The following is a 288,358-nucleotide window of genomic DNA, read 5'->3' as shown; positions in this document are numbered from 1 at the left end:
TTCCATTTATATGAAGCTGCTTATATAATTGTTTACGTATTCATATATATGGATGCATATGAAATTACAGTAATTACTGTAATTTAATAAGCGTGTATGTCATTAATGCATGCAGAACATAAAATGATGCTTTTAACATAATAGCAACGTTGTAATTTTTAAAGGAAAAGTCTGATAAAACAGCATGTGTCTGATTAGACAAAAATGATGATACCCAGATGATCATCAGTTGAAAGATAATAATAAAAGCACATATTTGGTTAAGACGAATAGATCAACGGTGAAACCTGTCTACACTGGGCCTGAATAATTAAGTAGCACTCCAGCTAAGAATCATTCAAAATGTGATTCATGGTTGAAAAGCCTACATATTTTTATTTTTCATATTTTGTTGAAAATTTACATGTGGCTTTTCATATACCCCGTGCTCTTAGGAGATAAAAGTTACATAGAGTGCACTATAGAATTCAAAAATTAAGGAGATAACTCTGTAATATACACTAAAATATAATAGAAACTGTTGGCATTTTCAATGTGGATTAAATTTCAAGAGCAGACAGATTTGATTGAATAATTATACATTTCATCATATATGTCTATAAAGTCACTTAATAATAAAAACATGAATGTGAGCCATTTATGAGATTATCACTTATCACATATCCCAGAATTTGCATGATTCTTACAAAGACTGCTTCTTGAAATAATTGACTAAACCAGACACTTTTAAAGTTCCTTAATAGCCATTTAAATGAAATTTCATTTTGGCAGCATTTGTTGTATCGATTTTGACGTCACAGAGAAGCTGGAACGTCAGAGCACCCGTAGTAAATAAATAAGATGTCATGTTTGCATTTACAGAGACTTTACACTTCAACAATCATCGACGAATTCTGAAGTCATACATGTAACCAGTACAACAATTCTCTAAGTTTGAGTAAGTTGTATCTTAAAATCTCTTTGTTTGAGTATACGACGGTTGTAACTATGTGCGGGGTCGCCTGGCCGGGGTTCATTCATCACCGACCTACTAACATATATCGAGCAACTGTCATCAGAGTTTCAAACACGAAAAATCTTGATCTGCCGAAATGTGATTTGAAATGATAAATATATTAACCCGATCGCAAATTTGTAAATTTATACTAGTAACTGTCTGTTTATATTATCTTCTTTTAATAGTTTTAATCAAATTGTAAAGTAATTCTTTTAAACAAACACTATCTAAACAGGAATGCAAATTATTGTTTTCCTCTCAATAACATATTCAATGACATGTCAAATTGTTGTATAATGTGTGAAGAATTATTTAATTCATTTCTACCCAGGTGGCCGTATGCGTGGCTTTTGAAATGACTGACCAGTAATTTAATTGCATGAAAGAAATGCTTATTTGAATTTTACTGTCTTTGTAAACAGAGATATTTACCAACTCCAAGCTGTTTCAAAATATGGACAGAAGGTTTAACCGTACTTATGGTTGATAGTTCTATAACTTTGGAATATCAAGTATAGAATGTTACCGAACTTCAACAGTTTTCAACTGTCACTGACAAGAAACTTGACTTATTAATTATGAATAAATATTCCCTGGAACTTGTTGATATACAACCTTGTTCAATATGCCCATCATCTTACTTTTAAATCTTGTGTATCATCAGTAAAATATTACATTACAATTTGTTACAACTTCTATGTCGGTCTGAGTTTTTGCTATGTAAAACATTTACTCGTATCCATAATTTGAGGTGTACCAAGCCTAAATATTTAACCTCTATGGATTCGGCCTTAGCGGTCTTATTATGTTGTGCCTTGTGAAGGATTTTTTAACAAATGTGTTAGGTAAAGTATCAGTTTTGGTAAAACAGCAGTGTTAATAATTGGGTGCATTTGTTCCTGTGTAAAACCGCCTTTGTGACAAAAGCGCCTTGGTAATATATTTTATACCATACCCTAAGAAACGAATCCAGAAATTTGTAAAAGAGGGTCCTATATAACCAGACAACAACATGTGAACAGTTGAAACTTTATGGAAACATGTGAATTAATGTAACTATAGGCTTTCAACAAATTTTAGGGATGAATTAATAATTCTGCCCCTCTCAAAGCACACTCAATTCTGTTGTTCTGATATTAGCACACAAGATTATAAAACATGTCCCCTAATAAATGGTACAAAGGGTATATAATACATAACAGATGACAATACCAAGGCAAACTCCTGACCGTTTCTCCTTTTGTAAAAATACTTTCTCGATTTGTTTTCTAAGATAGGTGATGTTGTAATATATTATGTTTCCAAATGGAATCATTGGACATTTTTGTTAATGGAGCTACATTATTATAGTACAGTAAAATTGATCTCTATTAATGTGCCTTATGTACCTATGGATACCTATTGTTGCATAGTTCGCATACCTGAGCCATTCCCTTTTTTCCGAGTGGAATATTTTTCTTGCTTAAAATGAATACTTGTCACGGATAACGTCTCAAGTTTTAACTACATTTGCACTAGTGCAATATGGAAATGTATTGCAAGCTGACGTTGTATTGCTTCTATAGGGGAATTTTATTGCTATAGAATAACCTTATTTATCTACATTATATACATAGATATGTTCTTATATTATAGTTTTATCTTTAAGGTCAAATATATCATTAGAGATGCTGTGCTAACATTATCGTTGCGGCTGTAAGGTTTTTCTAAAAGATTATATCAACCAAAGACAAGTATGGAAATTATATGATATTTTCTGTATGTTAATTGTTTAAAACTTTAATATTTAAGTGAATTAGCATCAGTGTTGATAAATTATGTTCAGGCTTTCGTATTATAGGTTAAATGTGTAATCTTCGTATCCGAGAAACCTGCTTAATTCAAAACCATATCCAATGTAATTATTCAAACTAATAAAAGTGTAGTATCTATACCCATTGTTGTAATTTCTTTTAAAATGTTTAGCGACCGTAAAAAGACAACCGCTTTTGTTATCTTTTAATAGATTCAAAAAAATTTCTTTTAATGTTTTCTGAACATATTTTTAGCCTAAAATTCCTGAATAAATCTATATTTGGTGCGGAGATTGTAAATGTTCATCAATAATAGTATTAAAAACACAATCTGAATACTCTACGATTTTATTAAGGAATTTGAAGATATACCTTGCACTTAATGTTGATGACATCACTGATACTATGATTGGTAAAGCGATATTAACAATACTTTCAAACTTTGAGGCGAGCAAGTAAGTCTTAATTTTCGTCATTATACATGACCTCACAGATTGATCCCGCAAGTCATTATAGAGCTCAAAAAGTGTCAACTTTTCCAAATGGTGTTCCTTAACTTATTCAAGTTTGTCCCTTTCTAACCCAAATGTTGTAACGTAGTGCTTAATTTCATTGACCAATATTTTCATTTGGATATCGTCGACGATTCCTGGAAAAGAAAGCGCAGCTATGGCGCCAGTAGCTAGAGAGACTCTATAAGTTCTGGTTTTTTAGTGCTATATATTTGTTTTAAATCTCGCGTGCTGAATAACTGCACAAGGAAAAAAGTAACGTTTCGGTTCTTAATGAATCTAAATATTGTTCAATAAAGTCAACCAAGTCATACCAATCCCCTATGCATTTATTTCTACTAGAAATGATGGAAAGGCGTCTACAACTTTCAGATGTACAGTAATCGTTGAGTGCTGCCTTGATTTTTTTACGTATGAAAGGCAATACATCCTCTCGTTTCTTGTTGTTATAGTACGCATTGTCGATGTCCATGTCAATCTTTGATCTTACGAAGCAGTATGGAATTTTATTTCTGTCCAACCCTAATGCAAGGTATACATTATGCTCACTTCGTACTTTGTCAAAAAATATCAAAACAAAGTCGCAAATGATATTTCTCAACATGTCCTTTGCGCTTTATGTTTGTCGTTCAAATTCCAGAAAGGTAAAAAAACTGATTTTTTTTAGTTATTTGGCTGGTTATAACAGGTACTTGTCATTGTTGTGTCTCCGCCACCACTTTGTGCGTATCCCTTTTCGCCAGGTTTCACTCCACGAAATACCTGGACAAAAGACGACTTTCCAGTTGCTGTCTCTCCCGTCACAGCAAAAACCACTGTTTGCTCCTTCCAACGATTAACATAATTCATGATGTACTCTGATGTGGCAGCTGGTCCTTCTAATTTTGACCAACATCTAAGACAATAAGAATAAACAGGATTTTAAATATTTAGCCAATTCGCAAGAACAAAATCAGTGATTCAATAGTATTAAATCCGCGAAATATAATAAAATCGATGACAGCAACGGCAATGTGCTAATTGTTGATAAAAACAATAACATAACAGGAACAAATACATGCAATGTTCTTTTTTATACATGTATCATAATTTCCCCTGAGAATTTCAGTATTATGTATATGCATACGATATTTATTTTTTTTTTAGAAATTTGTACTGATTTTGACATATTGGCCTATAGACCAAGATCATTTTCACTACGGACGTTGTGGTATCGTTTCGGGGAAGCGACGTTCGTTCGGACTCCGCAATGAATTCCTTCTTCTGTCATTTTTTGTTGAACAAAACAAAACAAAACAAAATTATCAAGATAGGTTTATTTAGGATCTTCCTATTTGCTAACATAATACGTTCCTTCTTTATGAAACAGCGTGATCTACAATCACAAAAGGGGTCATGAAACATGAATACTTCTAAATGCATCTTGCCCTGGTGGTGATAGTTTATCATGTTTGGCTGATGTACCAACGATAATTTAATTATTCTCTTAAGATTTGACGGAGTTCTTAGTGTCCCTAGAGCTGTGCACAGTGTAGTGCCACTTCTCACGGTTCCAACATTGCACGAGTAGATAGGATCCATGTTAAGAATTTGATGAAAGGTGATGCAGTTGTTTTGCGTCGACAATCAAATCAGAACAAGCCAATCTTACCTACTCACCCTTTTAGTGATGGCAAGTCTGAAAGGCCTGATTTATGGCACTGAGAAGATTGATCATCACCCGTCATCATTTAACAATTTGTCTCCGTTTTGACCAAATTTTGAAAGTAACCTAATTTTTTGTCCGGGGCGGTTGTTGATGTAATTGCTCAAGAAATACGTTGCGAAATTGTGTTTTTGTGTTTAAAATCGTTCACCCGGAGTCGGATTAAAATTCAAAATACCTACATTTTGCATTTTAATATTGTTTGTTAGAGTGATTAAATGTAAAGCCCTGTAAAAATAAGTTTTGGTATCAGACCACGTAATTAATCCTTTCCTTTTTAGAGCTTGACTTGCCATTCCAAACACAGTCCAGCTGGATTTGTACTTAATTCTTGTATTTTTTGTAGGCTTCATCACCTTTTAATGTTATGAGCTAGCTTTCACATACTACGCGCATTCTTTAATTGGAATTCTTACTGTTTGCATGTTGTATATTAAAGTACTTCATGGTGGAAAATTGAATGTGGATTTGTTTGTCGTTTAAGAGTGTTTTGACCTTACATTAAAAGGTCTCATAATATAGAAAATAAAATGCCTTTGTAAGAATCTTTCAAAACGATAGTTAATATAGAATAAGATCTTTTAAACATATTCATGTCGTAAACACAAACAAACTCTCTAATTCATATCAATAAAAAATTATCATAACTTTAAAACTGGTATATCTGTATATATGTCTTTAAATAGCATTGAGACCTTAAGTCCTAGTAGAGATTTCCACTAAATTGACGAACGAACGGACGTACCGTCTGTTTTGTTATGTGAAATGACTACAATTACAGTAGAAAGAGTAACCAAGAAAACCGAGGTTATAGCGGTAATCAAAAGAATGTAATCTAGGGACAAAGACCAGACACGGAAAACAGACACAGACAACAAAGAACATGAAGTAACTAAAATCATACATACAAAGTAACAAAAGCAAATGAGCAACTCGGACTCCGCTAAATACTGGGATCATGGACCAGGTGCACCGGTAGGGTAAGCGTCCCCTGTTTTTTCTAGAAACAGAGTTGCTCATAAAAAGTCAAGTCCGGGGTAGACAAACGAGGAAAGGAAAACTATGACCCGTAGAATAAATCAGTTTTCATGGTGCAGATGGATAATAATAATGCCCAAACTAAGATTCAACTCATTTCCATTTCATTGAAATTATAATCAGAATTATTGTAATGACTTTTTACAAACTGGGCCTTATATTTATTACACTGAAAATCGAGTTATAATTTCATACGTACCTTTCGTTCGGTTACGAAGAAATAGGGAAGAAAACTTTCAAATGTTAATTATCGCTCTTTATGTCTTAAGTTTTATTTTATTTTCTTATAGTTTTTTTCTAACATTTCTTATATTTCATTATAATCAGAACAAGAAAAATAAACTTAATGTATTTTGAATTTTTTAAATGTGCATTGTTATTTCTTTGCAAGATTTTTGCAAAAGCTACATATCATTTAAACATTATAAAAGCAACCAAAAAGTACTGATTAATACTTGCTATACTACAAGTTAGTGTTTCGCAGACGACGACCATCATGAATATACATTTTGATAATGATATATTGTTCATATCTTGTTGCCGAGAATTTATAGATTAAAAAATGTTAAGTCATTCCCGCTCAAGATGTATTGCACCATTTAAAACGTTTAAAACATGTGCTTTTGACAGGGTAATTTCGTGAGGTTTTGAAATTATGCAATTAATTTGGCTAACATCATCCATCACAAAAAAGTTACGAACAAAATTCCCCAATACTCCAAAGAAAAATCCATACCAATTATTTCATATTCATATACTTCACCCAATGCATCCAAAAATTTCAATTATAAAAGGCTATTGCAGAACCTCGAGTTTGAGGACTTCAAGCCTAAACCACCTGACTGCACCTGCGATCACTCTCCATTCAAATATGGTCCTTCCGGTCACGTCGTTACGGGAGATTTGTCCATCATCGAAAACGAATCTCTGCGTAATATCCTTTCTAATGGTCCGAAGTACCGTGAGAAAATAATGTAACAAAAAGCGCTTGCTTTTGAAAACGTCATTGAACATTCATTTGGTTTGAGGAAGATATAGTCAGTTGTGCGTTTTGTGTTGTTTGTACATGTAGGAAAAATATCAATACCATAATTCAATTCCTATCCTATATAAGACACAGATTTATTTTTAATACATCTCAAGTCTCATCTGATGTAGAACGATTGCCTTTGAACGTTTAAAAAGTGACGCATAGTTAATTGACTTTTAGTGGCATTGTATTAGGGTCATTGAAAGGGACAAAGTATCCTGTGCTTCATAAAAATGTGGTTTATTTCATACTTTTACATAACCTATTAATACATGGGCTGAGATTTCCCCACCGTGCACCCCAATCATCAACCAAAATATGATTTTCAGATAACCTTATACCTCCTATTTACGAATCTTTTTGTACCCAAAAATAAACTGAAGCATTTTTGTATTTTTGGCTACTTTTATACCTCGTTGAGGCAAAAATCAGTTTTTAATGTTGTTTGATTCTATGAACTTCTTCTTTCTGCAGAATAGAGTAAACTGACAGATGTATGTATCAAGATGTAGCCCAATGTCTCAGCTTTACAATGGTGCCAAGATAGCTGCAGTAACACTTGGGGTTTTGCGGTAAAATGAAAAAAATGTACCCCTACCCCGCCGAAAATCGCTTAATTGACATGCAAAAAAATGGATAAAACGAGAACAATAAGACATTGATTCACTGTCAGAGTGGTTTAAGGCCGTGAGGTCTTTCATTTTGAAACGAATGAAAGTTTTAAGTAGGTCAATGGGTGCTAATGCTACATCAGTTTTCAAAGACCCCGATGTAGCAAAAACATTGTCTACTATACATGGCAAATATGTTGTCGTACCAGCAGAAAAAAGCAAAAACAACATTGTTTTTGTCTGCAAAACGTTTTACATCCCATGTTTATTATCAGAGGTAGATGTAGAAAATAATAGCAGTGATAAGACCTATACTGATCCTATTCCCTCCAAAGAAGAAATTGTGGAAAACCATAAATCTGTGCTATCCTCTTTTGGTCGCTCCATCAACGACGATGACTGTGATTTACCGTCTATGTACTGGATTCCTAAACTCCACAAGAATCATAGCTGGATCTGCAAAATGCACTATCAAACCTGTTTCAAAACTTTTAACTTCTATACTCACAACTGTCAAAGAGGTCTATAGTCCTACCACAACAATTATTACTCCCGTTGTGGTATTAATTCAATGTGGATCCTGAAAAATTCAAAAGATCGTTTGGAGATTATCAATTCAAGGCTATTATCTGAATATAATAGCATTAAAACCTTTGATTTTTCAACACTGTATGGTCTCACTAACCACTTCTAACGTTTCCATTACTTTACATGTTAAAAAAGTAATTTTCAAAGTCTCACTGTGAATTCCCAGGACAAATGACATCTTAAAGTTGCATACCGTTGCGAAGCTTGGAAAATAAGGCTTCCAAAATCATTATGCTAATGGTACGATGATAGTAGAAATTCTTCACAAAATTTACTTGAATAAATAATACTGAAAATTCACATTTTTACCTGTTCTGCTGACAGCATGGAGGCAAATTACTCACACATGTAAACAATATTCATACACTTTTGTAGTTAATTACATATATGATTTTAAAGTACACATTCTCAGCTTCATTTTGACTACTTTTAATCATAATACACACAAATAATGCACTTACAATGCATATGTCTAGGTTCAGTGTGTTTTTGGTACTACATAGTGGGGTGGCCATTTGACCCGGAAGTGGTTAGTGAGACCTATACATCTATTCCACATACTCACTTAAAATCCCGACTTAAAAACATTATACATCGTTGTTTTTCCAAATAATGATGGTACACTTAGATACAAATATATAGTTCTTGGTAGAGATTCCTCATACTTTGTGAGAAATAATTCAAAATCAACTTCCAAATATACAGAGGAAGATGTTTACAAAATGCTGGAATTTTTAATCGACAACATATTTGTCCAGTGTGGTGGGCGTGTTTTTCAACAAACAGTCGGCATTCCAATGGGAACAAATTGTGCTCCTTTACTTGCTGACCTCCACTCTTATGAGGCTGACTTTATAGCTGATCTGATCCAAAAGAAGGAATATCGTTTGGCTAGATCCTTTGATCTCAGTTTCCTCTATATAGATGACGTATTATCTTTAAACAATCCTAATTTCGTGGATTTGATACATCGCATCTACCCCCAAGATTGAGATAAAGGATACTACAGACACTGTGAAGTCAGTCTCAATATCTTGACCTACACTTAGAAATCGATGCTGAAGGAAAACTATTGACCAAACTTTACGACAAACGTGATGACTTTTCATTCAGAATTGTCAACTTTCCTGTCATTTGTGGCAAGATCTCTTCAGCACCTGCGTATGGAGTGTTCATATCACACCTCATACGTTATGCCAGAGCTTGCCGAAACTACGCAGACTTTTTGTATCGCTCTAGAATTCTAACAAATAGACTTCTGGAACAGGCTTATGTTGCTACAAGATTGAAGTCATCACTACAGAAGTTTTATGGTCGTCATCATGAACTCGTGGATCGTTATGATGTATCCATCTGCACAATGAAAACTGATTCATTCAACGGGTCATAGTTTTCCTTTCCCCGTTTGTTTACCCCGGACTTGACTTTTTATGAGCAACTCTGTTTCCAGAAAAACAGAGGACGCTTACCCTACCGGTGCACCTGGTCCATGCTTCCAGTTTTTAGTTTAGTCGGAGTTGCTCACTTGCTTTTGTTACTTTGTATGTATGATTGTAGTTACTTTATGTTCTTTGTTGGGTATGTCTGTCTGCCATTGTCTGGTCTTTGTCCCTGGATTAGATTATTTTGATTTCCGCTAGAACTTTTGTTCCCTTGATTACTCTCTCTTATACGTAATAACGCTATACAAAAGCAAAACATTTGGCGCGGGACTCGAACTCGAACGGCTGTGACATCTATGGCAACACCGCCTGCGCCAAGTACAGCGCCCTAGAGCACTCGGCCAGCTAGGCTATATAAAAAATATTTATTTGTTGTGACATGCATCATTAATTTGATCTTCTATCCTACATAATAACACCTAGATTAACTGTCCCGTACTACCATACATCGTGTACTAACTTACAGCCCTAGATTAATCATACGAGGAGGAATGACCCGGCCGGGGAAAGCTATATTTTTATATAGCCCAGCTCGCCGAGTGGTCTAGGGCGCTGGACTTAGTGCAGGCGGTGTTGCCATATATGTAACAGCGGTACGAGTTCGAGTACCGCGGAGGGAATGACAAAAATTTGATTAGCAAAATTGACAGTTCTAACATCGTTGGGAATTTTTCAGACCCTTCTACAAGTTTACGTTATTTTCCATGTATCAATTTGATCCGATGGAGCAGTGTAGCGAATAGAGTCGTCACATTCTGAGACGTTATATATATATATATATATATATATATATATACATATTTTTGTAAATTGAACATTGATAAACCGAACACTGTTTAAACCACACCACATGTTATAGTCCAAAAATGTTTGGTTTAGGTTGCAGTTTTTAGGTAAGTTAAAGGTCGATTAAAATAAGGTCAATTCAACTTCTGGAATGACTTTAAACAATTTCAAAATTTCGAGTGATTGATAGAATTTTACAAAATAATGGACTACTTTCAAAAGCACTTTATTTTATATACTTCGAAAAGGATGATCTTGGTATAATTCTCACGCGTAACAATTATACAATCAATGAATAGTTGTGACAGACTTAGTTTTTCAAATGTATGAGTGTCAATTGAATCAACAGAACGGAGTTTCACATTAAAACTGCATTTACAAATCAAGACTGCTTTTCGACAAAATCTTATTTTTTTCGCCCGCATTCAGCGGTTTCTCATTTTTTTCTCATTGACTTATGATAACGAGACCATTTGCAAACAAATGTGAGAAAAGAAATTATACTACTTAATTTTATAGATAGCAATGTAGTTCCCAATGGAAAAAAAAATCCGATATTTCACACTGTGAAATAAAATCGGCACTCTCGGACTTTCTCCAGCGAAAACGCCACCAAAAAAAAAGGCACAGCATGAATATCAATCCGCCGTTAACAAAATTTAACATTTATGTTGACAATAGCAACAATTAATGAAGGAAATTTATCTAATAAATTGGATCACTCGTGCCAAGAACGCCTAAAGATTTAACGCGTGCGTCAAAGAATCTGTTTGTTTTTTCAAAGCCACCTATGGTTGTAGTATTTCTTTACTAATGTGTTTTCTAAAGTTCAAAACAATACAAAATAATAAAATAAGTAATAAATACAAAAATTGTATCACCAGATGCCTGTTGTCCTGCTGATACCTTGTTGTCGAAACATTCTTTAAATTTCTCATAATCGACATGTAGAAAGCTACAGTAAAACCTTGAATGACATGCATCGTCGCAGTTTTCCCGTAAATTTTCGTTGACACTTACGGCCCAGTATTTATGGAATAATTGAAATTCAGAACTCTCTCGGTTTTCCATTCGAGTGATTAGTTCCTTTACTGATTTTGGCGACATGTCGAATATTCCATAATCTTTAATATAATCATATTCCGTATTCCATATTGTAAACTCATTTTTGTTGACATTCGGTAGGTCTATATAGTACTGGAAAATATCTATTACATCTCCGGATTTTCTGTCGTAAGCGATTAGTCGTATCCCTGGATTATGTGCTGGTCCAAGAGGGGTATGTGGTGGATAAAAGTGCCTCCATGGAGTGACGGAAGGAGCACAGAACTGTATTACTGATCCTGTAAAAAAGTAAAAATAGTTATGAAAAAAATTAAAGAAATATCTTGAATGGTAAAACTCCAATTTTAATTACCCTTTTGGTTATTCTTATTCAATTAGTAACAACTTTGTTAGAGATTAACCCTCAGTTTTTGTCCAACTGGAAATCATGAATCAATCTGAGCATCAAATTATCTTAGAAATAAATACTAAAACAAAAATTATAATCATAACAATAACTAATTATTATAATGAAATATCAACTAATAATTAATTAACTAACTACCACAATTGATATGAGAACATGCGACAATGGATAGTTGTCATTACATTCTTTTATTTTTATTTTTTTATTTTTTTCTATCAATATTGTATTTGTTCATCTTTTACTCAAGTTTTGATGTTTTTCTTTTTCTTTTTTTTTTTTTTTTTTTTTTGTTTTGTTTTGTTTTATTCCACCTCTCTCTATCTATATCTCTCTCCTTTATTATGTAGAAACGTTCTTTACTACAAAGTATATTAATATTACCTTTGTCACTTTCATGCAATCTAAAAGTATCAGAATGTCCATGGGCAAAAAACATCCCTACAATAACATCAGCATGTTGTTCGATCAATCGATTTAATCTTTCGTTGTATTCTTCATACATCCATGTTTTCCCGTTATCAGGGCGTACACCAGGGGGAACGTGGCCATTTATTATTACCTAAAAACATCGTGTTTCCGATTCATATTAGTAATACCTTAATATTTTTTAAGACTTTTTGTCCTGTGTCTTTCCGTCATAATTATATATTTTGTACTTCCACCACACAAAATCCCGGTTAATACATATAATGCTTATTTCTAAATGGCCTTGTTTTTGCTTTCTTTGTTTCGATTTTGATTTCGTTTTGTTTTGTTGTGTTCCGTTTTGTTTTGTTTTTAATTTGTAATTAATTTCATTAAAATCGCTTAAACGGATTTTGTTGTTATTTTACACAAAACGCTATTACAACATTATTTTATTGGTAGCCGAAGATTTAAGTTTAACCAACATCAAATTCGGCTAAATATTTCATGATTTACATTGACAGTAATTTATTAATCATACCGGTGAATTGGTATTTTGGGCAACTTTTAACACCTGTTCAAGCCACTTGAACTGTTCACAGGGATCTGGTGGAACTGGATTACCCATTTGTTTGTTAACTTTGTAGTACAAGTTAGTGTTTAAACTCACAATGGTAATCCCGGAATCTAAATGCTTCTTGTAGAAACCTCCTAGCATACAAAAAAGACCATATCAGCAATGGAAAACTATAAAGCATGTTTTGTAATAAAAGTAATGTTCAAATTGTCGGTTAAATTGGTTTTGCAGTAACAGAGCAAACATAGACGTAAAATGCAAATGTTCCACCTTTAGTTACAAAATTAACTTATGTTCCAATTATTGTATGTATGTTACCAATATTTAAGACTAACAATTGCAGTCCAAAACACCACACAACCTGAAAATTACTTTTTAAAAAATCTTAACTGTTTATGACGTCATCAATATCAAAGACTTTGATTGGAGTTGCCATTGGAGTTGAGAATATTCTTATACTTAAGTAGGGTGTAACTTTTGTGGTGCCGGGATCTGGTATGTCTAGATAACAATAGCCACCATACCTATTTAGCAAAGATACTAAATATATACACTGAATCGTTTCTTTTTCAATCTTTTCCATACCCTTGTTGTTTGTCAAGTTGCCTTTACATTTTGTAAATTAATTTCTTTTTTTTCTTATTGCAACATTAGCAACTACGCGTTTTCTAGGGATGCTTTGCATTATGCGGTCTACTGGTTCGTGTTCCGTTATTGATTCGTTTCAAGTGGTTCATATCGGACGACATATCAGACTAATCGTTAGTGGAATTAGTTAAAGTTGATTTCTACTGGTTAATGAAGAACAAACTAAGTTGAAGCCGTACCTTGAAGAAACTGGTTCTTGGCCTCCTCTCCAATCCAATAGCTCCATTGCTCATATGTAGAATTGTAGATACGGATACCATTTGGTGGGTATTGGCTATAAGGAATATTATCATAGTTTCCAAGGGAAGGAAATGTAGGAACGTCCGGGAAAGTTTCATTGAGTAAATTTGTAATGTTTACAACTACTTCGTCATTGTATTCAAAGCTTAGGTTATCCTCTGTGGTGTGTAGAATGCTATCTCTAAGGAATAAGAAGAATATTTTTTCCAAATCATCATGAACGAAATTTTTGGTAGATCATAGAATTAACTAATAAACGTTTTAAAACATCATAAATTTCAGTAACCACCATTTATCTTTTGGTGCAATTTTTTGGCAATGCCAGAGCTTGCCGAAGCTACGCAGACTTTTTGCATCGCGCTAGAACTCTAACAAATAGGCTTCTGGAACAGGGTTATGTTGCTACAAGATTGAAGTCATCACTACAGAAGTTTTATGGTCGTCATCATGAACTCGTGAATCGTTATGATGTATCCATCAGCATCATGAAAACTGATTTATTCAACGGGTCATAGTTTACCTTTCCTCGTTTGTCTACCCCGGACTTGACCTTTTATGAGCAACTCGGCGGGTGTTTCTAGAAAAGCAGAGGACGCTTACCCTACCGGTGCACCTGGTCCATGCTCCCAGTTTTTAGTGGAGTCCGAGTTTCTCATTTACTTTTGTTACTTTGTATGTATGATTTTAGTTACTTTATGTTCTTTGTTGTGTGTGTCTGTTTTCCATGTCTGGTCTTTGTCCCTGGATTATATTCTCTTGATTACTCTTTTAATTTTGTTTGCTTTTTCTTCGTCTGTATTTTTTCTCCGACATAATTGTATTTAAATAGGCCACTTATAACAAGGATATATAATTATTGTATGGTACTATGTTTGAGATTTTTGTGAATTAAATACCGGAAATAAAACGACGCATAATTTGTTGTTGCAACGAGCCATGAATTTAAGTATACAAAAGATATATTCATTTTTTACTTAAATCACGACAATGGTATACAAACCAAAATAATGGAATCACAATAAAACGATGACAAAACCTAGATTCAGACGATATTGTATTTAAAACTTACCCTGTCCATAGTATGAAGTCGACATCCTTTCTCAAACGTCTCATATTGTGTATACTATCTTTAACCAAATCCCAAGGAGAATCACATGCGTAGTCACCATATTTTCCATGGTTAGTGACAGCCTCGTTACATGAAAGGTCTTCATCCTTATAAGTGTGGTCGTAATGAATATCTGTAATTTGCCAAAAGAAACCTGAAAAAATAAAATATATTATCAAAATTTATGACAAACCTTCTGTATATTGAAACAATTACATCAATGGAAGAATGTAGCAAATACATACACGGCATCATAGGCGACTGTAAACGTTTACTGAGTAACTACAAATTACATCACAATTTTTTAATACATTTAAGAGACACAAATGATGTTGGCCTTTTAAATAAAATTTAAACAAAGGCTCCATTAACGTTTGAGAAAATACCATCATAGTTTACTAAGATATACAATCTTTTCCAACTAAAAATACAAACCAAAGGTTATGTCAAAAAACCAATGCCTCATAATAAACAAAAAAAAAATGTTAAAATTAACATCTAAAACAAAAGCTTCAGTACCATTTGTACAAGGACTATCATAAATTAAAAATTACAATCGATAAAAATACTTTCCACTTATAACAAAACATAAAGAAACAAAGTCAAATATAAATCACTTGCCTATATCACTTCCAAGTGCCACTTTCAGAACTAACAGCAATATCAAGGAGACCATCATGACAATTGAGTGCGTGGTTATACAAACTCGACATTTTAACTATCTTTTGTCACAGTGCAATGCACAGTAAATATATTTGCATTTTCAAACATGTTGGTGAAATAGACCAGAAGGATCTAACACAGAAAATAAATGTTTTCATATGCACAATTTTATGTATTGCCAGGTAATGCATTCAAATCAGCAAAGAAACTTAAAAGCCATATAAAGTATCGAACCCAAGTTGTATAGGGTTTGTAGTACATGTATATCATTTTTATACCTAGATAAGTATATGATTAAAATGATGTAATGCTATTTTCAGTTTAAAGCTCTACATTTCTTAACCCCTTTGATGTAATAAAAAAAAGATCTGAACACATTTATTAATCTATAATAATAAATAAACAAGTTGTGCTAAAGCATGTGGTAAGCATGGTAAGCCTTTCTTGACATAGCTTATTTTTAAGTCAAGGAATACCAACATGAAAAGTTCAAGACAAAAAAGAAGATAATGCATTCAAGCATTGTATCCAAAATAAGATGAAATTCCAAAAAGCTCTTTATGAATCTACGGACGGACGGACATATCAAGATGAAATGGTTACAATGTATTGATAAAATATAAGTTCAAAAAAGTACGTTTGACTCTAAGACATGTTAAAGGCGTTAACGATTTTGAGCATTCTGAAGATAACAATTACTGGTTACTTTTTGTATAAACTGTAAAAGAAACAGTGTTTCAAAAATTAGTTTTCAAATATCAAAATACATGGGAAATCTCTTATAATTTACAAAACTAAACTGGGGAATTGATGGCGTCTGTTGAGTAGCGCGGCGATTTCGCGAAATTAAATGCTGATTTTTAGATGCTAGACTTCTTTATCTTTAGCAATAGAAGTGATTATGTGCGACACATATTGACAATTATATTTAACCTTAAAAACGTTGAAACAGAGAAACTTGTTTAACCTGAACTACTTATGATGATCTTTATTTTTTTCGGTTTAGACAGCGTTTTTGGTTCACCAAGTTCAAAATACATTTAACTGACATAAATGGGTTTTAGAAAGTCTTCAGATATGCTTTCAGATTATTCAAGGTTTGTTTTGGACAGATTTTAGTGTATTTTTCTTACTTGTATTTATTTTGTCGATTTTACGGGAATATTAGCGAACACAATTGTCTTGTTTTTAAAACGTTTCTGTCGTTTAGATATCTTTCACCCATTTATTTGTAGAATTGAACACATATGAGGAACAAGGAAAACCAGTGATGATTCTGCTTGAAATTGAAAAAAAGGGGTACCGATCCAAACATTGTTGAAGGAGGTTAGGCTATCATTTGCTCATTTGTGTCACAATTTGTCAAAATATCATTAAAGAATTTCAAAAACTAGGTCAAAATCCCTTAACCTTTACCTCTTCCCCCCAATCCGCCAATGTCTGGTTCATACGTAGCCTTACTGGTAATAAAGTTAATTGCTGTGGAAAAAGGAACGAGATTTGTCACGAAGACATGCTTCCTTAATCTGAATAAGAAAAATGCTCATTTTAATAGTCCCTTTGGTCTTATGAATGCTATTTTATAACAAACTCATAAAAAGAGTTTGAAGTTGGTATTAGACATGACAAAGTATGTGACTTATTTGTTTAAAACTAGGATGAATGTCTAAAAATGCAAACAAGTTACACAAGCGTTTCATTGAATAAATCTTTTAAAGAAAACGATTTAAATAAAAAGTTTAATATTAAGAAATTTTAAATCACTCCTTTTGGTTGACATTGCACTTAAGATTCGTTTGCTTTTTAATCGAAAGACAAAGTAAGGCTATTTGCTGAAAAAAAGATATATTCCATTTTTCGTTTCTAACATCTAGCTCCCAATTGCTCATTTCCGATTAACGATCACTAAATGTCAATATTAATTCCGATTATGAATTATAATTTCGATACGATTTCGATAAGTCTATTTTGTCCATATTAACCACGCTCTGCTACCAGAATATGGAGCAGAGTGGTTGCGCAGTGGAAGCGATTTTACGATTGTTTGTTTATTTATGTAATTGGGAAGCTAGACGACGAGCACTTTATTTGAAATGGTAGGTAAGCTTTGTAATTTAGATCAATTTGGCACATATATCAAACTGAAGTATCAATGCCGTGTCGGTAAAACAATACCAAAACATAAAAACGAAAGCTTTTCCCACAATTTCAAAGTTATTTACTGTTTACATCATGGTACTTAGAAATGCATGATTAACTGTGAATAGTGTTTGACGCGTCTCGCGGAGCTACATTATTGTTACTAGAATATTACTGTACTATACTCACTTGCAATTTGACAGGTGCCGCTGGCGGAGCAGAACATAATTACCCTTACGAAGCACCTGGTGTCGGGATTCTGTGAGGATTCGTATTGCTGGTACTTTAGTTGTCTTGTGTGACGTTTTGTTCCCCATTTCTTCAGGTTTTTATGTGTAATCTAGTTTAAATGGTTCGCGGCAATGTAAATGTATTTTTTATTTCATGTATTTACGTGTATGCCATGTTTTGGATTTTGACGTATTTGAATCATCCCCCTGCCGGGTATTGTTTTGCCGATATTTGGAGACATTGGACTCAGAGACATGGTCAAAATTTGAAATGGGAAACAGACACAACCAACGTACACATTGTAAACAACAGAATAAAACACAATTACAAAAGCTCGAGATAAAAAGCGAAATACGAAAACTTATGTACTTGCAATATGAACTGCAACGAAATACCAGGAGTGACATCAAGTGCATGAGAAGGGTAAGCTTGTCCTGTTCCGCTAGAGACATCCGTCATGTAACAAGTGAGTAAAATTCGGTAAGACTTGAGAATAGGAATAATATCTTGTCTGTGATACAGGAGCTTCATATCGGTCAATCGAGTTGTGATGACGGACACTGTGATTGGACCAGTAAACCATCAGTGACAGAATCGGAATATTGCAAATATCTGGAAAAAATAAAGGTGGAAACATTATTGACATGCCATTGAATGGAAATACCGTCGTGAGATGATATCTTCTGTAACGGCGAGACTGGCAAAACATAGATTAAGTTGTAGAAAAATGCTCCTTCATTGTATATGCCCGTAGCCTGCATTTATAGTTAACGTCGTGTTGCTCTTTCTTTATGTCCTATCTGTTCCATAATTTGTATTCTTCTGTGGACATTTATGTCTTCACGGCTTTATTCTGTTGTACTGTCAATCGTCTGACACTTGATATGAGACTTAGTTCTTATTTCCTTTAAAAATTACTTTAAATTGAAGATTTTCTAAAACGTGGTCAGTCCCAACATTCGCATTTTCAGTGTATATGAAACTGTAAATAACTAGGTACATTAATCGGTTTGCGCGACAAATAGGTATTGACCGACAATTTTAATTTGATTATATTAATGTGGATATATTCGGTAGTTGGAGCAAAGAATCTAATAAGCGAGTGACCCAATTTAAGAAACTAAGAATAGTTTCAACGCCCTCATATGATGGTATGATGGATGTGTGTCAAAAGACATAACTCTTAATGCTATTTGAGAATACTCTCTTGTACCTGAAAAAAAAAAAGAATAACATTCCTTTTTTACGCCTTTATTTTGAGGGAAAATATTGGGACCCCGTTTGTAAATTTCTGGATCCGCAACTGCTTACAACCAGATTATTTTATGACTTGAACTAGTACTAAGACAAATGATCTTTCCAATTTTGTGCGAATAATTAAGCCGGGTAGATCTAATTACGTTCTTACAATAGAAAAATATAGTTCTTGTGGCTACGTACTGGATCAAAGTTTATTATTTTATATGTATCACGTACAGAAACTTAAAAATTATAAGAATACTGATTTAAAAAGAAATATATAGTTTTAAGAACGCAAAAATATCTTAATGCAGGTTAATTGCGAACCGCTTAGGTTTGAAAAATCAGTATATGGATATAATTATAAAATAACATGTTATGGTCGTTTACCTTTTGATTCGAGTTGTCAACGTACATAAGTTCCGATAGAGGGGTCAAGGCTATGATTTGCTTACATGTGCCTACTTTTTCACAAAATTAAAAATTTTTCCAACAAATGAATTTTGAATTTAAAAGCAAGTTTAATCGATTAAAATAAAATTCAGGAAGCCTAGAACAGTGAATACACATGGTTCAACTTCCATAAGCTTTTTGGCGGGTTTAAGAATTGGCCAAAAACTCGGTTGAAGCACACATTAATACTGACTATTACTGACTATTTCAATTGAAATAATGCTTAATAGTTATTTGCCGGCTTTGACCGATGGCTTTTTCATATTCCTCGTTTGTGTTGATTGTTGAGACATACCGAAGATAATTATCCGAAATAAAAGCGGGAGTTTATGGTAAATAACGTATCGTTCCTTGTAGAAATTGTAATTATTTATTCCTTTATTAAATGCATTGACGTTGCGTACGTTGTTGGCGTCACATTCGATTGAACCGGGGCTGGTTACGAAAACCGAAAAATTACTATTAGAATGTGGAGTTATCAAAGGCAATATAGATATTAAAATTTTCATATGTGGACGGGTAACATGAAGAAATGCTTGCTTCCCATTTCACCAATATATCTTTGTTTCTTGGCGCATTTTGATAAAACCAACTTTTTTGGAAAGAGCAGTCTGTGCTGCAGACGATGCCATATTTTTTCGTTCAAAGCGTATTACAATATCACAAATATCTCCCCTTTGTTGTGGACATTGTAAAAATGGAAAGAAACCGATTTAAAGACAAAATTTTAGACATTTTTTTAAAGTTATGCGGACAGCTTTTTTCTAATCGGGACTTTTATTACCTATATTGACAATGTATTGCATAACCCCAATGAAAATATATATAAAATGTTTAATCAGTCTTTTTGTTAAAAGCCTTTTGGTCCGTATTTCAATTATGTCACAAATCTAAATTTTTTCGACGTTGGCCATTGACTACTTTCTTGCTTACCGTTGTAAAATATAACAACAAATAGTATTATTACTAAAGTTTATTCGCGCTTAAAGGATTGTATAAATATTCAGAATATCATGTTTATTCTAAAAAATAATGAGTTTTATTGTCTAATGGTTGATAAATACGCACGTATATTGTGATGTCACGTTGTCTTTTTTCCGACGTTTTCTTCACGTTGCGTTCTACCCAGTCTTTATCGAAAGCTTTTTTGTTAGCTTTGTGTGCACTAATAACTATGAAATTTTGAATGTTACATGTATATATACTGCATATAGTATATTCTAAAAATAATGGTACTGGTTGAACAAGTATCTAAGCGCAACATTTTGTATGTGTCTAACCAAAATGTCACAACATCATTTTTGACGTTTCCAAAGTAACGTTCTGTTTTGCGACGTAAACTCTTTAATGACAATTTTAAAAACAATAAAAAGTATTGAAAAGTTACGATACTACATTAAATTATTACGACTGAGAACGTAATGATTAAAAAAAATACGACTTTGATAATATCTGATAATATAATAAAAGAAATGTTGAAAAGAAAACAGGAAAAAGAATTCCCAGACACGCGCTTTCACATTCGCTAGTGAAATATTGTAAAATCAATGTATTCATGAACGTCTAATTACCTCCTGATAATTATTTCAGCTATAAGACATAATAAGCTGTACAAATATTGCAAAAATATTTTTTTTAAATTTTTTTTCAAATCGGACGAAAAAACAAAACAAAAAATGATTTATTCTGGTGTGGCCTTTTTGACCCCTTATAACCCGAAAACCATAAGAGATATCCGAAATCTGATTGAAAAATGCAGGCAGGATTATTAATGAGGAATCCAATGAAGAATCCAGTGAAATAAAAAAAATCAAAATCGGACCAAAAAAAAGTTATGAAAATGTTTTTAGGCGTTCGTCCAACTTTGACCCCCTATAACTTGAAAGGGTCCAAAACACATAAGATCTGCTGTGCATTTGTTTGGCCGAATTAAATAAATAACACATTAAAAATAGAATATTTAAAATCGAAAAAAAAAACAATCTAGATGGGTTTTAATAAAAAAAAACGTATTTTTACCCTTTTTGGCCCTTTTTTTCTAAAGCGGCAGGGGCAGCAAAGTCCAAATTAAATAGGAATCTTCTTAGTTGTTGGTAAAATCGTATCAACATTTCAGAACAATTCGTCAACCACTACGACGCGGACGACTACTGCGCCATAACAATATACGACCTCACGTTTTTTTCCTCGTATAATAAAACGGGAGATTTTGCACTCAAATTTTCTATAAGAGGGAGATTTGTAATGGTTTTTGTTTTCTCGAAATGTTTAGCAACAGACACTATAAAATTACGAAACGATTACATGTATTCGGAAATATCAATGTACATCCACATTAGAGATATAAAACCAAATAGGAAAGATTCACTTTATACGCTTTCACAATATGATTTCAAGGGGGGTTGCTACTGACTTTTGTGTTTGTAGGTTTGTAAGCTTTCTGTTTTAGTGAAAGTTCTCTTTTTCTGTTCTAACATTTTTCTCATGAGATCAAATTTCCTTCAAATCATTTTTAAATGGTTGATGCCGAACTATTTACCATATCAAGAAGTAATCTGATCATTTCAATTGATCAAAACGTACGAAAAATCAATATCGAATCGGATAATGAATTAATAAAACACGTCGTGTGTGTTTTTTTTATGTAAAAAAATAAATAAGCACACTTCTTTTTACATGTAGCAATTACAGAACGATGTACGTCGCAATACAAAAAAGACGTCAAATTTTGCCGCTTTCGACGTTACCAAAAATGACACCAATATCGTACGCTACGTCATTATATTATTGCGATGTTTCATATTCCAAAAGGTATACCATAAACCACAGAACTGTATGAATGCCGCCGATAAACTCAATATGTTACGGTGTCCGTGTGTCAGCCAACATTTCTATGTCATTTCTATTAACCAACTGTACCAAAGTCTCTTTCAGATATCAGTCTTCGATTGAAAAATACTCAGTTTCTCCTAAAATAATGAGTAATGGTTGTTTTGTGTAATTGTTCTTTGTGCTGTTGTGACCGCGATAGCATGCAAATGCTATTTATAATCGCCAATGGCATATTCACACCACAATAGATAAGGAAAGTTTAGCACGCTGTAAAACCTAGTAGATTTAACCCACCATTTCGTTTGAAGTGCCTGTACCAAGTCAGGACCATTGCGGTAGCAGCTGCTCCGGTGGTGTAATATCTATTTTGCCAGATTTATTTTTGACTTGATTTTATTATTAATTGGATTAGAGTTCGGTAACTTCGCTGTTACCCCTTATTTAAAAGTTGGAAACACTTTTGAAATTTGTTTAAAGAAAGAACGTGCATTGGAACATGCGCTTCATATTCTGTCATAAACGATTTATTTGTAACATAAGAGCCCAAATGCGATCAGAAATCTGATTTACTTCTTACGAAAATTTGCGGTTAGATCGATTTACCACCAATGACACAATCGGAATATTTCAAATGTCTGAAAAAATATCAACATGCCAAACTAAAAGAACCTGTAAATATCGATATAGGCGATTGGCAAATGGTTTTGATTAAATTTATCTTGGTTCAAGGTTTATAATGGGCGAGTAGTACGGATCTCATTGAATAACAATAAGACTTTTAAACTGTAAAATTTTGTATGTTAAAAAAAAAGATTTTAAAAAAGTGGACATAAGTTACTAAGTAAAGTATCATTAAATCAACTGAAAATAATTCCTATTTATTGCACATTTTTCTAGAGAAAAAATAGAGGACCCTGAAACTCTGGATATGCCACTGTTTACATTCAATATTATCCAGGTTGTATAACAACTTGTACAGGTAATTGAACCCATCAACTTTGAAACTCGGTACAAACAAACAAGTACAAACAACCTACTCATGCTTACAATAAAAAATATAATTCTGGAAACTGCAAAAGAGTAATCAAGAGAACCAAGATTCTAGCGGAATTATACATATTTTAAAGCTTAATCTCATGATACGTCACATGTATCGCGTACAGAAAATATTATAAATAGTAATATTAATTTAAAAAGAAAGTAATACTAAGGACGTAAAAAAATATCCCAATACAGCTTAAGCGCATAGGTTTGAAAACCTGATAAATGAATTCGTAAATTGGCCATTGACCTTAGGATTCCTTAAATGAGTTATCGAGGAACTGGAATGGGAAAAGACTTGACCCAGAAACCAGACATATCACCATAAGAATTAACAAAGAAACTAAGCATATCTAATGACAAAAAAACTTGTAGTACAGAAGAGGTGCACTTGTTTGGTATGATCCCAGTTTTTCTTGAAACATCCCAGCTAATATAGTGTCAGCATTAATTTTCAATATGGTTCATTACTTCAGAAGTTTTATGGTCGATGGTCATCTTGGACCTGTGGGTTGTTATTGTGTTTTCATCTGCACAATGAAAACTGATTTGTTCAAGGTGTCATAGTTTTCCTTTTCTCATTCAGGCACCCTGTGACATTTTATGAGCAACTCGACGGGTGTTTCTAGAAAAGTAGAGGATGCTTACCCTACCAGTGCACCTGGTCCATGCTCCTAGTTTTTAGTGGAGTCTGAGTCGCCCATTTACTTCGTTACTTTGAATGAATTATTTTAGTTATTTCATAATTTTTTTTGTTATGTGTGTTTATTTTTCCCTGTCTAGTCTTTATCCTTGGATTATATTCTTCTGATGTTTGCTCGAACCTTGGTTCCCTTGATTACTCGAAAATAAATGTATAAAAATCAATCAGGAACTGAGAAATACAATGATTCAATGATATCATGAATTATCTGAACAGTGACCACACAGGAATAAGAATTGACTGAAAACTTGGTTGATGTACACAATGCTGTCCTTTAGATATAACAAAAGTTAAAATGATATATGGAAATAAAAATGGCCCAGTGGGTGCAACCTTACTGGTCCTTTAATTATGGCAAAGAATTGAAGTGCACATGTTGTGTATATCTAGTGAAATACTACTTGCAGTTTTTGTGTCTAAAACATGTCATAGTGCACATGCAACATGTCAATTGTTTGTACACATCATATGCAAAATGGATCGAATGCTGTCGAATTTCTACAACTTTGCGGAAATTTTTCAAACGATTTTTTTAAGGAGGTGACCTAGGGTAAGGGACATAACTTGAAATCAGTGATATGTTTGTAATATATTCAATTTCACCAAAGTCTATCAAGCTCTCATTTGAAACAGAATGTAATCAGTCCAAGTTACTTTGATGCTTACACTGTTACACAAGATTGATGTAAAATGCTGAATACAAACGTTCCAATGATTTGTAAGAGATGTGTCCCTTTCCCTAGGTCTATCTCCTTAAACCATTCCTCATTTCAGTTTTGTAGCAAAGAACATACACTTAAGGAATCAATGATTAAAATTTCCACATGACACAAACACCATTTCCCCTTAATACAGAGAAACAAAACACTCAACCCTCAATTTTTAGTTTTGAGTTTTGTTCTGCCTTTTGATTTTACCCTTTCCCTTCTCCTAGTAATAAATACCACAGTTTTTCCCTTCAGCAATGATAGAAAAAGTCCAAACATGAAAAACCACACTGTAATCAAATAACAAGCAATTTATTTTGTTCTATAATGAAACAATGTACAAATATGAAGATTAACAACAAAATAAAAACTCAGCACTCTCATAGTAAAAAAAAGTTCAATAAGTTATAGGATGATATATTTATAACAGGGTAAATGCACAAATCAATGAGATTTTACAATGGCACCAACTTTATCCAACATTACAAACTGAAAAAAAAGCTTAATACCAAAATTTGAAATGATCTCCACCTTTAGGCCTTTAGAATTGAAACAAAGTAGAACAGTCAAATTGGATAATGCTGTTTCTTATTACTTACAGTTTAAGTTTTAAAACTGCATTTAACTTTAGCGATATAATGGAACAGAAGAAGGGACTGTATAACAGAAATTTGATGTTGTACGGCTATGAAGAAATTTATGTGAAAACCTGTCTGTCTTTCAAAACAAGATTTTTAATATTTGGTCAACAAAATATTGAGCTTTAACATTCTTCACAGAAGAATTCATCCTTGTTTCTGAAATTTATTATGCAAGCCTAGACTAGAATATTCATGTTAACCTAAATAGTCATTCAAGTATCAAATAATATCATTTCACTACTGACGGATAAGGGTTATATATTATATAGAAATAAACTGGTGTGCACCTTTATTCATACTCATTTTTTGTAGCATGAGTTCTCTATAATATTTGAATAGATTCATACCCACTCAATTCCAAGTTTCATAGTATTGGTTTAAACTCTATCAGGAACAACTTTATAATGGCCTAATATTTGAAGCAAAAGCATACTTGTAACACAGGTGAGAATTAAAAATACCCTAAACAAATTTACTATATTGAAATGAGGAATTGTTCCAACAGATCTATTTGGCTTTTCCTTGGTTAGCTACTTTCTCCATGGCAGCCTTTACTTGAGCTTCATCAGCAAGGTAGTAATGTTTTACTGGCTTCATGTCAGCATCCAGCTCATATACTAATGGTATACCTGAAATCAAAAGAAATATATATACATAGAACTGTCCAATATTCAAAACAATGATTCAAATACAATAATAGAAATATGTCAACAAATAACACAAATTTCTTGAACATCATCACTTAGTTTGTTCTTTATAATAACTTCATCCCAAAAGAGATTGAAGGAAAGTAACTACAAGACAATGCCCAAAATGGAGGGATCACTTTAATATCAAAGAGAAAAAAATTAACTTTTCAGGCTGAAAGATAATCTAGCAATTTCATCGATCTGTTCATGCATATGGTCATGCTTTATGAAAATGATAAAAAAAAAACCCTGAATTTAGTGATTTCTAACATAGGTTCTATGGAGAGGTTTACTACTACAAGGCAGAGAGTATAATGATGGTACTTGGCAGTCAAAGTTCGTAGAAACTACTAAGAATCCATGCAGGTAAACAATGACCTGGTTTTATGGAGCTGACCATAGAAGTGGAATTTGCAGAAATTAGAAGCAAACATAAAATGAAAAAACCATAAGAGTTGATTCCGGATTTGAAAAAGTGGAAATCAGAATCACTTCTGAATAAAATACAGTCAACTTTATCTCAATTAAGTATTATCAATGGGTAAAAAATACTTTCATATTCATCATACCCGTTGGGATGTTGAGTTCAGAAATATCTACGTCTGGAATATTGTCTAAATATTTAACAATGGCTCTAAGACTGTTGCCATGTGCTGATACAATTACTCTTTTACCAGCCTAGGGATAAAACAATATTTCAATCACAAGTTTTTCTTGTAGAATAATACAATAAGGAAAATGTTAATGATGCACAAATCTTTTTATAATAACAAACTGCATGAAGGAAATATATTTTGATAACAGCAGCTGACACTGTACTGGAGCTTAATTGGTGAAAGAATCATAACTCTTGTTACAATATACATGTAGCACTGTGTTAAGAAAAAATGTATCAGTCCAGAAAAAGCTGCTTCGGTCCAGCATTTCTTCAATATTTGCCCACCATTTTCTGAAAAAACTTAGTGAAGACTGAAATCAGTAAAACCAGTATGATTTTAGCAGTATGAAACCCTGTGCTACAATATCAAAGAGATCCATATCTACAGATGTAGTCGTTAACTTGTGGACATCAAAAAATGTTTTGCCCTTTTAATCCTCTGAACAGTACAGGTCATATCCCCTAAGTTTAATCTCAGTCTTCCAAGATATGGAACCTTGTGGTAAAACTTTATTGACATCCCTAAACTTATACATATTTTATTGTGTACCCATTTAAAAATGTTCACAAATAATTACAACAGCACCATAACATTTTTTGCAGTCAGATAAATACTCACTGAAACAATAAGACCAAAATAGTTGTGAAAAGAGGCATTTCACTTTAAGGTGGAAATCATATCTGCCTATCTTAACAATACCTTCATAGCAGGAATAATGGCATCATGCCAGAAGGGGAGAGCTCTAGCAACAGTATCCTTCAAACATTCACATGGTGGAACTATACTCTCATCAATGTTCTGGTAAGTAAAACAAACAAATCATATTAACAAAAATTTCAAAACAGGAGATTTATGCTTAATACAAATAAACAAGATCCCTTGTCTGGCATATTTTTTAATTTTATCCTGAAATGCTTCTAAAATAAAACAATTGCTTTCCCATATAATTATAAGTCATTTATCATATATTATTAGTAAATACAGCAGTTTTGATTTAAATTGAGTGACCTCTATCAAACATTGACATATCAAATCCTTTATCCCACCCCTATATCAAAATTCTCAATCACTTTCATAGTGGGGTATATTATATAATTTGTGTACTTTAATATTCACATGTACAATAAAATGTAAATCACATGACAATATCTGTTCCACATGCCATATCACCCTAACTCAACACCAAAGGCCCTTGCATTGATATAGATTTCTCCGAATGTGATACAGATTTCTCCAGATTCGATATAGATTTCTCCGGATGTGATACAGATTTCTCCAGATTCGATATAGATTTCTCCGAATGTGATACAGATTTCTCCAGATTCGATATAGATTTCTCCGGATGTGATACAGATTTCTCCAGATTCGATATAGATTTCTCCGGATGTGATACAGATTTTGCCATGTATTAAATACAATGACAATTCTGTATGACATTATTATTGTGCTAAATTTTACTACATACTCCATATTTTGCTTCTTTTGCTGACCATCTTTCATCAGATTTTTCTAAAGCAGGAGGGGGAGTATCATATGATCTTCTCCAAATCTAAAAACAAAAATGTAATAAAAATAAGTGAATCCCCATTTTATTCTTTTGATCTAATATAATATAATATTTTAAGTGATGGTTGGATACCTGTTGACACTCCCTCTTTTTGGGTTTATCTCCCTCTTTGAGAAAGTCTCCCATGTGGGAAACATAAACCACCCTCTTTCACAAATTTCTCTCCTTAAAATCTCGCTCTTAGCAGAAATATTGCAAAAATTATCTCTAAATGGTTTATTAAATTGATATAAATACAAGGTTAATGTAACATAATAATTACTGAGAAACAATCAACAAATATTTAATCCTTCTGTAGTACTAATTACTCCAATTTTGATTAGAAACCCTTAGTAGATTAACAAGATTATCATAGATTTTATATCTTTGTCTTATCTTTGTACTTGAATTTCTAGCAAAATTATCTTTTCTGTAAAAAACGGGCAGCATGCTAAATCTTCCTCTTAGAAAAGCTAAAAAGAGGCAGATCCTCCTCTTTGAGTATTCAAACTTTAAGTTAACAGGTATGTGATTGAAACTATTTCATTTTGTGAAACTAGATTAGTCTATCACTTATCTAATTCAGTTTTCCTAATAGTATAAACTAACAAAAAATAGTAATACAATTGTCTTATTGGCAATTTGCTGCATGAAAGTAAAGACAAAAATAACATCAAATTCTATTCTGTCTTTTTTTAACAGTTACAATAATGTGGTAAAAAAGTGTGCACTTACAGTCATAATTTATATGGTATTCAAGTAATAACCAGCAAGTAAAGATTTCTAATTCAGTTGTTTTTTTAAAAACTTTCACACTTTCCAACAGAATTAAGTACCTTAACTTGAGCCTCTCCATACTTAGCAGCTGTTTCTGACTTATTAAGACCTTGAAGAGCACCATAATGTCTTTCGTTAAGTCTCCAATGTCTCACTACTGGGATCCAATGAAGGTCTAATTCATCTTGGACAAAGAAAAGTGTCTTGATAGCTCTTTTCAACAAACTAGTGAATGCTATGTCAAATGTATAGCCTTTCTCTTTTAACATCTATATATATAAAGAAATTTGTGCTTGTACTGTTTAAGGTAATGCAAATAAAATATACACTGGTGCATGGACATACATGTATATATACCTATAGACATATTCTGTACCAATATTTGAGGTGTAACAATTCCACCCTGCCACAATCTGATAGATGTATATCATGATCCTTAGCTGACAATCCAATTTGTATTGCGATTTTTACAGACATAGTCTTGTTTGTGTTATTTCACCGACATGATATCCAACAAATTACGAAAAAATTACACTGTCACCTCTGTAAATAATGACTAGCTTTTATCCCTTATGCTTTAAGCAAATCTGAAGAGCTCAAAACAGCTGATAAATCAGTTAATGATTGAGAATCACCTTGGCTGTCATCACTCCATTTTTAACTTTTGGTTAAGCTACATGTAAATGAGGAATCAGCTCAGAATCGTAAAACCGGTTCCAGTATTACAGGGCTCAAGCTACTTGAGAAAAACAGGGAGAAGTGAATGTGTAAACCCATCATTCACATATTTCACTAATGCTGTTTTTTAATCATCATATACATTTTGTACATGTGTTTTATTATGATGTTAAATACATTTTTATATATTTAATTTCTTTAATGGAAATAAATGTTACTTCTTCTTTAAGCTACATATGTAAGTATCTAAATTTTTTGGATAAAATGAAATCAGCCTACTGACTGAATGATTGACTATTATATTTATACAAAATATAGCATACATGTTTACATAAAATTGAATTTCTATACCCCTACTCCTTTCCAAGTTTATTACAGCAAAGTTAATATATGTATATGAATGAGCAAAGCAAAATTTCTTACAAACATTGTGTATGACCTATTGATTTTGTATTTTTAGCAGTACTGTGCTAGAATTTTCTGGCAGAGACAAATTTATCCTGTTGGAATTTTCATTTTGTTCTGTTTTTTTAACTTAACATTTTTATTAGCAAGCACCGCAAAGTGGTGTGAGCTCTATGGTTATTACATGTACTTTCTAAATTTCCCTTAAGGTTCCCCAACATACTAACGAAAAAAAAGTAATGTTTCGGAAGTAACAAAAGTGACTGTCCTTAGGAAGAAAATTCGTTTCCTACAATCAAACAAATAAAAAAATATAGGTTAAGATTATGTTTCAGTAAAAATAAATTAATCTTTTCTGATAATTTTTAAGTCTTTTTCTAATTTGTTTTACTTATTTAAAAAAGTGAATATTATGTTTATAAAAACTTCGGGAAACACATGGATGTCTATACATGTATCTCCACTGTTCCACTGTTAATGCTGTCAAGAACCTACATGTAACCTGCCTCAGAAAAAAATATAACTCTGATTATATTGTCGAAGCATACCTTTTCTAAGGTAGGAAAGGCAATCATTTTCTTGTTTGGAATTTGCAACTGTCGTCTGAATTTTGTTTACGTCACATGACGTGTAAAATATTCCCACCATCTGCGGAGAACTGTAATATTGCCAGTATCTGTACAGATTGATCTGACAGGCCAAAACTTAAGTGCTATACAGTTATTGACCATTTTGAGAGCAAGGGAAAAGGGGGTATGCTCACAGGTTGGTACTGTGGGTGGAAAAAATGTTTAAGTTATTCATTTATAGAAAAAAAACTCCCCCATTAATTAACAAGACAGATTTTCAAATAGAAATATTGATTTTGCTTGCTGCTATAATATAAAAAAAATTCATCCAGGTCGCCCCCCCCCCTCCCCCCCACCCTCTTTGTAATGTTCTTTATTATTTTTACGAGTCTCGCACAGACGGTACATGTATGGTAAAGCTCACGGTGCTTGCTGATTTAGGCAATAACTACCCCATATTACTCTCACACCCTCATCTCACCCCTTTACAATGGAGTGCAGTACAAGTATTTAATTTACCTGTGGGAGGACATGATTTTGTAATTTTTTCTGCAAAGTTTTTTTTTCAGGAAATTACTCCAAAAAATCTATTTGTAGGAATTCTTAACAAGCTAGACCTACTCTAGATAACTTTAGGTGCTTCTGACAGTGGACCTGTATATAAGAGCTTCATACAGTATTTATTGGGAAAAAATTAAAATTTCAAGCTCCTGTGGCTGATCGTGTGTGTGTTGAACTGTACCTTTCCAGCATTTTTAGCCTCAGCCAATCCAGTATCTGATAAATCTGCATCGTGCCACCCACAAAACAGGTTCTTTTGGTTCCATTCGCTTTCCCCGTGTCTGACGAAAACAATCGTGTACTTGGCCATGGTTTGACAGATCTGTTATCCAGAAAACTTGACTGAGAAGTGACCTTCTGCCGGTGTCCTGGCCTTCACCTTTCAAGGAAATAAATGGGAGGTAACTCCGATTGCATGTCCGTAACGACAGCTACTTTCACTTTGCTTTGTAAGTATATCCTGTCCCACGAACCATCAGGTTTTAATCTAGTGTTGAAAATTTTTATATTTTTTTTTCTGAAGATTCATCTTAAAATACGGTTTTTGACACTATATACGTTTCTCAATATGCAGTTGAAAATACGTTCTTAATTTTATTGATTTCTGTAATACTGTACTGATCCTGTAAAAGGTGGTGATCACCCAGATTGGCCAGTATTAATTTTTTTAACTAAATGTCTATATAAAGTGGGATGGTTGTATTTTCAAGATGATCCATATCTGTCATTTGATACCCATGGTGCCCAAAACCGAAATTTCTGTAGAAATAAATATATCTAAAATATGACCAAAATATCCCCTGTCATCCTGCCCCATTTTCTCCTCCTCACAAGTCCTCATTGCATGAACAACAAATCCTACCTCAATAGTTATCAAAACCCTGTCACTTTTTCAGCTTGATCCCCAAATGTACTGGGGTAGTGTCAATTAGTGTGCCTCACAGAAAAACGCCTTGTAGCAACATTGTGGATTGAACTCTATGTACTCTTCAATGACAACCAAGTGACTAATTGAATCAGCTGAAGAATGAATCATTTAGTAGCAGAAAATATCAAAACATTTCTTATTTCAAGCACAATAACACATTAAATCGAATAAAAAAAGCAGTTGAGAATAAGAGATAGCTTCAACTCAATAGAAATTTCAGTTCATTCAGCTGATGAATGGAAGTTACATTTACATTGTTTATAACTCTGGTAGTGTCTTGATTGGTAACTTTACCACTTAAGTAATCTTTGCTATTTAGTCTAGTCAAAATAGATGCAAAATGTGACCAACCTAAAAAAAAATTGTAACAGAATTATTTTTGGTATTTTTAAATTCTAACAGGCTTCCTTTGTCCTTTTGTGCTAAAAGTCTACCAAGATATCTGAGTTGGAACATGAATTTTTGGGTGAAAAGTATCAACATTTGTCAAAAATAGTGAAAAGCTGGGAAAAGCTTGTAAAACAAGATAATCATTTCAAACCAAAAGTTTTACAACAGTTTATATGAAATGAAATAATATTTTTTTTTTCATAAACATGAAATTTTAGGTGAAAACATCAGATTTTTGTTGGATTTGAGATTTACAAAGTGTGAATTGATTACCAAAACAGACAGGAAAAATATAAAAAATGGTAATAGAAGTTCATTCGATATTTCAAAAAAAGACAAAAACCGTTATTATAATCATTTCAAATCTTTACAATACAGCAATTCTTAATTGGGTAAATGGTGATTTTAGCTAAAATATAGGAAAATCAGCAATTGGAACAGAATTAAAACAGTTCAAACCATGACATTCACCACATCCCACCGAACACTGAAGACCATTTTTTCTACAGACACATCATTTGGTGTCACAGCTTTGCTTACAGTTTCATCTAATAATGTTAAAAAGTTTATCAGATGCAGGAGGAAGTTCCATCAAAATTGGACAAAGTTTTCCATGTTTGATTTCCCAACCATAGTCTGAAGGATCCATGTCCACTTCTTCTGATATCCATTTTTGGCACTGATAATACACTTAAAGACTATGAAATTGCCCTGATTCGGATGTTGGTGGTAAACTTTTTACCTGAACCGATGTGATTCTAGTAATTACTCTGGATGTGAATTTTCTCCAGAGAAGAATGTTAAGTCCTTCAAGAGGAAGTCCTCCATATAATCAAGTGAGTGCTTCTTCTCCTGCTTTAATGATATCTGCTTCAATTGAATCTTTAGTCATGAAAACTTGACCTTGCATTTTTAGATATTCTTGATTAAGTTTGTTTAATGCATGTCCTTTGCCTATTCAAAAAAGCCTAGATGTTGAGTCACAACCTGTTATAGAATGCAAAAAAGGACAAGAAGTTACAAATATTCTCCCTAAGAAATTCTTTAGTCTGTTGTATGTTCCATATTTCATTTTTTTGTCGATGGCCATATTATCAGATCTAAAAATAACCCTTTTGCATTGCTGATTAACATGGTGAATAAGTAACACCAATATATCTGTATCTTCACCAATTACTATGACTTCTGAAGACAAATAAGAAGATCTGCATCATCAGTTGCATTCTTATATCTAATGTCATTATCCTTAAGCTTGTCACAAAGCATGTTAATAAGAGCTTGTTTGTTATGACTGTTTGACATGAAAAGTTCCTTTTTAGTTATGCAAGGCACAGAAGAGGAGAAATTGATGTTTGGTGAAATAATGCCTTTTGTCTACACAAATGTGTTATATCTTTAATTGAAGGAAGTTCTGGATAACTGTCCAAAACAACAACAGGGTCTTTGTAATTTCTGATTACATGATCAACATACTGTTTTGTTGTGTCTGCAAATGAATCACCATGTGTTCAGGGAAGTCGTTGCAATAGTGATTCACCATCAAGGACATACTGAAAACCTTCACCAACTATTTCATGTATGCAATCACTTCCAAATACCGCGTCAGCTAAGTTTGACTTGCATGCCTCTCGAGGTAGTCGGTTGCAATCAAACATAGACGAAGGAACGCTGGACAATTCATACTGGAATACCTGTGTTTTCAGATAGACCATTTGCTGCTGTGGTCAAGCATTTGAAAATCAATTGAGGATCTATATCAGTATTTAGAAAGTCTGAATCTGACTTGGACTTAGGTTTTGCTGCCAGTGTTATTGATTGGTTTTATTTCTTGAAGCTATAACTTAAAACTTTTTCTCCTTTCATCAATTCTTAAGTTTTATTACCAATAGTTTCTGCTTTATCAATGTTAACATCAGGCTCTGCCTCAACACCTGTTTCAATATTTCTAAGTGACACATCATTAGAAAAAAGATTTCTTTCACTAAGGTACTCAAGAATCGCAGGAGTGTCTACCCTTTCTCATTCTTTCCTTGCATGGGTAGCTTCTTTTTGCTGATCACTAGTACAGTATCCAGCACCAGTAAGATCTTGCATGACACTGTTGTAGTCTGCTTGTACAAGCTGGCATAGATAGTATCCATTGTGCACATTGGGATTCACCCATTCCTCTGCCCCTGGTTAGACCTCCTGAAGATTTGACACTTCTCATCAATATCTTTTCTATAGTCAGATCTGTAGAAAGAACTGACCCCAAAAATGGTCTGTCCTAATAAGTACATGGTGACCTGCTTTAAAATGTCTATAGATATCTGGGTGATCAATTTCAAGTCTTTGCATCATTGACAAATAAATGTAGGCCAATTTGGCATGTAGATTGTCACCAGTTCCTGCAAAGAACAGTAACATTTCTTGTATGCTATTTAAGTGAACATCCCAGTTTTCTGTTCATTCAGCTATAAGAAATTTGCTAAGGATGTATGTCATGCGGCATGGGTTCAACCACAAAGACGATGTTCTTGATTTACTCAATTTTTCTTTTGTTGCTGCAAGTTTGGTATTTATCTCGGAAAGAATTGAACTTTGTTTGACAGTTTTAGTAGTTTCTTCACCAGCAACATATCGGCCGTATAGCTCGCATGCTTTTTCAACAACTTCATTGCACTCACTGGAATTGGCTTCCGTTATATCAGATTCATGTGTACAAGGCAGACTGACCCCAGATGATTCCTTTAATGAGAAGTATACAAAGTGCATTTTCCACCATCATAAACCCACGAACAGCTCTAGATACTGCTATGCCACTTATCATATGATTTACCGCATTTGATGCACATACAGTTTCTAATACTTCATGAAGACCAGAACCAGCCATAAGACTACCAATACTTCCAAGGAAGCTCATTTCAGTGTGAAATCCACCTTGACGAAGGACAATCTGTTTAAGGTCACTCTCGGTTTTTTCATTTGTGACTAAACACAAAGCTTTTCAGTACAGAGACTGATCAAACGTGACAACTGGTGGTTTTTGGTATCTGTGAGCCTCGTTGCAAATGAATTTCAAAGTGGAATAAATGCATGATAAATCAGTAGGATTAAAGTCGATCATAGGCAGAAATACAAATGATGATTTACCAGGATATGTTCCTTCCTGAACCATTTACATATATCCTGACCAGCACAGCATAGGAGAATGCAAAGGACATGACACCTTCCACAATAAATTGATCATAAATGAACAGTCCACATCTTTATAATTCTTTCTTCTCAGAGTGCTATACACACATGATGCCATTTGATTTGAGTCTGATGGTTTGTAGTAAGAAATGTTGATTTTGGCCATCAGTGCTATTTGTCCTGACATCATGTCTATTTTCGGAATAGGTTTTATACTGAAAGACCCTTGAGTAACTGCTGCCATTATTCCCTTTCCATGAAAAGTATTATTTCCATCTAGAGTTCCTGAGTAGTGGTCAACAGTGTCCACTACATACTGCAAATAGCTCCCAGCAACGAAATTAGGAAGGTCATTTCCTTTTTCTGCAGCTACACAACATTCAAACTTTTGAACTTCAGTATATGAAGAACAGAATCCTAGGCTAGTCAAAGTATCAATCAGAAATCTGGACAAAAAATTGTTATGTAACTGAACTTATAGTGGTAGTAGTAGAGGTAATAAAAATATTCTTGGTGCAGCAGCTTGGACTATGGGTTGACCTATTGACATGATATTTAAATGTTTATCCTTTACACTGAATATAGTTTGAAGAAGAATCTGTAAGGATTCGGGCACTGACTTCATGTTACTTTGTGCAGATAGTGAAGGATATAGTGCCTTGATGGATGTTTCTGAAGAAAGGATTTTAGATTTAAGTATCTTAGCATCTGTATGGATAATAGATTTTTTTTTCCTTCGTCAATACTAAGATTCGTTTTTGTTTGTTCATAGAACTCATGTAAAATTGACCAAACTTGTGCACCATACGCATTATCAACTCCACAGTGTTCTGACATTTTTTTACAAGATATGTAACAGTTATCTTCATTTTGCTGTAGATAATTTGCAGCAAACAAAAAACTCTCTGATAATGTAGATTTTCTTCCTGCTTGCATTTTTTGCTGGTGGAGAAAATACTAGTAGAGTCTACTTTAACGTCCAGAAATTTACATTGTATGTCTGGTGGTACACAGCATCTGCAGCATGGAGATCCTGAACACATTCCAATCTTCCCCGAACCTCAAGTGCTCATTCATCTTCACTTGGTTAACAAATATCGACAATCTTGGATTGAAACTCTGATGTGTGTACAGGATACACATTACTTTTTCTCTTCCTTCCTTTGATTGCATCTGCAAGCTGTCCACAGAACAAACAATGTTTCTTAAAGTCAAATTCAACTTTCGACCGCAGTTATGGCACATTAGTGGTTTCATGTTTAATTTCTCTATTGGCTGAAGCAATGTATTTTGGATTTGTATATGATTTTCTACAATTTTGATGTAACTTTTGTCCAACACTGTTAGCTACGTTGTCTTGACAGCTTTACTGACACTCTGGCTGCCCTTTTCACCTAGTTCTACTGCAATGTCTTCCTGTGAAATGGAGTTTTGACAAATCACACATATTTCCTCTTTCAAGCAAGTTTCCTGAAATGAAAATAAATTTGTAATTAATACAGGAAAATTAACATATTATTTTCATTTATTGCATGTAAATTTCAGGGTAGTTATGTTTGATTGCTAGTAATGACTATTTTTAAATATTTAACTGTAAGATATCTGTAATATTGCATTAACATATGTATTCTGGTTTTCATAGGATTGAAACTGCATGTATTTTAAATTAAATAAAAAATGCACCAAGTGTGGTAAAAACAGTGTTCCATAGACACAAGGCCTCTTTTATTTGTTGAAAGGTTTCTTTCCATATAATTTTTCTTATGTAATATAGTGTACCACTTGTCATATTGAAATTAAAAACACTCAGTGTTGATATTTCTTTTGTTAAACCGGCATTCCATAGAAAAAAATCTGATGTAGTTTTCCCTTATTTTTATAAATAGTTTTTGTAATTTTTAGTGGTTTGTAACAGTCTGAAAATGTTTCCTTTTCTTCAACTGTAATGGGAACTGAAAGTATCTAAGATTATGGAACAATGAAATAAGAATCTATGCTCATATTCTCCAGCCATAGCAGACGACAAAGTAAAACTTTTTAAGAAACATTTAACAGAGATCATTTTGTTCATAGATACTCACCAAATTCATAATGATTACATCTATTTATTTTTATATTTGAATGCCTTTAATAATTCGTCTTGTCACACACTACAGCAACCCATCTGTAACATAAAAATCTGTGAAAAATGCACGATCTTATATCCTAAAAATGACAGCTTTCCCTTGGGTTGATTTTGGTAGACTTTTGGTATGTTCTATTTATGGCATTTCCCTAATGGATTGCAAAAAAAAACAATTCTGTTGCAATTTTTTAGGTCAAATGCTAGTTTGACTAGACCAATTTCCAATATGAGAAGAGTTGCATCTTATATATACCAATTAGTCATTTTTATTAGTAAAGTTCATGTTTTTTTTTAGATGCATCATGAATGTAAGGTTTGGTGTGCTTGTATTTGTTTTAGTCCCATTTATTACTGATGTTAATGCTAGTCTATCACCAAAGGACAAGAAAAAGGAGAAGAAAACTGACAAGGTAAACTTTTTTGGATTTTGACCTTACTGGGTGGGAACTAATGAATTTAAATAAAAACACTATATTTTTATTTTCTATTGCAGTCTTTTGATGGCTAGAAACTTGCTAATTTATACCTAAAAATAATTTCCTGACTTTCACTTGCTTGTTTATTGATTATGTAGCTATCCACCTTTAGAAGACTCATTCAAATTTCATATCAAAGGTTCACTTTAAATAGAAAGGTTGACAATAAAGAGTCATATAAGAGATTGAAGGTCAGGGACTTAAAGGTTAAATTGAATTTAAATTAATGGCCCTGGACCTTGGACTACTGCTGATTTGAAACCCTGATATTTTTTTTACTTATTTGTTAAGTTAAAGCATTCAATTGATGGCAAGGATTTTGATATTTCATATGAAGCTTCCTTAAGTAAAGGAGATCTGTGATGATTTACTTGCAAAATAAGAGTTATCTCCCCTTAATAGAGATTTTTTACAAATTTTAGTTATATTCTGTTGATTTACAAAACACCAGAAGAAAGATGATATGCAATCTTTGGAGCCTTTAGTGAATTTCAATTTTTTTTTTAAACAATATAGTCAGTATAATAGCCTGTGCTCTTTTGATCCATAAATCATTTTCTGTTTAATTCATGAAGAGCTAGTCAATTTCATGAAATCTTGGATAACTTCTCATGTATCAGAAAGAAGAAAATAGTACTACCAGTTATATTAATATAAACTTTCGCAGTTGCTAATTTTTGCAGACTCTATCAAGTGAACACATTCACGGGTATCAATTTTCATAGTTTCAAATATGGTTAGATTTAAATAGTATTAAATATATTTTTAATAGGTACATATTTCACATTTATTTATCCATAACGAAAATAGGGAAAATTAGTACACTGCAAAAATTAATTTATTTACAAGATTTGAGAAACAACCACAAAAGATTTACTAGTCAACTGGTTTGAGACATTACAGTAAATCTGGTTATTTATGCATTAGGTTTTGGATCTTTAAGTTAGATCATATCTAATACTTTTAGGAGGTAGATTTGCTTAATTTTTCATAAGGATAACCTTGAACAAACATACTGCAAAATTTCAAGATAAAAAATATAGGTCACTAAACTTAATTTCAAGATAATTGAGCCCAAATATAGGCAATTCTTTACAGCATTAGATACAGAGTCTATAGAGAATTTCTCAGTTTCGCCTACATGTAAAAAAACTAGTTGATAAAATTTCTTATAAATTTGTATAATGAACACTTATCTGACATAAATTCATATTTCAAAAATCAGGGGTCACCAAACTTTTTACCTGTAATATTAAAAAAACTAAAATTCCCAATACATTTTATAGGACTATCTCATCCTTGAAAAGGGATTCTTATAACAAATTCTTATAATTTTACCATATATATTTGTAAATCCCAAATTTTTTTTTTTAATAATGTGGAGACATTTTTTTTGCATCTTTTCAAACACTGTTTGCTTGTTTAATCAGGTAGACCTAGGGTAATGGACACAACTCTTAAAAATCATTGGAAGTTTGTATTCAGCAACTTACATCAATCTCATGTAAGCATCAAAGAAACATGGCTTGATTTCATTCTGATTCAAATAAAAGCTTGATAGGCTTTGGTGAATTGAATATGATACAAACATGTCACTGATTTCAAAAGTTTTGTCCCTTACCCTAAGTCTACCTCCTTAAAGTACATACTTCTTTATGATTTTGAAAGATCACTAAAAAAATGCTCCATGTAATAGGTTCCATTTATCTTAAGTCATTCTGATGTTCGCTGCTTTTAGAATGAAATTGATCAAACAATGAAATGATTTTGTTTTAAATACAAAAAATACCAGTTTTGTATATTGTAAATTTCAATATTTTGTTTCTCAACAGAATATGCCTTTATGTTTTCAGTTTAAACCTGCGACTAACACAGTTATGGACAGAGGACTTGTAAAGGAAGAAATTAGGATCAAAGATATATTGAAAGAGTATGGTGCCTTTAGTGAATCCAAAACAAGACATTTTCCTGGAAATGTTCTAGCTTATGTTACTCCTGTAAGTACTATATCGGTTTTTTAGCTCACCTGGAGCAAGATCCATTTAGACTTTGTCGGGGATCCAGAGCAGGATGCAGGGGGTTGGCAGTCTCCCCTTTTTATTGGAAACTGTCATTTTTAAGTGTAAAATGACAAAAAATGGCAAATAGTGTCCTAGCATCCCCTTTTTTCTGAGGTACTCCTCCTTTTCAAAGTGTCTGGATCTGCTCGTGCTATTGTCTAAACTTGGTGTCTATTGTGGTCTGGTGTTCATTGTTCTAAAATTGTTTCCTCTAAAACTTAGGGATTTTTTTTATAGCTATTAGTTTGTATCTTGAAACCAGTAACACATAGAAAAAAAGAATAATCAAGGGATCAAAGACTGTAGCAGAAATCTAAAGAATGTAATCCAGGGACAAAGACCAGAAAGGGAAAACAGACACACAATAAAGAATGTGAAATAAACAAAATAATACATGTACTTACAAAGCAACAAAAGTAAATGAGCAGCTCAAACTCCACTAAAAACTGGGAGCATGGAGTAGGTGCACTGGTAGGGTTAGCATCCTCTTCTTTTCTAGAAACACACGTCCAGCTGCTCATAAAAAGTCAAGTCCGAGGTAGACAAAAGAGAAACTTTCATTTGATTAAATGGTTCTCATGATACATGTAGCTAAAGACCTTCATGACAATAATCTCAAATGATGTTTGGTTTGACCTTTCTAAATGAAAATTGATGTATACTTTGTTTGGTAGATCGAACAGTTTTGATTTTCCAGGTGAGAAATTCAGTCTTTTGAGAGCCTCTAGCTTAACATTTTTTACTATTACTATCAGAAATAAATGGACAGCCAAATGTTTGTGGGCATTATGGTTTAGTATATATATCAATACAATTACAGTATTTGTTATATAGATAATTAGAAATTAAAAATTAGTAGTATTGTTATGAATAATTGACAATAATCAAAATTTTGTATCTTTTTGTAACTTTTGTAATAGTGTGAAGACTTGAGTGTTTTGTGAATTTATATATAATCAGAATTGAAAAAACTATGAATTGTGTTTTCTTACACAATAAAATAATTTTATATTTTAGTGAACTTTACTTTCTTGCCATTTGATTGGTTAAAATTGGTACAATCATAAGCGGTTAAATCGTGAAGATATTCGTTGTGTTTAACATTAAATTTGCGAAATGAAATGAAAGTTTTGAATTTTTTCTTTCTTTGCTATAGTGGAATGGTCATGGATATGATGTGGCAAAAACATTTAACAGCAAGTTTACAATGGTGTCTCCAGTGTGGCTACAGATAAAGAGAAGGCCAGGAGGATCATATTTCATTCAGGGTGGACATGATATTGATTCAGGTAAGTCATACTTCATACATGGTGGACATGACATTGGTTCAGCTTAGTCATACTTCGTAAGGAGTGGACATAACATTGATTCAGGTAAGTCATACTTCATACTATACACATGGTGAACATGACATTGGTTGAGATAAGTCATACTTTGTAGGGAGTGGACATGACATCGATTCAGGTAAGTCAGTGGATATGACATCAATGCAGGTTTATATCGATTCAGTTAAGTCAGTGGATATGGCATGAATTCAGGTTTATACATATAGTCATATATAGTCATACTTTATACTGTGGGGAAATGACATTGATTCAGATAAGTCATACTTTATACAGTGGGGACTTGACATTAATTCACATTGGTCATGTTTGAAATATGATCTTATGATGTGAAGGATGTACAGTTCATGTGTCCAATGCTTCTTGGTGGTAACTTATTTAGACGATTTTTTTCCAAATACAATGATTTGGTTAAATGATTGAAACTTTGACTAAAAATATGAATAATGAAGAACAAAATATTTGTTTTAGAGGTTCATATAAAAAAGTTGTTGATAAATGTTTGAGTCATTATAAGTTTCACAGTCAATGAAATGTGATGTGCAAACACACACACACGCACACACATTAACACAATAGTATGATGCACATAAAAATGCATACTATTTGCTTCATCAGATATTTTCAATAATGTTTCAGGATTGTAAACATTCTTTGTTATATTAATTATTTCAGGGTGGATTGATGAAGTTAAAGATGGGAAGAACACCAAAATGGGTTAGTTAATATACTATGATTTAAAAAAAAAAATCAAATAAAAATTGACATTTTGAAAGTTTCTTGATAGGAAAACAAAAGTTTAGGGGAACTAATTATGCATCACAGTCGAGATTCTTGAATATTTGTCAACATAATGCAAGGGTCATTTGTTATTTTATCAATTAGGTTAACGAAAGTTGGATAAAATAATGATATGACTGTTCAATCGTCCACACGCTTCAGTACAGTTTTCTCAGCATCTACAGCCACTTTCTATTTTGACAAAACATTTATAGGTATGGTTACTGGGGTGGGGATGTAGTGGAAAGTTTGTTCACAGTTTTTCTAATGTTAAAAAATTTTAAGATTTTCTGCTTCTTGTTATTTTGAAATGGGCTGTGTTGACTCTGAACAACTTAGGCCAACATGAAATATTTTCTTGATTCTAAGGCATTCTCATCTCTTTTTAGGCTTCCATATTTAGAAATTAGATTTTGATTGCCATATTAATAGAATTAGAATAGCAGCAGTCTGAATAATGAAATATCAGGCTGTACAAACAACTAATATGGTACAAAAGTATTAAATTTCCTGATAAGCTTTGCTTTTAAATAGTTTTAGATTACAGTATACAATGTTCTTGGTAATCTGGAAGCATACCTGTTAACCTTTGGAATACTTCATGTGGGAGGTTCTCCCCATTGTCACTGTCTCAAGTTGGAGATTTTTATATAAAAGCAATTTTTGTATGAAAAAATTCAATTATTTAGTATCTTCACAGAAAGTATAGTAATATTAATTATAACCCAAAACCTCCCATAAATATTTCATTTTTATGTGGGAGATTCTAACTTTTCCTTGATTTCATTGGAGTCTCCCCCTCTAATGGAGGAGGGTTAACAGATATGATGGATTCATAGTTTCATCATTCAAGAACAAACTCTTTTGTTTATTGGTAATTGTAGTACCAAGAATATTATTTGATGGATGGTCTTTGAAAGATTTTGATGTCACGTTTTCCAGTGAAGATTATATTGAAGATTGTATTGAAACTATGTTAAAGTTTACAAAGGTTTGTGGCTTTAATTCAGATTGGTACCAGGTTAATGCATTAGATGAAAGGTCCTTTGTGTGTTGTTTGTTAGCATTTTGTAGTTTATTGAGGGTTAAATACTGTAAACTGGGAAAACCCTATACCCATATTTTTTTGATTTTGTATTCAATCATCTTTTGCACAGTCATGAAGGAAATGACTTTGCGACAGCTTTGTTTTGTGTTACCGTTCTTACTAATAAGATAGAGAAAATACATGTAAATTGATACAAAAATTTCTGTTTACAATATGAGGAATTTTCCAGTCATATTAAAAATGTATATTACATTGGGTTTTGTTTAAATTTACTACAAAATGATGTAAATTGATGCCCCACTTTTAATCTTTTAATTTTACTCACTGTCTTCAGTTCCCCTTTAATATTACTCACTCTGTCTTCAGTTACCCTTTAATATTACTGACTGTCTTCAGTTACCCTTTAATATTACTCACTGTCTTCAGTTACCCTTTATTGTTACTCACTGTCTTTAGTTCCCCTTTAATATTACTCACTGTCTTCAGTTACCCTTTATTTTTTTAAGTGTTCAGTAATGATTTGAAAAATTGTATGACATAACTTTAAACTGAAAAGAAGGGTATCCATGCTTAAAGTGACATTTAGGGCTTATTCTTCATTGGACAAAACGTAGTGAAGAAAACCAATACAGAAAGAACAAACAACATACCCAAACCAAATGAAAACTTGCATAAAACTAAAGTTAAGTAAGTAGGACATGCCATCAGCATTCTAATTCTGAGGCTGATCCAACAATTTAGAATCACCAAAACAAATGGTAGCATGGCTCATTTTCATTGGTAGGCTAAGTGTCTACTGCTATTATAGAAACACCTGCCAAGCTGATATGACAGTATCATCAGCATTCTAAATCTAAGGCCAATTTATATAGCTATGACTTCTGTGTGAGTGCATAATTAAAAAATCTCAGAAATACTGGGTACATATTAACATTTTTTTTTACTAATAAGGCTCCATTTTTTTTTTAAGTATCTCCAGATCATGGATTTATTTATCTGTTTTGAGAGACTTCACTTAAGTTTGTAGTTTTGCAACAACTTCTAATACATGTACATGTTGTATTAGAAATTATTTGGAAAATATTTCACTTTACAATTAGTTCAATGAAAATTGTGAACTTGTTGTCCATAAGCAACTTGAAAATAATTTTCTTCTCAAGTTAAGACTTATGAATGATTTGTTTTTCTTACAGAAATATCAGTTTGATGGATTGACAGTAGAAATTTGGTCACAACTTGGTGGTCAGAAAAGAAAGTAAGTTTACTTTAGTACTAGGATTCAAAGCTGAACCAAATGTTAATTTTATGATACTTTCATTAAAGCAGGAAATGATTTATAATGTGGTGTTCAACTTTTCAGCACTCCAAAAATTACAGCAATGTCAAAATTACTACATTGTATATCAAAAATAGGACATTGTAAGACATACTATAACAATATCATAATTTGAACATAGTCATAATATTAACATAGGGTATTGTAATTACAACATCATATTTTGTATCAAGTGGCCCTAACTGGCTTCTGTACATCACAGAATGATAAGACCTAGTGTGATTCAAATTGGCAATTGGTCTGTTATGTTATTAGTCCATTTGTATATTTTTTCTCTTGTTATTTCTGAAATTTTTATTTGTTTTATTAATTTTTCTCATAATTTAATCAGAACAATTGCTTTTGTAGAGAATTGGTTCATTTTCTGACACATTTGGGAGAGACATTCAAAGCTGCTAAGAAGACCATAATATTAGTTATTCCTCCACCAGTTTATGCCAGGTAACTATTGCTACATCATGAGCAGTTTTGATATTAAAACAAATATCTTACATAATGCAGGATTTGATTGAAAAACAGAAGACTTATTCCTTTCTCGGATATTGCTGACATTTATTAGTTTCATGGCAGTAGCCAAAGATAGGTATTTCAGGTAGTAAAAACAATGGAAAATAATAAAGGTGCAAAGGAACCTCTGTAAACTGAACACTTACTGTAAATGCATTTATTTTTTGCTGTGTACTAATTGTTTGCTATGTTGGCACAGAACAAAAATGCGCAAAAATAGTACAATGTAAATGGGAAATTTTTTTAAAATAGTTATAAAACAACTTGTTGAAACTACAAAAATTGATTCCCAGGAATATGTTCACTTGATAGAATACACAGAAATTAGCAACCACAAAAATTAATATACTGTGAACTGAAAACTGAACCTATTGTTACCTGAAAACTGGACCTATTGTGACCTGAAAACTGGACCTATTGTGACTTGAAAACTGGACCTATAGTGACCTGAAAACTGAACCTATAGTAACCTGAAAACTGGATCTATTGTTACCTGAAAACTGAACCCAGTGTGACCTGAAAACTGGACCTATTGTGTCCTGAAGACTGAACCTATAGTGACCTGAAAACTGGATCTATTGTGACCTGAAAACTGAACCCATTGTGACCTGACAACTGAACCTTTTTTGACCTGAAAACTGAACCTATAGTGACCTGAAAACTGGATCTATTGTGACCTGAAAACTGAACCTCTTTTGACCTGAAAACTGAACCTATAGTGACCTGAAAACTGGAGCTATTGTGCCCTGAAAACTGGACCTGAAATATTTGTTTATTTTAAGTACTGTATCTTATTTTTCAGTGACCATGCAGGAATGTTTGGACAAAAGGAATTCGAACAACTGGCACCTAAAATTGATGGTTTTAGTTTGATGACATATGACTTTTCTAATCCTCAGAGGTAATTGATTTATTATAGCGTGCGCCAAGAAGCAGTGTGAACTTTATGGTTATTACATGTATTGTCTAAATTTTTTTTAAGGTTCCCCAATGTACTAACGGAAAAAAAAGTCTTGTCCCGGAAGTAACAAAAAGTAACTGTCCTTACGGAATAAATTCATCTCTTCCTTATACAAAACAAATAAAAGTACAGAGGTTAAGATTAGGATTCAGTAAAAATAAATTCATCTTTTTCTGATAGTTTTCAAGTCATTCTCTATTTTTTTTTTACTAATTAAAAGAAGTGAATATGATGTTTTTGAAGAGTTTGGGAAACACGTGGATGTACATACGTGTATCTTTGCTGTTCAAGTGTCACTGTTGTCAAGAATCTAACCCACCTTGGAAAAAAATATAACTTCGATTATGTTATCCAAATCAAAGCATAGCTTTTCTAAGATAGGAAAGGCAATCATTTTCTTGTTTGGAATTTGCAGCTATCGTCTGAATTTTGTTTATGTCACATGATATGTGTAAAATATTCCCACCATCCGTGGAGAACTGTAATTTTCCGTTATCTGTAGATTGATCAGACAGGTCAAAACTGGAAAGGATGTTGCTAGAGATGCCCTTAAGGGATAAAATATGTTAAGTATTACGAAGTGCTATAAAGTTATCGACCATTTTGAGAGTGAGGTAAAAGGGGGTATGGGGTTGGAGTTTTGGGCAAAAAAAAATTTCAAGTTATTCATTTAACGAAAGAAAAAACTTCCCCATTAATTAACTAGGCAGATTTTCAAACAAAATGGTTGAATTCACTTGCTGCTTAGATATAAACAAAAATATTGCATTTGCAAAGCAAACATTTTCTTCTGGGTAGACCCCCCTTTTTTGTACTGTCCATTTTTTATTTTTCCGAGTCTCACACTGATGGTACATGTATGGTAAAGCTCTTGATGCTTGCTGATTTAGGCAATGCCTACCCCATATTATATTTAAGACATAGAATAGCACTTGTTCATTGACAGACAATAGGCAACATTTATTTGTGCAAGCAGTACAGTAAATGGTTATTGCATCAATAAAAACAATACAATACATGCTAAGGTAGTACATGTATATGTAACATGTACATACTACATTTATAACCATGATATGACAGTTAGGTATGTATGTATGATAGAACTAGAGAATAAAAAAGGTTTGTGTATGTTTAATTTCAAATAGATCTTAGATTCAAGCATTCATTAATGAATTTAAGTTTTAATTATAGCATATCTGTAGAATGCTGCTATTTGTATGTACTGTAAATGTACTAATTATCACAGTGTACTTATTTTCACTATTTTCACGGTGGATATAAAACGAAAAACATAGTAACCGTTTAATTGATTTTTAACCCCATATAACACTAATCATTTTTTATACTGCAAAAATTGATACCCACTTACATGTTCTTTTGAAAGAATCCATGAAAATTAAAACTTTTACACTATGTAGAATACAGCATAGCATACAATGAACAAAATATTCTTTCTAGATGGACTCTGCCTTATCATATTATTTTATATCATACATTCCAGGCCAGGACCAAACAGTCCAATTTTATGGATGAAACAGTGTGTGGAATCTATAGATCCAAAATCTACTGATAGACAGAAAATTTTCCTTGGATTGAATTTTTATGGAAATGAATATCATATGGGTGGAGGTGGCCCAATTCTAGGATCTCAGTTAGTATATTAACATAATGCCAACAGTGAGCAAAAAAAAATTGACTGGTAATGGTTTTCAGTCTTTGTTTCATCATTTTTATGATATGCCTCCTACCCATATCAATAAAATATAAAAGGTTCCTCCTTGAGGTCATTATCCTACTAGCTGTTGTTATGCCCCTTTGAAAAACTTTCTAAAATGGCTAGCATTCCATGGATATAGAAAAGGACTGTATTGTTGTTATGGTTTTGCATTGGTTTACTTGTGACTTAATTGCATAACAGAACCAGTAGATGGTTATTTGTGATAGTTAGTTTTAGATTAATGGTGACAAATCTTGAAATACAACTCAGTTATCTCCCTTATAATGTAACCTGGCTTATACATCTGTGAAAGTGACAATCAAAAATCCTTTTTTTTAAATGTTTGCACATGCAAAAATCATTTAAGGAAGTCAATAGTGGAATTGATACCCAGAAACATGATTATCAATGGAAATTTGACTTAACAATAAATGATGTTTTGTTTAAACACAAAATAAATAATCATTTGTACTTATACCATTTCAAACAAATCACTTGTTTTTATGCAGATTTTTTTCGTAATAAATTTAAACCTAAATAATCTTTTTTTTCAGATTTATAGAAATTTTAAAGAAAAATAAACCCAAATTTAATTGGGATGCCAATACAGCAGAGCATGTAGGTGAATATAAGTAAGTATATTTTAGAATTAGTTTTTTGTATGCATTCAGGTCACTTTTGGTTTAGTTTTATGTCTGTTTGTCTGTGTGTCAGAATATTAGTTTCATACATTACAAGTTATTACCTACATAAAGGTTAGACATTAGTTTGTAGATACTTACAAAGGGAGATAATCTAATTTAAAGGTCATACTTAACCAAACTTACTTGTCCTTATAAAAACTGAACCTTAACAAAAAATCAGAGATGTTTGTTTCATCTAGTAATTTTGATACTGTTTGAATCTATTGTATATCATTTGAAATTTGTTTATACCATTTCAGGCAAAATCAGCAAGCCAGAGTGATATTTTATCCAACTTTAAAATCTATACAGATGAGATTAGAATTAGCCAGAGAATTAGGAACTGGAATATCAATTTGGGAAATAGGACAAGGACTCGATTATTTTTATGATTTATTGTAGTATTAAATTTATTTAACAACATGTTGTACTATTTCTATTCCCACACATTTTGTACACCATCTCTTCCATAGAGAAAAATGGATATGGTGAAAAGTAACAAATGCACCAGCATATAACCGAAATACAAAATAGTGAATACTTTGAGAGATAATCACATGGTCTTCAAGAAGTGTAAACACTCCTTTAAGTAAGCTTCGAAAGGCCTGATAACAAAAGAAATCAAATCCTCGGTAACAGAACAATGACACTTTTCTATCTAAAAAGTCATCAATGGGTACACTATTTTATTTTTTTTTTATTTAAATGTTTTTGGAGAGTTGCTAGAATCAGATAAAAACTTGGTTATGTTAAAAATTTGTCAAAATATGTAAAAAATAATAACCAGAAAGAAATATTTTTATTGTACCTCACTTATCAAAACATCCACACACTATTCCAACATTTTAACGTGACATTGAATTTGAATGGATAATGTCACATTTATTTTACATTGTCAATTACACTAGTGTTAACATTATATTTTTATGCAATATGCAGGCAATGTTTCAAGGAATATTTATTGTCATGATCACAGATTCATTCAACAATTGCATTTAAAGGGAGATAACCAGGAAGTATTTAAGCTTTAACAGCCATCTCTAAACACTGGCTTTACCAACATGTTTTCATTGCAACTGTCAAATTCATGATTGATACCATGAAGTCTTCAAATGGTCATCATGATTAAACCAGCATTATTATACAGTTTCTGGTAAAGTTTTAAGTTCGGACATCTGAATATGGGCCCAAAAAAAACAGAAGAATTTTGCCAAATGTTTTCAAAGACATTTTTTGCACTAAGGCACATATCATTTTCTTCTCGAGGGGTAGGGGACTGAGATTTTAAGTTGAGTTAAAATTTTTATATTACGCAGGCATTAAAATAATTAACTTTTTCAGCAACCAGACTAAAAAAAAATTGTTTACAAATATACATTAAGTTTTTGACCGAGTAAAATATTTTTTGCTCAAATTTGGAATAATTTTATTTTTTTTTTTTTTCAAAATAATGGTAGAAGCCTCCCAGTGGTATGTGTGCAGTTAGTATGTAATTGTTCGTACTTTTCATGCAGACCCACATCATATGGAGTTTTATAAGGAGTCTTACATATTCCTGTTGGTCAAAAGCTGTATAACAACATATCAGTGCATTTTCAATAAAATCAAAGTACTTTGAGTACAAATAGCTGAGTCCCTCATAGACAAGGCCTAAAATCATATTAGTTGAAGTTTTAAGTAGAATTATAAGTGGGTTTCACAATCTTTAAATATAAGATGTTAATAATACCAGTATACAGACACCTTCACATGTATGAGTAAATAATAAAGTAAATAACAAAACTCTCAATTATACAGTTCATTTATTAGCACAATGTACATTTATGATTTATCTGATAAGTACATTAAATAAATAAGCAAGGTTCTTAAGTGTCAGTCTCTGTAAGAATCAAGCAGTGTGTGAAACATGGTATGAAAAAAAAAACATTTTTATGGTGTAACTTGATGATTTGCACCATCAGAATCAAGGAAAAATACAATATTTTCCATATTATGTTGGTGCATTGAATTATAATTTTACTGAAATGCACTGAAAATGAACATTTCAAGGGCAGATAACTCTGTCAAAAAACCTTAATATTATTGAAAAATTTCAGAGCAAAGCCAGTGATGCAGAAATTAAATAATGGTCTTTTCAAATAGAGAAAATATCCTTGAGTGATATTACTTTGTCAGATAGATGGGGTTTAGACTTGTTTCTGATTTTTCCCATTTTGCCTGATTCTTACAAATATTGACACTTAATTATTCCCTGAAATACATGCGTACAGAGCAATCATTTTCAATATCTCATGCTGAATTCAAAAACATTTTTTTTTATAATTACACATTTCCTACTTAACATGGTTGAAATGTATCGATTTCCTATTATGAAATGATTGTATTTTTCTAAATCACATATCAATATACGTCCTTTCTGGTTCTGTCCCCGAAAAGAAATTTGTTGGTATTAGCCTGTAACAAACAATTTATTACCTCCCCTTGAGTACTGGAAAAATGATATCAACACGGAAGAAATGACAAGTATTCTTGGTAAATATGTTTATTGTAATATTTTCTTCTCTCTCCTCTCGGCATTTTGTAATTTACGGATTTGATATGATGTAAGTATTATTTATCACCACGTTGATAAGAATTTCCTTGGTAAAGGATTGCCACCTGTGGATTGCGGTCACCTGTCAGAAGATACTGTTGCTGTGACTGACTGGGATGAGTCATCTTAACCATGACATGATTTAAAATAATATTTGCCATGTTAAAGTTGGGATAAAGCTGATAAACTATGTAAATAGTAAATCATAAGTTGATTAACACATCAAATAGTTGTGGATGGATTCTTTTTTTATATTCAATTTATTAAATATTTACAGTAGCAATGTAGTGATCTGTAAAAGTGACTGTCTGTTCCCTTTCTGGGTGTTCTTCAGCTTTATGTATCAAGTCATTACCTGCTATAGGCTACATCATTAATCTGGTTGTAAATTTTATGTACAATTTATGATTTAGGAAAACTATTGACCAAACTTTACAGCAAACGTAATGACTTTTCATTCAGAATTGTCAACTTCCCTTTCATCTGTGGCAACATCCCTTCGGCTCCTGCTTATGCAGTGTTCATATCACAACTCATACGTTATGCTTGAGCTTGCCGAAACTATGCAGACTTTTTGTATCGCGCAATAACTCTAACAAATAGGCTTCTGGAACAGGGTTATGTTGCTACAAGATTGAAGTCATCACTACAGAAGTTTTATGGTCGTCATCATGAACTCGTGGATCGTTATGGTGTATCCATCAGCACCATGAAAACTGATTTATTCAATGGGTCATAGTTTTCCTTTCCTCGTTTGTCTACCCTGGACTTGACTTTTTATGAGCAACTCAGCGGGTGATTCTAGAAAAGCAGAGAATGCTTACCCTACCGGTGCACCTAGTCCATGCTCCCAGTTTTTAGTGTAGTCTGAGTTGCTCATTTGCTTTTGTTACTTTGTATGTATGATTTTAGTTACTTTATGTTCTTTGTTGTGTATATCTGTTTTCTATGTCTGGTCTTTGTCCCTGGATTACATTCTTTGATTACCGCTATAACCTTGGTTCCCTTGATTACTCTTAGTACATATGTGCTTGGAACATGAATTACTTGTGTTATGAATCATTATAGGTACATTTGTATATGTACTCGTGTAGTACATTTTTATGTACATGTACATTGTAGATTAAACAGCAGTAAATTACCTTGGCTTATTAAAGGATTACCTTTCAGATGAACAGGTTTGTCAGTTGACTGTTGCTGAGAGGTTTTAGATTTCAAACCCATGCTTGCCATGGCAGTTGAAATTAAAAAATTGTGTCAGATGTGGATCAAAACCTCCTGTTGCAAAACTTCATTTAGAATTTTTATCATTTATCAAGAAATTAAAAACAATACTTATTTCAGGTATGATTTTTTTCCCGCTTTTTAGTGGAATTCCACTGTTTCAAATATGGATTTTACTGATACAGTTCTTTTTTTACTGTATATTTACTTTCGATTTTGCCAATTTCCAGGTTGATTGTAGACCTCGTAAAATAATTCCTGTTATTTAATTTCTTATCGATTCCAACAATTCCAGTTAAAATTTGACCACAAATTAAAATATTATTTGGCTTGGTATTACATGTACGTGTACATTTGTACACTGTATCTGTAGTATCCATGTTTTCTGGGAAATTCCGTCACATACTTTTGTACATTCATTGTTACGTTACGTTGTCGCGGCGTTATCTTTGTATTGTTTTGAGTCAGCCATTATCAGTAAACTGTTCTGCGAGCTGTCTGTTTTTTCCATGATTTCCAAGATGTTTCATTGGCAACAAAAGTATGTGACGGAATTTCCGGAAAACGTGGATACTACAGTATCTAAATCACATACTGCAGACTAATCAACATTAGTGATGTCACAATAGCAAGTCAGTAAATACTATATACAATGTAATACTAAACCTTTGTTGCCCAATGATACCTTGAAAAATAAGTAGGCTTATTACAAATTAAAATAAATATATACATGTATTTTAAAATTTTAAAAAGAAATGTACATGTAATGATGTCATGTGACATCACCTTGCACATGCTATGATTCCAATTACAATGTACATTTACAAATGTATTTGATATACCTGGATGCTAAAAACAATGATACTCAATATATTGGCTTAATTCTCTTGAATCCATGTCTTATTCTATTTAAAATGTATATTAAAAATGTACATGTACAGATGTAAATAACTTTACATTGTAGGTTTCAAGTGAGCAGTGTTGAATATGGCAAAATATCAAATCAAGTCGCATGTTTTGTAATTGAATTCAACATCATATCAAATAAGCCTCAGGAAAGTTGAATATTACAAAATATCAACTCATATTATTTAATTTCAACATCATAACACACTCATGCACAATGTATATGTATATTTTTTAGTACCACAGATTCTACAAGTCATACATGTACAATGTACATACAAATAGTTGGTTTCTTTAAATAAAATTTATGTACATAAAAAAGGAAAGGGTTATGTAACATCCTGGAGATCAGGGAAGTTTGGAGGGCAGGATGGTACTTTCACTTTCTTAAAATTTAGATTACAGCTGTATGAAATATTTACATACATCGTCATCCTAAATATTTTGCATACACCTACATTTTTTTTGTAGTTGTAGGACAACTGAAAAGTACTTATCTCTACGGAGTTTTATGATTTATTAATACATACTTTCAAAGTTATGCGGTTAAACCTGGGCTATCAAGCTTTCACGAGAGGCAGATGTGTGAAATTTTGCAAGATCAAATAGAAAATAAAAAATGAAAGGAAAATGCTGCATGATCAGCTTCAAAATGAGTCACACACCAATTGTGTGAGACTTGACAGGCTTGTTAAACAATTGTTCATTATCAGTCATTGGTGACAGAATGAGAGACTACCCAAAAAGAACATACAGGAATAGTTGTATTGTCCAATGCAAAGAAAATAATTTACCCCACCCCCTTTTGTGAGAGGTACAGTCATGGTATTTTGATGATTTTGTTATAGTTTACTCGGCAACTACTCATGACAACCATTTGATACTTATGACAGAAGCTTTATATAAGTATGCCTTATTGTTAGGTTCTATTTCTGACTGAATTAACATCAACTTCCTGCTTAACAAATCTGTTTATAATTTGACCATATGTTTACTTTTTGTGGAGTGGTTTGTGTAGTTTATATTTTAACCATATGTTTACCTTGGTGTGGATAGGTGGGTATAATTTAGTGACCTTATGTGTAACTTTATTTATTCAATTTGTTACAGTGTGTATGTAGACTGTTTAATGTATACACGTTTAGGTGATGTTTTTTGACATATTTGAACCATCCCACTGCTGAGGCTTCAGTACTTTCTTGCTGATATTGTCTAAGAAAATAATCTGTACCCATTGGATCTCATGATGGTTATAAAACACTACATGTATTTAACTTGTAATGATGACTGAAGTTGTTTAGTTACATAACCATTTCTAATTCATGTAATTTATTTGTTATAAGTTTATCTTAGTACATGTAGTAAATATATAAACTATAAATGTTATAGTTAAGTGCTACAATAGTAATCGTAATCCATAACAAATTATGGAAAATATAAAAGGTCAATTAATGTGGACACTTATCCATAAAATACTTTTTTTTACATTGTACAACAATATTTTTTTCAATGTTTTCCCTGATGCTTACCTTTTACCAAGAGAAATCCATGTAGTACATTTGTACATTTACATGTTGATGTGGTACATGTATATGTACAATGTACAAATGTCATCTATACAATTTTTTATATGTATTTATTTTTTTCCTGATTGGAAAGCTGTATATGATATGCTGATCAGCTCTGATACAAATGTAAGGCAAATCAAATTTAATTTCTTCATACTCTAAACTTTATTACCCCAAAAAAATGATGAGGGTACATTGTACATAGCCAGAAAAAATGAGGGGTAAAAAATGGGTACCCAGGCACATCGGAAAGAGACCAGGAGGTCTGGGAACTAAGAAATTAAATTTGAATGGCTTAAGAAGGTAGACCTAGGGTAAGAAACATAACTCTTGAAATCAGTGATATGTTTGTATCCTATTCAATGAAATCAGTTCAAGTTACTTTGATGCTTTCGTAAGATTGATGTAAAATGTTGAATACAAACATTCCAATGATTTGTAAGAGTCGTGTTCCTTACACTAGGTCTACCTCATGAATTGTCTTCTGCATTTCATAAAAAGGGTGCTATAGAAGTCATTTAACTGTAGAAAACTGTTTTCTCTTTTACAGATAATGTAGGGCTAAAAAAAATAATGTTATGGACAACGTGATAAAGCAAGGGTACTTGAAAAAATCTCGTCCAACAGCTCCAGGTAGTAACCCAGCAAACAGCTTCTTACAGGTAAGGATTTCTATTAGCTTATCATAACTGCATTTGAAATAAAAGTCAGTGTGGGACTGTGACCCTTTACTAACTTATAAAAGAGGGGCACAGCATCCCTCTGTATTTTGTCATTTAGAAGATCATTAGAATCATTGTTTCAGTAGTAACTATGTTTTTCTTATTTCATTTATTTTATTTTATTTTATTTTGGAAAAAAAACTCCTTTAAGTGTCTCCAGTTGCCATGGATTCCCTATGGTATAACTTTGGAAGGGATGGATGCTTGAAGTGACCTTTTTTTATCATTTCTTTTATAACCGCTGGAAAGCAGGTGTAGTGATCATGTTGTCTGTCCCCAGTTCTAATCTGCAATTCCTCTGAAACTAAACAATAGAGTTAGATGAATGGATGGGGGTTTCCTTTTCCTGTTTCTTGGATAGATGCAAATTATAAAAAAGTTTTCTAGTTCAACTAAATTTTTGCTGAGGTTTATGATTTATATGCTATAACTTTTTTCTTTGGTTTAGTTGTTTGAACCTACAAGATGGTTTGTGTTTGGTCTCCGTAACAGACGACCATACTTAGACTACTACGAGAAGGAACAACATGTCTTCACAACTCAACCAATCAACCACTTTGACCTCTACACATGTACCAAGGTCACTTATACCCTTGGTCGTAACAACAGGAACTGGACTTTCTGTTTATTTCTTCAGGACAGGGTGCTTGAACTCACTGCTGATTCTAGGTAAAATAATGCATATAGTGGTTTGGTATTGAAGTTAAAGGAGGTAGAGCTATGGTAAGGTACATAACTCTTAAAAATCATTGGAACATTTTTATTCAACATTTTACATTAATCTTATGTAAGCATCTAATTAACTTGGATTCATTTTAATCTGCTTCAAATGAGAGCTTGAGAGGCTTTGGTGAAATTGAATATGATACAAACATATCGCTGATTTCAAGAGTTACGTCCCTTACCCTAAGTCTACCTCCTTAATAGGATCACCATGTCCATCTGGCTGTCTGTCAGTCAATGTTCTTTGCAAAAGTGACTTCTCCTAAACTTTTCAATGGATTTTGATGAATCTTTGTATATACATTGTATTTTATACATGTGCATTGTCCTAGATGCTTTCAAAACAAGATAAGTATTATCAGATTCTTTATAAAGGAGTTAATACTTTAAGGAAAAATTGATATATTAAAAAACATCAAACTACTGTGTGAACTAAGTTTTTAATTTATTTACAACAGTAGGATATAAAAAAAATAATTCAAGCTTCATGAAAAAAATTATTTAAATTACAGATGTACCAGAAAATGTACTGGTATATGATTTAGTTGGTTGAACAGTTTGGTGAAGTATTTTTGTGCTGATTATCTCCCTTTTTAGAAGACACACTAAAAGTACCTGAAATAGAAATATAGATTTAACAGTTTTAATATTATTTTTTTTAAAGCGTGGAGAGGGTTTGCCCTTTCTTTTGAAAAGGAAACTTTGAAAAAGTCCTGAATATTATTTACTTAAAAGTGCTAAAATGCTTTAATATTTGCACATTTATAATTTCTTGTTACCTATTATCATTAATGGTAGAGTACTGGGGTGGTAGTTGGTAAAGTTAGGGGACTTCAGACCATGGACTGTGTAAACAAATTTTTCTCATTTTAAGTTGGTGATAAATGCACATAACATAGACTGGCTTTGGTTCAATTTCTGCAAGATTTTTCCCACCATTTGACTTTTTTTGAATTATGTAAAGATTTCATGGAAAAACTTATTCTTCTTCAGCCTATTCTTGATTTTATGTAAAGATTTCATGGAAAAACTAATTCTTCTTTAGCCTATTCTTGATTTTAATTATTTCTCCACTTAAGATTTCAACAAGTTTGCATGTTGGATATCTTTATTTTACCATTTCGATTGGAGAATCTATATTTTTTTCTTGGTACATTCACATAATACATGTTTTTTCTTTACAGAGAGGTTATGTTAAGTTGGTGTAGAACTTTGGAACATACTCTGCAGACTTATGGTGCTCTTGTAAGTTGCTTCCCGTTAGTTTTGCACCCTATTCAGATGAATAACAACATGGGATTTTTTTGTCTTTAGATTTTATGTGATGGCTTATACAAACGCTAAAATTTTAGATGTGTTTTTTATGTATTCCCTATAGTTTTTGCAAATTACTCTCTGAAAATGGTGTATCTCTCCATATTACCTATGTAAAAAATCACAAGGTTCAGGATTTTATGTATTATTTTCATAAAATGTACCCAAAAGTACAGATTCTTATAAAGTATTTTGTAGCAAAAACAGGACTGTCAGTTATGTGTATTTTTTCTGCACCAATACAAATTTTCTTTTAAAAAAGAAAAGCAATACCAAGAACCAAATTATCTGTTGTATGCATCAATAATAAATTCACACTGAATTAGTTGAAAGCGAATTAAGTTGTAGTTGATAAAGAGAAACTATGATGAAAAAAAAACCTCCATTTAATTCAATGAAATGAAAGTTAAAACATTTTTTTTTTATTTTTTTGTGTGGTTTACTTTTTTTTGCAAATTTGGTCATGAACATATTTTGGACATTAAGGTATCATTTGATCTGGCTATAATAAATGTGAAAAGCATTATTATCATTGTTTTGGGCAGTGATATCTGTAATCTGTCATTAGCTGAAAAGTTGGCTTGTCTTGAAAACCAATGAATTATCTTTATATGGCCTTATTTGTCAAAAAAAAGAAAGAAAAGTGTGTATTGCGATATTAGACTTAAATAATATGCATATGAACAAATATGGGGGTATGAAGGTAATATTTTTCTGCTTTCAATAATTCAGTATATTTTAGGGGCAATTAAAAAGTAAAAAGGATAATGCCTCCCTTCATTGGTTTTCATGAAAAATGGCCTGAGATTCAAGAAATTTACTTTAAATGGCCTTAATAGTTCTATGACAAAGAAAATATATATATATAGCTATAGCAATTAACATACAGTACAGCTCGCATAAATACTGACACACGTCATACCTGGCATCCAATGATCCCCATCCCCCAGCATCACCTGTATCCAATATACAGTACAACTCACAGTCTGATAAATACCTGGCACACCTCATACCTGGCATCCAATGATCCCCATCCCCCAGCATCACCTGTATCCAATATACAGTACAACTCACAGTCTGATAAATACCTGGCATACCTCATACCTGGCATCCAATGATCCCCATCCCCCAGCATCACCTGTATCCAATATACAGTACAGCTCACAGTCTGATAAATACCTGGCACACCTCATACCTGGCATCCAATGATCCCCATCCCCCAGCATCACCTGTATCCAATATACAGTACAACTCACAGTCTGATAAATACCTGGCACACCTCATACCTGGCATCCAATGATCCCCATCCCCCAGCATCACCTGTATCCAATATACAGTACAACTCAGTCTGATAAATACCTGGCATACCTCATACCTGGCATCCAATGATCCCCATCCCCCAGCATCACCTGTATCCAATATACAGTACAACTCACAGTCTGATAAATACCTGGCATACCTCATACCTGGCATCCAATGATCCCCATCCCCCAGCATCACCTGTATCCAATATACAGTACAACTCACAGTCTGATAAATACCTGGCACACCTCATACCTGGCATCCAATGATCCCCATCCCCCAGCATCACCTGTATCCAATATACAGTACAACTCACAGTCTGATAAATACCTGGCACACCTCATACCTGGCATCCAATGATCCCCATCCCCCAGCATCACCTGTATCCAATATACACCAGGAAATGACCAATTAACTGAACAGGTACCTGGACCATTTGGTTTTACCTGTACTGTACACACAGATGGCTCACCCCAGTATTTTAAAATAAATATAAAAAATAGAAAAGTTAAGCAAAAATTGTGTTAGAAGTAAGTTTTTTTTTTTTTTTTTTTTTTGGGGGGGGAGGGTATTTTTATATTTACCAAATTTTAAATAAAAAAATTGTGACATTTTTCCATGTTGTTCTTGATTTAATTTCAAATTTTGCATTTAAGTAAATATAGATTTTCAGATTTAAAAAAACAAAAATTGAATATAAAATCACAGTGCGAATTGGGCTCCATAACATCTTACTGACTACTTTCCTGGATATTTTTGTAACATTTCAAGGTCATTAGGTTTATAAATAAAAGATTGAATCTCTAGTTAAAATTAGTTTTTCACTTTTTTCATTTAATTAACTGTTAAATATTTACATGTATTACTGTGAAACTAATTAACTGTGTGTTCAAACTTCTGACTTGAAAACCTTACATTTTTCATTAAACCTTGGGACCTAAATAATATACACCATACCTATTCTCATTATATTGTTATATTAGGAAGCTAAAATTTAACAAATATAAAGATAGGAAATCTTAAGCACAGTTTTCATTTTTATATAATAATTTAAGGTTTTTCTCACCAGTTTTATTGCAATAATCAAAAACTGTGTAGATTTTTAAATATATTGTTAAATTAACTAGCTGAAATTGTATGAAAAATTCAGATTCTGTCCTTAAATTGTAAGACACACAAACAGTTTTCTTGTAATAATATTTACGACCAGGAAGACAGGATGTGGAAAAGGTCATAAAACACAAAGCCTGGCACTGATTACTCAGAATGAACCTAAGGGCAAATTAAAAACTTTGAACAACAGGTGCTACTACTTTATAAATCTATCAGTTTATCTTACTTTATTGTGTACCTACTAGTAAATTATCTTTTAATATTGCATTTTTATAAGAAAAAAATTTACACTGCTTTTAAAAAAATCTAAATCTTAACTCTTGAGAAAAGAAAAAGATTTGCTGTACTTCAAGTGTTAAAAATTATCATGTACTTATGGTCAATTTTCAGATATACACTTATGTAAGTGTAGTCAACCACTTTTCAAGTTTTGTGAAAAAATTCTTTAAAATCTTTAGCCAATCCTTCAATCAGTTCACCAATTGCCCTTTAAAAAGGCAAAAAATAATATCAGTCAAAACTCTCTTAATTTGAAAACCTAACACTGATGCATTTGCCTTCATTGACATGTACTTGTATTTTTATTTTTGTTTTGTGTTCATAATTTTTTATAAAGTTTATTCTAGTCTACTTTTTCAATTTCATTTTGAGTACAAATTTGAAAACCCAAACTGTGAAATTTATAACTTTTTAATTCACTTTACACTTTTCCCCTTTGAAACTGAATAAATAAAAGCATTTTTCTGCATTGGAAGGAAAAGAAAATATGAATTTTGCGTTTTAATCACTATTTTATTAAAGGAATAATCAGTCTGCTGAATGAATATATATAGATTTAAGACTAAAAATTTCAATATTGTTGTTGTTCGTATTATGATTAACCATCTAAATTAATTACCTCAGGTCAGAAAATACTAATCATAACTCAATAATTCACTAAATACCTATTTAACTTAGCTACTTGTACCTGCCCTGGTGAACAGGTAAAATTTACCTGAGATACAAGAACTTACTTTCAATTAATTAATAAGTTGTATATTAGAAATAACAGAGATAAACTTCTAAGAGTTGTGCCAGGTATACCAGGTATTGGAGGTTTACATGGCTTTTGTCAGACTATGCTGCGAGCTGTACTGTAGGTGTCTCATTACAGAAACATGTGCCATCAGAACACATATACAGTGACTATCCAGTGAAGTATAAACCAAGAAAATCAACCGATGTTTCTCAGGTAGATAGACAGATTGACAACCAAACTCCGCCCCCTTCTGAACCAGCTCCTCCCATTCCTGAGGAAAATAGACCAACTGCATCAGGAGGGGCTGCCCCATTAAGCACAGGTATGTACTTGTATCAAAATATGCAAATTTCTGATTGGTGTGAAATATGAGGAATGTCATTCTTTAATTTTAATATTTTTGAGTTTTTGATCCTTCAGGATCAAAATACTTTATGTCGCCGGTCCTTCAATGGAACTTCCCTACTTTTTCTGAACACTATACAAAAATATAGTCCAAATGTAATTCCTTTTATATTATTCAATATCTGTTTTATAACCTGTAATATGTTTCTTGCAATTAATTAGCTTAGTAATATTCTATTATTTCTGCAAATAAAATTGAGATCGAAGTCTTCATATCTTCTCAAGATTTGAGGGACTCCATTTTGGCCTTGAAAGATATTTAGTGATAAATTTGCATTTGGGGAATTTATTCCTTGCAGTAATGTGTCTGGAAGCATAATATATGTTAGGTATTTTCATTTTAACACACTTATAAGTCAAATTCTCAATCCTATCATTAAAATTTTACTTTTTATTAACAGGAAGTGAAGAGCATTGATTTTAATCAAGTAAAATTGGCGGCAAAATTCAAATTACATAAGTGTCTAGATTTTGAAAATCTTGTGTTATGGAAATTATTTTCTTAAGCAGATATTGCTTTTATTTAAGTAATATTATAATCTAGGATAAATACTCCGTTAATTAATATAGCTTTTGAATGTAAATGCACCTTAACTTTTTGATAGATTAAAAAAATTGGGAAAAAGGTGAAATGGAATAAAATTTATAAATGTGTGTGAAGTTGGTTCAGTAGTATCGTTTGACATTCAGTTCATTTTAAAAGACAGTTCTTAATGGTATTTAAAATGCAATGTATGATCACAGTTTTATTTAACATCATATAATCTTGGAAATTTTGTTCATGCTACAATTTTCACAAGAATCAAAAACCACCAGTGATATTAGCACTTTGATTAATGTCATTTCATAGAGAGAATGGGCTATCATAGAGAAAAATGGGCTATCATAGAGAAAAATGACATTTTCTTATTTGTTACAACTTGGCCATGTGGTTTTCATTGTTGTTGGTAAAAATGTCAAGAGGGCATTACTAAACAGATTCTCTGTCCCATAGGCAGTCAAATTAATGTGTTCTGTATAAAAAGTAAACATTTTGTCCTTTTTGTATAAATTTCAGGTATCACAAATTAAACATTTAATTGTTGTATGATGCCACATATGTTTATAAATGCAATATGCAAATAAATAAATGAGTTAATTGTATATTTTAACTATGAGCAAACTAATTTGTCATTGGGTTGTGTCTTACAGGTAAATCAGAGACATTTGAACAGAGTGAACCAGATACATCTGAAGATGATTTTGTTAGTGAGGAATTCTTTAAACAGAAAAGATTAGAAGCTGTTCAACTTAGCAGTACTTTAAAATTTACATCTGATAGCTCTCTGGCATTGCCGCCTCGTACTCTCAGTTCCACATTGCCATCACGATCAATTAGTTTACCAACAGACAATGCATTGCTTGACCTTCCTCCTCTACCAATCAGATTGCACAAAAACAAACTAGAATCAACTGGTTTAAGCCTGTACCGTCATGTTAATAAAAACAAACTGGAAGCAGAGTCTGAGGATTCAGATGAAGAAAAAGATGATTTATATGAAACAGCGTTTGATATTCCTGATGAAACAGATGATGCATATGAGGCTGCATTTGATTTACGTGATAAGACTTCAGTGGCTGCAAGATCTGTTGATAGAAACACTTTAGTAGCTCAACAAGATACTGAAGAAGACAGTGTCTATGAAGCAGCATTTGATTTGCATGAAAGTGTTAAAAATGATTTGGAAAAAAAAGAAAAAAACTCTGTTCAACTGCCAGAAATAAACTCCGAATTTAGTGGTCTAGAAAAAATGTGTTCAGATAAACAGAACACTTCATCAGATACAGAAGGAAATCTTTATTCTGAATTTAATGGTGGTGTCTCAAGTTCAGATTCCATAAAACCTAATGAAGATCAGAAAAATAGAGAAATGTCTACAGTTGAAGTGACTGATGTTGTCAATAATAATGTAAATGTTCAGAACATTTATGGCAATGTTGCATCTGAACTTAAACCAAAATCTTCAAGAGATCATGTGAGTGACGGTATAAATCAGACACTGAAACCAAAAAACATTGAACCTATCTATGGCAATACTGAAATTATGTCAAAGGCCACAGATTCCATATCATACATTCCTATTACTGTGGAATCATCAAAGGGAGGCCCTGTCAAGCCTCCAAGACGAAATTCAAAACATGCTTCCAAAAGTGTTAACACTGAATATGCAAACGTCTCTGCTTTAGGATTGGAAAATCCAAAGAAATCTACGCAGGTTGTAGACTCTGAAAATTTACCAATGAAATCAGTTTCACAGGGCTCCGCTTCTGTAGCTCTTCCAAATAGAGTTTCAGTAGACAATTTGATAAAATCAAAACAGGAAGTGGACCCTTTTCAATTACCCTCTAGACCTCGGCCTGTACAAGAAAATATTTATGACTTTGGAAGGTGTACAGAGCCTGTTAAATTAAAAAGTGACAATGTTCCTTTAGTTAATGGTGATTCAAAATTAAGCAATTTGCAAGGAGAGTTCAGTCGAAAAGACAGTTCAAAGAAATCTAAACATGGACTGCCTCCTCCTTTAGAGTTAAGAGGTAATCAAGAAAGATCTTCTTCTTCCTCTCCTGATACACCTAGAAGGTTAATACAAGCTCAAAATACAAAAACAAACATTGAAACAACAAATGGAAAACTTGATTTCCCCCCTTCTCCGCCAACAACACCTGTCAGCACAACTGATTTCGATTTTTCTCCGATTTATAAATCTGTGATAAAAGTTGACAGAAAGAGACAACAAACGCCATCACCACAAGGTCGTTGTACACGACGTAGCTCTCATTCACCCAAGACCAAAATGGTCAATGGGGTAAGTGATGCTACCGATATCCAAGATTATTCAAATCAGCCAATTGTTAAACCTCGAACAAAGACAAATATGAAAAATGGACGACCACATTCTTTGATTGTTATGCAAACTAATTCTAATGATGACTTAACGCCTAAACCTGCAGTAAGAAAAGAGTCATTATATTCCCCTGTTTTAACCAAGAAATGGTTTGACAAGCAACCAATGGCTGAAATAAATGCACAATCTGCAAAAGAATCTGAAAAAACCAAAGATAGTGGCATAAAAGAAGCTTCAAGTTCAAAACTACAATCAAAGGAAGATCCTATACCAGCCCCATTTCAGCCTGCTGGGTATCTATCAATGGCTACATTGACTGCTGACACAACTTATCAAGTACCTAAAAGGGTCAGATCTGTTCAACATCATGAACCTCAACCATCATTCATAAATCATGACATTCCAAACAAAAACTTGGACAATCGTTGTAGCAGTTCGTCACCAAGTCATGATGGATTTCAATTCAATGTACCTTCAAGACAGTTATCTGCCACTGACAATGATGATGGTCCACATCATTATGAGGATGCTACAGGGCGACATGGGGAGCCACCTTTGCCTCCTCGTAGGAAGAAGGATCAGTCATCAAGTAGAAGTCAGAGTGTATATGTTCCTTGTAATATAAACCAGGACCCAAACAGAGGTAAAGTTTTATCTATTTAGTTAACTGAGACTGAATTTGTTTTCCTGTGATACACGTCAATTACAAACTACCTGACCTATTTTTTTCATATGATATATTTATATTGTTGTTTTTATTCAATTCATGGATGTATACATGTACATGCAAAAGTTAGGGAAGATACAAACAGGTACTATTAGTAAAAATGAAACTACAAGTTTAGAAATCATTGTTTTCAAATACATGTGCTGTAGTTTATTAACTAGCTAGGTGTTTTTTTCTATATACATGTACACACTTATGTACTGAAAAATATATGACAATGACACAGGTCCAGACATGCATTTGTCTTGGACTTTTTTTTGTGAATTTTGTAAGAGATGTAAGATAGGACTGCTGACAGGATTTCTTGAAGGGCCACCTACAATGTAAGAAATTCAATTAGCATTTTCAAAATGTTTACCCCTGTCAGTGTCCATAAGGAAATAGAATAAGTTGTTATGATATTATTTTTGTTTGTTACAAGTACATATGCAATGTACATGTAACCATAATGTAGTATTTGAAATAATGTACTTTTGTGAAATGATTTACATTTAATGAGTGTTTAGAATTGAACAATTGATTCTTTTTTACTAGTGTAACAGAGGGATTTTTATTTGCTACATTTCTGAAAACAAGATATCCTGTTCTACAAGTATTTTCCTCTTACACTTCATTTTAAGTGCTCCTACTTATCCATAGTCATGACGGTAGAAATCTATGGAAAAACAATTAATCCTTAAATTGAGTGATTGTCTTGTCCTTGATATAGGAACTATTGGATTTTTTCTTTTGGAGAGGCTTCAATACTTTTTTAAATTGTGACATTAATAATATTCATATCACCAAAACATTATGCAATACAGTAAAATAAACATGACTTTTCATCTTCAACTTGGTAAAGCTCTGCAAAAGTCTTGGGCTAAAGTTGCTTGACAACTTCTTACAGGAGTTATTGTTCTTATGTACGAGTCTGAATAAAATTCAGACAGTGCCAGTGATAGAGGGGATTCATGATGCAGAAAAACCTCCAAACAAATAATTTTCTGTTGGCTTGGTTTGCGTAATGACCGTTACAGTCCTCTGTAGTTTTTTTAGTATCTTTTGGACCAAACAAAGGTCCTTGTTAGTTTTTAGTATCTTTTGGACCAAACAAAGGTCCTTGTTAGTTTTAACATATTTAATATGCCATCACTTTACATCATATATATAAAGTGGCTGCCATAACTGTAAATACATGTAGATAAAGGAGGTGAATCACTTAATTATGCCTTTATCTTGAAGATCTGAAGAGATACATGTACATGTAGAGTGAATTTGAAAGCATAATCCAGATACAGAATCAAAAGATCTACAATTTTGAATCAATTTTTATTAACAACTCCTTGTTAGAAGTATTGCCCTTGAAAAGTTTTTAGGCAATATCTTGAAAACCCATAATAGAAAGTGAAAAACATAATTGATAAAATGATCCTTATGATCAAGCTTGCAAAATTTTATATTAGGTCAAAGTTGTAGGAAAGCCAATATTTTGAAAACTATAATACTTGTTCATGTAGAATGAAAAAAAAAATTAATTAAATGATTCTCATGGTTAGGGCTCCAAAACTTTTATGGGGTCGAAGGACTACCCCCTGTTAAAGTTATTGCCCTTGAAAGGCAAGAAATGAATTTTTTTTTAAGTTTTAGCCAATATTTTGAAAACTATAACATGTAGAAAAAACTTTCAATAAATAAAATGATTCTGATTGTAAGGGCTCCAAAAATTTTATTGGGTCAATGTTGTAAGATGACTCTTTGTTTGAGTTACACATATTGCTTTTGAAAGACAAAAAAATGACGTTTTTAACCAATATTTTGAAAACTAAAATAGATAGCAAAAAAACTTTCATTTGTTGAAATTAGCCTCATGATTAGGCCTCCAAAGTTTTTTTAGGGTCATAATTCTAGGATGACCCTTTCTTAGAGTTATTGCCCTTGAAAGGCAAGGCATGGAGTTGTTAGCAAACACATGTATCTTGAGAACGATTGATTGAAAATAAATTTAATTTAATAATCCTCAATTAATTCAAGGCCTACAAAATTTGTATGGGTTAAAGTTGTAGGACAGTTCCTTGTTCGAGTTATTGCCCTTGAAAAGCGAAACATGGAGTATATATCTCAATATCATGAGAACTAATTGATTGAAAATTGAAAAAAAAAATCAACCAGATGAGGGATTAGGGCTCCTAAATTCCTTATTTAGAAAATCTCACATTCCTCTTCACCATAAGTCAACCAAATCAAGAAGGATAACCCTTGCAATAACTTTATGTACAATTTATATGTACATGTACATGTATATCAAAAAATTGAAATAACATAATGAGAAGCTAAGACTAGTTTTGGGGTCTGTAACTGACTCTGAATTAGAAACAAAGGTGCATTCTGCAGCTTTGCATGCATCATCTCCTGTCTAATTCTTTATAAATACTGCTAAAATTGACAACTTTGCTTTTTTGAGCTTTTGTTTGTGTAATAAAGAAAAAATAAAATGATCCATATGACAAGGCCTACAAAATAAGTTCCTGTGTGACTCACATGTAGGATTACTCTTTAAAAGAACTATTTCCCTTTAAATACCAGAATTGAGGATTTTTGCATGTAGATACTATATTACAAGGAACTATCAATTGATAAAATGTTTCATGACATGGTGTACAAAAGTCATTTTTGGGTTGAAGTTGACTGTGGAAAATCATGCCTTATAACCTTAGAGAATGTGTATATTTGGAAATCTCCAACAACTTCTTGTAGGGGATTTTGTGTAACAATTTTTTTTTAGCTTGAACTGTAAGATACAAAAAAATGTATTTTAAAAAAAAAAACCTAAAACCAATACATGGAAATTAAAACTATAATGTTATTCAAAGGATATTTCATGAAAAGATGCACATTATAGGGAAGATATGTGCACTTGTTCATCTGTCTTTTGGTGGGGGATTTTTTTTTTAAAGACTTTGACATAATACATGAGAAGTCTTTCAATGTGAGATTTTTTTAGCCTCCCACACAGGAAAAACACTGTTTGTTGGAGACAGAGCTTAAATATGGGAGGGTAAGCAGGTATGGTGAAAATACCTTGTAAGGTTAATGAACTATTGAAAGCCAAATAGATGATTTTTGTTGTTTTATGGCAACGATAGAAAAGAAGGACCTTTACTTGGTGAAGTACATTGTACATTACAGTCCTGATGATGCAGCTGCCAATCATATTATATCAGATTGTATAATTACTATTATGTAGGTTATCATTACCAGAAAAGACAGATATTGACTTTTATTCCTGTTTTTTTTTCCATAAGAATGTCAAACCTGCCTTCTCTTGATATAAAGATACTGATATAAAAGCCTAGCCTGATCTAGTATATCTATAAAGTAATATGTACGCAAAGTTATAAATTCTGAAGATTGCATTTCTACATCTACATGTACATGTAAGTACATGTCAAGTATGTTATTTATGTACATGAAAAAGTTTTATAATGAGTTTAATTAAAGAATCGTCTTTTATTTTAAGTATCTGAGAGAAGCCTTTTACTCTCAAGTATTAACCCTTCAAAAAATCGTGCAGAAGATACCCTTGAATAAAAAAAAATTGAAGCTGTGATAATGCTTCTCTGATGCTGCTGCTGGTGGCAATATCACATTTTATTGTAACTTTATTGTTTTCGGCTATATGGGGCTCATCTTTCATTTTTTTGTGCCCCGCCGTTTCATTGAAGGGGACATAGAAATATATGTACCAGTGTCAGTTGTTTGTTTGGTCACTTGTGGACCAACTCCTCAGAAATTGCTGGACGGATTTTGTTAAAATTTTGTAGGATTGTTAGTCACCATTTGTAGTTGATTATATTGTGGTGCCGTTTTGATACAACAAATTTTACAGGAGTTATTGGACTTTTGCACTTCAACATTTCTTGAAGCAGCAGGGGACATATGGCCAAGAGTTGCTTCTTCTTTTTCAACTTCAAAACTGATGTTATTCTGTATTTGTTGCCAGGTACAGTAAAATGTCTGTAATGAAGAAAGTTAATATCATTATAATTTGTATACCAAGTTTGATGAGGATGTGTAGTAATGACACAATCTTTGAAGAAAAGTACATGTATCTTAATGCAAGCTACAAAAATAGTTTTGTCATTCAGTCTGTGCCTTTCCATTGTCAACTGAATAATTCGATTCATGTAAATAAGTACATTTAGTAACTTAATTCTATTTCCTGACTGCAGGTCATAATCAGAGGTTTCATCTTAGTCATTTGATTCAGGATTTAAAAAATGCTTGTTTTCATTTTTGGGAAAATTGTGATTTAACTCTACCTTTGTTATATTGTTTAGTGTCATATACCCAGTAACACATGGTAGCAGGATGTAAGTCTCTATCAATGTTGTTTTTTTTTTTATTTTTATACACCTCTCTCTACTCAGGTACATGTACTTTAAAAGTGTCTATAATTTCTCCAGTTTTGTTCTTTTTGTTCCTCCATTTTTCTAATTATGGACAGTATTATTTGGCTTTGTAAACTTTGGAGAGGGGCAGATAAAGATTTGATATTTAGTGTGAGCCCAACTTCTAATAGAAGGCTTCTTGTTCATGTTGTTTTATATGAATAAGACTGCTCGAGTGGTTGTGGAATAAACATTTCCCACACGGTTAATTTGTACAGAATGTGTCCTAAACCAACTGGTTTTGTGCATAATTTATTTTTCACTTTTTCAATAGGATGCAAGAATTGTTTAAAAACATGTGGATGTATAATCTTCTCTTCTCAGAAAAAACTGATCTTGTTTATTATTAAATGAAGATAATATTGATACTATTTATATTTCCTTATTTCAGTCATTGTAAGGCAGACGTCTTTACGAGAGCGGCAGCATATCACATCAGCTCATGGAGCAGTTACAGTGCAGCCACTGAAACAGAGTGAAATAGAAATTTTACAAGAAGAGCAGCGGTCTCATGGAATCATTGTCAAGATATCTCCATCGGCGTGCCAGAAAGTGGCATTAGTTGATGCCTTTAATGGAGTCTGGTAAGAGTTCCAATCAAAGACCATTATTTTTAACAAATTGCTAATTGTAAATGGCTGCGCTTCACTTCATATATGCAAGTCATGAGTTAATATGACCATGAGAATTCTTAATGCTTCTGTTAGTACATGGGCACCGACCATTTTTATACTGAAGGGGGCATTTTGAAAAAAAAATAATTTTCAAAATTTGAGCAGGAAATTATAATTCAATATTTCCCCATTACTTAACAATGTAGATTCACAGATAAAATTTTTTAACTCCTTTTGCTGATGAACAAGATATATTTTTGCACTTGGGTGAAAAAAAATTAGGATTCTACATAAAATTCCAGAACCCCAATCGAGAATGGTCTGTGCCTTACCTGGTGTATGTTTTTACAACATCTATACAAAATAAACAGCCTATAATACTCAATACTTAATGTTCATCTGGATTTTATATACACATACAATTGTGTGGTATATAGGAAACACTTTGTCCATCCTCTTACCATCAAGTCTTTGGTTGCTATTATCTGGACTCCCAATGGATGGATTACTTTGGATATGTGGTTTCGTATAGATAGGATATACATTGTGAGCAATAATGGTTATTAACTTCCTGTTATCTCAGACTTTGCCATACAATTTCATGGAAGGTATTCGGCAAGAGTGGGGATATACCTAGCACAATGCACAACTTCACTTTGTATTTTCTCTTATTAGTAGAAAAAAAATTTTGATCTTCAAGTTTTTAAGGTGGTAAAAAATTGTTAATTAGTGAATGTGAAACTTGTATTCAGTTAGGTTGATTGTTGTTTACACAGGATTGTTGGTTGGGACTTCAAACACTATCCACGGTTGTCTGAGAGTGTACACATCGGTGATGAAGTTACAAAAATAAACGATATAAGAGTAACCAATGCTCAGATGGCTAAAAAGACACTGAAGTCATGTATCACTGAACAAGTGGATCTGGTGATTAAACGACTGCCTTATGCTCATGTGATGGCTATAAGGAGACGTCAGAGTGGGGAGAATTTAGGTATACAGAGGCTTGGAGGAACTGCTGAGGTAAGCTTTTATCGACTTCAGAATAAAGAGAATTTGATGTGGAACAAATCAAGTACAATGTAAGATGTTGGTACATCAGAATAGGGAAAATTTGGTTTTACAAAGATTTGATGGCACTGCCAATGTAAGATATTTGTACAGAAGTACATCAAAGCTGTGAGATAACAGGGCATTGATGGTACAGCTGAGCAGTGGTTTTTAACAGGATTTTCTAGAGCAAAAACCTGGGTTATTAATTTGGCAGACAGGACAGCCTGGCTACAAAAACTTATCTGTGCTGTTACTTAAACAGTTTTAATGGAATCTTCTCTAATGAAGATTTATTGTTTCCTGACACATTAGAAGGCCTCAGTAGATTCTCATAACTGTATTGTTTCCTGACACATTAGAAGGCCTCAATAGATTTCCATAAATTTATTGTTTCCTGACACGTTAGAAGGCCTCAGTAGATCTCATAACTTTATTGTTTCCTGACACATTAGAAGGCCGCAATAGATTTCCATAACTTTATTGTTTCCTGACACATTAGAAGGCCTCAATAGATTTTGTTAACTTTTGCTATTATTGTTTAATTGCAAGATTCTTGCATTTTCTGAGAGGGTTGGCTGCAAGTGTCTACAGTTAATTTCAGACATCAAGAAACTATAATTTTTTAGCAATATAACTGGCATTTATACTTAGTAAGGGAGATAATTCAAGCAGAGCAGATATCTTGTTTATACTTTAAGTAAAATTGAATACATAATTTCATCATAAAGCTTTCTTTCTACAACATTGTATCATTTTCTGATCTCTTATGTGGTATTTTAAAAGTTTTCTCTGTTTTCTAGATTACCTACGTTGACGCAATGGGTTTATCTGCCGAATATGGATTAACCAAACAAGCCAAGTGTATTAATGGTGAAGGTACCTGTAATTGGTGGATAACTGAGATAAACAACCGACCACTCAACCTATCATTTAAAGGCAACGAGGTAGGCTTTATTTTAGGTCACGGAACCCCATCATCTCACAACTGGAATAATAACTAAATTCTATGAGTAATTTGTGGAAAAATTTATGGATCTTTATGAAAAATTGTATTCAAAGGTTCTATTGTTTGGAATTAGAATTATGAACTTCAGGGATTTGAAATTATTATGAATGGTGGACAGTTTGATTATGTATGTTTGGAAACTTTGAAATAGATTAAAAAAGTAATTATAAAAAAAGACAAAAAAAGTCAAATAGTGCTTATACCGTACACAGACAGATGAATTGACAAGGTAATTTCTATTGAAGATTTTAACCAATAAAATAGTGGTGCATTGTGTATTCAAGTTTAAGATACTGTTAATGTACTGATATTAGCAATTTTTGCAGTGGACAGAAATGTGCAAAAAATAATGTCTGTGATTTTCAACACTGTATCATGCAAATATAATTTTTCACAGGCAACTAAATAGTGCTCAGAACCCTGGTTGGGGGCTAGGGTGCTCTACCCAGCAAGCAATTGGGTTAAGTGCCCCAGGTGGTGGAATGTGGTACCCTTGGCATGCTACATGCTGGGGTCCTCGGACCATAATTTGGAAAACCTGACCGCAAACCATAATGGTGCAATGTGTTGGGAAAGATGCCACATTCCTCGCATATCAAAGAACTCTGCTGTGGTACTCTGTCAGAGTAAGACCCTTTGGCAATCAAAATTCATCAGCCCTATAATCTTTGTGTCCTACCCCATTTTTCATTTCATCATCATTGTATGTTCATTTTATTATTGCTGCTTGAGCTATAAACAAAAACATGCAACCATTTATGATACTATAACTTATCTGCAATTCTAATGACAACACTATATTAAATCGACTGTTATGTCATCAATAAACAGAATTAAGTCAGTTTTGAACATCTAAACAGATTACATCTCACCCTATCTGGCTCAATGTGAAATACTCTGTCTCAACTTCCAAACTGCTGTTATTCTGTATTAGGTAAATGTCAAATTGTATTTTTTAAAGTTCTTTGACTACTTTCGTACTTGTCATAATTTTATGTTTTGACAAACATTAGTACCATTCTGTGTAAGAATCAGGCAATGGGTGGCACATAGTTCTCAATTTGGTCTTTTTTTGCCTCTAATATATTCAATGCAAGCTAACTGTAAAGCCGTTTAAATTTATCCTGAAACATCTGTGATGTAAATGGTTTTTTTTGTAAGGAAAAATTGCTGGAAAAATTTTTCTACAGTTGCATTTCAGCTAAATTTGACAATATTTTGACTTAAAAGGGTCAAATTTTCAAACAATTTGATGGTTATTTCTAGAGGCTATTAGGTATAGATACTTGAATAATGCAATAAAATCTCCGCATTCTTGTTTTATTCATGTGCCACACTTTATTTTGCCTGTTCCTTAGACAGAGAAGTTCTTAAATTAAGAGCTGTATCAAACTTGAATATTGTGTCATTACTTGCAAAAAATGATTAGTGTTCAACTTAGCAGTTGTTTCCTGTTGCAATCTGAAAAGTATTTTATAGTAAAATATTATAGTATACAGAGTCTTACTATGAAAGTACTATTGGTTGTGGGGTACTAATTTTCTTGGTATTCATGGGTAGACCAAACCACGAAATTAAGTTACCAACAAAAAGGAGATTAACACTGATTTGTATACTGAAAACCTCAAAATCATGAATTCAAGAATCCACAAAATTGTGTTTCTTCCCAAATTCACAAAAATTGGTATCCACGAATAAAAGTACTTCCACAATACTTGACTTTAAATGAATGTTCCTTATGTATGTTATTTGTGTTTTTAGATTGAAGCAAGGTTAAATGCTGTTGGTAGAGACATTTCTATAGTGGTTCAACCGTCTGATTTCATACGAGAGCTTAAGAAACAGTTGAAAAAAAACAGAAGTTTTAAAGACTACATGGCAATGTAGCATTGTCATGGAGATATTACATTGTCATGGTAACATGTGTTGAAAGGTGTAGTATAAGATGCCATCACATCACATTTTGATGAAAAAACTATAGTACATGTTTTTGTTCAAAATTTTCCTACAGATGGTTAGAAATTGTCATGGAAACTAGAAGTTGCTTTGTTTAGTTAGAAATTGTCATGGAAACTAGAAGTTGCTGAGTATACTAAGAAATTGTCATGGAAACAAGAAGTTGCTGAGTATAGTAAGATATTCTCATGATAACTAGACCTTGCTGAGTATAGTAAGATATTCTCATGGTACATGTAACTAGATGTTGCTAAGTATGGATAGAAGTAGTCATGGCAACATGATGATGTTTAGGACGGTTGATAAGATTATACAGGCAACATGACATTGCTTTGGATGTAGGGTCAAATTCTATCACCAGTACCTGTACCAACTCTACCTGAATGACATTATAGCTGAGTTATTGGTTATTATTTGAACCCATTACTTATACACAGCAAGCTGTTATCACCATAGCAACATAGGCTGGATACTATTTATAGATAAAAGAGCATTTCCGTAGTTGGAGCTTATTCTAGAATAAAATCATCCTTAATTGGTATTTAGAAATTATAATGTGGTTTTAATGAAAAAAATATGAAGGAAAAGGTATTGGATTCATTTTGATTCAGGGAATATTCGGATCCACACTTTCTGTTCTTTTGCATACCTGTTTACCATTCCATGTTAGGGGAGACTATCACAAAATCAATGAAAATTTTAGAATCTCTTGCATAAAAATGAAGAATTTGTTGGAGGTTTTTGGTTAAAATTACTATATTTTCTATGAAAAGTACTTAATAATTGAATTTTTACATGAAAAATTAGCATTTACATAAAAATCTCAAACATAAGACAATTTTATAGGATAAATTCTCTGGAACTGTTCCGATTGTTAACAGGTATGTTTTAGATAATCTGCTGAATCAGAAAGGTTTGGGAAACATCAAAGAATATTTTAACCACAAATTAACAAAAATCTTAACCAAGTTTTGGCTTTAAGTTCCAAGTTATTAGCAAATATTTCAATGAAAATGTGATTGTGGTATGGGTAAAATCTATTTGGTCATAGTTATGGGTGGCACATTTTGACCCATACTTGTATTGGAGGAAGTTAAGTGCTACAGTGATTCAAAAATTATCCATTTCAACACATTGTCATTTTTTAACTTGCCAATAATTACAAAATCTTTATGATAAAATGTTAATACATCATAGTATCATCTATGGATATATTCACAGAGTATTTATCATTGAGTGGATAGACTGCTTTGTAGTCTTTTTTTTTGTTTAAACAATTTATATTTAAGTGAAAGAAAAATTCAATGAATTTAATGTAAACTAAAGTTTTGGTTGCAATTTAACATTAATTCCAAGCAATGGCATTAATTAATATTTAAAAAAGATTTTTTCATACTTGATGCAGAAATGGCAATAGACTTGTATTTTTACTTGTGTTTGCAATTTCAGAAAATAATGCACTTTCTTGATGTCTTGTTCATCTAAAAAAAATAATAAGGTCACTATGTAAAATTACATTGTTCCATTCCATGTCTAAAGTTAAGTGAGAGACATTATTTTCATGGACTGATAATTGATATTTTTTTTTTTTTACATTCATGTACTTAAATGCAGGTACATTATAGTCTTTGTATAAATGGCCCAATATTTGGGACCAAGTCTCTTTAATAATGTAAGTGATCTGTGATTTAGAGAAAGTATTTAGTCCCAACCATAGTTGTTGCTTTAATATTGTATCATTCCATTAAAAAGGCAGTTATATATAATATTGCCATTACAATTGAGGGTTTCAATAGAGTTGTCTTTCTTTGCTTGGCCATGACATATAACTGTTAGTACTTAGTTCTGCTATATTCCTTATTGTTTATGATATAATCATTGAAACAAATGGAGCATTATAAATGATGTCGAGCTTTAGCTCTCTAGAGAGACGCTGACCTGTTCATAATTGTATACAGGGAAAAACTGCAACATGTTAATGTTTTTATGCATTATAAAATGTAAAAATTGGTTGAATATTTCAGGGTTTTTTTTCTCTGTTTTTTTTTTAGATAAAAATCTTGTCAGTTTGAGTTATGTCACTTTCAATTATCTTCAACAACTTGCATCTTACATATACATACAATACATCAGAGATATTGTTTGCTATAAATTACCTCCAAACTAAGGCTGTTTCTCCTGATGAAAGTTTCCCAATTTGTCAAAAAAATGACTTAAAAATAATCTTAAATAAGATAAACTATTTCCAAATTGGTAGTCAAAAGGTAGGATATGGTGTTTCTTTTCAAAATTAAACTGATTTAAATCTTTTTTTCTTGACAGCCTCTATAAAATTAATCATTTCAAGGTTTAGTACATTTTTTTCCAAATTTCCAAATTAAAAACAAATGATGAATATTTTACCTAATAAAAAATGGACAGGTTATTTTCAAGCAGACCAACAATGTTATAGTTTATGTACACAACATTTATTATTTATTATTTTTAACATATGTCTAAAGTCAATCCATGACTAAACAAACACTTAACAAAAATTACATTTGGATAGAGTTAGATACATAAGCTACAAGCAGATCATGACAGTTTTATTATTTCTTTTGACTGTGCCATAATATAGTGTTACCATGGAGTTTTGCAATATTTTTATCATCATATATAATTTATATTTTCTTGTTTTTAAAATAATTTAAATTGCAATTAGGTTTATCATTTATTATAAATTTTTTGTTTAAATGTTTGTGTATGTCAGAAATTTCAAAAATGTTTAAGTAAATAGGTTGATTTTACTTCTTTTAAATATTTTATCTGCTTACAGAAGATCTTACAGATTTAGAAATTGTTATACCTTAATGAAGAACTGCATTTTCTTAACCATTAGGCATTGGCCATTTGTTTTACTGAGGGAGGTCTGGGGTTATTTAAAAAAAAAAAATTCCAAATTTGATGAGAAGAAAATTTTTACTCCGCCCACCCAAGGAAATTTCCTGTGCCTTAGGACTTTTTGAATGAATATAACTGATTTTCATTTTCTTTCCTTAATTACAAGTGCTTGTTTCTATCTTGCTATTCCATGGACTTGTCAGTGATGTAAAAAGAAGTAAATTATAAATTTACTAAGCAGATGCCTTTTTCCATATTTTGATAAGTAGGTACTTCAATTTTATAAAGAGGGTCTAGAGAATTGAAATGATTATATGTTGACCCTTGACCTGAAGTGACAACCAATCAGGTATCATAAAATCTGTTAAAACTGACAAAATAAAAGAAGAAGCAGTTTATATAGAGTGTTACAAATCTTAGCCATTGTCATGGTTTAGGTACAAAAACAGCTCTTTGAATATATAAAATGGGGGTTTTGATTCAGAATGTATAAAGAGGGGATCCAGATATCATTTTCCCATATTTGCCCAAATTTTGCACACTTTCCCTACAAAAGGGAGATTAAACCCTGAAAACTCCCCCTTTGATCCCTCACTACAGAAATATATTTTGAAAATGTCAAACACCATGTCTGAATTTTCATTAGTGCTTTGAAGTACATTTACATTTTAAATGTTATCATTTTGAAATGTACTTTTCTTTAATTATATTTTAATTTATTCTTTGTGGCTTTAGGCAGTACCTACCTACTTGTACTAATTACACTTTTGAGTGAGTGACAATAAATTTTTATAGTGAATGATGTAACATCTTTTTTTCTTTTTTAAGAATAAGTTATGGACCATAAATTTCATGTACAGACACTTGTTTTCTTAGAAAAAACTTTATCAGAAAGAATCAAATTAGTTTATAAAGTAGTTTAAGTAGCTGTCTTTGTAAGAATCATGCAAATCTGAAAAATGTGCTACATCCCCAAAAAGGCTACATATTTTTTTTTTTCTGTAATTAAGTTGTTTTATGGGTCTATATTATGAAATGTGTAATTATTCATTCAAATCTGCCTGCTCTTAGGAGATAATCAACAATGAAAATGCAATAGATTCTATTGTATTTGAGTGTCATTTACAGAGTTATCTCCTGTTATTTTGAAATCCACAGTGCTTTCTGAATAATTTTTTTCTCCTAAGAACACAGGTTATATGAAAAATTGAATGTTGATTTCTGTTTGGGTTGCCAATTCAAACAAAATATTAAAAATAAAAATATGTAGGCTTTGTATCCATAAATCCCATTTTGAATTATTCTTAGGTAGAGTGCTACTTAAGAATAAGGCATTCTATGTATTGTAAAGAAGTTATCATTTTACAATGTAAAGTGAATTGTAAATTCAGATATTTTGAATGCTTATATATTTATATTGGGGATTTTTGTCACTTTTGTTGTGCTAATACTTCAATAATGGGATTATGAATATAAACATTACAATGACAACAAAATTTACAATATATACAAATGAAATTAAATAGATTCTCCCACAGTATTGAATGGTGTAAATCATTTCTCCACTCAAGATGATAAAATTTACAATGTCTGTATTGGATCTCAAGTAGGTATGTTGAAATCTAAATTTTACCATAGAGAGTTGAGAAATGGCTAAAGAGGGGTCATTTCCTTTTAATCTGAAGCTAACTTGAAAGCATATTTTAGGAACAAGGAACTTCTCATAGAAATTTCAATCTCCCCACTGGCTTAGAATTGAAGAAATATAAGTACAACTCACAAGGACTAGTTTCTTAGTGTTAAATATAGAATGTTTTACAGTTTAATGACAGTTTTGTTGTTTTAATACATCTTTGTATATACAGAACTGTTAGTATACATATATGTTTTTGTGCTAAGTTGGACTTGTTCTTTTTTATAATTATTTTGATATAAATTGGCTTTTGTATCAGGACAAATTCAAATGACAAGTTATGATTTTGTGATTTGTTACATCTCGTCTTCATGTTTCTTGTGATTTATAAATGTTGTTAAATCTTTATGCCATGACCCCAACATTTTCGATATTTTAGGCAAAAGGACCATGTAAGCCATTAGAATCACTTTGTGTCTATTGTTTTCTTTAGCATTTTTAAGAATTCTCTTCTGGTGGATGGTAAGAATATTTATAACAATTAGACAAAGGATATCTACTGTAATAATGCTGATTAAATATAAACATTACTGTTTAGATATTTTTAGAATACAGGGTTTATATTCCATTCTAAACCTCCATCTCCAAAATTACAAAACATTTAGAAAAAAATTTATTGAGTCTATCATTATTGTAATTCCATGTAAGATGGTAAGAGACAGAATTTACAGGTAGACATTTTTTTCCTTATGCTGATCAATCATATATGTTGATGTCATAGATATTTTAGTCGTTTCCACTTGAAGGACTCATTTGAAAAATGAATTGCATTGAACTACAACTCATTATTTCTGGTGTTTCCAGCTTATAATAGGCCCTCTATGGTGTCTAGTATTTTGTTAATTTTGTTATTTTTTTTTTAGATATTACATTGTTGCTGTTAAGCCATTTTGAAAGATATAGTTCTACTTGTAAGGTAGTGAAGGTTTACAATATTTTGTAATTTAATGCTATGTACCAGTCTCTCTAAAAATCTGGCATTACACCTCAATTAATAGCAATTGAAGGAAAGAAAGGATATACATGTAGTGCAATAAATACACCTGTACATAACAAAAATCCAAAACATTAATTATGTAAAATGGCAGACCCAGATTTACAAAAGATGGTCCCAAACCAAGAGCACATATATTTTCCTAAATTATTTTTGGAGTAAAGCAGATTTCTTAATTTATGGTATAAGAAATAATTAACTCATTCTAATAATGATTCAAAAATATATATATTAAGATTTTTTTTTGTTTTGTATGATATTCTTTGGAACACGAAATGTTGCAACAGGCCTCCAGTTCATTTTAGGTTCAGATTTGACTGGTTGCACTGTTTGTCTGGTTCCTTATCTGGTTTTATATTTGGAAAGGAAGTTTTTTTTCTGAAACTGTGCAGGTTACTTAAAGTGTATTCTAGTTAATTCAATCCCATACGGAAAAATTCTGACTGAGAAAAAATAATATGACATCTCCCATTTTTGCATGATTTTTAGATAGACTGGTATACCATTTGATTATTATGATGGGCTAAGATCCATCAGCATTTGTTTTAAAGTATGCAGGGTTAGCAGTAGATCAATAACAATAGCTTCAATATAGATTCTAGCTCCTCTTAGATATCAATGGGTTGCCCAACCCCTAAGAATATCCATGCAGGCATGGATTTCATAGAAATATATGTATATTAGCATTTGTAATCACTAATTCATGCATGTAGATATACAGGAAAAGGTATACTGTCAATTACCAAATGACTTGTACCTTTATTTTTATCAATTGTTTCATTAGAAATGTGCTTTTCAGTTAAGGGAGCAATCATCTTAGTGCTAAAACCAGGGGTTTGAACCAACTCTATTAATGGGAAATTTTTGTATTTTTTTATGTACAATGTGGGCAAAAATGAGTGAATCATGGCTTCAACCCCCTTATTTTTTTCTACATAAAAACCCTTCCCCTTTTTTTAATAATGGGATCCACCCCCTTTTTAAAGGCTAAGGCTACAAACAACTAATGTCACTTCCCATAGGCTTCATTCTAATTTCACCAAGTTCAATGAGTTATGGAGCTTCTACCTTAAGTTTAACCTGAAGAAGACTATACATCACCGAAAAGCTGCATGTGTGTACTAATAGCCCTGAAAACATCATTTGGGGTTAACTACCTTGCAGTGTAGCACCAACTCCTTGAAGACAATATGCTAAAAATTGAATGTGAATTTTCCTTCATTTCACATAATGGGGTCTCCATGCAGAACTCATAAAAATATTTAATTCAGTAAGTTACAGTGACCATTTTATGTAGAAATAAAGAAAGTATAATTCCCTGCAAACACAAACTCACTTGTGCAGTTTTGGTGTCGTATGATTCACATTGTATTGATTTTCCTTGTTAGTTTTTTCTTTATTATTTTTCTATTACCAAATGCTCTTTTGACCATCAATTCTAGTCCTGCCTTTTTTATTTCATACATGTAAGTGATCCTAGCCCCACCTCCTTTCCCCACCCTTAAAAAAAGAAGAGAAATGGTTTCCCCTTAACATGTACAGTAGATCTGTTAGAACTGCACATAAACTTCATACATATAAATGTTTGTACAGAGTTTTTTTCATGATAACTAAACTTGACCAATCAACATCAAGTTGTTTGTAAATAAAGGGCCATACATGGATCTTATCCTACTGCTTCTTTGTGATTTTGTTTAACATTTGAAGCTACTAGTTTTGATTACATTATACTTAGTGCTATAGGTAACCATTAATTGTTATAGAAAATAACTGTATGTTAAATTCTATGTGACATTAATGTGTTGTTTTATAATTAATTTCTATTACAGAGCTTTATTTAGCCATGTTAATTTGTTATTATTTTAAGATATATATTTTGTATTGTGTATTTTTAAAAGTTTATGTACCATTCTGTTGAGTTTTGGGAACACTAGCATATAATGCTTGTCTAGATTGTTTGCTATTAAAGAGAATAAACAGATAGCACTATGTTTACTTACTTACCTAGTCCTCTACATCTCAGGATGTCAGTTTGTGTGTACTATCCTACTTACCTAGTCCTCTACATCTCAGGGTGTCAGTTTGTGTGTACTATCCTACTTACTTTGTCCTCTACGTCTCAGGGTGTCAGTTTGTGTGTACTATCCTACTTACCTAGTCCTCTACGTCTCAGGGTGTCAGTTTGTGTGTACTATCCTACTTACCTAGTCCTCTACGTCTCAGGGTGTCAGTTTGTGTGTACTATCCTACTTACTTTGTCCTCTACGTCTCAGGGTGTCAGTTTGTGTGTACTATCCTACTTACCTAGTCCTCTACGTCTCAGGGTGTCAGTTTGTGTGTACTATCCTACTTACCTAGTCCTCTACGTCTCAGGGTGTCAGTTTGTGTGTACTATCCTACTTACTTTGTCCTCTACGTCTCAGGGTGTCAGTTTGTGTGTACTATCCTACTTACCTAGTCCTCTACGTCTCAGGGTGTCAGTTTGTGTGTACTATCCTACTTACCTAGTCCTCTACATCTCAGGGTGTCAGTTTGTGTGTACTATCCTACTTACCTAGTCCTCTACATCTCAGGGTGTCAGTTTGTGTGTACTATCCTACTTACCTAGTCCTCTACATCTCAGGGTGTCAGTTTGTGTGTACTATCCTACTTACCTAGTCCTCTACATCTCAGGGTGTCAGTTTGTGTGTACTATCCTACTTACCTAGTCCTCTACATCTCAGGGTGTCAGTTTGTGTGTACTATCCTACTTACCTAGTCCTCTACATCTCAGGGTGTCAGTTTGTGTGTACTATCCTACTTACCTAGTCCTCTACATCTCAGGGTGTCAGTTTGTGTGTACTATCCTACTTACCTAGTCCTCTACATCTCAGGGTGTCAGTTTGTGTGTACTATCCTACTTACTTTGTCCTCTACATCTCAGGGTGTCAGTTTGTGTGTACTATCCTACTTACCTAGTCCTCTACATCTCAGGGTGTCAGTTTGTGTGTACTATCCTACTTACCTAGTCCTCTACATCTCAGGGTGTCAGTTTGTGTGTACTATCCTACTTACTTTGTCCTCTACATCTCAGGGTGTCAGTTTGTGTGTACTATCCTACTTACCTAGTCCTCTACATCTCAGGGTGTCAGTTTGTGTGTACTATCCTACTTACCTAGTCCTCTACATCTCAGGGTGTCAGTTTGTGTGTACTATCCTACTTACTTTGTCCTCTACATCTCAGGGTGTCAGTTTGTGTGTACTATCCTACTTACCTAGTCCTCTACATCTCAGGGTGTCAGTTTGTGTGTACTATCCTACTTACTTTGTCCTCTACATCTCAGGGTGTCAGTTTGTGTGTACTATCCTACTTACCTAGTCCTCTACATCTCAGGGTGTCAGTTTGTGTGTACTATCCTACTTACCTAGTCCTCTACATCTCAGGGTGTCAGTTTGTGTGTACTATCCTACTTACTTTGTCCTCTACATCTCAGGGTGTCAGTTTGTGTGTACTATCCTACTTACCTAGTCCTCTACATCTCAGGGTGTCAGTTTGTGTGTACTATCCTACTTACCTAGTCCTCTACATCTCAGGGTGTCAGTTTGTGTGTACTATCCTACTTACCTAGTCCTCTACATCTCAGGGTGTCAGTTTGTGTGTACTATCCTACTTACCTAGTCCTCTACATCTCAGGGTGTCAGTTTGTGTGTACTATCCTACTTACCTAGTCCTCTACATCTCAGGGTGTCAGTTTGTGTGTACTATCCTACTTACTTTGTCCTCTACATCTCAGGGTGTCAGTTTGTGTGTACTATCCTACTTACCTAGTCCTCTACATCTCAGGGTGTCAGTTTGTGTGTACTATCCTACTTACCTAGTCCTCTACATCTCAGGGTGTCAGTTTGTGTGTACTATCCTACTTACCTAGTCCTATACATCTCAGGGTGTCAATTTGTGTGTACTAACATACTTAGTCAGGGGCGGATGAAGGTGGGGGTGTGGCGGGCGTGCGCTCCCACTAAAATTTGCAAAGCAAGGATTGTGAGGGATAGATTAGGGCGGTGTTAGCTTGAAACTTTAATTTTTCGCTAATTTAACCACAAAAGATATGTACATTGCACCACTCTAGAAGAATATTTCAAAAATTAACCTAAAAAAAATTTAACTGTTTTTAAAAAAAAAAACTCAATTTGATACTTTTATGAAATCCAAGCAGAGTGCTAACTTCCGTACACGTCGGCCTTAATTTATTCCATGAACGAAAACTACATACAACAAGCTATTGAAAGACCTCTAAATATGACGTCTTCATATCGTCAGACAGTATATGTCGGTACCACTCCACCCGTTTAACACCTGCGCACTGTCTCTTTTCTTTCGCTGTCGCTTCGAGAAAAAAAAACACTCATTTAAAAACGTTTACGCGATGATTTAACTGCTGAGAGGTTAATTAATTGAAATCAATTATATATATACACACATTTAACACATACGATGACGTAAATATACAAATTTAATCCAACTTCCATACGGGGGAGGTAAACGGAACAGTCGTTATTTTTGCTACACCTTGGGAAATTTGTGTCACAAAAATTACCGTATTTGTCATATCAGAGAAGAAATAATACCTTCCGGAGGTAGATTTGTACTCATTTTAACATGGGTTTGGAATTTATATTCTGATGTAAAAAAAAATCGAATATCAATGCCGTACCCATGATGAAATGAGTACAAATCTACCCCCTTCTCGAATTATTTCTTAAATATAAAGTATATATACGTCTCCTGCAGCCGTGTATCAACGCAAAGGAGTGTCGGGCGTACGCCCACACCCCCTTTAAATATTCTCGTTAACAAATTCATAGTATATGTTATTTTGGTCATTCCATGTTCTTTGTTGTGTGTGTCTATTTTCCTTGTCATGTTGTTATCCTTTCGTGATATTCTTTTGATTGCCATGCGAATACCGGTTCCGCTGATTTTTCTTTCGTATGACTAGTTTCGTCCAGCCTTTAACTTCATCTTTCCCCTGCCCCTATTGTGAAATCTATTGTTTTTGAATAGGTAGGAAGATAATGAATCATAAGGATTTAAACGATTCAGAACACAAAATTGGGTACACATGTTTAAAAGCTACTTCAATAAGCTTTACTCCGTTCGTACATATACAATGTAGGTAGCTGTATGAATATATATGAAAAATAATCGGCGGCTTAATTCGTACTGTAAGTACGAACAATGCATTCGCCAACTGCATAACACCAACGCAATAGTTTGTCATCAATATGCAAGGTTAAACATTATATGAACTTTAAATCTGCTTAACATTTTTCTAAATATCATTTATTCGTTCTTATTACGCAAAGAAATATAATTTTCTTATTCTCCTTTTTAAACAATATGTTTCCTCTATTCGAAGTCCCATTAAAAGGTAGTTATAATATTTTTATGGTGTTTTTAAAGATCAACGGCTAGTGTAGGTTTGACAAATTGTGTTCAAGCAAATGAAATTCTCTCAAGAAACTGTATATGCATACGAAATTATGCTGTCGATATTATTTGAATACAGTCAAACTAAATAAAGCGTCCAAATTTCATTTTTAAAATGTACCATGAACATCGGTGTGTTTCCATCTTTGCCAGTCAACGGTTCATCCCTCTCTTCGGAGAATGAACCATGCGCATCAGTGAATTCCATCGTTCACCCCTGTGTTTGGAAAATGTACTATTCGCGCCGGTGTGTTTCCATCTTCGCTTGTCAAGAGTACCCCTCTCTTCGGAGAATGTACAATGCGGATCGGTATGCTTCCATATTTGATAATAAAAGGTTCGTCCCTCACTACGGCTAATGTACCATGCGCATCGATGTGTTTCCATCTGCGTTAGTCAAGGGTTTCCCATCTCTTCAAAGAAATAGAACCGTAACCATTGTTTTGAGTACCATTGAATTCACACTGCAACATATGTTTAAATTTAAAAAAAAAACAAACGTGTGATTAAGACATGTGTTTAGAGCCAACATGGTAAAGATATATAAGCTGTATAAGAAATATAGCCATAGATGTCACGGCCGTACGAGTTCGAGTCCCGCGGAGGTAACGACCAAAACTTTGCATCACAAATTTGACAGTTCTAACATCGTTGGGAATTTTCAAACCCTTTTATAAGTTTACGTTGTTTTTCATGGTGGTCCTATACAGATGAAAAACATGAAAACATATATATTATGTATTTTCGAATCATAAGAAAGACATATGTCTCATTGTTTTCTTTTTTATGTATTTTTAAAACATGTAAAAAAGATGTCTCCATTGTTACTGTCGGTAAGCAATACTTGTACAAAGAAATGTCGAGTCGTTGTTAGTGGTTGAAACTCTCGCTATTAGCACATTATTATTTCATAAAACCAATAGATTCAATATCTGTCACCCTACAAGTTGCGTTCACCCATAATCTGATGGAACCACGTAAGAAAAAAGCTTTCCAGACCAACTCTAGCTTTAGTGAAAGTTGAAATTTGATTCGGAGTTCAATTCAATTAGAACTCAAATCCAATCTGAACTCAATATGATATATAGTCGAACACTACATGAATCTGATTAAAATACGCGATTTATTGAGAGTAGCGTATTAAATAAGATCGAACTATCCACACTCGTTTACATAACTATAATATATCGTACGGATTTTCACTTTTTTACCTGTCTGTTATACATTAGGAATTTTACTGGCATTTTAAAACACGACTTGGGTATTTTTTTAGTTCTGAGTCTTAAAAAATCCTCTGCTTTTATACAAACAGTTTTATATGAAATTGATTGCATGTTGCTTTTTATAAATATATATCACAAATTTCGCAAAACGGGAAAACACACGAGCGCGCACACACATTCGCTGTTCTTAATGAACTATTTACCTAAAGAGTATCAGAAGAACCACTGTTTTATATGTAAATGATTGGCAAGTCATTTTTTCCCACGAATTTACGATCAGCCAGCCATTTTTGCACGGTTTATGTACACTGCGAGTAAATCATATCCGAGACGAAAGGTCAGGAGTGTACATCTTACCTCGTTCTTTCACGAATTAATGGAGATCATTTTTTTGTCATGTCATTCACTTTGACAAATGTGTTGTTCATAATATCACTATAGGTCTTTCCATTTATTATTCTTTAACAGGGAGACAAACGGAAAAATGAAGACTCTGGTAAAGTTACATTTAACTGTCTGTTTTTATTTTATTTTCATTCTTGATTAATATTTAAACATTTCGATCAGCGCAGATCTAGGATTTTAGGTTATGATGGCGTAAATAGAATGACGAGCAAAGAGAAGGTAGAATATGTAAAAATCAAGATTTCATGCAAAAAAGAAATAATTTCTCAAGTTTAGGGCGGTGTACGCCAGGTATGTCTTTCCTCGGATCCGCGCCTGCATTTTTATTAGATTTCTTGCTTAACTTTAAGACTTCATAAGGAGTTTACATATTAATGCAACGTTTACACGTATAGTCCTTTTCGTGTTTTAACTGAGGGTAGTTGATGAGCATGCTTGACACACACTTCCATGCTTAGGGTAGAACTAAGAATACTCATCGACTGCCCCGCAGTTTAAATAAATACTATTATAGTTACCCACAATTTACTCCAAAAAATTCCGAAAGAGTTTAATCCGAGATTAGTATCTACTTGACTATTTAATCCAAGATGAGTATCTACTTGATTATTTAATCCGAGATGAGTATCTACTTGACTATTTAATCCGAGTGAGTATCTACTTGACTATTTTATCCGGGATGAGTATCTACTTGATTATTTAATCCGAGATGAGTATCTACTTAAATATTTAATCCGAGATGAGTATCTACTTGATTATTTAATCCGAGATGAGTATCTACTTGATTATTTAATCCGAGATGAGTATCTACTTAACTATGTTGAAATCTGAAACGTGCACATAATATGACATACGATCAAACATAAAGTTAAAAAAAAAGAATCATGAACAAAACCTGAGAATTTTGACTATAATCGTCACTAATATTTAATAATAAATAAAAGTCAATGGAGGAGAGGGCTCAGGAGAATTTAAAATGCTTCTGTTGATTTTTTTTGTATTTGTTTGTTTTTTTAATGAACATCTTCATGCGTTTTGAATTTAGATGACATGGAAGATTTCCCGTTAGACGTAATATATCGATGACCTGGGGATAATTATAAGACAATGTATACCATGTAAAATGCTAAGGGTTTTTTAATACCAATATTCACCCGTCGATTTCATATCAAGCTCTTAAAATGTGGAACCTTTTAAAACCTTTTAGCAACTTAAGTCTTCAATGGATGAATGTCGCGGATATTGTTGGCTGAAGATTTGGTACGTTATGTTTTTGTCGGGCTGCTGATGTTTAAGGGCACTTATGTGGGGCTGCTAATGTCGTTAATCCACTTTTATAAGGATGTTAATGTCGTTAGATCACTTTTGAGGGGCTACTGGTGTGGTTAGACCACTTTTGATGGGCTGCTGGTGTGGTTAGACAACTTTTTTCCGGGCTGGTGATGTGGTAAGACCACTTCTACCGTGCACTGAAGTGGTAAGACCACTCCTGATAGGCAGCTTATATCGCTTGACCACTTCTGTCAGGCTACCGATGTGGTCAGACCACCTTTGCCAAGTTACTACGGGGAAAACGATTCAATTCATGAGTTAATGTCTTAAGCATTAAACTTGTTTATATAAAAGAAGAATTTTGGAAGTTGAACCGGCTTAACACCACGGTGGATTTCATAATCAGGAGATATTGGTCATTAGTGTGTTTTGATTTGTGTCGTTATATTGCTTTTTAAGTTGAAGAATTGTCTTCGTTCTGTAACCGCTGTTGTTATTATTTTGGCCGGAGCCCTTTAGAGTACATAAAAGTGTGTTTACACTTGGTGACCTCTGAAGGTTTTTACTCTATTGGATTTATATTATACGCTTGTGCATTTGCTGCGTTTCAATATATCCGTTCTTAAGAATCTCGTGATTTAGTCACAAGACTTGATACTGATACACCGCGAGACAGTAAAATTAAAATCAAAGTACTCATGCACTGAATCAATTTATATCGATCTTTTGAATTTTTACGCTCAAATAGTGGTCAAATTGCAAAATATGGTATAAAAGGAAAGTTCGGGGATCGAATTCAAATGTATGCTAAGACAAGCTTATTGTTGTAAGTGGTTAATATCATGTTGAATTCTTTGATTTATTTTTAAATTAATCACTCTGATTACGAAGGACATTTAAAAAAAAAACCCGCACACACCAAAATTTACGATGCAGTGCACAAGTTTGCGTAATATTCAGGTTTGATGTCGGTTTACATGGAACACATTGATGAGTGAACACAAAATTCTCCGACATACTGCATATTTGAACTACAAGGTGTAATGCCACCATTTCATGCCCTCATTACTTTCCATGTTAAATTCAGCTATTTATAAGGCTCATAGCAAATTCACATGAGTACAGACGATACTGTAGGGGTTTCATTGTGATGGACACCCTTTATCTTAACTCTCATAAAAATTTCAACATACAGTCCTTGAGACGTTTAGGTTTCTCGCACGCACGATACCCAAACGCACGCTAAACGCTCACCAAACGCACGATAAACGAAAGCTCCTAGCCTGCGTTTACATGAACCTTCTATCATGCGTTTATCGTGCGTTTAAATGAAAGCAAAACGATGTGTAAACGCATGATAAACGATGCACGAACGCTAAAATGGGAAACGTGAACGTTTCATGGGATGTACCTTATGAGCTTTTAAGATAGAACTGTTAAGTGAAAGTAGCCAGATGCAGAAATCACTACTGTCGTTTTGAAATTCAGCCATATCAAGGGCATAGAATTTTTTTTCAGAATTATTTTACCCTACACTTAGAAAAGAAACTGAAGTGTTTAGACTACTGCTGATTAATTTAGCTTTTCAGATGACACTTAGTTTTTATACCTCTACTTAACTATAATTATAAGATGCAATATTAGGACTACTTCATGTCATTCCGAACTACTTTTTTATATGTGCAGGCGACTGGTTACCGGAACAGTGGTATTACACCACTAACTGCCAGTTGGCCTTCCCCAGTTTGTAAATTTTCAAGTCGAAATTCAATTTATCGACCGTCAGGTCGAAACCGTCTGTCAAAGAGTAATCAAGGGAACCAAGTTTCTAGCAGAAATTAAGAGCATGTTATACCACCCTTTTGTTTAAAGGTTGGCAAACCTGGCCCGCAAACTATAGCCTAGACAGGACATATAAGTCCCTGCCTGGAACCTCTTTGAGTATATAAGTTTCTTGATCGGAACCACTGCCCCATTTTTGTAAATACTTAGTCGATGGATCCGCCGGGCCTGAAATATCTGAAGACAGCTTTTCCATTTGGTACTTAGTATTCCTCTTTATATTTCATTTCTATGATCGATGACTAATAATAATCTCGTAGCGTTTTCATTTCTAGCGTCGATTATGCGTCCATAGGGATTTATATATTTAACTCCTTGGCGTCTATAACTAAAAATAATGCATTTGTAAGCAACTTAGTTTAATATATCGACAGTGAACGATTGGTTTATTCGGGCAGAATAGGTACTGATAAGAGGTTAGTTGTCAACTACTTTTAATAATCGTTTTCAATACAAACCAAATTAATCAGCATATTTAGTTCACAGTAAAAGTCGTTTATTGGGTTTGTTTATTGGCGTAAATAACATTTAATTAAATATGATGTATTAGAAATACCTAAAAAGTGGACCAAACTATCTGCATTTAAACCTTAATGAGGTATGCCAATGGGACTATTGCCCTGTGGTAGTGCAATATAATTGCAGATGCTAACAGGTTTTACAAATCTAAAGGCTCTAGCAACTGCTATATCAATTCTGAATTTAATCTAAATTGATCAAAAGAACTGATTAACGGTACGTTTCTGATTTTTTCTATGGACCCAAGTTCCCATACACTTGGGTGTCAATAGACAATAATGTTTAACAGTACATGATACGTCATCATGCCAACAGCTCTGGAGAGGACAACATTGTTACAACTGCTGCTTGAGTTAATAAATGAGGCAATAATTTATGTCAAATAAAATGTTCATGTTGCAGAACAGGCAGACTTTTGCATAAAATACTGGTTATTATGGGGGCTCCCAATCTCATTTGGTATCATAGATTGTGTTTACCCCTATTTCAGATTTGTTAAAGGGAACCAAGGTTATAGCGGTAATCAAAATAATGTTATCCAGGGACAAAGACCAGACATGGAAAACAGACACATACAACAAAGAACATAAAGCAACTGAAATTATACATACAAAGTAACAAAAGCAAATGAGCAACTCGAACTCCACTAAAAACTGGGAGCATGGACCAGGTACACCGGTAGGGTAAGCGTCATCTGCTTTTAAAGTAAGTCCACTGCTTTCTAACATTAAACTACGAATGTTAGAAATTAATATTCTACATCATTTACATGTATTACACTTTCATTTTCAGTGGACTTTGGCGGTTTGTTTGTTTTTTAGCTTTATATCCGTTGCATTGTGTTACCCCGGTTTCGCATCGAAAATTCCGAATGGATACATCGTCCCTTGTCCGCAAGGATGTCAATGTAATACACCATATTGGACAGCAGTTGGCCACTACCACAACAGTAGACACACACTTGCTAAAAATCCATTTGGAAAGGTAAGTAAAGTTACACATGATTTATACATGATATGCAATATTATTTAGGCTTCTGGAACAGGGTTATGTCGCTACAAGATCATCACTACAGAGGTTTTATGATATTCATAAAGAACCCGTGAATTGTTACGGTGTACCCATCTGCACCATGAGAACCGCTTTGTTCAGCGTGTCATAGTTTTCATTACCTCTACACCTGGTCCATGTTCCCCGTTGTTAGTTGAGTCGGAGTTTCTCGTTTACTTTTGCAGCTTTTTGTATGTTATTTTGGTTATTTTATGTTCTTTGTTTTCTATATCTTGTCTTTGTCTCTGGATTACATTCTTTTGATTTCCGCTAGAATATTGTTTCCCTTGATTACTCTCTCAAATTGACTTGAAATAATTTCAATATAACGCCTCCGCACTTGCGCAATCGTCGACTACCGTGTCAAAAAATTCGTCACATCCGTCAGAATATTTTTTTGGCAATTCGTAGCTCTGGTCTTACATTCTACATATATAGGACGTTGCATTGTATATAAAGAATACTCCATTGGTGTTCCAACCAAAAAGCTGTTCCTTCTTCTCCAGGCACCTGCATATAAAAATGTGATCATTGAAGCCCTTAAAAAAGGCGCACCTTTAAAGTAGCAATGAATGTCGAATTGGGTTATTTTAATAACTGAATATATGTATAGCTGTGGTTGGAACCTTAGTTTTTTTCCAGCGATCTCTGTTGTTCCTGGCAACTCAAAATTTCATACTATATTGTACTGTGCGGTAAATCAATCGTGATTGTAGATCTTTGTTTTGTGTTTAAAATGTAAGTTCAGTGTGATATGATGTATCTACCCTCACGGACCCATTCACAAAAAACGTTCTTCTATGTTCTTCTATAGACGTAGACCAGACTCCTTTTCGTCAACTTTCCTTTCATCAGTGGCAATATCCCTTCATCACCTATAGAATTTTCATATCATGCCAGAGCTTGACGTAACTACGCAAAATTTTTGTATCGCGCCAGACTTCTTACAATTAGGCTTCTGGAACAGGGTTATGTCGCTACTAGATTGAAGTCGTTACTGCAGAAGTTTCATGGTCGTCATCAAGAACTCGTAGATCGTTACAGTGTACGCATCTGCACCATGAAAACCGATTTGTCCAACGTGTTATAGCTTCCCTTTCTGCTTTCGTCTACCCTGGGGGCTTGACTTATTTATGAGCAAGTCGGCGATTGTTTCTAGAGAAGCAGAGGACGTTTATACTATTGGTGCACCTGGTCCATGCTCCCAGTTATTGGTGGAGTCCGAGTTGCTCATTTACTTTTCTTACTTTGTATCTGTTGTTTCGATCAGTTTGTGTTCTTTGTTGTGTCTGTCTGTTGGTTCCCTTGATTACTCTTTCAGCATCTGAGTGCTAGCAAATTTCCATGAACGAAAAACCTTTTTTTCAAAAGATTTTGCTATATATACTCGAAATCGTGGATAATATGTGGATTCTACGAACTCGAATGTGTCACCAAATATCGAGTACATAAACAAAATTCTTTACCCTTCTATTCCAAGAAACTGTCAAACTTGGGTCCCTTTAAACGTTAACCCTGCGTTACAAAATAGATGAGTTATTTAGCTACTCGTTTTTATCTATATTCACTAAAATTTAAAAGAAAAATCTCCGCAAAAAGAACACATCAATAACATAGTCTACTTCAATGCAATATTGAAATATCATTATTCTTAAAATAATATTACAAAACACATTAACACAAACACATAGAGTTGTAAATAATCAGTTCTTTCCAATGTCCAGAGTGGCATTCCCAGAATGACTGGGCTCCTGTGTCAAATTGTGTCCCACAGACACAAACAAACATATGAGCCATGATATCTTGAGGAAGGGCTTTTAAGATTTTTTACGCGCACGACTTTTTTCCATGGACCAGACGGACAAAAGTTAATGCAGTATTAAATTTTAATTTGATTTTTATTACATGTATTAGACATGTAGGTGAATTGGAGTCAAAAACAAGGACAACATATATTTATATATGTTACATGTATGAACAAGGGATTTCGAGGTTTTTAATGTACCTACCTAAACACACGGCTATATTATATATCTTTGGAAAGGTCTTTAACCGTACTTTCAGAATTGCTTGGTCGTAAAAATGGGAAGTGGTCACAATTTTTTTAAACTGCAAAAACAGCAAAAAATGAGTATTTCGAAAATCATATAACATTTAAATAAAAATGTTGTTAAAAAAACATATTTTAAAATTATATCAAAATTGTTTTTTTAATCAATTTTAATCTTAGCTTTATTCATTTTTAAATTTATGTGCAAAGAAAAATTGCGAATATTTGATGTTTTGGTCCATTCAAGTATCTATCCGTAGATCCGTACTGTGTCCTTGCGTCCGTCCGTCTGTCCATGCGTCAGTCATAACGTCTTGTGGCCTAGGTAACGCCTCCGTTACAGATTTACTTCAAACTTAAGTGAATGGTTTGTATCAAAAATATCTCCGACGTTTTTCACGTACATCGGTCAATGGGCAATATTTTATTTGGTTACATACATGTAAAGGATTGAATATACTAAAGTGTGTAAATGTTTGCCTGTTGGGTATTGTGAGCGTGCTCGCTAAATTTCTTTAAACTGTTCCCCTTTTAGTTAGACAAACATACAACTATGAATATCTTAATCGGAAGCTATACCAACGCAAGAAAAAAAAGTCGAGGGCCACTGGCAACTTCAGTATGCAGAATAAAGCATGTCGTGTAAGACGACAGGGGTCCATTAGGGGCCTGAGGGGCGTATTTTATTAGAGACAGAAAAGTAAGGCACAATGAGGATAATGAATGAAAATGAAAGTCATATATCTTTTTCACTCTTAATTAATTAGCAAAACTAATAATGCTTTAAGAAGTTAGAGGCTAATTATAAATGCCTATTCCTAAAATGTCTTCATTTTTTACCCGAGGTTGCTTTTATTGCTTTTTGATTATTTTAATTTTGATGATTGTCCAATGTAAGAGAACAGCTCATAAAAATGTTGTAGGCGGCATGCCAAAACACTTGAGGTATTTCGAGACATTCTTTTTACCTAATACAACCTCAAAAAGAGCAGCTCCAGTCTGCTATATGTCTTACACAGAAGTATGAAACTTCGTACGGCACAGTTGAGTTGTTTTCCTGAATATATTTGGTAAATAGGAGTGACTGCATATAAATCTGCATCTACCAACAGATATCAAAGACTCCCATTTCCCATTTTTTCCCTAATGATGAATCAAAACACGGCAGAGTATAAAAGCCACCAAACCGCAGAATGTGTAACTGAAAACAGACGCTCAAGTATGCACAGAAAATGGTCGACAAGCCTACTCACGTATACCAGCACGCCACTGATATTGTATTTCTTCTAGTTGAGCACATTACACAAAAGAATTTGCTGTCTGTCAATTGTAGGTAATTTACATGGTAGCTCAACAATAGTACGTGGTAAATTTCAAAAGAAGTACCAAGTAATGAGAGGTTTCGGCATGGAAAGGAAACATTCCAATAGCTCAGAAAAAGCCTAGTTGTTCTGAACAGTATCAGCTCTATGCTTTAGTTGCACCAGTATTAAGCGATGAAACTTCCTCGCCTACTGGCTGGGCTTTTATTCGACAACTGGTGATTTGATTGCGTTGCCAAGTATTTGATTTTTATAGCGGCTTACTTCCTCACAAACATGAAATGCGGCACTAACTATTGAGTAAAAAGAACCCTTTCCATCTACTGTTTCAGCATTCATGTCAAGTTTGACATCGTAGTAGCAGAAAACAGTGGGTATATAACAAGTACAAACATGCAAAGATTGTCAGCTACAATGTACAATCAAACCTCGTGATATGACGCAAGGAATCTGTAAAAGTAAAATTGCTCAATTACAAATTATGACCTTCGATATAGTGCAAATGCAAAGAGATGTCAATACAAAGTGTGACTAGAGCCTTTGTAAGCAATGACACAATGCATTCGGACAAACCTTCACTTTTTCCTACATATACAAAAGGAATTCAAATAAATGTTTCCTTTTCTACACTGACTGACGATTTATCATAAAAAAGTCGTGTAATAAACCCTGTGTATAAAGAAGGCAAAGTCTCTAAAGATTTCATCAGTGTCATTTTGTTCACAGTAGGATATTTATTGAAGAACAGTAATCCTAATTTTGCGTCTTAGAACTGAAGCTTCCAAATATTTTGGTTCCTTTTTCTGAAGTTTACGCAGACAATCGTAGTTTTACACATTCTTCTTTTTTAATTTTTGAACTAATAACTCTGATTGCCTAAGACAGTTGTGAAAATACTGCTTGATACAAAGTTTGACTTCCCCTGACCATGATTCACATCAACAACTATGTTGTCTCCGAAATATTTATAAAGAAATGAGTCGAAGTCTAAATGACGCGTATTTGAAAGAGTAATCAAGGGAACCAAGGTTATAGCGGTAATCAAAAGAATGCAATCCCGATGACAAAGACCAGACATGGAAAACAGACATACACAACAAAGAACATAAAGTAACCAAAACCATACATACAAAGTAACAAAAGCAAATGAGCAACTCGGACTCCACTTAAAACTGGGAGCATGGACCAGGTGCACCGGTAGAGTAAGCATTCTCTGCTTTTCTAGAATCACCCGCCGAATTGCTCATAAAAAGCCAAGCCCGGGGTACACGAAAGAGGAAAGGAAAACCATGAAACGTTGAACAAATCAGTTTTTATGGCGCAGATGGATACACCGTAACGATCCAAGAGTTCATGATGACGGCCATAAAATTTTTGTAGTGATTACTTCAATCTTGTAGCTCATAACCCTGCTCCAGAAGCCTATTTGTTAGAATTCTAGCGCGATACAAAAGTTTGCGTAGTCTCGTCAAGCTCTGGCATAACGTATGAGTTGTGATATGAATACTCCATACGCAGGTGCTGAAGGGATATTGCCACAGATGAAAGGAAAGTTGATAATTCTGAATGAAAAGTCATCACGTTTGTCGTAAAGTTTGGTCAATAGTTTTCCTTTACCATTGATTTCTAAGTGTAGGTCAAGATACGAGGCTGACTTTACAGTATCTGTAGTATCCTTTATCTCAAGTTTTTTGGGGTAGATGCGATGAATTAGGATTGTTTAAAGATAATACGTCATCTTTATAGCGGGAACTGAGATTGAAGGGTCTAGCTAAACGATATTCTCTCTTTCGGATCAGATCAGCTATAAAGTTAGCCTCATAAGAGTGAAGGAATAGGTCAGCAAGTAGAGGAGCACAATTTGTTCTCAATGGAATGCCGACCGTTTGATGAAAAAACGCGTCCACCACACTGGACAAATACGTTGTCGATTAAAAATTCCAGCATTTTGTAAACATCTTCTGTATATTTGGAAGATGATATGGAATTATTTCTTACAAAATATGATGAAACTCTACCAAGAACTATATATTTGTATCTAGGTGTACCATCTTTTTTGGAAAAACAACGATGTATAATGTTTTTAAGTCGGGATTTTAACTGAGTATGTGGAATAGAAGTATACAGTTTTGAAAAATCATCGGTTTTAATGCTATTATATTCTGAATAGCTTGTCTGTATGTAGAAAGCGATATTTGTATTTTTTCAGCAAAAGACCTTTTTTCCAGAACGAACAATTCAACACTTAAAAATTTGATAAGTCACGTGAATGGTACACGAACATGTAATCATTTGATTTTTTTGTCGATTCTGTATCACTCCAAACTTATGCTGTATTTTGAAATACAAAGGAATACGGTGGAGTTTCCGATCTTTTTGCATAAAATGCAAGACGACCAATTATTCAAGGTATCAGATATAATCAATTGGTTTGCACATGTACCAAAAGAAGTAGTTTTTCTTCGAGTAAGTTTTTTCACACTTTAAATGATAATGAAAAACTCGATTGAGATTGAATAGTAATCAAGGGAACCAAAATTCTAGCGGAAATCAAAAGAATGTAATCCAGGAACAAAGACCAGAATGAAAAACACACAATCACAACAAAGAATGTAATGTGCCGTTTACTTGTGTGAGTCTTGTTAAAACTTTTGTGATGCCTAATTTTGTTTGAAGGAATGTCATCGAATGGATCAAATTTAATAATCAACATTATATATACATCACCTTTCCTGCCTTAAAGCATCTATAAAAGTTGGGAATATTTTATCAGTTGATAAGCGGTTAGTTTCTGTTGTGTGACAGTTTGGCACATAATACAACGATGCCAATTTATTGGCTTTGTATACGTTTCATAGCAGGGTATGCATTCAACGGGACTGAAGCTCGCTCATGATACGCAAATATGTCTTTTTAAGGAATATTTCAATTTACACAATGAATAAAACGAGGTCGGGATAAACTCGAAAAACAATCCGGAAGACAGCTCCGCTGCTATTTGCATCACCAGAAGATGGTAAAATTTAAATTGAGTATTTCGGATAACTGATATCCTTCTTCAGCATAAAACTCATAAAACTACATCAGATATAGTTTGATGAGTTGTATGCTGAAGAAGGCTATCGGTTATCCAAAATATTCAATTTATATATATACTGCATTTTTTTATTTAGGATTTCCGGTTACACAGATTTCAATGGACTGCAGAGTTATGCCAAGCTGATTCCGATGGAGACGGCTATACAAACGGACAAGAATTAGGAGACCCACAATGCCAGTGGACTCCTGGTAATAGAATGGTACTGTCTACTCCAACTGGTCACCCAGGTAATCCTGCATGTCTGATGTGACACTTTTGTCTCAGTAATCTCATACATGAGTCACTAAATTTTGGTCAATCATATTAATAATTGCTGTGTGATCATAAATTGGTATAAAGATTTAAGCGAGTTATAGAAAATCAGAAGAGTTGAGCATGGATGGTCATTACATGAATATAATATTCAAATTTTAATTTGAAATGCGGGAGGATAAAAAAACAAGTAATTTATTTGTTATCTCTATGGCATAAACCTTAACTATTGTAAGATGAAAGGCACAACTGCATGACCCTTTCTAGGCTGCCTCGTTTTTTTTACCTACTTGTAGAATTTGACGAAAGAAGAAATTTCCGTGTACATAACTCGTTTCGGCCTTAACAACAAACACGGTGACTTCATTCGTTTACAATTTGCCTTTTACATGTAGTAGTGCTATGCTACTTCAGGATGTCTGCCACGATTCTAAATCTGGAACTTTATTTGCAGGTATCTGTGAACCAGTGGGTGATATTAGGTGTCAACATTCTCAGTTTACATGTGGATGTTTAATAAACCAAAGATGCAATATACAATTAAATTTTAAAAACTAATTTGTTGTTAATAGCACCCAAACCAGTGGTGTTTGTCTTTAATGCTGTCCCATCTGGACAATGTACATGTAGCTATACAAAATCGCATTGATGTTTTGTGTACGAACTCTATATTTTGTCTGCAGGTTGAGGCAGATGTCATGGCCGTAGCCAGAGGGGTGTCATGGGTTCAATTGCACGTTCTTTTTGCTTAAAATTTTTAAATTCCTAGAGAAAATCAGCTAAAATTGGATGTACATCCCTTTGAAAGATTGAACTGTATACAAGTGCACACCCTTTCAAAATTTCTGGCTACGGCCGTGGATACATCACTAAATACATGGAAAGAATACATGTAGATATTGTCGATACTGGTTGATGCCATTTGGTTCCAAATGCCCATAGATATATAAAGCACTAAAAATGTTTGGAAAAATATAAATAGTTTTGACAAGAAATTGAGAAAATATGGTTAATTTGCAACAAATATTGAGTTTCAGTCCATTTTAATTACATAGCAGGACCTAACTGATTATCTCTGCAAAAAGCGGCAGAGGTGGCTATAGAAAAAGAACGGACATGGTGTGCTAATTTTAAGCTGAAAATGCGCTTTTGCATCTGGTCTATACTCCTAGTTTATAGTTTAGTCCGAGTTGCTCATTTACATTTGCTACTTTGTATTTTTTTTTGGTTACTTTAATATGTTCTTTGTTGTGTATGTCAGTTTTCTATATCTGGTTTTTGTCCCTGGATTACATTCTTTTGATTTCCGCTAGAATCTTGGTTCCCTTGTCACTCTTTTGGAAAAGATTACATAACAAAACAAGACCAAAAAAATGAAACTGACCAGAAGGGGTATACCATAATGCATAATGCATAATGTATATACATGTATATACATGTAATTCCTACAGCTCATAGATACAGAAACTTCAGATAACAAAATATTTTAAAAACAAAAGGAAATGCCGAATCCATTGAGATAAAAAAGGTAGGACATTAATGGAACATCAAGTGATACATGTACCCAGCCATGTTATATTGACAAAAATGTTCAAAGTAGCCTAATTCGAAAACTACAACTTGGAGAAAAACTGAAAAATAAATTTAACTTGTGTTTGGTAGTATTTAACAACTGTGCAAAGTTTGAAAATAAATCATAGATCCATTATCAAGTTATCATCTAGAAACCGCCGGCGGACTACAGACGGACAGGCAACTTTTCGGAGGACATCACATATAACCTCATGTGGCAGGGTATAAAAATCAAAATCACAGATGCACAATGGCGTCATCTTATTATCATTGATAGAAAATATCATAAAAGGATTTAAAGAAAGGGAAGGTGCGCTGACTGACCAAAGAGGGGCTCACAATGTCACATTTCAGTCTTTTTCTTTCATTTAAACCATTTTTTTCCCAAAAAGGGAGGATGTGTGCTGAACAAGCTCACATGAAGAAGACCTATGCTTCAAACGGAGTTAAATATTAAATGTGGAAAGGTCTCACTAACCACTTTTATTGTTTCCATTACTTTACGGTCGTCCCAGATACCATGAACCACGCTTTATTAATTGGAATTATGAAGTTTCACTGTGAATTCCCAGGACAAATGACATATTAAAGTTGCATACAATTGCAGAGTTTGGAAAATAAGGCTTTCAAAATCATTACGCTAATGGTATGATGATTGTAGAAATTCTTCACAAAATTAATAAGAAATAATACAGAAAATCCACATTTTTACCTTTTCTGCTGACTTGGAAGCAAATTACTCACATATGTAAACAATATTTATACACTTTTGTAGTAAATTATAAATATGATTTTAAAGTTCACATTCTCAGCTTTGTTTGACTACTTTTGATCAGAATACACACAACTAGTGCAATTACAATGCACGAGTCAAGTTCAATGTGTTTTTGATACTACATAGGTGGCCATTTGACCTGTAAGTGGTTAATGAGACCAAGGTGGTCCTCCCTTAGGAGTCCACTGACACTACTAATATGCTTTCATGCACATATACATCATATACCCATTTTTATAAAATATCATAAAAAATCGCTTGAATAGTTTAGGAGAAAATGCCTTTAGGGGGTTTCAACATACAAAACTCTTAGGATAGATGATCTCCACTTGGAATCCTTTGACAACAACTATCATGAATTATATTACTTCATGCCCAACCCATCTACAAAATTTCATAAAAGTCACTTGAGTGTTTTCAGAGAAAATGGGCTACTACTTTAATTTACAGAACTTGAGAAGGTACTATTTGATATGTTGGGGTGGGAGAAAGAAGCATTTTGTCCTGCAGTTTATTTTACTGGTAGAAGTCAACTCTGACCCATTTTTTAATCATTGCTCATATCTGGTCCTGGATTTAAAAAAAGTATTCTTGACTTGGTGTTTTTTGTTGCAAATATATTCAATATTCAATGCTTCTAGAAAACAATTGAAACGCTTTTTAAATTTATCCTGTTAGGAAGATATTTTTTACAGGAAATTTTCTTTGCATCTAAACTAAATTTGACTTAACAATATCTTAAAAAGACAAAACTTTACAAACACTTTGAAGGCTATTTCTGGATGTAATGAGGTATAAATACTTGCAATAAAATCTCTGAATTGTTTTCTTTATATGAAACACCTGCTGCATCTTATATACATTTTGCCTAATTCTTCGACAGAGAAGTACTTAAGCATTAACAGATAAATGACATTCACAGAAATGTCTATCAAATAAAATTTATTGTTTATAATTGAGCAAAAACAACAGCAAGACATCAAATTCAATACTCATCAGTAACAAATACAAAAAAAAAACATTTCCATTGCATTTATAAAACATAGTATACAAATTTATATATCACTGAAAAAATTGGAACTTATGTTTTACATATGTTTCACATGTTTTACATATGATTCACATGTTTTACATATTTTATGACAACTATGAAAATCATGTGAAAAACTCGCAAATTATTTCATAAAAATCAATTAAATAAAAATCATATGGTATTCATTAATTTCCAAAAAAGGATTTCATATTTGAAAAAAAAGTTTGACTTTCATATGATTTTCAAAATCTTATGATTTCATTTATTTTTAAAAGCACAAAAACGTTTTTAACATACTGTTCCTTACAATATGCTTCCATATGTTTTAAAACATGAAAACATATATGACAATTTTTCCTGTGATATGTTTGTTGTAACTGTATCTACTTAAATGGAGGTTGGAAAAAGGCACATAATAAGCTAATCATTCCTAAATAGTCACTGTGTTAAAATAACAATAAATATGTGAGCCAATATCCAATTGAACTTCCAAGTGACAATTAGAGACCTTCTAAATATCATGCAGCATTAGAAAACTTCAGTTGTTTTTAATTTTTAAAATTGATTCATATGTCATAAAGTGGTGAGAAATAGACTCCTACTAATAAAACACTGAAAACTGAAAATATAATACTGTGTTCAACCAGAATAAAAGAAATAAGATTCAGACATGTGTCACAATCATATATTTGTCAGCACTTAAATATCTACAATATGTATATAAACACTAAGCAAGATTACTTAAAGTATAAGCTTATAATTGCAAATAGTCAAAATTAATACTACATGTAAGAGACTGTAAATGTAGAAATCAGGCAGATCCTGTAACATCGGTGGCACAGAGTCAATTTTATTCCACTTTTATTTTTCTTTATCTAAAGTATGTGATTCAGAATATATGTTCCCTAACAAATCAACTAAATTATGAACAGATCAAAGAGTTATTTCCCTTCATTTTAAATTGTGTTGTGCTTTCTACGTAATTTATTTCCTTCTTATTATTTAAGTGTCTCAGTAAGAATCAGGCAGTGGGTGAAACATGGTATGAAAAAACAACAAAACATTGAAAGTGTAATTTGTCCATTTGCAACATAAAAGATAAAATTTCCATATCACTTTGGTAAAAATTGAGTTATAATTTCATTGAAACGCACTGAAAATGAACATTTCAAGGTCAGATAACTCTTTCAAAAATCTCATTTTCTAAGATTTTATTGAAGAATTCTGAGCAAATCCAGTGATGCTAAGATCAAATAAGTTTGAACAGTATTAATTAAACCCTTTTCTGAGTTACAGATAACACAATGTATGTACTGTCCATGACATAAAGTGACTAACAGATGGAGTCGTGCAGCTACTAGACCAGATTTCACCATTTATGATGGAAGTACATACCAATTATGAAAAATTCTAAATTTTATATATCAGTAGAATTGGAATTGAAAATTGTATACATGTAACAGCTTATTTTGTGACCTAGTGAAAGTTATGAAATAAATAGCTAAAAAAATTAGTTCACTCAATTATGAAATTTATGATAGAGTATAACCACAGATTACCCTCTTTAAATAACGAGTTTACTTATTTACTTTCTTACTAAGTCACAAAAATTAAGAAGCAGCAAAATTGAACTGATGTCCTGAAATGCCAAGATAAGTGTCTGTGAAAATTATTTGGATTGCAGTAAACTTTAAATACAATTTAAAATGATTTATTATTCTCAGGGGTACCATTTTTTTTGTTTTTTGTTATTTCCTATTAAACTAAAAAGCATATTGCTAATACTGCATAATTTTTTACCCTACTGTTGCGTCTGGTCAACGTCCCATTTTTTAGCGGAGTCCGAGTTGCTCATTTACTTTTGTTACTTTGTATGTATGATTTTAGTTATTTTATGTTCTTTGTTGTGTTTGTCTGATTTCTATGTCTGGTATTTGTCCCTGGATTACATTCTTTTGATTTCCGTTAGAATCTTGATTCCCGTGATTACTCTTTTATGTAAATAGGAACTTACATTCAAATGTATAATGAAAATAAACATCTAAGTACTTCTCTGTCTAAGAAACAGGCAAAAAGTGTATAAGGTGTGGCACTTAAAAAAAAACAATGAAGATATTTTATTGCATTATCCAAGTATTTATACCTCATAATGTCCAGAAATAACCATCAAAGTGTTTTAAATGAAGTTTGCCTTTTTAAGATATTGATAGGTCAAATTTAGTTGAAATGCACTATGAAATATAAAGCTTCGCTGAGCACATGATACGATCAAAAATTTAAAAAGTATATTTTTTTGGGGTGTGGCTCTTTTGACCCCTTATAACTTGAAAATCATAAGAGATATCTAAAATCTGTATGCAAAATGCATTTTTATTTTTTTTAAGTTGATTTTTTTCCCAATAGTTGCCCTACTTTGACCCCCTATAACTTGAAATCGGTCAAGAACACATAAAAGCTACCGATATATTTGTTTACCATAATTTTTTGCAGTCATATAAATATGGCAGGAAATTTTTCATGCACGATTTCCCTATATATACAGTAGAAAATATCTACTTCGCAGATGCTTCTGGAAAAATCTAAATTGCTTTTCAGGAGTTCTCTAGATGTACTGAATTGATTTCAGGCATAGACTAAATTAAGAAAAATGCACCCATTGTCTGATTTTTACACAGAGTGGTATTTTTATAATAATGAAAAAACTAGTTTACAAGATTATACATCACAATCTAAAACCTTATTAAATATGACTTTTTTTCAAAAAAGTCTTAATCAATATTTTGATTGTCACTTCAAACATTATTGCACAATACTGCCTGGAACAAAAGGCAAACAAATAAAAATGCATGAGGATTAGTTATTATAATCGTGAAATATAAATACTGTGTTTATACCAGTATATTGAGATTGACAATACAAGGCAGTGCAGGAGAAATCTCCCCTGTCTCTTAATAATTTGAACATCTTAACAAAAGCAATATAAAACAAGCATTTTTATCAAATTCTGATTAAAGCCTAGTGTTTACATGAAAAATACTGAAAAGATATGTGTAAAAAGGCACTTACCGGTATAGAGGTATTAATTATTGTCTTATAATCTTGAAAGGATCAGCTCCAGGGGCAGATCCAGAAATTTATAAATGGTTGGGAGTGGGGTGGGGGGGAGGGTAAATCTAGAAAATATAAAGGGGAGTTTCAGTTAATTATTTGCTAATTTTTGCATTAACAAATTTTCCCACAAAATTCATCCCCTGAATCTGCCATTGTCTCCCCTGAATCTGCCGTTGTCTCCCCTGATACTAAATGTATTCAACATTAATAATAATGAAAATTACTTCAGAAGTTTTTTGGTAAAATATTGATAAAAATATCAAATTTATATATTACCAATATTGAGCCTCAATTTGAAGACAAAAACATACAAACTTAAGGGCAATCCTTAGAATTGTAAGGCACAAAATATTTTACAATATGGTATATGGCAGTAAATTACTGCTTTTTCACTCCAAAGAAACATGGACATTAAGTTTTGCTTTATTTTGGTCTCAGAGTTACTTCTATATGTTTATCTTAAATGAAATATAAAAAATATTCAAGTTATAAATTTTAGAAAGAAAAAAAAAATCAGTTTTTGCAAATGTTACCCGCTATACAGAAAAACATATATAACAATAAACTGGCAAGTTTTATCTATAAAAAATATTGATTTGTAGACCAACAATGAGACTAGAAATATACAGCAATAGTTTATATATATAAAATCCTCCTATAAAAATACATATGTGAAGTATAAATACCTGTTAAAGATCTATATGTAATCGCAAACTCATTGTCATCCACACAAATGTGGTATGTATGTTAAGGCTGTTTATAACATATATAGATAAAAAAACCAAACATTTCATGAATTATTTGTGCTACCTATATATATAGGCTTAAGGGCTGCCAAGGGCCTGAATCACTCATTTTCGATTAATTGGAAAAGCTAAATATCAGATTTTTAAGATAATATTTTCTTTGGATTTTCATATGCACTTTCTGAGTGGCTAACTCCAGGAAGCATCTGAGTGGCAACATTAAATTAAAGCCTTTGAAAAAGTCATTGCTGTTAACAATGTTCTGAAGTCTAAAACATTAGCTTCTGTAGTTTCAGAAGAGTTGAACTATAACAACTAATGCCACTGATGACTATCAACCAAGAAAAACAATAAGATTTTATTACAAGTATCATTTTTGCTAATTTTGGTTGATAAAGCAGTTGACAAATAGTTTGACAAAATATTAAAGGACAGAGAGAAAGCTGTTGCAGCCTTATATCCCAGCCTTATATCCTTATATCCCACTCAGGAAGAAGACAGAGACATAGTGATGGAATGAGCATACCAAAACCTTTGTTCTAAAAGAGTTTGTACAAGCACTGAGACAAGTACATTACCAATTATATGATTTTGATATTACAACATTTAATAACTCACATATAAATTTAAAGCTTATGTCATAATGGAAAAAAAAAACAACAACAAAACAAATGACTAACAAAATGTTTCATTACAATCTTCACAAAAAAAGAGTAATCACATATTTAGTTACAACCACAAAAATCATTAAAGCTTATACCATAATGAATGATCATCACAAACACAAAGATCAAATACATCACAACCACATGTATGAGGAAGGCACAAGCCTTAAATATGAGCCAAACAATTGGTAGAAATTGTCATAATGAAATTATTCCATTTAATGCTTTCAGACACAAATTGTACATCATGAATTTAGTTATACCTTATCAAAGTCTCATGAACTCTTAATGCATTGGTATGTTCATATACTTCATTAAGCCTCATTAATATATCTACTGGATTTTGATAAAACCTGACAGATTTTTTCCTTTGGTTCATTAAAAAAAATTTTGAATAATTTTTTTTCTTCAAAATTTCAACTATTTTCTATACAAAAAGAGCTCACTTTGCACACAAATAACTGAACTTGGACAATACTGAAAAAAACATGAAAACAACAAAAAACAATTTAAGGCACTTTAAGCCACATAAAAATACCTTTTAACAAACTATCTTCCATCATGTGCTAAGGTTGCACTGTCATTAGAATATAAAAGTAATCTATTAAATTTTCTGGTAAAATAAGTGTCATGCATACCTCATCAGTTAAACGAAAAAAGTAACCTGAGATTTAAGAATTAATAAATTAAATGACCTTAATTAAATCAATATCACGCACAATAAAAAAAAATACAATAGCAATAAATACTCTTTGGAATGCTAACTTAACAATCCTGCTTTGCAGACAAAGCAACTTTCATACAACTGATGCATTGTGGGAAAATCCACTGTAATTTAGTGAAACCTGTCTAAAACAACCACTGAACTAACAAAAACCCTGTCTAAACCATGTCATAACTAATCAAAAACCTGTCTAATCCAGGCCACAACTACTCAAATATCTGTCTAAACCAGGTCATCACTAATCAAAAACATGTATAAACCAGGCCACAATTAATAAAAAATCTGCCTAAACAAGGCCATAACTAATCAAAAATCTGTCTCTACTAGGTCACAACTCACCAAAAATCTGTCTAAACCAGGTCATAACTAACCAAAAATCTGTCTCTACTAGGTCACAACTCACCAAAAATCTGTCTAAACCAGGTCATAACTAACCAAAAAATCTGTCTAAACTAATCATAAATCTGTCCACAAACATATCTAAACCAACTGTAATTTATTCAGAAACCTTTCAACACCAATCACCGATTTAATCAGAACCTGTCCAAACAAATTAGTAGAAAGTCCTGTCTAAACTAAACTTTGACTGAACCATAAACCTATCTAAACCAGACATATTATAAAGTCTGTGAATTTCAAATTCAATCTATTCTGAATTTGTGTCAATAACACACAGAATTTGTCTGCAAGGGGTTTGGTTAAGACAATTTCCAGGTAATTTTAAGGTAATTCCATGGAACTGTACCATTGTGTGCCTGCAGTTACTACCCTGTTACCTTTAACTAGAATACAACTAGGTTTTAACACACCTTATGAAATATAAGTTAACCATATTTATATTTAGTGCAAGTTGTCACTCATTACAATATATATTTGAAAATTGTCCAAAAAAAAGTTGAACTAGTAAGAAAATAACAGATATATAAAAAGTACCCGGACTGAACAAAATAAAAAAAAAAAAACATGAAAACTTGACAGTCTTTAACCTGACTTGATTGCCTTCAACCTGTTGCTGCAAAAAATAGTTAAATTTAGAGGAATGAGTTGGTTTTTTTTCTTTCATTCCTAAAATGGTCACCTAAACCAACTTCAAATCAGTCTAGATAGAGTTAGAAAATTCCACAGCAAAACCTTGCAAGCAGAAAATAATGAAACAATGCAAGGATTTTTTAAACTTAACTACCGGTAGACAAATCTGTATGTTGTACTAATAATTTAACTCTGTCAAAGTTTCTGTAACCTCCCAGATCTTTTTACACAACCCCTCGTCATATGCCTGTTTGCTAATGTACATGGAGTGTTCGTAAGACTGGCAGTCCATGTAATAATTCCCTGATTCATCTTTGACCTCCTCACTCACGGCACAGTAGACTGTGGTCTGGGCACCTTCCTTACATGTCTAGTGAAACAGAAAATGAATTGTAGAATATGACATGACTATTAAAAAATTGAACTGGCTAGGGTCACTCAGTAAATCTTTCAAACAGTATGCAGGCAAAGTGCAAAATATGAGAACCATATGGATTGCATATGTAATGTGTGAGATATGATAATCAGTTTTTTCACAAACATGCACATGTTTCCAAGCCAAAATTTACATATGATTATCATATAAACTGAGCACCATATGATTATCATATGTGGTACATTTGGCTGTGATATGGTATAAATAGAAGCTCAAAACAGCCAGTATCACTCATCTGGTAAGATGGAAATCCCACTCAATAATTACTGTTAACTGCTTAGCTAACACAACAAAAACAAAAACTATTTTTTTTACCCTAGTAACAATGGTGGTCTAATTTTTATGATTTAATTAGTAGACTTTGTAAGAATCATGCAAAATCTGAAAAATGTGACACACCCCAAAAAAGGCTACATATTTTTATTTTTGAAATTAAGTTCTTTTATGGGTCTATATTATGAAATGTGTAATTATTCATTTCAATCTTAGAAGATAATCAACAATGAAAATCCAAAAGATTCTATTCTATTTGAGAGTCATTTACAGAGTTATCTCCCTTAATTTTGAAAATCTACAGTGCATTCTATATAATTTTGTCTCCTTAGAACACAGGTTATATGAAAAACCAAATGTCAATTTTAGTTTACTATGACAATTCAAACAAAAATATCAAAAATGTATAGGCTTTTCACCCATGAATCACATTTTGCATGAATCTTTAAAGTTAACAATAGAAAGTTTCTCTATATCTTTTACAGTTTTCAAGGCAGGGACCAGAAAAACAGCTACGATCAGTACAAAACTTGTAGCAAGGTTTCAATTGAGATTTCCTTACAAATGACCTTACATTCATGTACATCCACATACAAAACCTACCTGCACTACAAATTTTCATGAAACTCTGTTGAATGATTGGGCGGAGTTAGGATCAGTCAGTTTTAGCATTTAAATTCCTTATTCTGGATAATTACACTTTGCAGTCTTCAGAAAATAATCATAAAATACAATCATTAAAAGATTGGTAGATTAATATAAGTCAAATTAAGTACATTTACCTTAAAGAATATAAGTCCCATTAGCTGGAAAGCTATCCTGATAACTGCAGGTACATGTCTCATTAGTTCTGTTCTAACAGATCCTGGATGTAAACAGTAAGTTGTTACACCTAAAATATACAGTCAAACCTGATCATCAATTAAATAAAGTCAAACCTGTTACAAAGGTCTAAACAGAAGTTTGTAACACCTGTAATCCAGGTCTAAACAGAAGGTTGTGACACCTGTAATCCAGGTTTAAACAGTGGGTTGCAACATTTTCTTAATACAGTCAAACCTGAAACCAGTGTGAAAACTTTTGGTTCTAACATCTGAAATGCACAGTCAAACCTGTATTTAGGGTGTAAACAGTGGGTTGTAACACCTGAAATATACAGTAAAACCTGTAATTAGGGTGTAAACAGTGGGTTGTAACACCTGAAATGTACAGTCAAACCTGAAACCAGGGTGCAAAAAGTGGGTTGTAACACCTGAAATACACAGTCAAACCAGGGTGAGAAAAAAATAAAATGCTTTACAAAACACAGCTAGATATTCCCACAGGGGTTAAATCATGAACAGATGGGGCAATTGTGGACGCAAAATTTAAGTTTGATACATCTCTCAATTTTTATTTTGATTAAATGTTTAACATAAGACAATATTTTGACAAGAATGGAATTGGTCAAATAACATAAGTACTTGCAATAAGACTCTTAAAAGAAAACATGAACAGACAAAGTGCTTTCTATAAATTTCAGATTTTGTTTCTGTAGGTTATGATACATTGTAAATAAAATTAAAACCCTAGATCAAAAGGAATAAACAATTCACAATGTCATGGCATTTGGTGAAAGATTTTTTTTAGTAAAAGTCCAAAAATGAGAAATTGTCCCATCTTTGTATGAATGAAGTCCAATTACTCAAAAATGTAAACTCCAAAATATGTAAAAATCAAAAGGGAGCTTACACTATCAAAATTGAACTATTCAACAAAGTTTCATGAAATTTGCTTAAAGCATTTTCAGGTTATTGCACAAATATTGCCAACGCTCCCCTTTTATGTAAATCTGTTGAACTCAAAAACGAAAAATCAGAAATTAAAAAACAATAAAAAGGTAGTTCAAAAACTGAAAGACATCTTTCATAATATAAATAAACAATTCATCAAAATTTCATTAAAATTGCTGCATGAGATTTTGAGTTATGTTCTGAAAACAGAAAATCACCACATTTTTTTCATAAATAAAGCCCTGTAACTAAAAAATGAAAAATCTGAAACCAATAAAAAACAGAACAGCCCCCACTTAATCAAAATTAACAATTCAACTAAGTGTTACTAAAATTAGTTGCTGCATTTTTGATTTATGGGGCAAAGTATGAACAACTGACAGACAGACACCAGTATACCATAATATGGCTTGTCTTACTGGAGTGATATAGTTTGTTTGTCCCTTTTTGGTCCATATTTTCAAAATAGTACAGCCACAACCCCCAAAATCAATGCCAATCTTCCTTTTGTAATTTAGAATTTTGCAGTAAAATTTATAAATATCAATCAACAAATATTCAAATTATTGCACAAAAACCAAGTGTCGGTAAACAGAAAACAAAATGGAGGATTACAAAGCCATTATACATGTCGTTGGTCGTATAATAATTAAATTAACAGTATTTCTACTTACTGGTTCCATCTAATCTTCTTGCTAGCTCCTTTGTAAATAAAATATTCAATAGCTTTGTGTCATAGTAAACTCTGGCAATCTGAAAGTTTTCTCCGTTAAGGGTAGTGAAACTAGCATTTCCAAATATGTTAACTATTGATGAAACATTCACTATCCTGCTATTTGGTGTTCTTTTCATAATGTCTGAAAATATGATTAACAACAATTAAACCAAACTAAACCAAAGCACTCTTCATCTGGTCTGCAGCAAGTAAATTTCATGACAAGAAAGTCAAAGCCAACCAGAACTGGCCAGCTAGGCAATCTAGTTTTGGTTGTTTTTTTCTCTGTATAATAGTTTACATCACTCTGGACCATTTAAGTTTGTCTACTTGACATATTTTCTTATTTCTACCTCCACTTTGAGACTAATTAATTTGATCAGATTATACAGATTGATAATAATATGATAACACTTCAGGTCTTATTTGCTTAAGACAGGCATTATGTTTCTGAAAATGTCAGGATGTTGACTGCTCTGTTGAAGAATCACTAGGGTTTCATAGGGTTGTAAAACTTCTAGAATCTTTCATGCTAGAACAATATAAGTAGAAACAATTGATGGGTCTGTGAACACATTTATGATAAATAAGCATTTAAATCTTTGGTGGGAAATGGATTTCTCTTGATTTTCCATAAATTTTGCCTTAAAAGGTTTTATTTATTAAAAAACCCAGAAAAAATAACAAGGATTTCATAAAACTTCTCAAATGACATTTTAAGGAGTGTTTAATGAAATTATGAAAAGATGGGAGTCACAAAACATATGAAAATCATGAATGCTTTACAGAGAAATTCTTCCTCTATATTTTTCAATTTGATTCTACACAACTACGGTCTGTAAATATAAACATTTGGTGATTGATTCATGTGGTAATCATATGATACTATCATATTATTATTTACATATGATTATGATTCTCATGTGTTGGCTTGAAAACATATGATAATCATATGTTTGTGAAAACTTAAAACATATGATTATCATATCATGCACGATTCATAAGATTATCAAATGATTCTCATGTGCGGCACTTATTGTTGTGTATACATATAGCCCTAACCAATTAAAATCAAGTGATTGATTCCTGACTTAGTGTGAACACAGCTTCTTAATGAATGCAAGGACTGCCCTCTTGTGGTTTGTTTTATAGAACTGTTTGTATGATTCCAAATATCCTGACCATCCACTCTCTACTTTGCAAAACAGGAAATAAAAAATCTTTCAAAGAAGCTGAAAGCAGAAAGAATGGAAGTAGTGTAAATATAATTGTCTAGAAGTTGTACTCACTTACCTAATAACAAATTTGTCAGTAGAAATGGACCATGATAATTTGTAGCATAGGTGTACTCTAATCCTTCTTCAGTTAAGGTTCTTGGCAGACCTAAAAAAAGTCAGTAATTACACTGTTTTTTTTCCCCATAAAAGGTTTTGAGTTAAAACTACCAATGTAATATGAGGTAACACTCTCTGCATACTAGTAATCCAATCAAGGGTATTGGTGATTTCATGGGTCATTTGTAATTTTGTTTATTTAATGTCGAAATGAAAAATGATGCTGACAACTGTCCACTTTAAGTTTACTTATCGATGATTCTTTTTTTCTATTTTATTTTTCTTTGGTTAAGGATTGGGCAACTAGCTCATTTTCCATATATATGACAGGGTTGGTATCCTTGCACAAATCCCTTCTCTGGTTTTATGAAAGTATAACCTGTACAATCTGCACTATTCAATGAAGGGCATGCAGGTTAACGCCCACTACCAACACACATGAACCCATCCCCACCTACCTGACACGGCAGCGTTGTTCACTAAAACATCAAGTCTGTCTTCATCTTGTAAAAATTCTTCGACAAATTTCCTGACAGATGCCATTGAACTAAGATCTAAAATTCTAACGTAGACATTTTCACTTCCAGATTCTGCAATAATTTTCTTCCTTGCTGAATCTCCCCTTTCCTTAGACCGACATGCTAAAATGAGGTGACTTTTCCTTCTGGCAAAATCTAAAGCAGTCTCATATCCTATGCCTTTGTAAATAAAACAAGCAAAATGTTTGGTTTTTTTAGTCATAAAAAGTAACAAATTTATTTCCACATTTGACAAGCCTTAAAAGGGGTATACATATGTTCTTCCACATACTTTGTAATACTCTACATAATACACAATAATAATATAAAATTCAGTTCGTTAATGTATGTGGCAAGTTCTAATCTAAATTAAATATATATTCATTTATAGTTTTCATGCAAGGTTTTCTGGGTTCTTTTTCATAAGTACATGTTCCTGATAATTGATGTAGGAGAAGTTCTGTATCTGTACAGCCTTTAATGACTGTTAATAATTTTAAGTATCCATGAAGGTTGAAGGTCAAGGACTTTGGTAAATGAAATTTTAAGGGTTCTAGGTCAGAAATCAAGGGTTGCATTTATCAGACTACAACTAATTTTAACCTCTGCCCATGAACGATTAAGTATGGTACCTGTATTGGCTCCTGTAACAATGACAGTCTTTCCTTCTAATGTAACAGTACTGTGACATTTTCCTTTGAGAAGTTGTACCACAATGTATGTTACAATCAATGTTGCAGCGATGACAGTCACAACAACCAACAAATCCATAACCTTTTCAAGAAAGCAAATAGATACTTTATAGCCTTGTCAAAATTTGTAATGGATGCCATTTGGAGCACACAATATTTAATTTGTTTGTAGATAACTGATATGTTTATGGTTGGTACTGAGACAGGACTGAACTAAAAATACAGGCAGCACATAAATTTAAACATTCCTAAAATAGTCAAGGAAACATTTTCAGTTCTAAAGTGAAATCTACAGTCATATACTTCAATGTTTTATAAATACATGTATCGTGATAATAGAGTTGCTTACAAATTTACTCTCTTAATCATCATGTCAATTTTAACCGCACTTTGAATAAATAAGTGTTGTATGCTGAAAAATCAGAAATTATTGTCATGTTTTTATTGTTGAAAAAAATGTAACAGCTGATTGGGGCTATCACACTTTGAAAAAAAAACATTGATCAACAAATAGGAGTACAAATTGGGAGCAAATCAACAATACTGGTGTCAGTTAGGCAACACACATTTTTTTTACTTGAATTTATTCTGCATAGAACTTGTAGTCTATCATATATATTGTTAGCTGCGAAATCGTAGCTCTTGATCTTTTTTTTTATATTTTGTGATCTAGACGTTCAAAAATACAAAAAAAAATAGAGCTATGTTTCGCAGCTAATAAATTGCTGTTTACCCAAGATAATAATATTCCTTCCACATATTCCAATATTTGTTTTGTTTTTTATACCTGTGTGCTAGTGCAAATAATCATGACCTACATTGTTTGCTGAGGATTTTTTTGGCATGCAAGTAAACCTACAACTGAGAGGGTCAAACTTCCCATTTTTAGAAGTTGTTTCCAATGTCTTTTGTCCTCCGACACATAACATCAAAAACCCATGGCCATTCAAAAAAATATTACAGCTAGGTAAATGTCAAACATTTAATTTCGCTGTCCAGATCTGATGTATTACATTAAACAATTACAGTAAATTAAGATTACAGTATGGCTAATTAACAAGTTCACTGCTTCAATTATAGGACCTTTTGACAAGAGTTTGGTTCACACCATACCATAATAAGTAAATTTTATTTAACATAGTGAATACACTTGCCTGTACAAGTAAACAAACATTTAAGATCCACAGTTTTAAACAACAGCCAGATTTACAACTTATAAAATGAAATATACTCCTGAAGGAAGCCATTTTGTGGACAAGTGCAAAATTTAAGGATCTGATTATTATTAGTCCAAAAAATTTCTGGAAACGAATCAGGAGTATGAAGTATAAAGCAATGATAAGGTTGATAAAACTAGAAGCTCTAGAGAGCCTGAATTGCTCACCTGCTCAATAATTGTCTTTTTAGCTTTCTAAACCAGGACTTTTGACCCTACTGTACATTAATATTGTCACAAGAATAACTTAATAAATAGAAAGCATCTTAGCTATCTACCTGGTTTTCATATTATAAAATAAATAATAATTTTTTTTACACTTCAAGGGCAATAACTCTAACATTGATCGACAGATCTTTATGAAAATTTTGGCATAGGTCTGTCTCAATGTGCTTATCAACTTTACCCTGTGAAAATTTGGCTTAACCCACTGGTTTTTGAGATATTTCTACAAATCCTAAATTTTTAGTAATGGTGACCATGTTTTTCGACAGATCAATATCTCCACATAAAGATTGTTAAGAATATTCAGAGAGGAAGATATTTGAAAAAGTTTACAGATGTTGAAGGATGACAACAACAGACACACAGCGATGGCAATAGCTCACATGGCCAACAGGGGCTTGCTTTCACTATCAAAATATGCAGCCCCACTAGTATATAACCACAAAAAGGGTGGTCTCAGATTTGGGGGGAGGGGCCTGGCTTCAATTCATTTTTTTTCAAATAAAATTGAATATATATATCACCAATTACTGCTCAGCAATCACTTGACAAATGATGACTATACCATGTATAATGAACAAACTTAGGTATCACCATCAAATACTTCTAATTAAATTAACACAATGATTTGAACATTCAAACTCCATCTTTCTACAATGAACATTCAACCTCCATATTTCTACAATTGCTGCAAAGTACCATTCTGTGTAAGAATCAGGGAATGGGTGGAAAATTTTTTCCTTCATATGCCACAACTTATTCACATTTTGCCTGATTCTTAGACTGAGAAGTACTTTAAAACTGCGATATCACCAGAAACATGAATTTTTCATGCTTTTTATTGTCTGTCTAGTGATGTCAAGGTAGCAATAGTTTCACTTTCAGTCCAAGCGATTGTAGAAATATGGAGTTTGAATGTTCAAATCCTTAGAAGTACTTGATGGTGATATCTGTGTTTATTCATTAGATTTATCATTTGTCAAGTGATTGATGAGCAGTAAATAGCGATATATTTGATCTTATGTGAAGCCAGGCATTCCCAAATCTGGGATCACCCAGTCCCTTTCCATGGTTATATACTAGAAGGGCTGTATATTTGATAGTGGAGGAAGCTCCCTGTGCATGACCCTTTTGCCCAGCTGAGTTAAGAACTAGATAATAAAGAAAGTTGAATATTGTTATTGAAACACTAGTCATGACCTTTTAATGAAAAAATTATGATGATTTAAAAATTAACCTCCCACTTTGAGTTCTAAAATTAATATTGACTGAAACTTCAAAATCCACCCAGGTTTAATCTTCTATATGTTCAACAAAATTTTACCCAAATGTTTGGTAGTGCAGCTCAAAATCTAGCAGCCATGGGTTACATGTACTGCTAATTTTTATCCCTGCCACTGTTTCCTCAGTATGATATATATTTATGTTTTTGTCCAAATGACAATTTATATCCAAGCAACCAATATTTTTGCAATACAACATAAATACTTTGGCTACTAAATATTAATGCCACATCTTCACAGGTTCAGTTCAATACTAAATGCAAATTCCGATCATCACAGAAATGTTATAAGTTATCACCAGATTCACAGAGTAATAGAGGCAATCTTTTAGATCAATTGCGCACTTAGAATGATGTGCTGAAATAATTCAGAATTTAACACATTTCTTACTAGGTAGTGACTATCTGAAAGATAAATAAGTCAGTCCTCAAAATTATTTTGTAGTCCTGTCCTTCAGACTAATAAAATTTTAAGAATTAATTTAGTTTGCCCATGCAAAGACTATCTATCAATTATAAAAAAAGGTAGGTATAGGACAATAGGACTTCTATAAGTGTCGAACCATGCAATTCTTCTATACAGTCACCAGACAGTGGTACATTGTGGCAATACAACAACAGTCAACACCCCATTCAACAATAACTTGGCTTGACCAAATTTGGGCATTATAGAGCTATTTTCGTTCAGTGTCATCACCATAGGAAAGAGACTTACCGACAAAAAAGTAGCAACTAAAAGTTACACATGCCAATTTTAGACCAAAGTATTTCTTTCATATGCACACAGGACTACAGTTGAGATGGGAGTCACAGATCCAATATTTAAATTTTTTGGTCCTTGGGTAGATCTACAACTCTTACAACATCGAAAATATAAAGTATCTGTCGTAAATAAGTTAATTAAACAGTTTTTCTTATTCAATATCGTAACAATATGATACTAAGAACATTTTTAAATGGAAATTATTGTAACATATTCAATTTTTCAAATTATAACGGCCATCCGCCAATTTTTTTACAAAGTCGTAAGCGACATTTCTTTGAAGTAGACTTCCTGCAATCTGTCACCACTGTGCCAAGTATTTTCATGTGCTTTCTTGTGGCTGACAGTGCTTACTTCATGCTGCAACAGGTGTCATAATGGGAAACCACGGCTCCAATCATTCTGGGAAAGGTAGAAACATTTCTTTATTGACTATTTCAATTTTGAGCAGCTGAAAAAGAGTGTAAAAATAAAGGGTGTTCACTACGACACTAGAACTGCATGTTCATATATACATTTTTAAACCAGAGCATCGCCCCTTTCCTGTCACCTTTCACTCCCGTTGTCTGTGAGGTATGGTACCTTTGACAAAATGTTTCAAAATATTTCAGACATTGCACAAAAACATCAAAGGTTTGTTGTAATATGATACTCCCCCAGGCCTTCTCACTTATTATACCTATATTGCTAAAAGTTCATTTTATATAAGACAGACATACCTATTAACCTCACAGAATGGGTATGTTGGATATCTTCAATGTTTCACCTCTTTTATATGGGAAATTTTGCATGACAAACTTTTTCACACTAAAAATGATTTGTACATGTATAAAAAATCCTGAATAACGTTTATTGTTCTTGCAATGCAACATTTACATTAAACAACTTTGACCAGTTGATTGTGGTTTCATTTTAAAACACTCTAACTTGTTTCATTATCAAAACATGTCAAGTCTTGTGTCACATAAAAAAGCACATTGTATACATGTAATCATTGTTCAAGTCCAACCTAGGATGTTTCGGTTTCATGTGAAAGATGGAAGTGTCCTATACTTGACATTCCAAATGTTCCTATTGAAAGAGTTTCTGTTTTTGTTTTTACAGGAGTGTTTATCTGTCTTTGGGTCCTTGGTAATTAATTAGTAAGATAATAAAAGACCAATTACAAAGATGTATACAATTTAATAACCCTTTAATCTGTTTGATGAACTGTGTCTAGATGTTAAATATTAATAAATGAGCTTAGCAGATTAAAATATTTTTGGATAAATGTAGAAGTTGAAGCATTTGTTTTAGCTCAATCCCCAATTTTCATGTAAATGGGAAATGTAAGTACTTTAATCAACAAATGAATTACAAACATGTGGAAACTACAACAGTTTTTTAACTTTTTACAAGGATTTTAATGAAAGAATGTGCAAATGCTCGCATTATTTTATCTGCAGATGGTCTTTTGCTAGAATGTTTTTTGATTTTGTATTGTACTTTCAGTGATTGGAATAGTGCATTGAGTGACTAATGTGTTGCGTCATGTGCACGCATTAAGTTTCCATCATTGAATGAGGAGTGTTGTCTGCTACCTGTGACGGTTAAAAAGTCATGAACATGTCCTTTAACAATATTTTTTTCGCTGCAGGCGGATGTTTAGATCGCCACATTTTCATGGGGATTTTAGGACTAGTGAATGAAACTATTATTTGTTGATTTTTGAGATTACATATTCTTGATCGTTTAGCGTTTGAAAGAACGATAAACATTGTTTTAAAGAATTTAAATAATTTGATAATATCAGAAAAGTGTTTACTGGCCACAGTTTCATTTGAAATTGAAAATGCCGGCAGAGACATTTTCAAGCTAGACCCAAAACAGAAGAAGTTATCTTTTTCAAAGCCTAAAGAAAATATTAGAGATGGTAACCAGGATCAAACTGAGTTACAAACTGTTATAGAAACTAACTAATCGATGGTAAAGGAAAACTATTGACCAAACTTTACGACAAACGTGATGACTTTTCATTCAGAATTGTCAAATTTCCTTTCATCTGTGGCAACATCCCTTCGGCTCCTGCGTATGGAATGTTCATATCACAACTCATACATTATGCCAGAGCTTGCCGAAACTACACAGACTTTTTGTATCGCGCTAGAACTCTAACAAATAGGCTTCTAGAACAGGGTTATGTTACTGCAAGATTGAAGTTATCACTACAGAAGTTTTATGGTCGTCATCATGAACTCGTGGATCGTTATGGTGTATCCATCAGCACCATGAAAACTGATTTATTCAACAGGTCAGTTTTCCTTTCCTCGTTTGTCTACCCTGGACTTGACTTTTTATGAGCAACTCGGTGGGTGTTTCTAGAAAAGCAGAGGATGCTTACCCTACCGGTGCACCTGGTCCATGCTCCCAGTTTTTAGTGGAGGCCGAGTTGCTCATTTATTTTAGTTACTTTGTATGTATGATTTTAGTTACTTTATGTTCTTTGTTGTGTATGTCTGTTTTCCATGTCTAGTCTTTGTCCCTGGATTACATTCTTTTAATTACCACTATAACCTTGGTTCCTTTGATTACTCCTTGGCAGCTGGACATGATTATGAACCCCCTATTGAAAATATTGATGGTGCAGTCATATTACCTGGTCCTAAAGCACACCAACAAAATTCCAAATTTGATTGCAGCCAAATAAAAAATAGACTCTTACCTATCATTTGTGATAAACTACTTAGCCAAGTTAGTGTCAGACTAATGCGGGGATTGGGGGGTTCTGTAGGCTTAAAGCACTAGGCAATACATTAGTATAAAAACTCAAACAACAGAAAAGAAAAGTGATCTGATGTCACAATTTATTGACATGTTAACACTTAATAAACATTTGATCTGCAGTGTAAATTAAAGTTTGTTTATGCTACATGTGGTCTTCAATATCTATGTCTAGCTGGCCATTTTTGCTATTCCAAATTTTGTCCTATGTTTTTTTTTTAAATGGCCCATTGAAATTTAAAATGTCCCATTGAAGTGAAGGATCCCATTCATCATCCCATTGGCTAAATTTTAATCCCAGTCACTGTAATTTATGTGGGAGAAGTTTTTGAATGCTGGAGTTTCTGGCCTAATGTGCTGGAGGGTTAACAGGTATGGACAGGTGAAACTTGAAACACTTCTGAAGAAACATAAATTCATATCATCTGTCTTTTTGTCAGCTCTGTTTATGTTCACATTGTTCAGACATACATGTACGTTTTGAAATGTCCATATATACTCTCGGAATTGTCATGGTCTGAAGTGTCTATGGACCATATTGTTCAAAATTTGTGAGGAATCATGGGTAAAACTGATTACTTCATTTGTCAGTGTATGTTTTTGGAGAATGGTTTACATTTCAGTAATACTTTCGATAATCAGTAACAGTATATGAAAACAAAGTTGACATGGTACTAATTTCATGCCCTGGAATGAAGCTTCTAATAGGTTATTCAAACTTTGTTTGGACATAAGTATAGTCCAGTTTTTAAAACAAATAAGATATTTGACTTTCCTCATGCTAGTACTTTGATATTCTTCATAATGTGGTCAGAGACCATCAATTTCTGTCTTCAGAAATTTTTATTCGAGTCCAGGATCTTTAACCAATTTCCTTATCACTTTACTGTGGATGTTGGGTACTCTTCAAGTGGACCAGTTATTTGAAACTTGAACATCAGGACCTTCCACTTTGAAATTCAATTTGAATCCCAAGAATTATCCAAGATAAAGATAAAGATAAAATTAATTCTGTAATGTACAGTCTATGTTTCTCTGTAATGTACAGTCTGTGTTTCAAGTCCTTAGTTCAGGAGAAAGTTTAAGACAGTGGCAAGGGTGTATTTTTTCAGCCCTAGCTATTCTTACTACATTGTGACCCGGAAAGACAGGTGTGAAAATTTTGACAGCAAAAGAAAATCAAAGACTGAAGTCTTCAAGGTCGCTAATCATAAAATATTCTATGCTACTGATTTTGGCTTGCTTTCAACATCTGAAATAACAAGAATGCAATATGCTCTAAAATTGGGTGACTTCTGCTAGAATCTTGGTTCCTTTGATCACTCTTTCATAACCGTGATGATCGGAATGTTTCTCCATCAAAACAACTGGTTACCGGGAAGTGTGGTTATTGTTTTCATTCCACAGCATAATGTGGTGTAGTTATATTTTATTATGCAAATCATATGTGAATGTAAAGTACTGAAATTACGAGTGCAAGAAGGCACTATCATTATTAGCAACTTAAAAATATCTTTGGATATTTATTTTTGAAAACTTTAACCTGAACATTGCAAGATTTGATTGCTAATGAATATCAAGTGCAATATCACCATTAAACATTTCAATATATATATATAAGCAAAGAAAGTAAGTGGGTTTAAAAACTGGACCTTCAAGCAGTCCAGTTGAAAAAAAAAATTGCCGCTAAATTGTAAGAAAAAAAATCAGGACATTCTTCCACCATTTTGTATGTGAAATCTAAAGGCTGAGTAGTTATACTCAATCCCCACTGGTTGTAGAGAAGAATATTAAAAAAATTCTGTAGCTGAAGACTGAAGTTATTTGGCTTAGATATATTTTACATTTGTATATGATGAAGGATGTTTGAATTAGAAGTAAATAAAAAATTCAATCAAGTTTTGCTATACTGGTGCATGACAGTTGAAGGTTTTGTTTATTTAGATCCCACCAGGACTCTCATGAGTGATTTTCCATATTACTCTAAATGTGTTGTATACTGCCAGCTTTGAATAGATAGTCTAAGCCTGTGTTGTTACTATAAAACGATATTGTGAAATATTTAAAAGCAATTTCCTTATAGTGATTATAAGCCCTATTGTAAAATGTTGATTTTTTACAATAATATACAATGGAACTCTGACTGGAAGAAAAAAACAGGTTATAGTCTCAACGCTTATTTTTAATTATAAAAAAATAAATCTGATATTTCATTCTTACACACACTCAGAACTACCACAAATGATGATAATTCTTTTGAAATAAATGTAATTCCATACTTCTATACTTGGAGACATAAGAATGATTTGATTCATACAATATTACATAGTGCTGATTTAAAACATTTGGAAACTTTGTATCTATGGTTTATATTATAAACACAAGACTAAATGCTGTTCAGTGGTCTCATGATTGTGATCAAAGGTTTTTGTCTTGAAATGCCCGAATAGCTGACAAATAGTGTATTTAATGCTGAGGGAATCATAAGAGTATCAGATTTAACTTATAAAATATGTAGGAAAATTAAATGTCAAACAATTTTGTATGAAAATTAAATGTCAAACAATCTACGCAAAATCTGATTTGAAATATGTCTGATCGTAACTTACTTTGACATATTTTCAACACTAGTCAAAATACATGTGTCTGAAAATTTTAGGCGGACTGCAGGAGTATGTTTCTGTCATTTCACCATGACTCGCTTAGTGTCACAAGATATAGTATTGCTTTGCCACATTTAATTTCAACAGTAACGACTTGGCATAAAATATACTTTACATGTTCATTCTGTACATTTTTTGTATGAACATCATTACAAAATATGTTTAGTATAGATACTTCAGTGTCTTCTATACATGTAAGATGTACATGTACAAGACTAGGAATATAGTGAATATTTCAATGCTTGTAAAAGGCACAAGTACACATCAACCCAGTCAACACTTTTTTTTATTTATTTACAGTATGCTGTTATGTATAAAATTTATTATAAATATTCATATTGTTATTAGAGCAGGATACTCATGTATGTCTGGGATAATTTAACTTTAAAAAATATTGTAAGGGAGATAACTTAAGTATTTACATTATAATTCAACTAAAATGAAATTTGAATTTCAGCGTAAAGCTACATTATAGTTGTATTTATTTTATGGGGAGTTCAGATGTTGTCTTTAAATAACCTTTCAATCAAATGGCCTGTGTTACATTGATTCTAGAAAACAAATGTACATTATTTAGTTATAGGACATTTGCTGGTGGATTTGTTGTGTTTCACTTTATTTAGCATTTCAATAATGTAGACAAATGTTTATCCAATTTTTATGTGGTGATGCAAAAACTGATTTGAAATTTCTCTGATCATTTTGAAAATTTCAAAAGAAATCTCAGTGAATTAATGGCATTACTGCCACATTAGCCTAAAAATATTTGTTTATTTTTTTGTGTGTGTTCCTAATTTCAAAGCTTTGCTCCATATGTACCCTTTAATAATAGATCATTTTGCCCTAAAGGTTTGGAGTATGAACCAAAGCCATTTCTAATGCAGTCCTGAACAATTTCTTTGAATACACCTGCACTATTTATACATGTACATGTTGAAGGCTTGCATGAAACATACATGGCTTGAGTCCAAATTTTATAGTTGAAAATAACTGAACATGAATTTTATGATAAATTTTAAGATATCATTTTTACAGATATCATTTCTGGTTTCTATAGTTCAATCTAACCATGAAATTAAGTTTGAAAGCATTATTTATAAAATACAAGTACTAAATTGTTTATTTTTTTTTAATTAAATGAAGTACACATACATGTATGTATGTTTATGCAATCAGATATTGAACGTGTCTTGTCAGTGTTTTTTTTCCTAAGTTAATTACTGCTCGTAAGAAAGTTTTTTCACAACTTGATCATCTGACAGGGTTCTTGTTTTGAATTTCTATGACTAAATTTGATTTTCTTGAGCTCTGCTCTAGAAAAACAACTGACAACATTTAAGGATTTAATTTAGAAACAAAATTAGTGAAGGTCAGCATAAAAAATGTACATGTATGTTAGAATTCTCCTTTAAACAGCTTATTTCCAGTTGTACAAAGAAACATGTACTGGAAAATGAAGTTACTTTGTATGGGAAGCTTTCAAATGGTGTTTACGTTGACATTGAAGACAATCAGAAATAGTACATGTATTGTCACAAAATATTGGACAAAAGCAATACATTTTTGTTACCAATTACTGCTTATGGTAAATAATTTTTTTAGGAAGAAATAAGAAAAAGGAAAAATGTGCTTAACAATATGTACAAATTAGAGTGGGAGTAAAAACAAGTGTTTGAAAAGTTTGTCCAGGTACATGTAGCCTTGCTACTTGTTGCAGTCTCTTAGTGAAGTAGGTAGTTCTAATCCCATATTGTCATTGGGAAATTATTACCTTTCCATTGTCTAGCATGCTAATATTTAGAAAGAACCTTTAATCATATATTTTGAGTTTATAAACATATATGCATTGTAGAACTTAATTATACCCCCTTCCATGCATGAATGGTATATTGGAATCTAACCATCTTTTCCTTCCTTCATTCAGTACACATATGTCTGTCCATCAGAATTTTATATCAATTATTTCAGTTGTCCCTGGACAGATTAGTTTTGGCTTTATACAGATAAGGCATGTGTTTTTGGAAGTGATTTTTGTGTGGTTGCTTTCTGATATTAACTTCATGTTTTGTGAGAAGTTCCCATCTACAATGTACAAAAACCTTTATCATGCTTCTGACCAAACTAGATTATAGTAAATGTATATATTGGTAAAAAAAAAACATTAAATAAAGTTTGCTGAATTATTATCAAATTGACCACAAAAATTTGTGTTGGCCAGGTTTTTTTGTGTTGAGCTTAAGAGGTGACCGAATTATTTGTTTCTTTTTTAGATACCCATGAAAACAGGTATCAGTTATGTTGTAAATTCTCATGTAGTCTGTGTCTATTTTGGCATTCTTAAGAAATTTTACATTTTTGGCAACTCTCCAGGTAGCCTTGTAATATTTTGACACCCAAATATTAAAAGATACAGCCTAGACATACTCAGTTATTTTCTAGACCAAAAAATGTAAATATTTTTCTCAAAGAACTCATAATATCTTTAACATATTGAAGGTATTAGCATAAATCTATGTAACCACACATCCAGTACCTTTCTGGTTATGTCAGCTAATTATTTTGTTAAACTATTGAGCCTCAAATCTGTTACCAGGGCAACAAGGAATATACAATCTTTTATCACAATTCTCGCCTGTAGATGTTCTTTATTTTGTCAGTAGGGGGCATATCATCATTGTGTTCTTTCTGTTTGTTGCATTATTTTCTTGTTAGTTTGTAATAATGCATTTGCTGCATATTTTATGCATATGACAAAGCACATGGATAAAGCATGTCGACAGTTAAATGTAGTATAATTAGCCTGTAATTATCAAAACAGCTTTCAAGAATCCAAACAAAGCTTAATGGAGAAAGTTTGTAAACATGCATGCACAATACTGAAGATGAAAGGAATTGGACCAGTAATGTACCAAATTGGCCTTATTTAAACACAAAATTCTCATTTTGATATACTTGTTAAAGTTGGCTCTGTAGCTTGTAAGAGAATGTGCCTGACCACATTTGTTTTGAAGATTTTTTAGTTTGTATCCAATTGTATCTGATTCTGGAATCTTTATAGTTTCTCTTATAGTAAAAGCACACTTTGTTGTGCACCAGTGAACATTTTGTTTTCACTTTCTCAATCTGCTAATTTTTTCAAGTTTAACTTTCTAAAGAATGTTTTCACTGGACTAACTTAATAGATTGCTAGACTCCTAAATTCCATCACCCTCCTTAATTTTTTGGGATTATTTTTCTCCATGTTTGAAAGTTTTTGAAGAAAAAAAAGTTTTTCCTTTGTTTCTTTCTATATCAAATATTGCATGGGTGCCAGAATGAGAACAGAAAGTCCAGCATTAATAAGTGTAAAAGTTAGGGTTTTAGGCAGTATTCTATTTTCTTTGGTAACAATCAGCTCAAGATTCATAAAAAAACTTAATTTATGTCTGCATTTCTATGAATGTTTAAAGATACAGATAATAATCTTTATAATGACCTCATATATTCTTGATAATAAAATTTTATGTGCCTGTCTTTCCAAGGACATATATTGTTTTTATCAACGATGTGTGTGTCACCCAAACTACTGGTAAAGATCTACAGAAACTAACGATTTACACGATGTGCTTGCTGGATATTTTTAAATAGAATTTTAAATTTCTGAAATTTTTTATTGAAAATGCAGCTTATTTTCTCCTGATAGAAGAATGAAAAATGATTCACATAATAAACATTTGTTTCTGGTCATCCTAAATATTTTTAAGGTAAATGTACAAGTATAGACAAAATACCAAAACTAAGCACTGCTACACATGATGGTTTCATTATTTTATGTACAGACATTTAACATGTGTACATTAACAAGTTTACCATGCAGTACAGCTTTGACACACTAAATTTCTATTAGAGATACTTCCAAGCTTGTAAAAACACTTAATTATTCAAAACAGATTGAGAGTAGTACTCCCTGTAAGAGCCTCAGTGCAAAAAAACATTTTTTGATGCATGCTTGTGTGAACCAATAAATATTGGCAAGGTGATGGGTTTTATCAGAAAATCAAAACAATTTGAGATGTTCCCCTTATATCTCAGCTGAAGTGACCTCTGACCTCTTAGCAAAAGAAAGATGGAAGAAGTTGGAATTGAATGTAGCCCTAAGTGGAGAAATGTGAAATGGTGTTAGTTTGTGAAGCATGGGAATTTGTAAGATGGAAAGTGTTGTATTTGATCTCAGTAAAAGTCGCAGAATCAGAAAACGTGGGTCATTACCGGAACTTTTTCATGGTTTAGAGGGCATGCTCTTTCACAGGCGAGGAGGTGGAATTATAGTTGATAGAAGAAATAGTATGTAACACTTTTATTTCCATTTTACATGTGTTCATAGTTTGGGTTTTTACTCTTCTTTTCTTAGTTTGTTTGATACCATGGAAACATGGGATATGTGGGACAAAACTAAAATGCTCATATTTTGAAATTGTTAGTCAAATTATTCCAATCTTTTTGTCAGTTGTAGATTTATTTATTTAACTTCTCTGCATATTGTGTATGTTGAACATTGTAAAAGAGTTATCTCCCATTGTCGTTTATTGACCAAAAACAAATTTCATCTTTAAACAATTTAAGATTTAAGCAAGAAGAATTATTCATTTTATATGTACATATACCTTCAGTTTAGCATTGATCTATTAGTATTTTGAGAAAGAAATTTGACAGCAGTAAAGATTGAACATGTGTATAAAGTGGGCAAATATTCAGTACACTGTTACACATATTTTTTTACATTTATTTGAAGATGCACAGTTGCCAAGTTTTCATGAAATAACCTATATTTCTTCTGAAATATCATTATTGATAAGAAAAAGCCATTAATGAAATTAAAAATCAGCATGGAACAGAAATAATAAAAAAAGTAAAATATTGAAATCATCTTGTACAGAATAACTGGGTATGATTGTTATCAAGGTAGATGAATGTCATGCAGAGATGTGCTTTGTGTGTTGGATTCTGTCTGCACCTGAATAAAGATATCAGAACATCTGTTTCTACCATTTCATTGATATCATCTTAAATTTGTTCAGAAATGTGCATGTGTGCTGAGGTGCTGAGGTTCTTTTAAAGTTATCAGTTAACCATATAACACTTTTCATTGTTACTTAAAAAGGGTATTGTAGTTTTATTTCCATGGCAGATACTAAGAGGGCCCTTGGTGGTGCGGGCCCCTTTTGAAATTAAAAAATTTTTTTTAACATGTTATACATTTATTTTATTGTTTTAAAACATTGGAAAAAAATTCAGAAAGCAAGCAATATCTATAGTTAAAAAACAATCAAGCAAATTTGTTTTTAGCATTGAGTGACTATAAGACATAATTTTTAACATGTTTCTTGAGAATGATTTTGGGTCCTGGAATAGGACCCCCTTTGTTTAAATCTCTGAAGTCACCACTGATTTATCCTTTTCTGTTAGTTTTAGGTGAATCGATGTGAATTATTGCTTGTATCTTTATAATTTGGATGCCTACAATTGACTACCAATGCTAATTATATAGAAGCATAGAAGCATGTTTTTTTTTGTCTTAGTTGATATTTTCCAGAGATAAATATGGTCCATTAGGTCAATAATCTTTCTATTAAATAATCAATGGGTCTAGGAGAATGAGTATGAATATTAAGGAGGTAGACCTAGGGTAAGGAACATAACTCTTGAAATCAGTGATATGCTTGTATCACAATCAATTTCACCAAAGCCAATCAAGCTTTCATATGAAACAGAATGAAATCAATCCAAGTTACTTTGATGCTTACATCAGATTGATGTCAAATGGTGAAAACAAACGTTCCAATGATTTGTAAGAGGTGTGTCCTTTACCTTAGGTCTTCCTCCTTAAGGAGCACTCAAATGATCATCACAGATTAAAGATAGATATACATATGACAAGACAGAAAACAGCTCTTCAAATATAGTACTCTACATGTAGATAGCGATATAGTATGAATTGTGATTTGCTGTCTAGTTTTCTGTTGGAAATATGTTAATTTTTGGAGTTTTTTCTCCTGTTTTCCAATGTATGATGTAAAAATTCAGGAAATAGATGTTGATTCAAAATATACAGGATAGAGCTTTTGTTGTGGTAATCATACCCATTTGAGGAAGCTTTTAGGAGATTCTGTGGCGAGCCAGGCACTTAAAATTTCCTATGTTGGCAACTGACTAATTGTTTAATATTTTTGTGTACAAATTATTTATATCACTGCCAGGTATGAATATGCTCAAAATGAAATTGCCGATATTGAGAGATATTTTGAACTTTAATGAAAAAAGTGACTAACAACTTACTCCTTAACTATCTCACCATTGAAAAACTTGCTTTTAAAGACCTGTAAGTAGTCTTCATAGAAATGTTACAGGAGGTTGCAATGACCCAAACTCAACAAATTTTTTAGAGGGCTGCTGCAGTGTCTAGAGTGAGTTTTTAAATGTCGCACTGTTTGGTGCTTGATGTTGACCCCTTCATGTCCATGCAAACAACAATCTGTTGAAACAAGGTTCAAATTGATAAGGACAATTAAATTGGGGATAAGGTTATTCAAACAACACCCCTATCAACCCACCCTAAAAAATTGTATTGTTGACCTTTACAAGCTGAGCCACATTATGGGTGTTCTCTTGTTGACCTTTACAAGCTAGCTACATTTGTCCTAAACTAGAGTGCTCTGATTTTATCTATATGCTGAATGGATATCATGTAGTTGATGATTTTGGTATTGAATTCTGTCTGCACCTGTCAGAGATAAAAACATCTGTTTTCCTCTATTTTAATGTTTCTTACATGTAGATTTTGGTGATATATCTGTAGTTAAGATATAAGTACATCTGACCTAGGCCATGAGGCCAGACTGACTGGAAAGCATTATTAAAGATCAAATGTTGGTCATTGGAGAGATTTGATGTAAGGTCATTTTGTTTGGAAATATAAGAAAAGAAGTCTTATCTTTTTCATTAATGGATCTGAGACTGCCTGGATATATATAGGGTCATATTTTTTGGTACATTGATGTCAAGGTCTGAAGGTTCATGGTTTATTTCCCATGATGTTTTTCTTATCTTTCATGTCGTTTCTGAGACTTTGTTGGAACTTTTAGAGATATTCATAAAGAAGTAAGTGTAAAATTTGGCAGTTATATTAGCAAAAACAAAATAGGTTATTGCAATAACCTTATAACCCCCCTTTGTAGGAGGTATTTAGTGTCTGTCTGTCTGTTCATCCATCTATAACAGTTGGTGTTTGATGGCTTTGATTATATTTATCTATATGGTTACTGGGATGAGGGTGAGGGGGTTACCCCAATGATAATTATTGTTTTTCTAGTTCCCTCCTTACAAACATAGTTTGAGGTATTCAGGATCACCTTATTAGCTCAATATCAGTATGTCTCCTTCAGGAACTTGATGAAACCTTACATATACAGATTAGGTATTATAATAGTCATTAGCCAGGAAATACATGTATCCCTGGTAATGCTTATTTTGCCCCTACCAGTATAACCCTCCCTAAACAGGACATCTTGTTTCCCTTCAATTTTTTTTTCAAATTGGGTTATTGCAATAAGGGTTCATCACATCTGAAGGTTCATTTTTCAGGGAACCCAAAACCCATCTTCAGATCTTTAGTTTTTGGGTTCTTTCTTGATATCAGTGCTCCCACCTTTGACTACTCACTTTACAGATATCCCACACCCCCATCTTCAGATCTTTAGTTTTTGAGTTATTCCTTGATATCAGTGCTCCCCACCTATGAGTAAGATACACCAGCTGATCAGAACCTTCAACGTAGATAAACCCATCTGTTTTTTCTGATCGGATATCTTATCTATCATATATATCCTGATGTACATTAATTAGCCGACTTTCTGATCATTGTTTTCATACTGACAATGATGAACAATCAAGTAGCACAGGTGCAGCTCTCTGTCTTTCAAAGTAGATTTTTCATATTTATACCCAGGCAATAGCATGGGTGTCATTATTTTTTTGCATTTCATGTTATTATTTTCATATTCATTCATTTTTAATAGCCAGGTCTTAGTTTGAGGCTACTGCCATGAACTTCCCTGTGTTAACCAAACTTAGTCTGAGACAACTGCCATGACCTTCCCTTTGTTATCCAAACTTAGTCTGAGGCTACTGCCATGACCTTCCCTGTGTTAACCAAACTTAGTCTGAGGCTACTGCCATGACCTTCCCTTTGTTAACCAAACTTAGTCTGAGGCTACTGCCATGGCCTTCCCTGTGTTAACCAAACTTAGTATAAGGCTACTGCCATGATCTTCCTTTTGTTAACCAAACTTAGTCTGAGGCTAATCATGTCCTTCCCTGTGTTAACCAAACTAAGTCTTGAGGCTACTGCCATGACCTTCCCTGTGTTAACGAAATACCTGTCTAATTCAAACAGAGGATGGTTAGTATAGGTTACTAAGTTTATGCCAGATTCAATTATCTATAATCTTACTTGTATATACTGTTTTTCTTTTAATTGAGAAGTAATTTAGCTATCAAGCATTAGATTTCTTATAGTATTGTTGCTGTGAATTTGGATGATTATTTAGAAAACGGCCTTTTGTTTTACACACTTGGTAAAACAATTATTATTATGATGGGGATTTGATCAGCTGGCCCACTTTAATTCCAATCACTTTGTGGTTATGCTTTTGAAACAAGGACTTTATAAGCTTTTTTGTAATTGACATGCCAATTGATGGATTGAGTGAACTTCTGTGTTACAGCGAGTAAAATAAAACATTCAGTAAGAAGATGTGGTCTGCCCTTGATATAGTGGCCAGTTAGTTGACTGTAAGTTTTTGTAAGAATCAGGAAAAATGGGAAAAATCAGAACTGTTACATGTCAAAACTCCACTGATCTGACAATAAAATTTCACTCAAGGATGCTCTCTATTTGAAAAGACCATTATTTGATCTATGAATCACTGGATTTTGTCAGAAGATTTTCCATAGAATGTTAGAAAATTGAGGTTTTTGACATAGTTATCTGCCCTTTAAATGTTCATTTTAGTGCATTTCAATGAATTCAGAACTCAATTTACCAAAATGATATGGAAAATCTTGCCTTTTTTCCTTCATTCTCAGTGTGCTTATAGTCAATGCAAATTACCCTTACAAAATGTTTTTTTTTTATACCATGCTTCATCCACTGCCTTATTCTTACAGAGACTAACACTTAAGCTTTCTATCAGGCCTATGGAAGTATAAAATATTTAATTCTCCTTGCCAAGCTATCTACTTATGACAGTTCATCAGGTAATAATCATTCAGTCAAGAATAGGTACACTCTTGTCCCTGATGTTAATTATTTTTGCATTATTACAACAGCATCATCAAAGATATATTCATCTAATACATTCAAGTTTTTGCTTTAGGCTCTTATTTTTTTCAAAATCGAGAGTGCAGTGTACTCAAAATCAATAAATTGGGAACAGGCTAATCAAACAGACATAAATCGTTATGTTATGTATGTAAAATGATGATAATATAGCTGTACAAGTGATTCACGCTGATATACAAGTTCTTAGCCCATGTAGGTAGATAGTGCATTTGGTGTAATTATCAATATAAGTAATTCATGATTGAGGTAAATACAGTAATGTCACTGTTTAGAGAGAGATAGTCTGTAGTTGATTGAGTGGATTACTGTAATCTCATGGCACATTGTTGGTGGTGTTTGCTTGCTGTTTATACTTCTGATTTTCTGCATTTTTTCTTGTATGTTATGTTGTATTTTTTGTCTCTTTTGCATTTGGTTTGTTTTTCTTTCCCAAAAGTTTTGGTATAAAAAGGTAACACCCTGTCTATCCCTTCACAAACCTTTTAAGATCAAATCTGCCTAAGCTGCTTGACAGATTTTTATGCAATTTATATGAAACTTGTACAGGAATGAAGATTTTTATTGTTAAATGATTTCAAGGGAATATTATCCAACTAAAGGATTTCACAAGATCACATCCTGTAAGGAGAAAACACTTATTTAGTCATTAAATTTTGATGAAACTTGGGCAGAAGGTTGGTATTCTATAAAGAGGTACTTAAAGCAAGATAATTATTATGAGTTGCCTGAAAAGGAAAGAAATAATAAGTTCAAAATAATAGGGTATCAATTTGTTAGCTTGCTCACAGTGGGGTTACAATATTCCTTGACATGGTATAACTGTATGATATTTTAGGTTAATGCATTGTGTATAGTATAATGCATTACAATGTTTAAAACACAATTATTGTGTGATATGTTTTAAGTACAATGTATTACTTTTATGTTACAAGTTTTTGGGGTAAATATAAAAATCTTGTGTTATTTCTTGTGATATACTTGATCTACTCTCTATCATGTCAGATTTTACAAACCATTAGAGGTACCTTTAACTTTTTATTTGGACAAAGTATGAGTTTTGTTTCCAATGGCTTACAATACTGTCATTGTTTAGGGATGCTTATCATCATTGAAATGAAATATATTTTTACCCTAGAGTATACTGCTGTCTCATAAAAACAACCTTCAAAGCCTCCGTAGTCATGCTTTCATGATGTTTGAAACAATTTTGACATGAAGATCCTTACCTTCAGTGACCTTTTTTGATAGAAATATAATTGAATAATGTTCAGAGGTGACAAAATTCTACTTAAAAATGTTGTAGGTGTAAGAAGTTATATTTAAAGTAGTCATTTATCAGATTCTGGATCTGTTTGAACATTAAAATAGACTTCTTGCTGAAAGAAAACTACTTTGACAGAATTTGGTAGTGCTAGTGTTTAAGAAAATAGATTATTTTGTGGTTTTGAATTAAAAGAACTGTAATGTGTCGTTAATTTTCTGGTGTAGAGATGAAAAATATAATGCAAGCACTTTCTGTCTTCATTGAAATTGTACTGTAAGGTTTCATAAAAAGGGTGCCTCTTTTAAGAATAAGGACAGAAAATTTTTTAGTCAAATTTTAAGTTCTTTGACCACTTCATCAGTAAGGATTTTGTAATGTTTCAAACTTTGAACATATTCAGAGCTGTATCACTTTATACATTGTGTCCACACTTCACAACTGTTCCATGTTTGACCTCTAGATATGCAGTCATTTCAAGCTGCACTTAGTGAAGCATTGGATCACTAGCCTAAACAACACAGTGTACTCAGGACTGAATTACATACATGTATATTTACTGACAATGCTTTCTTATACAATAAAAACACTGCGCTTATGACCTGATCAAAAGTTACAAAGATAAAACACTGACAATCAATCATGCCATGATCTGTCATGTGTTTTATTATGACAACAAGGAGGTCTGACTAATGACCAGTGATGAACATCTGTTAACAATGATAAAAATGTAACATGAATGTGCCTGGTTTATCATAAAAGTTCTGAACAGAGGTATTAACACATTATGGAACACTTCCAGGTGTGCAAACTCTGTGATTAGGAGGTTTGACCTTGTACTGTAGTCTGAATCAAGAGGTTACTGCAAAATGGCTAGTACTTTCTTAATGGGATGTATGTTAAGTTTTGGTGTTCAAATTTTATTGTTTACACTTAAAATCAGCTGCCAAGAATAATGTTTTTGCTCTTTTTTTTATTCAATGATGAAAATGGGATTAAGTTGTAATCTCAATTATTAAAATTCATATTTTTGCTACTTTTGACACTTAGCCCCAAGCTTAATGCTGAAAGGATAAATTTATTAGACTATTTGAAATGAAAATGGCTTAAACCACAGGAAGCACAGACACTTGTCAAAAACAATATCATTAGTATGTGTATATGAGGGATTTTTTAGGCGAGAGCCTGTGCCCAGAAGTAATTTTTATCAGTGATCTTACATGGTTAAAGAGGTAAATGCTTCCTGGGCAGACTCCAGGTATTATTACTCCATCTTGATTCAATTTCCCCCATCAATCTTTTGGGGATGTAGCAATTGAAGTGGGGGTACCAGGTGTAAAAAACAACCTTTTATGTTCTGATCATCATCATCCTTCATTAAATATTGTTTTCACTTAAAGTTAAGAGGTCATAGCAATAATAGACTTAAATGATTGCAGGGTGCAGTAGTAAGGTTTTCACAGGGTTTGGGATCCTATCAAGATACTGATTTTACAGTCATTGTTCGGTGCCATTTTTTTGCCACCTGTTTGTATTGCAATATACCAGAAGCAGATAATTGTAATTGGAGCAGGAAGTTTAGCACACTAGAACACCTGGTTTAACCCACCATTTCCGTCTGAAATTTCTGTACCAAGCCAGGACCATTGGAGTTGTTTCCAACTTTCTGGTTTTTGGCCTTGACATTGCCATTTGTAATATGGATTTTCCTTCTTTTGACTTTGCCTTTTGCATTTTCTTTGAGTTTGCCAATCAGTATGGTAATTTTGTTTTTACCTAAAGCTTTAATGATCATTTTTTATTGTCAGTTTTACCCCTGCAACAAATTAGTTTTTTAAGTCCTTTTTCATGTCATCATGTTTTGAAATCCAATTTTCACTTTCTTAGAGATTTTCGATGGAATGAAAATGTCTATCTCTAGTTGTTGTATGTTGTTCTGTCTGTAAATAGTGTGATAATGATGATTAACATTGGAAGGGAAATCAACGGAACCAGGAATAAATATGGTCATGTAAAGGAACATAACCCAGGGATAAAATTAGGAACAGAACCAGGAATAGATATGGTCATGTAAAGGAACATGATCCAGGGATAAAACTAGAAACAGAACCAGGAATAGATATGGTCATGTAAAGGAACATGATCCAGGGATAAAACTAGAAACAGAACCAGGAATAGATATGGTCATGTAAAGGAACATAACCCAGGGATAAAACTAGAAACAGAACCAGGAATAGATGTGGTCATGTAAAGGAACATAACCCAGGGATAAAACTAGAAACAGAACCAGGAATAGATGTGGTCATGTAAAGGAACATAGTCCAGGGATAAAACTAGAAACAGAACCAGGAATAGATATGGTCATGTAAAAGAACCTAACCAGGGATAAAACTAGATATTCACACATAGTATTTAGAAAAAAAAGTAAATGAGCAACCCATACTGTACTCAAAACTGGGAGCATGGACCAGGTGCACTGGTAGAGTAAGTGTCCTCTGCTTTTCTAGAAACATCTGTAGAGTTGCTCATACAAAGACACATACAGTGTAGTTGAAAAAGTGAAACAATGACACGGTGAACAAATCAGTTCTGATGATATTCTGATGGATACACCATAACGATTCATGGTGTTGACCATAAAAATTTTGTAGTGATGACTTTAATCTAGTAGCAACATAACTCTGTTTCAGAAGCCTAATTCAACAGTAAGCAGTGTAGCATGGTACAAAAAGTTTCTGCAAGCTCTGGCATAATGAATGAGTTGTAATATGAAAACTCTATACACAGGTGCAGAGTGATGGAGTGTGAAAGCGCAATTTTATCTTCTGAGGCTTATCCTCTTGTACTTTAAAAGTACCAATCTTTACCTAGAAAATTAGAGATCACTAAGGATTTATGACTACTTGCTGCAATTAAGCTTTGACAATCAGTGTGTCAGTAGGATGGTAGGATTTTGTCTTTAACTTAGATTAAGGAGAAAATCAAAAGATCAAAGGAGTTTCATATGCCCAATTTTCAGAAAAGGCATAATGGTATATAATTGTCTGATGTCTGTATTATCTCAAAAATATGCTTTTGGGAGTTTTCATAAAACTCTGGTGACCTGTGTATAACAATTGACATGAGCTAACTTTTGGTTGCTTCCTTTTTTTAATTTTTAATTTTACTCTATTAAGGTGCATAAAAGGGAGATTTTCCAGTAAAAGAATAATAATTAACCCAAAAATCCATTGAGGGGTTCCAATAACTCATGGTATAATGTTTGTCCTCTTATTCATTTCTATAATGTTAACCGATTTGTCATTTCCCAGTAATGCATATGACCTAAAACACAAAATATTGGGATTCCATTGGCTTATAATGGGCTTCAGCAGGTATTTTTTTTCTATTTTTAACAAGAAGGCATACATTTTCAAGATTATTCCTTAAAATTTATAACAGTCCCACAAGATTTTGTTACTGTCTTCATAATGAAGATAAACAATTAAAAAGATTTCTTTATGCAAAAAAAAATGATTGCTTACATCTTGGTGATGGCAATTCTTCTTACTGTTGAGGGTGACTAGAAAGTAAGTTTCAGAGCTTTGCTACTGGCCCATCTAAGTTTAAGTTAAAGTTCAGTAAAGTAATGAAGTGGAGACACAAAATCTACAGGTTATATAATACATAATGATCTGTATTAGAAAGAGCTGGCTAAAAATGTTTGATAGATTTCAACTGAATAATTTTTACTAACTTTTTTAACTTCACCAACTGAAGATACATCTCATATTGGTATTTTTCTCAAAAATGTGACAGTGGAATTTTTAAAGATGTTTACATCATTTTTTTTACCTATCACTTTTTTTATTTTTTGCATGGTTCTTAGGTGAAATTATGTGTAAAAAAACATTATAAATCCCTATTTGCAGTTATACCCCTTGGTGTTTTGGTATTCTTCACAACCAAGGAGGTATTGACACCCAATATATTCAATTATTCAGCTGTCTTCGAAGGAAACTAAGTGGAGAATTTTTCTGCACTCTAATCTAACCGCTTTACTGCATCTTAATTTGTTAAAGTTATTTAGAGTCTATTGATAAACATTTCACACAGAACAGAATGTATTTAGGTACACTTAAATATAAAGCAGTGAAATTTTTGGTGTAAGAAGCTTATAAAAGTGCAATTCCTTTGATCATTGATCAAGCAAACAATCTGTGGTCTTGTTTTGTCAAAGTGTAACCTATAAAAATTCTCTTCTATTTACATCTGTTTTTTTTTTGTCTGTTAATTTTAGATTGATGAGAGTTTTGCAGTTAAATCTGTATTAACTGAACCTAAATCAACTAAGCTAGCATATATTCATAACTGCATGTTGACCCAATTTTCTGAGCTCCCTAAAATATCCTTGATTTTTCAGATTCCCTTAAAAGTCCCCCATTCCCTGTTTTGCAGTCTGAAAGACTGTTGTCCCTCCTAGTTATATTTTAGGGCAATTCATTTTATACTATAAATTAAGTATACAATGTGTTCATATTAAGACATCTTTTAGAGGAAAAATGTGATCTACAGGTATGTTTTCGTGGGTATGTTTATAGAGGCAATTCATCTGTCATGATCTAAGCTCTTTAGTATATGTTACATGAAGTAACTTAAATGTTTTTTTTTATAAAACCCCTTACATGTTCCCTGCAGTATTGATTTGTCCTTCACAATAAGAAATACCAAATATTTATTTCTCTAATCACATAACAACATTAGCAGTAAATGGTTATGACACAATAAGATAAGACAATTCACAAACATGAAAATCCACGTTAGACAACAGAGATGATCTACATACACAATGTACAGAATAAAATACAATTAAGTACATGTATTATTAGAATTTGGAATTATTTTGGAATTTAGAAAAATTGGGAAAAAAATATGAAACAAACTCAAGATTACTAGTCATGCTAGCAATGCTAAGGGCTTAACGAAAGGCAAGTAAAGTTTACTAACCCCCTTTGTTTTGACAACATGACTAACCCCCCTTCGTTTTGATCCCTTAGGGTTAGTTTTACAAATTTTTTTTTTTTTACTCATTGTCTTAATTCCAAAATAATTCAAAATTCAAAAAATACTTAGTTTAAAAATGAAGGATTAGGTAAAACACCACAAACAAAAAACTAAAGCACTTGCAGTATAAACTCCCACAAAAATCAGGAGTAACATCAGGTACTCAGTGATATTTATGGACTGGTTATTAATCCAAGGTTTTCTTTTTCTATTCTGGTGTATAATATATCTTCTTTAATTTAAAGAATCAGCTTAAAAACTGTCCATGTAGGATTACAGAAGTCATCACTGCTATGAATATGAAACCTTCTTACCATTTTTCTATTCCATCCTGCATATTTCTTAGATGGAGCAATACTTGCATTGTTGAATTTTTGTTTAACTGTACCTAAAACACCCCTCCTTTTGGTTACAAGTTGGCAGTGTCTTGCATTTAATAAAAATACATGTACATGTACATTTAAAACTTGGTTGATTTAAAACTTTAAATGTATGTTGAATGATGAGGTAAAAATATAATTGATGTATATGACAAAAAAACAGCACAAAACAACAAGAATATTTTATAAGTTTACACTGGTCTTTTTAGGTTTAAGATTTGTTCGTTAGCATAGTACTTTTTGACGGATATTGGATGAAATGAAAGCACCCATATTTTGGAATATATAGGTTTTTTAAGAAGAAAAAAATTACTGCATTTGCCAAAACATACATGTGGTATGTTCAGAACTGTTCCAAACACACTGTGTTATGGTAGAATAGTCTTCCTGATCTTTTCATTTATTTATACATATAAAAAAGTGTTTTTATGTGCTGTTTCTTCACAGTTTGGAAGACAAATTTGTATTGGTATGTAATAAAATGAACACAAAAAGCTTGACCAATCAAAAATGATGCTATTTTCAAAGTTGAAATTTATTACTGGTATTGAATGATAAGATATGGCGCTACACACTAGAATATTGCAGTCTTTTTTCTTCCAACTGCAGGCTGAATACTTGGGATCAGTATGGTTTTATAAGTGAATAAACTAATATTTTGTTGTTTTTTTGTTTTACAGGACTAAGTGCAGATTTAACTGGGCTTAACCCTGATTGGCCGATACAGTTTCACGAAGTACATGGAGACAATGTTGCTTTAAGCGTTGACAAAGCTCGAGCTCGTAGAGCAGACAGCTTCTGTAAATCTATTTGCTTTAGTAATAGACCAATTGCTGTCAATGAAAGAGTTTATCTCCGATTTGTTCAGACTTCCAGCAGTTGGAGTGGAGTTTTACGCTTTGGATTTACAAGTACTGACCCTGGGTCCACTAGAGGTCCAGATCTTCCTAGATATGCTTGCCCTGACATGACAAATAAGCCCGGAAATTGGGCGAAGGCTTTAGGAGAAAGATATGCGGCTATCAACAATGTTCTCCATTTCTGGTTTAACCGCAATGGAGACGTAATGTACGGGATTAATGGAGAAGACATAGGACTTTTCTTCAGTGGTGTGGCCACAAATGTTCCATTATGGGCATTAATGGATATTTATGGAAACACAATTGAGATTGAATTTATTAAACCAGGTAAGAAAACTGACACATATGGAAGACCCAACAGGAAACAGATTTATATAATAGTTGCTAATTATTCAAGAATTTAGTATTTATGTAGATGTACAGATTTTCATTGTAAAACTCAGGAAAACACTTTTGAAAGTAACTAAAATATAACATGCAAGAGCTAAAATATTTTAGTATTAAAAAGGGAGATAACTCTAACTCTTAAGTTGACAGAAATATTTTGTTTTGTGATAGCTATATGGTAAATAGATGTTTATATGAAGTTATGCTTTAAGTTCCAGTAATGTAAACAGTAACTTCTTATACATGTACAAGCTAAACCAGATGTCATGTTATCCCTACATGTAAAACAAATTTCAGACTTTATGGGCTAGATTTATTAACTAAATGATGCATTAGTAGGTTTTATTGTATGAATTGCCAGTCTGTTTTGAGTTTTATAACTATAAACATAATTGATCTCATGGTGAAATTGAGTAGTTCAGGGAAAATTAGGTCAGAGATATTTCCTTGTTCAAGTACAAGTCTATCTAAAAACCATTTCAGGTTGTAATTCACAGTATACGACAATGCACAGATCGGGGCCTGGTTGTCTTTACATAAAAAGTGTAACCATTACATTGTGTGTAGAATTATGAATCTTAAACTAGAGGGCAATGCTTTTTGTGCTTAGATTTTAAAGCAGCTTAGGTTTGGCTGTAAATATTGTTTCTTCTTTCTAGACTTGAAATGGTAAAATTGAAATTATCAACATGCAAGCCTTAATAAACATATTAAAACCTTAATATTAACATAGAGAGTGGATATATAATTTAAAACAAAAATATGCTTTAAATCTGGAGAATCTGTTTCTCTCATGAGATCTCTAGAATCAGTGGAATTTGTTAATTGGCTTGAAAACTCTTGTGGAAATTTAATTCCCCCACACCCCCCACACCCCGATGGTTAAAAGATAACATGCCTGTTCCATCACTGGCTTAGCATGGGGGAAATATAGTCAGCACTGCCTGATAGTTATAAGTTAACATGCCTGTTCCATTACTGGCTTAACATGGGAGAAATATAGTCTGTGATGTTTTTTTATGAACATGTATTACTAATCATTCTAGCTTAATTGTTGATTATCATCCCACAGCATAAATCTTATCAACATTATAATTGATTTTGGGTGACAGCATTAAGTTATACAAGCTGGTGAAAAGATTTACTGGGCTAGATAGAAAGTACTATAGTTCTAGCATTTACCTTGCTCTAATACATTAAATGTGATAATATGCTCTGTCTTAACCTCCAAAACCAATATGTCAAAAATATATCATGTATACACAATAGAAATTTCTTAGACAAATTATTTGGTGAAATGCAACATGATTGATTGATTGTTGGGGTTTAACGTCCGAGCAGCAATATTTCAGCTATATTCAGACAATGAACATGAAATGGATGATAAAATGAACATGAAATCAAAAAAAGAAAGGATGGGTCACAAGGATAATAGGGTCGACAAATTTTGATTGCCACTGGAAAAAGGGGGGATGGGTAAGGTCGGGCAATTTAGCCTCCTGTGGCGGAGCGCAAAGGTTCCTACTCCTATCAAATACCACAGCAGGGTTCTTTAACGTGCGAGGAACGTGGCATCTTTCCCAACACGGTGCACCACTATGGTTTGCGGTCAGGTTTTCCGTATTATAGCCTGACAACCCCAGCATGTAACACGCCAGGGGTACCCATTGAACCACCTGGGGCACACATCCCAGTTGCTCTGTGGGCAGAGCGCCTAGCCCCCGGCTAGGTTTCTGAGCACCATTTAGTCGCCTTATACGACAAGCTTAGCGCTGCTGCAGGTCTATTCTTTTGACACCCGGACCTGCACGGGGCTAAGTTGCAACAAGGCCTGAGGCTAATGCTATATGTACATGACTTTACCTTGAAGAAAAAAAATGCAAATTTAGTGATATTAATAAAAATTTCCATCATCAGTAATTTCTGGATTGACTTGCTACTCAGAAAATAGTACATGGAAACGAGCTCTGCCAGATTTTAAGGAGTACTTGTAATACATGTAATTGACAAGCAGGAACATTTTTCAAATTAAATGCAAAACACTTAAATAGACCAAAGCATTATATACTTTAAAGAGTTTATGTACAGTGTTAAATTCATGGTAATATAGGGTATTGTACAGAAATCTCAAGTACATTTTTGTTTGCACTGAATTGTAAGGTCACATTGATTTAGTGTCAATGGAAAAGTCGTGATGAAACAACAAAGAAAAGAAAGATTAAAGTAACTTGGCTTGTTCTCATGGTAGTTGTTCCAAATTATAACTTGTTTACATAAACCATATAATTTCATGTATGTAAAATGAAATATGTTTCCTTGAGTTGGTTAATAAAACCAAGGATATTTCCTATGGCAACTTTTTTATGGTTTGCATTATTGAGTTGATATAGAGTACATAAAATGTGCACTGTTTTTAATGTAATATATAGTGGCCTAATCATGGTAAAAAGACTATTTAAAAAGATGTAATGGTGCAGATTTTTTATATCCCACACCATATTTTCTTTTTGTGTCCACAGCTTTTAGACAATTTTCCATTAATATTTTATTTTTTCATCAAGTTAGCAAATTATATACATGTAATTCTAAAGAAATAAATACAAATCCATTACTTTGCAGAAATAGTGCAGTGGGTAGGCACTCCTACTTTTTATTGGAAAATTTGTCATTTTAACATGTAAAATTGACAAAAAATTGTAAATCATGTCCCAGTAACCCCCTTTTTCTGAGGAACCCTGGCTGGCATTCCTCCTTTTCAAAGTGGCTGGGGATTTTTTGGGGGGAGGGGGCATAATCCCTTTACTTTCCCAATTGCCCTTGCATTCAAGTAGAAGGGACCAAAAGGCTGTTGGATAACTGAAATTTAATAATGGACTATCTTCACACCTTAATCCAAGGAACATATGGTTCATTCTGTTTTCCATTCAGTGAGTTAGTTTCCTGTTGTACAGTGTTTTCTAATCTTGGTAATCTTTTACCTTTGTAAAACAGGAAGAAATGGATAGGATTAGCTTAGACTTGCCAATATTGTTACCCCATATAAAATAAACTTTATACAATAGAAGATCTCATAAATAAGACATATTTACACACCTGATTTACAGGTAAAACAGTGTTACCTGTACTGATCATGTAATATGATTGATTGACAATATATTTGACAGTTCATTCACGCCAAATGTAAACAAATAATGATCTGTTTTTCATGTCTTGTTGTAAATAGGTTAAAAATCTTATGATAAATAAAATACATGATTGTGCATATATACAGGTGATTCTCGTAGTACAAATGGCATATTGAAATCATCCATAATATTGTGTAATAATAAGTATATCTATCCACAGGGGTATGTTAGTTCTTCAGAAATTTGATCATATTTGAATAGTTTTTATTCAGATTTTTTAAGGGTCTAAGAATAGACATATATATGGTGTAGTCTTTATCGATATTTAAAAATAAGTCCTACGTAAAATCAATGATAATATATGTGGTTATACACTATATATAAAAACTGATGAATTACAGATGATATAGACTTCCTTTAAGATACTATCATCTGTCAAAGATCAGATAAATCTTGATTTTACTGTAACTAGCGACATGTACACTTCCTTTTTTGGGTACCAGTTCTGTTGTGATATGGACTAAATAATTAAGGGAATTTAATGATGTTTGGGAGAAAGAAAAAGAAAAAGGAAAAGGCCAAGGGTAAGGTATAAAATATTGTCATGGAGACATGGTTTAGTATGCTTCACTGTGTTTGTGGTAAACATGTTTAAATTGATCGAGTCAGACAGTTTTATTCATGTTAATATTTTGGTTAGGAGAAATTTGTCATCTGCTTGAAATGTTGTAAACTATTAATATGTTTTTTTTGGTTGTCCATTTTAGGATAAAACTAATTGTTTTTGAGTTTATTGTATTATTTTTTTTTTATTAAAGCTGGCTGTGTAATAATGTGACATTACTATGCAGGGTTTAATGATTATGTCATCTCACATGCATTAAGTAGGGAATGTAAAAATGCAAGAATATGATGAGAAATATTTGACTTGTCTTGTTCTGTTGTACTGTCTTGCAAAAGATTGAAAATTAAGATTTTAAAATAAATTTTATTTGAGTTAAGAGTAAAAAGTGGAGATGGGAGATCTACATGAAAGACAATATCTGGATAAGTGCTTTTGTTGCAGATTTTGAAAGATTTCAAATATTTTCTAATTACATTATTTTTATGAACAATTTCTTCGTTTATCAAGTTAAATGATGAAATGTTAATTATTATTTCACTGTAAAGTATTCTACAAGTGGCTAAAGTACATGTTGTGAAAATTGTACACTTTATCATCCTTTCTTCCTTAGATAACTACATACATGTACTTGTAGTGCAATCAGATCTACTCTGCCATTTTCACTACACAAGAAATAACCTTGGATACAGATAGGAGAATTTCTTGTTAAGAATTTGCTTGAATTGTAGTCATACGGGAATCAAAATGGTTCTATCCACCAGGTAGCACTTAAAAATTTAATTAGTTATCACAAGAAATAAAGAACAATAACTCTTTTAGAAAAGAAGTAAAGAACATTAAATCTTTCGAGAATTTTGGCGTGAATCGAGGAGCTAAGATATGATAAAAAATTCATCCAGTTTAGCTACAAATTTTAGAATTGGATCTGTCAAATTGCTGACAGATTTTTATGCCTAGTGCCTCTGAGATTTTTCTTTTGTGTAACAAGAAAAGCTGAAGAGTACAGATTAACTGGGAGTGTACTTGTATTATGTACACCTGTATCACTACAGGAAGTGTATCTTTAGTTATACAGGTGTGTGTTACTACATAGATACCTACTGACCTTTTGAACAGTTCATGTTGGAGATGAGGGAGGTTTTTGCGGATAAGCAAGTTTTTAATGTAGAGGTGCAAAATTATTTAGTATTTTTCAGAAAGTTTAGTATTAACCAATAATCTTCCACAGATCTTATATTTTTATGTGGGAGATTCTTAATTTTTTCATTGATTTTATGGGTGTTTCTACTTAATGTTGGAGGTTTAACAGATTTCTTTTGTAAATTATGTATTTCCTCTTACAGGGAAGTCTACATTGTTTTTGTCTTGTCTTGTCTGTCTGTCTGTTCATAACACAGATATTTCTATGAAGATGTGGTATTTATCAGCAATACATGACTTGTTCACAGTAGGAAGAGGAACATACTGTCAGAAATGATGTAGATTGATTTCTTGTCGAATATAATTACAAGCTTCAATAATAAGGATTCAGTAAATATTTTTACTACCATACATTACAATCATTCATCATTGGAATTGTCATGTCATACCATAATCTAGTCTTTTTGGCATCCCTTTGTTTTTCTTGTGGCTTTTACTTGTTTGTTCTATAGGAACTTTATCAGTTTCTTTTAAAGAAGCACATAAACATTTCAGCAAAGGCTGTATTGCTTTTTACTTGTCTGTCTACCAGTCTGGCTGACCCTATTTCCACTTGTCGGTCTACCAGTCTGGCTGACCCTATTTCCTTCTGTCTGTCCATTACACAGACAGTGCTCCTGATATCTTGACTTTTCTGATGATATGTTGTTTGTTAAAATATCCCAAAACAATGAAGTAGATTAACCATTGATTGTTTAACAGCCAAAGCCATGTTATGAACTTTGACCTTATGGCGAGTGTAAAATTTGGTGATATTTAAAGACAAAAAGGTATATATAAATTTTTGGCTTTTCTTATTTTGGCAGATGCATAGTGGTGTTTAAGCCCATAGTAAATATTTTGCTGAATTTATTTTGGCATTTTTAAAAAGACCTCTAAAATACACCGAAATAAGCACCCCACAAGATTATTCTCTATACTATATACAATACATATAGATTAGGTATGAAAATGGGCTGTACCTATGCCTATTGATATGGCAATAGGTAATTTAAGGTAGTCTTAAGTGTTCTGTCAGAGTAGATGCTAATCCTTTTCAGTAGTCCTTTTTATATCAGTTCACTAGAACTGTCTGCTTTTTGGGACTCAAAGCTTTAAGGAACATCATGTGAAGGCTAGAAACCTTTAATTCCACTTCCCATAGGCTTCTATGCTAATTTCACAATATTCAATGGCTTCTCTGGACTTTACCTTAACTTTAACCTGCAGAGGACTATATATCAGCATGATTCTACATATGTCAGCTCACAATCCTCAGAATGGCATGTGGGGTTAGCAGACTTGCAGTGCAGTACTGGTCACCAGAAGTGAAGGGTCTATAAATGGCATGGGAAATCCCAATGTTTTCACAAAATAGGGGTATATTTAGAAACCATTATGGAGATTAGGCTTCACATCACAAGAACCAAAATGCACCTATAAAATGTACAGAAATGTTTTTCCTTTCAGAAACTGTTTGAATTTTTTAAATAAGATGAGAACTTTTTTCACAGCACGATGAGGAATAGGGGTAATTTCTGCGTAGGACTATTTTTGCGTACGTTCCAAATGCTCATTGGTTGAATTGGTGGTCTGTAACCTGAATGATACAAAATGTTGCAGAAAGCAATTTTGTAAACAAAATAAAGGTCATCAATTATTTTGACCCTACCATCAGCAGGAATCTCTTTGTGGCATACCGCTATCTTGTACTTTGGCAGCACTTTGTTTTTCTTGTGGTTTTACATTTCTATTGAACAAGTAGAAAGAATAATTATCTGGCATCAGCTCGCTGTAGACAAAACTTATTCTGAAGTGATAAGATAGATAGATTCTTGTTTATATCATCACCATAATCTCTGATGTGGGAATGAGGGTATTCATGAAATATGTCTGATGGTCTTGCCTCTTTGAACTGAATATTCTGGATATTATCATGACTTGTTTTTGCTAGACTAGATTTATAATCTCTGTTTTTTACTATTTTTAGCTGTTTTACAAACTCAAACATTGTCCTATTATAGGCTTTTCAAGATTTGGGTCTGCATAAAATATGGAACATTTTATTGGTCCAGGCATAGATTGATGACTAGACTAGAATCACTAGCTAGTTCAACTTCTCATTGCCAGACATCCAAAACTATCATGTACCAAAGCCATATACCAAAGCCATGTACCAAAGCCATGTACCCTCCCTGCAAATACATTTACTTCTTATTATTTGGACCCAGAAATAGAGACATAAGTATATTCTGTGTTGAACAAATTTTTAAGATACTGGGAATTTAACTGTTATAGAAGATAATTCACTATCAATATACATGTACCAGTACATATATTATGTTTTTGATGATACATGTGTGACTGTAAGTTTTTGGATTTTCCTTTGCACTGCATTTATGTTAGGCTACAATAATTTTGAATTACCTCATTATGCTGCGTATAATTGTTTGTATTATGAGCAGTCAAAACTTCAATTTACTCTCTTTACAAAAAAAAAAAATCGTGTTATTGAAATGACAGGCACTTAGGACATATAAACCTAGAGCTCACTTTAAATCATATCATGTTTATTCATGGACGATATGAACTTTTAATATTGATATGTCTTATAGATGCATATATAGTACCGATTTATCGCTCCCGGTATAAAAAAATTGTTTATTCGCACTGTGAAATAAATTTGGTTATTAATTTCACTTCTGGACTATCACCCTGCAAAAATTTCACAACAGGAATATCAATCTGGTGATCACAAAATTTTAGATTTATGTTGAAAATATTAAGTTATGTAGAAAATCTATGTATAAATAGGATAATCAATATTTGAGAAGTGATTTAACCCAGGAAGATTTAACTCGTGTAGGGAACAAGTTCTACACGCCACTTCAATCTAGATATTTGGCACTGGTGACCATATTGTGGGTATTCAGCCTTTCCAATTCATTATCCTATTAGTCATTTTGTTTTCCTTTTAATTCTTAGATTTTTCAAGGATATAATTTTAATATACATGTACATGTATATCGCTATTAACTATACTATGGCTATCCCTAGTGTATATGTATATCACTTTTAACTATACTATGGCTATCCCTAGTGTACATACAATGTAAGTTATGATGGATAAAAGTAACTCTAACATCCATCCTTTTTTTTGCCATCCTTCAATATCCTTGTTTACTGTCTTTAAATTAGATTTTGTAGAAATTTTTTACAACATACTTCTCTGAAAAAAAATTGATCCCTATTGATTTTTAAGGTCATGGATAGGTCTGTAATCAGGTTACATTCAGATTTTTTTTATGTCTAGAGATGTCCTCATAATACATAACCGTCAAACATCTAACTTTAACAAAAGGGGTTAAATTTTAGAACTCCAAGGCTTTGCTGTTTTTAAAATGCTTAGCTAGCTTTAAATGTATTTTGTATTGGAAGAAAATATGCAATGATTTATGAAATGTATGTACAGATTTTACTGTAATTTAAACTGATCATTTTACCTTCAGGGGGGTCAATATGTATAATTATGATTTTTGTCACTTTAGTGATATAGACATCATTTCACTGTCTGTAGATCTTAAGATTGGGGTAGTTAAGTAGGATCTTAGGGGCATGATAGGATAGCGGAATAATGTGGGGAATTTATTGTGGTTTTCCTATACACGATACTGTGTGCAATATTTCATACAGAGATTTACGAATTTGCCAACTTATGTACTACTCTAAAGGCAAAATTAGGTCACATTGCCTCATTCTTTACTTGTACATGTACGTGACTCTTTATTAATGTCCTTGGGCAAAGTTTAATGACTTAGTGATGGGATTGATTCTTTGTGGTTTCTCTATGTGTAAGACAAGGAAGATTTGAGGGGTTCTTGATGCAAGCAATTTTTTTTGCTGCCACATACATATTTTACTTTACAGTAATTTTAAAGCCTTGCTTATAAAGCAGATACTTGGTTTTAATACCCTGCCACACAAAGTATCAAAGTATGTGATAACATCTAAAAGATTTTTTGTTTGTCACTACCTCCTTGTAGTCTTCTGTGGGTTAGGTGGTTACTGTTATTATGTAAACCTATCACACATATTCATCATTTTATGATTCTAACATTATAGGGATGTCAGGCATTTGTGTTTTATGGTTACATTTTCTTGTTTTTAGTTTTGAAATTTGCAGAATTGATTTGTTATGTGATCAAATGAGTTATGATTGCAGATGAAAAAAGTGTCTTTCAACTTGACTCTCAACCATAAACAGCCTTTATGTATATTTTTTGGCCTTATGTAAATTGTTGATTCCATACTTTAACATAAGTGCAACATTAACACATTATAAGTAGCAGAAACAACAATGTTAGTTGATATGTTTTTAATTTAAAGTTAGGAAGTTTTTGGACACAAGGTCATATGTAACGTTTTTTGTTTTCTTGATTTAAATTGGCTAGTTAAATATTTAAGTCTGACTTGATCAGCACTTTATAATGAGCATGGTTAAATAGTTCCAGCACTCAATGCAACAAAGATTCCAGCTGTAATAAAAAAAAATGTATTCAAAGGATAAAGACTAGACTGGGAAAATAGAAGCATACAACAAAGAACATGGAATAACCAAAATAACAATACAAAGAAACAAAATCAATGAGCAATTAAGGTTCCACTAAAAACCAGAAGTATGGACTAGATGCACCGGCAGAGCAAGCTTCCTCTGCTTTTCTAGAAACACCTGCCTAGTTTCTCATCAAATGTCACAAAATTCAATACTGTATCAAGCTTGAACTTTGTGTCTGTATGTGCCCCATTTGTTTAGGGCACCACCTCTGCAGATGTATCTAGCTGTGTGGTGTGAGAAATCAGGCAATGTGGATATTTTTGAGGGGCTGTTATATTGCAACTCACTTGGGTAAATTTCACAGGTATTTCATAACCACAAATGTAGAAAAAATTGCTATTCTCTCACTGCCAAGGTTTTCATATTAACAGTATTTGAAAGACCCTTATTAAAGTTGGAGATTAAATTGGGTTTTAAACTTATTCTCATTTTATTCTTATTTAAAAATTTTTTTTTTAATTTCCAGAGCCTCCAATGCTGAACAATATGTTAAACCGTCCATCAATATCAATGCCAGCAGAAATTTCAGCGATTACATCACAGATGACTGCTATGACATCAGGAGACCAAGCTCCGCCCAACACTGTGGTGCAGTCACAGAGTTTACCCATAAAATATTATACAATGACACGATTCTCGTTGATGCAATTTCATAAACTCAATGGAAAAAATATTCAAATAACGGACCCTAGTCGAACTATTGCATTTCGCTCACCTGAAGAATTCTGTAATGGATATGTCTTCTCCTCTAGGCCATTAAAATGTGGTGAAAAAATAGTGCTTCAAGTTCTTGGTATAGACAGATCATATGTTGGAGGACTTGCTGTGGGGTTCACGACATGTTCTCCCGACTCTGTGTCGCAATCTGAGCTACCAGATGATGCCGATCTTCTGTTAGATAGGATGGAATATTGGGTTGTAAATAAGGATGTTTATCGATCACCAGAAATTGGAGACGAGTTATGCTTTCATCTAACAAATGATGGTAGGTAGAAATTATGTACTGTGAAAGTACTATTGTTTGTAGGGTACTAATTTTTGTGGTTTTCGTGGGTTTGATAAACCACGAAATTTGGTTTCCAACAAAGAGGAAATTCTCATTCGTTTGTATGATCCACAAATTCAAGAATCTGATAACTGATAATTGTTTCCTAAACCACAAAAATTGGTACCCCCAAATAAAAGTACTCTCACTGTATGTTAATAAACCTCAAATTACTTAGTTGATCTTTGTATAATCTTCATGGGTGAATTGGAGTCATTGATTAACTTGAAGATACAAACCAATAGATCTATTTAAAACACCATATTTTAGATTACCTACATAGACATAAGATCAGGTTTCTTGGGCAATATATGCCCATAAGTTCAAGATTTCAAGTACTATAGAAAAAAGAAGATATTGTGCAACTGAACAAATGCACAGACGTAGAAGTTAAATCTAAAACAGTTAATACCTTTCGGACTTTAAGTACACTTCAAATTGTATTAACAACTACCTGTATTCTGCAATAACCAGTCTTAAAAAAACTATACATGTGATTGAAATATTTCTATTTATTATATAGATAGCAGTGTTTTATCAAATGTTCCCAGTGTAATAAATTTTGATAATTCACACTGTGAAGTAAATTCATTAATTTCCCTCTTGGACTTTCTCTCGCCGAAACATTACAACTTTGATATCAATCCGCCAATCACAGAATTTAAAATTCATGTTGAAAATATTGATAAATTATGAAGAAAATCTATATAATAAATAGGATAATCAACTGTTTATCATAAATAACAAAATATGATTACTTGTGCCAAGAATGCTGGAAGATTTAACTCGTGCATGGAACAAGTTCTGCACACTCGTTTAAAAATCATGGTCTTCTTCGGCACTTGTGATAATGTTTGGTTATTCACTCATTTCAACTGGCTATCCTACTAGTAATGCATATTATATAAAAGTAGCCTGTATATAATGACCACCTGTCTTATGTAACCATGAGTTTGCTTTTCATGGTTACTAAGGACAGGATTGACCGTAATGTATTGTTTACACTGTTATATTTAAGGAAAACCTGCTTAATTTTTTATTGGAAATTAGAAAACTTCTTTATACTTGAAAGAATTGATTGTATCATGTTTCAATGGAAAAATTCAATCTGAATTCAATTCCTTCCTGTTATATTTTCATTGTTTCATATCCAATCTTGAACATTTGCATTGAAATTGATGTAGTATTGCAAATTCATTCATAGTTACAAGTACTTTTTTTTATGAAAACATTGTTTTTTTTTTTCTTTCTTCAAATCTTTAATTTGAAAGCCATTTAGGGGTTCATTTTGGGTTTTTGAGCAAATAATTGCATGACAGTTTAATCATGCCATCAATGTACCTGATTTTTATGAATACATGAAAAATTGCCCCAATTTTAAGGAATTACTCAATTATTATACATGTACCTGCAACATGAAGTATCGTGTCAGTCGTTCTGTCTGTCCTTATGTCCATTCCCTAACGGTTTTCAGATGATAACTGGACAACTGATCATGGAATTCTTATAGGATAATTAATTGGAATGGGTGAATTATCAAAATATTATCATGAGTGCCAAAATATGCCAAGTGTATGGAACTTGTTCGCAAAGTTGAATCTAAATGCACTCTTGGATGACAAGTTATCTCATGTGCTGGAATTAAAAAAAAAATCATTATTTGTCATAAATGATAACTACACCAGAGCTACAGGTATGAAAGGTTCAAAGCTATCATTTTAATTAGTTTATATTAGTTCTTAATTAGGTAAATATGACTATAAAAGGATTAAAAAAATGCTTCAATGGATTCTATTTGCCCTTCTCAGTAGTGTTGTCGATTTCATTACCTTGTTTGTCAATGTTTTGTAATAGACGCTGTCTGGTTCTGATGATAAAACATTCATGAAGGTATTTCCATTTTCTGATTAAGAAATCTTGATCATGAATACAATCAGACTACATGAGTAGCAAATTAAATACACACCTTGGGACTTCTGACTTTTGCAAATATGTATATATATATATTGAAGGGGTTTTAGTACATAATGTGTAGATTTAATACAATGAAGGGTAATAACAAAATTATTATCTGATGGTGACCATAAAACTTCTGTAGAGATGACTTCTATCTTGTTGCAACATTACCGTAGGCCTGTTCCAGAGGCCTAATTGTAGGAAGTCTAGCACAATACAAAAAGTCTGCGTAGTTATGGCAAGCTCTGGCATAAAGTATGAGTTGTGATATGAAAACTCCATACTTGGTGCTGAAGGGATGTTGCCGCAGATGAAAGGAAAGTTGACAATATGGAATAAACAATCAATGTGTTTGTGGTATAGTTTGGTCATTAGTTTTCGATTACCACTAAACTATGTCTCTTTTTTCCTCAAAAAATTAATTTAAGGAAATGTGTAATTGATTTTTTAAAATATTTCTGAAGTTGTTCCTTTGTTTGTTGGGTATTTACTAAGTTCTTGTTCAGCTTCTAAGTGGCGTTCAAACCTTATAGATTAAATTGAATTATCCCTCCACTTAACTTTTAAAGATTATCAAATTCCATGAAATAACTGTGTTGATTTCAGGAAATTGATAAGTTGATATCCACCAACAAAGGAACTTAACCACAAGACCTGTTGATATAAGAAATTAAGAGATGTAAGAAATACTACTAATGTACTAACAAATATATCTGCAGTAGAATAATTAAATGTAATACTGACAGTGCTCCAGCTAGAAATTGAAAAGTCACTGAAATCTCTAAAGAGGCTGTGATGAGTTGAAAGATTATATTCTAAATTATACATGTTGCTAATTTTAAGTAATTTTCAAGGGATAGTTAAGTTATGGTCTTATATTAGATCTATAGGTAGTCTTAATATGTAGAATGTTCTATACACAGATATCTCTATACCAGTCTATAGTCTATTTCACAAACAGCTGTAAGCGTAGAAATGATGGTAAATTATGACATCACAATGCTTTTTCTATTAACACATCATAAGTTATTTTATATATATTTATTATAATTTTACATTAACTACTTTTTGTGAAATCGATCACAGTCTTTTAAGACTGGTCATTGCTATAGTTGGAGGTCACTTATGGTGATGACTTACCTCCACCATTGGCAAGTGGAAATGACCAAAACAAGTGAACTGACTATAGTATATTTGTTCCTTTTGAATAATTATTTATATTATTATATATATTTTATTATTTATATTTATATTTATACATATATTTAACATGCCTATTTTGACAGGTGAGGTACGGTATTCTAGAAATAACAGTAAGGTTGCCACCTTAATGCATGTCGACAGAACATTGCCGCTGTGGATATTTTTCGACATCTATGGAAATATACAGAAAATAAGATGCTTAGGTAGGAATATTCAGCTGAGATGGAAAATCAAGGATTTATATTTGTAGAAAACATCATTTTTGAATATTCTTAAATAATTTGCCTTGGTTTGGAAAGTATCAACATTTTTGTACAATTATGAAAACACCTGTTAGGAAATCTATAGAGAATGTTATGTAGCCTTGTCCGTCCATAAGTTAGGAAATATATAGGGACTTTTATGTAGGCTTGTCCATCCATAAGTTAGGAAATCTATAGAGAATGTTATGTAGCCTTGTCCATCCATAAGTTAGGAAATATATAGGGACTGTTATGTAGGCTTGTCCATCCATAAGTTAGGAAATATATAGGGACTGTTATGTAGGCTTGTCCATCCATAAGTTAGGAAATATATAGGGACTGTTATGTAGCCTTGTCCATCCATATATATCTACATTAATCATACTTGGTTTAAGGATGATATTTTTGTAAATGAAGAACCACTCAGTGATCTTTTACAAGACTTGAAAACGCAGGCCATAAAATTCAGGGAATTTTTTTTTACTGGGTATTGCACCATATTTGAGTTATGTCCCTTTTTCACTTTTTTAAATTTTAAAGGTAGGAGTATCTGTGATTAACTGACAAATTTTTTCTAGTTTTTCATAAAACTGCTTAAGTAAGAAAAAGTGTGGTTCATTAACTTACAGTTGATGTTTATAAAAGTTTTGGGTCATTGTCTTCATCATATATCTACATTATATCTTTCTTTGTTTTGTATGAAAGCTTAAAACTTTGAACGGGATCCAAACATCATGATCAAAACTAAGTTGTCTTTGATTCTGATAGCTTTTATCTAGAGGTGAATTCTTTCAAAAGAAATTTCTAAAATATAAAGAATAATTCTGACATTTTTTTATTGATAGCAGTAAAGTGGAATGTGTTGTCAGAAAATCATTCGGCACACACTTCAGATGATAAATTTCCTAGCAGGAAAGAAGTTAATGACGTAAGAAGGTGCATTTTGTGCATCTTCAGTTAGGAGAATTATTGATTGGGTGTTACCTTTGACCTCTCAGGTGTTTCTGAAACATCTACTTGTTAATTTACTTTTTTTGAAGATGAATTTGTTTTAAGCATGTTGAAACAAGTCTATATCTGTTTGTCATGGGAAGAAATTGTACACCAACAGTTTTCTGTTGAATTTTAGATGAATGAACAGATGGATTTTTACATTTTGTATCAAAGTTCAAATGATGTGCCTGTCAGTGATTCAAATAGAAATTAAAAAAAAAGGTCTCCTAAGTTACATTGTAAATCCTTTGCTTAAGGCCAATTTTCAGTATTTAAGTGCAAAGGGTTCATGGCTTCTGGCATTTCTAGACCATGGAGCAGCAGACCCTCAATTTCTTACCTAGGACCTCTGAAATTTCATTTACATGGGTTCTGGACCTTAAACTCTATAAATCAACATTTTATTATAGAATGATTTCTTCAAGTGGACCATTGATTTGAAACTTGGAAGTCCTGGACCTTTTAATCTTGGAAAAGTCATGAACCTTTCACTCTTAGATTTTAACCCCTTTTGGACTTGTAATAAAATAATGCGTTGAGCCTGAATTTTAAACTTTTTATAACTGGCTGAAGAGACAGACTTGAAGGTTCTGCCAGACCAAAAAATATTTTTTGTTGGTCACTCAAGGAAATTTTTGCCATAAAGATGTCTCTATAAGATACATGGATACCAGTTATGTCAACTAGTTGATGTGATGTGAGTCAGGACCCACATTGGACAGTTTGCAGATGTGTTTACTTAAACAAATTTTCGTATTTTTTATGAATTTTGACTGCAAATTATGCTCTACAGATTGTGAATGTCTCCATAGTACTTTTGTTAAAATTTCAGAAAGTTCAGGATTTTACAGATCATTTCCATAGGATACGGTGAAAAATATGAATTGTCATCAAGTAGTATATACAGATATGAGTTTGCAGTCTCATTGTTCACTGCTAACCATTATAATCATTAGTCATTAAGCCAATGTTAAAACTTCTTGATCTAACTATAACGAAAACTTTACTTGCTTGAAATGTAATACAAGTAGTCAAAAGAACATTTCAATAGACCTGGTGAACTTTCGTATGATTAGATATGTATTGTAGAATACAGTGGTGGATCCTGACACTTTGAAAAGGAGGGGTGCAAGCTGGAGTTCCTCAGATAAAAGGGGTATGCTAGGACATAATTTACATTTTTTTGTCAATTTTACACTTGAAAATGACAAATTTTCCAATAAAAAGGAGGGGTGCCAACCCCCTGAACACACCCCTTTGGATCCGCCACTGGAATTGCATCACTGGGGGAATATAGATGTCTGTTCACTTTCTCTATTCACTGTATTTGACAGGTACCTTAATTTTTATCAGAACCTTTCTTACAAGAAATATTCTTTATTATAATATATTTTTTGACATGTAAAATGTGTACATTATGAGTCTCAGTAAACATGTGTCTGTACCTTTTGAGCTGGGAAAAATATTTACAATTTACAAACAAATTCTATCTTACATTTCAAGTTCATGTAGACTTATCAGATTTCTATTCAATACTTGTTTTAGTTTTTGGAGATACTGCCCTTGATACATTTACAGATGGAACAGAATTACTGATTATTTGGATGTGTATGGTACATTATGAGTTTGCCCAGCTCATCTTCATCTTTCAAGATAACTTCCCAGAATGTACTTGACATTCTGCTCATTTCTAATACCTGCCAAATTTCTTCATATAAATTATTCTAACCTTGAATTTAAATTTATATACAATCTGAATTGTTATGCATTGTAAATGCCATATTAAATGTTTTGATCATAACATACTCATTATTATGTGTAATACATATTTTAAATTGATAAAAATATGACAAATGTCATGTGTAAAATTATTTCAAGTTTTAATACTGCTGTGAATATTGAATAAAATTTACATGTGACATTTTCAGTGATGATAAATCAAGGAAATTCCTCACTGATATTTTTGTGTTGACAAAATAATTTAAATTTGGCACACCTTGTAGTTGAGTTAATTAAGATATAGTGAAATCAACCCAATCCTGAATAAAACCGAGAACCAGACTAAATCTCTCATCTGTAGTGATTAAATACTGTATGGCGGGGAATTTTATTTGGTGCCAAATATCATGATTTACTCTATAAATAGGGTTATTAAATGTTCGCAGTCTTTGTTTTTCACATCTTTAGATGAAGTGGAATGGAAATTATATGAATAAATATATTGAATAAAATTTGGCAAGCTTTTTTTTGCAATTTCCTAACATGCAGAAACCTCAAGAATATAGCATGAAATAAAATCACATGAAAATTTCCTGCTCTACGGTAATAGTTTTAATGCATTTTAGACCTCATCTGAACACTTTCCAAAACCAAATAAAACTTTCAGACGGAATGATGTTCAGTTTAAACAGATTTAAATGCAATTTATAGATACCAAGCTCAAGCAAGTAAACCTAAAAATGTATGGTTAACAAGTGAAAGTTGGCTTTGATTGAGAGTAAAATAGTCAGAAGGAAATACAATGCGCATATAAATAGAGATGTTCTGTGTAAAAAAGTCAATAAACATGCATTGGAAAAGGCAAAATATTATTTGTGCCAAGGAGTAGAAATATGTGCTCTCCTACATGCGGCTTCGTGTCAAGCAAGTCAAATTCAAACAGCCCTTTACTGCTGGGCCACATAATTTTAAACTTCACTCCAGGCCAGTTCAATTTGGGCAAAAATTGCTTGCTTGACCAGTTGGACGAATCTTCTTATTTCTACCCCTGCATACTTCCAGATGTATCTTTTTAATATGCTATGTGGAGTACCTGTCAGTTACGTGCAGTCGTGCTTGTTTGCACATTGAACTTTAACCCAGTGCTAATTCTTCACTGATTGTTTGTTGATGGTAATGTAAATGATGTTTAAACAAATACAACATGGAGACATATGTTTGTTTATAGATCTCCTGGATAAGAACTAATGCTAGTTCTGTCAGCACTTTGATTTGAATGTAATGATTTCTGCATTCTTCTGCTATGCTTTGATGATTGAGATCTCTTTGATATGAATTGTGATTTAGTGCCCGTTTCTGATAGTCAGAAATTATGGAAAAAATCATTTCATTTTCGTTGGTGAAGGTGAAGGTCAGTTTTATGGGGAGGGTGGTGGGTAGGTTACACGTATCTTAGTACATGTAGACTTGTATTCAAATTACCTACAAGTATCTATATGCATAAAACTGAAAAGAAATAAAGATTTCATTGTTTGTCATTAACTACTGAGTTTTGGAAAAATGATCAATATTTGGATAAGATCACTATAAAATAATGAACTGCAAATATAATTTGAAAATCAGCTATTTTGACTGAATCTCCAAAGATTCCAATCCTGTGCATTACATATTATCTAGGAGATCAGTGATAAATGTGTTACAATTTTTGTATGCCATTCTGCAAGAAACTTTATGTACAAACAGTACAGACTGTAGAACATGTAGTTCATGTAGAATACTACACCTCATGCAGAATGAAACTGTCAAAATTTTAATTATACCCCAACTCATTAGAATGGGGGCTATATTGCAATCACCTTGTCCATTTGTCATTCCGTCCCTCCATCTATCAGTCTATCGTTGTGTAGATCCATCCATTACACCTTTTTTCTAGATTTCTCAAGTTCTGCTGGAGGGATTGCTTAGATGTTTGGTTTATTGCTTCCTCATGATAAGTTATACAGTTTTTTTTTCCTTTTTCAGGTTCATTACTTAACTATTTCCTGTTTACTGATCGACTTTGTAGTTTTTTAGGGTGCTTTCATTACAGATTTCTCAGCTTCTATAGCATGGAATACTTAGATATTCAGTATATAACTTCTACATGTCAAATTGTACTGTGTCTCCTTTTCCCAGCTTTGACTGAAATGGCTGTGTGGGGGTATTCTTAGCATGATGATGCGTACATCTTGTTGATAAAATCTAAAGAAAATGGTTGCCTTAATCTTGTGTTTTTGTTGTATGTCTTCAGTTTTCTCTGCACCTTCAGTTGATAAAGCTGCATTATATTGCATGATATACGAATTGTACATTTCCAAAGATGTGTTCCTTGTGATTTTGAAAATGTTAAGTTTCTTCAGGAAAATCATTGTATAAATCAGCTTTCTATTTGATTGTTAAAAATTCAAGACTTCCCATTTTTTTCAAAATTCATATTATCACAGGCATTTCAAAGGATTGCCCTTACAATTTTCACTTTGTGTTAAATTGGATTTAAATCTGCCTGATTCTAACCAGGAGCTGTAATGCTAATAAAGTAGCAAAAATGTAGATGTATGTAATTTGTATCAAGGTTCCAAAGGTTTCAGCAATGCTCTTGAAAAACCTAGTTTCTTGCCAAATTTTATCAAATATGATAATTTTCCAATGTTTTCAGTTATGCAATAACTCTTACAGCTATCCTTCATATTTCATTAAATGATAATGAAGAAACAAAAAGAATTAATGTTATCAAACATTTCTTGGAGCTCCAGTGATGAAATTTGAGAGCACATCAATGTTCAATTACTATCAATTATGCCTGTCTGTCTGTCTTTCTGTCTGTCTGTCTGTCATCAAGCATTTTGTTGTAATGCAGTTGTTAAAATGCCCCAGCGATAAAATATGGGAGAATATCAATGTTCAGTTGCTATCAATTCTGTATGTCTGACTGTCATTCAGTTTGGATTATCTCTATTCCTGTTAGTTAAGGTCGAAGCTTTCTTTTAAATGTAAAATTTGGCCTCATTTGAACATGAATTGAGCTTTATTTATCTCAATATGATTTTAGTAGATATTACAATCATGTAAAGTTCTTGCAAGTACATACTTCATCCGTAGGGAAATTGCAAACCCTTTTGAATTTTAAGGTGAGAGGTCAAGGGCACAGTTGTATCTCTGAAAATTTGAGGTTCAGTTTTGTACATATAATGGCAAAGTGAGATCTTAAGACATCACACATTCAGTTTTGATTTACAGGTTTCCCTCTTCCCTTCATTCCCATTGAGTCAGAGCTCCTGTGTTCACCCAAGTGGACACAAGTGCCCTTTCATTGTGAAGATGTCTTCCCAATGGAATACATGTTTCAGTATTGACATTGAAGAGGTATCATGTCTGAATTTCTGTGCTGTTCTTGAGGTTCAGTAGTGACTTACTTAGCTGCTTGAAAAACAGATAAAACCTTATTGTGTAATGTCAATTAATCAAATATCTCCATTTCAGGTGTAGCCCCCCATCAACCTCCTGTGCCACCCAGACCACGCTCCACTTCCTATCTTACCCAGGGACCACTCAGTGTAGCGCTTCCTCGTCCAGAAAGACCAATCCAGCCTGCTTCTCAAAACATAGCTAATTCTCACACCAGCTCACTTCAACAGCAGCATTTATTACAACAGCAGCAGCAACAATCTATGACCCGTAGCTTCAGTGTGCCATCTGGTGTCCACAACAAATCGTCTCCACCAGTTCCGCCAAAGAAATCACATTCTGTATCAACACCTACATCACCAACAGAAAATACAATCCCAGAAAATGAAAACAATGAATGTACTGTGTGTTACGAACGAGAAGTGAACTCGGTGTTATACAAATGTGGACATGTGTGCATGTGTTTTGAATGTGCAATACAGGTCAAAGACAAAGGGTCACTGTGCCCAATTTGTCGACAGACAATTCATGATGTCATAAAAATTTACAAAACGTGATGCTTGTATTAAATACACTGTTCAAACTTTCAAGAATTAAATGAGAATCTTTGGATATAGATTGTGGTATTGTATAGCAGGTTATTTTTGCAAGTGCCAAACTTCATGATATTTGTTTAATGCTTCCTAATATCTTGCCCTTTTTATACCCCCTGCAGAGAAGTTGGGTTATGTAGGAACCCCTCTCTCAGTTCATCTATACACATATCTTATAACTCCTCCTGAACTACTCAAAAAGATTTTTATGAAATTTGAAAAGAAGCCTGAAGGATAGGCATCATATAGAAAGGTGATTATTGTTGGAGGGTTTCAAAAAAGATGATCCAACCTTAGGAATATAAATTTAATTGTGACCTTGCTTACAGTGTGTCTACTATGGTGATCCAAAGATTGCAAAACAAGAGAAATAAATTATAGGAACTTTGACTAAATTTGATGAACTTTTTTTTATATTTCATTAAAAAAGAACAATTTTAAAAAAACCTGGCAAAAATGTCTTGCTATACAGTATGTTCAATCTTTTGAAATATTTATAAACTCTCTCCAACTGTGATCATTACTAGGAATGTATGTTCTGAACTAAATTATGTATGATTTTTATAAGTGCTTTATAGAGATCACATGATAGTCATGTGGTTTTCATCTATATTTAGCTCAATATGTACAGTATCATGTGACAATGGCCTAAATTATTCTTATCACATAAACTCACAACTCATAATCTGAACATTGCATTTTCATATTTTGTACTGATATTTGTCATGATATTAATAGAGAAATTTCATGTAATGCAATACCTGTAAATCTGTACGAACTATTTCATACCTGTGAACATGTATATTATACATACAGGTGTATTCTCTTCACTTCTATTGGAACATAAGATTAGAAACATGTGTAGTTGCATACCTGTAAATCTTCCGAGCATTTCAGGTGGGAGATTCTCCCCTATTTACAATGTCTCATGTGGGATATTTTTATGTAAAGGAAACTTTTTATGTAAAAATTCAATTATTTAGTAATTTTTGCCTAAATATAATAATATTAACCAAAAAGCACCCGTCAGATCGTGATTTTTTTTTTTGTGCAAGTTTCTTAATTTTTCATTGACTTTGTGGGAGTTTCTCCCCTCATGTGTGATGGTTAACAGGTATGGTAATTGATGTCTTAAATCTTGTTCAAACTAAACAAAAATTCAGTACTGCTAGTAAAAATGCTTATCACAGGCAAAACTTGAGAACCATCAAAATTATGTGCCTGCATTGTGTGTCAAATGTACATATAAATTTTGCCTGTATAGACAAGCTGGTGTTGATCATTTTTGATGATTACTAATTCGTAATTTTGACTCACTTGATAGGGCATAAAATATTTCAGTTTTTTTCTCTGCAATAAGCTTTTTATCTGAGTTTGTTTTTTTATGGTTTTCCAGAATTTAGCTTTTAATTTTTTCATACATTAAACATGTTATTTACAGGTGTAGCTTCCATTTAAATGGTTGTACTTGCTATATTCCATGCTACTATTTTTCCCATTTTTGATCTATTTTGAAGTCAGCATGAAGAACAGATTTTGATTTTACAAAGATTGATCATTTAGAAATCATTCATAGAATTATGACCCAGCTCAAAACCAAACATATCTCTATGTTCTGAATTCTGCATTGTAAATATGACCTTTGACCTATCATCTCTCTTGATGAGAATTGTAGCCTGTCTCCACCCTCACCCCTCTCCATACACCACACTGCTTTACCCTTTAATTTTATATCCCTATTAACTGAGACAGGGGTATTGACTATTGAGTGATCCTCTTGTCAATCTTCCATTCATCACTCACAGTATTGGCCTTTGAATGTATTCCATTTTACCAATTTTCAAATTCTGAAGACAATGTTTTCTATCATAAAATACATGGAAACACCCATGTAACAAACATAAAATTAATTATTTATAGAAGACAATGATATAATCATAATTGCCTGCTTATTTATTTTCAAATAAATCACCAATATATTTTTTTTTTTTTTTGCTTTTCGCAGTTGAAGTCATGGATCTGAAACTGAAGAACATCTTCCAGTTTCTGTTTTTAATTTATATAAGAACAGATAAATGCATTTATTTTGTGTATAGAAACAAAATTTCAGGGTGATTGACTTGCCAGGCAATGGTATCCTTTTTTTGCCTTATATTAGAATTACTTCATTTTTTGGTTGTTAGTATTATATTTCGTTTTCATTGTTGATCATGCTTTGCAACAATCCTGAACTTCGTACAGTTGGCTGGACCACTATAACCTAAAACAAATACATTTTAAAGATTTTTCTGCTTGATGGCATTGTTCATCTTATCTAAATAACCTTTTGAAATACTTGAAAAAGTGACTTGATTATAAAAATCATTTTTGTTGCCATATTTTTTTTTATATTTCATCATTGTACTGTCTTCTTTAAGGTTTTTTAGATCCACCCTTATCTCAGGTCTTTGTTCTAGCAGTTTTTTGGTTTGAGTTATCCCCCTTTGAATGGTGCTCACTTGATATTTTTTGTTTCTTTTCAAAGTGTTGTAACTATTGATTGAAATTAATGTACATATGCTTATTATTATAGATAAATTATCTGTATATAATGATGTGATCATTGCTAATCAAAATATAAATTTATATGTATAGTTTTAATTTGTCTCTCAATTATTTTCATTTTTGGGGGTTTAAATAGAAATAGAACGTATGATATTCTGTACATGTAAATTTTGAGGTTGTATTATTAATGTATTGGTTACTGGTGCAATATTTAAACGAGTCAAGTGTTTCATAAAAAGATTTAGGCCGTATATGTTAGAATAACAGTTCAGCTGCAAATGTCCAAAAACACAGTCAGCACTGGCCTCCAAACAACCACTTACAATTACATACATCATTTCTGACTAAACAATTCTGAACCATTCATTTTTCAGCCTCCTTACATGTGTCGATGAATTTTTTTCTCCCTATCATGTAAAAATATGAAAAGACTAATGTTACATTTCATATATGCTGCACAAAAGTTCTGAATAATGTAAACCATTTTTGTGTGTAGATGCTGTGTACTTCATTGTGTATCTGAGGCTTGCCAAATCTATTTACAAATATTTGCAGGAACTGAGATGATAGGGACCACTAATATGTCTAGGAAAAAAAATATTTATCAAATTTTCACCCTTTAAAATATACTACAAATGTTAATTCTAATTCTATAATGTCATAAGTGTTCCTAAGTCCTACTTCAAGTAAAATACGATAAAACTAATGCAGAGATTTTGGAGCATTCTAAGTAAATGAAATTTATTTTCAATTTCTGTGTCATAATTTAGCTCAAATTTTAGTGATACATGTACATGTATTATTTTTCATTATTGTTTAATGAAAGAAGTGATAAATCTATTGATATATTTACATGTTAATAATTTGATGCTTTTTGAAAGGGTTTGGAGAGGTTGTTGACAAATCATATTCTTATTTCATATGTCATACATAGTATTAGATGTAACATGTATTCTGCCCTTCTGTCCAAACACTCGTAATATGATATCTTACAGTTATAATGGAGCAATTGAAAATGTGCAGAATTATACAGATTGATCAAATGATCCGTGCAATTTTATCACCTTTTATTGAAGGCTTTGACTATTGTTTTCAATGGTTAATAGAGTTGTTGTCTCATTGACTCATTCAGTTCTTTTCATTTTTTTTTCTATTTATTTAAGGCACAGACTATTTTCTTCTCAAGGGTGGGGGAACTGGGATTTTATGTTGAGTTAAAAGAAATTTTTCGTGCAAGCAAGAAAATATGTTTTTAAGCAGCAGCCCGAGTTAAAAATTTTATTTAAAAAACTACATTGTTAAGTAATGGGGGAAATATTGAATCATTATTTTTTTCTTTCTGTGCATGGTGGAATAAATAAATTGTTTTGCTCAAACTTGGAATAATATATTTTTTTTTCAAAATAATCCCAGCTCCTCCCACCTTTAATATAAAAATGGTTGATGCCTTAGTTTTAGTTGCTCATTATCATTTGATTATTTTTTTTTTGGGGTGGGGAGGGGGGCATGTGGTAAGGTCGGTCCAAGGGTCAAATCTTAAACCAAAGTGGGACTAGTGTAGAATAATTGTCATGAGTTTATCAGGATATATAATTAGAAAAAATTAGATTTCTAATGGACAATAAAAAATCCAAATAAGAAATTATTGCAAAAATTCTCGGTAAAATTTAATCAGGTAACTAGGATATGGAAGTAAATGTATAACCTTTTTTGTTCTGGTGAATTGTACATAATCATGAAGATGCCATTGTTATAAATTTTTGTTACATGTAACTATGAGAGAAGCTGGAGTTTTATTAAATCACATTAAACAAATTCTAGTATTGTTTTGTGTTGTCACTTTTTGTACCAAGTTATCCATGAAGCAGAAAACTATTTCAGAAGCTGTAATATTTCTTTGACTTAAATTAGAGTAATTGAGCTTTGAAGGTCAAATGTATAATACAAACATGTTGGAAACAAATTAATTTTCATCGTTCCACATCACGGAAGGAGAGCTGTCATAGTTAAGACCTTAGATGGAAAGTTTAAAAGAAGTCTGGAGTGCAACAAAAATAAAGAACCCATTATAATGTACCCAATATGCATGACTAATTTGAAGATTGAGGTTGTCTATATAATAGATGGTTTATCACATGACAATGGGTTCCGGGTGGTAAAATGGGAATTAACAGAAAATATTTATTCTTACTACTATGGCAACTCTGTTGTCAATACTTTTTCAAACAAATTCAAACCACATGCTATGTGTGTAACATCAATACAAAACATCATTGTTTCTGATGCATCATGCAATATACTGAAGGAGAAAAATGAACTTGTGTACTATACAAAACTAAGCGAATTTTACATCCATGACGTTGTTTCGTAACTGGAATCCATGTAGGCACCTTGACAATTATATCAGACAAAGAGAAAGTATTAAAAAATCATATAATTAGAATTGATGGATATTGTGACTGGTTTTGAAATATATGAACTGCATGTACACATGTACATTATCAAATACATTTATTTGGGGTTGAATACAATTTTGCTGTGATAAGTGTTTCATTCTGAGATATCTTGCAATCAGAATTTAACTATTCAATACACAGTATTTTTAAATATTGCACATCCAGTAAGAGAGTTATGAAAACTGAAACTGAATAAGAATAAAGGTTATTTAGTTTGGAGAGACTTCTTTGCAGGAGGTATATAGTGAACTTGAAGTACGTACATCTGTGCATCTTTCCACAAATGTCTCGTTACAATTTTCTCATCAACTATTTACCACAGCCTGATATATGGACAGAAGCTTTATATAGGTAAGCCATACTGTCAGACTGATGCAACATTAACTTTCTTTTTGATGACTTTTTTAAATTTTTGATAGCAGTCACTAGAGAGAGAAGCAGAGAGTATCCGTTAGTGAGCTTTGTTTTCTAGCTTATTCTAGCTTACCTGACAGTCATTTATGTTTAAACTCTGTCTAGTTCATGGTTTATCATTTTAGGTGTAATTTAGAAAGGTTTCACTATTTTTTTACCTTGTGGGGGAGACTGTCTAACTTAATACATACTGACACAGTTAGGTTTACAATGTACATGTGTATAAAGCATAAATATCATAAAAATGTTGGTTAATTCATACTGAAAATATTGTACTGTGAAAGTACTATTGTTACTGGGGGTACCAATTTGCATGGTTTTTGCGGGTAAACTAAACCACGAAATCTGGTTCAATACCAAAAGGATATTTTTATTGATGTGTATACTGAAAACCTCAAAACCATGAATTCAAGAATCCATGAACTAGTGTTTCTTCCCTAATCCACAAAAATTGTTATCCACAAATTAAAGTACCTTCACAGCATAACCTTAATACAAAATTATTGTTCTAACAATTAGAATGAATTGTACGACTACATAAAAATAAATAAAAATGATAAAACTACGATAAGTCAGTAAAAACAGATTTGGTAATGTTACAATAAGCTACAGATCCAGAATCCTTCTAACAGGGAACCAATTAATAGTTGAGGGGTTGTCTGAGAGGAGAATTTTCACCAGAATAAGTTGAAATATTGTTTTACAACAAAGCAACATGGTTGTAAGTTTGAGCCAGTATTCAAATTAAAAAATCAACAAATTTTCACAAGCCCATTAAAAGAAAAATATTTCAAAGCTTAAAAAATATTGGCTGAACTAGTTGTATTTGGTGTTATTTTTTCTTAATGAATGATAAGCATATTGAGTAATGGATGATCTCCTATCTTTTATACCTATTTAGAAGTAAATCATTCACACCTTTTCATATTGACTTCAGTTAAGAGAAAATTTGTTGGTTCAATTAAATGGAAAAGTAAAGATAAAATGGTGTATTCAAACATATTAAAATTTCATAAAGAAGTTTGCTCCCAGTTTTATAGTATAAATTTTAAAAAAATGACATGTAACAATGTATTCTATACAGATGATCTCCCTTTGATAGAAATAGAAATTCAATAATGTATGGAAATCATATTGAAAATGCATTGAATTGGTATACAGGCAAATTTTCTTCACATGAATTTTAAGTGACTAAAATTTCCCTGTGTATTTAATTAATAAAAATATCTATTGAAATTTCATTAATAAAAAACTATTTCATGATGTCCAGAGTGCTGATTAAAATGTTCATTTAATATTCTCATTATTTACAGAATGTTTCAAGAAAAAAAATGAATTCACTGCTATACATGTACATAAAATTACTGAACAGTGGAAAACACAATCACTAGCCCACTTGATTATCCAAATTTGACTTTTTTCTTATTATACTAGCCATCAGAAGTTCGACATTCTACAAATGATGACACTTTCAAAAATGAATTTACGATTTTTCCCAATACACATTACAATTTTTAAAATAACATTCAAATGAAACAATATATTTAAAATTGACATCTGAAGCATGAATAAAAATTCATGGAAAAAAAAAACAATTTCATTATGGCACAACTACAAGTAATTAAAAGCCTGTATGGGTACCTTCAAATATAAATTATAAAAATAAATGCAGAATTAAAAAACAACCACAAAAATGTAAATGCAAAAAATTGCACGGCTTGTAAAATTGTATTTCAAGGTTAACATATAAAAATTTACAACCAAGGGAACACTGTTTGCAAAATGCTGCACATTTGTAATAAAATATTTTACATGTAAATATGAGGCAAAAATGTGTGGGGAAGTACAAAGTATTATACATGTAAACATTTTTACTGACTACGGAAAAATGCAATCAAAAATATATATGTACATATTGCTGTAAATTCAAAATTTATTGCATTCTTTTATTAGCACAATTTTGTCAAATTTGACCAAAATGATATTTTAGTTTTTGCAATATTTGGTAAGTTCATCCTCCTATACGACATGAACTGACAATGTTCTCATTATTGTGATTGCAACTGAATACTAAAATTTAATAGAATATAATGTTTTAAAATGTTTTATATTCTAGCTATTTCTATTAATTGCAATTACAACTAAGCCCATAAACTAATAATTTAATGCAACATTTTTGTTTCTTAAAAAAAAAAATATTAATTTTAATATGTAATTATGTAGCAATGAACCTTGCAATGCACAGGTAGGAAGATAACAGAAAGCAAACACTCTACATGACTTCTTGAAAACTGTTTCCTCACAGAAAAGATTTACTAAAAAAAAGCCCTAAATCAAATACATGATATGCAGAACTTATACAATAAGCTAGCTGGTTTTAAAAATCTGAGTCAATTCAGGAGGCTTGTGTTCTTCTATTCTACGGAGTCCAAGGTCATCTTTATCAGCATCTGCCATCTCTCTCTGCCGCTGACGTATAAGACGTCTCTGCCACTGTGTTGCCAGGACGATAGCACTAGCTGCATCCTGATTTGTTGTATCCTCTGGGGCTTTCAGTCCCTTTGATTAAAAATTTCAGAAAATATAGCAAAATGTTTAATTACAATATAATTCTTAGAAACCTTTCAAAAATAAATTTTCCTTAAGCATGTTATTAAAGTCAGGAATAGTTTTAATTTCTTTTCCCACAAGAGATGATTAAACTTAGATTTTGAACATGCAAGTTTTAGCAAGGATGTTAAAATCTCAACACTATCATAAAGAGTGGAGAAATAGTTTTAATAAAGCATAGGCTGAAGGAGAAAATCACAAAATCTAAAGAAAATGATTTTAAATTAACTTTTCATTGCTTAATGTTTGATCTCCACCAACATTTCAACACTATATTAAACCTCCACTTGTAAATTGGAGTTGTGATTGACAAAATATTCATAGATTAGAACAATACATTGTTTTTAATCAAAATCTACCTTTACACACACAGCTTCAGCAGCCTTCATGGTCTGTAACACAATCTTCATCAGGTTTTCTGCATTCTCTGTCAGTATCTTACTAACCTATAAAGGATAGTAATGTAAAAATAATGGAAATTGTCAATACAATGGTAATCCGTATTAGTATTCACTGTGCATGTTTGTCAATACAATGGTAATCCATATTAATATTCAGTGTGCATGTTTGTCGCTACAATGGTAATCCATGTTTGTCAATACAATGGTAATCCCTATTAATATTCAGTATGCATGTTTATCAATACAATGGTAATCCATGTTTGTCAATACAATGGTAATCCGTATTAATATTCAGTGTGCATGTTTATCAATACAATGGTAATCCATGTTTGTCAATACAATGGTAATCCGTATTAGTATTCACTGTGCATGTTTGTCAATACAATGGTAATCTGTATTAATATTCAGTGTGCATGTTTGTCAATACAATGGTAATCCATGTTTGTCAATACAATGGTAATCCATATTAATATTCAGTGTGCATGTTTGATGATTGTAACAAATGATTTTTTAAGCTTTCAGTTTTCATATAGATGCTTACTTAGCAAAAAAAAAAAAAAATTAATGGTCCATTTTTATTGTTATTTGTTTATCATGAAAATTAGGATAATTATTTTAAACAAATACAAAAAAATCGAATTGCAGTTATTCATCATAATTAATTTTATCATGAACATTTCCCCATTTCTTATACAGAAAGAAGTCAAGATCGAAACCCTTCTAGCCACAATTATTGGTTTACAAAAAAGGGGGAACATACAAGATTTTCATCATCAGCTTTTGTCTCTGAACAGTAAAATGCAGAGTAAAAGTGGTACTAAAACACTACTTAATGGCCCACTGGAAAAAACATATAACACACAAAACTACCAGAACACCAATATGGACACTCTCTAATCACTAATTTACACGCAATTGTGTAACTACTTTTAGCTAAAAAAAAGCTTTAGGTTCCACATGCCACTAACAGAACATTCCCAATTTTCTTTATTTTCAAGAGTTACATTTACTTGGCTTGTTGCACTGAGAACTAAAGCATTAGTTAATTGCCAATTTGGAAACACTGAACAACAGTAAGAAAAAGACTTAATGAGAGCAAAACTTATCAAATTTACTGTTAATTTTGGCACAAGTTATCATATTTTGGTTAATCCCAACTACCTATTGATTGTTAATTTTTGATATATTTTACTGATGTTTTTATTTTTATTCCAAACAATAATCTGGATTTGTCAGGTAGTGTATGAATTTACCAAACTATTAATGACATCTTATTACAATATATATCTACACCTTACTGGAACAATAGTGTAAATATTGTGATGTTTGAGTCCAACAAAACATCAAGTTGCACACTTTTGCTTACTAGGCACACATCCATTCATACAGGAAGTTGATATCCAACAGTACCAAAAATCACTCACAACATATACCCAATCTATATAAAGCAATACACTAAATTTAATATCAACCCATCACTTGGGAGCCAAGGTGATTGAGACAGAATTTGCACAGAGAGAATGACAAATGGACAAAGGGTTTCCAATATACCACCCACTCATGTGTAGGGGTATAAAGTCTTAAATCATTAAACTGGAAAATGATTTTTTTTTATTATTTAACTGAACACAAGAACTGAGCAGAGTTTTAACTTTAGGGCTTGGAAAATAAATAAAATACTGGTAACTTTACCCTACTACAAGATCTGTCTACACCCTACTACATGGGTAAGATCTGTCTACAAAATAAAAATGTGCCTCAATTGATGAGATACTTACATGTGACTGGAGGTTAAATTTTATAAGATAATATGGTAAAAATCAGACAGTGCTCATGAATAAATTTGTAATGTGCATACTTCACACACAGCTGTCAAAAACAAAAGTAGTGAATTGTCTCTAGATAGCAAAACAATTTTCAAGCACCACACATTGTACCTTTTCAGGAAATGGACAAACTTCAGGAAAAATATTTGCTGAAATCTAAAAACATATCACATGAACCAAATATCATGAATGTTTTAAGTACATATGATTAACAGGTAAATGCAGGATACCAGCTCATTTTCTCACTTTAGAGATGAAGTTTTCCTATTTTAGCCATGTGAGATTTCCTTACCTCACAAAAGGGTGAGATTAAAACACAGAAAACTGACATTTTAACAACTCAGATGCTGTTTTCCAGCAGCTGCAAGTCATTAAGACAGTTTTAACTGAACTTCATTCTATACAAGTTACTATAAACTAGAAGGCATAAATCACTGAATTACAATGGGTGTTTATAGTTTAAATTAACAGCAGTGCTAAAGTATATACATGTACCAGTAATAAACTAACTCCCTTTTTGGGTTCTAAGTCCTATAATGTCCTATAACCCTCTAAAAATCATTGGAAAACCATGAAAAATGGCATGGATCTGCCTTCCATGAAGGCAAAACATTTCACATCAAAATATATTTATCAAAAGGTGGCCTAAAAAACCTCTTTATGTATATCAAAAATTAAATGATATCCTGACACAATATGGAGAAAAAAAGGGGGATGGCAAAATGCTCAAAATGGCCTAATTTGTAAATTACATTATGGATTTTGCTAAAAATTGAACTTAATCTGTATTTTAAAGTACTAAACATCTGTGCAAATTTTTTTTGTTTTTTTAAATCATCTGGAAACCATCAGGGGACGGGCACATAACTTTATGGAGCATATAATATCTTGCCACTTCATGTGGTGGGGGTATAAAAAGATATGTCACATTTCAAATAAAATCATCAATCTTTGAAAAGAATTTTAAGCAGAAATAGCTTACATCACCATCCCCAGTAGATCCTTGATGTACATTGGCAATAATACTGAGCTGGGTACTAACTGTTGGTATCTGGTTGGCATAGAACATCAAATCTTGGGCAAACCTGTAAATAATATAACAAAATGTCATAAAAAATATGCTTCCTTGACAGCATTGCACTAACACATTTCTACCATTCATTATAATATTTCTACCAAGGACAGGTTTTAAACTGTTCGCCAATGGCAAGAAAATTGCAACATATACATTTTGTATCTTTTTTTTAACAGTAAAAACTATGATAATCAACAGCTTGCCAGTAAGATTCTGTTTCTTATGACTCTAAGAAACCAGTTTGGGTGATTTCCCTTGGCAGAAACATACTGCGACGAGAAAAATTGAAATCACCCTCTCATTTAGTTGAGACGGAAAAGTGAATCCTGTTGTTTATTGCCATTGCTAATGACCTTAAAAGTTACTTTTAAACAAAAAAGTTATTATTTTCATTTTAAGTTAGGAACATTATTAGTAAACATTAAATTATCTACAAAAACAGTATCAAATAATACTAAGATAAAGCCTAGATCTTAATTGAAATGATTTTGAGTGGGGATACGTTCAACAAAATTGGATCTCGCTTTATGTTTGATCCCCAAAAAAATCAGGAAAAAATACACAAGTCCCTCAAACGTGTATCTACCAACATACCAAATTTGGAATTTTTTCTAGCTGTAATAATTATTGGAAAAAAATTTAAGTGAGTCAAGATATTGAAGGCTTGCTGATGTACACATGACATACATTTACCTAAGTCTACCTGTATAATCCTGTCAATAAGCTTGTCAACAATTAAGGTCAAGGTTACATGTACGTGTATATCGAAAAAGTGCTATGGTTTAATACCAAAAGTGATTTACTACAATTATACATCTATCAGTGATATTTACTCAAATATTATTTGAATATACTTTTCACTCTATTTACTAGGAGTTTTATTCGTGAAAATCTTAAAATTTGATTAATTCTTGCTTTTGAGGTGTCTGTGGTAGTGTTGAACATGGCTTTTATTTAAAACATTTCCGGTCGCAGATTTTTTCTCTCCGACAAAATATGCAAACTACATACCTTCTACTCTTAATTCCTTTCTCACGCTTTCAGTCCCAAATTTCTTATGTTTGTGTAACAATCACACTGTCTCTAATTCTATGGTTTACGAAATTTAAAACTATGCTGTATTATTTTTTCTTTCAATAGAAAAGGCAGTGACAGTACACATGTGCACAAAGTGTAGAGGATGCGGCACCAAGAAACATCCCGATAGCGACATAATTTGGTTGGTCAGAAGACTACACCACATTCCTCCAAAACCCCAAAATCAATACAAACCTTTCTTTATCCTGTTATAAAATTTTATTAAGATCAATTAATCTGGTGTAGACATGAATCTTTCCTTAAAGCTGAAAGTATGCATCTCACTGTCACACCTCTTTCTCAACAAAATTATTGTATCTATCTATGTACATGTATAAATACTATAATAATACCCACAATCCAAATTACTTTAAGTTTCATCCTTTTTGCAAAGTGTGTGATGCAACCTAATACTAAACAATTCAAATTCAACAGGAATGTAAAGCATTTTGATATGACAGTAAAGGTAGAAACCTGAACAATTTAGAGAAGTACCAACACAACATTCAAGTTTGATATAACTCTGTATTTTTCATTTGGTGAATAGAAACTCAACCAGAATTATAGGAGGAATCATATTAGTAACAGTGTGATAAATAAATATTGAATTTATTTCGTTTTTTAAACATGTTTTGTTCCAAACAGTTCTTGACTTCTTCTCATATTTGATAAATATGTTCCTTCTTATTGCTGTTGATCTAGGTATAAACACGTGTTGATCCAATCCAACATAAACTGTTCTATGACACTTATCTGTACTTTCCCTGTAAAATAACAACTGCATTATATAGTAATACTGTCTGAGTGACTGTATTTACAAATGTATGAAAATGATATACACATGTATGTATATTTAGTTACAATAGTTAACAGTTACTATAAATATATATGTGTATAAGTCATGAATACATACATGTACAAGTATAGCTACATGTAAATGCTACCAAGTTAATAGATACGAAAATGCTACCAAGATAATAGATACGAAAATGCTATTACCGAAAACAAGGAAAATATTAAATAAATGTAACATTAAGGAAAAAGAGAAATTTACTACTTGTAAGCCTGAATACTTGTCAGTTGTTTCAGTGTACATGTACTTTGTTTAATATTTAAGAAGTACTAGGGGACTGGAAAAAATCATTTTCAATTGCCAATCATATTTGTTAAATAATGAATAAATTAAAGGCATGCACTAGTTTCTATCACTATCCACATGTACATTTGTACATGTACCCTGAGAAAAAAACCTTCACAGGGTATATGTGGATAATACAGCCAAATCATTGATAGAAAGAAGTGACTGTGCTATGTGGATGCACTTTAAGAAAATTCCAGTTCAAAATTAAACTTTTAAATAGTATATTTAGTTTAATAATAAAGACACCAACCATTTTAATCCTGCGGGAGGGGGGCCAGGAGGGGGATGTGTGTACTTGGATTTGATGTCAGATTATAATTTTTTTTCAAAGAATGGATGAGATAAAAATCACAGAAATTGGAACTTTTTTTTTTTCAAAAAGACCATACAATCTGGCCCGTCTTCAATTATAAACATGGTGCCTATAACAAAACCTTGTGACGAACTTTAACTAGCTTTCTAATTGTCATGTGCTCGGAATATAACATATATAGCTTCTTAGCATAAAATTTCCATAGAACCTATTCCAATAATGGCAAAATCGTAACTTGTCATCTTGTGAGTATGTAAGAATCCTTCATTAGCTATCATCTTATTCTACTCTAATCTTGAATGATTTTAAGATACGATTGCCATATGACGATTGAAATCAAGAATGGAGCTATAGGACAGTACATGTAGGTTCTACATAACAACCTATGACCCTTTTTGTTTACTTAATAATGTACGTGTGTTGTGTCTTCAAGTAAAATTTTAAGTTTAAGGGGATCACTTCTATATGCGACTTTGGAGGAAAACAATTTTTACTTTCTAGGAAATTAGAAACACTTACCATACAATTAAGGCACGTGATCCAATTTTAAACCATGAAATATCATCCGGGCACCACATATTACCACCAATAAAAGAATTTTTCACAACTTATCCATCCAAAGAAATCATCGTTTTACAAATCTGTTAAGCAAACGGCACGATCTACACTTGTCGTTTCCTGTTCACCATACATGTAGAAAGCACTTTTCACCAGACATATATTATCAACATGTGAATGTTGTTCAAATTCGATCATTTTCCGTATCAGAACCAATAACGGCCTATTGCAGCCATTTCCTCGACAGATAAAAATCACAATGAAATGGGAGATAATTTTAACTTGGGTAGGTTTCTGCCTGTACTGTGATTACAAAATAAACATTAACTCAAATATTTTATTACAATATATTGTGAAAGTACTTATATCAACAATATATTTTCACAATTTTACAAGATATTGTTGGTAATCAGAGTTTACATACAGGAATCAATATTTTCAAATTGCAACGGACATTTTAAGAAAATTTGTATCTCAATCGACAATGAAAAACATCTATTATTCCAAACCTTCTGTAAAGAATATAAGGAGTACACACATACATTTAATAGTAACCATATACTGCCAAAAATGCCACACATCTGCATATGTAAGGCACATGCATTTCACATGTGTGACATATACATGTAAATGCCTATGTACTGTGGATGATTCCCATGTGTGGGAAAAAGAAAAATGTTTGTTTGACAAATGAAATACCTGTTGCACATGCATTTTTTTGGCGGCAGTTTTACCCTAGTAATCCTGAGTTGGACTTGTAAAGGGAGCAATGATAGTTTCCAGATCATTTCAGTCAGGTGTTGTTGTCATGTCAGTGTTCTACAACTTATCAAAATTCTAGGTTTCCATGGGAAAACTCTAAACGGAGATTAACTTTCCCACACTTGAAATTTGCTTCCCAAACTTCAAAAATTCAAGCTTTCTACTTGTCGAAGGGAAAGTGGGTCATAATAATCAATTTTCCTATACCAAAATGGCACAGGTGATGGGAAAGTGGAATCATAGAACACTTCATGTGTATATTTTGTTTTTCTTTTTCCAGAGTAAAATATGTTTAACAAATAACCATAATCAGAACTAACATAATACATAGTTGTCATAGAAACAAACATTAGCTTGATTTCAGCCCATACCTCTTTTCAACACAATGTTGTGAGAGTATTTCAGCAAATTTCATCATTTTTCTTCCATTCTCAGCAACAACCTTGGCTATCCTCAATAACTCCTCATGGTTCTACAAAACAAATATTTTTTCGGTCTATGAAAAAAATAACCTCAATCAGGTGGTGCACACTAAATAACCTGCATAGTGTGCACCATAAGCAATTAGGTTATTTCAAATAGACCAAAAAAAATACAAAAGTCATTCCTTATAATTTAATTTTAGTATCAAAATTCAACAAGTAAATCATATCAAAAGGTAGATGACGTCACAGAGACATTACAAAATTTGGTCTATAAGATGATGTACAGATTTTTTATACAATCAGGAAGCATGCTGCTTCTGAAATTAAATTATATCTTAGTAACAGCGAATAACCAATAAATAAAATCATGACAGACTTTATACCAAAATTTGGATAACAAAATTCATTAAATATAATTTTATGAGACTAAGAGGTTGAACCACATTCTTAAACTATCCAGTTATAACCAGTCATGACTAGCCTTCTTTTCATTATACCTTCACAATCAAATGGTGTAAAACAGCCATAGAAGTAGATTAGGTGTGGATGTTTTTATCCTACAGTTAATCGATTCTAACATTAAGTACTATTTGATAGACCAATAACAGTCTCATAAAACACCAACTGTCTCATTTAACAAGTGTACCAAGTTTCACTAAAATCTTTTAAGTCCCAAGCTGCTGTTTAATCAATAACACTTAAGACAAATAAACAATTGTTTTTTTTACAATTCATTTATGCAAACTATTTATCCTTTTCATAAAAACATCAACATTTTTACGACCAATTTACTGCTAACACCTACTGCAAGGTTATCGTCTCATATACTTATATAAAAAAATAATTACCAGGCCTAGAGTTGAGATCAAGTATATAAGTGGTTGGATTTTTTTTATCACTAAAACTCAAGATTTTCTGGTAAATAAACTCAACAACAATTTAGCAGGTCAAGTTTTCTGAATAAATTAATTCAGAACAGCCTCAGGAAAATGATAATGAAGGGAATCCTATATTACTGCTTCACTGGGCTCATTGTTCTTACGTAAGTAATATTTAACATACTTTACTGAGTTAATTTCTGTTTACAAAATCATTACCATACACAACCTATGTATGATTTCACTGTTTAATTGAAAGTACATAGATAATGACTGAAAAGTCCACTTTTCATTTTCCAAAAGGGGAAAAATTCTTTGAAAATTCTTTTTACTTACCAGTTTCATAAGAGGAGTGGTGAATTAATAAATTTTTATCAGTCCAATACATTTTGATATTTCTCAGTCCAATACATTGTGATATTTCTCAGTCCAATACATTTTGATATTTATCAGTCCAATACATTTTCATTTTCACTTTTGAACATCTTTTGGACAAAACCCCCACAAAACGTCCAAACTGATTGTTGTATCATTAAAGAACTTTAAGTCCCTATGTTTAAGTGAATCAAAAATTCCATAGATACCTCAACTTTCTGAATTATTAATTTGAAAAAGTTCATCAACCTTCAATGATAAAAGAATTTTGCATTATTATATTCTTAATTAAAATCTAATGGTCTATATACTTCTTAAAACTAAAATAAGTATTTCAGCATGTTTTAAATTGTTTTCCTCTATCTGAAATCTGCATAGAGCATCTTTTTGCATGGCCATCATGCAAATTCATATAGAAATACATGTAGTTAAAATGAGCAAACAGTGTTTGATATACTTTAAAAACTTAATTTTTTGGTAATTCTGAAAGAATTTTAGAGAACAAATTTTAAATGAAAAAATAACATACATTTTATTCTATAAAGTCTCTTCAAAGGGGGAGATAATTTGTCTTAAATATGGAATATTAGTTGTTTTTTTTTTAAGGAACTAGGAACAAAGTTATGTCACCCTTAATTTTCTACCTGTCATTAAAAATATTAACAGTTGTCAGATAAGTACTTTGTCCACAAACAACCAACATCTTCCCTGAGAAAATTGAGACAAATCTTGGTATGATCTATCTTAAGACTCAATAAGAATTTTTTAAACATAATTTTAGGGAAACATCACTACAATTTTGGAACTCTTCCAAAGATGACACAGCTATAAACAAGGAACTCAAGATCTTTGTTTATGATCTGCCGTCGTCAATGAATGATGATATTGTAGAATATGCTAAACAACGTTATGGGTACACCAACTGCATTTCCCTAGAAAGCAATGGAATGGGTGATGAATTGATGAAACTTGGCGAAAATGGTGAAATGTCCATCAGAAACACTGATCAATTCTCACTGGAGGTCATAATTCATAAAAAACTGTTGCACAGTACTTTCCGTACCCTCAATCCAGAAGAAGCAGACATATTTTATGTACCAGCTTACGTTGGCACACATTGTATTTTTTATAACAAATACTACTTTACAAGCTTAAGTGAACAACTGATTCTAAATCTTACAGACTTTTTGCAGTCACAAAAATATTTCAAAGAAGGGAAGCCTCATTTTTCAACCATTAGCATGATTCACAGAGAAATGTGCGGTGAATTTTGCCCTTATTTACAGTATAATGTTACTAAAAATATCACTTTTCTGGCAATAGAAAGGGAGACAAATCTAAACTACAATGATTACATGAGAACTGCTTCCCAGTCAATCATTGTCATACCATACCCTTCATTCATACATCTGGCACCAGAAAATATAATTGACAACAGGTTACCAGTTGGTAATCTTAATCAACGAGATGTTTACATACTCCTTCCAGCAGGGATGTCATACAAGAATGATTTCAGAAGTAAAATAATGGACCAGTTTTTATACAAAACAAAATATTCATATCAAGAATACAAAAATCAAAATAAACCAATCAACATGGTATTCTTTGAGGTAACAGGGTGTGATGGAAAAACTGATAAAAACTTAGTGATGTGGATGCAGCATTCAGTGTTCTGTCTACAGCCCCCTGGTGATTCCCCGACGAGAAAATCGTTCTATGATTCAATAACAAGTGGATGCATACCAGTCACTTTCGGAAACCAGTCACTTCAGTATGCTTTCCCTACCCTAGTAGATTATTCTAAATTTACTATCTCAATACCAACAACAGTTGTAGATGAGCACAATGGAATCTTGAACTTTTTACAAAATATTGATCCAGGTACAATTCAACAGTTACATGAAAATTTGCTTTCAGTTTTAAAATACATGCAATATACTATATTAAAAGAAAATGCCTTAGAAGAACCTGACGATGCCATGAAACTTATTTTTGCAGAGCTTGCTAAGAAATTTGTAGATGTACCTGATTAATTAATATCAATGACTTTGTACTTTCATAATAAAATATTTCTCCTCAAATCTCCTTTTATTTTTTACAATCTGCAATTTTTTTTCCTTACACATTTTTGAATAATATTCCATGGACTCTAAGATAAAGTTACTCACAAAACTACAATGAAGTAACATGAATTCACACAATGTTTGTGTGCAGTTTGAAACATATAAATGTATGAATACCTGATATTTTTTTTCATCTCAGGCTATTTCTATGTTACCTTTAAGTTTTACCAATCTCTAATGACATGTTATATTATTCATACATGTGACTTTCCCAAATAACAGAATGTCAGTTTTGAAGTTGAGACTGAAGGCATCACTCTGAGTCTGATTGAACACGATATGATAGTTGGTCAAGAGGTTCAAAATTAATGATATTCTGTTTACTGCTGATGTCACAATTAATTTGATAGCTATAACACTGTCATTAGAAATTGGCAATATTGTCTGGTATTATTGCATTAGCAATAGACTGAAGATATCAGACAGTTTGATGATACATGTAGTGCTATACTAGAACTATTTGTTTCCTCAACAACAGTACAATGTGATGATATACCAAACATCAAATCTTAATTTGAAATGAAAGATGAAAAACAGGTATTTTCCCCATCTGTTTAACAAGTTTTACCATAAATATATCAAGCACCTGTAGTTCGCTTTCACAAAAATTCATAAGTGTAAAATGAATTTTCAGTTATGAAATCACAGTACTTTGTTCTTTTATGGCATCATACAATATGACTTATTTTACACTTACAATTTTTTGTGAAAAGGACTGCTGCATCTTTGAAAACTTTCAATTTCATAATCCACCATCACTCACCTGGATTTGACCTCCACCTTTAGTATAGTCAGCCATATTGTTTAAGTGTACTGACATCTCCTTGGCAACCTTGACAATAGGATTACAATCATCTTCCCACTTCTCTGCTTCAGACTGTAGATACTTGGCAGCAGCCTGCAAAAATATCAAAAGAAATAATGATAGGTACTGGATTTGCATGTACTTAGCCAGAAATAATTTCGGTTTAAAGGGATGTTAACTGGACAATTTTTTCTCAACCTTAATAATGCTTAACCAAATTTATCATAGTTTCAACAATTTTAAATGCTAACAAAGAAAACAGAATCATTATAAATAACATAAGCCTCTGACTATGGGTCTAGAATCTGAATTCAAATGATCCCAATTTTTGCATATAACAACACTACAGCCTAGGCTTTTCAAGGTCATATCCTACAAATGGCATCTTAAGACAATGTTTTATGAAGACCGTTATTTCTTCCAAAGGAAACTATGAAAGATAGTTACCAAGGTATCAACCACAATGAAATGTTGTTGCAGCAAACTTAAAAAAAAATCTACAGACCTTACAATCCAAAATATTTCCCCCCGTCTTTACCAACAGGCATATTTTAAAATTTGTCAAAATATAAAGTGAAAGTCAACCTTATTTCTAAGAATGTAGTATTTCAAGTTTCAATATGTCAAATTACATATCATGAGTTTTGTTTGATCTGCAACATCATACACTAAAGTATACCTGAACATCAACAGAGTGTGTTATAATAGAAGTTTGAGCTTACTTTTTCTTTTTTACACTCCTGAGAAATGACAAATATTGCAGGAGAATTTTATTATACTACTGAGAGCAGGTCTTTTAACATGTATTTTGTGTATTTAATGAGCAAACCCATACACACAACATACATCTTTTAATTAGGGAATACACCTACCAATACAGATGTGCTAGGTTTGTAGGGAGAATCAGTTGCCTTCTTTTTCCTCACCATTCTTGGAAACTGACCAATTGCTGTGTTTTGTTTTTCACTGAAATAAAGTTATAATAATTCACACAGGAATTCAATACAGATCGAAATACGAACAAATTTGGTTGACTACAGCACTTTTGAGGAGTGGAACAATAACAAAAAAATCTCAATTTAACAACAGCTGAAATATTCAGATCTATTTTTTTGAACAAGTTCATATTCCTTCAATAAAACTGTATACTGGAAGCTTAGATAATTGCAACCAAACTTTGAACTGAATGACAAGGTGATTCCAATATACCATCACTCGTTGATTAACAGCAAAATGTGTTAAATGAGATTCCTCAAAAATCATTTGAATTAACTGTCTCTTTATAAAATTATTTAAATTGAGTTAGCAAACCGGATTAATGCCTTATTTTTCAACAAATGAGAAATAGCCATCTCATTACCTCGTTACTTGAAGTAATTCTTCATGTACAGTCTTCTTCGAAACTGGTCTAGCAGAATCTGTAAGTTCATCTGTAGGCTCAACATTGTCTGATAGAGTCTGTATGTCTGTGGTCTTCACACCTAGTGCTTTGTGTAAATCTATTGAAAATGCAATTACCAAGATTAATTCTTTCAAATGCCTACTTTTAGAAAAATCAATCCTGAGCTTGAATCAAGCACAACTTTCAACAAAAAAATTATGAGTGCAAAAATTTTTCATGTGAAATTAGTGTTAACAAACTCAACTTGATAACATTTTTTACGATTATCTTGTAAATAAAAGATGAGTGATACAGAGAACGTAATGGGCCACCATGAAGTTGAATCAATGACAGGTAAGACAACAACTGGAAGATTTCTGTATGACAACAACCTGATAACTGGTGGAACAGTATTTCCTCATAAAGAGATCCACAAATAACATTGTCATCTCCAGAAAAAAAGACTCATTAACATATATGCATCAATACCAAAATTAGAAGATTTCTACTAGCTGTAAGAGTTAACCCATTAATGATGGTTGAAAGTGTATAGGTATTATGGTTCCCTGATTTTATTTGTGAAGTTATACTGAATATACATACTAATGATGAATCCCGGTTTTAAATCTTTCATTTGTTGAATACTAGCCAAGAGTTGTCTAACTTTGACAGCCCAACATATCGTCTGCTTGTTGAATTCGTCCATTGTTGGCTTCAAATCTGTTTTTTCTATAAATAATTAAGGCAAGTGATTTTGATTTAAAAAAAAACCAACATATTTTAAGAGCAAAAAATATATGTAATACATGCAATAGATTTCAGATTGTGGAAAAAATAATCAATTTTATGTATATATAAGCAAGATTTTCTAGTTCTACCGGTTAACATTTTGACTACACAAATCAGATGAGGAGATGGTCTGAAGAGATGTAAGCTAAGCAAGCAAGAATATAGAGTTTGGTCATGAACAACTCCAATCCTCAGTTGAGTTTCTTTGTGGATGAAACATAAGTAAGGTTAATCTCAAATAACCAGCAAGTTGTTTAGAGAATCTGATCTCTGGTCAGGCAAAATTAACTATGCAGTACAAGAAAGAACCATAAGTGACATGTTCCAAAATGTAAAATGAATTCAGATCTAACCCAGACATATTTCCAGTGCTTTCTCACAAGTCAATCAAATACTGACTTTAAGTTCAGTACTACAAGTCAATCAAATACTGACTTTAAGTTCAGTACTACAAGTCAATCTAATACTGACTTTAAGTTCAGTACTACAAGTCAATCAAATATTGACTTTAAGTTCAGTACTACAAGTCAATCTAATACTGACTTTAAGTTCAGTACTACAAGTCAATCTAATACTGACTTTAAGTTCAGTATTACAAGTCAATCAAATACTGACTTTAAGTTCAGTACTACAAGTCAATCTAATATTGACTTTAAGTTCAGTACTACAAGTCAATCTAATATTGACTTTAAGTTCAGTACTACAAGTACAAGTCAATCAAATATTGACTTTAAGTTCAGTACTACACTCACTTTTATGACAAGCCTTTTCATGTAACTACTGTAACTGTATTAATTTGTACCCTGTTATTAGTTTTGCTATTTTCACAATGGACAGAAAAATAATACAACCAAAATTTATTTTAAACACTATTTAATGCTTTTCATTTTTTTTTAAATTGATACCAAGAAATATGTACTCACCACAGAATCATAGATGTTTAGCAACCACGAAATTTAAAACTTTTACAGTAAATCTTACCAAGTAATTTTTTAACACCATCAATCAGTTGAGGAGAAAGGCCAGTAAGTTCATCCAGACATTTCCTAACAGCAGATCTCTTCTCTAGCTCTGTAGACAGCTGTATACCTTGTAACGTCTTCTGTCTCAGACTCATCAGACTCTCACTGAACTTACTCAGGGAGAGCTGGAACTCAGACATACACATCTGTCTGTCAGATTCTGTACATAAAACAGAAAACTAATTAATTAAGTTTCCATGGTAAAAAATGTAGTTACTGCGTGTTTAATTGTCCTGATGTAAAAAACTGAATAAAATATTAATAAAATACATTACATAGTAAAACTTGATATCTGGCCTTAGAGTGTAAAACTTGATATCTGGCCTTAGAGTGTAAAACTTGATATCTGACCTTAGAGTGTAAAACTTGATATTTGACCTTAGAGTGTAAAACTTGATATCTGGCCTTAGAGTGTAAAACTTGATATCTGACCTTAGAGTGTAAGTGTAAAACTTGATATCTGGCCTTAGAGTGTAAAACTTGATATCTGACCTTAGAGTGTAAAACTTGATATCTGGCCTTAGAGTGTAAAACTTGATATCTGGCCTTAGCACTACAAAACGTGAATTTCTCAAGAGGTCATGAAACCAAAGTTCTTTGATTAGAGTTATCTTGGAAATTGAATGTAGCTAGTATTTCTATTTTTAGCATTTCTTTTACAGTGCCCTGACAAACTTTACAGATGATAAAATATGGCTAATATACATGTAGTAGTTGTCTACAGACAAAATGAATGACTAAAATTGAATGAAGAAAATACAAAATTTCTGCAAAAATTGTATAAACGTGGCAAAACGTAGACCCATTTTTTACTTTTTTTGCAATTACCAATACTGTCTCAGCACTTGAAAGTCATTGTTTTATTATTTGTCTCTGGAATATCTCAATACCCTTAAAACTTAAAAAAAAAAAACAACAAAAATCACAATTAAATAGGGCAACAAAATATGGTGAAAAAATTACCTTTGATAAATGACCTAGAAAATCAATAGGGTAAGATATCAATTAGGATCAAGCGAGTTCAAATTCTATAGAAGGAAGTAAATTATAAACTGTTCACAAACACATGACTGACAAACAACAGTAGTAGTTAAACATTTCGAGGCAAATGTTAAAAGTGTGTGTAATTTTCTTACCAGATTTAGCAGTTCTAACTTCCATAGCACTGTCAGAGAGTTTATTGAGCAGGACTGTATACATTAAGATTTGTTCCTGTACCAGATCTATACATCTTATACTCTAAAAAATAATAAGATTGAATTTCATGAGAAGAATCTACAGAGCCATAAGTGACAATTATGATAATCATATCACAGGATTATTTACATATGATAATCATATCACAGGATTATTTACATATGATAATCATATCATAGGATTATTTACATATGATAATCACATAACAATATCAAAATTTTTTATATGTTATTACTAGGGACAGAGCATCAGGAACGTCCTATATACATGAATGTAGTTTGTCTGTCAAAACATGTATGGCTCAAAATCTTTCTGTGGGAAGTGATAAATTTAATTGTTTGAACTTTAAATGTAGATGCACATCATGTATTCGGAAATCTCATAAATTCCTGTTGATAAATACAACAACATAATGGTGTATTGTAAATAAGGCTAAATGTAAGTTGATAACCAATAGCTCCATCCCTCCAAGCCTTAAGTCATATTAACTTGCTAAAATATAATTATCAATATGTTTATGAAAAAGACAATCATGTGATTATCATACGTAAATTCAAACAATATTAATCATGTTTGATTCATATGATTATCATTTGTTCTACTTCATATGATTCTCAGGTGTGGCAATGCACCAATTAACTTGCCACTCAGAAATTGACAGAAAATGCAACAAATTTTAGATGGTTCTATTTATATTCCATGAGGAGAACATATGCTGGTTGGTATTTTAATATTATAGTTACTAGATATTTAGCCTTATGTATGTAACATGTGGACTATAAACTTGTGTTCAGTACATCAAGTTCTTCAAATTGGGAACAATTTAGGAGACGTATCAATGTGAGTGAGTTCCAACCACCAAAAAGATAAAAATATTACAAATTAGTAATATGTTCCAAAATAATTATTAACTATGATTTTGAACTTTGAATGATGGCCTTACTTTAAGTATCCACTGTCCATTTAAAAGACCAAGTCTACAACAGATGTATGTCAATATCATTTTATGATACTCCAATTTCTTTCTGGAGGAGGCCTGTTTAATGCTATCGTACAATCCTTCTAAATCTCTACATAGTCTTGTTGCTAATTCTGATGTTTCATCATTTCTAAAAAGTAACATTTACACCTTTAACATTATTTGAATTATATGATATTTTTTCCAGTTGGTAGGCTGAATTGACATTTACTCAGTGTTTTGTTAGGTAGATTTCACTTCGCATGATTTTCAATTTATTACATTGATTTTTTTAAAAATATAAATAATTTCAGAATAAGTTTTCCTTTAAATGTAAACTCTACAATTATATTATAAACTATTCAAGGATATTTTCAACATCAAAATTCATCAAACAGTTGGAGGCATTGCATCAACAATTTTTCAACATGTAAAATGTTGGATTATCTACCCTTTAAGACATCTGACAATTATTATCTCTTTGTACACATGTACATTCTTATAAAATATAAACAAAATTCATTGTATATTTAAGGACAAGTTGTTTTTATGCTTTATGTGGACAGACAGACAGGTAGGGATATCTGTATATACCCCAAACTTTGTGGGGAAATAAAATAAAAATCCTGATTACCCTAGACAAGCACTGTGTAACAGTTCTCTGTTCTGACTATTCTGTGACTGGATATGTTCTAATAGCTGCCCATCTTTCAATGGAATGTTATTACTTGGCCATAAGTTCCTGTCATGACCTTTAGTGTAAAGGTCAGAGGTTAAATCCTCAAGGTCACTAACCACACAGAATATTCTAACAGCCCATTCTCTACAAAGTTGTTCCAATTGGTTCTTGTCCTGATGTGATGCTGAAATATACAGAATAATATATCTTAATATAGTTATTTTGATAAGTAGGAAATTTTAAGATCACAGTTCTCAACAAGTTATTTTGTTAACAATTTACTGTTTAACAGAATGGAAATATCAGACAGTCTTTACTTACACAGAGAGAATCACAAAAAATCACAATAACTTAGTTATAATACATTTTTATTAATTTTAAGTGATACTTTTTCTTATTCATGTGACCTTGTTTCAGTGCTTCCTAAAATATCTTAGATTGTGAAAGATTTGACATTGTTGAACACGTTACATTGCCCCCTGCATTTCTTTCCTGAAAAATAGACTGTAAATAAACAAACTAATCAAATGTTATTGAACTGAAAAATTAAACACTTCATGATCAACAGTCAAAACTAAATTAAATATGAACTTACAAGCAGATGTGAGTACACCTGAGGTCGTTACTATGGTAACTGTTAGGTTATCAAGTTCATTACTATTTTCCTGTAATCTATGACATCTAATTTCACCAATATCTTGATCATCCATGTCTTCTGACAAACTCATCAATTCAGATACCATGGTGGTATGGTGTTTCAGGTCATCCACCTAAACAAGAATTAAAAAACTGTAGAGAATAATGACAAACAGGGGAGAGTATGCTAAAGCATATGATGTGCCTAACCCTTAAACCTTCTTAAATTTCAAATCCTCATTTACATAAAAAGTATAATAAAGCTGGGAATTAATCCATTCTCATAGATTAAAGGAAATACATGGAAAAAATAATACATTGGACTAACCTGTTGTTTGAGAGACTGATCTGAGGTTATAGAAGACTGATAGACGGAATCAGATATATCCTTCCAAGAATCTACGGTTACATCAATAAATACTCGGATCTTCTCTACCTAAAAGTAAACTGTACTTCTATCGACAATTCAATGGGTGCTATCTAATTAAGATATCAACAGGCTATGATTAGTAGATGCAGTGAACAGTGTTGTAAATTTTTTATGAGATATTTCAAAACAAATAAGTAATAAAAACATAGTAATCATAAAACTGTAACCTCAGTGCATTGCATATATATATATTTCATAACCTTAAGGTTTAATATACAGTTTTAAGATGTAAATTGTACCGATTTTATTTTAGAAGTGAATTAAGCCTTAAAACTCATGAATGGAAATAGAACCTTTGTTTCCCATTGCTGGCTTTGTTTAATGATTTCTCTAACATTCTCATAGTCTCCCATTGCAACAAATTTCATCTTCTCTGTAATGTCTGCCAGTATCTCATCAACTTCACTGCACAAAGTGTGGATGCTCCTTTCAAGAAAAAAATATGACATACACTTACAATGAGAGAGTATCACTCTTAGTTCTGAGAGCCAATACTGGATATTGGGTTTGGTAAATCATGAGTAATTTATTTGACTTTTTGACCAGTGTACTACACAAAATAAGGGTAACAACAAAATTACCAAACACTAAACCGATCCATAATCAAGTCAAGTCCAAAATCAATCTGACAAAATAGATATTACATCACCAGAGTAGCTGGTACTGCAATGGTCCTGACTTGGTAAAGGCATTTCAAACGAAATGGTTGGTTAAATCTAGGTTTTACAGCATGCCAAACCTCCCTCCTCCATTGCAGCATGAATACACTGATGGTGATTAGACAGCATTTGCATACTATAGTGTCATAATCAGTAAATCTGTGGTCATATCAGTACAAAGAATAATTTACAAAAAGCAATCATAGGAGAATGAAAGTTTTGCATCTTAAAAACCTTATATATACATAGTAATTATCCAATGAGTCACAATATAGTTACTTCCTCTTAGAATTTGATTGATTAAACTTTTATTTCCATCACCTTCCAAAAATTACCCATACACTAACAAACCTTTTCTTTGTACTTTCTGTGTGGACTAACAAACATTCTGCACTGTCAACAATGTGATTACTCCATCCCAGAATATCTCCACTGAGTGATTTAATGCTTTTCTTGTCTCCCATGCTGACTGCTGACTTGATTCTCTGAGTTATGAGTGAGGTAGTGGTTTTTTCAACTGAAAGTGTAATGGTAGTTAGTGATATTGAGAAGAACAAAGTCAAAACACCATCAGACAGTTAACAAAAATCGTTATAAGGATGAGTGTTTAGTCATTAATTTCAGTATCATGCCTTTAATATTTTCAGTCATATGCTTTCAAATCTGAAATTTCCACCATTCTGAAAAAGCTAAAAATTAACCTTTGCTAATTTTTATGCAATACTCATAAAAATACTCTTATCAGAATCTATATGATATATATGACACTTAATAATAGTGTGTAGAGAATAAAAAAAAACAATTACTTGCGCAAAGAGCAAAACAACTCTACTATTGCTTCACACATGTAAAACCCAACCAATCAATGGAGCAAAGAGCAAAACAACTCTGCTATTGCTTCATACATGTAAAATCCAACCAATTAATGGGGCAAAGAGCAAAACAACTCTACTATTGCTTCACACATGTAAAACCTAACCAATCAATGGGGCAAAGAGCAAAACAACTCTACTATTGCTTCACACATGTAAAACCCAACCAATCAATGAGGCAAAGAGCAAAACAACTCTACTATTGCTTCATACATGTAAAACCCAACCAATCAATGGGGCAAAGAGCAAAACAACTCTACAATTGCTTCACACATGTAAAACCCAACCAATCAATGGGGCAAAGAGCAAAACAACTCTACTATCGCTTCACAAATGTAAAACCTAACCAATCAATGGGGCAAAGAGCAAAACAACTCTGCTATCGCTTCACACATGTAAAACCTAACCAATCAATGGGGCAAAGAGCAAAACAACTCTGCTATTGCTTCACACATGTAAAACCCAACCAATCAATGGGGCAAAGAGCAAAACAATTCTACTATTGCTTCACACATGTAAAACCCAACCAATCAATGGGGCAAAGAGCAAAACAACTCTGCTATTGCTTCATACATGTAAAACCCAACCAATCAATGGGGCAAAGAGCAAAACAACTCTGCTATTGCTTCATACATGTAAAACCCAACCAATCAATGGGGCAAAGAGCAAAACAACTCTGCTATTGCTTCATACATGTAAAACCCAACCAATCAATGGGGCAAAGAGCAAAACAACTCTGCTACTGCTTCACACATGTAAAACCCAACCAATCAATGGGGCAAAGAGCAAAACAACTCTACTATTGCTTCATACATGTAAAATCCAACCAATCAAACTTCTAATTCAAATGTGAAATTATTTTTTTTTATCAAATTCTTCATAATTTATTTCAATTTTGCTTGAAATAATATCTAGAGGTCAAATCTAAAAGTGAAAAGTAAACCACAGAAATTGGCAATGAATTCATAATGATTTTTAACAACATGTTATTTAAGAAAAGATTTGTTTGCCATACACTCCAGCATTCTGTAAATTTGACATTATCTAAACTTAAACTCTATGATTCTCTATAGTTTATCTATGAAGATTTCTATTCAGACTCGCAATCTGTAATATTTGATTCACACTGAAAATTTCTACAAATTACGAAGAAACTGTAAAGAAAAGTAAAAACAGCAGGATTCTACATCTAATACCTTGATTAGATCTGTGAAAAGTTACTGCAGATTGGTGATATGATTCCTCAGATGAAGTGGAACACAAAGATTCTGAACTTTTCTGTAATGAACTATGACTTTTCTCGAGTGCAGGATTAGATAAAATGTGTTGTTTATGGACTCCTTTATGTAGAGTAGGAACAGATGTATGAGTGAAAAGGTCATCGCTACTACACATCTCCTCCTGTAGAAATCTATTGTCAATTGGAAGGGATTTTAGAGCACCGGTTGATGAGAACTTGAATTTGGAAGACGTAGTGGATTTCACTCTTTTTTCTGCTTCTGAAAAAAAATTTCCAAACAATAAATCGACTAAGTAATGATTTCCCTATCACCTGTTTAGGTGTATAATAAAGTCCCATAATTTTGGAAAGAATCATAGTAAAACTTTGAAAAATAAAAATAGTGCCTGCATACAAGACAAACATTCTACTAATATAAATCAATTATTTCACTCAAAGCATTAAATATACAAAATAACATGTGGGCAGAGTGATTAACTGACAGCCTGACAGATAGCAGCATACACAGGAAAAATTCCAACACATGTTTTTCGTATGTTTAGGACCACCATGAATTACATGTACATATGTAAAACATATGTTTCTGACTTAACAAACTAATTAATGAAAAACAAGTAAAAATCATACGGTATTCATATGTTTATATAGGATTTCAATTGTAAAAAGTGAAAAGTTTTCATATGGTTTTCGAAAACACATGATTTCATGTATTTTAAAAGCCCATAACATATTTTTACCATACTAGTCCTAAATATATGTTGCAATTTTGCCTGTGTATAACAATACATCTACAACACTTAACCATAAAGACAATTACCAGCCATCCACAAAACTTAGATTTTTTACTTTAAGGTTTTAACTATAATATGTGGAAGACACCAAAATTACATAATGCAAAGTAAAAAATGAGTACTATTACAAATGTTTTTTCCTACCAGCAAATCTAAGATTTTTCCTCTGTGGACTAAGTAGACTGGGCTGATTCTCAGGAACCAGTCCGTCCTTGACCTTCCTGACACTGTCCAATATCTGGGTCAGCCTTCTTAGTAAGGTTTCTACAGCTGTGTTGCTGGTTACATCAGAAGTCACATGATTACATGCTGCTCGGGTTCCATTTATAGCTGAGAATAAGAGATAAAACATCAAAATATAGTACCACATTTTTAGACAAACATAGAATAAGAAATACACACCTCTAAAAAGCTTGCAATATACAAAATACAAATGTTCAAATATAACAAATAATTATTTTTTCTTTAACTTCATTTTTTGGTTTTTACTATTCACTGACAAATTTATTCTGGTTTTTTTTACAGATAAGGGAAACTAGTAATTGAATAATAACTCAGTTAAAATGGGCAAATCCCCATTGATTGTCATTGAAACAGACATGAAAGCCAACAGCAAAAAATAGAAACCACATTTAGAAAAACTTGAAGCATAAAAAATATGCACATTTATTTAGTATACAACACAGATATTCATGGAGTTACTGTTTAAGTGGTTATTTTCCCAGAGATTAAATTTTTGATATATTCAGGGTCAAAGTTGGAATGTGAAAATCAAATCATGCTAAATATTTATTCTGTTAAAATAGACTTATTTATATTTATCTTATTCATTAAACTGTTTGTCTATGGTGAAAATTACATTATGCAAAAAAAACTTACCCAGATTTTGAAGAAAATCACAACAAAATAACTACTTATACAGTACTATTATTGTAACTCATGTTAATATTTGAAACCATATATCCTCTGATAAAATATACACATGTATATACACTTTCAAACACTGTTGACAAACACACATTTTATTCACCAGTTTTATTTAAAAACTTATGAATGCAACCTTACAGTAGTTTAAAAAAGGGTATGCATTTTTCAAGACATAAACATTTGTAATCGTTTTGTGAAGTTGCTTGTTGCTATGGGGGATGCCTACACCAACAGAAGTATGCAAGATTTTTACTTTGCCCCTGTATTACTAGGTCAAATAATTATTTCCAACAGAATGGCTTTGAACCATGTTTCAAACCTCCTACATATATCAGCCATCACTGACCTTTATGAAGACCTTTGATGAAAACCAACAACCCATTTCTATATAATGGATCATCATGACAGTCAACAATTCTCTCAGCCACCTGACACACCCTCCGGCATCTACCAACCAATGATTTAACAGTTCTATCTATTCCCTCAGTGTCAAAGGTCATGACATAACCTCTACATACACCTACATCTTCTTCTATTCTTTTTTCTGAATAAATGTAAAGATAATATTCAGGTTGAAATGGTACACTGAATAATTGTTGTGCAATATCTTAATAATGTTATGTATTATGAATCCAGGATCTAATACAAAGAAAAGCAGGGAAGCCAAAATTAATAAACTGGAAGTAAATATACAGTACAAAAATAGAATGGTATGATAAAATAGAGGATTGCAAAATACAAAATCCACTGATGAATATAAGAAAATCATCCCTGACAGATATAAAATTTGTTTTTTTTTGGTAAGAAATTCTTTAATCACTTGTAGATATAAAAACATTTATTGACAGAAGTAAGAAACAACACTTTAACACAAATAGTTTCAATGATTTCATTTAATGTAAAAAATAAAATATCTTCAATTGAAGATATGATCACATTCTGTAAATACATGAAAAAAACTTATATGTGAGGGTATCAACTTTGATTGTTGTTCCTGAATACTTTAATTCAAATGATCTAATCCTTACATTGATCTTATTATTTATCTTACCTGATACCCCCATGAAGATTTGTGGGTCTGTCATTTCATCCAATACCTGCATCAGATTATTCAACTCAAATGACCATTCCTTCATCAAAAGCTTTACATGTCTGACAGCCATTTTGTCTAACTGATCCCGGGCCATACATAAAACAGCAGGTACTATGTCAGGATCCAGTCGTTCAAGATGGCAGACACATGATCTTATAATTCTAACACCTGAAAAGTACAAATGAATTTATTTAAATTTTCTAAAAAAAAAGTACAAGCATCTCTCATAAATAAACTTGGATGGATACAACCTAAAATATCTATAAAGAAAATTGAACTTGGTGAAGAAAAACTTCAAGCAACTATTTAATGGCTGAAGACAAACATGTTATAAATAGCTCTTCATTGAAAAAAAATTATCAATCCCTCTATATAAACTAGAAATACAATACCCTTTAAAAAAAACGAATTAAGTAAATTTTTACATGATTTGCAATTCTTTGGATCACTAAGTGTGATAGACAGACAATATCAAAATGTCCTGCTTTATTTGAAAAGGAGGAGATACAGATATTTTACAAACGCGACTCATCTGTTGAGCTAGCTCCTGCAAAGCTGGCCACTTGACACATCTTGTCTGCGTGATCCTCAAACTCTGACACCAAACTGTCATGTTCATCTAAAGAGTGGTTCTGTAATTTTTAAGAAAGCAAGATATGCTTTCAAATGCAAAATCAACTTCAATAGCCATGAATCAACATACAATGAAGTTATATTTTCACAATGTACATGTATTTTATGGGTCTATCACAAAGCAAAGTATCAGATTACATAAAGAATCTCTAGATCGAGTTTTCCTCAAATTCTTTTTCAACTTGAATTTCAACAAATCAGATGGCTTGAAATAGAAGAATGTCTAAATTTGAGATTAAATTTTCAAACTTAGATTTTTATGAAAATGCAACCTAAGCCAATTAAGTAAGTTTATCAAATACATCAGGTCAATTACATTTTGTTGAAGGGAGAGAATTTTCACCAAGTTTTGTACAAAAGGAAACAGATACATACAATGTATTTACATGCTTTCTTGATCTATAACTGACGTTGTTAAACCCAAAATAACATTTGGACAAAAATACTGACCTGCTTTGCATACATAGCAGCTTTAATCAATCTTTCTATAGGCTCTGTTGTTTCTTTAAAGATATCTACTATTAGATGGAGTAGGCTCATGTTAACATTCTTCTCAAGCTCACAGAACTCATCAATAAACGACTCACAACATTCATAATAGTCTTCTCTGTAATGTCAAAAGAAGGAGCAATATTAAGGCCTATTTGTAGCCCAAAAATAGACAGTGGTTGAATATTGTTATTAATTACAATTCAATTAATAATAAATACATGGAATAATGATGTCAGGGGCAAAACAAAATTCACTGATGCAGTATCTAATCTATGATATCAAAGTTCAACTTGTACAAAAAGTTTAATAAAATAATTTTTATTTTAAAAGATTTATTCTAAATCAATAATAAGGAAGCCTACCGGTATATTCAGTAAACACAAAAATACTGCTTGATACCCTCAAACACAAATTACAATATTTGACAGAGAATACATAGCAAATGTCAATTTTGCAATAAAATCATAAGAGTACATTTGACCATAAGTTTTGCAGTCACAATACAATTTTTTACCTTTAAGAAATATTACTTTACAAATTTTCAAGAAAAACCCCTATATAACATATTTTACCAACCTCATTTTCTGTATATCGGGTCTTTCCTTAAGATTATTGGAAAGAGCCATAACTCTACCTTTCAACTGTAAAATCTGCAAGAAAAAGTCTTTTTAATTCAGAAGTTAAAAAATTCAACCAAACAATATTTAAAAGAATTAAAAAATGAAGATCAAAAACTTCTGAACTAAACCATGAATATACAAGGACCATTAGGTTTCAATAAATATGTCAGGTAAATCGTTTATGGATTTCTAATTTCTTTCATAGATAAAATTGCTTATTGTATGGTACATGTATATCTGTAGTATGTACATGTTAACCCTCCTGCAAGAGGGGGGAGACTTACACAAAACCATTGAAAAATTCAGAATCTCCTACATAAAATTGTAAGATTTGTGGTTTTTAGTTAAAATTATTATATTTCCTATGAAAAAATACTAAATAATTGAATTTTTACATAAAAAATTGGCTTTTACACAAAAATCTCCAACATGAGACATAAACTGTTCTAAAGGTTAACAGGTATGCATGTACACATAGTCAAATACTCAATGGCAAGGTCAATGTACAATTTTCTCATTGATTAAACTGACCCTCTGACAAGTTTTGATGATGAGATTTCTGTGTGTGTCTGTACAAAGATGAGCTACCAACATACTGTGTCTTATAATCCCCTCTGTCCAACTTTCTAGGTCTATATCTAAGTCTTCTCTGTTTTCTACGGACAATGCCTCCATAATCTAAAAATAAAATAAAAAATAGGACATCAATAGAACATTAAATGATACCCCACTACTTAATGGTGAAAAAAGGGGGATGGCAAAATGTTCAAAATGGCCTTATTTGAAAATTAATAATTCTAGATTTTGCTGAAAATCTTATCTTATGTTACTAACTAATTGGGCAAGGTTTAAAAAACAATTCAAGTACCATCTGGAAACTGTTGGGGGATGGTCAGATGAACACTCAACTTATGAAAGGTGTCACATAATACCTCACGTCTCCTGTGGCGGGGTATAAAACTATCAGCAAAAAGAAGCTCAGACAATGATACAATCATCTTAACAACATAGGAAACATGCAGTTGTACACATTGTCTTACTTGATACTTAACATAGGAAACATGCAGTTGTACACATTGTCTTACTTGATACTTAACATAGGAAACATGCAGTTGTACACATTGTCTTACTTGATACTTAACAAAATAGGAAACATGCTGTTGTACACATTGTCTTACTTGATACTTAACAAAATAGGAAACATGCAGTTGTACACATTGTCTTACTTGATACTTAACATAGGAAACATGCAGTTGTACACATTGTCTTACTTGATACTTAACATAGGAAACATGCAGTTGTACACATTGTCTTACTTGATACTTAACATAGGAAACATGCAGTTTTACACATTGTCTTACTTGATACTTAACAAAATAGGAAACATGCAGTTGTACACATTGTCTTACTTGATACTGAACATAGGAAACATGCAGTTGTACACATTGTCTTACTTGATACTTAACATAGGAAACATGCAGTTTTACACATTGTCTTACTTGATACTTAACAAAATAGGAAACATGCTGTTGTACGCATTGTCTTGCTTGATACTTAACATAGGAAACATGCAGTTGTACACATTGTCTTACTTGATACTTAACATAGGAAACATGCAGTTGTACACATTGTCTTACTTGATACTTAACAACACAGGAAACATGCAGTTGTACACATTGTCTTACTTGATACTTAACAACATAGGAAACATGCTGTTGTACACATTGTCTTACTTGATACTTAACATAGGAAACATGCAGTTGTACACATTGTCTTACTTGATACTTAACATAGGAAACATGCAGTTTTACACATTGTCTTACTTGATACTTAACAAAATAGGAAACATGCTGTTGTACACATTGTCTTACTTGATACTTAACATAGGAAACATGCAGTTGTACACATTGTCTTACTTGATACTTAACATAGGAAACATGCAGTTTTACACATTGTCTTACTTGATACTTAACAAAATAGGAAACATGCTGTTGTACGCATTGTCTTGCTTGATACTTAACATAGGAAACATGCAGTTGTACACATTGTCTTACTTGATACTTAACATAGGAAACATGCAGTTGTACACATTGTCTTACTTGATACTTAACATAGGAAACATGCAGTTGTACACATTGTCTTACTTGATACTTAACAACACAGGAAACATGCAGTTGTACACATTGTCTTACTTGATACTTAACAACATAGGAAACATGCTGTTGTACACATTGTCTTACTTGATACTTAACATAGGAAACATGCAGTTTTACACATTGTCTTACTTGATACTTAACATAGGAAACATGCAGTTGTACACACTGTCTTACTTGATACTTAACATAAGAAACATGCAGTTGTACACATTGTCTTGATACTTATCATAGGAAACATGCAGTTGTACACATTGTCTTACTTGATACTTAACATAGGAAACATGCAGTTGTACACATTGTCTTACTTGATACTTAACAACATATGAAACATGCAGTTGTACACATTGTCTTACTTGATACTTAACAACATAGGAAACATGCAGTTGTACACATTGTCTTACTTGATACTTAACAAAATAGGAAACATGCAGTTGTACACATTGTCTTACTTGATACAAGAAGTTGATATCTTATAGTACCCAAAATCACTTACAATATAGGCCCATTTATATAAAGTCACACACCAAATTTGAAATAAATCCATCCTTTGAGAGCCAAGATTTTTGTGACAAATTCTGACAGACATACAGATACAGAAAAGGTGATTCCAATAATATACCATCAACTCATTGAGTGGGTAGTTTTATACCATTACCTGATCAATTTTAGAAACAAAGTAGCCAGGTTCTTCTACATCTAGGTAATCATCTTCTGTAAACTTGTTTTCTACAGCTTCCACAATATCTCTGACAGATGATAATACCTGGTTTATCACATATGATTTACTGACCTGTTGATTTGTAAATAAAAGAAATAAGGACTGATAATGTATCAAAGACATGTAACTTGGAAAACAAACACCAGACATTTTTAAACGATACATGAACAGCTGTGTTTGAGTTCATATTTAGCCTATCCCATTTTTTTGGTGTTAAAATTTCCAAAACTTTACATTTAATAATCACTCAAATTTTTGCCCAAATCCCCAGGATTTTAAATGATAGACCCAAACTACATTGAGAGAATGGAACTGTTTTTCCCCAAAAGATAAGTATCTCCATGGAACTAAATTAAATGTTTTAAATAAGATGTTTTATAAAAAACCCTGAACCACAGACAGTTCAAATCCTAAATGCCATTCTATAATTTTCAATGTTCAGATAATTCAACTTCCTATTAGGTGAAAAAAATCCCAAAATGTGAATATTGATTTATGCAATGAAAAAAAAGTTACATTATTTAAAAAATCTTTGTAATATTTTTCTAATTTACATCTACATGAGCAAGCCTAAATGGTTATTGTCTGTTACATACAATTTAAGAGACTGTCCATGTAGAAACCTGGCAGATCCTATGAAAACCACATTCATTTTTTACAAAAAACATAAGTTTGTGACCTCAAATGGATGAAAATGTTTTGAAAACAAAATTTGGCATGTGCCATCCCCCATTGTCTGGGTCTTCCATGGACACTCTTTTAAAACTAAACATACATGAGCTTGTGAGTTATCTGGGTACTTTATACAGCCCTGTAAAGCTACACTCAAGGATGGAATGGCTTTCTTCAGTAAGTTCAGAGCAGTGATAATTCTCTCCCTCTGTCTCTCTCTACACAAATCTTTCTGTCTTTTGTTTGCCATTGTTGTTAAAACAGAGGCACAATCTGTGAAATTCTGAAAAAGTTGATATTAAAAGTGATTAGTTTATGCAATGTTAGTCTACTTATAAACATTGATTATTCTTAAAGTTATTATCTTATACAATGTTATTTACAGCATGATAGAGTTTGTTTACATTTACAAGAAAGCAAAAGAGACGGAACGTAATATTTGTTTTTCTTTCTAGTGAGTCATTAAATGAGACAACAGAAAGATTTAATCCAGAACACTAAACCCAATGATCCTAAGGAAAAGTTTCCAGTGTATATGTGGTGAATGCTAACAGTAATAAACACAAAATAGTGAAGAATATATAAAAAAAATGACAATAACTATTAACAAGCCTTTTCAAGATCATACAGTAAATGACAATGAAGAGTAGTATTTATTTTCCCCTCCAAATGGCTCCACAATATACCTTAAACAGTGCTAACAAATCAGCCATGTTGTCTACATTACTCAGCTGTCCTACTGTGGTCGTTACATTGTGGGCAACAGTAACAATCTTCCTTACTTCATAGTCATCTGATACTAGTAATACCTTAAAAGAATATGATTATCTTATCTGAATAATATAATGCCATAATATCAAGATGTTATTTAGTGCAAGTGCTGCAGTAATGTACAAGTTCTTTGATGGCATACTACACATCATGACTGAATGATTGTATATGTACCTTAAACATCTATATCTGTCCACAGTCAGATGTTGGTCATTAATGTGTCTTCCTGTCATTATTTGACATCCTAATTTATTTTGAAGGAGTGTTATCATTCTGTTACCATGGACTTTATTACTTTTTGTTGTTGGGGCATTACAGAGCTTACTTAAAGGTGTATTTACACTTTCAGACCTATTGGTGATCTCTGTAGTCACTATTTTTATAAAGGCTTTACGATGGTGCATTAGTGGCATTTCACCATACATGTATCTATCCCTTTACATCTACATGTATTTTATGCATTTCTGATAAAAGGAACATATCTTACTTTGTACTAGATTTGTTAAGTGCTAGCTCAGACAGTATGCACAAAACAGCAGATAGGAACTTGAAAATATGTCAATCACTTGGGACACATTACCAATATTATAAATCCGAGCATTTCAGGTAAAATAGAAAAAAAATTCAGGTCTATTACAGATACAAGGTGATAGATCCTTTGGACTGTGATATATCAGGGTGATTTGTCTGGGTGGTTTTTCCAATCATTGTGTTGGGGGCAAGGCTAGTAATACAACGAGTTATTTGAGTAGACCAAATTCTCAAATATAAACCTCAGGTTTTTAATATAAAAGTTGAAAGGTTAACTTGTGATCATACCTTCAAATTAAAGTTGAAAGGTTAACTTGTGATCATACCTTCATTGTAAAGTTGAAAGGTTAACTTGTGATCATACCTCCATAGTAAAGTTGAAAGGTTAACTTGTGATCATACCTTCATAGTAGCTTGTAGAACATTTTTGGCAGCAGTTATTACTTTGTTCTTATTCTCTTTATCTGGTAAAACTGTCACCCTCTGTGATGCTATGTATAGTTCACTGCTGGATAAATCTAGAATCTCACAGGCACTGGCCATATTACATTTCAATTCCTGAAATAAATATGAAGGACTCATTTATTCTTAACAACAACTCACAATAACACCTGTTCAGTTCAAACCTATTTGAGATGAATATTTCAGTTGGTTAAGGCCAAACATGATTTTATTAAGGCCATGGAAAAAGCAAAAAGGAGAAGGACTGTTAAAAAAGAGTGAAAAGAATTGGTGATAACATGGGGTGAAGCAAACTTTTTTGGCAAATAATGTGCTGAATGGAGAGACCCTGTGTTGATCTTATGCTCTAATGGGAGCATAGAGAAAACATAGACAGGTATTGGAAAAGCAAAAATTGGCATAATGGTAAGTAAAAATGCAATAAAAACTATAAAACCAACATCATCTGAAGTTTTGGCTGCCCTGTCCTTTCCAATAACCACCAATCTTTCAGCGGCCTGCATGACAACTTCAGCACACGGTCCCATATCATTCTGTATGCCATCTGAATGGTCAAGTATTATCAAAAGGGAGATCTGAAGATATACAAAGACATAAAACCTACATTGTGCATGTAACAATACATTCGACGGTAAAAAATTCAGTAGCATGCAGATAACTGATATGCAACATTTACAAGTACTACACATTCACCTAAACATTGTACATGTGCAAGTAATAAATACAAGACATACATGTACATGTATTTACATTTTACATGTTAATGACAACAGAGCATGATCTGTATTTCTCAAACTACATATATGTACCTTGATATCATGACAACACAATGAAAAGTCGAACTCAGATTTGATTGGGCTAAGCAGCTTTAATACTACATTTTAATCGAACATGAACTTATATTTCTTCAGGAACATTTCAGGTTTCACATGTCTCATATTGCAAGTACATGTACAAATGTAAACTAACTTGGAAGGTTTTGTTTTAATTTGGGACAAATGCATTCATTTTAGAAACAAGGACTATCAATTTTACATATCATTTCTGTCTCTGGTCTAACCCAGATAATCATGATGCTTGCTGGGTCTTTATTATGCCCTTTGCCGTCCCCCACTTACTACTGATGTACATGTAAAATGACCAATTAAACTTGGCAAGAAGATAAATGACATGAAGTCTTATTTGTTGAAAATGGAACCTGACACTTTTGCTTTGAACTTTGCTCATACTTAAGGCCACTGCCTTCCTTCTATTACTGTAAAAAAAATCCTCCTAATTAAGCCTAGGTACACTACAGTACCATAATTCTAATTGGACAACATTCAATTATAAAAACTTCCCTAGTGAACGTCGAGATTATCTACTGGTCATAGAGTAGATCTTGCCTAGACAGAAGCTGTCCTCGCCAATCTACTCACCACAATTTTCTTCCTCTGACCTCAGACTCAGTGAAAATAGCTAATTCTTACTCTTAGTGAGATAAATATCAGCAATATGTTGGACATTTTTTTTCATAGACTTTTGGCATGAACTTGTTTAACAGGAAAGGACGAAAAATCTGCAGGCGAGAACTACTCTTTGACTATAAAAATTTATAGTACTGCAGTAAACTAGGGAGTAGGGCCTACTTTTTAACTTGCTTCAGCATGTTTCTGCAAAATTTATAATACCTGAGATGCAATGGGTGCAAGAACGCGTTCGATAGATTTTGTTTGGACAAGATTGGACAGAAGTCCACATGTAACTTCCATTTAATCTGAAATATCACTAGAATGAATGAGTTAATGACACATTCAAATTCAACATCTGCTACATTTTCAAAACATTCGAGAGTTTTCATCTATGTCATAGTATAATATCCGAAATCACAACAATTACGAATGGAAAATGGAAAGTAGGACAAAGTCGGTCCATAATCGATTCGTCCCATTTCCGTACTTACTTTTTTAAATGTAAACTTAAATTCTATATCAAGCCCATATTTATTCCAGTATGAAAAATTCTACTATACAAAACCCTTTAGAAGTTTTACCTCCAAAAAGAGATCTGTCTGAAGTTCATAAGGGAGCAACCATTTGATTTCTTTTGGGGGGGGGTGGGGGGGGTGGGGGGGGGGGGGTGGCGGTTATGATCAAAATTTCGACCCTGTCTTTTTATTTTGAGAACATTAAGGTCCAGTGGATGTTTTAATTCTCCATTTTTTTAATGTAAACAAACAAAAATATTATGGCAACAATATAGATCCTGCCTTTTATTATGTCTTATGGCATGGCCTGTTTTTTTTTAATTCTGGAACATTTCAATCCTGCCTTTTTATTTCAAACTTGATCCTAGACCCCCTCAAAACTAATTCGTAATTCCCTTAGTTTATACATGAGTTTCAGGCATCCAGACGCCCGTCGTCATTAAATATACATTATTTGCTTTGATTTCGATGCTTTGCTATATTTCCTGATATGTTTTGAATTTGCACGCATTGTTTCATGTATCGTGTTTTAAAAGTTATCATGTGTTCGGTTAAATGCTAACAAGAGCTTATGTTTGAAGCTGCATTATCTGCCAAATTTGTTCTCATTTGATTCTGCTGAATTTTGCTGATTCAATGCAATAAGGTAGTAGTAATGCAATTGAAGCAATAAATGCCGATAATACCAACAGAATATTGTGAAAACAACGTTTTTAAAATCAGAGAAGATCGATAGCTCTGACCTAATTATTTTTCGCCATTACTACCGAAGATCGCCGACTGGACATCCCAGGTTTAAAAATACTTTAACCTTTGTAAAAAAAAAATAACAATAAGGGATACACAGGTATAAGCACGTGTCTTGTTTTCATTTCATTTCATCTACTTCTTGATTAGTTTTCAAATAAACAATGACCATATTTGAGCCACATTATGTCACGATAGGTAAATTTCAAAAGGATCCTTGCGTTATATTCGAACTTTTTTTCTTTTACTGCTGGAGTCGGTCTTCCTTACCGTTGAATAACCACTTTCGCTTTGCAATCAGATTTGTTATTAAAGAGGCGACCCTTACAGCACATGCGCGGATTAAGGTCACAAGAAGTCACAGCATACAGATTTATCTAGATAGAATTTTTGTCTTGCAAGACAATAAATATACAGACACCTATTCCATGTATTTAATGCATATATTTGTGGATATCAAATGAAGTTATACAGGAAAGTTACTGTTTAGTAGAAATAATTCAAAGTTAAGGTATATTTCAACAGAAACAAAAATTTACCAAAATGACCGCTAATGTAGTTTTAATGTTACATACATGCCGAATCCAAGTAAATTCTGTTGATCCTAGTCTAACAGACAGAGGATGTGATCACAAATAAACGGTATTAATGGTAAAGTGGCAATTGGTATAGTGTACCGATGGTACACACGGTACCATTAAACTGTGAACAGTATGGTACACACGGTACCACTAAACTGTGAACAGTATGGTACACACGGTACCATTAAACTGTGAACAGTATGGTACACACGGTACCACTAAACTGTGAACAGTATGGTACACACGGTACCATTAAACTGTGAACAGTAATTTAGTACCATTGGTAACATATTTTACCATTGGTACCATTTCTGTCGTGACAGTACCATCATGCAGTGGAATATTTTGCAATTAGTGCCATTGTTTACCCAGAGACATAATACACAATTCATCTGGTTTACCATTGTTATCCATCTAAAGGTGGCGAGCTCATTATCAAGTGCAATTGCATTGTTAATATGTAGCAAAACAACAACTTTGCTATTATTATTACCTTAATTTTATATGGAATGTTTTGTGGTTTCAAAGAAGGTACTTTTTAGCTATAACTAGTATAATTACTGACTAATGGAAAGGACGGGGAAATTGTGTCCCCGTATTAAAATTGTGTTTGTTTGTTTGTTTGGTGGGGTTTAACGCCCGAGCAGCAATATTTCAGCTATATTCAGGCGATGAACAGAAGTTGGTGATAAAATGAACATGAAATTTAAAATTGTGTATATAGTTCCTTGTTCATATCCAACAGACATAATTTTTCCTTAGATACCTTGTACTAAACTTGCGGCCATCAGTTTATTTTCTGTCATTCGCGTGTTTGTAAAACATAACGGTCGACCTGAATAATTAGCTACCAATAGGATTTTCCATAGGAAAACAATGGTACCAATGGTATTTTTTGTTCACCATAAGTTATTGTATTTTCAAAGTTAACTCCCTTTGTAGAGAAGCATGTTGTAATTGAGATAACTGGTCTGTATCACATATACCCTGTATATCTAGCAAATTGACATTGTAATTTTTATTATTTAAAATAATGATTACATTTTGAAAATTTAAAACAAGAAAAATCTACGAGAAATTAACTTCAGCCTATTCTCTTTACGGAAATAATCCTTGTTTCGAAAACTGTTCACTGTATCAACCACAGAAGAACTTAATTATGTTGACCAAGTATAATAGTGATAGTACTCGATTTATTATTACACCGAGAAAGTGGCTTGCAGTCTTCATACTAAAATTTCTGACAATGACTTTGATTTTCATATTATCAATTTTCCATTCCTAGATGGTGATATTCCTGAAGCACCCACCAAAACTTTAATGCAAAAAGCAGGTTCTTCATTAAAAGTGGAATTGCTCATCCGGACTTTTACGAAAATAAATATTCTGTGAAGCACAATTTATCAAACAAAACGTATGGGTTTATCAAGTGCCCTTAATAGATTTATTCGTGAAGGATATGATTTTCAAATTACATTGTTTACGGTCTATATTCGTTGACACCTTTTTTTCCGGAAATAATAATTGCATCCCTAACTGCAACACTTAAAGTAATTTCTTTATCGAATCTTGCCTCTTTAGTATTTGACGAATTGAAGTGATCGATTATTTCTAATACAGGGAGTTCTGATTGTATGGTCATTTTTTAATATGTTATGAGCAAGCTTTCAGAAACTGCATCATTCTTTAAGTGGATATATGGTGTATGTTGAGGTATTTCATGGAGAGTATTGGGTGTATCATTTGGTGATTTTTATGGTGCGTTTGCTTGTGTTTCGGTTTAATTTTGACCTTACATAAAAATGGGGTGGTTAATTCGTTATAAAACTAGTTTCTTCACATCGCAGATCTCGTCATATCTCGTCAATAGTTAGGAGATTGTGTTTTTGCGTCGTAATATTGTTCTGTTCTCCATCTGCACTGAATGTTTAGAATGTTTAGAATGTTTTTGTAGTATATTTATGAGTTTAGAATATTTCTTTTGTTTCTGAGTACTTTAAACACTTTTCTATGATCCTCAGTCCCCAATCGTTCATTAGCTTCTCCCCCTTTTAATGTGTTACATTCTCGCATGCATACTGAGTGACACGTAATGGAATATTCTATAGCTTAATTAAGTTTACTTGCAAAGGTGGAAATCGCCAGAACAATTAGAGGAGACAGGAAAACCTGTCTATGAAAAATGTGATTAAAAAGCTGCGATTTAAAAACTCTCGCTGTCAATTTAGTCACTTGAAGATCACTACACATACATTCTAACAGCAACTTTGACCTTAGAACAGCAGCAAAGACAGATATCCATGTTGTTCTTCACGTTTAAAACAAGTCATAAAAGAAACCGAATTTGTAAAAGGAAATGTCGATATAAAAGTACAACCCAGTATAACATCAGAGCCCTTACTAACTGGAAAGAAGGCACGGTAAGTAGACTTTCATTTAGTTTGTGCTTGGACTTTTGTATTTTTGTAGAATTTTATGGAATAGACATGCAACATAATCTTAGTTTTAGTTTTACAAGTCAATGCCATATATTTTTATATCAATATTCTCGAGTCGCACATTTCAACGTTTACAACATTAAAAGCACAAAACCCGAGAACTTGGATTTATATAAAAATGACCTCCAATAAGATCACGTTAAAACAGATATTATAATAATATTTTCTGTTTAGAACTAGCAAATGTTTAAAAATTTACTAAAATAAATTGAGTATTTTTTTTTTATATTTTCCTTCATGAATAAGGAAAATTCTAAATAGCTATCTGAGTTTTAGAAATTAAGGATGTTCGCTGCTTTATTCAGGAATAACAAGGATTTCTAAGGCTTGTAATACTTTTAAGATCTTTCACACCAGCACAATATAAGAACAAAAATAGATGGGTCAATGTGTTCGTTTTACAGACACAAGCATTTGAAATTATGATGTGGAAAAGCATTTCTCTAAATTTTCCATAGGGTTTGTCTTAGTAGGATTTAACTGTTAAAACACTGATAAAATAAGAAGGATTTCATAAAAACTTCACAATAACATTTTAATGTATGTTTGAAAATTAAGGAAAGGAAAGTAGGCGCCCCGGGCAAAAATATCAATGATGAAATGGATCAAACCAGAGAAGTCCGAAAATTTTACCATGACAAGCGAACATCCTTTTTTCCTCGTTATTCATATTATACTATGTAACACATGGAAAGAAATACAAAAATGTATGAGTAAATTTTAAGTCGTTTAGTGAAAAGAGTTGTTCCAATAGCCAAAGTTTTATCTCAAACCGCTTGAGTTGGTTAAAAATTTTATTCCGCAGAACTTTTCTGCACCATATTGTTAAGTTTATTAAAAAAAAAAAGAAAAGCAAATAAAACTACACAGAGTTAACAATTACGACAAGATAAAAGATTCTTTCTTTGATATATTTATTGACAAATTTTTATTTAGTGGACGAGAATAGATTTAGTTTTCTATTTTCGAATTAAAGTTTATAAATATCTTGAAATTATTTCAAATAAAATAGCATGTTAAAGTGTGCTTCACTTTTTAAATTATATAACTCAATTTTACATTTAAATTTATTGCTTTAAGTCTTTGATCGGATCTGACAATGTTAAGATTTATTATTATTGCATGAACTTATTGTGTCATTGCAACTTATGTACAATTATATATACATCTAAGGTCATCTTTTAATTGTGACAAATATAATTTTTACAGGGAGAATAGTTTATTGAATTCATATATTTGAAAGAGATTTTAGGCTTTTTGCAATTGATATCTTACGATAATTGAACAATTTAGTATTATTATCCGACTTTGATGGAAAGTTTGTGATGTATAGTGACCTAAATATGAAAAAAAATGCTTAATGCAAAGGCGAATATCATTAAACGTGAATAAGATTTGTGGAATGATTTGTAAAACTAAGACTTTTGTTATGAAAGCGTAGTTAAAATAGATATTCTCCACCGTTTGAAGTTCACTTATAGCTGAAGTATATCTATATACATGTATATTAGTGTGTCTATGTTTCTTTGTTTTTCAATTTAAATTTAACCTATCAATTAATTGGTAAAATAAACTTGTATTCTCGTTCAGTTCTGTCACAGCATTTCATTTAGAGTTCATTAACTTAAACTGTTTGTAAAAATATTCTGTTTGAATATCCACTAAAATAAAATTTGAAAAAAGAAGAAATGTTATACAAGGTTGTAGAAATCTAAATTCTTCGATTTTTATCACTCATCGTACGATAATGTATGTTAACACAGATAACGTGATGACCTTTAGAACATTAAACATGAGAACACAAAATTGAACACACACTGAAGGAAATACATCAATGATTTCATGCTTGAATTCTCAAATCTTGTTAACGTCATAAAAAACCTTTTAGATTACAACAAAATAGTCCAATTTCCTATGTCACATTTCTGGTGCCAAAATTTAAAAAGCAAATTTAAAAACACGAAACATTGCCTAGTCACAAATACAAAAATACCAGTATTTCTAATATTGCAATATCACATAACAAAATTTGGTCTATGAGATGATGGACGATTTTTTTAACCAATCAGAATAAAAATTACAATGGTCAAAGACCTCCTTATGTTGAAAAATCTAGGAGGCCGTAAAGTTAGATTGTGTTCTCATAACCTGTCAACAGGAAAGTGAAAACATATTTCTATCCTAATCAATAATAGAAAATGCATTTCCTATACATGTAATTAGATTCAACTGAGGACGAGTACCATTTATTGTTCAAATACGACAATTACGATGGACTGAGAAATAATTTTGAAAATGGCATTAACAATGTTTTTGAAACTAATAAATGTTCATCATATACTGTTTTAAAATATTATTCTCATATTTGTTCAATTTATTACGTTATAACATGAGTCATTACAAATTGTATTACTTGCGTTTGTGTCAATAAATATTATCTTCACCCGTCTTGTCTTGTAATATATGATAAATTTTAAAATCTTAATATTTCTATCGAATTTTAATAATTGTCAGACATGTTCCTTCTCCATCCACGTACAATGACCCTTGTGCTTGTATCCAGACTTTGTCATTCTCCTGTAGAGTAATACCGAAGTCCATTGAAGCTGCATGGTAACTAGTGTCTCTGGCAATAAATGTGTGCATGATATACTTTCCATTTTTGAACAAAGCAAATCGACCATCTGGTGTGCTCGACACTGCCGTTACAGCAACTGTATACAATCCGGCAAACTCACACACGAACTTTCCCGTTTTTGTAAAGTTCGCAATGGTTGAATCATTAACTCCAACTTGAGTTTTCAACATCTGAAATTTAATGACAGTACCTGATCCATAGCTTCCAGAGCCGCATGCAGTTAGAGCAACTTCAAAATAAAGAAGGAACGAAATTAATATCAGTATAAAATCACACGAGGCATTCAATGGTAGATAAGCAAGACCTTTAACGAACCCCGACATCTTGTTGGAAAATCAGTGAAAATCATAGGGAATAACATGCATTGTTAGAATGGCATTACTTATATGTCAATTTAGAATGTTCATTTACACACAATTGAATGAAAATTTCGAGTTAAAAGTTCCCTTAGACTATATTTATTATTATCATTTTTTTTAAATCAAAATGGCAAACATTTTACATTATCGATTTTTAAAATTGCAAGGTGTACGTTGCATGTCTTGAGGGGATATCTTTAAATACACACAAAGCTAACGTTTTAGATGTCAATAATTTTTTGTTCAGATAGAGCAGGTTTAAATGTTTTCTTACTTTCTGTCGTCTGGCACAAAAGTTAGGAAAAAAAACTGAACAAACTCGAGAAATCTGTGAATATCCACAAGTTGTTGTTCGAGTACAGTTTAGATTATTTTGAGTACATGTATATGCAAAGAGATAAAATGGGTTATTTTTTTACCAATGCCCCATGTAATTATTTTTTCAATAGGAAAACTGGTTGCTCCACACCATCGTACCAACCTTTCCTTGTTAACTCTGCAATGTTCTTGCTGTTAACCATCGTTTCATTGTGTAGGGCAATAAAATCATTTCTCCTTGCTTGTTCGTTCAAAGATAGAGCGTGTGTTTTGGATTCAATTTCCTGAACTTTTTGTTCCACTAAATTAAGAGTTCCCAGTTGTTTGATTGCATCTAATTGCTCCAAAGATTCTAACTTTTTCTGGAGTAATTTTTCCGAATTCTTCACTGTCTGGAGCTCTGTTTCCAACAATTTGCACCGTCCTTGTAAAGCCTCGAAATTCTGTTGTAGAAAAGAATAGTGTTTGGCTATCTCAACGGACTCGCTCTCCTTGTCGTTTTTAATGGAACTATTCATAGCAAATACTATTTGCTCCATGTTATAAAACTGTTCCTGTATTTGCGATGATAATACAGAAAGTGCATTTTGAGAGTCTATCTGCATTTGACGTAGCTTATGCCGCAATTCGTCATTTTCTTGTTCAAGTACTGTTTGAACTGTATGAAGTTTGGTCTGTGAAACGTATTGGTTATTCACATCCGTCCGATTACCATCTTGATTATTTTGCCCAAATAGAAATCCTTGCACTGCTCCTATCATTATAATTTCCGCATAGAATACTCTAAGCATTATCATCGCTTAAACATTAAATGATATGATGGACTCTTAGCAATCGCCTCCACAGACTGCGTCCTGATTTATTACGTATTACCCTGTTAGTAGATTAGCTCAATAACGAAGATGTCTTTGCGCGGAGACTTTTATACCGACCTGTTATGATTGATCATTTAGGAGTAGACGTGAAAAATTGTGACCTAAAATTTGACACTTTAATCGCATTGGGATTCATTTCAAGAATAGTTCAAGTTTGCATAAGCTTAAAATATTGTTTAAGATCTCTTTCATAAAAACAAACACGACGTATTTGATAAATTAATTTTCAATAATATTTCACCTCATCAAAGTTTCTTTTAAGACCTATCTTAATCCCTTTTTATATATATCTAATACTACATATTTTCAACTTATCAGAACAAACCCTGCATCAGAACTGTGTATAATTGTAAAAAGGGAGTACTATTTGGAATATGAATTATTATTTTCTTTTCCATAATTTTATATAATGAAAATGTTTAGGAGTCGCGAAAGTCACATGACGTTGGTCCCAATAGTAGAAGATTGGAGTTTGGTATGTAACAGGACACCTTAAATTCACTTAAGAGTGAATTATAATTACTTTATGAGAGAGGTAAAACCTGTTTCACTTTTATTAAATTTATGTATTATTGGATCAGTATAAAGCTTTTAAAAGGGTCATTGAAAAAACAAACAAACAAACATACCACAGCGACACACATATAACGTGAATTATTTCAGATTAAAAATAGTTATACACGAGCCTTGAGAATCAACATTCAAACCATTACTCGTCTGAACTCAAAATGTATCCTCTATTATCTGTTGGATACTGGTTTGCATTGAGGAGGCTTGAAAGTGCAAATCATCGGTTATAAAAGTATGCATACAATTCTTATATAGGCAAATCTACCACCTGTAGTTGACGAAATAATATGAATTGCAATAAAATACAATACGAGTAACTCGCATTTAAATTTTCTCGTATTTATAAAATACCGGTGCACCTGGTCCATGCTCCCAGTTTTTAGTGGAGTCCGAGTTGCTCATTTACCTTTGTTACTTTGTATGTATGATTTCAGTTACTTTATGTTCTTTGTTGTGTATGTCTGTTTTCCATGTCTGGTCTTTGTCCCTGGATTACATTCTTTTGATTACCTCTATAACCTTGGTTTCCTTGATTACTCTTAAAATGTTAACGGTAAAGTTAGTTTCATAACTTAACAACAGTATTCGTTGAGTACTTGAGCACAAGCGTTCTGCAGTTGGACAACTACAAAAAGATTGCCGTTTGAATAATTGCAATACAAATATTGTTTTGGGAAGTCATTCAACATTTTACGAATCAAATCCGCATAATTACGGTACGATTTTTGTTTCTAGTAAAAAAAAGTAATAAGACTGTAAACATGTATCCATTGCTATAGTTTTCTATTAGTGTAAAGATGAGCATGAGTATGTGTTTGTGCTTCCATTAATTTCACTCTCTGCTGCACAGAATGAAGTGCTTCAATTTGTTTAATGGTGTCTGTTTTTCCTTTAAAATATTAATGTTTGCATCAATGACAATTTATTTTCTAAACCAAAGTTATTAAATTTATTAACAGTAATCTATATAACAAGTGTGATATTGTGCTGTCTTTGTTATTCAAAAGTCTTCCCCAAAAATTAATCATACGTACTTTTGCGGTTTAAGCAATTGTATATTTTCCAAGCTCTACATAGATAATAAAATCAGGTGTCGATTGTTTTAAATACAACAACAGTTTACAAAAATTAAGTTGAATACGTTCTAAAATATCCATGTTTTCGAATCTCCAAATTTCAGATCCGTTTAGTAAAACAGGCAACACTGCTTTTTCAAAAAGGTCTATTTGACATTCAGTAGATAGACTATATTGGCTACCTATTTTCAAAATTGCATACATAGCTTTTGTATCTAGTTCATGTAAATATTTTTGTGTTCTCAGAAAGGATTTTTTTTCATTAAAAAAAAATCATGTTTTGTGGAATTCTTCCACTAGAAAATATTAAAACTTTTGTCTTCTTTGTATTTATTTTCAACCGCCAATTTTCACAATAAGTAGCAAATTTATTCAACAAAATCTACAATTCAGTATTGCTGCCTTCTAGTAAAACAGTGTCATCAGCATATAACAATTAAAAATATCTTCAGGTAAACAGTAAGTTCATTTTCTAAATCCGCTCTTATTGATTCCAGACCATTTAGTTCAGCTCTTTCTTGATAATCCTGCAAGTCATGTAGATAGAAAGAAAATATAGCTGAGGATAGAGTTTTGCCTTGTAGAACACCAATCTCACATGGAAAAAATATGATTTGTCATAATTGTGGACTGCACGTGATTTATTATTTCTATACATATTTTGAATAACTCGGAAAAATTTTCCGTTAATATTATTTTTCAAAAGCCTAACTAAAAGTAAATGTCCCTGTATCGAGTCAAATGCTGTCTGGAAGTCAATGAAAGTACAGTATAGTTTCTTTTTTTTTTTTATCAATTTCAGTAGCATAAAGAGAAAAAAAAATATGACAATTTGTTCTATAACCATATCTAAAGCCTGCTTAATTTTCATGTAGAATTAAAAGTTGATTCAAATAATCGCACAATCTGTTTTTCAAGACTAAAGTAAATATTTTTTTTCCTAGACGAGATTCTATATAGTTAATAATTGCAATCGAATTTATTTTTCCTTTGACGACCTAAATGTTTTCTGAAAATGATTTCGAAAGATTTGAATGCTTACTGAAAAGCAAAAATATAACCTTATTTTATCCCAGATGCACATATTTGAAATTTATTTCTCAACCTAATGTCTTGTCTTTGTTCCTGGGTTGCATACTTTTGATTACCGCTATAACCTTGGTTCCCTTGATTATTCTTTCAAAAATTATTATCCACGTGTTAAATTTTGTCGACCTTGCTTTGTTCTAAAATTTTGAAACCTTTACAATTCCGTACACCATCTAACCCGGGACATGTTATAACCATAAACAAAATTTAATCCATTTTTTTTTTCAAAAGTCAAAGACAACACTAGGGTGAAACAATGCATTAAATTGTCAAAAATAACAAAATCGGCCAATCTGCTAATAAATTCTCCAGAGGTCTTGAATTGGGAAAACGTGGAATTATTAGATCCAATATTAGTAATCACGACTTGGAACTTGATAATGGTATTAGCTGAGTAGTATCTATAACCACATGCAGTAAGAGCAACTTTTCCGCCGATTTTCTTATTTTATATTTGAAATACCAAAACAAAATAAAAAAAAAAACAAGTCAAATGCATAAAAAAGAATAGTTCAAAATTTTCGATCGATATTATGTCCCTTTATCAACAGGATTCTCACGTTTGATGACATATTTAGTTTCAATATTAGACAATATATAAGTCGCCAATATATAATTGCTGAACTTTTGTGTCCTGTCGTCTTACTTTTTCCTAAAGGTCGGACTGCAATTCTGTGTACCTGTTTCCGAGCGCCTCAAAATCATGGTAAAGAACAGAGTAATTTCTCACTAACTCTTTGAAACTATTTTCCAGATCCACAGTTTCTGAACAATCCACTTTTTGTTCCAGGTTAATATTTGTGAAATTATGTGCATTCAAGTAATAATATTTATCAGGATTTTCAAGGACATTATATATCTGCTATATTATAGTAGCTCATTTGCCTAAACGTTTCAATGACTGTATTAAGCAGCTGATTCGCATCCTTAACCGATACAAAATCTCCCTCTTAACGTCATAAAATCCATACAAATTTTCGTAAATTTTATCTTTCACTAGCGCTGTAATAATGTCCAGTAGTATCACACGCTGTAATAGCGGTATAATGGCCTTTTGTCCCTTTGCCCTTCCGTTTTGTTCAAGGATTCCCCCTAGGTTATCCCCTAGTTTGTGTACCAAGTATATAGCTAGATATCCTAGCACACATATTTATCATGATACAGTCGTAATAACTCTCATATAAATATACATAGATATAAACACTTACCAGTCTCCTTCAAGAAAGATATATCTTTGCTGTTTGTCAACGTTTCTTTGTAGAGATCTTGGAAATAATTTCTATCGATTGCTCATTCAAAGCCTGTGTTTGTGTTTGGGATTCGATTAACTTCACTTTCTGCTGGACAGTATGTAGTTTTTGAAGTTGTTGTATGGTGCTAAGATGTTTCAAGATTTTGATATCGGCCTAAAGCTTTTCAATCGTGCGCTTCCCTGATACCAGTTCGGCCTCCAACTCACTATACTGGGCGTTGATACTTTTGAAGTTCTGCTGAAAAAAGGAGTAATTTGTTGCCAACACTCAAAAGTCGTTTTCCCCATGTTCAATGGCCCTTGAGTACAGTGTCAGTTTCTTCGAGGTTATGAAGCCGCTTTTGAATATTATTTGGTCGATTTAGTTATGTTGAATGTTATGGCGTAACTCGCCCTTTTCTCGTTGAAAAGGTTTCTTTGTTGTTTGAAATTCAGATAGAGAAACGCACGGACCAGAGCTACCGTTGTTTGGTCTGTTTGGCTCTAACATAAATCCTTTAAATGTCACTACTTAAGAAATAGCCGATAAAACTATTCGACATATAGTTGTCTATTGCTTGATTAGATGTAATATTTGTTCATTTACTTTTGTTACTTTGTAGGTATTATAATAGTTGCTTTGTGTTTTTTTAGTTTGTCTGTTTTCCATGGCTGTTCTTTGTCCCTGGATTGCATTTTTTATATTTGCTTTAGAATCTTGATTTTCTTGATTATTCTTTGACAGGGTCTCTTCCCATTAATACTTGTAGGAAAATACTGTTAAAAAATTAAAATTAAAAACAAAACAAAACAAAACAAAAACAAAAACAAAACAAAAACGAAACAAAACAAAAACAAACAAAAACAAAACACAAATATCCATCTCCGTCTTCACCTTTACTGATAATGACAATAATTAATTAGGAAGGACATGGTTGTACATCCAAAAGCAAACAAAGCATTGAATGTATAAGCTTTTAAAACAACCAGTGCGGTATTGTTTGCATTTTAAAATTTTTAACGAGCATATTGTATGTTTTAAGGTTAGATTTTCTAATGCAGAGTCTGCAATAACAAACACTCATATCAAAATCGAATAGAACACAATATTTTAGAATAGATAGGAAAATGTAGTTTTCGTGAGAAATATAAGAGTGCATGAAGTACATTTCATTTTTTTTATCAAATGCAAATCTCCAACCATCATTTGTTGACACAACAAAAGAGTCGAAACGCCATACAATCCAAACGCCTCCCATAGAAACATTCTGAACAGTTTCATTACTCATACCAAAATATGTTCTCACATTAGAGAGTCTGATTATGGTAAAACAGGATAGTTATGTCTAATATCACCATTGCAACTAAAAGAATAAATACATGACATGCTTTTTGTAACTTAAAAGTATAGGTAATATTTATAACACAAAACAAACTACTCGATAACCCAGTTCCAGAAGCCTAACTGTAAGACGTATAGCCCGATGATACAAAAAGTCGGCGTAGTAATGACAAGCTCTGTCATAACGTCTGAGTTGTGATATGAAAACTCTATACGCAGGTGCTGAAGGGATGTTGCCACAGATGAAAGGAAAGTTGACGATAAGGATTGAAAAGTCATCGCGTTTGTCGTTTAGTTTAGTCATTAATTTTCTTTTATCATTGATTTCTAAGGTCAGATCAAGATATAAGGCTGACTTTGTATTGTCTGTAGTATCCTTTATATCAAGTTCTTTAGGGGTATTCGATGTATACAATCCCCGAAACTAGGATTGTTTTACGATTATACGTCATCTTTATAGCGGAAACTGAGATGAAAGGATTTAGCTAAACGATGTTTCTTCTTTTGGATCAGAGCAACTATAGAATCAGCCTCATAACAGTGAAGAAATATGTCGGCATGTAGAGAAGCCCAATTTGTAATTTGTTCCCATTGAAATGGCGACAGTTTGTTGAAAAACGCGTCCTACATGCTGGACAAATATGTGTATATATACATGTATCATATATCAAAATTCTAGCACTTTTAAAACATCTTCTTCAGAATATTTGGAAGATGATTCGGAATTATTTTTTAAAAAGTATGAGGAATCTGTACCAAGAACTACATATCGTTATCTAGGTGTACTGTTTCAACGATGTATAACGTTTTTGAGTAGGGATTTTAACTGAGTATGGGGAATAGAAGTATAAAAAGTTGAAAAATCATACGTTTTGATGCTGTTGTATTCTAATAATAATCTTACAGTGAGGGTTTCCAAAAAGATCCTTCGATTTTTTCAGGATCCACATTGAATTAATACCACTATGGGAGTTTAGTGGTACATTTTGCAGATCCAGTTATGTAGCGTTGTTGGTACGGATTCTTGTTAAGTTTTGGAGTCAAGTACATAGACGGTTGAATACAATCATTGTCTCTGGTACGATAGCACATATTTATGGTTTTCCAGATATCTCTTCTTCGTAGAGTGTGGTAGCATTATAGGTCTTATCACTGCTATTATTTTCTACGTCCAGCTCAGACAGAGAATCAATGTCTACTTGTTCTCGTTTTATCCATTTCTTTGCATAGTCCTCTACGGCTTCCTTAAAAATTTTAGAGTTATGACTCCAATTTATGGAGCGTAGTTCACGGTACTTGAGACCTTTATAAAGGACCTTACGGACAAATTTGTTGTCGACAATGCCTAAATTTCCCTTATTGACGTGACCAGAAGGTTCATATTTGAATGGAGAGTTTTCGCAAGAACAGTCAGGTGGGTGGTTTAGCCTTGAAGTCCTCAATCTCGAGGTCCTGCGATATCATTTTATAATGGAAAAAAATGGATGCAATTGATGAAGTAAATATTAAATAATGGTACTGATTTGTCTTTGAAATACGGAGGAATTTCGTTGTGGCGTTTTTGTGATGGAGGGTGTTAGCCAAATTAAATTAATTGTATATATACCTTTGTTAGCAAACGGTAGTGGAAGAATTGATCGTTTTTGTTCTTGACCTTTAACTGGTTTAAAGAGTCTGTGGAAACCAATTTCCAAAATGATGGCCACAAGTCTGTATAATGATGAGGTAGATTTAGAAACAGAAGCATCAAGACTTGTTTTGTAAAGGGAGTGTAGTAAAGGGAAAGGTATAGAATAGAGTATAGTTCGAATGTGATGAAGTCCAAGAGGTTTTTATTTGAAAAAAGAGACCATCTGAGGAGACGTCGTGCATCTAAGGTGATGTATAGTGGCGATGACCATGACTCCTTATCGTCATGTTTGTCAAATAAATTCATCATTTATGTTATTGTTCTATTGGCTTCAAAGGTTTTCTATACTTTTAATGTTGGCATAGCACCTTAAGGTACTGCAGTATCTAGTCTGTGTATCCAGTATACCTCCTTTTTCCTGCAATAGCTTTTACTTGGGACAAGACTGTTCGTTGGATGATATATCTATTCGGGAATTTGGTTATATTAATTCCCGAACGATGACCACACATTCCTTTGTTTGATTTTTCTTGTAACAAACCTATCAAACAAGAAAAAAAATATTTCCTTTGGTGATAACTTTGGAAAGTTTGCCAAAATGGAATTTTCATTTCGAGCAAGTCTTAAGGATAAGATCTTTTTTAAATAATCTTCAAATGACAGGTCAAACAATTTATATAAAACTGTTATCAATTTTCCAAATATCTAGACATACATAGGAATTCTACTCAGGATAATTTAGCTAAAACAAACCAAAATCACCTAATATAGTGTCAGTTATCAAAGAGATAAACATAACCCTGTTTGAAGTGTCACTTGCTGAAGAGATACAAAAATGTCAATGCAACCTTATACTGTTTTATGTGTCACGTATTGAAGAGATATAAAATGTCAATGTAACCTCATCCAGCTCGAATATGTTGTTCAGTAATTACTTTTAACAAAATTATAATATGGAAACATTTCAATTGAAGAATATCGACTTTCATTATGGGAAGAAAATACAAATGATAAAAAATCAATTTATATGGAAGCAAATGTTTTACTGAAATTTTAATTTCACTCGGGGTCATCCGAGACTAACTTAAAGATATGAATTTATTTAGTATTATTAAAATTCATATTTCACCAGAAATTTAAGCTTTATTTTTAGAATGAAATTATTGTCATCTGACTAAGACGTGACATTAGACATAGTATTGAACAATAACAATCAGGTTGATATCCATCTACTAGGTAAATTATATACTTGATCTTACTTTTCTGAGAGTATGACAGTCGCTTGAAAGGCCTTATTAATTGTTCATTCGATCGATCCAAGTACTCGGGTATAGCGTATAGTACAACACTAACCAAGGTCGTACCAATAAAAATCGGTAACATGTAACCAATAACATCTCAAAATCACAGGAAACCGATTTGGAAAGACTCACTTAGCACAAGAGCAATTCAAAACATGGAGTTTTTAATTTTCTTTTGCCCGTCACCCTTTATTTACCCTTGATTTAAGAAATGCGCAGATTATATTGTTGCTTGCATTAAAAATAATAACTCCAATTTGAAGTGTGGTTTTTTTATGTACGTAAAATGATATCACTGAGCTGCCAAATCCTGTATATATCAAAACACTTTGATGAAATATCTAATATTTAGCTGTCCTATTACCAAGCTGGATATTTGACCCTATACTTAATTAGAAATTTATAACCAAATGAATCAAGGCTCATAATGAATAAGATTATCGATGACCCATTTAATGCAGAACCCTGGATAAACCGGCAATCTGTGTAAACCAGAAACATTCTGAAATTTCTTCATTTAAGTTTCAATAATATAGGGTAGGCGTTGCCTAAATCAGCGAGCACCGTGAGCTTTACCATACATGTACCATCTGTGTGAGACTCGAAAAAATAATAAACGACATTACGAAGGGGCGTCGACCCGGATGAAATTTTTTGCTTCGCAAATGCAAAATATTTTCATTTATATTTAAGCAGCGAGCGAAATCTTTTTTTTTTTAAATCTGCCTTGTTCATTAATGGGGGCGTTTTTTTTCAATAAATGAATAGCTCGAGAAAAGTTTTTCCAAAATTCCAACCCCATACCCCACTTTCCCCTCGCTCTGAAAATAGTCAATAACTTTATAGCACATCGCAATACTTTACATATTATATCCCTTAATGTCATCTCTGGCAAAATCCTTTTCAGTTTTGGCCCGTCAGATCAATATGTACAGATATCATGTGACGTAAACGAAATTCAGACGATAGCTGCAAATTCCAAACATGAAAATGATTGCCTTTCCTATCTTGGAAAAACCATGCTTCCATTTGGATAATATAATCGGAGTTATATTTTTTTTCTAAGGCGGGTGAGGTTCTTGACAACAGCAACAGTGGAACAGCGGAGATACACGTACGTGTTTCCCGAAGTTTTAAAACATTACATTCAGTTCTTTAAGTAGTAAAAAAAAATAGAAAAAGACTTGAAAACTAGTAGAAAAGATGAATTTATTTTTACTGAAACGTAATCTTAACCTATATATTTTTTTATTTGTTTGATTGAAGGAAATGATGAATTTTCTCCGTGAGGATAGTCACTTTTTGTTACTTCCGGGACATGACTTTTTTTCGATAGTATATTGGGGAACCTTAAGGGAAATTCAGAAAGTACACGTAATAACCGTAAAGCTCAAGCTGCTTCGCGATGCTCGCTATTATTTGAACTTGGGTAAACCGAACACCTGCCTTAACAGAACAAATATTCCTGTCCAATCGATCTTACACGACACATCAATCGAAAATAAAGTTGTGATCTTTCAGAAAAAAATCTAAAACAAATACAAAACAAAAAATGATATCCAATTTGAAAAAAAAGTACTTAAAACACTTTAATTATACTAAATTAAACGCAATCAAAGACAACCTTCCGGTTCAAATTATTTTGGTGATTGACAAGCATGAGCCTTCGCCATCAACGTTCATGCTTCGATCCAGGCTGTCAATGCCAAAATCCATTGAAGGTGCGTGATAACTTATGTCCCTTCAATAAGCAAACCTTCCACCTCCACCGGCTGACTAACACACGAATTTCCCAGTGTAATTAAATGTTGAAATAGTTGAATTTTAATATCAACTCTAGTTTTCACATGGTTAAACTTAACAACAGCATTTACTAGGAAGATTCTATAATCGCAACTGGAAAAAATTAAAAAACTGACAAATTCGTTATTTAAAAAATTTCTGACAGTTCCTATCATTCACAAAAAAAAATGAATTTGTTGATGTGGTCTCCAAGTGAAAGAATTCAATATTTAATTTGATAACCGAGAAGATATGTCACATGAACAAAACGATAACATAATCTTAACAATATTGCTAAAATATATGCATGTCAAATATAGACCAGCATTGCTTGAAATGCATCTAGTTGTTTGTTGCAGTTAAAATTCCTAAATCATGAATCCTTGTCTCTTGCTGTATTTTAGAAGCTTTTAATGTTTAATTCTATTTCTAACGATCTATATTGTGTTTGTAATGTAGTAAAGTTTTGTTGCAGATTATTATTATGTTTTGTTAGTTTGTTGGAGCTACTTTCCCAATCTGTTCTATCAGAAGTATTCAAAGCATAACAAAGAATTTCAAATTCTTTGTCAGTGTACTTTCTGATTTTATTTGAATTTGATGTAGCTTGTATCGGAGTACGTCATTTTAACCTTTAACCATTTTAACAACTATTACCTTAGTTCCCTTGATTACTCTTTCCTATTCCAACAGATTCACTATCACTTGGAATTCTGTCCGAGATTCCACTTGTAGTATTGTTATTTTGCCGAGCAGTTTGTCCGAGAAAGAATCCTTTGACCGGACAAACTGAGTACAATAGGAAAGAAAATGTATTTCACCATTTTCGTTGTTATTAACTTTTGTACTGCGTATTACGTATTTACAAAGAAATAAACTTTACAAAGTTGTACCTATCTGTTATAAAAGGAAGAAAGACATAACCAGTTTCATGAAAAATTACAATTTTTTATCTCTATTTTGATATACATGTACTTATTATTTCCAGTGTATGGCTTTTATCCACTGAAATCGAAATAAAAACGACCGAAGTGAGTGAAGTGAATAATGTTACAAAGATCAAAATTTCCTAAGCAAATAAAATACTAGTATATCATAACGATTACATTGGTATTTATTTACTAAGGTACGTGACAATCAATTTATAATAAACTGAAGGATCTTGTCGTTTTGATGTTCTTCGTGATTTTCTCTCTGTGTGATTGTATTTTTCTTTTGGCGTTTGTCTTGTTACGGTGTCAGTTTATATATTCCCTAACATAGTCTTGATATATCTTCAATATCCCCCATTTTTAAAAACACTTTGGTTTTTTTCGTTTTTGTTTTCTTGTATTCAAATTTGGAAACTACCAGTTACCATCTACAACTAGGCAATATAAAGATGGCCGATCTGTATAGTATATGTTGTAGCAACTTGCATGAAAGGAATCTTCGCTCCCGTTTGATGGCTCTATTTTAGACGTTTACAAGTATATTATACAATAAAGTCTTCACTTGTACATGACATAAAAAAAGATATCCTAAGTATTGCATAGGAATACTTTAAGAAAGGAATAGAATATACAATACTGCCATTGTTTAATATTGTTTATTAACCATATACATGTGTACCATCCGGCACCTAAGCCAGATAAATAAGATAGACGGAAAGAAAAAATTGTCTTCAAAGGCATTGCATAATATGATATACAAAGTAAATTCAAGAAAAGGACAGGATTTGTTTGTTATATAAAAAGTTTTAAGGTTTGTGAAAATAACTTTCAAAAGAGTAATCAAGGGAACCAATGTTATAGCGGTAATCAAAAGAATGTAATCCAGGGACAAAAACCAGACATGGAAAACAGACATACACAACAAAAAACATAAAGTAACTAAAATCATACATACAAAGTAACTCGGACTCCACTAAAAACTGGGAGCATGGACCAAGTGCACCGGTAGGGTAGGGTAAGCGTCCTCTGCTTTTCTAGAAATACCCGCCGAGTTGCTCATAAAAAGTCAAGTCCGGGGGAGACAAACGAGGGAAGGAAAACTATGACCCGTTGAATAAATCAGTTTTCATGGTGCTGATGGATACACCATAACGATCCACGAGTTCATGATAACGGCCATAAAACTTCTGTAGTGATGACTTCAATCTTGTAGCAACATAACTCTGTTCCAGAAGCCTATTTGTTAGAGTTCTAGCGCGATACAAAAAGTCTGCGTAGTTTCAGAAAGCAATGTAAGTCTGTATAGCCATATGAGTGACATTATTATTTACAAAGCAACATATGTATTCATTTCATAAAGGTTTTGCTAGTAGAAACATAAATAATGACAAAATCCTTAAACAAATTGCAAAATAGTACAAACAAATAAGATGACATATTTTTTTCTCACATTGTTATTTGAGTTTGATAATTGTAATGCAAGAACCCTCTGCATCCACATTTAACCCAGCTCTAAACGATTGTATCCAAATTGTATCATTCACTTGAAATTTTAAACTATTTATCATCGAAGCAGATTGATATTTATCGTCACCAGAAATGTATGAGTGAGTGAAGTACTTTCCATTCTTATATAACGCATATCTGCCACTAGACGTATAAGATAGTAACGTCACGTCAACAAAATACAATCCAGCCGACTCAAACATGAACTTTCCACTTTTTATAAAGTTTGAAACTGTTATGTTTTCTAGACCATCCCGATACTTGATGGTCGTAAACTTGATGACCGCGTCGATAGGATAGTTATGCCCAGTGTCACATGCCGTGAGAGTCACTGTAAAGAAACAACGTCAATGTACTTTTCTTTTAAAAATATTCCATTCCAGTTAATTTGAAAGTTAAATAAAGAAATTACAATTGTCAACGAAGCTAACAAAGCAGGAATATAGGACATGTAAAACTTTGTGTTTCATTTGTAATATTTGCGATATTCTTAAAAATTAGCTTTTTGAAGGAAAATGAAAATAATTGTGTAATTTTATGGTTACTTACCAGTCTTTTGTAAAGTGGCCATATTTCTAGAATTAACCGAAGTTTCGTTGTGTAAAGCCAAAAAGTCGTGTCGTCTGGCCTGTTCATTCATATTGACAGTTTCAATTTTGGATTCGATCGTTTGAAGCCTTTGTACGACAGAGTGAAGCGTCTCAAGCTGCTTAACGGCTTCAATTTCCCCCAAAGCACTTATTTTAGCTACCAGTGGCTTGACAGTTTCCTTCAGAGACATAACATCGTGATCCATAGCACTACAATACCCATGTAGATCTTTAACATTTTGCTGCAACATTGAATTGTTCATTTCCAGCTCTCTGAAATCATTTTTTATTTCGCTATTTTCGGTCGCATTTAAGGCATTGTTAATTAGTTTTTGATACTGGAAGCGTTTCTGGATTTGTGACGTCAACTCATTAAACGCTTTCTCAAAATCAATTTGGTTCTGCTGCAATTTGTGTCGTAAATCGTCATTTTCACGTTGAAGGGCATTTTTGGTGGCTTCAAACTCGGACAAAGAAACACAATGCCCTGTGCTACTGCTGCCATTAACATTGTTGTGTTGACCAATTTGGTCGAACAGAAATCCCTTCACGGTCACCGACAATGAAATTACAGACAGAAAACCTAAGTACAATAAGTTGAAATGCATCTTTTGTTAAATTAAATGTTTTCTCCTACAAATTATTTGTCGTCATAAAATTTAATTTTCATAAAAGCGGAAGTAGAGACGCAGGTATTTGGTATTGTATATGACAGTCGTGTCTTACAAGATAAAATTTTTTATTGTATTAACTGTTGCTGGGGACTCTCCGGAAAAATCATGCCCACGTCGAATATTTTGGCTTAGTTTTATACACAAGATTAGTAATAATTGAAATGTAGTATGACAAATTAAGTAACCTATGCAGACATTTTGTAATTCTGCATGTGCAAAATAGTGCTTCGTGTGTTAAGAATAGATTCGTTCCCGAAAAAAAAAACAAAAAAACATTGCAATAAAAAAGTTGTGAAAATGAGTTACATTTGACCAGATTAACAACCAAACAAGTGAAAATGAAATTTAAGAAAACAATTTTTTTTCGTGTTCTTTATTATAGGTTACAGTATATAACAATCATATATATTGATGCAAGTTTCGATAGGCTGTACACGTGCTTTAAGGAGTAACATATCATCGGCAGCATTAGAATCAAATGTATAAGAAGATCTAAATTCAAAAATTAATTGTAGATACAAAAAAAATACTCAAACCCAAAACTATCGAAATATGACGCCCAAATCCATCACCAAGAGGTTCTGTCATGTGTACACTCCGTGTTTTATTTATTTTGAAATTTGTAATACTACAAATTTCGATAAATATGATAAATTAAATCTGATTTAATTTTGAGTCAGACAAGTCTGACCACTTGGTTGCTGAATACCCTCAGGGAACTTAGATCCACCAGCAGTGGCATCGACCCAGTGGTTATTAGTAACAAATAATACGAATCATACAAAATCTATATATTGCAAATTCGGTACTAATGTTTCAGTTTTTATATGATGTCCTTTTTTTCTGTTCTTATATGTAATTGTATTTTTTAGCTATATTGTGTATGTAGATGGACTTTGGTTCCTTTTTCTTATTTTAATATATCTAAGTTGTCCCATTATTAACGTTTAGGTATTTTATTTTCCGATAAGTACCTTCACCAAATTAGCTTAAAAGTAATCCTGCAATAACCAATGGGCAACGCTAAACTCAAGCAACACTACTGCTAATGTTTAAACATTAAAAGTCTTCAAAAATATTTGTTTAAGTATTCTGTACTGCTGTGAAGGCTAACAGACGAGCACAGATAAATATATAATGTATTTATCAAAGCTTGAATTAACATTGTAAAGAAATTGTGCACTTGTACTTGCTAGAATATATATAGTGAGAAAGTCATATCATAAAAGGTATCATGTTTAAAAGATACTATGTACGTTTTTTTTTCACTAACATGTTACTAAAATAATAGCAAGAATGATAAATCTATCATTATAGTTTGATAATTATTGAACAAGAACCCGCCGAACCAACTTGCAAGGCACTACAAAACGCAAGAACATCAATGGAATTTACCCTCAACTCAAAATTTGCCTCAAGTGAAGCTGCTTACTGTAGTGATTATCATTGGAAATATAAGTGTGAACAAAATACTTCACGTCTTTATATATGCCGTATCTCCCATCCATCGTGTTTGAAAGAACGGATATGGAAACGTCATACAATCCGCCCGACTCAAACACAAACTACCTAGTACGCTTAAAGGTTCCAAGTATCCTATTACTCACACCAAAATGAGTTTTTTACTGACGAGAATCTAATTCTTGAATGATACGACTGTGTGGCCGATATTGCGTGCTGTAACACCAACCGAAAAACAAATATGGGGTAATCCGCTTACAAAATATCAAATATATTGATATTAGCTTGAATGGATTTTTTTCTTTATTCCTTATTTTCCCTACCGTAAACTCAACAGAAAAAAATGGAAAAGCTTACGCGTCGGATAGATATGATACCAGATGTAAACATTGGGTCGTTTCCATGTTCGTGTTTAAGATAAAACTATTGTCGTAAATAACCGTTTACTTCTATAAAGTCAAAGAAAAGTATATATGTCCAAAAAAGAAGTATAAAATAATGGCTTTATACCAAATAAATTAGAAAATGTATCGATTGTGCAAAATGCGTTTGATTAAGACACGTTTATAATCAGATGGACTAGTTTTAATCCTACTTATTGAACTTGCAAAGGTCCTTTCATGACAAGTTAAGTTTTCTTTAAGACTTTCCAGAATAAATGGATAAATTCTGTTTAGTCTAGCGGTACATCTTATCTTAGGAATGGTATATGCGTTAGGATTGAAAAGAAAACCATTTTTGCATGGTCAAGGCTCGTTTTATGTTTAAGAATATTACAATATAAGTATTTTACATGTTCTGTTTAAATAAATACACAAGGAAGCTTTTCAAAAAAGCGTTTTACCTTTGCGACTCTACTTCACATACCCTACCGATGCACTTGGTCCATGCACCCAGTAGAGACCAGGTTGTTCATTTACATTTGTTTCTTTGCACTTGTTAACCAAGTTATTTAATGTTCTTTGTTGTGCGTGTTTATTTTTCTTATCTATTCATTATCCTTTTGACTACTGCATGAATCCTGACTTCCCTTTCCAACGAACAACTTGACACTTTGACAACAAACTGTAAATAAGCTTCTGAAAACAAGCAGACATTTTCATTTGAATGCACGTAAAGGCAAAAATATTTTGTGAAGTTTCACGCTTTATTTCTGGTTGGTGTATGAGGGACAAACGATGCACAGAATGTTTGGGGGGGCATCTGTGTTTCGTGTGTTGATTTTTATTTTATTACGTAAAGACCTTTGAATCATTGAATGAATGAGGATGCGTTGTTAATGGGAATTCATTTATAAATATCATGGGTAATTGTAAACGTGTACCGAAAATTTCCAATTTAAAGCGATTACTATTTCTAGAGAGAAAAAAAACAAGGTGAAAAGTTTAAGCTAGAATCCTACATGAAAAATAATCTTCAAACGAACGAAGGGACTTAAGATTTGTTTAACATTTTAATGCCAAACAAGTACAGAAAATCTCGCTCGGACATTTCATGTTCTAGAACAATCAAATCAAAACCCGATCTCTCAGTGCTATCGGTTTTCGGTCAAATTCAAAAGCTGTTAAGAAACCGGGGTCACTGCGGATCGGGTTTTTATTTGATTGGTTCTAGAATTACTCGTATAGGTGATTATTATGTAGGTTAGGTTATTTTGATCTTTGTCTTAGATAAAATTTGAGTTTAGTTGTTCTAATAGATCCATGAATATAGTGCTTCTGTTCTTAAAAAAAAACACTATGGGTTCTTTTAGTCTGGTACATGTGTACATAAGAAAGTGGTTCATCAATAAATTTCATTAATTACCTTCCAGCGACATGATGGGGCCGGGTGTGAAAGCATTGTCGTGCATCCTACTGGCATGCGTATGTCTGTCCGTATCTCGAGCTGGCAGGGAAAGGCGACAGATATCCCAGCCTATAATAAGGCAATATGTTGTCCGAGCTTTAGCCGAGGCAAATGCAGAATTGGCACAACAAAAGGCGTTGGATAAGTTGATGGCTGAGCAAGGTATATGTCTATTTAAAGAAAATTTCATGAAATCTAAGTGAATGTATATATTGTAGCAATAGTTGGTCTATATGGTAATCTTCTATGATTTTTTTCTTGTTTCAGACAGTTTCACATTGTTTTTATTTTCCCACATGAAACATGTGAAAAAGGGGAAGTCTTAGTCTTCTTATTTTTTTAAGTTTTTGTTTACGCTTCCAGTGGAATTGATCAAATTTCCGCGAAAAAAATAAAGCACATTATTCTTTGTATCATTTTGTGACGGAATATGTATTTTAAAATTTTATTGTTCACACTTTAGGCATTGATGCTCCAAAAGGAACCAGGTCATATTTCTGGCATCTTGGACGATTCTTGTACACAAAAGATGAAAAGAAAGTGAGGATCTTATCTGACAAGGCTTGGGTAACTGTTAAAGCTACCAAGAAACTGATCGAATTGTAAGTCTGACTTACTACTGCACATTATACTCTTTGCATTGCTGATTCGTATTATCGTTCTTTTGTTATGTTTCTCAACAAGAATTTTATTATAGCCTGAGGAACGACTTGAAATGGAAAGAGAGTTGGTATTTCTTGAGAGACCACATTCTTTCAAATTAGTACAGTTATTAAACAAAGAAAATGTTAAGGAGATGCGTAATTCATTTAAGTTTCTTGTCCACTCAGAACTGAATCTCTGATGTGTACTATCTACTGTTACGTCGTTAGAATGCTGACATATGTACTGTTGTTTGTTGCAATATTGTAATGATGAGCATAGTTGCTTAACGATAATTTAAAAAAAAATGCATTGAATTAAATAAAGGATGCTTTGTCACGTTTCTACAAATCATGGGGCAAATAAAATTTATTTTAGATAGATATCACGCTATTTCATGGATATAATCTGTTGGTATGTGAAATTGACTGATTTTCGTTATATCAATATTATACAGGACAGGATGGACCCTTGCTGAGGTTCAAATGAACCCTTTTATTGTACAAGAATGGCGGGAACAGGTCGCCGAGTCATGTCCATTTCATGACTTTACTTGTAACCCCTTCACTCGATACAGAACCGCTGATGGGTCTTGTAATAACTTAGCTGACCCCTCCCTCGGGGCGGCCCTCACACGACAAAGACGAATGATGGATAACTCATACGATGATGGTATATATATTCACCAATATTGCTTTAAACGTATTAAATTTCGTGGTTTCTTATTTTTGAAGATTCTGTCTAGTGAACATAATCGCGGGTATCAAATTTCGCGATAGCGTTATGTACATGGAGTTTTGAAAATCAATTAATTTCACGGGTATTATTTTTCGCTGTTTTTGTCAATCGCGAAAATAGCGAAAATCAGTACACCACGAAAAGTATTACGTTCACAGTATCTAGTGACAGTACTGTGTAATGGATTTTAACAAGATGGTTGATTTAGCTTCAATTTACATTACCTTTGATATATTATCTCAGTGGATTGCCACATCCAGAATGATTGTAAATAAGATTAGTGTTAAATATATATGTAGTTTTTTATTTTGTTAAAAAAAAAAAAAAAAAAAATCATTGTATATTTTTATTCTTCTTGCACATGTCACTTGTGGTTTTGAAATATAAAACTTCGTTTTTAGTAACATATGCTACTTATAATTTGTCAGGAATCGACTCCCCGAGAATGAGGTCAAAGGTCGGTGGATACCTACCCAGTGCTCGAGTAGTTAGTAACGTAATGCACAAGTCCGACTGTTGTCCTCAGTTCAGTGACCACCTTTCTGTGGCTGTCATGCAGTTCGGACAGTTTATTGAACACGACGTCATCTCAACTCCAATGATAACTGGTAAGTTTGGACAACATTACTGGATTACTGAGTCAATGAAGAATGTCTTGATTTGATATTTTCTTAGTATAATACTCGATCTCAGTTGCCACAGACAACATACTGTGATGGTATAGAATTAGCAGTTATTTCTCTTTTAACGTACAGCAGAACGATGTCACTTAAGAAATCTTGGTCACGCGTAAAAAATACATTCATGCTAACTTTCATTGATTTTGACACGCCTTTTTTCAAGGTCTGTGATTTTGGTCCCATGTATAAAACGCACACGAACGCCTGTTTTTTTCCTTGTTCAGTCGATGTATTTGTAAATATAACTGTCTGGTCTTTTTGCCTTTTTAAGTCTATGAATGAGCTGATAGCACGTTGTTACGACACTCCACCTCATATAACTGTCTGGTCTTTTTGGTTTTTTTGTAGGATATGAAGGAGCTGATATCATGTGTTGCGACACTCCACCTCATATAACTGCACAGAGGTAATACTACCTGTATATTCTAACAAACATAAGTTTTAAAACATCACAAAAACATTTTACATATATATATATATGATCTTTTGATAGTAATGCAAATTCTATAACTCATTTTCCAACAAAAATATTTTTATACATCAAACATCCTGAGAAAAGGTGAAAAAAGACAAAATAAAAACCCAAACAAACAAACAAACAAACAAACAAAAAAAAAAACAACAAAAAAACTGAACACTTGAAAGGGATAGAATCATTCTGAAATCTTAAAGGGGCGTCCGTGCAAAAACCAGGAAGTGGGTGGCACGTGATGAATTTTGTTTTCATTTTTTTTCACCCATTTCATATCACAAATGCATCCTTTTTCAAAGTTTAGGGTTGTTTTTGATTTACTACAACAATTAAAAAGAAATAAGTTGCATAGAAAGCATTTATCATCGAAAAAGGGGAGATAACTCTTTAATTTGAGTTTGTTTGTTTGTTTGTTTGTTGGGGTTTAACGTCCGAGCAGCAATATTTCAGCTATATTCAGACAATGAACATGAAATGGATGATAAAATGAACATGAAATGAAAAAAAAAGGATGGGTCACAAGGATAATAGGGTCGACAAATTTTGATTGCCACTGGAAAGAGAAGGGATGGGTAAGGTCGGGCAATTTAGCCTCCTGTGGCGGAGCGCAAAGGTTCCTACTCCTATCGAATACCACAGCAGGGTTCTTTAACGTGCGAGGAACGTGGCATCTTTCCCAACACGGTGCACCACTACGGTTTGCGGTCAGGTTTTCCGTATTATAGCCTGACAACCCCAGCATGTAACATGCCAGGGGTACCCCATTCCACCACCTGGGGCACACATCCCAGTTGCTCTGTGGGCAGAGCGCCTAACCCCCGGCTAGGTTTCTGAGCACTATTTAGTCGCCTTTTACGACAAGCTTAGCGCTGCTGCAGGCCTATTCTTTTAAACACCCGGACCTGCACGGGGACTTTAATTTGAGCAAAATGTGGTTGCTTTGTTAGGGAACTTAAAAAAAAAACTTGCCGAGCCTTCCATTGTCGATTTAAAACTAACTTTATACTATTTGACATACATGATATATATACATTACATTGGAACAAACAATTTAGTGAGATACAATTTACCCTGTGCCACCCATATCATAGGATATGCCTGATTTTTACATGGACGGTCTGAACAACTAAGTGATCATTGCTTAGGAAAGTGCTACATTAAGATTTATACTGACAATAAGACTTTGGTTGTTTGAAAAAAGAAGCTCCCACAACAGAATAATAAAAAGTACACACAGAAAGCACGGACTTAACCATAAACCGCCGAGAACCCTGGTACTCCACTGAATTGTGAGCAGTTCCTGCTTGTTGCCAGATACCCGTCATGCGGTACGTTGATGGCCATCTTCTATCGGTGGAAGAGGAAGAACATCTATAATGGGAGTTCATTTGTCATATTGGAAATTGACACATCGTAGCGTGTGCCGTAAATATATTTCAAGTAGGTTAGATTTTTAACCATCGTTTGGGCACAGTTAAAGGATCCACAATTAAGCTGGATAATGGAAGAATATCTCGGTCTCTATAGTTTGTATCCATTGTCGTCTTACCTTTTGGCTTGATTTTTTAGGGAAGCTTGTCTACCAATCTCGATTCCACCAAACGATGAAAGGTTCAAGGAATCCTGTATGACATTTGTTAGAGCTACCCCAGGACTGAAGAAAGATTGTGATATGGGTAAGCTATACAGACAAAAAAATAATTAAAAAACAAAAAACAAAAAACAAAAAAAAAACACAAACATCGTGTTTTAGTCACTATAATTAAAGTTGATCATTTTAAGGATAGGCCAGTTTCATGAGTGATGGATCCAAATGGAAGTTTATCTCTAAGGTACCACTTCTGATGTGAGGTATGTCTCAAGAATTTTTTCTCCTTGTAAGGACATTCGTGTATAAAACACGTATCTCATATTAAGCCGCCCTAAATGACATTTTTGTATTTAACAGGTATCCGATCTCCCCTTAACCAGGCCTCTGCTTACCTTGACAGCTCACAGATTTATGGAACAGATTTAGAAGAGCAACACAGACTACGTGCTGGATTTGGAGGTGACCCACTAATCTGTCATATATACTTAGATTTTTGAAGTTCAAGACACGAATTTAACTGTTAAATTACTTTAAAGGTATCATTTAATATATAGAAAAATACAATGATAAAACTTCAAAAAAGATAACATAGTACTGGTCAGCCCAAAGTAGGTCTCATTACATTACGGCCTGAAATAATATTTGTTGCTAAACTGTGGTTACATATGTTAATTCAAAATAATCTAAGGATTGATATTGAACATCTGGGTAAGATTATGTAATTATAGTATAATTTTATTTATTCTAAGGTTTGATGAATATAACCGTCCTTGGACTTCTACCAGCTACCAGTAAGGATCACTGTATTAAAGAAACTGCACATGACTATTGTATGGACTCAGGTTAGTCTCGTTAAAGCTACTATGGTAACGTGTCGTCTATTGAAACATTCCGAATCATCAGTATTATCTTCCTGTTATAACTAAACTTATACCACATATGTATCTAAAAAATATTTTTAAAAAGACCTGTGGGTTACATGTTACATGTATGTCCGGAAGTTGTAGAAACATACTAACTTGCCGTTATATGCTCCAGCTCTATCGGTATATGTCGGAATAACTTTTCTACTATGCATGTGTTTAATCGTTTTCGTGTTTTCCAATGCCTGTCAACGTCCATCTGTTGCGATATTCGACCACTTGTTAGTTAAATTTAAATATTTCCGATACTTTGCTTGAATAACCCCGCGTATTACTTACCTAAAACATTACCTACTATTTCAGGTGACTTTAGAGTAAACCACGTACCAGGTCTTACCGTCATGCACACCATATTTGTCCGAGAACACAACCGACTGGCTACTACCCTGTCCCTCCTCAACCCCCAGTGGGACGACGAGACGGTCTTCCAGGAAGCTAGAAAGATAATAAACGCCGTAGAACAACATTTAGTATATAACGAACTGCTACCAACCATTCTCAACCACGAATACATGACAAAGTAAACTAACTTTCTTTTTCTTTGTAGCAGATTTTTATGAAATTAGTACACTTATTTATGTAGACAGTCTTGAATTTTATCATTAGGCCAACTTTTTTTATAATCTGTTTTACGGGATTTTTTTTCAAAAAGATTGGGTCGAGGGGAGCAAATAAAAATCAAAATCAAAATCTTGGCGAGTCGATGGAGAAAATAAAAATAAAATTGTTTTTCATTTTTATTATTTTTTTTGCTATATTCTAAATATGTGAAAAGTAAAAGCTTGGTTATTAATTGGAGAATCACATCTGTATTATATCCTAGGTATGACTGGATGTCGGCATCTTATTGATATAATGTGTTTTGATAATGGTTTTATTGGTAGGTGAGATGATCTTGATAAAAAGCTGCAGCTGAGATGTGCAGTGTTGTCCATCAATCTTTAGTTTATGTAATTTGATAGTTAAATTTAAAAAGGTCTGTGTTGTTTACAATAATGACATGTACATTTATTGTAATGACCAGTAATCAGCAGCTGTCCAAGCCAGATAAAATGGTAATTATAGGCAAGATGTTTACCCAGTACAGTATATAAATGTGATTCCATTAATTTATCCATAGAGGATAATCTTATCTCTTGGTCGTTAGATAGGAGCATTTTCTAGATAAGATGATTATTTTGAATTTTGCAATTGGTATTGAAATAGTTGGTTACATCAGTATCAATTGCAGAGGTGGGATGTTGAATTCTTGCTTTGAAAAATGTAAATAATCTATGTGCAGAACGTTTTTACTGTATTACCAGATATGTTGAGATTTAGACTTTAAAGCTAATATTGCCCGCTGGTGTGTTGGGCAGTGAACGAGAATGTTGTTTGGTTAATAAGCATTTATTCCATAATCAGGGAGTTAAATATATTAATCCTTGTGAAGCTGTTTGCATAATAAAAATGTTCGTGGGATCATGGCAGGACACCTTTGTTATGACAACCGCAGCTTTCTCATCGACAATCTCATCAATTATTTCGTTGACGGATAGAGAAAGATTCCCCTATAATAACAAGTTTGAAATAATCGTAGGCCGACCCTCGAACGCATGGTTGTTGTGGTCGGCCATTGACCTTCAGTATTTTTCATTAACTAATGATAAATTCCGAGAGCTTCCGATAGCTTACTAAATAAAAACGATCGCTGATTGGTCGCTTCTTTTTACTCGTCCTATGAAAACTTGCGAACTATTTTCTTTTATTTTTAGAATGGGATTTTCTCGCAAATATCCCAGGAGCCGGCGGAATTTACAAAAATAAAAAGACTTTTTTTGGCTAAAATAAGGTCGGCGGTCCAGTAAAACAGACTATAAAAAATATTGCCCTTAATAGAAGTCGTCGTTGTCATGTCGATCAATTTTATTGTAGTTGTATAATTTCGGCCTTCCGCAGTGTTCTGGAAATTAAATCATGCATGTACATTATAAGATATGTCATATTTAAATATTCCTTTGCCGACGAATTTATTATAATCTTCTGGCATATTTTCCACCTTGTACTATGTAGCGATAAAGATGTCGGTCCGTTCGTTCGTCACAAATCATGTAAACATGACGTAATTATTCTTAAATGATGGAATTATCTTCAAAGGACACAATAAAACATGCAAACAAAATAACACTTTGCATTCTTTCTGGTTTTTATTGCAAGCTTTCATAGTGATAATTTAACTAATTTATTATACATGAACTTCTATAATAGGTATGGCTTATATTCCAAAGCGCAAGGTTGTGACGATGTTTATGATCCACACACTAAAACTGACATTATGATGGGTTTCTCCGGTGCTGCTATGAGATTTCCTCATACCAGAATTCCTGATATCCAAGCCATGGTTGATAGAAACTTTGCTTCTAGAAGAGACGCCAGTATTTCTGAAACATTTGATAAGCCAAAGTTCATTCTGCAAAATATGGGCCAGGCTTTGAATGACTTTGCAAGATGGTTGACAACTTTCCCACAGATGAAGGATGACAGATTTGTTGAACGAGGCGTGCGTGATTTTCTATTTATGGATGAAAGTGGCAGAAGTTTTGACCTTGTTTCTTTAAATATCCAAAGAGCTCGTGAGCAGGGTATTCCCCCGTATAACGAATGGAGAAAATTGTGTGGATTGCCTCCAGCCCATTATTTCTATTCTGGCCCAGGAGGGCTAGTTGACCACACACCGGATGTTGTTTACCTTATGTCAACGGTCTATAAGTAAGGAACTTATCCATACCCGATAGATTGTTATATTGTATCTATATTGATTGTATATTTTTAAACGATGTCAATGATAAGGCGAAAAAGCAGTGCCACATTCAAGATTTCAAAGATAACGAATTAACAGAAAAAGACAATAATAATTAACTGAAACTAAAAGAAAGCATGGCGTATGTAGAGTTAAATCTTACGCCAAATATGACTCTATCAAGAACAGAGAGTACTGACTGGGTGTACCGGTGGGGTTAACGACCTTTGCCGACGGAGATGCACTTGGAGTGTCCGATATAACATTTTACGCCACATCGTTATGTATCCTGGGGGTATTCTGAGTGTCAACCAATCTACAGTTAGACCTACAAATTGTTTAATTCACTCCAATTCTACTTCATACACAACAGAAAACTAGAGTTTCAGAAAGATTTTTTGCATAGAAATATTTTGAAACCTTTCACCTTTCAGAATGCATCATAAACTATGTTTTCAAATAATGAATTAACCACATTCTGTAAGAACTGCATCAACTATTTATAGATTTGAACTTACTTCCTTCAGGTTACAATTCCTTAATTAGGCACGTCAATCGCATGTTTTCCTTATTTTGGGTGACGTTGATAGTCAACTACTGCTTGTCACCAGAGCTATTGAACTCAGATTTCACGCCTTATCCATTTCATGTTACATACATGTTTATTCAACTCAAAATATGATACTTAGTTTACGATATTACTATAATTAAGTTTACGTATATTACACTCTAGATAATCTACAGATGTTATTGGCCTCTGATTAGTTTTTTCACCCTTTACTATTGTAATTTTATCAATGGAATGACAAGGACTGGTGACCATCATCAAATATGCTACAATAACCAATTATTAGATAGTTATACTGGAGGAGCCGGTTTTTTTTAAAGTTAGCTTACGTCAATGTGGTTGAACTAATATAATGATATCAAGTTGAACAAACATGGGAGAAAACCGTCCAGTTCTATTTTTCCAGCTCGACAATTAATGTACCAAATCATTCTTATATATTCTGATATATTTTTAAGTTTAGTCGTAATTTGGTGTCACTATTCTTACTTTTGCTCCCTTTGAATAAGCTTCATATTAATGACTTGATTTCTTTCTATTTTGTTTGATTTAAATACAATGTTCGTTTCATTTATGATTTTATTTTATATTTTCCAAAATGCGAGTTTCTATTTAAATATTTTGTTTTACCTGACATTAGCCACTGTGATGACATTGACCTGTTTACTGGTGGCCTATCAGAAACACCACTACCCGGAAGTCCGATTGGACCAACATTTTCCTGTATCATAGCAACACAATTCGCCAACCTGAAGAGAGGAGACAGGTTCTGGTATGAAAATGGACATCCTATAACTGGTTTCTCACCAGGTATTATATAATCATAATTGACAGATACAGTGGGTGATCCTTACTTTTACGTTTAAGTCTTGGGGAACGGATGGGAGGGGCCTTTTTAAGTGATGAAGAACCGGTACGTACCATTTTTTTCGCTGTTGTCAGTAAAATGAAAAACCATAGCAAATTTCCAGTTTAAATGTTTGCTGTTCTTCAGTTATAGATAAAATGCGCATGTATATTTGCTTTATGTGCTCAAAAGAGCTGTCGATTGCTATTTAAAAAGATAAACGGTCCTTTTAATGTACACTATTCTCATATTGCGCATTCATAGATATAGACAGTTTCCTTTCCTATGTTAAAAACAAGTAGCGGAAGAAAAAGAAAATTGGATTAATACAAAAAAACGTGAAACCAGATACTTTCATAAATATATTCATTAGTAATAAAACAAAACCACTCTCAAATAGTTCGCCTTTTTGTCTATGTAATAACCCCACACACATACACATGTGTTTGATAGCATATACACAGCCAAATGTGCCACATATGATTTTATACATTGCCCGATTATCATACATTATATATGAATAATCGGCATGCTATTAACATATTCGATGATCATTATATGCTCGATTAATTTGATAACCGTATGATTATTACGGATACCACTTTCGGCTGTTTGTGTATAATATATAACATTATCATACATGTTTATTCCAGAATAAAAAAAACCAAAAGACTTAAAATTTTCTGACACATTTTAATCTTTTACAGTCCAAGTAGATGAAATAAAGAAGACCAAATTATCACTGATCATGTGTAAAAACTTAGATTTCCCCTTCATCCAGAAACACGCATTTATGCTACCAAGCGAAAGGTAAGTTATACAGATAAAACCAGTCTTAGAAACACAGGGAGTAAGGTAAATAACTGCTTTATAAAGCATAATAAATAGAATGGTTGAAAAATACATATTATGAGGAAAACCGTGTGGATATTGATTTGTCAATGAATCTTAAATTTCGATCGAACAGGATTCATACTCAGTATCATCAAGGTCAGAGTTCAAGGTACATGAGTGTTACGATTGTTCGTGTTTTTCCTTCTCATTCAAAATATCCGATAAATACAATACAATGTGATCATAACATGAGTTTTTTTTAAAAACGAAATGATAGATTTCTGTATTGAATTTCAGAAACCCAAGAGTCCGATGTGACTCCATGCCAGAGATAGACTTAGATATGTGGAAAGTTCCAATGTAGAATTCATTTTTACGGAACGAAGAGGCAACATACAACATCCGGTTATTTGTCTTATCTTCACAGTTATGAATTAACCAAAATTGTGTATATGTAAATTGTCATAGAGTGTAATCCTATTTACTCTATGTTGGTAACGAAATAAAATTTCATTTGATAGTATTCCGATTAATTAGTCTTCCCCAAATTTGATTTTTCATGTGTATTGATGCTGTATCGTATTATAGGTGAAATATTCTAAAGTAACAATGCTGTTAACGACCGATGAGAGAGATGAATTTATGAGAAAGCGAGAAATTCATGAAATAAGGGATACGTTTGTTTGTCAAAGTGTTGAAGCTCTACCCTATATTAACAATAGCATATCTAAATCTATGACATGTAGGGGTGGATCCAGAAATTTTGAAAGTGGGAAATCCAAAAGGGTTCCAGGAAAAAAGGGGCTCGGCAACCGAAGGACACTCTGATTTGCCATGTACTGTCATATTCAAGATTACATGTAACTCTATCATCACATGACAAAACTACAATATACAATTCTTTCGGTTTGTGCGATGACTTTCATTGCTCATATATACATATTTCTGAAGAAAACGTCTTAATTTGAGGAACGCCACCATGCAACGAAAATCTGTCATGAAAAGTGACATATACTGTGTAACAAGGTCATACAAAAGTCCATGCTTTATCGGTACAATTGTACACATACTGTGTTAAATGATTACAGGGATCGTGTACACTGTGTTGTAATGGTCTTGATTCTGTTTTCGTTCAGACAATAGAATTGTCTTGGTAACTCTAACAGAAGGCAGATTATCTGTTACGTCTCCTTAATCAAACATCAGCATTCCGAGTCATCAAAAATTGTTTTCATCATTTATATTATAGCGTAGGCGTCATGCCATGAAAACCTATAAAATATTTTCATTTCAACGATACCTCTGTCAAGTCATTACAATAGATATGAAGCCTTTGCAAGAAATATAGAATCAGTATGCCGTCATTACGGCTGCCAACACTTGTTATAAGAATTTCATTACATAAGCAAATCTACCTATTTCGCAAAATAAGCATAATTTGTGCAGTTAATGATTAACACTTTTTACTACGGTACTACAAATGTCTAGAGATCCACATCTGCAGCGATATACATGCACTTGTCATATAAATAAAAAGTTGACTAAAAATTTCAGCAGTGGCGGGTTTGTGGGAAGGGGAGGGGATTTGATGGACCCCCCTTTTTTGAAATGTTTTTAAGTTCGGGGAGAAATTTGGCAAAAAATGAGCAAATAATAGTCTGGACCCTTCCTTTTTTTCTGGAATCGGGCAGGAATCCCCTATTTCAAAATTCATGGATCCGCCCGTTGTCTTATCAAACCACAGGTTCATGTTCCAGTGGATCAACGGTGAATGAACCGGAAGTAAAGTGTGTGCCGAAGCATCTCTCAGGCACAGAGTACACAGCGACTCTTTAATACATATGATTATGAACAGAATTAATATCTATTTTTCCTGTTGAAATACGTCTTTGGATTTTCATGATGTGTTGTCTTTTTAAAATTGGGTAAATGGCGACCAGTTTTGTCTATTAAATTCAAATTCTTTAACCTTATTACCGGTGAGACTGTAAAGGAGTAAGAGCGTCTCTATAAACGTTTAACTTTCAAGTGACACACGTTATTAATGAATTCTTCCCCTCATTATTTATTTTCTAAATATAATATGAATAACAAAACATTAATATCTGTGATCAATCATTCTGAAATCACTTTGCCTGCCGACAATTTCCAAGAAGCAGCAATGATACGTCGGGCATACATTGAGTGCAAGTAAGACTGTATCTGACAAATATCCAAGAATGCTGACGCCTACAAATATCGTGCTTAAGAGTACCGATTTAATTAGTTTGCCGGAGTCGTTGTATCCTTCTCTTAATGTAAAGGCACCCCTGAATGATTATTGCATATTAATAGAAAAATGTCAATGCAACATTGGAGCTTTGCCGTGCAATTTCTAGTATGAACTATATATATGGCAAATACTCTCAAAATTTCATATAATGCTGTGATCTTAATTGTACATGATTATAGGGCAAATCTGACAAGGTTTGTGATAGATCGGCTCAGGGACATATTGAAAAATAATGCCAAGGAACATGAGAAATGAGTTTTTGTTAGCGGTGATCGTAGGACTAAGAGCATTGTATATGTCAATTCAGCTTATACTGTATTGAACTCAGGTTTTAAAGACAACAATAATGTATGGTAATCCTCTTTTTTGTCGCAAAACATGTCATATTTATATACATGTGTACATGTAAATTGAAACAAATGTATCAAAAGCATACTTCTGGGAATATACCCTTACTAAAGGACTGATATTTATGAATTTTTTTTAGAAATGTCAAGCTCTGCAACATGCTTTTATAATCGTTTATCGCAACAGAAGACAGCTTCAATAGTACGTTAGGTACAACAACCAAACAACACGAAATAAATATAATGAAACACATAGAAACCGAAGTAGAACTGCAGCAAACTGGACTCCACGCGCGGGATAAATACCTCGAACAAGGGCGCTTATTTCAGTCATTTGCCCAGACAAATAATCACATGTAATCATTCCTTACATGGATACCCTATAGACTATGGCCTAAATATTGTCAGTTGGGTAATGTTGTTACTTCGTTAATAATGACTTTTATAGTATTCGTGATTTTTTGTCTCAGATAATGTTCCCATTACATTGCCATTGGAAAGAGGACAAAACAGACAAACTAATCAATGGTATTCATCGTCATAATTTTGATTTCATTGTGTACATTATTTTTTCCCGTACAAATTACAATGTATAAAACTTGTAATGTTTTCCCTTTTCTATAGTTAACGCAGATTCTGTTTTTTTTATTCGTTGTAGAAAATTCCTTTTATCGTTTGTTTGTTTGTATGTTGGTTTGTTTTTATAGGGATGGCTAAAACTTAAAAAAAAACACGATGTGATATATTATAGGGTGCTAGTTTTCTCGCTTTCTTCTGCATTGTGTATTTCTGTCACGATGAAGTTTTCATAAGTTATATATATGTAGCCTTTTGTTTGGTTCTCTAGCTACATTTAGTAAACTTGTCATTGTAAAAACGAAGAGCATTTAACAAAAACAGAACAAAGTGAAATTTCCGTTTTTTGCAAACACTTTCACGAAGCAAAAAATGGAGAAGAAAGTAAAAAAGAATTATTTTTCAAATACAGAATGAGGACAACAAAACGAGTTCCAAAGGTCTAGAATGGGCGAAATAATAGTAAGAGATTCGTACCCTGTGCACAGAGGAATTTTATTTCTTTATACATGTAAGTAGGTTACAGAAAACACTCCACTCAGATGTTCTTGGTTACCATAGATACTGGTAGAATATCACAACTTTTACCAAATAGCCTCGCAATGGTAAAATGTGTATCAAACGACAGACACACAACTAACCAATGAAAAGTTGATAAAAGTATAGTAGCTATGGAACCAGCAGTAGTGCAAGTACTTGTCTACTGACAGACGACTCTTGACAGACATCACTCATCCGCTCAGATTAGTATCCCCGGGGATAAATTATCGCCATGAAAATGACAGGTCATTTTATACAAATCATGTTCACATTAAATAAATAAAAATCACAAAGAAAGGGAATAATTTGTTATAGATTACAAGCCACCCACCCCTAGGCAATGATAGAAGATCGAATATATTGGAGAAAAATAATTTTGTTGCCTTGATCTAATCAGAGGCTACACGTGTGTGCAGCAGACGATCAATACGTGAGCTATATTTGGTGCAGGCATCGTATTACCGGATCATCCCAAGCCAACAGAATAGGTAGCTAAGAGGCTGATTACGATGTTGATGTAATCATCTGATGTTATTTCGCCTCCATGGTAACGCTGTAGCGCTTCCCGATAAATGAGGCCCGGTAGGGAGAGCTAACAGACGTACAAAAAGAAAAAAATGGAATGGTTTCTCTCTTTGGCTTGAAATGTTCCTGTTATGAGGTTTAGAGTTTTAAAAACGGATATATAAAATTCAACCTTTCTCACAGCACTTATATAAATAAATACTACAAAAAATTATATACTTTCACTTTCAATAAATAAATATGTCCAGACAAAGTTTCGTAAATTTTACATATCCGCCAATGGTTAATGAGTTCTTATATCACATGACTCGTTTAATCCTCCACGTTGCTTCCCTTGATAATGGCTGTGAATTTGTTATAATCGAATTTTCCTCCTTCAATTGGTGCCTCTTTAAATGTCTGTCTCATCTGAAAAATAAAAAAAATATATTAAAATGCCTATTTCCAATCCATTTTGGGTAGCAGGTGTGAAAGTTGAAAGATGAAGGTGAGAAAAAGGGGGCAAAAAGTGTAAACGGTCAATCCTGACACCAGCAGAAACTATGAGCATGGAACAGTTGCACCAACAGGATTTTCTAGAATCTTTACCTTAAGATCGTAAATGACAAAAAAAATCAAGTATAAGAATTTCATCTTTTTCATAAAATAAAGCCTGCTTTAGATGATGTTTCAAAATTTAAAAGTGAAAAATATACATTATAGGTATTTGAGATGCCTAACAAAGATTTTAAAAAAAATCGATCTTTTAACTTAATTTTACCTCGTCTTGTGTGAAGTTGTCTCCCATGTTCTGTAGTAAATCTTTAATGCTGGAAGAAAAATAGACAAATGGAAATTACATGTATGCATGCAGACAGAAAGTAAACGGTCAGAAAAGTAAAGTTGACTAATGATAGATGGTGTTGAAAAGTAAAGTACAATTTGTTGCAGTAATTTTCTATACGCTCGTATATAAATCTAATATTCGCACGTGACTAATTGTTATGTTATCCAGCTAAATCGTAAATCAAAGGTGTAGGTGTTTACTTAGTAAAACAGATATATAATGGTATCTGTAGTGATGTTTTATCATAAACGAGGCAGCCAGATTGTCTTATATGGAAAAAAATCAATTATGAGTAAGTACAGTAAGACATTCGAGTACAGCATAATAAAAAAAATACTAACTAGGCCTCTGGTAAATATCCCTTTCCTGCGTCATCGAACATAGAGAAGGCATTTTGGATTGTGTTCTCGGGGTCGGTACCTGTAAGAGAAATGGTCAGTTATAAATACTAATGCAATTCATGGTTTACAGCATATTTTTGACTCTCATTATGATGAAGGATTCATAGTAAATCCAGCCCAATCTGAAGTTATCGTAAATTCTCTAAAGAAACCGAAACTTAAATAGCATTTAATAATACAATCAGTACTGCATCTGAATTTTTCATTCTAACAAGTGGTTTTATCCTTTTTTCACGTTTTTGAGGTAGTAAAAAAAAGACTACAACGAATAAGAAATAAGGTCAAATGATAAGTACTACGCCTTCTTCTTCACTAAGGTAAAGTTGTCGTTTTAAAGCTTTCATTTTCCTGCCTTTTTCAGTATTGAACCGCGCCGTTCCTTGTAAATTATTACAGTGACATAGAGCTTATCAACTTCGAGTAGGGTTATTGCCACAAATGTCAGTAAACTACATTGAAGAAGTATTAATTACTTTCCGTTTGTACTTTTTATGTCATTTGTTCTTCGCTTGTTGCCGTTTTGGTATTTTCGGCGTAGTTTTGTCCATTGACTTCCCCTGTCCAAGGACCCCCTAGTTTATACGTACAGCATTCTTATTTCTATTTAATCGAGTAGTACACACTATTTCAAGAAGAGACCGTTAGAAGTTACTATTAGTTAAACCGGTCTCAACTAAACCCTGACAACCGAACCTATTCAAAGGTTTAAAAGGTGTTCGGTTTGGACAGTTTCACTGTTTTAGGGTTTTGAACGTCCATGACTACCCTTTCAAGTCTTGCACAGACAGATATATTTTAGACAGAGAAGTAGACAAGGAAAAATCAATGTGAAAGCTTTTCGAAGCACAGAAAAGGCTGAGAGATTTATTTTTATTGGTTTTCATTGCAAGCATGTTGAAGCCTTTGCTTCTTGATATACACTGTAGCTACGCCAATACTTGTGGAGGGCATTTAACAAAAACTTACCACTGAGTTTTTCACTGAAAAGTGAAAGGAACATTGTGAAATTCAATGGTCCAGGAGCTTCTGCCAACATTTCTTTCATTACGCTATCTTGAGGAACAGCACCTGCAATAAATATTTACCACATAAAAATATTGTAGGATAAAGCAGGAAGTCATTTACAACGTAATTATACGAAAGTTTAATGCATCATTCAGTATCAAGGGGTCAAAGGTTGCACAACTATCAACTCTGAAATTAAAAAAAAAAATTAAAAAAAGGTTCTGACTATAATTTACCATTTTGCCGAATTTTTGCCCAATTTAACAAAATTCTCCAATAAAAGAAGAGTGGTTCCAACCCCTAAAACCATTCCGCCATTGAAAACTACTACACAGTAATAAAAAACGTAATGGCAAAAAAAAAAACACCAAAAAAAAAAACGGTAGATTCAAACCTATGACCTGATAATTTGGTTAACTATAGACCAACTCAAAACTCACCTTACGTTGGGTACTCTCCAGAATTCAGACCTCTTAGAACAAATATTGATTGAGAGTTTTTAGGCTAAATGAATATTTCAATGGGCTATAGTGTTTCTTAACTTACCAAGTGATGAGTACATTTCCCTGAGATCGCCGACATCAATAAATCCATCTCTGTTTTGATCGATCATGGTAAATGCCTGTGATACAAAATATAGATATCTTTATTGAGACCAACAGGCTTCGATCATTTAAGCCGGTATTTAATCAAATTCGACATCGAAGTACCTTATAATAAAAAGCTACTTGGTTCCCATATAGAAATTTCACGATAGCATTGGAATGAAAAAAAGGCGAAAAGTTCAAGATCAGTTTATAATCAGATACCGATTTCTTTATAGAAAATTCAAACGAATAAAATAATTCATTAAACTTTTAAATTTTTTGTTTAATAATTTGACGTTACATTTGCACATGTTAATTTGTTAAAAGTGAATAACGATACCACATTACATGTCCGAACGAAAATGTTAAATTTCTTCATAAATCTGACAGATTAGACGGGCAAGGGTTCTCTGGTCTATCAGTAGGTAAAAAAGGTTCTTTGTTAATCGAAACCGAAGTTTACCTTCCATATTCAAGGGTTTTTTTTTTAAAGTAAGCAGATTTCAATTTAAGCCATGACTTATTCAGTCCACCGCACACATCATGCCTTTTACAACAATTTGTTCATGCAGGATTAACACCGTGAAAGAAACATTAAGTCGCTATTCTTTCTGATTTTAGAAAATGTTTTCGTTCAAAATGAAATTTCATGCAAATGGCAAGATATAATTTACGTAATTAGTTCATGAAACGCGTAATATTGCGACAATTAGTCTTTTTAAAATATATTAGCTTAATTTGATTGAAAACAAACATTTTAGACTTAGCAGGGTAATGAAACTTCAGAAGTAATAGCGACTCCATGAAAATATAACGAATTACTTATACTTCAAAGAATAAATCTTAAAAACCAACAGAAGTAAAAGAAAAGAATTCCATATTCTAGATCTACTTTGACTAAATGCTAATACTGCACACTTTACTACCCAAACATAGGAAAGCTTTAGAGAGAGTTAATCGAAACTTTATATACACGAATTCGGATTTGTTCTTCGGTGCAATACTTGGTGAAGTGTTTTAGAATAAAAAGAAAATGTTATCTGGTGTCTTTGGTTTCTTTCACTTGGGTCCACTTCAACTAACGAGAGTCAGCAAAGGGAGATAATTTGTAAGAATCGTTAGACGGAAACTGAAAAAAAATCATCACATGCCCTGGAATAAATGAGGTGAAAAACGTTAGTGTTTGGTAAAAATTGTTTTGAACGCTGCGCACCCATGCCAAACGTTTGTTTATTTAAAACATCAAAGGACTTTGGCAGTGCGCATGCTCTTGGGCATGCGTTCCACACCTCTTTCATTTCTTGAATTTGTTTCTGATTAAACTTGGTTAAAACGCTGGAAGTAGCTGCTCTAGCTTTCTGTGCTTGGGCCTGAAAATAAAGAGAAACCATACATCTAATTAGCTACGTCTAAACTCTACTTTTCTACATCGTGATACTTTTACCTCTTTCATCTCTTGCATAACTTTTTTCGGCAGTTTCGCAAAAACATTGGAGGTGGCTCTTTCTGCTGGAGTTTTCTTGTCCTGTTTTGAATAGAATAGTGTGGTACGTAAACTTGGAACTAGTATAAAACTATATACTCTTCCAAGAAAAGACTATTGATCTAACTGGAAATTGATCATTCGGGTGGTGTAATGTACATATGCTACATGACATGCTATCGAAAACAAGGGAGACTACCCTGCTACAACATACAGAATTTGTAAAACGCTTTAAAAATTCTCTTCGAATAGAAGATAAATATCTTACATGTACCTACAGGTACAATACAAACATAATGATCGACTTATCAATAAGTAATATAAGATATCAATGTTTAAAAATTGGTTCTGAATATACAAAAAGTTAAATACAATATATGACTATTTTTCTATAGTATTATTTGAATACATATCATGCCGATTAACACAATAACTTACATCATCTTCTTTTCCAGACATGTTGGTTCTGAAATAAGAAAAAGAAACGTTCTTGCCAAGCGTTTATAAGCTAAGTAAAAGGGGGAGGGTTGAGTGAGTGAAATAGACTTGTTCGGAAAACTACTTTGAAATGGCTTGTTGCTTGTTTACAATAATATGTCCTAACGTAAGTTATTGTAGCCGAATATTGGGATGATTTTGATTTACAAAAATATTTGTTTAGTAAGTAGTAACTTATGAAGTTAATCCTGTTTTTGTTGTCAATGCTAATCTTGATTAGTAAAAAGTAAACAATGTATTTATGTCGCTACTGATCGTTCTCAGTAGCAAATACCTTTTCCAATTAAGGCTAATCTTTTCGGAAATCAGTATGCCTTGGACTAAACGGAGGAGCTAAAAAGTGTGAACATGTGCATTATTTCCGAAAGAGGAGTATAAATTCAAAATCCGTTGTACATGCTGATGATACCGTCCTATAGGTTATATGAGAAACATAAACCAGTCTATTCCGGTCCTTTTATTGTCAATGTCATCGATAATTTAAATGACCACTGTTGAACTTAACTATAAATATGTCAAACGAACAAATACAAAAAAACATGTATTTTATATAGTAATTCAAGATTATTTCAGTTCATTTGTGTTCGAATAGTGAAAACAAGTTATACAAGGAGAGGAGACATTAAAATAAAATAAGGGATGTGATTTATGCAAGCATTGCCTAGCGGGGTATGCTTAGTATTGTCCCTTTCTATAATAGTGAAGATGTCTGGCGTATAAGACTATGGCTTCTAAAATTATGATGGTTAAGTTAAGGTAATGTTCAGTAGTAATCTCCAATAAATCATAATCAAGTTCAATAGGTCAGAGAAAGTTGGTTTATGAAGAATAGATTCTTCCAGTAACATCTTACGGTAATTCTTCAAAGCTTAGAATCTAAATAACTCAATACAAGTCTTTGGTAGACAACAGTGCTTTACTTTTGTGTCTATATACTTTTTTCTTTCAAGTTGCAGATGAATGAAGTAATGTTTCACGAATGTCGAAATTAAAGACTTTGCTCCAAGTCTTCCATGTAATCATCAAAGAATTATCAAACTATAAAAATCAAAAGACTTACTATTGGAATGTGTATGTATCCGTCAGAAGTCGTCACCACTGAGTGAAACTACACAGGCGTATGTGCATTTATATACCGCATAAGCACCACATGCCAAGTCAGGGGTACCCAATGGGTAATATGGTGTAATGTTTCTCCCACATGTGTTTGGGATCAAAAACAACATGTGGTCCCCATTAATTAACGACACCAAATCAGGCAATCACTAATACTAACATGTACGACTATATTGATCACCTGGTGTGACTGACCAGTTATTCGATTTATCTATAATCTATGTTTCATCGCATGAAAATCGTGACTCGGCATAATCCTGTTTGATATTTTTTAAGGCTGTTTGCAGATACGAACATCGGATCGGCGAAAAACACAAAAATAATTTTACGATTTAAAGATTTACTTCATTGGTTATAAAAACCCACACTTCATATGCACATGTACTTACAAAAATTAAAATTTATGACCTACTTAATTACATTGGCTCTGGCAAAGTTTTGAAACGTAAGAAGAAGGACATTTTTGTCTGTTATATATCTTAAGTATTATTTTATTTGTTTCCATATTTGGGTTCTATTCTGGGAACTCGATTCCTTTTCCGCGTGAATACCCAGTGTATGTACACATTTATAATAACACTTTGTATGTCTCACACAGTCGGATAATTTTATCTGTTTTATATCTGTTGAGTTATTAGAACGGTTATTTTTGCGATAGTGCTACACACTTTGCCAAACAAGTTGTTACCATGACAACTGATTTACTGCCAAATTCTTTGATGACTGAACAGCTATGTGCTGATAAACTGATTATGAAATAGAGAAAAGTAGGTAGAAATTTCCAGTGTTACATACTTCATGTAAATGTTTTTTAAGGCGACATTTGCACTGCACTGAAAATTAAGCTCATGTTATAAAATCAGTAAAGTATTTGGTACATGTATATAGTGTCGAATACAAGTAATGGTACAGGCTAAGAAGTTTCTATTTCATAGAAATGTAGTTGAAGCTGCAAATCCGAAATTTATTAGTGTTGAAAATACCCAAATACAGGCTTTCTTCTATGCCATGCTGACAACCGATGTTGGATGCCAATTTAGATCAATTAGCACCCGCCATTATCAGCTCAAGTAATTTGGTAATAAAATTAAGGATTACAGGCTATCTTCTTTACAATCAGAGTTGGTCCGATCAGGTAAATAATGCTCATGAAATCATTCGTTCATTTCTTAAGCATATACATACATGTATATCAATGTACATGTACCTGTATCATTTAGCCATACATACTGCTATAGAAACGGCAACAAGTTGCCATTGGTAAAAATAAATAAATTTGTCACAAAAATGCATAAAAAGTATGGTAATTAAAATACTTACCTTTAAAAGTTTATAAGCCTTTTCAAATAACAAATAAAATCCGGGCCAAGTGACCTTCAACAACCGCTCCTCACACAACCGGGCTTCTACAAGGGCGCTACGAAAGTGAAAAGCTCCTAGCTCTAGATTTATCGCATACCATACGTGATGACGTCACATGCACTACACCAAAGATGGCCGATCGGGTAGCGCGCACACTTTCGTGATTGACGGATCAGATTTCTAATAGAAAATCTTGTTTGTGTATAGGGAGTGATGACAGATACACAACTTTGATTTATTTATGAGGTATTGGAAAACAATTAGCTTTTTGGCACCACTTTGGGATACAAAGTCTGTAGTAGTGAAAAATTATGCATTAACTTTGACTTTGAAATCGTGAGGCGCTGTACGGAAAATGTTTTCTTTAGTTCATTTATTCGCCCTAAATATTATCTTACTGCTCTGTGCTTGTTTTCGTATGACTGATATAACAAATGTCCTACTCTGATAGACAAATTAACAGGAAAGGAGATAAATCTGATTTTAATTGGAAATGCAGAAACATTACCATTTTGAGCCTCCTTTTGAACCTCATTACACAAAATGCAACGATCACATGCTTCCGTCCAAATATGGCAGCGCCTCTTTCTGACAGTATCTATTGTGATTACATGTTATGTGTTCCTATCTTGCCGATGATCTTGTACGTGTAATGTGTACATATTGCTTTACAAATCAGTCGTAATTATCGACGGGATCAGCACTTCTTGGGATGGGGAGGAACAACAGATATGTGTCAGTGATCAAACTGGGGGTCATACTAAGCAATTAGTGGTTATGCATATCGATAACTTAATATTCTCGAGTACTGTTGTCATGGTACAGGAAAACCAAGTGGCGGACGGTTGCTGGAAGCATTAAAAATCCTTTTACTCAATTTCTGATGATTAGAGTTTTTTGTATTACGATTCATTTCATTGTGAAGGCAGAACATATAATCGGGTACATCGTCAAATGTAGGGACTGTAATATTATTCTGTCAGATTACCCCCCCCCCCAGATTTTCCTTGATTATAAACAGTTTCTAATTTAAGAAAAAAAAAAAACGATATCCAGATGATATTGAGAAATATACTGTTTCTGTGGTATGGTGGATTTTTATCAATATCATCAATATTTCTTCTCCACTGTTTTTACTTCAAACTGATTTACCAACTTTGCCCAGTTACAATTTTGAAAGCATGTTTATACTGGAAACAACAGAAATAGATGAGGGAAGTTAAGTGCGATATATGAAATCTGATTAAACCGGTCAGTTCTATTGGAAAATGCAAGACTAGACCATTTGAGTTGTTTTTTACTTCCCAGGTTTTGCCTTGATATGTCATTTGTTATACGAACCTTTCTTCTTTTGAATATAGCCTGGATTTATGTCTGTCAGTTCAGTAGTTTTGTTATTACTCTTTAATTAACAGAGAAAGTTATAAAACTCCCGATTTTAAACTTTTACCCCAAAAAATATCATGAATAAAAATAAACGAATTAAGTGTTGTTGGTATTATTTTTGACTCGACGGCAAAGACAACCGGAAGGGCGATATTTATATTTAAAATGAATTGATTAATGAATAAATATCAGAACAATAATAAAGAGGTGAGATCGTGATCCAGCGAGGTGAGACGTTGACAAGGAGGGGCCGTAAATTATAGAGCGGTGTATCCCTTACGGAAAATTTGTTCCGCTATACTTCAAAATTTTATGTTTTTATTTTATATTGATTAACCACGAAATTGTCTTTATTAACTTAATTTTGGTTTCATTTTGGTCTTACCATTGTTTTGCTTTTGTCTTTTATCATTATTATTTTATGTTAGTTTTGAAAGCTCTTTGGCAGACCTTAATATGAATACCACCGTTTTGAAACAAATGCACTAAATATATGAAGTTCACATTTAGAAGAATACGTCATTTTCAATTGAAATTTTCACCCCGTTACTTATTAAAATATCAAAAAAATTAAAACAGTGTTGATTACAATACAAACGTTATACGTGTAGTCATAAAAAAAGTGTAAAATGTAATAATTTTATTTATTATTATAACGATTCTTAAAAGTCTTTCGGCTTACATTTTGTTTAATCTATACCGGATGCTCCACGGCTTTCAAATAATAATCTTGTTTACATATGACTGTGAGCATGCGGATTTAATTACCGCGATAAGCTGAGTAAGTGCGTTTCATTCATTCCCTAGGGTAAATTATAATTCGGCTGATTATTTGCTAATTATCGTGGGATGTGACGAAACAACGGAGTGGCGTAATGAGCGTGTGACGTATCATGTACAGAAAGATAACTGTTTACTTTCAATATAATCTTCACAAGAACTACAACAATCTGATAGTGTAATAATCCGTCACTGCGTGGCGCTGCCGCAACACTGTATCGCAGTAGTTCCTGTCCAAATATATATTATACTTCCATGCTTACAGAACCCGGGTTACAGTAAGTAAAGTCCATCACGATTCTATTAATATTCTTTCCGAACGGGAATCGGGATGTTTATCCCGCCACACTAAGTGGCGAGGTGTTACGTGCCTCCGTCTGTCCGCTACCGCGGCTTAAAAAAATAAGTTCTTTAAGAAGATATAAAAGGAACTTTTTCAAACAGCGTATACTTGCAATACAGATCAAGTTTGAATTCCAATTCGATTGGATTATTTACACTTAAATTATGGTCATTTTAAGTTGTTTGTACCCCCAAAATATTTTGTAACGAGGCGAGGTTTCATTTAATGCCCCATTAGATGCCCTGTTTTTTTTTGTAATAATTTTCTAATAAACAAAAAGAAGGTTTCTTAAGCTTATTTAATATCATGCAAAAATACGTTATTTTTACACCAAGCCATGTCAAATTATGAAAATGATCAATGTGTTTTTAATGAAATTACAAGTATGTCCAACTGCCACATATTTAGTTCGGCAGTGGATCGGACACTTAACCAATCCTCACAAACAAGCCAAAATTGTAAAATCACCAAATTATAATAATAATAATAAAAAAATACCATTTAGATAAGGGAAAAATCGTCCGGTCTAACATTCATAGCTGTTAATTAACATATTATGGCAATGCGAAACTTTACCGAGCGACGGATGTATCGCATCAGAGTGTGTCTTGATGCCATTATATGATACAGGGATATGTTGAAAAGTAGATGTTTTAAGTGATAATCTGGATAGTTGGTCGTTTTAATTCAATAAAACTTGTAACAGTGAAAGATCAGGACAACGATCGTCTGCATGCCATCATAATTTTCTTTTTTGTAACTGTTTACGTGTAATGGAAGAAGAAACTATTTTTTCAAGGCCGAGAAAGAAGAAAAAGATAGAGACGTGTGTACCTACACCCACGAATATTGGCAATTCATAAAACATAAAATGCAAGTTGTATAGATACATGTAGTTCTGTTTTTGCAGAGTACATAGTTTACGATGAATGGCAATTGGTTGGCCTGCCAAAGAATTATATGTATTATTGGATAAAGTTCAAGATCAATTATACAATTTGATTGTTCCCCTTACGCTTTGTAGTAGGCAGTTGGATATAATTAAGAACCAATTAGTTCGTCTCTCATACATGTACATTACTATGTATGGTGTCAAACAGTTATTTTTTAGATAATTTCTATGTCAGCAGAATGTCCATTAAATATGTACATATATTTACATGTTTGCTGGTACCCCTCGGCAACAGACAGATGTGACATTGTAATACACTGTATCGTTGTGCAATGTACATTTTATGTGTTTGTTCATCCTTCTATAGCAAACAGATAAATTATGCTAATTTCAGCTATAATCTGCAAATATACATGTATTTACTATAATTTCTTTTAAAGTCCCAAGTTTTTTTTAAAAAATATTAACCTTTTTATTTACATTATTTTCTAAAACGCTTCAACTTCCACATCTGATAAAAATAATTTTCCCTCTTTGTTTCAGATTTCCTATTAAATGTGTTCCCCATGAAGTTCAGTTACGTCAGCGGATCAAGAAATTCGGAAAGGGGCGCTGACTAGCCTAAGAGATGATCCGCTCGAGCGATTTTCAGTGACTTTCTATATTTATGCAACCAAAGTTTCAAGCATAAGAAACCCCTGTACAATAGGATCCACTAATGCCTCTCTATTCAATCACACTGTGGAGGTACGTGGCTAATTAAAAAAGGAGGAAAGAAAGAAAGAAAGAAAAAAAGTCTGCTAGTCTGACTTCTCATACTGGAAAAAAATCATACTACATGTATTCTGGTTGTGTCCACCACGACCAACACTATAATAAGTAGTAATATCAGGTGCGTAGCTGTCGTTAGGCAAAAAGGCTTTTGCCTGCATTTAATTTTGCCATTTTTTTTGTTTTTTTGTTTTGAGATAAAATACATCCAGGAGAGGCATAAATGATGCTCTAAAACGCTATCTTTATGCTATTTCGCCTGAATATATTAGAAACGAAACTATTTTACATTTTATTTTTACAATCAAATGAACACTTTACAATATACACCCAGGAGACACAAACCGTTATATCAAATGAACACTTTACAATACACATCCGAGAGATACAAACCATTATAGTTTATAAAGCTTATTGCTCCAAATCATACACTGATAGCTTATAATAAAACCGTATGGATTTCATACAAGACAGAGCACAGACGTACAAATGTCATTTTAATTCCATTTGTTAGCCTTTTTAAGACTGAATCCATCCATGCGGATTTTATCTCGACGTCTCTATTTTTCAAAACAGTTGTAAAATTCGATCTGGAAAGAAATAATATATAAATGTCAAACAGAATATGAATGTAAAATGAACAAAGTTAGCAATAAATCAACTGTTCAATGAGACCCAACTTAACATGTATGTAACTGTAAATAACTACCAATGTACGATACACTTGTACAAATAGTACCAATCTTCTCCGCACTTTTAACCGCTTCCTGACTTGAAATGTATTACTCCGCTGTGAAAAGCACTATACCCATTACAAATCTCCTCTCCTGACTTCTAACTGCTTCCTGATTTTTTACGTATCACTCCTTTGTAAAAAGCACTATATTCAGTACAAATCTCATCTGCATACATATAAACCACTTCATATCCGCTGTGAAATGCAAAACTGTTTCCGCTGTATTGTACTAATTTGCATAGAGGATTTTGGATTAGCTCTGAGTGTTGCAGAGGTGTAAAGCTTTGAAATTTACAGCGAATGTAGCCTCTGCATAGGATATTAAAGTACTAAATGCAAAACGAACAGCATTGAAATGTTTTTGCATATATACTTTTTGTTCATTATCTATTGCAGTTATTTTTGTGTATGTTTCCTTGCATATGGACCATTCACTTACCAAGTCAACGTAACCTACAAAACCTGTAGCATACTGGGAATCTTTACCTATCTCTAAGGAACATGATGACGACTTGACTGTTGAAACTAAAAACAAACAAAAAAAAAAAACAACAACAAAAACAAAATATTTACACAATGTTCATGCTTACTTCTAATGCAGTTATTTTGGCTGAAAATTGTCATCAAACGCCATGTCAAGAAATTGAGTCCTACTGTTGACTGTTATGTAGTGAAATTCTGATACAATTTATATTTTATTGGCAGTAAAGAATCGTTACATCGTAACCTTAAAGGTTTGTTGCTAAATATAATTTGAATATTGAAAAATAAATCTGTACCATTCGAACCTGACACTTTGGTAACCTTACCAGAATGCGTCCCGAGGAGTGTATGGGGAAGCTGGTCGACTATACGTAGTCATGCCAATTACCAGAATGCGTCCCCGAGGAGTGCATGGGGAAGCTGGTCGACTATACGTAGTCATGCCAATTACCAGAATGCGTCCCGAGGAGTGTATGGGGAAGCTGGTCAACTATACGTAGTCATGCCAATTACCAGAATGCGTCCCCGAGGAGTGTATGGGGAAGCTGGTCGACTATACGTAGTCATGCCAATTACCAGAATGCGTCCCGAGGAGTGTATGGGGAAGCTGGTCAACTATACGTAGTCATGCCAATTACCAGAATGCGTCCCCGAGGAGTGTATGGGGAAGCTGGTCGACTATAAGTAGTCATGCCAATTACCAGAATGCGTCCCCGAGGAGTGTATGGGGAAGCTGGTCGACTATACGTAGTCATGCCAATCAATATTAACTAGTCCAGCTATACTAATAATTGTGTGTGATATAGTCTATAGTCATGCTCAATAAACTTCTGTTTCACGGAACATGAATATTTTGTTCATGTTTTGCTTTTGTTTTTGCATTTCCATCAAACTATTAAATTTTATTAAGCTGTTAAACTTATATACATGTAATATAATACTAGATTTCACCCGTTTTATGTCAATTTGTAGTTTGCGACCTTCAAGTAGAGTTACATGTACAATGATCATGTGACGAAACTTAATGTACAAAACATGTACATTGCCAGAAAATGTCAAATATTTAAAAAAGTGCCGGATCGCAATGATCTCCTGGTCAAGTCTGTCTTCTTTTCGCAGCAAGTTTTAGTGACTGACATTTCCCGGCAATGTTCATGAATTTTGTTTTTCCTACAGTTGTATTTTATAACGAAAAATCAGAAAATTTACGCAGGAGAAAGATGTGTATCATTTTTTGCCATCTGTTGAACGTAGACGTATCACGAAACTATTGAAGCGGTGTTATACAAACAGCAATGGTTTATTCGACAACCTGTAATTGTACATAATATTGAACCTAGTCGAAGGATAGATAGCATATACAATTCTTACTTCCTATATAATCTTGGTCCTTGATTAAATCTGGAAATATTCCAGTGAACATCCTCAATTCTCGGTTTACTCCAGTTATAAACAATAACACCCAGCTACTAAAATCCTGCAATGATTAAATTATTAAAACGACTCCATGTAAAATTTCCTGTTGTTCTTCGCCGGTTGTCGTTACCTTATACTTCGGTCATAACAGAATAAAAGGTGGTTGTTGCCTTTACATCGTGTATGTCAAGCTTTGGTTAGTTCTACAAGTGCTTTGTTATATATATTGGTTAACCCCAAAAACATAAAAAAGCAAAAAATAAACCATTGCAATGATAGAAAAAAAAGTGTCAGTTCCTGAGTCCGAATTTTTCAGGCTTGGAAGCACGATCAGAAAAAAGTATTATTTTCATTCTACTGTAGCATAAGAGCACCTAGGCTCCCGATTTTTAGTGGAGTTCGCGCTGTATGTTTTCGGTGCATGTGTGTTCTTTTTATTCGCTATTGTATGTGTAGTATTCAACTTGTACATTGTCTATTGTCTTTTTTGTAATGCCGGCATTGTTTTGTCCACTGACCCTTCCTTCTTACCTTCGATACTGCTATCGCATAGAATATACCGTAGTCAAGACAAAAACACATTGAGTGAAAATTAGTTTTTGTTGTTGCAGATGATACTTATCTATCTGATTTTACAAAATTATATATTCAAACAATATATACATGTACTACAAGACGAGAATACTTACGACGTTCTTCAGTCTCAGTTCTTTCTTTGTGCCATTTTGCAAAAGAAAAGTTCCGTTAATGGATTTCTGCACGGGGTTTACTGTGACTCCATAATGAGGCTCTCGCCCACTACAGGGACCATCTCCAAATAAGTTATATTCTTTATCCTCATAGGGAAACTTATCAAATAATTTAAAACGAACGATGAATTTGAACTTTTTTGCAAACGTTATGTAACTCATGCGCCATATTGTTATTATCCCATTACCATAGAAAGTTGCGCATGTTTTTCCAGTTCCTCCGGTCATATGAGTAAACCTGACAGCATCTGACACAAAGGCGGCTACACTGTTATCATCCGAGTTTGTTGTGCTATCAAATACGAAGCGGAAGGTCGGGTGGCAGCTGATGGTGGAATCTCCTTCTTCTGCAAAGGAAAATGTCACTAAAGGAATCGGTCGTCTAGAACAAGTACATGCATAAGTTCTTGTAGTCATGAAGGATTAAAAACTTGACCTGGATTTGTCCTTGTCCACACTGGGGCGTTTTAATTTGTTCTTTGCATTTAAAGCATAACTCTTATACGATCCTACCTAATATTCTCTCCTGATTGACTTCAGTGGCCATTCTTGGAATTCTGGACAACATTGGTAGAACACATCTACAGAATAAGGGAGAATACCTGTACCCATCCTCACATTTCCTTAGAATCGCCACTCCGTTTTGATGTATGATGAAATAAGAAGGATCACTGAATGGTTCCTTATTACAAGCTGGAATGAAGAATATATTTTGGGAATGCATTTAAAGGAATTAATTTTTATTGGAAAAAAATAGTTTTTAGTTGTTAAGACATTAGCATAGTAGATAAGTACCAGTTCACATATAATTCAAACACTGCCTATATATGGTAAAAGTGATTCATCGCGTAGAAAAAAAACCCAAATGATGCCTTTTTGGTCTACCTGCATATGCTATATTGACCAAACTTTACGACAAACGTGATGACTTTTCATTCAGAATTGTCAACTTTCCTTTCGTCTGTGGCAACATCCTACGTATGGAGTGTTCATATCATAACTCATACGTTATGCCAAGGCTTACCGAAACTACGCAGACATTTTTTATCGCGCTAAAATTATAACAAATAGGCTTCTAGAACAGGGTTATGTTGCTACAAGATTGAAGTCATCACTACAGAAGTTTTATGGTCGTCATCATGAACTCGTGTATTGTTACGGTGTATCCATCTGCGCCATGAAAACTTATTTGTTCAAGGTTTCATAGTTTTTCTTTCCTCTTTCGTCTTCCCCGGACTTGCTGCTTTGTGTGTATGATTTTAGTTCCATTGTGTTCTTTGCTGTGTATGTCTGTTTTCCAAATCTGGTCTTTGTCCCTGGATTGCATTCTTTTGATTACCGCTATAACCCTGGTTCCATTGATTACTCTATGTATTTTTACGTAGCGATAATCTTTTTTGTGTTCAAATCTTTTTCTTCTTCTTCTTCTTCTTTTTTTTTTAAACTTTACATTCATATCCCACTTAAATCAAACCAAATCAAGAACGATAACTCTTGCTAAGTGCCAATGTCATATACAATCTATATTATTTTTATCTCAAAATGGCAACGTGGTCTGTAACTATTTCTGCATAAGTACATTCCGTGGGCTTTTGTTATGCGTGGATCACAATGCATATCAGATATTTACAATGACTAATTTGTAAATAGGGCAACGTGCTATTATATGGTGAATTGGGATAATGGGGAATGATGTTTGTGTAATGATTGGGTATTCAAGATGTTTAGGATGAGGAATTTCAACTTTGAACTGGGCAATATGGAAAGTTATTTAATAGTTACATATTCATGAGTGTCCGGTTTCATTATGAATTCTCTATATTTCTTTATCAACTCAAATTTTGACCAAACGAATCACTAGAAATTGAAGATTTGAGCAAAACTTAAGGATTTGAAGAAACTATCAGTTTAAGAATATTTTCTGTGTGAAACTAAACACGTTTAATCTTTAGTTGATTTTATTGATGTACATGCACATGATGCAGTTTAAAGTGTAATGATATTTACTTCCAGTACAGGGGATGGGTCATTGGGGATGTCGTATGATATGGTATAAACGGATTTAAAACCATGTGAAATGTGTGCTTTGCAATTTTTTCATTATATTCTTTAATGAATTTATTTACCTATTCTGTCAATAATCAGTGGAACACGAAGTTCTGTTTGACACTCAATCAAGATCAACGTCCAGAACAAACAAATCAAAGTACAGAATACCACGGGAGACTACAAGAAAAAAAAACAATTAAAGTACAGAATACCACGGGAGACTACAAGAAAAAAAACACAATTACAGTACAGAATACCACGGGAGACTACAAGAAAAAAAAACACAATTATAGTACAGAATACCACGGGAGACTACAAGAAAAAAAAACAATTAAAGTACAGAATACCACGGGAGACTACAAGAAAAAAAACACAATTATAGTACAGAATACCACGGGAGACTACAAGAAAAAAAACAATTAAAGTACAGAATACCACGGGAGACTACAAGAAAAAAAAACACAATTAAAGTACAGAATACCACGGGAGACTACAAGAAAAAAAAACACAATTATAGTACAGAATACCACGGGAGACTACAAGAAAAAAAACAATTAAAGTACAGAATACCACGGGAGACTACAAGAAAAAAAAACACAATTAAAGTACAGAATACCACGGGAGACTACAAGAAAAAAAACACAATTAAAGTACAGAATACCACGGGAGACTACAAGAAAAAAAAACAATTAAAGTACAGAATACCACGGGAGACTACAAGAAAAAAAAACAAAGTACAGAATACCACGGGAGACTACAAGAAAAAACAATTAAAGTACAGAATACCACGGGAGACTACAAGAAAAAAAACCAATTAAATTACAGAATACCACGGGAGACTACAAGAAAAAAAACAATTAAAGTACAGAATACCACGGGAGACTACAAGAAAAAAAAACACAATTATAGTACAGAATACCACGGGAGACTACAAGAAAAAAAAACAATTAAAGTACAGAATACCACGGGAGACTACAAGAAAAAAAAAACAAAGTACAGAATACCACGGGAGACTACAAGAAAAAAACAATTAAAGTACAGAATACCACGGGAGACTACAAGAAAAAAAACCAATTAAAGTACAGAATACCACGGGAGACTACAAGAAAAAAACAATTAAAGTACAGAATACCACGGGAGACTACAAGAAAAAAAAACAATTAAAGTACAGAATACCACGGGAGACTACAAGAAAAAAAACAATTAAAGTACAGAATACCACGGGAGACTACAAGAAAAAAAAACAATTAAAGTACAGAATACCACGGGAGACTACAAGAAAAAAAAACAATTACACAAACTGTACAGCCAAAAGTGTCGCACATGAGAATCATATAATTATCATACGTAGCACTTTTGTCTGTGTACAAATGTGTTGCATGCAGTCGTTTTATACAAACAGTGAGGCATAATAACGGAGAAAATGTCCATGAGATAGCGTCAGCAGTGGTAAAATACAAATGGCCGTCCTCTAAGTATAAATTGGATCAAATTATGGATAGCGATTTTAACAGAATTAGTCGCTGGTGATAGTAGTATATAATCCTTTAACGCATTGAAAAAAGGTGTTGCATAAAAATTAACATGCTTATAAAATAAATAACATGTAAACTACTTTTAATGAACAACACTTTAACACGGTGCTTTATATAAGTGTTAATGTATTTTAACGCGGTGTTAATGATAGCGTTTATATAAGGTACTGTCCAAGGTATGCTGTTCTGGTAGATCCTATGACATGGACAGCACATAGTAAATTATTATGTTTTTTATTCCGCTGTAAGGATGTAAGAAAGAACAAGGTTTTATTTATCCGAAGTGGATAACTCAAAATATATTTTCAAAGTTCCCTGACGAAACAGTAAATTATGAGGTCAATGAGTTATTCCCCTTCATTTATAAGTTGGTTGTGCTTTCTGTACTCATTCTTACATGTGCCAATTCAGTAATTAAATTAAAAACCAACATCCATTTACGATCTCTGATTTGCAAAGTACCACCTACAGCCTGGGCCTTCCGTGGGCATTCTTTAAATTGTGCTTATACAGCTGTTGTATATTTTTGTAGTTTGTTCCCCGTTTCTTTCGATTTTAGTAAAGTAAACGAACATTCGTTTTTAGTCACGAGTTTGCGATCATTGATTTGCCATATACCACCCACCGCCTGGGCCTTTCATTGGCACTCTTAAAATTTTGTTTTACAGTGTTGGCGTAGATTTATGTTTAGGTTGTGCCTTATTTTTTGCATTTATTCTCGAGTTTTGTTTAGCCGTGATACATGCTTCATTTCAATTCATGTAGCCATTTTGTTCACGTGTCACAACACGGTCGTATATTCGCTTTAATGAACAATATTGATAAATACAAGCAAAAAGCAAAATAAGAAATTAGAATAAGGACATGATTTAATTCATACCGATGTCAATACTAATATTTTTACTTTGTAATTCATGCATGTTAATGTCCGTGCATGTAAGAATTCTGAAATTACATGACAATGGCTAATCACAACGTAATTGTGTTTTGTTGGGTCTGCGGGCATATGCATATATATTGTACAAGTGTACATATTTTTCAAGACATTGTTTGGTAAGATAGGCATAAAATGAACATAATATCGTATATTTTTTGTATCTCGCAACGCATAATTTTAAAATGCATCAATGCGACAAATACGATAAAATTTTGGTCCACTTTCTAAGCATTCAATTGATCTGTTATTCATCATAGTTTCTTTTGAGTGTTCATTTTAAGAAGCTGCTATTTACAGATGGATATTAAAGGTGGAATACTAATCTAGTATTCATTTTTCCAAAATGAATTAACTGTTATAAAAGGAACAGTCAGCACCTTTTATCAACTGAAATATTATATTTCCGGAACTTATAGAGATAGCTACAGGTAAATTTTCGCATTTGATCGGCAAAGATTGGCACCAATTATATATATGAAATCAAAATTCATGGCGCATTCATTCATCTCCAAGAAAATGATTACCGCAAACGTATGGTGCCCAACTAATTCTCATAGGCACATTTCCTTCAACATTAACAGCTCAGATGCGATTCGCACGTGAAGTATGCAAAATATAATGAATCTATTTATCAAGCATTTAGTTATAAATCAAGCGCAGTTCAAAATCAGATAAAAGATACAGCAGTTAATCTTTACTTTTGTCTCAGAATGAACATACTATAAACTCTCTATAAGTCTTTTTTTCCCTCAAAATTATTACTTACCGTTTTCATTGTATTGTCGTAAAAACCATTATAAAGGTATTATGTCCGAGATGGCAACAAAACAATAAGTAAAATGTGTATTGGTGTATACACTATGTTTTTATTACCAATTATATCCAGGTAATTAATTAGATAAAATCATATTACTACATCCTTTTGTCCCGAACTTTATGGCGGGAAGGAGAAGATCGACAGACGTATACAACATAAGCCGCGGGAGAAATACGAACAACATCGACAAGAATATCAGACTGAGGCACAAAAGGTTGCGACATTTCCAGGCGATGAAGTTTTGTAACATTTTTTTGGAAGCAATAAAGAGGACATTGTCAACAAATGGTTCTTTTGGTGGGTACTGTTCGAAATTGGATACCGCTCGTCAAGAAGGCATCACATAGAAAATTTTAAAATGGGTCAACACATTCATGAAAGCATATGTTTTCATTCCAGGAGATCACCGATTTCAATGTCGATGTTATCGGATTATGTCAAAATGTTTTATAAACCTCTATGTCTATATAATTGATTTATCTAGACATCTACATTTAAAGTCAGAATTTGTAAAAAAAAATAATGAAAATGACGGTTCAACTGGATGACACCTACACGTACTCTATAAACCAACAAATGTTAAAATGAAACCAGTTCAATATTAACCGATCAGTAAAATATTAAACTGAGAGTATGATATAATTAGGTAATGCCTATGAGGTACGACTGTATTTGTACGAACGATTTCGTTATGGCTGATGTCTCGACTATCCTGGTTCCCGGGACTACGTTCCGTGTAAAAGTTACTAGCAACACTCCAGGCGCGGATCTAAGGACGGGTCTGCCATTTTTTGGTACATTTTTTTTTGCATGAAATATTGATTTTTCACAAACACTCCCTCACAATTTTTTTCTCACTTCGCTCGCCATTTACTTTTATTAACGTCTTCCTAACATAAAATCTTTGATCCGTCCCCTGTATTCTTTGTCAAGTGGTTTCAATAATATTAACGTTTTTTAGTGTAAGAGTAATCAAGGGAACCAACGTTATAGCGGTAATCAAAAGAATGTAATCCAGGGACAAAGACCAGACATGGAAAACAGACATACACAACAAAGAACATAAAGTAACTATAATCATACATACAAAGTAACAAAAGTAAATGAGCAACTCGGGCTCCACTAAAAACTGGGAGCATGGACCAGGTGCACCGGTAGGCTCAGCATCCTCTGCTTTTCTAGAAACACCCGCCGAGTTGCTCATAAAAAGTCAAGTCCGGGGTAGACAAACGAGGAAAGGAAAACTATGACCCGTTGAATAAATCAGTTTTCATGGTGCTGATGGATACACCATAACGATCCATGAGTTCATGATGACGACCATGATACTTCTGTAGTGATGACTTCGATCTTGTAGCAACATAACCCTGTTCCAGAAGCCCATTTGTTAGAGTTCTAGCGCGATACAAAAAGTCTGCGTAGTTTCGGCAAGCTCTGGCATAACGTATGAGTTGTGATATGAACACTCCATACGCAGGAGCCGAAGAAAAAAGATGAATTTAGCGAGTACTTTTTTTATCCATCTGTACATCACGAAAATAGCGAAAATGGGTACACCGCGAAAGGTAATACGGTTGCTGTATTCTGGAATTCTCTTCACTATCTAGTTTGTTTTATCGAAACAAAATGCTCTCATATTACTCCATAAAAAGTACACAATACGATTATGTTTACAATTCTTCAGAAAATTCAGGTCATTTATACGTAAACGGACGCAAGTGCTAAATTAATGAATGTGTAGGTTAGATTTACAAAATGTTTGCAGCGTCCATATTCTGTCAATTGTCTACCTGCAGTAAATTTGACTTGCAAATGAAGCAAAACTTACTCTAATATTATACTGAAAGGCAATTTCAAGTACTGGCAGACGTATTTTAACAAGCTGTAGTGACATTTTACTGTGTTTATCACAATTAGCTATCTGAAACCAAACGAATATTTTTTTAGCAAATTAAATGATAGGTAGAATTTCCGGTCGCACGTCACAGTTTATTTTCAGAGAAAACAATTTGTTTAATGGGACATTTTTGATGATGGGTTTCCATTGACTGATTTTGTAAATTGAACGGAAATCAAATTAATTTTAAGTATTTGTGAGAATCAGGCAAAATGGTAATGAGTAATCAAGGGAACCAAGGTTATAGCGGTAATCAAAAGAATGTAATCCAGGACAAAGACCAGACTTGGAAGACAGACATGCACAACAAAGAACATAAAGTAACTAAAATCATAGATACAAAGTAACAAAAGCAAATAAGCAACTCGGACTCCACTAAAAACTGGGAGCATGGATCAGGTGCACCGGTAGGGTAAGCATCCTCTGCTTTTCTAGAAACACCCGCCGAGTTGCTCATAAAAAGTCAAGTCCGGGGTAGAAAAACGAGGGAAGGAAAACTATGACCCGTTGAATAAATCAGTTTTCATGGTGCAGATGGATACACCATAATGATCCACGAGTTCATGATGACGACCATAAAACTTCTGTAGTGATGATTTCAATCTTGTAGCAACATAACATAATACAAAATATGGGTTTCAATTCACTTAAGGATGATTTCTCTATATTAAAAGGCCACTGTCTGATCTCTGCATCGCTGGATTTGTTCAGAAATTTTTCAATAAAATGTTCGAAAAACAAGATTTTTAACAAATTTATCTGCCCTTCAAAAGTTCATTTTCAGTGCATTTCAATGAAAATATAACTCAATTTACCGAAATGATATGAACAATTTTTTCCTATTTCCTTGATTCTGACGGTGCAAATAGTCAACTTACACTCTAAAAATGGTGTTTTTTTCTTAGCATGTTTCCTCTTCTGCCTGATTCTTACAGAGACAGAAAATGAATTAACTGTTTAAAGATAGTTTTACATCAACACAGACACATTGATAAAACACGAGGATGTGGAAAAGTCTACATCCCATATCTAATCTCACTATTATCGTTTGTTTGCATAAAAACATGTTTTTATTACCTGTGATAGCAATCAAATGTGAATTACAAAGTGGATTGTCGTTTGCTTTGATTCTGCGGAAATTTGTGGCATTGTATAAAACCTTGTTTGTGATAAAAATCATGTCAAAATATTAAAAAAAATTGAACGGTTAAAACGTTTGACGTGATGAATGGTTTCTAATTTAGGTACGTACTTTAACTGATTTTACTGAGCGTATGCCCACCCATGTAAAGTCATACACCAAATTTGGAACCAATCTGTCCATTTGGAGCAGAGTTTTTTCTTTATCACTCCATAGTGTAAAGTCCTCTAAAACAGGAAATTGGTATCGGCCAACTAAATCCATTCATTGGGAGCCGAGATAACTTGCGACAAAATTAATGTGGAAGAACGGGTGGAAAGAATGGTTAGGTACTTTCCATACATACCACTCACTCGTTGAGTTGGGGTATAAATTTCTGTTACAGTTTAAATACCTTTCTGTGTAAGAATCAAGCAATGAGTGGCACATCATTTTTCTCAATTCGGTTTTTTTGGCTCAAACATATTCAAATACATCTAGAAAACAACTGAAAAGCTATTTAAATTTGAAAGTAATTTGTATATATACTAGTATAAGCTATAATAATAAATGAAAAAAGGACAGTAATTATATGAAATAAGAATGTGTACGGTTCATCCGGATAAGTTATAATAAAAGAAGCTATCCACAACAGACAAAGTGGCGAATAACATGAGGAATTTAAGAATGTAAAAAAAGTATGTCAAAAGAAGTATGACAACGATTTAATCAACCTAATTCATCAATATTGTTAAATCACAGAGAATGGATTTTAATCTAATTATGATAACGTCTTCTGAAATTACACCAGCGAGGAAAACTAGCATATTCAAGTCATAAATTTATATGGCTGTTTTTATCAACCGTCAATGAAAATGAAATAGTCCTCTAAGGAAAATTGTCCTTGTTCTAAAACATATTTATACATTAATATTTCGCGATATTGTTTCTGATCTTGATCAGTCACTTATCATTCTATAACCCTGTATCTATAACTATCATCACTCTTTGGTTCTGGAGAAAGCAACCCCTTTTTAATGTTAAAATCAAAGGGTAAATAACGTGTACATAAAATCTATGGCGGATCCAGAACGTGCAGGGGTTGGCAGGGGCATTATTTGCCAGATTTAGTATATTTTACTCATGAATTTTTTTTTAAAAAAAAAGGTGCCTCACCTCTGGATCCGCCGCTGCCACGTTATTGATGTTAATTCTTCACCAACAAAAAGAATATAACGGCCATTCTGTAAGAAACACTCCAGCTAAGAATCATTCAATATGTGATACATGGTTGGAAAGCCTACATATTTTTATTTTTGATATTTTTTTTAAAATGCTTTCGTAAACGGAAATTAATATTTGGTTTATCATGTAACCCATGTTTCTAAGGAGATGAAAATTATATAGAACTGTACAGTTCAAAATTAAGGGAGATAACTCTGTAAATGACACAAAAATACAATAGAAACTGTTGGAATCTCAATCTCCTAAGAGCAGACAGATTGGAATGAATCATTATACATTTCATCATATAGACCTATACAGCAACTCAATTACAAAAATAACCCCGTGCCTATCCAGGTGTTAAAAGAATAGGCCCACAGCAGCATAGTGGTGCACCGAGTTGGGAAAAAATGCCACGTTCCTCGCACGTTAAAGAACCCTGCTGTGGTATTCTCCCGGAGTAGGAATCATAGGGCTATACCACAGAAGGCTAAATTGCCCGACCCTACCCAACTCTCCCTATTACCAGTGACAATCAAAATTTGTCGACCCCATTATCCTTGTGTCCCATCCCATTTTTTTTTTATTTCATCACCATTTCATGTTCATTTTATCATCCATTTCATGTTCATCGCCTGAATATAGTTGAAATATTGCTGCTCGGGCGTTAAACCCCAACAATCAATCAATCAATTACAAAAATAAAAATGTATAGCCTTTTTTGTGGTGTATCACATATTACAGAATTTGCATGGTTCTTACAAAGACCGCTACTTAATAAGAAATGTACCATGTCCCATACTTATTACTGCTGAGTATATAGATTTTTTTCTCGGACGGAGGATTACAGATTGCAATGAGCAAATATTTTCATTAAGTATTTGAAACTTTTCATTGTAGTTCGAGATATTCATATACCTTTTGTTCTTTGTACGTGTCATTTGGGTTATTTCATGTTCTTTGTACGTGTGTATCTGTTATGCATGTCTACTCTTTATCTTTACATTATTTTGATAGCTGCTTAAATCTTAGTTCCCTTGATTACTCTTTGACAAAACATGTCGCTACTCGTTACATTTCGTATACATGTAGTCTGGGACTTCGTACGTAAGTGCTAATGTTTTTTTCAAACTTATAAAACAAAATTCAACGAAATGTGCTATTAGAGCGGTGTTGGGGTAAAATTAGACCTGTCCATATGACGTCATACTTCCGGTTAAGTTGTTCATATCTTTATCAGCGCACTGAACCATGCTCCAATTTTTTTTAGTGGAGTCCGAGTTGCTCGTTTACTTTTGTTACTTATACGTATCAATTTGGTTATTTTATGTTCTTTGTTGTATTTGCCTGTTTTCAATGTCTGGTCTTTGGCCCTGGAGTACAATCTTTTGATTTCCGCTAGAATCTTAGTTCCCTTGATTACTATTTTACGCTGTAACCTGTCAAATTTCAGTGCATAGGACTCTGCAAAGGAAATTATACAAATCAGACTTTATATAATTCCCATGGTCAAAAGAAGCCGGGAAAATTAATCCCATGCGATGGAAGCCCTCTCAAACGCTACAGCAATAACACATATAATATCACCTGAGCTATTTATCATTTATCATCAAATAAAAATAAAACCCAAACTAGTTCGGAAAAAATACAATTGACAATGACGTCGATGAAATGACCCATGAGAAAAGCAGTACCCAATTTAAGTTTCACAAACGTAGAAAGCGTCCATTACTGGTTTAACCACAGCTGTGAATTAATCCCATACTTTAAAATAATCTTCTCCGAAACAAATGACAACTTTTGCCAAGAGGGAAATATATTTCTACCACTAACAGCCCATTTACCGAACAAACTTTTGCCTAATGTGTCGCGAAGGAATCTATTTGTCTTTCCACTGATTAAACACAAATTTATCACCTTATAATTTGAGGAAGCGCTCCGGAGGCTCTCCATATCGAATTCCTTGGAGTGTAAGGCACATATTGAAAGTGATATAATTCTGTTTTATATTGATTGGAATGGAGTAGGAGGTTTGGAATGTGTGATTAAAGACCTTACGAATACTGAACATATTTAGAGAGACAATGACCTATATATACCCGTAGGATCACGGAGCAATGACATTTGCCCAACCGTGATCTGATTTTCAATACATAATTCGGTTGAAAAGAGAAATAGATTGATTCGTGATAAAATCGTTTCGTCTTTGTCTATTCACCTCGTAGCCACTGATTTTTTTTTTTGTCGTTCCTATCACAGCTATTTCTATTCTACGTTTGAACATTTCGTTTCCAAAACGTACACCATTATTTGAAAACAACTTTTTTTAACAAAAATATCGATGCTTTCTGAAACGGTTTCTTTAGATTTCCGATAGAAAAGACAGGACTCTAGAATTTCAATAATTATAGGAAATATTTTTGGAATTGTAAATAGAAAAAAAATCTTTAAAACGTTACGCTCAAGTATCTTTTAAGAGTTGTTCAGTTAAAAAATGAAAAAGAATCAATGACGTCATAACATACAACCCATTCATCCGTTTGTGTATTGTCCTTACAGTGACTTTACAGAAATAAAAGATATTGTCTCTTGTAATATGGAAAAACAGTAATGCTTTTAGTTGTTTGTTCATTATCAGATTTGCCAATGTATTGTTTCTGTCAAATCAAGTCTTATACAAACTTGTTTTCAGAATGCATTTTCCTATTTACCCATTTCCTCTAATAGCTAACCAAATAAATTTGTCACTGTCAATTTATTTCTGTGAGTCTTCTATATTAATTCTCGAATGCCATTCGTTTCGGTGCGATGTTGTTATATATGCAACAAAGTAAGCTAATAAGTTTCCTCCGGAATGCTCGAATGTAAAAAAGAACCAGCATTTCGTAGGAATGAACATTTTATTAAAAAGTTCATGAATGCGTTTTCCCGTTTAATTTCTTAATTTTTTGGAGAAACCAAACTTTAAGGCAGAAACATACATCCATGATGTCAAAGGTTATATTTAACATTTGTTACATTCTAACGACAATGAACATTTAATAATGGCGGACGAATATTTAGTTTAAACAATATTTTATTCAGTATAAGGCTGAATATGATCGGGCAGCACACAATGTCTGTATGAACCTTCTCCAAAACTACAAGGTATAATATTTACATTCGATAAGCAGTACAATATATACTGTTATGTACATTGTATGTAAATACATATAAATAACATGGCTACTGTTGTGTGAGACACATCAATTGACATATTTTTAGTTTTGATGTGTATTTATATATTGGTTAAGAGAGGATTAATAAATATTTGACTGTATGTTATGAAGGAATTATTTCTTTTCTAATATGACAAATACGGTAATTTTTGTGACAAGAGACAGTGCGCAGGTGCTAAAGGTGGGGTTGTACTGAAATATAATGATTGACGATATGAAGACTTCATATTAGAATCTTTAACAAGAAGTTAAATGAGTCGTATAGACGTATACTAACATCCTTGAATTTGTTTACAATTCGACATTGTCGTGATTGCATGCGTCTTTGTAGATTGTCCACGCTATTTCCTGTCTTTAATCCAGCGTGTTAAGATGGCCTTTGTAGTAGAAAACGATTTAATCTAGTTTATGAATCTAAATTGCTGTTCTTAAGTGTGTAATGCTTATTTGATGGCACACGTGGAATGTCTTTGATTTCATGACGTTGTCAGTGTAATTTACCTATTTTTTTTTTACTTCTAACTCTAAGATACAATCTGGGTATGCATTGGCTTTTAATGGTTAATTAATATAACTACATTTTTATCAATCATGTACGTGTGTCATTCTTGTTTCAGAAACAATTCGAATAACGCAAGCAATAGGCACACGTTAAAGGCATACTTGAAGATACGTCAGAGTAAACTCTTTGTCTTTAACAAATAAATTGTAATAATATTGTACACTAAGGGTGAAGGTAATGAAAGATCAAACACAACGTGTGGTGAAAGAGTAATCAAGGGAACCAAGATTCTAGCGGTGATGAAAAGAATGTAATCTAGGGACAAAGACCAGACGGGGAAAACAGACACATATAACAAAGAACATAAAATAACCTAACTAACACGTACAAAACAACAAAAGCAAATGAGGAGCTCGGAATCCACTAAAAACTTGGAGCATGGACCAGGTGCACCGGTAGGGTATCCTGTACATAATACAGAAATACAGAAATGTCTTGCATGAAAGACAAATTGAAAGAACACAGAAACATCGCTTTTATTACTTGCGTCTTCTTGGCCATAAAAGCAATAACATTAACCAGATCAGATCCTTTTGCCGTCGTAATACACGAATACAATATGTCTGAGTTTAGCGTGCACTTCCAATTGGATACCATTATCCAAATACAATTGTTAATGCACTGCAATTAAAAATATACATGGATAATGAATGTATTAATTGGTACTTGTTTAACCTCTTCTTGCGGATGTCATCCATTCATGCACGACATAGCTAACATGCGTGGATATGTTCCATGTGATGCAGAGAGTTCACGCTTAAAGAAGACATACAGTATGTAAGAAACCGTGATGAAGAGATTTGTCATTCTCAATTTTTTGATTTTCTGGTTTTCTCGAGTGCTTTGCAAAGGTTTCATTTCTGTACTTAAGATACATTGAATGATCTGTCAGCTCAATCTTCTTAAGATAATATAAAACATTGGTTATAAAATCCGGTTTGTTGGGATAGACCGTTAGCGATGTTCTATATATTAAGGAGACCTGAAACACGAATTGTTCAAAATCATTTAGAAGGAAATGACGTTCATCCTTCGAAGTGATTGTTTGAACTCCGAGCGAATTTTTTTTACGAAACTCACACTTTGTTTGAGATACCATTTCTACAACATGCTGGTGCATTATCAACGAAGTCGTTATTAAGTATCACTCCACATAAAAGTCACGCAAAATGTGATTCAGTTGGAAAGCCTACATATAATTTTGTTTTTGATGTTTGGTTTAAAATGTCACAGTAAAAAGAAAGTAACATGCGGCTTTTCATATAACCCTTGTTATGAAACACAATAGAAACTATTAGAATCTCCATGTGGATTATCTCCTAAGAGCAGACAGATTGGAATGAATAATTATACACTGCATCATATAGACCTACAAAGTGAGTTTTGAGCAGTGAAATATCCATCATGGAGTTTGCATTTGTGAATAGGACTTTTTATGCTTTTTTCGAAGTTTCCCTTTTCTCTCGCAGATGAAGTACTACGGAAGTCAAATAACTGATGCCTAGTCGAAACAACGTAAACTACCCAACCATCTGAGTAGGTGATTAACCAAAAACCCTTTTTCACATTATTTTTTTCCCAAAAAATCAATTTATTTATGTATAGAAAGGATTCGATTATCGTTTGCTTGCCTTAATTTTATATTTTTATTGGTATTGTATATGACAAGCTGTTAACGTCTTTACAGAACCAGAATTTCATGAAAGATTTGCACTGTTGGAAGAAAATGTTACAGCCTGCAAAAATAGTTGAATAAAATGGTTTTTCTTATATTGTTAGAACTATAAGATATAATGTACTTGTAACAAATGATATAATGTTCAAACTGCGATAGAATATCTTGGTCTATTTCATTTTTAAAATGAGTGAAGAATGTCAAATTGTGCATGAATTCTCGTTGCACGTCCTCTACTTTAATCATTTGTTGATAATGAGGCAATGAGGAAACGATGGTACACTTTGAACTTTATCTATGTTTTAGAGAAGTTCTAATTGTTCTTTTAAAATTGCATTTGTTGTTATTTATAAAATGGTCCACATTTTTTTGTGTGTGACAGAATTACGGCTTTCCTTAGTTTTACATGTACAGGTCATGTGTAAAACAAGCTCTTACTGAATGCATTTATACTTATTAATTGTCAGTTTCTATAAGAATCAGGCTGTGGGTGAAACATGATATGAAAAAAAACACCATTTTGTAAACTGTATTTGACTATTCTAAACATAAGAATCAATGACAAAAGACAAGATTTCCTTTCTCACTTTGGTAAATTGAGTATAATTGCATTAAAATGCACTAAAATGAACATTTTAAGGGCAGATTACTCTGCCAAAAACCTCAATTTTCTATCATTATATTGACAATTTTCTGAACAAATCCAATGATGGAGAGATAAAATAATGGTCTTTTCAATTATGGGGGGCTTCCTTGAGTGAAATTATATTTTCAAATCGGTGGGGTTTTGGCATGCATTTTTCAGATCGGTGTATTTTTGGCATGCATTTTCTGATCGGTGGGTTTTTGGCCTGCATGTTTCTGATCGGTGGGTTTTTGACATGCATGTTTCAGATCGGTGTATTTTTGTCATGTATGTTTCAGATCGGTAGATTTTTGGCATGCATGTTTCTGATCGGTAGATTTTTGGCCTGCATGTTTCTGATCGGTAGATTTTTGACATGCATATTTCAGATCGGTGGGTTTTTGTACATGAACTGTGTTAAAGAGATTTATCATTCTTGATATGTATGCTTTCCGTATTTCCGCAGTGTTATAGGAAACTGAACTTTCTGCCCTTAAAAAGCAATATAAGTCAATTGTAGATAGATTTTGTCTAATTTCCTGATTGTTTTTTAATCATTTTAAAAAAGTTTTTACCCTTAATTATAACGTTATTGAGTTCCGGACAATTGTGGTTGATATTATTGACGTCACAGTTACAAATTAGATTATACAAAATGATTTGTGTTCCCTATGGAGAGCCAACCAATCAAAATATCACATTATCGTATGATACATCTTTTGAAATTTAAAATTGAAATTTAAAATTGAAATATAAAATTGAAATTTAAAATTGAAATATAAAATTGAAAATAGAATTGTTTGTTAAACGTAGTCCATATAATATTTTCTAAACATTTGAAAGCTCTCCATTTTCAAAATGATAGGATACTGCGACCACCGTTACACTATCTACAGATAATATCAGCTCTTACCTCTCACAAAATTGTCCTAGAACTGTCAGAACAGTTCTTTGACTTTAGAACATTTCTCGGACATTTCTAGAGTCAGCTGTTTTGACAGTTCTAGCAGGGCCGGCTCTACTAGTAGAACTGTTCTAGTAGAGCAAGCCGTGCTAGAACTGTCAGAAGAGATGGCTCCAGTAGTAGAACTGCAACTAGTAGTAAAACGTAGTGCTGTTAGTAGAACTGTCATAAGAGCTTGCAGTAGAACCGATCTATGACACTTTTGGAACTGTCCTAGAGCCGGCTCTTCTGATAGTTCCCCTTAGAGGTGATGGACTAATCATATCTTTAACTATTTTGATGGTGATGATTACAAACTTACAACTGATTTTACAAAATCTAAGGTTAATCCATATATGTAAGGGTTAATAATGGATATCCAAATAAACTCAGCTTTTTAGTATAATTATTGTTATTTTCTTTAATCTTTGTAAAAAAAACTAAAAACAAAAACAAAAACAAGACAAAAAAAAGCAAACATAAAGTGGAGGGAGTATTTGATAAAAATTTGAAAGTATAAAAATATTGATTTGTTAATAATGGAAACTTTGACATCTTACTTTCACAACGATACATTAGATTAGTCCCTTTTCATATTTACGTAATGCAAGCCATTTTAGCAAAGGACGTAACCCACCAACACACGACACCCTGGTTGGAGGACTCATTGTGGAAAGAAAGAACGGTAGACATTTTTCTTTCAAACTTTTGTTCACCTCAATAAGCACCTAAAATGTTTAAAATAGGATATTGCAGTACTAGTGTATCCAGGTGCTTACCACAGTGGAAATAAATCAAATATTGAATTTGAAGTCTATAGCTAAAATCAGAGTGTAAACCAGTATTTCGGGATTGAGAGTTACTTACCTTTGCTTTAAACTAAAAAGTCAAAGTCGGCTATATGAAAAAAGGACTCATACACCTAATGGTATTGTTCATTTGAAATAAAAGAAAATGCCAGATCAGAGCTTTGTGCAAAGTCCAAAAATCAAAAGTCTCTAATGGAGTGAAAGAGGACATCAAAGAAAAATGACCGACATGAAATGCAGACCAGGTAATAGAATAATTTATCTTTGACGAAAAAACTGAGGACAGTTGCTTGTCCTTTTCTTTTTTTTCGGATTTCATTGTATAATTTCGGCATAATATTTTTGTACTTTACATTTACATTTTCGCATTCACCCCTTTCATTTATCCCACTAAACCTGTTCGACTTTTTTTTCGTGTTATTTAACTAATCTGTAATAGTGAGCTAAAACAGAAATCTGAACGAATTTATACGTACAAGGCAACTTCTGGCTTATTACAGTTGTTATTTAAAACGGGTAATATCATATTTGCTATTATCCTTGTATCCTTGATTTTTCTTATCCAAATTACGCCAAAAGGCTTTGATACAAGTGGAAAGTAAGGGGTGTTTGGAGATTTGTCTGACCAGAATGGGTGTTTAAATAACACCATTTTTTCATAGACTTGGGGATAACAATAGCTGACAAGCGCATGAATTATGACCATGCATTACGTGTCCTCCTTACATATAGCTTCCACGAACACGATTTCATACAATAATTCTAGCATTAATGTATTTTGAATTTTGAAGAAACGGGCCATGAGATGTGATTAGGTTCAGTTTTCTGCTGAACAATTATTTGTTAGAAGTGTATTACGAAGAGAAAAAGTAATTAAGGGAACCAAGAGTCTAACGGAAATCAAAAGAATGTAATCCAGGGACAAAAACCAGACATGGAAAACAGACAAACACTACAAAGAACATAAAATAACTGAAATAATACATTCAAAGTAACAAAAGTAAATGAGCAACTTGGACTCCACTAAAACTAGGAGCATGGACCAGGTGCACCGGTAAGGTAAGTGTCCTCTGCTTTTCTAGAAACACCAGCCGGTTTGTTCATAAAAAGTCAAGTCCGGGTAGACGAAAGAGGAAAGGAAAACTATGACATGTTGAGTTGCAATTAGAACTAATATGTAGCGGAATAATAATTCACTATTTCCAACACCATTAACAAGATATGCGACGTAATTAGTTTTTCACTACACGTATTCACGATATACGTCATAAAAATGTACTGTCTACATCCTTATGGCCGTTATGTTGAACACTATAAAATTTCTACTTTGAAAAGATACGAATGGATTTATTTCAGTATATATTTAATTATTTTAGAATTATTATTTTGATGCATGTAGATAGTAAAACAGCAATTTGACATGGTTGACAAGAATAATGTCTGACAATACTTTAATAGTGGGGTTAATAAATCCAAAATCCTTAAAAGATAAATCTTGAATCTTTGGTTTCTTTTTTAATCTTATATTGAATAAAATATGTTAATGGATAATGTAACATTTGTTAAAGAAACACCCAATGGCCTACTCCAAATCTTTGCATTTACATCCATCACTAATCGGCAATTACAAAACTGTATAATCTGCGATCCAGTATTTTACATTATTACGCAATTTAGAGTATTGTAATTATACTTGAAATAAAAGTTAAGTGCTAATATAATCTTACCAATCTATTAAATTTTAAAAGACATTATTATAACATTATTATAACTTAATTGAAAATATCACCCAAAGAGGTTTTTTCGAAATGATTTTAACTAATTGACATTGCCACCTCGAATTTCTTCTCAAGGCAATGTCGAAATAAATTTTAACAAGTTTTAAAAAGCGCCAAACCTTTTTTTTTCAGAATTTCTACTCTATTAATGGTTCATTAGTCATATTTCAGTTACCTTAAAGAAATTTTAGTGATCTGATTTTATAATTTTGTTTTGTTCTTGGTAATTCTCATGTCCGATTTACTATTACAATTTTTCTACTTTAAAATTTAATTTTTGTTAATTTATGTTCTTTGTTGTGTATGTCTTCTTTCCATATCTAGTCTTTGCCCCTTGATTACATTCTTTTGATTACCCTGTAACCTTGGTTCCCTTGATTACTCTTAACTTTGCTATAGACATAAGGATTATCCTGATTTGTGCAATCAACCTTATGAGGCTTTCTTCATTTTGCTATAGAAACAATGGAATCGTAACTTCCGAATGTCTGTTTTTACATTATTTTATCATTTTCAGTATTTTTAAGCTTTAAATCTTGAATCATGTAAGTCATAAATAATCAACGGTTAGCATGATCAGTTCTACATGCCTGTAACCTTTAATTTAAACCAAATCACTGCATTGAAGTATTTGCTCCTGATGTGTATGGTTTCGTAATATTCGAAATCAAATGAGCTTCACAGACTTTGAAAGCCCCTGGTTTCTGTATCAATCTAGCCTGACCTTCTGCAATTTTTCTTGAAAAAAAGGATAGTACAGACACTGTGAAGTCAGCCTCATACCTTGACCTCCACTTAGAGATCGATGGTAAAGGAATACTATTGACTAAACAAATATACGACAAACGCGATGACTTTCATTCTGCATTGTCAACTTTAAGTTGTTGTCTTAAATTTTGCATTTTCAACTCAGCGTTTTCTAAAAAATAACAAAGAATGGCCGATATAGGCTTCCGTACAAAACTGTAAAATTAATTCAATATTTATACTGACTAATGTTTTGTTTGTTGAATGTTTTTACTCCATAATTATAATTATTAAAAATTATTATATTATAATTAATAAGATCAATATTTATAGTGCACAATGATGATTTCATCCAATGTATAATGACATAATCTGTATAACTATGCTGTGTGAATAAATCAGTTTGCTTTTATAAGGTAACCATTGAACAGTAAAATTTATACTGTAACCGTTCTATTTTGAGCAGTCAAAATGCATTGACAGAACATTTACAAGTGATACACGGTCACTGACTGATTATAACCTATAATTCTATTGTTGCGTTGTTTTGAAGTTTCCCATTTACCGCCGCTTTTAGCAAAAACTTAGTTTTTCTTGCTTAAAACATCGTTTTACTTTTACATATTTGTTGCAGCATAACAACAAACAATGATAGTGCATTGCCTTGACAAACACTTTAATATACGAATTCGGTTCAAACAAGTGAAAATGCTCGGCAAAGTCTCTCTCCCACGACTATAGGCCTCATCCGAATAAAAGCTTTAGTTAATTCAGGTCACTGGTATTGTTTATATACATGTAAAACATATGGTGTTAGACTCTAAATAATATATCATATCGAAATAAGGAAAAATCTATGAAAGATTTACAATGACTGTGCACTAAAACATTTGAAAATATCTTTTTAAATATTGGCAAGTATCCAACTTTTTTATAATTTTTTTTCACGTATGATCAGGAATAACATGTGGTCTTAATCCATGTCGCATAGTTTATTGTGCGTGAAATAAGCATTAAAATGGTATTTATATTTTGATTAGATGATTACAAGTTTTTTGTTTCAGTGTTGTAAAAAATGTTGTCTGTGGTTGTATCTTATTTTACAAGTTCCCTCGTTTTTCTTGTTGATTTTACGGAGACCCCTAGATTTACTGTCCATGGGCTACTAAGGATATTTATCTATAAGAAGACGAAGTTAATAAATTTGTATATATTCTTTAACAAAACTATCGGCAAAAATAAAGACATCCGATAAGCCAATAAAAGTATAATTCAGATATGCATTGCATAAACGTGAGAGACTAATCAAGGGAACCAAGATTCTAGCGGAAATCAAAAGAATGTAACACAGGGACAAAGACCAGAGAGGAAACCAACACAAAAAACAAGGTATATAAAATATCCAAAATAATACATTTAAAGTAACAAAAGTAAATGATCACCTCAAACTCCACTTAAAACTGGGAGTATGGACCAGGTGCACCGGTAGGGAAACAGAAGCGATCTTCAATAACTGAAATATATGAGAACATTAATTTAATTTTAAATATAAAGAGAAGTAGCAAAGGAAATAAAAACGCGAACGATTTGCCAAATAGAATTTTTGTAGTATTTATGATGAAAATAAAATATTTCTTAGATGGCGAAGTTTAATCTAATGGTAATCTCCTTTAACGAGTCATCTGATGCTGTTATCTGAGACATCTAATGAAGGAAACTATAATGAAATCATACAACTAGCAGCAATTTTCATATTCACTATTCGAAGCACGCATTTGGGAAAATGATTTTGTCTCAATATGATAGCAATAATTTTATTTTCTATCCATTATCAACTTCTCATGATATTACAGATCTGTTTCTTTCACGTGGCAATGTACAACGAATGACGTGGATTTATATTCTTCTGAATTCGAATTGATGCTTGACATGGAACGGACTAGAAGTAATAATGGATGTTTTGGGTCGACCATGACATTTAAATTAATAACAAAGTTACATAAGATAGTCATTCACTCATTCCGTTTTAACCAACCAAGTAAATAATCTAATTCTATGTTAATATAATATGTTGACAACTTTTTACCCAAAGATATATCTACACTCGTGTTTAAACGAAAAACCTTTACTTGGATAGTATGGCATATTTTTCCATTATAAATTGTATGTTTTGAACTTCACAACAAAAGTTGTATGTTTCAATTTTGATCTGCCGACTTACATTCTATCTCGTGCCCTGTCTGTCGTTTTTCGTTATGGGGGGGGGTTAATTTTTTTTTGTTTCTTCGACATTTTTTGTTTGTTAAAACTTTGACATATTAGCATTTTTATATTTTGCTTTTGGTTTAACGTCTTCTTGTATCCAGACCTAATGTGTTCACATTTCGTGTTTTATAGATGTTTATGTATTTGAATCATTTGAATTATCCCACTTCTGACGTTTCGATATTTATTTCCCGTTTTAATTTTTTTTTTTTTTTTTTTTTGGGGGGGGGGGGTTGTCTTCTGTTGAAGAAGGATATGGCAACATTTGAATGATTCATGTGTCTTTGTGATACATTGTATGTTTTTCTTATCTGTTTGTACAGTAAGTTTAATGTAATACAATAGTACGTACGTAAAAAGGGTTTATGGAATTAATGTTTGTCATTTTACCAAACATAGATTTATGACAAGATATTTCTATGAATAATTAAAAGTTGAATAATTGTATCTTTACAAACTTTTGTATATATTGCAAGATGACGGAACTGAATGCTCCGTGTCATAGGTTTGCTCTACCTTCAAATTTATTATATCCAAAACACGATTATTGGTGATTCTGTCAAAGGTTAAGATAACATTAGAAACCTACAAGAATGTAGCAAAAACATTGTCTACTATATATGAAAAATATGTTGTCGTCCCAGCAGACAAAGCCCAAAACAACATTGTTTTGTCTGCAAAACGTTTTACATCAAATGTTTATGATCAGAGGTAGACGTAGAAAATAATAGCAGTGATAAGACCTATACTGTCACACTGTCCAAAAGAAGAGATTGTGGAAAACCATAAATCTGTGCTATTCTTTTTTGGTCTCTCTACCAAGGACGATGATTGTCATTTACTGTCTATGTACTGGATTCCTAAACTCCACAAAAATCCATACAAACAACGTCTCATAGCTGGATCTGCAAAATGTACCACCTAACCTCTTTCAAAACTTTTAACTTCTATACTCACAACTGTCAAAGAGGGCCTGCAGACCTACCACAACACTTGTTTCTCCCGTGGTGGTATTAATTCAATGTGGATCCTGAAAAATTCGAAAGATCTTTTGGAGACAATCAGTTCACGATTATTATTTGAATATAATAGCATTAAAATCTATGATTTTTCAAGACTCTATACTTCTATTCCACATACTCAGTTAAAATCCCGACTTAAAGACATTATACATCGTTGTTTTTTCAAAAAAAAAGATGGTACACCTAGATACAAATATATAGTTCTTGGTAGAGATTCCTCATACTATGTAATTTCGGGGATTTGATACATCGCATCTACCCCAGAGAACTTCAGATAAAGGATACTACAGACACTGTAAGGTCAGCCTCATATCTTGACCTACACTTAGAAATCGATGGTAAAGGAAAACTATTGACCAAACTTTACGGCAAACGTGATAACGTGTCATTCAAAATTGTCAACTTTCCTTTCATCTGTGGCAACATCCCTTCAGCACCTGCCTATGGAGTATTCATACCACAACTGATACGTTATGCCAGAGCTTGCCGAAACTACGCAGACTTTTTGTATCGCGCTAGAACTCGAACAAATGGGATTCTGGAACAGGGTTATGTTGCTACAAGATTGAAGTCATCACTACAGAAGTGTTGTGGTCTGAAAACTGATTTATTCAACGGGTAATAGTTTTCCTTTCCTCGTTTGTCTACCCCGGACTTGACTTTTTGAGCAACTCGGCGGGTGTTTCTAGAAAAGCAGAGGACGCTTACCCTACCGGTGCACCTGGTCCATGCTCCCAGTTTTTAGTGAAGTCCGAGTTGCTCATTTGCTTTTGTTACTTTGTATGTATGATTTTAGTTACTTTATGTTCTTTGTTGTGTATGTCTGTTTTCCATGTCTGGTCTTTGTCCCTGGATTGTTTTCGTTTGTTGTTGTTGTTGTTAACTCTGCCTCGCAAAGACGTTTGGTAACATTTGCATTATATAACCATATACAAGGAAACTTAAAACAGATATATAAAAAACAAAACCAAAAACAAAACCAAACAAACAAACAAAAACATTTTTTATCCATTGAAAATACATTGTCACACTCGGCTATGCGTCGGGGTGACAACAATTTTCTTGGGCTAACAAACTGCTCTATCAACCTCTTAGCTATATGTTACTTATATATTATTGCATACTCTGGTACTATGAATAATCTCCTTTCTCGACTGATCAGATCATTAATCTTTATGTTCAGAGAAAATCAGAAAATGTTTTCATTTTATGGACAAGCATTTGCAATGTCTTGAATATGTGAATATTTAGTTAAATTGTTTTGTAAAATAGTACATGTTTCCAGACAGACGAATATCAATTAGTCATTAATGCAGAACAAATTTGCAAGAAACATTCTTTTACTGCGGAGATGATTTTTCACTTTGCTGAAGGTTACGTAATGAAGATACATCGTTTATAAAACTAAGATAAAACTAAGCTCAGTTATACTATTCAGTTTCCTTCAGCTCTGTACCTCTAAGCGTAAAATTATAGTTCTGTACGTGCTGTGTATTATTCTGTCTAAGTTATTACTGCTGATTTACATTTTTTCTTTGTACGTATTTTTTTGTTTTTTTTTGTGTTTTGTTCTTTGCTGTGTGTGTCCCTGGATTACATTTTTTTTATTTCCATTAGAATATTGGTTCCCTTGATAACTCTTTTCAAAATAACAAATTAAAGTGATATAAGTAAACAACATCTAAATACTTTATTAATATGACGTACTTCGAAGATCATCTGACCACAGTTGGGAAAAAAGGGTGATATATAACCAATGTCATAGACATATAACGGTCTTATTTCCGACGTTATTAATACTTTTAACACAATTCTACCGACGTCACAGTCGAAATTTGCTCCACAGTATATACACATAAACTGTAATGGTAATGAACGGTAATGACAAAATTCACTGGAGTTTAGTCATATGTATTTTATTTATCTTAAAGTTGTTTATGCAATATGTATGATAATGAATATCTTAATCTTAAAATCACTAAAAAGTCCAGGACGAAGTTGATTTTAAGATGTTTTTGTTTATCTGCTCATTTCAGACATTGCATATTGTAAGATGATTGATGGTGTAGAGAAACCCACTGAACAAACGATTCTTTTTTGGTCTGCATATGCTATATTTTTATGCAACAATAGTCCTAAATTTAGATCTGTACTTCTGAAAAAAAACATACTTTAACCTCCCACTAAAATCAAGCAAATCAAACCAAACCCTTGCAAAGTGTTAACTTTATATACAATATAATTTTTTTTTTCAAAAGCGCTACGCCCAAATGAAAAACAAAGACTGGTTATGTGGTTGATAACTGATTCTGAATAAGAAATATATTCGGTGGATTGTTTTATATACAAGAATCACTTCCCGTCTGATTTTCATAAAGACTGATACTTAACAACTCTCTATTTGAATACCGAACATTTCTTTTTAAATTGGCTAACTGCCTTGAAATGCCTTATGTATTTTTATGTAAGTAAAATCAAAAGAAGAATAAATGGTCAGGTAGAGCAAGCTACCCTTGGTTTCCAATGTGCCTAGTTATTAACGCTTACTCAACAACTGAGTATTAAAAAATCAGATGTTTGATTCAGTAGCAGTAGTCCCTTTGAATTCTTAATATCTACAATTAATTTCGATGAAGACTGATTTGTTCAACGTGTCATAGTTTTCCTTTCCTCTTTCCTCTACCCCGGATTTGACTTTTCATGAGCAACTCGGCGGGTGTTTCTAGAAAAGCAGAGGATGCTTACCCTTCCGGTGCACCTAGTCCATGCTCCCAGTTTTTAGTGAAGTCCGAGTTTCTCATTTACTTTTTTTACTTTGTATGTATTATTTTAGTTACTTTATGTTCTTTGTCATGTTTGTCTGTCTTCCATGTCTGGTCTTTTTCCCTGGATTACATTCTTTTGATTTTCGCTAGAATCTTGGTTCCCTTGATTACTCATTCTTTAAGACAGTCATTTTTTTCCTCGTATCATTATCATTACATCGTATTTTTAAATGATTTTTCTTCTAACTATTCCTAACTGCTTCCTAGTAATACTACTTGCCGTACAAAAGAGCCGTTGACATTTTCTGTCAATGGACCAAAATTAACAATGGTTTTCTTCAGAACGACAGAGATTCAATTCAATAACATATTTAGAGTATTGTCATTCGGGAAGTGCAAACATATTCGCATGACTATAAAGTACAATATTTATGCCAACCAATAAACAGGACAGTTCAATAAGAACTATTGCGTAACCTAAATCATTTCCTCTTTGTTTGATCCATATAATTAGTTTTATTTAATACCCAAAAGTGCAACTGTCTATACAAATTACAACTAACTATAACATTTACCAACCTCGACAGAAAGGAAAAACAAGGTAATGTATTTGATATCGTTTTATTTTCTGAGTGCTATTATGTTGGGATATAATATACTTTAAGTTATGTAATTAACTGACTATATTGGTAAGCATGTTTTTGTAAATATAATAAGTGACCTAAACCAATTCAGGTTTCAATAAATTTCCGTGAAACATCCTGTGCATAAGTTGATTAAACTAAACAACAAGTTCAGATACTTTAAAATATTCATATGTTTCAATAAAAAATGAAAGTTTTTTTTTGTTATAAATGGATGTTTTGTACACATAATTGTTGTATGTTTTTATGTTTTAAAACATATATGTAACACATATTAAGTAACATTCTGAAAATATATGCTTTAAAAAACACATAAAAGCATAGTTTCCAATACTATGCTTTTATGTGTTTTTCAGAAATGGAAATAAGCGACAATAAACCACTTCTCATTTACAATACCCTGATATTTATATTAACGTACGTTTCAGTATTAATCATGCACAATGAGGTAAAAATGGATATGAATTGAAGCTAACAATTGTGATTGCATTTAGTTGGTTATAAATTTTGCTATCATATTTTTTTTGTTTTACTATTCGTTGATGTTCATATGTCTCTACCCTCACATGCAATATGACAACTCTTGTCTTGAAGACAGAAGGTCTATACGTAAACATGGGCGTTGATTTTAGAAATAAGTTTTGAAATTCATAATGTTCGATATATTTACTTGTCAATTACTTTTACACAAATTAATTAATTAAACTCATTAATTAGTCGAAATTAATAACGTCGATATGGAGCAAAAACAAATCACCCTTTATTGTGAAAACAAACTGTAAATGTACTTTTTATACAATCCTTATATATATATAATCGGGTTTTAAATGTGATATTAGATGAATTGAATCTTAGGCAAATGTAAAAAGACGATAATGATGTGTTAAATTTAGGCAAACATGAAACCATGAGTATTTTCTGTTTTCCTGAGTGTTTTATCGATATTATCCATAGAAAATTAAAAAAAAAAATCAAATAGAAAAGGGACATACCATTGTAATTGGAAACAGGTACGTGCTGTTTTTATGGGGGGGGGGGTCATTTACAATCCTAATTTCGGGGATATGATACATCGCATCTACCCCAAAGAACTTCTGGAATGTTGTGTCTGTAAATCAGCAACAAAAAGAGACTAAATAGTTGTGTTTGATTAAGTCTACATATGTTTTCCCTTCTTTTATTAAAAGGCCAAAAAAAATTAAGCAGGTGAGCAATTCAGACTCCTTGAATCCATTTGTTTGTCTAAGTTTAGATATTTCATTTGTTATGAGACAATAAGAGAAACAAAATGAAATGTAGACCATGTATTCAATGTTGTCGTTTGTTTGTTTGTTTTTTTTTTTTGTGTGTGTGTACATATGTTAACATATTGCAATATAATTTTAAAACATATTTTGTACATAAGCTATCATAATCTTGTTTTAAAACTCATTTGAGTAATGTGACTTGGTCTTCGTGTCTTTAGTACTATCAGTTGTGTTTTGATACATTATTACAAGTTTCTCACTTCTTTTTCCTTATTACGACATTTCTAGCTGCTGTGTTATGACGATGAATTTCCCCCCTTTTTACAATTAGACAGGACCGGCTTGTTTTTTTGTTGTTGTTGTTTTTTTTTTTGACGATGAATTTGTCTTCTTTATGACAATTCGATATTTCGATAGTGTTTGCTATATTTTGATAAAGGATAGGATCACTTAAGCACATTACAATGCCTCTTTACCATTGCAACTTTGTGTTATAAATTCAATATGTCAATTGAAGATCAAGGAAACCAATATGGATCGTTAAAGTTATGGAAGTCCTAAAGGATTCTAGAAAACCTTAATAATTAACCCAGATCATGACATAACATCAAGGCTATATTATAATGAGGATCTTGACACTATTATGTGTCAGTCCCTGTAAGAATCAGGCAGTAGGTGAAATATTGCATGAAAAAAATCCATCATTTTGATAGTGTAATTTTACTATTTCCACCATCAGAATCAAGGAAAACAGAGAAGATTTTCCATATCATCCTGGATCATTGAGTTATAATTTTATTGCTATGCACTGAAAATGAACGTCTCAAGGGCAGATAACTCTGTCAAAATCCTCATTTTTCTAACATTGTATTGAAAAAATTCTGAGCAAAGCCAGTGATGTAGAGATCAAATAATGGTCTTTTCAGACAGAGAAAGCATCCTAGAGTGATGTTACATTGTCAGATCGGTGGGATTTTGACATGCATGGTTCTGATTTTTCCCATTTTGCCTGTTTCTTACAAAGACTTACACTTAACACCATTTGTATGTTTTATATAACGCTGTTAACAAGATTTTTGAGGATTTTTTTATTATTCAACAGATAAAATACATTGATCCGCTGAATGTCATTCATTTAGAAATTGATCAAGTTATTGTTGAGAAACTATCAATACTATACTATAGGCTATTTTATAACAGTACAAACCAAAATGATATACAATGTCTTGAAAGCTAAATTCAAATAAACAAAATATAACAAAAACCATAATAGACTTTCATTAATACTTGTGTCAGCCATTGAAGTGATATTTCCTCAATTGTTTTCACTCTTAACTTCTTCAATCAAATAAAATCACAATTTGACATTGTATGTTTATGACGTCGAAAAACATTTAGAGAGAAATATGTAGTTTGAATTAGAATACAGCATTTTATGAAAGAGATTTCCAAAAATGAAACTTTCTTGGCTTCACTAAGATTAAATTACTTTACTAAGTAAAATTGTAAATTTATTGACACACTGCACAAGGACTAAAATTAAATCAAAGACAGCAGCTGTTTAAATATAAGGTGATACATTCTGCAGTATTTATTTCATATCCTGATTTAAGTTCCAGTCATGCAAATATGGAAATTCAGCACCAAACAGCAGAGATGGACGTGGATAGGTCACGTCATGAGAATAAAAAAATATTCTCAGCTAATATCACTCTCAGATGGACTTCCGAAGAGAAAATAAAGTGAGGAAGATCCAAAGAAACCTACGGTGAATGTCAGAAGGAGAGTTGAAAGAGATGTAAATGACATGGAAAGAAGCAGTAAAAAATGCAAAAAAGAAATAGTCAGCTGATTTCAACTTTATGTGCAGACATACACGAAGAGGACTAAGTAAGTAAAATGCAGTATACATAAGCATACTTAAAGTTTTCAACACTTAAATAAAGCTATGATGATAATCTTTGTAAATTGTTGTCCGATATTTAGTTATTACAGCAAAATGAAATTGCCCTATTACAATTTGGATACGGTAAATTAGTAAGCCTTAAATAATGGAATACAAATAAATCAAATAATACCGCCAAAACAATACTAAAGCAGCATTAACAGAAAGATGACATGAAGAAATCAGGATGTCAAAATTAATGCCCAAAACGTGAGAAAGAAAACAAACGCGCACTATATTAGACAACACAATAAAACACATTTAAATATACACTTAAAGATAGAAAATCAAGACTGTACACGAAAAACGATAACACTGAAAATGTTTGAAAGAGTAATCAAGGGAACCAAGGTTATAGCGTTGAATGGTATTAAGTTCTCCTAAAGGATTAACAAGTGTTTCGCCACAGGTAATATATGTCACATTACATTATAATAAAAAGTACTAATAAGAACTACAAAGTAGGCTTTTAGACAAGCATGTCTTTAAACAAGCCGTTATATAAGAGATTTAAGGTTCACAAACTCTGATTGTCATGCATCAGTTGACAGAGAAAAAAAAGCATGTCACCAGGAAAGGAGAAGTAAATAGGCATCAGTCTTTCTAATTGGTTTGTCATATCTATTTTAAAATAATCAATACAGTGACGTGTGACTTTGTAGACGTTCAAGTCGAAATACGGTATGTCACTCCTGTATTATAATATAGCTGAGAAAACATTAGAAAATGAAAAATAATTAATGCTGTATTTTTTTCTTTTTTAGAATTTAAGTAAAATGTAAATTTCGAAAATTTAGCGAAACCGAAAGAGAAAAAAGGGGGAGCGACAAAAAACAGATAAGGTTTTAGTGTTTGCTTATTAAGACAGAAGGTTCCAAGGGAGAATTGCGGTGTTGTAATATGTAAATCATTTCACTTGTAGTATGATAAAGAATCAAAGTCGATTTTTCTGGACAAAATAATGATTTCAAGAACAGCTAGCATGTTGCAGCAAAGTAAACTAAAAACCAAACCAAACTAACACGAAAATAAACAATGTTCGCAGAATAAACTCGAAATTGAAATTAAATTTGCAAAGTATCGTATTTTTATGTTTAATCAAACTACGTAATTATTATTTTAAATTTTAGGTTTCCTTTTCGGTAATCTATTTTTTCTTTCATTTTGTTCATGATAAGCTATACGAAAATACCCGTCAAAATGTGATACCATATTCTTCTTTAGATATGTGACTAAAATGATGTCACGCACCAACTTGGATGAACAATGTACAGAATGAGTTCCTTTAGAATATTATATTAATATCACGTGAAAAAAACTCAAATTGTGCTTACGCGCTCGTCGAGATATTCCACATGATATTGTCAGTATCAATTGCAAATTGAAAGTAGCTATTATTCTATAACCCATGACTTATACTTAAACTCTTATTGACATTGACGATACTTTGTATCTGGCATCCAAAATACCCACAAAAATCGAATTCTGTCTGATCATGTCATCGTTGGCATGATAAATCAATTATATATGCAAATCTTATTTGTAGCTACTGTTAGAAACGTTTGTATCTATAACATATTTTCTCTATTCATTTTTTATTGATCTATATTGAATTATACGTTCATTGTGTCTACATACGATGTAGTTGATTTTCTATAATGTCAACAAGGTACTTCTCACAACAGTGTGAAATAAGTGAAACTATTTTTTTTTCTTTTTTCACACGTAGTAAACAAAGTGAACATTGCTCGTTTTGTAACGCTTAAAATTTTGTAATGTAACAGTATTTATCATTTGAAGTTGCTTTTTGGATTATCATAAATTTCGTATAAAACAAACATAAAACT

At 32.7% G+C, this 288,358-nt stretch overlaps 14 protein-coding genes across 29 annotated transcripts; 6 read left to right on the top strand and 8 right to left on the bottom strand.

Moving 5' to 3' along the window:
• Window positions 1-11,293: 11,293 nt before the first annotated feature.
• Window positions 11,294-15,676, bottom strand: LOC148620586 (acid sphingomyelinase-like phosphodiesterase 3b). 3 transcript variants are annotated; one of them, XM_088574264.1, is made up of 6 exons: window positions 15,573-15,676; window positions 14,913-15,105; window positions 13,783-14,024; window positions 12,920-13,089; window positions 12,355-12,532; window positions 11,294-11,845 (listed from the first exon to the last, which is right to left on the bottom strand). In XM_088574264.1, the coding sequence occupies exons 1-6, from the start codon at window positions 15,628-15,630 to the stop codon at window positions 11,325-11,327; spliced, it is 1,362 nt and encodes a 453-aa protein (XP_088430390.1). In that variant the 5' UTR covers window positions 15,631-15,676; the 3' UTR covers window positions 11,294-11,324. The 3 variants fall into 3 exon arrangements, with proteins under 3 accessions (XP_088430390.1, XP_088430392.1, XP_088430391.1); XM_088574266.1 differs by having other exon boundaries at window positions 13,049-13,089; XM_088574265.1 differs by lacking the exon at window positions 15,573-15,676 and adding an exon at window positions 15,197-15,217.
• A 9,579-nt stretch (window positions 15,677-25,255) lies between these two features.
• Window positions 25,256-31,868, bottom strand: LOC148620585 (2,3-bisphosphoglycerate-dependent phosphoglycerate mutase-like). The gene is made up of 6 exons (XM_088574263.1): window positions 31,666-31,868; window positions 29,331-29,540; window positions 28,414-28,497; window positions 27,648-27,746; window positions 26,859-26,967; window positions 25,256-26,229 (listed from the first exon to the last, which is right to left on the bottom strand). Exons 1-6 carry the CDS (start codon window positions 31,792-31,794, stop codon window positions 26,108-26,110), a joined length of 753 nt encoding a protein of 250 aa, XP_088430389.1. The 5' UTR covers window positions 31,795-31,868; the 3' UTR covers window positions 25,256-26,107.
• Window positions 31,811-49,435, top strand: LOC148620584 (chitinase domain-containing protein 1-like). 2 transcript variants are annotated; one of them, XM_088574261.1, is made up of 12 exons: window positions 31,811-31,933; window positions 38,397-38,511; window positions 40,431-40,574; window positions 41,794-41,926; window positions 42,656-42,697; window positions 43,645-43,751; window positions 45,002-45,063; window positions 45,493-45,585; window positions 46,454-46,552; window positions 48,114-48,263; window positions 48,884-48,961; window positions 49,273-49,435. In XM_088574261.1, exons 2-12 carry the CDS (start codon window positions 38,404-38,406, stop codon window positions 49,412-49,414), a joined length of 1,158 nt encoding a protein of 385 aa, XP_088430387.1. In that variant the 5' UTR covers window positions 31,811-31,933; window positions 38,397-38,403; the 3' UTR covers window positions 49,415-49,435. The 2 variants fall into 2 exon arrangements, with proteins under 2 accessions (XP_088430387.1, XP_088430388.1); XM_088574262.1 differs by lacking the exon at window positions 31,811-31,933 and adding an exon at window positions 31,943-31,963.
• Window positions 49,436-51,478: 2,043 nt separating this feature from the next.
• Window positions 51,479-82,118, top strand: LOC148620583 (uncharacterized). Its single transcript, XM_088574260.1, has 10 exons — window positions 51,479-51,544; window positions 55,854-55,965; window positions 56,474-56,694; window positions 57,933-57,993; window positions 61,631-61,817; window positions 63,092-65,428; window positions 70,331-70,523; window positions 71,330-71,576; window positions 72,407-72,550; window positions 74,374-82,118. The coding sequence occupies exons 2-10, from the start codon at window positions 55,882-55,884 to the stop codon at window positions 74,497-74,499; spliced, it is 3,600 nt and encodes a 1,199-aa protein (XP_088430386.1). The 5' UTR covers window positions 51,479-51,544; window positions 55,854-55,881; the 3' UTR covers window positions 74,500-82,118.
• Window positions 82,119-87,176: 5,058 nt separating this feature from the next.
• LOC148620582 (temptin-like) lies at window positions 87,177-99,220 on the top strand. Its single transcript, XM_088574259.1, has 4 exons — window positions 87,177-87,324; window positions 91,659-91,850; window positions 98,462-98,615; window positions 99,095-99,220. Exons 1-4 carry the CDS (start codon window positions 87,313-87,315, stop codon window positions 99,196-99,198), a joined length of 462 nt encoding a protein of 153 aa, XP_088430385.1. The 5' UTR covers window positions 87,177-87,312; the 3' UTR covers window positions 99,199-99,220.
• A 7,931-nt stretch (window positions 99,221-107,151) lies between these two features.
• On the bottom strand, window positions 107,152-117,611 carry LOC148620581 (retinol dehydrogenase 11-like). Its single transcript, XM_088574258.1, has 7 exons — window positions 117,474-117,611; window positions 113,976-114,117; window positions 113,284-113,523; window positions 112,785-112,874; window positions 111,451-111,633; window positions 109,787-109,896; window positions 107,152-108,665 (listed from the first exon to the last, which is right to left on the bottom strand). Exons 2-7 carry the CDS (start codon window positions 114,112-114,114, stop codon window positions 108,474-108,476), a joined length of 954 nt encoding a protein of 317 aa, XP_088430384.1. The 5' UTR covers window positions 114,115-114,117; window positions 117,474-117,611; the 3' UTR covers window positions 107,152-108,473.
• A 173-nt stretch (window positions 117,612-117,784) lies between these two features.
• LOC148620580 (protein neuralized-like) lies at window positions 117,785-165,363 on the top strand. 2 transcript variants are annotated; one of them, XM_088574256.1, is made up of 5 exons: window positions 117,785-117,932; window positions 139,688-140,194; window positions 150,265-150,783; window positions 154,086-154,205; window positions 160,476-165,363. In XM_088574256.1, exons 1-5 carry the CDS (start codon window positions 117,899-117,901, stop codon window positions 160,955-160,957), a joined length of 1,662 nt encoding a protein of 553 aa, XP_088430382.1. In that variant the 5' UTR covers window positions 117,785-117,898; the 3' UTR covers window positions 160,958-165,363. The 2 variants fall into 2 exon arrangements, with proteins under 2 accessions (XP_088430382.1, XP_088430381.1); XM_088574255.1 differs by lacking the exon at window positions 117,785-117,932 and adding an exon at window positions 127,010-127,267.
• Window positions 165,364-166,606: 1,243 nt separating this feature from the next.
• Window positions 166,607-202,360, bottom strand: LOC148620578 (uncharacterized). Of its 5 annotated transcripts, XM_088574251.1 has the most exons (31): window positions 202,176-202,359; window positions 200,946-201,080; window positions 200,446-200,601; window positions 199,428-199,550; window positions 198,845-199,024; window positions 198,007-198,141; window positions 195,727-195,873; window positions 195,152-195,225; window positions 194,534-194,690; window positions 193,974-194,082; window positions 193,409-193,618; window positions 192,704-192,901; window positions 191,575-191,760; window positions 190,596-190,898; window positions 188,879-189,044; window positions 188,162-188,294; window positions 187,767-187,874; window positions 187,398-187,572; window positions 186,758-186,986; window positions 186,109-186,274; window positions 185,105-185,207; window positions 183,928-184,128; window positions 182,761-182,886; window positions 182,137-182,275; window positions 181,649-181,742; window positions 180,735-180,869; window positions 176,542-176,642; window positions 172,227-172,329; window positions 171,356-171,400; window positions 169,377-169,463; window positions 166,607-168,966 (listed from the first exon to the last, which is right to left on the bottom strand). In XM_088574251.1, the coding sequence occupies exons 1-31, from the start codon at window positions 202,254-202,256 to the stop codon at window positions 168,775-168,777; spliced, it is 4,497 nt and encodes a 1,498-aa protein (XP_088430377.1). In that variant the 5' UTR covers window positions 202,257-202,359; the 3' UTR covers window positions 166,607-168,774. The 5 variants fall into 5 exon arrangements, 4 of the variants coding, with proteins under 4 accessions (XP_088430377.1, XP_088430378.1, XP_088430379.1 ...); XM_088574252.1 differs by lacking the exon at window positions 171,356-171,400; XR_015920912.1 differs by lacking the exons at window positions 166,607-168,966; window positions 169,377-169,463; window positions 171,356-171,400; window positions 172,227-172,329 and adding exons at window positions 174,031-174,160; window positions 175,370-175,711.
• LOC148620579 (uncharacterized) lies at window positions 177,403-179,881 on the top strand. The gene is made up of 2 exons (XM_088573842.1): window positions 177,403-177,637; window positions 178,630-179,881. Exons 1-2 carry the CDS (start codon window positions 177,585-177,587, stop codon window positions 179,879-179,881), a joined length of 1,305 nt encoding a protein of 434 aa, XP_088429968.1. The 5' UTR covers window positions 177,403-177,584.
• Window positions 202,361-206,181: 3,821 nt separating the features above from the next.
• On the top strand, window positions 206,182-238,116 carry LOC148620575 (peroxidase-like protein). 4 transcript variants are annotated; one of them, XM_088574249.1, is made up of 14 exons: window positions 206,182-206,219; window positions 227,485-227,681; window positions 227,983-228,121; window positions 228,619-228,833; window positions 229,328-229,507; window positions 229,928-229,985; window positions 231,621-231,727; window positions 232,000-232,101; window positions 232,392-232,484; window positions 232,869-233,085; window positions 234,813-235,313; window positions 236,553-236,722; window positions 237,467-237,569; window positions 237,891-238,116. In XM_088574249.1, exons 2-14 carry the CDS (start codon window positions 227,489-227,491, stop codon window positions 237,955-237,957), a joined length of 2,145 nt encoding a protein of 714 aa, XP_088430375.1. In that variant the 5' UTR covers window positions 206,182-206,219; window positions 227,485-227,488; the 3' UTR covers window positions 237,958-238,116. The 4 variants fall into 4 exon arrangements, with proteins under 4 accessions (XP_088430375.1, XP_088430374.1, XP_088430373.1 ...); XM_088574248.1 differs by lacking the exon at window positions 206,182-206,219 and adding an exon at window positions 210,839-210,995; XM_088574247.1 differs by lacking the exon at window positions 206,182-206,219 and adding an exon at window positions 210,839-211,022.
• On the bottom strand, window positions 208,528-210,531 carry LOC148620577 (uncharacterized). The gene is made up of 2 exons (XM_088574245.1): window positions 209,776-210,531; window positions 208,528-209,164 (listed from the first exon to the last, which is right to left on the bottom strand). The coding sequence occupies exons 1-2, from the start codon at window positions 210,407-210,409 to the stop codon at window positions 208,788-208,790; spliced, it is 1,011 nt and encodes a 336-aa protein (XP_088430371.1). The 5' UTR covers window positions 210,410-210,531; the 3' UTR covers window positions 208,528-208,787.
• On the bottom strand, window positions 222,084-224,239 carry LOC148620576 (uncharacterized). Its single transcript, XM_088574250.1, has 2 exons — window positions 223,496-224,239; window positions 222,084-223,277 (listed from the first exon to the last, which is right to left on the bottom strand). The coding sequence occupies exons 1-2, from the start codon at window positions 224,142-224,144 to the stop codon at window positions 222,895-222,897; spliced, it is 1,032 nt and encodes a 343-aa protein (XP_088430376.1). The 5' UTR covers window positions 224,145-224,239; the 3' UTR covers window positions 222,084-222,894.
• Window positions 238,117-241,262: 3,146 nt separating the features above from the next.
• Window positions 241,263-249,196, bottom strand: LOC148620574 (myosin regulatory light chain A, smooth adductor muscle-like). 5 transcript variants are annotated; one of them, XM_088574241.1, is made up of 8 exons: window positions 249,090-249,196; window positions 246,594-246,621; window positions 245,962-246,197; window positions 244,632-244,707; window positions 244,047-244,148; window positions 243,021-243,099; window positions 242,614-242,662; window positions 241,263-242,261 (listed from the first exon to the last, which is right to left on the bottom strand). In XM_088574241.1, exons 3-8 carry the CDS (start codon window positions 246,061-246,063, stop codon window positions 242,166-242,168), a joined length of 504 nt encoding a protein of 167 aa, XP_088430367.1. In that variant the 5' UTR covers window positions 246,064-246,197; window positions 246,594-246,621; window positions 249,090-249,196; the 3' UTR covers window positions 241,263-242,165. The 5 variants fall into 5 exon arrangements, with proteins under 5 accessions (XP_088430367.1, XP_088430368.1, XP_088430365.1 ...); XM_088574242.1 differs by having other exon boundaries at window positions 246,117-246,197; XM_088574239.1 differs by having other exon boundaries at window positions 245,962-246,042.
• Window positions 249,197-253,442: 4,246 nt separating this feature from the next.
• Window positions 253,443-263,919, bottom strand: LOC148620573 (uncharacterized). The gene is made up of 7 exons (XM_088573859.1): window positions 263,854-263,919; window positions 258,814-258,913; window positions 257,201-257,380; window positions 256,628-257,034; window positions 255,894-255,999; window positions 254,479-254,564; window positions 253,443-253,893 (listed from the first exon to the last, which is right to left on the bottom strand). The coding sequence occupies exons 1-7, from the start codon at window positions 263,917-263,919 to the stop codon at window positions 253,864-253,866; spliced, it is 975 nt and encodes a 324-aa protein (XP_088429985.1). The 3' UTR covers window positions 253,443-253,863.
• Between the last annotated feature and the right edge of the window lie 24,439 nt (window positions 263,920-288,358).

Source organism: Perna viridis, chromosome 3, assembly GCF_037379345.1.
Source record: "Perna viridis isolate PV_CMFRI_1.1 ecotype Kerala chromosome 3, ASM3737934v1, whole genome shotgun sequence".
Lineage (NCBI taxonomy): Eukaryota > Metazoa > Mollusca > Bivalvia > Mytilida > Mytilidae > Perna > Perna viridis.
Note: the sequence above shows the minus strand (reverse complement) of the source record. Positions and strands in the feature narration are given on the sequence as shown.

Coding starts and splice junctions, on each gene's coding strand:
- LOC148620586 (XM_088574264.1), bottom strand. CDS start 15,630: ATGATGGTCTCCTTGATATTGCTGTTAGTTCTGAAAGTGGCACTTGGA. Junction 13,090..13,782: donor CAAGAACCAGTTTCTTCAAG/GTACGGCTTCAA, acceptor TTTGTATGCTAG/GAGGTTTCTACAAGAAGCAT. Junction 11,846..12,354: donor ATTGCATGAAAGTGACAAAG/GTAATATTAATA, acceptor ACTTTTTTACAG/GATCAGTAATACAGTTCTGT.
- LOC148620585 (XM_088574263.1), bottom strand. CDS start 31,794: ATGGCCAAGTACACGATTGTTTTCGTCAGACACGGGGAAAGCGAATGG. Junction 28,498..29,330: donor ATGGAGAGGCTCAAGTTAAG/GTACTTAATTCT, acceptor TTTTGTTTTTAG/ATTTGGAGAAGATCATATGA. Junction 27,747..28,413: donor CAAAAGAAGCAAAATATGGA/GTATGTAGTAAA, acceptor TTTACTTACCAG/AACATTGATGAGAGTATAGT.
- LOC148620584 (XM_088574261.1), top strand. CDS start 38,404: ATGAATGTAAGGTTTGGTGTGCTTGTATTTGTTTTAGTCCCATTTATT. Junction 40,575..41,793: donor TTCTAGCTTATGTTACTCCT/GTAAGTACTATA, acceptor TCTTTGCTATAG/TGGAATGGTCATGGATATGA. Junction 42,698..43,644: donor TGGGAAGAACACCAAAATGG/GTTAGTTAATAT, acceptor TGGTAATTGTAG/TACCAAGAATATTATTTGAT.
- LOC148620583 (XM_088574260.1), top strand. CDS start 55,882: ATGGACAACGTGATAAAGCAAGGGTACTTGAAAAAATCTCGTCCAACA. Junction 57,994..61,630: donor TGCAGACTTATGGTGCTCTT/GTAAGTTGCTTC, acceptor GTCTCATTACAG/AAACATGTGCCATCAGAACA. Junction 72,551..74,373: donor TATCATTTAAAGGCAACGAG/GTAGGCTTTATT, acceptor TTGTGTTTTTAG/ATTGAAGCAAGGTTAAATGC.
- LOC148620582 (XM_088574259.1), top strand. Junction 91,851..98,461: donor CTAAAAATCCATTTGGAAAG/GTAAGTAAAGTT, acceptor TTTTTTATTTAG/GATTTCCGGTTACACAGATT. Junction 98,616..99,094: donor TACTCCAACTGGTCACCCAG/GTAATCCTGCAT, acceptor CTTTATTTGCAG/GTATCTGTGAACCAGTGGGT.
- LOC148620581 (XM_088574258.1), bottom strand. CDS start 114,114: ATGGATTTGTTGGTTGTTGTGACTGTCATCGCTGCAACATTGATTGTA. Junction 112,875..113,283: donor GAACAACGCTGCCGTGTCAG/GTAGGTGGGGAT, acceptor GACTTTTTTTAG/GTCTGCCAAGAACCTTAACT. Junction 111,634..112,784: donor ACTGACAAATTTGTTATTAG/GTAAGTGAGTAC, acceptor TCATATTTTCAG/ACATTATGAAAAGAACACCA.
- LOC148620580 (XM_088574255.1), top strand. CDS start 127,117: ATGGGAATTTGTAAGATGGAAAGTGTTGTATTTGATCTCAGTAAAAGT. Junction 127,268..139,687: donor TATAGTTGATAGAAGAAATA/GTATGTAACACT, acceptor TTTGTTTTACAG/GACTAAGTGCAGATTTAACT. Junction 150,784..154,085: donor CTTTCATCTAACAAATGATG/GTAGGTAGAAAT, acceptor CTATTTTGACAG/GTGAGGTACGGTATTCTAGA.
- LOC148620579 (XM_088573842.1), top strand. CDS start 177,585: ATGATAATGAAGGGAATCCTATATTACTGCTTCACTGGGCTCATTGTT. Junction 177,638..178,629: donor ACTGGGCTCATTGTTCTTAC/GTAAGTAATATT, acceptor ACATAATTTTAG/GGAAACATCACTACAATTTT.
- LOC148620578 (XM_088574251.1), bottom strand. CDS start 202,256: ATGGAAGTTACATGTGGACTTCTGTCCAATCTTGTCCAAACAAAATCT. Junction 194,691..195,151: donor CCCGATATACAGAAAATGAG/GTTGGTAAAATA, acceptor TTGACATTACAG/AGAAGACTATTATGAATGTT. Junction 181,743..182,136: donor GAATTACTTCAAGTAACGAG/GTAATGAGATGG, acceptor ACTTTATTTCAG/TGAAAAACAAAACACAGCAA.
- LOC148620577 (XM_088574245.1), bottom strand. CDS start 210,409: ATGATAATGCTTAGAGTATTCTATGCGGAAATTATAATGATAGGAGCA. Junction 209,165..209,775: donor TGCAGAGTTAACAAGGAAAG/GTTGGTACGATG, acceptor TTTATTTTGAAG/TTGCTCTAACTGCATGCGGC.
- LOC148620576 (XM_088574250.1), bottom strand. CDS start 224,144: ATGCATTTCAACTTATTGTACTTAGGTTTTCTGTCTGTAATTTCATTG. Junction 223,278..223,495: donor GGCCACTTTACAAAAGACTG/GTAAGTAACCAT, acceptor GTTTCTTTACAG/TGACTCTCACGGCATGTGAC.
- LOC148620575 (XM_088574249.1), top strand. CDS start 227,489: ATGATGGGGCCGGGTGTGAAAGCATTGTCGTGCATCCTACTGGCATGC. Junction 232,485..232,868: donor TGACTATTGTATGGACTCAG/GTTAGTCTCGTT, acceptor CTACTATTTCAG/GTGACTTTAGAGTAAACCAC. Junction 233,086..234,812: donor AACCACGAATACATGACAAA/GTAAACTAACTT, acceptor CTTCTATAATAG/GTATGGCTTATATTCCAAAG.
- LOC148620574 (XM_088574241.1), bottom strand. CDS start 246,063: ATGGTTTCTCTTTATTTTCAGGCCCAAGCACAGAAAGCTAGAGCAGCT. Junction 244,708..245,961: donor AAATTCAAGAAATGAAAGAG/GTGTGGAACGCA, acceptor TTTGTATCACAG/GCATTTACCATGATCGATCA. Junction 243,100..244,046: donor TTTCAGTGAAAAACTCAGTG/GTAAGTTTTTGT, acceptor TTTCTCTTACAG/GTACCGACCCCGAGAACACA.
- LOC148620573 (XM_088573859.1), bottom strand. CDS start 263,919: ATGTCACTACAGCTTGTTAAAATACGTCTGCCAGTACTTGAAATTGCC. Junction 258,914..263,853: donor CCTTTCAGTATAATATTAGA/GTAAGTTTTGCT, acceptor TTTTTCTTGTAG/TCTCCCGTGGTATTCTGTAC. Junction 253,894..254,478: donor TTGTAGGTTACGTTGACTTG/GTAAGTGAATGG, acceptor ATTTCTTTCCAG/ATCGAATTTTACAACTGTTT.